The 258,329-nt window shown below is 40.0% G+C and overlaps 2 protein-coding genes and 1 long non-coding RNA gene across 6 annotated transcripts; all 3 read right to left on the reverse strand.

The window, feature by feature from the left end:
* Positions 1-6,390: 6,390 nt before the first annotated feature.
* On the reverse strand, positions 6,391-47,914 carry lmx1bb (LIM homeobox transcription factor 1, beta b). The gene is made up of 9 exons (XM_023958625.2): positions 47,302-47,914; positions 46,950-47,072; positions 46,509-46,695; positions 12,813-13,045; positions 10,261-10,436; positions 9,715-9,792; positions 9,283-9,349; positions 8,630-8,791; positions 6,391-7,597 (listed from the first exon to the last, which is right to left on the reverse strand). The coding sequence occupies exons 1-9, from the start codon at positions 47,507-47,509 to the stop codon at positions 7,443-7,445; spliced, it is 1,389 nt and encodes a 462-aa protein (XP_023814393.1). The 5' UTR covers positions 47,510-47,914; the 3' UTR covers positions 6,391-7,442.
* A 9,998-nt stretch (positions 47,915-57,912) lies between these two features.
* Positions 57,913-147,405, reverse strand: mvb12bb (multivesicular body subunit 12Bb). Of its 4 annotated transcripts, none has more exons than XM_078952731.1 (10): positions 100,830-100,920; positions 96,453-96,554; positions 89,834-89,929; positions 88,058-88,148; positions 86,747-86,876; positions 86,477-86,584; positions 75,336-75,394; positions 63,553-63,608; positions 63,189-63,248; positions 57,913-58,817 (listed from the first exon to the last, which is right to left on the reverse strand). In XM_078952731.1, the coding sequence occupies exons 1-10, from the start codon at positions 100,848-100,850 to the stop codon at positions 58,776-58,778; spliced, it is 765 nt and encodes a 254-aa protein (XP_078808857.1). In that variant the 5' UTR covers positions 100,851-100,920; the 3' UTR covers positions 57,913-58,775. The 4 variants fall into 4 exon arrangements, 2 of the variants coding, with proteins under 2 accessions (XP_078808857.1, XP_023814392.1); XM_023958624.2 differs by lacking the exon at positions 100,830-100,920 and adding an exon at positions 100,091-100,169; XR_013658126.1 differs by lacking the exons at positions 57,913-58,817; positions 63,189-63,248; positions 63,553-63,608; ... (3 more) ...; positions 96,453-96,554; positions 100,830-100,920 and adding exons at positions 141,963-147,053; positions 147,270-147,405 and having other exon boundaries at positions 88,108-88,148.
* A 74,861-nt stretch (positions 147,406-222,266) lies between these two features.
* LOC110015632 (uncharacterized) lies at positions 222,267-222,671 on the reverse strand. Its single transcript, XR_002290875.2, has 2 exons — positions 222,543-222,671; positions 222,267-222,458 (listed from the first exon to the last, which is right to left on the reverse strand). It is a non-coding gene; the product is annotated as an uncharacterized LOC110015632 (long non-coding RNA).
* Between the last annotated feature and the right edge of the window lie 35,658 nt (positions 222,672-258,329).

A 258,329-nucleotide genomic window follows, 5' to 3' on the forward strand; every position in this document is an offset into this window, starting at 1 on the left:
ACTCCAATGAGCTGCCTGGAATTCTTCCAAGGTCGTTCATTCTATTCATCTTTTTCAAGGGTACTTGCTTACACCCTGTTCTCTGTAAATACCATTTATAGAAGAGGCATAGAAATACTTGCAATCCTTTCTAATAGTTAAGGACTATCCAACAATTTATTGTTTTTTTTGTTTTTCTAAAATGATCTATTCAGACTTTCATTGTCAGTTGTGACTGACTAAAACTAAGATATTTAAGAAGAAAACATCAGGGATCGTAAATCATATCACAAATTGACATTGGTACTGGACATCTTCCACACCAGGTTATAAAAATATATTTTTCTCCTTTAAACTCTGGATTTTGAGAGAAAATTACTGTGTTTTTACTACACTTTTAAAAATAAAATAATATTACACTTAGCTTTAGTCTACTCCTCTACTCAGTGATCAGTTTTAAAGGTGTAAATGGGAAATACTTATATAGTGCTTTTCTGGCTTCTTATAAAAGGCCCAAAGCACTTTACAGTCACAGTCCCATTTACCCATACATTCACACACTGGTGGTGGCTCTGCTGCCAAACACTTGCACCACCAGAGGCATGGTGGGATTCAGTGTCTTGCAAAGCAGGAATCAAACCTGCAATCTCACGATCATGGGTTGACTGCCCTACCGCTGCACTACGGACGCCCGGTGCAATACACATATGTGCACCTTACTATAAAACAGAGGTAGAATCATTATATGTCTTGAAGTTTCTAGGAATGTCTGTGGATAAAAACTCCAAACAAGATCCTAAGACTTAAGTTTTTTATTTTTTTGTGGTCTATTTAGTCTTGCTTTTCCGGAAGCCAGGGGGGTCGCCCCCTATTGACACTACAAATGTGGCAGCAGACATTTACAAGATTTTTACGTCTCAGAGTTTGAACCTTTCCTTGTGTTAGGGATAAGCAAGCAGGACATTAATGGGATGTGGCTGCAGTTTATTCTAAAAAAAAAATCATTGGGATAAGTACTATGAGTGTGTCTTGTGATGGCAGAGATTTACATGTAGATTATGTATCACTATTAAGGGCTGTTTTCAATGACTTCACAAAAAGCCAACTCTGCAATGTCCCTGGTGCCTAGGGTCAGAAACAGCGCAGGATTTTGAATTCCAACATCAAGGGAGAGGCTCCTGGAGGTTAGGAGTACTGGCTTTTGTTAGACCTTAAGGTCACCATTCCTTCAGCTTATGCCCCTGGCATTACTTTCCTCCTTGACTTCAAACACCCTGGCTACATTCCTAGCCCATGTACCAATAAGCACTAATAATGCAGAAAAATGAAAACCAAAACAGATGGACTCCAATAGTGAAGGGGATTATTCAGCTCTATTCGGGTCTTTGTTTGTTCCCCTGAGCACTGAGAGGTGAATCCCACACAACCCTTTTCTCTGCGCAGGAATCGAGGCTGGAGATGGATAAACTGGCAGGAAAATTCGTTATATGTCTTAGCGATGAAAAAGCTCAAATGTTGTTTTATTCAAGATCAATCCTTATACTGGCACATTAAATTTAATTACATTTTTGAATATACAGTGGTGGACAAAACTGTTGGTACCCCTCAGTTAAGGAAAGAAAGTCCACATTGCTCACTGAAATGACTTGAAATGTTTAAAAGTAACGATAAATTAAAATTAATTGAAAATTAAACAATCAAAATCAGCCATTACTTTTGAGTTGTTGATTAACAGAATTATTAAAAAAAAATGTAATGAAATAGGGCTGGACAAAAATGATGGTACCCAGAACTCAATATTTTGTTGCACAACCTTTTGAGGCAATCACTGCAATTAAAGGGTTTCTGTATTTGTCAATGAGCCTTCTGCACCTGTCGACAGGTATTTTGGCCCACTCCTCATGAGCAAACTGCTCCAGTTGTCTCAGGTTGGATGGGTGTCTTCTCCAGATGGCATGTTTCAGCTCCTTCCACAGATGTTCAATGGGATTCAGATCTGGGCTCATAGAAGGCCACTTCAGAATAGTCCAAAGCTTTTCTCTAAGACATTCTTAGGTGTTTTTGGCTGTGTGATCTGGATCTTTGTCCTGTTGGAAGACCCATGACCTGCGACTGAGACCAAGCTTTCTGACACTAGGCAGCACATTTCTATCCACAATGCCTTGATAATCTTGAGATTTCATTTGACCTTGCACAACTTCAAAACACCCTGTGCCAGATGCAGCAAAGCAACCCCAAAACAGAACTGAGCCTCCTCCATGTTTCACAGTAGGGACAGTGTTTGTTTTCGTTGTATGCTTCATTTTTGAGTCTACGAACGTAGAGCTGATGTGCCTTACCAAAAAGCTCCAGTTTTGTCTCATCTGTCCAAAGGATTTTTTCCCAGAAGCTTTGTGGCTTGTCAACATGCATTTTTGAATATTCCGGTCTCGTTTTTTTATGATTTCCTTTCAACAGTGGTGTCCTCCTTGGTCGTCTCCCATGAAGTCCACTCTGGCTCAAACAACGATGAATGGTGTGATCTGACACTGATGTACCTTGATCTAGGAGTTCACCTTTGATGTCTTTGGAGGTTGTTCTGGGCTCTCTGGATACAGTTCCAACCATCTGTCTCCTCAATTTGTCATCAATTTTCCTCTTCCGGCCACGTCCAGGGAGGTTGGCTATTGCCCCTGGGTCTTAAACTTCTGAATAATATGTGCCACTGTCGTCACAGGAACTTCAAGCTGCTTAGAGATGGTTTCATATTCAAGATTCAAGATTCAAGAAGTGTATATTGCCATATTCAGTGAAGTTTCACAGAATTGGAATTTGCTTCGGTGCCAGTGTGCAACATAAAACAAAAGAACTACAGTAAGCAAAAATGTAAAATGACACAATGGTCAGAACAATAAATAAATAGAGTAAGTTGTGCAAAACAGTGCCAAAAACGGTGCAAACTGAGAATGATCAAGGTGCAGGTAGTGGGCTGGTGACTGACTGGACATAGAAGTGAAGTTTAAGGGGGGTAGGAGTTAAAAGGTGTTCATGAGTCTGACTGCAGAGGGAAAGAAACTGTTGTTGTGTCTTGAGGTTCTGGTCCTGATGGACCTTAGCCTCCTGCGTGAAGGGAGTAGTTCCAGTAGATCATGTCCAGGGTGGGAAGGGTCTGCAGCTATCCGCCCTGCACGTCCCCGGGTTCTGGAGACATATAGTTCCTGGGCAGATGGAAGGCTGCAGCCGATCACCTTCTAAGCTGAGCGCATTATATGCTGCAGTCTGTTAATGTCCTTGGTTGTGGCTCCAGCATACCACACTGTGATGGAAGAGGTGAGGATGTACTCAATGATGGCCATGTAGAACTGAATCATCATCTGGGCCGGCAGCTTGGCTCTCTTCAACTGCCGCAGGAAGTACCTCCTCTGCTGGGTCTTTTTGAGCAGGGAGCTGATGGACGGCTCCCACTTGAGGTCCTGCGTGATGGTGGTGCAGAGGAAACGGACGGAGTCCACTATGGTGATGGGAGAGTTGACACTGTCTTCTGGGTGTTCAGCTTGAGGTTGTTGATGCTGCACCACGAAACTATAATATGTCTATAATTTTGTTTCTGATGTCCTGGGACAATTCTCTCCTTCGCTTTCTGTTGTCCATGTTCAGTGTGGTACACACCTTTTCACCAAACAGCAACGTGACTGTTTGTCTCCCTTTAAATAGTCAGACTGACTGATTATGGGTTTGAAAACAGCTGTAATGTCAATTAAAGGACATACCTGAGTTCATCATGACACCCAGGGCAAATATTTCTCAGTCTTTTATGGAAGTACCATCATTTTTGTCCAGCCCTATTTCATTAGGGTTTTTTAGTTTTTTTAAATACTTTTGTTAATCAACAACTCAACAGTAATGGCTGATTTTGATTACTTAATTTTCAAACAATTTTAATTTATTGTTACTTTTGAACGTTTCAAGTCATTTCAGTGAGCGTTGTGGACTTTCTTTCTTTAACTGAGGGGTACCAACAATTTTGTGTCCACCACTGTAATTTTCCACAATTTGCATTTGCTCCGACTTAAGTAATTCACCGTAACAAGATTAAAAATCAGAGACAGGATTAAAACAATGACAATAGTCATTTTAATGAAAAAAATGAATCAGTAATTTACTTTCTTTCTTTCTTTAACTGAGGGGTACCAACAATTTTGTGTCCACCTATGTATGCCAAATACTTCTTTATGGGCATAACTCAATCCTTTACACTTGGGGTATAGCAATTGATTTTAACAACAATTCAATTGATATAATTATTTATGGTTGACAGTGTGATTCATTGTGGATATTGGTTCATGTTGAATAATTTGATCCGATTCATTGACTTCAAATTAATCTGGGACATATTTGGCCAAGACTTCAACCAGTATAACTCAGAATTAAATACATGGGTACTGAACAGTGCAGCTAAAGTTTGTTAACTCACATTTACTCTGAAGTCATGAGAAGAAATTTCCAGTCTGGGCCTCCCTGTGCCGGTCTCCATCCCGGATTAAATACAGGGTTGTATCAGGAAAGGTTACTGGTGTAGAAATCTCTGCCAAACCACGTCTGCAAATCTGTAAAAGCTGATTCACTGTGACGACTTCTGAAGGGATGTGCTGAAAGGTGAACAACTCAATTGCTGCATGAGCAATAATGGTTTACCTAGAAAATAAACCCCTGAAGGCTTTCTTTGACAGTTAACCTTAACTCTTCAATAAGACAAGTAAGACCAGTCTACTCTGCTATTACTATGATACAGTGGTGAAGAGGTGTAACGTATTACAAATGTAACAATCAATCAATCAAGGCTTAATGGTAAATCCCTTAAAACCTGATAAAAAAATTTAAGTGTGATACTGGGATTTGTCATGTCAGAAAAAAAGTCAATGCTGTTGTGATTCCATTGATCATGATGACATTATTTATGAATGTTTCTGCAAGCTTTTTATGCCAGCTGGGATCTGTCACAAACTACTGAAATTCATTAAAGACATTACACCTCTCACTACTTACCATTGAACACTAAGGATCATCAGTGCCCAATCCTAAACATTCACACACATTTATGTGCATGTCTGCTTTTTGTCTGGTACCATAAAATCTTTCATGGTAATGTATGTAATGTCCATTTGAACGCCTCTTCAGCATAATTCAAAACTTTTTCATCCTGATCGCCATAGAAAAATTCAAAGGATCTATGTCCTCCACAATAGGGAAGCTGGCATGTTTATTTAAAAACGCCATTCGTGTCTTATCTTGAGTTTATCTAAACGGCTCAGTCATAGCAGCTAATTCCTCTACAACCAACTCATGGAAATGAATGCGAAAGTCAACAAACAATGCAGCTCTTCTTTTTGTTTACTGTATCTCTTCGAAGTGCTGTTATAGATACTGCAATGCTAGAATGAATGAATAAATGAGTTCATCATTTATTGTTTTACAAAAGTACTCAAAACATTGAGAGGGTAGTTTAATGGCAAATAATTGTGGTGGAGAATTAAAAAAAATGAATGGGTTTACTTTCACAAAATGACCACAACATCAGCAGCAGGACCTTCTAGCCTGTAGTCCACCTGAACACCTCTCTGCTGGCTCACCTGGCTTGCCGTGAAAAGCGTGAGCTCCTGACAATTGTACCGTCTCTTCCCTGCAAACACTGTATGTGCACAGAAACCTCATCCCTGTTTACTGTAAATGGGAGTCTTTGTTGCATTTGTTTGCTCAGGCTTTGGCACTTCGATCCACATGTATGCCAGAAACCCGACGCAAACCCCATGCATTGTTCCCACAAAGCTGTGTCACACACATAGGCACACACAGTCACTGCATCATCAATATGGTATTTTTTAAACAACTGTCAGTCTGCCTTATATTTAATTTTTTTGACTCAAAAGGAGCTCAGCCTAACATTTGTTACCCAATCACAAAATAACACAATTTACAGCACAATTTACAAGACCATAACATTTTTTGAGAGACAGAACGTGAAAGGCGTTTATAGAAAAAACTTTTGTCAGTTTTGAGGATGAAGGTGTGGCTTGTTTTCACCTCTTGCAATCATAAAGGTGTGAAGGTGCAATCATGAAGGTGTGTTTACGAGCTGGGTACCCACAAAAAGCTTACGTGCCTTCACTTTATTACTAATCTGACATAAACTGGACCAACAAGATGCTTCTTTGTTCTTCTTCTAAACAGGTAGCAGGACTGGTTAGAAAAAATTCCTGAACCGTCTAAATCACTCTGATGTGGTAATAAATGTCAGTTGCATCCAACATTTGGAGATGGCATCTTTCTAACTCAGTCAACAAGTATTGAGCTCGCTTTTCTTTGAACTGGAAAACACTAAAAAAGCCTTTTGGTGAAGCTTCAGAAGGTTAAAGCTGAATCACTCAATGATAGTTATGGTCACTGATGGTATTTATTTAATGTTATCAGGAGAAAAAGACATTATTTATTCATCAAATCAGTCAACTTTGGTCAATTAGCAACTTTAAACATTTTGAGAATGCACATCGGACAATGACAACAAAAGACTTGTGATCTGTTCCAAATAAATAGCAACTTTGCTCATTTACAGCTTGGCTGAAAAACAAAACAAAACAAAAAGGAACAAAAAACAACAAAAAAGGTTAATCTTCATATTGGAAATGCATACAGGTGAGCTGTGATACTCATGGATTCACCAACTGCTCAACAAAACAAAACAAAACAAAATGCTCTCCTTTTTAAATAAAGCTTTTCACTTTTTTAATATGTACCTTCAAGAGCCTGTTATAGTTAAATAAATAGAATGCTTTCCATTTTTAACATGCACATCCAATTTGACCGGGGAAAGTATTTACACTTCACTGATCCTATCGCCCACCGACTCGCCCACGTTTTCTGTAATCTTTTAAAAGCAACTCATTCCTGACACAAACTCTCATACATACACAAATGTACAGTCACTCTCGCAGACATGCTGCACCTATTTACTATCAACACGACATCTAAAACCTATGGGAAGTGATCAAAAATCGAACGGTGAACATGACAGGCCGAGTAGTCCGAACAGAGGGAACAGTCCAAACACCAGGTCTTAACTGAAGCTCATAAGGGCTTACAAAAGGTTTACAGTCGATCATGCACTGTATAAACTCACTGTGTTATTTGGTTTGTGTAATCAGTGGTTTCTATATGTTTTCTCTAAGTGAACAACAGAAAAAGTCATATCTCCTGTGAGACATAAGCAAACCTAACAAGTCATCTCTACCAATCCTCCCACTGATTCATCACTTTCCTACAACAAGTGGTTTTACTATTTCTGTATGAGTTTCCCCTCAGAACCAGGAGCTGCTGCAAGGTTCGGTCCGGTCCACAGTGTTGCAGAAACTCTTAGCCATGGCGCTTCAGCTTGAGATGGACAGTTTTTATCATTGTTTTCTGTGCTGATGCCTATCGCTCAGCTCCTTTCATGACGCAAAGTAAGAGTTCTGCATGGAGTAGAGGCGGTCGATGGGGTTTCCCACGCGGGCCTGCATGGAGTTGACTTCTGTGGACATGAAGCAGTCACTGAGGCTGGTTAAAGATGTGTCGCTGTCTATGTCGTGGAACGCAGAATCGTTGCCTATGGAGAGAGGAGGAGAGCTGTTACAATTTGAAGGGAGCAGATCAAAAATGTTTCTCTGACTCAGTCTTGCAATTTTATTCAAGGGCTGGGAAATTATAATTACTAATAGTCACTTTGAGAAATGGCTGTTGTGTGTCATCACAATTGTGAGAACAGTTTTGGTAGATATCATCAAAGCTCACTTTTTGCTGCCCTCTCTGGGACAATTGTGGTCTGCGAGGGAGCATGTAAACAGGGGGCATCCTCCTAAAGGATCTGGTTAATAGCAACTGTTTACGCCTTTCATAAAACCACATCGTGTTATTTCTCTGGGGGGAATAGTTAACTTTATTACACTCTGGATCTTAATGATAGTGTTGCACAAAATGGGGACAGTGTTTTGAGACATATCTTTTAATGTCTTGCCAATATTGCTCTGCTCCCCAAACCAAAGGAGAGTGATGAGACGGGGGATTTTGTTTCTTACTACTGAGAAGAGCTAAATGGAAGCAAATTATAGGGAAGTTATGAACTTCTGGAAATGGTCCCTTTGGGACATGTTAAGGACATTAGTCAGAAACGTGTTCTTTCAGTTACATCCTGTGGACAAACATTTGATTGATTGCCCCCCATCTCCCTTCCTTGCATTTTAATTTCTTCTTGTGTCAGACAGAAATCAAAAGACTTTGTTTTTCTCATTTTGATTCTTTACGAGGCCACATCCCTCAATCCTCACTGTTTATTCTCACCAACCACATGCTCTAACCAAGGTTAGCAAACATCCTCGCCACTCAGGCGTTTCCTAAGCAGTGGAGGAAAGGATTTGAAACCATATTACGCAGATTTGGAAACACACTTCAAAACCCCAGAGCCCACAAGAACACTTGTGTTATCTGGTGTGGGAGGGGCAGCTGCTCGTTCCCCCCTGGCAGCAGCTTAGATCAGGCAGCTGCGGCCCTTGCACGTGTCCCACACCAAGGAGCTACGATCAAGGGGTAGGCATGTGAATGTGTTTGTGGAGGTGGGACAGAATAGGTGGTGGGTGCTCACCATATGGGTTCATATGGTCCCCTGGCATCTGTGGCGGAGTGAGTCCCTGTTGGAACGGGTCTGTGCTGTAGCCGTTCTGATCCATGGTGACCAGCTGCTGCTGGGGCGGGGCCAGCGGCGTAAAAGAGTTCATCATTCCCTCCATTCGGTTAGACATCACCTCTGCAAGGCAGAGGGATGAAAAAAGCTCTTATTATAAAAGAAAAACATCACTTTTTGTACTTTCTACAACTGAAATCTGAAAAATATAACTGTTCTTCAAAGACAATTGTGGAATAATCACACAACTACTTTTGGAATAGAGTGTTCAGAATGTGACAGAAGCAAATTTCTAACGAACTACTGTTGCCCTGCAGAATTTAATTCCTATAGAAAACCATACAGGTTTTTTTTATTTTGCCTAAAACAGCATAATTATAATAATAAAAAACTGTGAACACTTTAAAAATAGATAAAAAGATGATCGAAGAGGGACTATAACTTCCAAATGAAATTCTCAGTCTTCCTTAAATACTATATCGCTTGCCAACTTCAAATGGTAGAAGTTTGCTACTCAGAATAGTGTGTGTATTCAAGATATGCTATTGGTCATCACCGCTGGGAGTCAAGATATCATCTGACTTACAAACAGAACGAAAAGTACTGTGTCGTACCTTGGCCAAGCCTTTGAGAGTTCTGTTGTTCCTGCTGTTGTTGCTGTCTTCTCGCCAGCTTCTTCATCTGAAACCAAAGAGTCAAAGTCATGAGCAACTCCCAAAGCTAACATGCTGCCTTTAATTTAAAAAGGATGGCCCTCGCCATTCACCCTTGAGTGAACCGCAGGAAATCTGTATTGGAGAGCACTTCGTTGTCAAGTATCAAAGGTTTTTGCAAGATAATCATCAGAGGAGAGGAGGGTGAGACATTTAATGTGAGAGCGAGCTCGTTCTGCAACTCCTTGCTTTGCTCTTTGCATTTGTGAAAGGAATGCAGTGATAAGTTTAACACACAGAGTGGTGCTGATTTATTGACTGAACTTTTGAACAATCTAGATATTTTTTTTAAAACCAAAAAAAATAATCTTTTTCTGTGTTGGTAGCTTTTACCTTAGCTCTCTGGTTCTGAAACCACACCTGGACCACTCGAACACTCAGTCCTGTCTCAGCAGCCAGAGTCTCTCTCACCTGCAAACATCCAGGAAAATAAAGCTTCATCATCCCAAACAAAAACCTGGACAGCCTGATACACCCTGGACCATTTTGCCTTCTTAAAATCCTTGCCAGACTTTTTTTTAAGACATGCTTGGATTTGCTTTGAATTCGGTGTATGCTGAGTCAGTGCAGGACCTCTTAGTTATTGACTCTTCAAAGCCTTGGACTGAGTGCAGTTCATGTCTCAAAGGCCCTGGCTTTGGAGGTAGTTCTTCTATCTCACAGTGACATTTGGTTCAGACTATGTTATAGCAGCCTGCGCCGCTTAACACAAAACAGAGTGAAGCTCAACACTTCAAAGCCCTGCTTAGAAATTAGTGGAGACTTTGCCATTCTGACGATTTGATGTGTAACTACTGTAACGCTGGTCTGTACCAAAACCTTTGCATCATAAATTATTTAATACAAAACAAAAAAGTAGAGTTCTCCTTGTTTCCTCACCTTTCTGCAGGGTTTCGAAGACACTTCAAAGGAAGCTTTGAAGGCCCGTCTCTGTTGAGTGGTGAGAATAGTCCGTGGTCTTTTGGGCCGCCTTGGATCCTTTCCATCATCCCCCTTCCCCTGGCTTCCAATGCCTTTCTCTGGCTTGATGTCCAACTCCTCATCATCACTTTTCTCTGCAGAAAGAGTCATTTTTTTATTTGTTTTCTTTCTTGTGGTGTCACCAGAGCAACACTGAATTGACAACATCCTTTTAGGAAGTGACAGTCAGCTGATGAATACATTTTTATGCTTCCCTGTTTTGGGCGCTTCATGCCGCACACATGCCCTAATCAAAGAAGACACATGTGTTTCTGATACTCTCTTATCAATTTATTACAAAAGGAAAAGGCCACATGTACGACTAGGCTTGCAAAAGTCTGTGGAGAGCACTGTGAAATATGTCCATTTGTCACTGAACTGGACAGTGTGCCATGAGTTATTTATCGCCCTCAGCTTTGTTTGATTTTCACAAAATCAATCTTTTATAAGAATACCATTTCGAGTGCAAGATGAAAAAAGCAATATAGACTCACGAGGCAAAAGTTTCCCCATGGAACAAAAGAAAGTAAAGAGAAGTTTTGCTCTGATTTTTACCTTGGATATATAGACAGATTGTGTCTGAGTCTGGATTGTTGCCGTTTGGGTCGGTGTCACATTTGTGCTTTTATCTTCCAACAAGCCGTCAAAAAAAAACCAAAAAACTTTGAAATATATTCATAAATTTGTCTTAAAGACATTTGCAAGAAATAACCAGAGGTGTAGAAGGTTACTGTATTTTCCTACAAGGCACATCTAAGGGCCTTATTTTTTTTCCCATAAACAACATTGCGCCTTATTATCTGGAGCAACTTATATATAGATCAAATCTGGAGGCGCTTACTGATGTGGAAATTATTGTGAGAGGTACACAGCGCTCTGCCAAAATGTTTGGTTGGGTGCTTATTGTGAATACGCTAAAGCATCGAATGTGCAGCTGTGCTGGACTGTGTGTTTTCTACGTGATATCAACAAGGTTGGGAGTTAGCATAGTCACAGTGACATTTCTTTTAGTGGTACAAGTCTGTTTTGGTCGTGTTGCAAACAAGGTTGGGAGTTACAGTGGAGTGTTGTGAATACACTAACGCTTAACATGGCTAACATGTAGCAGTGTTGGACTGTGTTTTCATGCGTGTTACTAGCAAGGTTTGGTTAGTGACAGTAACGTTTGCTTTTGCGGTTATAGTTTGTTTCTTGTATGTGTAGCAAACAAGGTGCAGGTATTGTGAACACGGTAATGTTTCTGATGCCTCTCTTACTATTTTGTCTCACTTAAGACTCCTTAGTTTGGTGCATATATAAAATATCATATACTTTCAAAAATAGACCGTTCATTGACAATGCGCTTTATAATCTGATTCACCCTATAGTTCAGAAATTACGGTATTTAAGTGTTTAGTATGGTTACAGAATATGGATTTTGGACAATGCTATAAAATAGACCCCATCAGACAGAAAAGCTTTTTAAGTTCCACCATTATTAGTACAAAAGCAATACTCTGTAGTACTTTAACTCATTTTTATTTATTTATAGAGGAGCCATGATTGGAATTTGAAGGAATTGTAATCCTCTGCTGAAATCACCAGCCAAGTAAAACCATGTCAACACATAAAGTATTTTCCACGATGAGTTTAAACGCAAACAAGTACAAATGTTGAACAGCAATGCTAATGATGTGGGGGTGTAGTGGTTGGAAGCAGAGGTTCACACATGGTGGCTCCCTGTCTGCTGTCATCTGGTTCTGATATGCACCTACATTTCTTCAGCACAAACCCACGTTTCGTCTTCCTCTGGCCGAGGTTAACCTCAGCTCACACCGACATTCCCCCCTCGTCAAAGAGTGGACGGCTGAGAGAAGGGTTGCACTGGGACACAAGCAAACAAAGGGGACGTGGAGCCAATATTCCCACAAGTTGACGATAGTTGACACAGGCACAGATGTATTTGACAAATTCCCTGCTTTTGTGCATGTTAAAATGTGAGCCAGATGGTGGTGAACAGTGGGGCTTGGCGACCTGCCTCGGTGTGTGCAGGCTTCAGACGGGGAACGCTGGAGCTGATAAGAGTGGAGGAGCGTGCTCTCCGCAGAAAGGCCCCAAATCCCCCTGTCACTCATTGAGATACAGTGATTTAATTCTTTCCAGCTCTGTATCCTGCCCACGCATAGAGGACCATTAATAAGAGGTGGCTTGGCTTCATCCTGTTTTCACTTCCTACTGTACTATAATGCTCCTGCCTTTACCAGAATCACCACAAAAAAGCTATGAACAGCCATGTCAGAGACTTTACTGCTTAAATAAAAAAACTCAAGTTTTTCTTCCTTTTATTTTAGGAATATTATCTTTCTGTAGGTAAGACGGAGATCTGAGTTGGCGAACACTGCCATGGAACAGAGCTGACAAAATACAACACCTCGGTGTCATGTGATGATGGCACCTCTGTGCTGTTCTCAGTCCTGTGTGAGCCGGCTCACCTGAGTCTGAGTCATCAGGGCTGACCGAGCTGAGTAAGTCCTTCTCCCTCTCGTAGTCCACCTTGCAGAGAAGCTGACCCTCCTTCAGGACAAACTCGTCGCCCTTGCGCAGCTGACGGTCACACACGCAGCAGCAGAAGCAGTTAAGGTGGTAGACGCACTCAAGAGCGCGCATCACAAACTCTGTGGGGGCGATCTTCTCCATGCAGCCGCTGCACTTGGTCGCAAACAGCCTAAAGAGGGAACAAGAAGAAGCTGGTTGTAAGCAACACAATGTGACTGTCACAAAGGAGCTTTGTCATTTATTTATTTTGATCCTCACTGGACACAGTTCAGTAAAGCCTTAGCTGGCCATCAAGGGGGGTTTTGAAGTTGGTTGGTTGACCCTGCAGGCAGACAAAGACTCCGCTCCTTTGGCAACAACTCATCTGTTAAAATTTCGGGGACTGGCCCAGCCCTGCATCACTCCAAAGGGAGCCCAGTCAGGGCCAATCGGCAGACTTGGTGATCCCCATCAAACCTGTGCTGAGAATTTCCACATTTCTTTCATATCCTCAGTACTCTGTATGCATCAGATATCATATCGGAGGCCATGATTCATTGCTGGCCACTGTTCATATCTCATCTTAGTGTCTAATATCATGCCTCTATGGTGCAGCATTGCCTCTATCACCATTTCCTTGACAACACCTCCATCTTCTTTTATATGCTTTCAGGGAAGATGTTTGCATTGTTTTATTGGTGACCAAGAAGCATTTAATTCATCCTCTGTTGTTCAGAAGAAGCCACATTAAATGGAGCAAGAAGGCAGGGAGTGTGGTTGATCTTGTCCAGCCGTAAAGCTGGATTTATTAGTGGCCTCTTTGTTTGCCCTGGTCTGGAAGACAGCTGGCAACCGCCTATCTATTTGTGGTGAACATCTATTTCATTGTGCGAGGCAGGGAGGCAGCGAGAGGAGCAGTTGACATCATCTGCTGGTTTGGGACAGGGATGAACGATAGCGATGAATATAATGTGTAAATATGAAAGGAGGGACACCAAAGGATGGGTTTTTGTTATGTTAATGATGTTATAGGTACTGATTGAGTACTGATGTGTGTGTTCACGTGTGTGAGCAGCTGCGCGCGTGCTGAAAACAAGTGTGCTTTTCACTGTTGTCTCTGAAGCCTCCAAAAATAATAGCTCGTCAGATTGGAATCAGGAGAGCTACAGTTTATTCTGTCTTAATTACATCTGAGCAATTAATAGCCTTAATTATTATAATTATTAGTTTCTCCATTCAGTATAATGAAAATCAGAAGTTGCGTTGGTCAACAGAAGTCACTTCTAGCATTAAATTTTCATTGTTTTTCAATTATGAAACTTGAAAAAAGCAGAGATGTTAAGATTGGCACTTCGAGGGTTCATAAGATCTTTTAATTTCTCGTTTATTTCTGTGAGTTAAGTGAACTATGGAAAAGCACAAATGATAATCCACTAAAAAAGATGTTTCACAAATGTATCTTAAAGCAAAAAGTAAAGACAGAGGTGGTTCATTTCTGTAGATCTTAAATATTGAGGACGTTTTCAGTTTGAGTTTTTAGAAGGATTTGAGTTACGTGTGCTGATCAGGAAGAAGAGGTGATGAATCTGTCAAGACAAGTTCCCAGCTCTGCTTCTAATGTTCAGCAAATGGTAGGAGGCTTAGAAGGAGAACAAAAAGAAGATGAGGAAATGACTTGTTAGCGCGATTTTGATACGTCCGAGCCTCTGCATTCACCTACAACTGCCCTTTCAAATCTTCTCATCTAGATGAAAACATTCTCATTCAACCCCCTTTCCTTTCTTCTTTTTCTCTTGTTGGGTTTAATCTTGTAAGCCATTATTTTTCTATTTCCTCTTTCTGTCACTTTGCATTATTTTTGCTGCTGTAATTCCCATTCGTCGCTTCTGGAATCTTCCTGTCTTGCTTTGTCCTCCGATCTAATCCGGACTTTCTGCCTGTTTTCAGTCCCCAGTCCCCATTCTCAGTGGGGTTCAGATGGAATAACCATGCATGACGCCCCTTCTATGGCAACCACACCTCCACAGGAAGGCAATGCCGACTTTTCGGATGGGCAGAGAAGGCCTTTGAGAGGCTGGCAGCAGAAGTAAATCCTTCTCTAAGGAACAAGGAGAATTAGCAGGGAGCAGTGGACTAGGGATTTAACCCTACCCCTCTCCTTTGAAAGGCACAGTCAGTCCCACTCCTGCGGCTAGCCACAATCAAACAGAGGAGGAGTGGGGAGGTGGCGGCAGGGACAAGGGAGCACAAACTCCCTGAATGACACAAGCAGTGGATTGTGGAGGAGCCTAATCCCACTTTAATACCTTTCCAAGTTCAGCTGCTAAAGAATGCTCTTTAAAACAACACCACTGTGTGAGCAGTGGAGGTTGACCAGGGGGAGGCACGCCATTCAACCTCTCCTACATTACCTGATTAGTGCTTTGAGGAGCAGGCTGCCGGGGTCAACATAACAACAGGAGATGGACGATGATGTAAATGATGATTTCATAAAGATCCACCAAAAAGGAGAAACGATCACAATTCATCAAATCTGCTGATACACAGGAGATGCTGTAAGCGTGTGAGGGGGGGTTTGCCTGTTTACCCCATCCGCTTGATCCCAGCGGACGCGAAGGTCTACAGTAAATCCACTTTCTGGACACTGAGCTGCTTCGGTAACATGACACCCAGTGTTGAACACAAAAGGGACCACCAGCGTGACAAGCTACATCCCAGCTTTTGCTTTTCCTCCTCCCACACCTGAGCGCGCAGATCAAGTGATGAGACCCTCCTGTGTGGATCAATGGCTGCATCTCAAGCAGAGAAGCCAGTCAATATTTACCCAGGCCTCCCAGAACGGGACTCATAAATGAAGAAAAAAAAAAGCCAATCTCAGCACATACCTCTGTCCCAGAGGAATCGTTACATCTCCCCGTTTTAATCCTGTGTCCACACCTGTAATCCCTTGTCTGCTCTTTCTTACATCATCTCAGCTCATCTCTCCCTCTCTGTGACAGATTATCACACTGTTGAGGCTTGTAATGCTTTGGCAAATGCAAAAAATAACAGACGGGGATTGAAAAAAAAAGCACAACAAAGAAAGCAAATGCCAACAGAGAGTTGTTGTGTCTGATAAACACTCAGCTCTTCTCCTGCCTTGATTTACCAGGCACTCTGCAGACCTATGTGCTTTCCTTTTAACAGATTAGAAGCAATTTAAAGTGTGACAGCATTTTAAGCTCTGACCACATGTTGCCAGTGATTTCTCCTGTGCAGACTTTACGTTCACTGCTCCTTCCACAGAGATAAGCATTAGACCTGAAAGAAGCCCCAAGAAAAGAGAGCGAATGGAAAGGTGGGGGTTACAGCACTTTATAATCGCGCTACATTCAGCTACACGTGCAAGTGCCTCACCTACTCCCCTTTTGCTTTTGAACAACACTTTGAGAAACGCCACAACAATTTCAGGGAAGAAAAGCAGGGGCTATTAAGTCACCGCATCCCTTCAAAGACAGAAAGGATGAGGATTACCCAGGCAGCAGCTGTAAGCTATTACTGCAAAGACTGGAACCTGTGGCCATGTCAATCATGCCGAGGTGAGAGATGAGGCCTGTGAGGCATCTCGTGGAAGGGTACAAATTGGTCTTTTTTATAATGGTTAAGGGTAGCTGTCCTGCATCTTTTATCTTACCCAACAGTTGATTTTAAAATAACACAAATTTCATGACATTTTTTGAGGTAAGACTAAAAACAAGATCCAAGTGATAGAAGTTCACTTTAAAAAGTATTGTTTATAGGAAAGTTTTATGTACTTTTGGCTTTAGTTTCCTTCTTCTTTGCTCACATTTAAAATCTTAATGTGTGTAAACTCTATGAAATTATTTATTTTGCCTGTTAAAATGTGTTTAAGAAGAAAAACAAAACATTTTAGAAAAGAAGTTTTGCCAGGATTTTTTTATCAACAGAATTATTATTATTGTGACTATTATTATTATTATTATTGTTATCATTTAGCTTTTAGTAGAAAATTGTTTTTGTAAATCCTTTAACCCTTGTGCTTTCTTAGATGACCCCACCCTTCCATTGACGTGTTCTCCCTACCATGACAAAGGTGGATAAAGGTGGAAAGATTTCATGTAATCCATGGACACCAGTGAAGATCACAAATCATAAAAGAAAAAAGGTTCAGCGCACTGTCTAGTGGGTCTAGATGACCCAACTCCCACTGTTAAAGTGCCTAGGATTAAGCAATCTGATAGAATGTCAGGAGAAATAAAGAATTTTCTAACAGTAAAATAATTCCCGCCAGATGTTAACCAGCACAAAGAAACCTAAAAATCTGTAAAACTCAAATTTTAATGAAGTAAAGATGCATCTTAAAATACTTAATTATTTTATTTTCTAAATATAAATTTCTATTTAAAAAAATGTTCTTAAGGTATTTTTGGTAATTCAGCTTTGGTAACAAAGACATTGAAGCTTCTGCATAAGATTAGTAGTTTGAAACCTCAGTAAATAAAGAGTGTTTGACTTTTTTTGATGCAAAGCTAATTCCAAATTGCTCCATTTGATGTCTGGAGTAGTAATCATTATTTTCTCTGTCCGTTTTCAGCTCCTCATATGACACACCTGGCTGTATTCAAATCACGTCTTAGCAACAGTATCAAAAGCTTCAGCCTTATAAAAAAAAAAGAAGCATTTGATCCCCAGATGTTTCTCCTCACAAAGATGAACGAACCTTTTCAACGTCTCAACATCGGGAAAATTGCTTTGTTATGTACGGCACTGTTGTCCTCATCAGGCAGCAGGCGCTGGATGTTGACCACACTACCCTGGAAGTGGCAACCTGAATTCTGCCTGTACAAGTGTGTGATTGCTTGCAGAGGCTCTGGTAATAAAAGCACATTCCGAAGGTAACCTGTGCTTAAAACTCCTGTGAACATAACTTAAAAAAAAAATCTGTAAGCGATATTCATTCTGCTCCTATAAAAGCCCCTACCAAGACTATAAAAAAGAAAATGGTAGCGATGATGCCGTGCATATGAACAATCTCATAGGTCGTCCTTGTTTCATTGTATCAGCAGTTCTCTCTTGAACATAGGATGATGGAGAGTAATGAAGCAAAATAAAAAGTGCCATCCTTCTGCTCCCGAGGGCCAGCTCCAGTCAGCTCTAAAAGCTGCTTAATCACCATCCCTTGCTTACCACATTAGCATAATAATGGCCTTTAAATTGAGGCTCTTTGTTTTTTAATTAAACTCCCAGCAGGTAAAAGTAAAACACATTAAAGGGAGAAGTGTACACCACTAATGGCCCAAAGGTGCCTTCTTCATCACACAGCTCTGGCCACAGGCTTCTGCCTATTCCCCGGGCTGACGTGTTGCCCCTACTGGCTGCGAGCTCACATGGGAAGAATGAAGAAAGCTGATTGCACTTGGCATGAAAAGATAATAGCAGAGATGAGTTTGATGCGTCAGAGTGTGCGAATGCACCTGCCCGGCCCCCACAGAGGGAGCACGCTTCGTTATAGCTGCTGCACAAAACCATCACAGATTTGAAAGAGGACGCTGATGTGGTGCAAAGTGCTTCCTGGATCATTTTTTGGAAAAAAAAAAAAAAAGATTTATTTCTATGGCACCAAAAGCTCCTGTGTGCAGGAATGTGAATGACTCCCTAGTCAGAGAGACAGCCCACGCAGACCTGCACATGCGTCTACACTGCACAGCTGCAAAAAGAAATCCTAAACCTGGAGTGGTTATTCAAATCATCTCATTTTGGTTCACATATAACTCAACACCTGAATCTCAGCTCAAGAAAACGTTTGATCATGTGCTCCAATGGACTTAAGAGGTAGAAAAAACAGAAAATTGCATATTTTGCATACTTGGATTATTTTGTGTCAAAGCTTTGAATGAACATAAAACTTGTGTTGGAGATACATTTTTTGCAGCAACTAGCATCCCGCTGCTCCTCCTCCATGTGTGTCGTAATTACCCGCTACAGGAAAACAGCATGGAAATAATCCTACCAGCCACACAGGTAGAACAAAGCTCACGGAGTGAAAAGGACAGTGTACTGGGCAACGGAGGAGGCTAAGTACACATCTAAATACAAGAGTAAGCAGGCGAGCACACATGATGCTGTTTGGACAGCTGCTGTTCCTAAGTATGTAAAATGAGCACAACATCACATTTAGGCTCAGTTTCTAGAGCCGACAGCAAACAGCATGGGTACACACTCCACATAACTGCATCTGTGAAGAAATTATATTGTTTTTTCCTTATTGGTGTCAGATTATTTCACTTACTTTCAAATCAGGCCAAGAAGTAGAAAGAAAAGGCCTGCTAAGTGAATAAAGTGTTAACCCCAATGAAAACAATAAAAAAGAAATACTTGTTTTTCATCTAAACTATTTTTTTATGTTTGAAAGATTTGTCCTACACTTTTAAACCAATGTGCAGATAAAGACTGACACAGGAAACAACATCTATGAGATCCAAGAAAATTGTTACAACAATAAATCCAGTGAAGGGTTAGAAAATGTCATAAAATAGTATTTGCTTCATTTACCTCTGCGATGCTTTACTGAAGAAAAATAAATTGACTCGTTTCACGGATTCAGTGCCGGAATAGTTAAAAAACAACATTTGGATTGGAAAACTCTATAATTACTATTGACCTAGAGGTTCTGGGTCTGAGAAATAAAACAAACAGTAATATGAGGTGTTCTAAGGCAAAGTCTGCAAATATGCAAAGGCAGGGTCTGGTGGAGAGCATCATGCACGGGCTTCTTTTCTCCGCTTCTAATCTGTGGGCCTACACAATATTAAGACGGCTTTGGAGCCACTTGTGACCCAGCTGTGCACTAATGAAAAATTCCACAGCTCTGTGTAGAGGCCAATGGAGCTTGACCCTTTTTCACCCTTAACCAAGCAATGTCCATCTTGAGGAGTTTACCAGCACTGAAAGACACTAGATTAAAGAGTAGAAAAAGAGAAAAAGAAACAATATGGGAAAGTCTGAAAAAATGTGAATCCCAATCTGCTTTTTTTTTTTTTTTTTGCATGTTGATGTGAAGTAAAGTGTTTGCCCAGGTTTAAATGGAAAGAGATGATCCTTGTGAGTGAGGATGGCTGGACGAAGGGGGCTCTGTTTATCTTACAGAGATGCATTGTAAGCACAAAATTAGTTTGGAGGGGGGGAATGTGAGAAAACAAGGAATTAGACTTTTTTTCGCAAGATCCAGATTTGTGTTTGGGATTCCTCTGCCCTCTTTTTTTTTCGTTTTGTGGAAGATATTAAGAGGACTGCATTCACAAAGGTCCACTGACTGACCATAAGAATATTTATTGGCTATGTGATTCATGTTAAAACAAAAAAAAATGGCTTTAACAGATTTATAGCCACATAGGTCGATGTTTATTATTTCTTCATTTTTATATGATCTGTTTTTCTAAATCTAGGCATAATTGTAAGGACAACCCCATGAGCCACCCACTCATCTCCTGCAGACACTAACATTCAGCCCATGCAGATACACGACTGTCCAGATAACATCTAAGAAAATAACCCAAGAAATGCAGAGGACGGAACACAAACAGCACCGCTTAGGGTGCAAGAAGAGGATAGATGAGTAGAATAAATGTGCAGATCGGGTATTCATTTGGGACAGCGCTTATTTTTTCAGTAAAAAGTTAAAATACAAAGAAGATGTGTTTTTTTAGTTGTTGCTGTTGCTTTCAACTTTTTTAGGACATGAAGGACTTCTCAGTTGATTACCTGCATTAAAACCTAAAAAATATTCCTTAAATTATAATTAATATATGACTGCACTTATTTAGATGTTTTACTATTCTAAAAGGAAGTGCTGAAAATGACCCCATATTTGGATATGTTAAAATAGACCCTAATACATAATTAGCAGACAGTGAATCTTTTTGTCTATGAAAGGATAGAAATAAAGCTTAGCAGTTACCTTTAATTCTTCTTAAAAGGACAGATAACGTGTAGCCTGCCTGTCTCAGCGACTCTACATCAGAGAAGCTAGTTGCATTTTATCAGAGATGAGTCCTTCATTCCCTGAGTGAATAAACTCTACATCTAAGTGTGCAATGGAGGATGAGAAAATGAAGAAGAGAGAGCAAATGAAAAATAAACACTGTTATGAAAAGACAGGATGCTCTAAGACCCGAGGGCCATGGATTAACACTGGGCTTAGCATTCAAATAATTTATTTGAATATCTGATCAGGAGTCCCTTTAAAAGACCCAAATCCAGAGATTAGCAGGTGTTATGCTAAAAAGCTGTGCTTTTTTGTCAGGAACGTAGCTACACTAGCCAAACAAATATGTCTTTGAGTGTGAAGAGCTGGCGTGGATGCATGGCTGTAACCATGGTGACTGACTGGTAGTTAGGATCCTTGGAGAGGGGTGCGGTGTTGGAATGTGTCAAACAGAGAGAGAGGGGAGCACACGCAGCGCAGACCAAACCAAAATCCTGCTGTTTCACTAAAGAGCATCAGCTACATTATCGAGACCACCTACAAATGCCATATAGCTTAAAGGTCATTTTAGAACATGCCCTTTATTCTTTTTTTTGTTTTTATAAATTATCCTTAGAAAATTATTTATTTTGCCCTCAAAGATACTTATTATCCCAGTATGATGATAAGGACAAAACAGATTCTGATTTTATGTGAGGTCCTTTTTCTACATGGACTTATTTTAAACAAATTAAGAGAAAATAACAGATTTTATGCACGTGTTTTCCTAAATTCTGCTTATCATTTATGTTATATCAACTAAAATAGGCCTAACTGGCTAAAACCAGAATGCAAAGAAGTAGTTATGGTTGCACAAGAAGAACATTCTGTCAACTAGCAATTTTTTTAGCAACCTTGCTGTCACTATGAACCTTCATTGTTAACAGAGGCAAAGCTTTATGGCATGTAACTAAACTCTTACTGAACAACTGTTACTGTCGATAAACTTGTCACCACAGTCGCTCTGAGGCATGTGAAAACAAGTGATCTGTCAATCTTTTATCAAATCACAGATCATGCATAATGAATTGAAAATATTTTGAATAAGAGTTTTATCTGCAAAACGTTCAATTTAATTTACTGTGTGTTAAACAAAATCACTTGTTTGGAGGCAATGAGGTGTGGACTGCTATCTGACAAGAACAAGTTCCGTTTTTTTTCTTTTTCCACTGAATGTATAAGTTTAATGCTAATTTGTAAAAAGCAAAAAGAGTGTTTGTTTACTATAGCACAAAAAAACTATAAAATAAACAGTTGTGAATATGCTACATGCTTCTTAGCATGCTAGAAAATTTGACTGCCCTTTTTTTTTTACATTTTACGTTTTGTAAAAAAAAATAAAAAAAATAACTGTCACTTTGCTTTAGTCTTCGCTTTTTTCTCTCACAGATAAATAGAATAATTGTGCAAACTTGCTGCAACCTGCATTGTGTGTACATTTTTGCATTGCATCTGAGGGAAATTTTCCCTTTGCTGCAGCAGCTAAAGTTACTGTGAAACTATTTTTCTTCATGTCTTGAAGTCTTCGAGCATGCTTTTTGCCGCAGGAGGTCTGGCATAGGAGTTGTGCGATGCCCTCCCTGCTCTTTATCTCTGTTTTTGTCTGCCTTTCCCACACGCCCACACAGATCGACAAACACACACTCACACAAGACGACACTGGCCGTTTCTCTGTCATGTGGGTGGTGAAGTGTAAAATCCCATCTCTCCAGCTGGAAGAGAACAGGTTCGACAAAATTCCCTTTTCTTCACGTGGAGCCTCCGAGGCACGGGGTGGAATGGTGGAGCATGGCACAGCACGTCTGCACTCCCCACACACCCACTGACGGTGTATCTGCATGGCCCCGCGGCACTTACCTCAAGTCAGCTCAGTGGCTTTAACCACAGCCCCTCCGTGACTGCATTATGACCCGTAACAGAGCACTGACACGGTTTATTTTCTTCTCTTTGGCCCTGGACTCAATAAACCGACAGTGCATTGTGCTCAAATGCACACAGATACATACAGATGCTTCCACTCAGATCACTCATGCATATAATGCCTGACTAAGTAGTCTAATACAAATTCTTAAGAGGGTATGATGCATGGGCAGCTGTAGTTATGCATATTTGGCCGTGAACGGGGCCAATCTTACTGGTGCCCCCACAACTCTTTGTACGCACAACTCGGTCGATATGGATCTTTATTTGTCTTGTGATGCAATGACAATGTCTGCTGCCACAGTGACAGCCGCGGTCAGCCCTCTCAGCAAGGAAAAAGGTTTGCATTCACCCACCAATTTTACACACTCTTTGGGTCCAGGAGTGTCTTTGTGTGGCGGCGGGCAGCCCATTCTCTGCGGCTGTCTGGAAAAAGCAGCTGTTTCTATAACACTGTGGCAGCATTTTATGTTGTCTCATGATAAATGAAGGGGAAGAGGCAGAGCTGAGGTGCAGCTGAAGCGCACACAGGCAGGAACAATAGCATAGGAGGGTCCACGCAGTGCACAGACACGCTCTCTGTGTCTCCTCCGGCGCATGCACTCTGCCCCTTCTGCAGGTTAGACTCCCGGAGCTCACCCATAGCCAGAGGTTACGACAGCGTGTTGAAGCAAGGGAGGGGTGAACAGGGTGAAACGTCCCACCAGTCCCCACGCACACCCATGGGAATGGGAGGTTGCGGTCTCTGCACCATCGGGACCTGTCGCATCTTTCTCCTCGGGGCAGTCATCTTCCTTTTCCATAATGACAGAGCCCCAGGCCTAATCGCTCCACCCCCAACCACCACCACCCCTCTCTCGCAGCTCCTCTGTCCCCGTTGTCCTGCCCAGGTGCCTGTCAGAGGGGTGTCTGCTCCACGACTGGTGTAGCAATGAACATAAAAGACCCCCCCTCCCAATGGCCTGAGGCTCAGCCCTTTCATTTTGAAGCGGTGCGCACCGGCTCTGCAAAAGCCCAGGCCCTCAGCTCGCGGCCTGCTTCATTGTTTGGCCTCAGAGAAAGACTATTATTTCAACTCAATTTACTGTGAGTAAACACTGAGTGATAAGGCCCCCTGTCTTATCCGTCACACACGCCTCCTTCTCCATGAGCTGTAATATACGCTGCCAACAAATCACTTCTCCCAGCCCGTTTCTATCAGCAGCCTTAGAGTGGGGCTTACTAATTCACTTTATAACACTGATCAGAGGACAGGCCTCATGTGTTTCAGAATATGGCTCCATCACTGACTGGCATTTAAAGGTCTCGCCTCCTGACGGTCGACTGCTGTAAATTGTAAGCAACTGCATTTTTACCTCCTTAAAACACTATTCACATGCTAAACCTGCGCTAATGAGATGAGAAAAGCCTGGATATGGACTGCAAAACAGAGCTGCAACATTTTTATTAAAAGAGAACCACATTCATTTTTTAAATCAGTAATATAAGCATCGAGCCACTTGATGAATCGCTCGTCTACACAGATGGATCATTCGAAGTGAATGATCATCACGGCAGGGTTTTATGCGTCCAAGACAAAGGATGCAGCTGCGGGGTTGACACACAACAGCAAAGCGTTTCTTCACTCGTATTTGCTCTTATGGCGAACAAAGCAAACCGAAGCTGGAATTCTTTATGGATAAACCTCAAATCCAAAGCAATTTCTCCGTCTTGCATTATTTTTCCTAAAAGCAGCCTTCTAAACTGCACTGTTTCCAACATTTTTTCTTGTCTCGGTGTAAAAAAGCCCTCAGTGCCTCTTCCATTCGAAGAACTGTGCTATATCTTAATTATACAGAATTATCAGCCAGATTTAAATAGCAGTCATTTGCACTGTCTCCGCCTTCTGTGGCTAATATAATTATTTGGGGCCTACTTTGTCTTAGGCAGAAAGAGGCTGACACAGTAGCACAAACTAATGTGATAAAAGCTTAGCATATCAGGGCTTGATTCAACGATTTTAAAGGTAAGTGTTTATGACAAGGTAATAATGCTTCATGCAAAAGGCTGGCCTGTAAATTGGTTAGTTAGGCCGTGATGGATGAGGGGGAGCCTAACCTTATTTCCAATACAGCTTCTTGATTTCTAGAGCTGGGGATAATGAATTTGATTTAATTAGACCACCCCTCATTAGATTAAGAGTGGGAGAAATCTGACCTCGTGTCTTGTCTAAAAAACTGCATTTCTTTGACTTGTACGGACATTTCTGCAAACAAATGTGGAATTATCGTTTTTGATTGACAGGAATGACTCTGGAAAGAGCCATCACGTCAGACTCACATCATTTCACATCCTTCAAACTCCCCTCCCCATGAAAAAGATAAACTTAATCAATTAAAGAAATCATTGTTGTGAGATATAAAAACAAACTACCTGCCCGTTAAGAACGGAGTAGAGAAAATGGAAGGAGAGATCAGGAAAGGGCTATAAAGGTCCAATTTAAGGAGTGATTCATCATCAGTTTATTAATGAAGCTGGTGAGGATCCCCGGCAGTGTTGGTAATGGGCTGGTTGGCCTATCTCTCCCTAAGTCCTCTGGGTACATGTGCTCCTTACACTGCCAAGGTAATCTCTTTAAAGGGCAGGTGGATCCAGCCTACCAGGGCCCCAAAGGCACCTTAGCATTGCTCTTACTGCCTACAACGCACCACAAGCTTGACAACTCTCATTAAGGCTGCAACTTTTTCAGGCTTTGTGTAAAAGAAAAGTTATCTCATGATCGTTCTGACAGCCACAGGTGATGCATTTGTCATTCTCAGACTAAATGGAGGTGCTTGGAAGAGGCAAAGAAGAAAAGTCGGAATCATCCAGCTGAGCGCTCAGAGCGTTATCGGAGTTTGTGGACAACCAGACTATCTCAAAAGTGCTACTCACACTGGAAAACCTTCCAAAACTTCTCAATGGGTATGTTTCACTGTCCCTTGTAAGCTATAAGACCAAAACACAGCACAGCATGGATACTTAGGTGGCCAACACACTGCAGATCCAATTACCTATAATACACACTTAAACTTTATCTCACTCTTAGTCATTATCTAAATTGCCAACATGTTATTAGGGTACCTGCTTTGAGAAGTGTGTGTTTCTCTTTGTCTCCTAATAGGGCCCAAAGGGAGTGTTGTTTTGTATGTAAGCCTCTGTAGCCTGTAAAGGAATGCGCTTTATAACCACTTTCCAAAACAGAGGCGTGTGGGAAGGCCACAACTCTTCACCATTATGCACCAAACACAAACGTATCTGTCATGATGTGATGAGTGGTAGAACCAGGAGATTAATTATGTGATTGCAGAGCAGGGAGCCCGGGCTTCAGTCACAGCGGTCCCTCATTACATTACCTCCTACTGAGGAGCCCAATTGACTTCAGAGTCACACAGCTTCTCCATAGAAGCTGTACGTTGATTGAGAACAGTGACAATTAGAAATAGTCTGCAATGTCTGCCCTTACATTTAAAGGTCCTTTAATCAGTTCTGCAGGTCACTATCAAACTAGTGATATTAGAAATTACTGTAAACTCCAGTTGTCTGCTAGTATTACATATGGACTTCCTCAAAGGTCTTTAATAGCAGCAGAAGAAAAAATGGCCATGCTTGTTGTAATTATTTATTATTGTCACCATGAAAACTAAAGATTTCAGAATAGGAACATGTCACTACCTCCTAACACTAGGCTACAACAACGAACACTATTACTCCACCTTTTGCGTCAAATCTCAACCACCAAACTTTAGGAAACAGATTTTTTTTAATACTTAAAACAACAGCTAAAAGCTTCTGCTGATGATTTGTGGTCATTTATTATTTGGACATTAACCATTTTTCAGCAGGTTAAACCTTTACCATGGGAGATGTTATCAGAAACTGTAACTCTTGGACCATTTATGCAATCAACATGAATCAGCTGATTCTGTCGCAGAAAATAAAAAAAGGTTTCTATAAAAGCCTCACTTCAGAATCTTCTTGAATTGTGCTACACTCACACCGGGTTCAAAAATGCTCATTCAAGTGTAGGTAAAGACAAAATAAATAAAATAAAAGGTAAGTAAGGCAAAGCAGGGGTGGTATTATATAAGTTCAGTTCTCCCACTCCCTTTCAAGCAATCTATTGTACGCTTTTTGATTTTCTTTACATTTAATAATTTAATTTTGTCATGAAATATAAGCAAAATAGCTAGTATTTTTATTCATGATTGAGAGAAATAATTGAATTATCTACTAGTGTGGACATATGTGTATTTTCCAATCAATTTCAGGACTAATTATTCTATGTTTGATATGTTCTTGCATAAATATACATTTCTGTTGTTTGTCTTGTTTTTGTATTATTTATGCTATGATTGCTTTAAATGAACCTTTTTCAAATGCAAATCCAAATCCAAGTGACCATTTTTAATGAAAAGTCTATGTAAATGCATGTACATATGCGTTTAAGGCCTCCGTGTTCAAAACTCTCACGTTCACACTTTACTGCACAAGTTTTAGGTTCATTTTTGGGCTCTATGTTCAAGACCATTGTAGGGGGGATAATAATTTTTAAAAAAATAGGCAAACATTTGCTCTAATGCATCAGGAGCTGGTATTCAAACTCACCTGCTTCTGTCTTTTCCAACAAGTCTTTTGTTCAACTGAGCTCATCTAATGACAAACCATTTTAAGACAGTCACCAGCTCGCCGGTGGGAAAACTGAAGGCCGTTCACACCTTACATCATTCAAATTGTGTCCATGCAAGCGAGACATGTTCTTGACACTGGACGCTCCTCTGAGGCCCATATATGCAATTGCAAAATAGATGCAGCCGAAAATGTCTCATCCACAGGGAGACTCACAAGCAATAACACACTATAGGAGAGAAAGACAGCTAGATTGAATAGAGAGACAGCTAGACAGGCAGAGATCAAGTCCAATTCCGCTCCCGTCATCTGGCTGTGCATTCACAGGTCAGGCTTACTTAATCTAATTCCTGGGATTTCCCACAAAAAGCCAAGTGCCACTCAGGAGAAGTGGCAGAGAGAGTGAAAAGAGAGGGGCCGGGAAGTGGATGTGGAGTGGGCTGTTGGTGGCTGCAGTGGTGGGCTTGAATAATTATGAATCAGGAAAGGCTTAACCTTCTGGGGAGTTAATTTGAAGAGCACTGGGGATAGGGGAGTGGGACTCTTTATTTCCCTGGGGTGCCCCTAATGCTATTGTGAGGGAATGGAGAGATCAGGACACGCAGCAATATCGTGTCTGTTAGCCACCATATGACGAGCTGACCCCACAGCCGCACAATCACACCTGCCGTCATCAGGGCTAATTTGTTAAACATATCAATAGCCCTCTGCTGGCCTTTTCTCTGCCGCATTGGAACATTGATTCAGCGACAGAGATGAGTGACAACACCTGACCCTTTGACTTCCCTCTCTTTTCAAGTGACGCAGAAAATCCCCTACTCTCTCAGAATTATTCAAGCAACCACAATTTTAATTAAAGAGCACATAATGAAATTTTTTAGTAAGCAATGTGAATTTATATCACATAAAAAAACATTTGGTGCTTTTATCTTTTCTACGAGGTCCTGCATGCACAGCAGACAAAAAACAAATACACTAAAGACTTAAAACTGCATAAAAAAAACACAGTTCATTTTCGGATAGCTCTATGAGGACATTGAGATAAGAGCAGAGAGGCTCTGGCCCCTGTCCATCATTAAGAGACATTCCTATTATGTTGGCATGCTCAACGGCTGAAACACAAATTAAAGACCCACTCCAAAGAAAATGATGCCTTTCGTGCTTTTACATGCCCTTGCGTTTTTTTCTCATTATATTTATAAAAAAAAAAAACGCCCCTCTCACCCTCCGCGGGTGGTTTCTCCTCCAAGCTCGGGTCCACTACCAGAGGCCTGGGAGCTTGAGGGTCCTGCACAGTATCTTAGCTGTTCCTAGCACTGCGCTTTTCTGGACTGAGAGGTCTGAGGTCTTTCCAGGTATCTGTTGTTTGTGATGATGTGATGATGTGAGAACAAGGTTCTGTTATATATATATATATATATATATATATATATATATATATATATATATATATAGCTTAAATTGTCTTTCTGATTATGCCTTTATTCAATTCAAATAGTCATGAATCAGGAGCAGACTGTTTAAAAAAAAAGCCTGTGGTGTGACGTAAGTGCGACAATCGCGCCATTCTAATCCATCTGCTTGTAGACAAATAGATCTGTGTATGTCTTGGTTGTCCTAGTTCGATGTGACATCTTGCTCCAAACTGTACGGCAGGATAACTTCAAAATTGCTTGCTTTTTTTTGATGCACTATTTTTGTTAATGTCAGGTTGGGGGTGTGAGGGGCTTTAAGTTAGTGGGAGAGACTGTAAACAGATGGATGATGGGAAATGGGATGGTGGGCTTACTCTGCGCCAACAGTTCCGCCAACAACTCAGAGGCAAATCTCTAAAAAACTATTGCCGCTCTGCAGGAACTATGTCCAAGAAAATAACATGTTTTTTTTTATAGTCCCAAAAAACAACATAATCATAACTAAAAGACCACTGTGAACACTTTCAAAATAGATCAAAAGATGATCGGGGTAGAACTTTAAACTGCTTGCTCAAAGGGTAGCTGGCAGAAAGACCCTGTTTTGCGGCTGTGACAGAAGCAGCAGCATCTGGATCTAATTTGCTGGGAGCGTTCTCAGACATGCTGGACTCATGCAGGGGGAATCTCAGCTCTTTGATTTCCACTCCCACGGCTCGCTCTAATTGTCATCGCTCATTATTTAGTCAAAAGGTGGAGGGATAAGTCGTAAACTATTGCAGAAAAATGGCATTTTCTGCTTTGAGAGAGTTCCTCCTCAGCTTCACCCCCGTCTCATCCCAGCTGATAAGAACAATGAATTTCAAAGATGGCCAAAGCACAATCATCTCTCATGTGCACTCATGATTAAGATTTTGCAGAAAGAGCCCATGTTGGTTCTATTTTTTTTTTTTTTTTGATATTGTTTTGAATTAAATTTTTCACATTCATGTTTATGAAGGCTAATTAAGAAACTACAAGTACAAACAATGTTTTTGTGTACAAATACATAGAGCTTGACAAATGTGTGTAGGTGGGGAAGCATTAAAAAGTCTTGTTTATCTTTGGGTTGTAAAATTTGACACCAAATTTCAAAAGCTAGCATAATATCATGACAAATGCAATGATTGCTGAATCTGTTGTTGCTGTCATCAAAGCTTACCAGATAATTACAGCAGTAACGACAGCCAAGTGTCTGTGCGTGCTGACAGGCTGAAGGAGAACAGGTTGAGCCAATCTTCAATGAGATACTTTTCTTTTCATGTGTCTTTTGTTTGTTTTGGTAACTTAGTGCATTAATTTTTCAGGTCAAGCGCACACGAGTGGTAATGATGCGTGTCTTGCTCATCACCTTTAAAGTTGAATGTCGATTTAGTTTTTTGGATGAATGAAAACTCACATGGAAATAAGTGCTATGATGATAGGTCCTAAAGTTGCAGTGACGTGCTGAGCATTTCCAGGAATTCCGAATGACAAAGATGTGTATCAGCACCTTCTCTGTTACAGAGTTTTGAGTCTTCCTTTTATAGCGGCCATCATTCACTCAACAGAGGCTAGATGAGCCATTTTTCCTACTGAACGTTAAGCCTGCTATCAGATTAAGCAAGCTCTGATTTCAGCGCTAATTGTGCACGTCCACTTAAGAAGCTGACAGCCTGGCGAATGAGAAGGCTCGCAGGCTTCTGGAGCACGGCGCTCATCCATCACAGCCTAACCGATTGCATCCCTCTGAAGGCTCAACACGCTAACACCATTAGCTCTACTGCTGGGCATCTAACTAGCACATCACTCACACAGCTACATGCTAACAGCATTACGGCTAATGCTGGCCCTCTAACTAACACATCAGTCATAGAGCTGGAAATCCTACGGCTCTGCAGAAACGCGTGGAGCCACACTGTCTCTCTGAGACAATCACACACATTACTTTGCCTGCGTTACTTCTGCTGCTCTGCAGCTAATGCCCTCATTTGTCTCGGAAGACGCCGAGAGAAAGTTGTTTTGATTCTGTTGCGTTCTGCCCACAACATCTCAAGGTTGAGTGCACAGGCCCCTATAAAGGGGAGCCATTCAAATACGATTATGATTTCATATTTCACAAAGACCACTAGGATGATTTTTAATTAGAACCAGAATCAGTAAAAAAGAGTGGGGTATGAAGACGATAAAATGAGGAATGCATTCATGCATGGGATGATTCTCGAGCTTTATTTAAGATCTGTGCCAATGTTCTAACAGCATTAATGAAGTTATAAAGAATTATGAGAGGAAATCAAATTTGCCTCGCCACTTGAGCGCCACTAAAATGCCAAACAATAAACTACCAGATTGCAAATTAGATCAGTAAAAATATCAAACACATTGCGGTGCAGGAAAATCCATAATTGCATTTAGTGCCTGGCCTCTCCTGGGGGGAAGAGACACTAAAGATCATCAGCAGGCTACACGGGTGCCGCTATTGACAGAGCGGTAAAAATCGACAGGCTAACTAAATAAACACTCCAGGCTCCATTAAATATTCAACGGCTGAGATTTGACAGCCTAGCATGCCTGCCTCTCCCCATTGCCTCCATTGGCTTTTCTCTGCAGCACATCTTCTCCCTGTCTCCCCTCCTCCTATACCTCCCCACCCCACCCGCTCCTCCTCCTCCTCCTCCTCCTCCTCTCCACTGTGACTCCTGACAGCAATAAATGATGCGGTGCCTGAGGGCGCTGCTCCAGTGGGAAACCTGGGAGGATAGAGCAGGAGAGCAAAAGAAATAAAGGGGAGACAGCCTATGACCAATCGCTATTAACCAAAGACTGAGACAGAGCCCTGTGACATCCACTGACATCCCACCCCCTCAACACTGTCACTCTCAAAAGGCACACTCACATGTGCACTCTTGCAAACACCATCCTTTCTATTTTCTCACAAAAGATAACTGAGCAAGCGTATGAGTAGAAATTGGGTTTCCAGTTTTACATTGCTAACCTAATCATAATTAAACAGTTCATCCTGTTAATAAGGAACAAAAAAACATTTAGATCTGTAACCGTGGATAGTCTTGCAGCCTCCCGAAGACACCATATGCATTCATCCGCTGCTGCGAGCCAAGAGAGGTTATGCAAATGAGAGATGACAGTGTTATTGTGTGAGGAATATCAATGGAGTAATTACTGTTCCATGTCGGGCTATTGGCCCTCCACTGCCGTGCCCAGCCAGCACGCTTCATTTCTCAGCAGCGCTCTCAGGGGAGAGATGAGCAGCATGCTCCTGAGAGCAGAGCTAATAATGGCAGCTCGGATACAGGCAAGGCTTAGACGAGCCCCGGGGTCCTGAGCCGCAGACTGCTAAACGTTGCAGGGGTCTCAGGAGAGCCCCACAGCAAAGATGAAATGATTAAAAAATGGAGCAACCTGACTGACAAGCTGACCGGCACCGAAAACTCTTTGTGTGCTGGGTCAAACCATCACTGCTTGCTGCAGCTCACCTTAACGGATATTAGCAAAATGTGCAGTATGTGCAGGCAAACCCAAAGAGAAACAACGGCAGAAAAAAGAATAAATATGATTTCTCTTGGCAGACCTCCAGTGGTAACGCTTCTCTGACATGTAAAGGTGTCATTAATTTTAAAACTCAAATTTGCTGGGGCGTTAAACAAAGCATTCTGCACACTGCTCCAGAGTGTCTGCTGCGTGTAACTTGTCAACTTTAGCAACTTTTACCTGTGACGACCCGTCAAGAAAAAAAAAAGACATAATTTGCTGAGTGGCCACAAGTTCAACTGATGGAAAGTCGGTTACACCGAGACAAACTTCAAAGTGTGAAGGCCGGCACATAAATGCCCTGAAGCTGAGAATTAACATACCAGGCAGATGGAAAGTATCTCCCACACACCTTAAAGAAGTAGCCTTATCAGTTTAGGTGTTGTCATTGACGAAAAATCTGCTGCACATTTTCTTTTCAGATGTAATATATTTTTAACTTTTTAAATGATTTAACTTTTTTCATTTGAGCTCATTTTTATTTCACCTGCACTTTTTAAATAGTGGTTAATTATTACAATTATGTGTCCTTTGCCTCCTGAGTGAATTGAGAAGTACAAAAGAGTTTGTTGATGAAAGGAGGTGTTGGAGTTTTTTTTACAAGTTAAGAAGGGGATTGCAATAAAATATTAATGGTTCCTGTGTTTTTTAAGGTAAAATATACAATATACAACAGTAGTTTTCCACAATCTCTAGTATTTTAGCCGTAGTCTGATTAAAGCCAGAGGAAATCATATGATCATCTAAAAATGCAAGTATCCTGTCGATATAAAACTCCATCATATCAGGATCTGAGGCGTTTTGTGCCTGTGTGACAGGGGCTGGATGAAAAAGGGAGATGATGTGCTGCACTTGCACCTTCACACCATTCATTTCCAGGTCAGGTGCACCTCTTGCCGTGTTCAGACACCTCATACATCTTGCAGGCAAAGACCAGCTTATCTCCATACTTATCTCCCCTGCAATAATTCCCACTCAAAGCTGTAGCCGCAAGCAAATGACTGGGCAGGGTGGGAGCTGCAGGCCCGGGTGGTACACCACTCCTTTTCCTTCAGGACTCCCACAGACAAAGAGAGAGAGGCAGGAGCTCACGTAGCAGACGGACGCCAAAATGCGAGCTGCTATACAAGTGCCCGTCCAAATTATGAAGGATTGCTTGCTGAAAATATTTCAAGGGTAAGAAAAAAAAAAGAAAAAGTACATGACACAAAATTCATCAACTTCGTGGACAAAAAGAGTAACTACCAGTGGTGCATTTGTGAATCTGTTTTTCTTCTTTTCTTGTTGATGTTGACATCATAACTTGGCCTTCTACAATGCACTGCATCCACACACCCCTTTCTTTTTGGACACAGAGGCTGTTTTTCGTTGCAATAAAGAACAGCTTGACAGAAATCTGCCGTTGCCCAACATTTTTTCTGCTTGTCATAAATCCTATTGTATGACTAACTGACTGTTTTGTTTATAATGCCTGTGTCTTTGCCTAATGCCCTTTCAACAAAGCTTTGATCCTGCTAACCTCATGGATCCTCACCATAAACACTTGCCTCCTGAAGACATTTTTATCGCCCCGCGGCTCGATGCCAGGCATCTGCGCGGAAGTACAGCAACAGATAAAGTTGCCATTCACCAGGCAGGGCAGAGAGGACACCAGACTGTGAGGGAAATGCTATAAAACTACTTCTAGACTTTTAGATCCCATAGTTTAAGATTTAATTTAGTAGACCTTACGAGATATTTACGTTTTTCCAAACCGTCGAAATAGCTCACTTTAAAAAACTTCGGGACAACAATACAAACCAATGAAAATACAAGTTGCACTTTAGACTTCAAAGTGTGCATTTACAGTCACAGGCCTGCATACATGTAAACATAAAAGCCAAGCAGTGAACATCCAGTGGATGCCAGTGATGTCTCCACGAACAGGAGACCACAGGAATTGTTTATCGCGGCAGATCACACTGACTAATCAAAACCACGCGGTTTCTTCTTGAACCTGTGCGGGGCTGAGATGTTTCCTCACCCCACCCCAAGACTTGCATGTGCCACGACATGAACTTCCCCCTCCTCCTCCTCCTCTTCAGTATCTTCAGCTTCAAACCCTTCACAGACGCTGCGTGAGACACCACAAAGGCCTGTGCAGTACTGTCACAAAATGGGAGGAACCATAACTCACCTGAGGCAAATGTTCCTCTACACTCCCAGTTTTCATCTTAATAATTAACAGCTTATTTCAGTGAGCTATGAATTCACTATTAAATCTTTATCAAAAATTCTAAGAAAAAATTTGGATAAATTAAAATAAGGAAAGAAACCAAGGAGAATGGAATGACATGCGATTATGGGCAATGTAAGAGTTTCCAGTCGTGTTTGCCAAGGTCCCATTAAATGTTATGGGCACATCAAGACCCAAAGTGCACGTTGGTCAGCACAGTGGGAGTATGACATCTTACACTGTGCAGGGCCTCATTCTGGACCATGCAGACAGCTTCAAAAGAACTTAACCTTCAAGAAAAACAGTCTGTTGGTCTAAACCGTGCGGCAAAAATCACCCCTCACAACAAGATAAATGTTGAACTGACTTACCCTTGGGGAGGGCATACTGCTTGATGGATTACACTTGGATACAGGACCATTTTTTTGGAAATATTAACACCAACAAGCTGATTGCAACTTCTAGGTGAGGTAATATGCGCTCAACAGAAAACAGGCTGACATGTACAGAAACCAAACAAACAAGAAGGCTGCTGTGATATGATGGAGCTTGGTTGCCCATGAGGGATATTTCAAAGTTACTTAGACGTTTGTCAGTGCAGTTTATTGCTTCTTTGAAATATCTGTAAAAGAGGAGCCATTCAGGAAAAAGAAAACTGTTTAAGAGCAGGGAGAGTAAATCTTTTTTAATGCCGCTGATTCCTGTGTAAGTGTCGCTTCCAGAAACTGCTTGCCGATTCCCGCTTCCCTACAGTTCCCTCATTACGCATCGTCTCAGAGAGACGGCTACTTTTTCACTCCGCCTTCTCAAACACTGCAAACTATAAGTGTTTTTCTAAGTTATAACTGTGAGGCGACTACTGCCAAGAGTCTGTCGCTGCTGCTGCTGCTGCTGCTGCTTAGTTTTCCCTCTCTCTTTCACTCTGTGGTAAGAAGAAGTCATGTTAGAAAGTTGTGTCACACAAAGGCATTTTGTTGTAAAAAGAAGAAAAAGCGGGATGGAGACTCTTTAAAACCACAAGAACATCTGAGATGATAAACAATCAAGGCTGATCATGGCATCCTAATTTTGATTTGTATTTTTTTCATGTATTTTCTCCCTCTATAAGGATAACGTTTGACACAAGTCTTAAAGGCCCCTGTTTCTTCCAGTGGTTAGGGCAGTTTCCTGGTGGGATGTTTTTGTGCGGAGGGGCCACCTTTCTTTCTTATCTTCCTGTCATCTCAGTGGGACGGCAGGGCACAACACCCTCTCTGGCTCCAGAACCACAGGCTTCCCCCCGGACACCAAACCGCTGCCCTACATTGGATGTACTCTCTTAGAGCGGGGTTGTTTAGGGTGTGTCAGAGCTGATTAGTGCTTGAATGCGTGAAAAAAGCAGAACTGGGTGAAACTGTATCTGCAAAACGTGTTTTTATGGTTCCTTTTAGTCGCCTTTAGCACCAGCAGAGGGAAGGTGATCACTTAAGGCAAAGTAAAAAAACGTGGACAATAACAAAATCAAAGTTTCATGACTTTTTGTGATTCCATAAACCTCAACATATTGATATTTGAAGCTGGATTATATAAATTACATAGAAAAATGTATACAACCATTCTGATCGGCCATTACATTTTGATGGAAGTAAGTGCTGGTGTGCATAAATATCAAATTTCTGCTTGCTGAAGACTAGTTTCATAACCTTCAGGTTTAATGACCTGAAAAATGTGTTAGATAGACCTTATTTTTCATTGCAACTCTATTTTTTGCCTTATTAATTTCTTTACTTTGTATAATAAAAGATGAAAATCTATAACAGGCAGATTTTTGCAACTGTCTTTAGGCAATTTTATCCCATATACATAACGTTTTATTCAATTTAAAAGGTCCATGATATATTTTTATGCTTTTAAAAAAAGGTTTGAAAAAAAAATCTGCTTGTCACCTGTTTCCTTCAGAAACTGTCCAAAGTTGATTTTTTCAAAAGGTATAAATGAGATTTTTTGTCAGTAATTTAACTAATCAGATACCTGTTCTTTTAATTTGACTTCAAATAGAAATTGCAACAAAAGATGAGATGGACAGAAGTTCTTTGTTAAAACTGCCAATCAAAGCAGGCCTTGTTTTGGTGTGAGCAGGAGGTAGGGGGATGAGTCCACACTTGCATAAAAATGCATTAGCTGACAGCGTTTCACTCCGTGCTTCGCGGGCAACTTGAAGCTATTTTGACCATTTATCACGTATGAACTATTAGCACTTTCAATCACAGACGAACCCTTTGAGCTGTCTGTTTTCACGCTGAATATGTGCATATTTTTAATTATATTAGAATTTCCATGTTTTCAAATGACTTTGCCAATCTTCCAATCTGCGTCTGCTCACCGACTGAGTGCCACTGCCCCACAGCACTGCATGTTTGTGTTCTCTGCCAATAATGATGACCCACAGCTTCCCACGAGACATAATAAAAGCTTAAAAGCACTCCGAGTAGAGTGTCTGTAGTTTGGAGCCAACCAAAAAAGCAAGAGACAGTGGGCACTACTTTTTTTATTCATGTATAAATTGTGGTGAGGCTAAAAGCTATAATAAAATCATACACATTAGTGTGTGTGTAGATAGTCCCTCACATAGACATACTTGTGGGCAACAATAAAAACACAGCATTTTGGGGCAGTGACCTTGCATGCAGCTTGGGGAAAGTTATTAGGATTATGGTTAATGTGCTTCTAATATTCCTTGCAAAGGCCAAAGTGTGTTTAGCCACCATCTTTGAAGAGGTCGAGGTTTTTGCCAAGCAACACTGACGCTCGTGTTTGCTTTGGGACAAAGATGATTTTTTTTTTTTGGGGGTGGAATTTTAAGGAAAAAGAAGAAAAAAAAAAGGTTTCAAAAAATGCAGAGTATTTTAGAACACTTTGAAAAACAGAAAGAAAAAGGGTTATAGGTGCTGTAATGAGTGCAAGCCATGAAGAATCGCTGACGCCAGGGAGTGTGCTGTGACCCCTCCGACCTCACGCCTGCTGCCTGTCTTCTGGTTAGTGTAAGCCTCATCCAGCTGAAAGCTACCAGAGGCCTTCATGTGTATATGTGATGTTTCCAAGGAGAGATGGACCAATTAATCTGATTATAGACTCAAATCCTTTGACATGTGTTGGCTGTCCGAAACCATGTGCCGCGCAGATGCACATCCATGTGTGTGTGAACAATTATGTACCTGTGTGTAGATGTGATCAGCCGAAGGTATGACTCCACCTCGGTGCACAAAAAACAGAGTTTCTGGGCAGAAAATGGAAGGCATTCGTAAAGTTATCAATGAAAAGAGCATTTTCTAAAAGCAGTGATTTATAAAGGAGTTTCCTCAGAAGTTGGAAAGCAACGGTTAGAAGAACGTGAAATGAAATACGGGGTGAAACAGAAAACCGTCTGTCAAAGCTTTTGCGGTCTGTTTAAAAACACAACACTGCAGCACTTAAACAGCCCCTTTTTCACTGCTAAAGCAATGAATATGCCTATTCTAAGGGGTGGTTCTTTCATTTTAAAGTCAGAGATTTGACTCAGTCTAGGGGGCTCCGCGTATGTTCATGTCACTGACTGCAACGCGCGCTGAGGAGGAAATAGAATGAGGAGCTGACAGACAGGGCCTGATACTGCACTTCCACCATAGGGCAATCCCCAGCTAAACCCTGTGCTGACAGCCAGGATGTAGCACTCATCCATAGGCCACAGCCCACACTCTGGGGTGCAGCAATAGAAGAGCAGGGAGAGCATTAGGAGAGCTGAACAACTGATGACAGAGCAAAGGGGGCGAGTGGCTGGTGGTTTGAGTGGCATGCACGTCACTGTTTGTGCGTCCTACTCCTGCAATGTTTGGGCAGGTGACTGTCTGCATGTGTACAAAACCATTTCACAAAGAAATGAATGAAAAAATACAAAGAGTGTCATCATGCAACATGAACCAAAAAAATTATATTTAACAGACCTCACATGTTGGGTTTAACATGTGGAGACTTAGCTAAGATGTCATAATTAAGAGTCGGGTTCCTTGGTTTCTGTTGGGAGGCAGTGCTTTAGAAAGCCACAAACTAACAACATATAAATAATCTAATCTTAGTCTGAGCTGCCAAAGAAGCTCAGAAGAGTGATGAATGCTGAAGCCTGAGAGGCCAGCGCTGACCCTGACTGCCCGCTGCGAAAGGGCTCTTCTAAGAGCCAGAGCTGCCTTTCCAGCTGGGATCACAACGCAACCATGGAGCTCTGGTTTCAGAGCACAACTCCAGCCTGGGGCTGGGACAGCACTCCCCTCTGAGGCTGAGTTCGGAGGGCCGACGCTGAGGCAGACAGACACTCAGGGGGTCAGCCGACCCACCCACTCTCAGAGGGAGGAAGCGACAAGCATTGAAACCAAAGACTGATTGGGTTTGCCTCATTCCACAGATTTTCTGCCTTTAACCTCAGAGTTTGGGGTTAAGGGAACAATTCAAATAGTACAGTAAACTTCACGTGCAGAGGGAATTTGGTTTCTTATCAATGCCGGTAGATGCTTCCCTTCAAACAATACAAAAACGAAAAAAAGATTTTCTGCTTCATCCCCTTATCCATCCTCTTCATAGACACCAGATCATTTTCCAGTGTTCATGAGACATGGAATTTCCAGAGAAGACATATTGGGGCAGCTTTCTGGGAAATATTAATATCCAGGCTGCAGAGGAAAGGTAAAGGGAGAGGAGAGGGGATTGGTGGTGTGCAGCGGGGGGGGGGGGGGTTGGTTCAGACGATCACTATCAAGGCATGGCACCTGATGATAAAATGTCTCCCCGATTGCCATTCTTTCCAACTAGCAGTGCACGACAACCTCAGCTCCTTTCACATGATGCAGGCGTTTTTTTGTTTCATTTTTGAGGGGACACACCACGGGTGGTGGTGCCCAGGTGGGAGGCAGCGGACAGTCATCCCCACAAACACTCTGCTGTCATCAGAGCTGCAGACTCTCCACATCTGCCTTGTTTTACACCCCACAGCTTAGTTTCTGACCGAGCCCCCCGTCATCTCTTCTTTCCTCCCACGTCTCCACTCCCCCATCAGGATCATCCAAATATTTCCCCTCGCTGCTTTTTGAAGCTTCCATGGGTCAGGAGACCTCATGCACAAATCATGCTGGCCTGCAGTGGGGGGGCTGGACAAAGAGGACGGGAGTGAGTCAGACGCACAGAAACCGAATCTGCGCTGTTTTCGTTCAGAGTTACTTTTCTTGCCAAGACAGCCTTCACCAGTCAGCGGTTAGCTCTGAGCAGTGAGCTGAGGCAGCTCCTGCTGTACATGCCGGTCCTGGCCGCAGATCTCAGCCCTATTCCCCAGCCTCACCAAGGAACAGGGATGGAGAGTAAATTCAGAAAGCCTGACAGCCTGCAGTGGTTTAACATAGGGGCTAGTCCCAAATACATAGTTCTGGGTTTATATTGATGGATGGATAACCAAATCCTTCTCACTGTTTGCAATAAAACATATTGGTTTTTACATGGAGAGGACCGATCCTCGATGGTGGTGAATTACGACGTAGCGAAAGATCAAGAAGTCGCAGGTTTAATGGGAGATTTCTCTGTTATAGCAAACCAAAAAATATATAGGCGTTTAAAAAGAAAGAATCACATTGCAGGTCAGGTTGAGAAGATGAGTCTGAGTGGACCTTCCATCCCACCTGCCGAGCCTAGCGGCTCAGGATGAGAGGAGGTGCTGGGCAGGAATCTGCAAGTGCTGGTTGAAGTAATCACATTGGTCTCACTGCATCTGATCTGCAGTCTAACAGACTTCCAAACCGTTGAATGAGTAAATAAAGTGCCCCAGGGGACTCCCGCTGGAGCTGGATTACCACGAGGGGGCACACACAAAAGGAGCTGGAACCCTGCAACCCGGTGTGAGCCGCAGACAAAAGGCTCATGTTGGACCACGACCAGGGAACCGGCAAACTTTATTAATCCCATCCTAGACTGAGCCTCCTGCCACCGCACTCGCTCTGCCACGACTGTGTGCAGGTACACACTCAGAAACGACCGTGCACGTGCTGAAATGAATATGAATGTCTTTGTTACTGTCTATAAACATATCTTTGTGATGCAAGACTTTGCATGTGTGCTGGACTGGATGGACCACATAAGACGGGGGACTCATGCTTACTTGGCTGTGGAGGCCGGGCCTCAGGGGAACCGCGGGCCACGACATTCTGCAGACCCAACCCACCCCGGCACCATTCTTCCCTCTTTCTGGGCCCGACACAAATAAAAGGATTAGGAGCCCCTGTTTCCGTCAGACCCTCCATTGAAGACAAAGCTCCGGCCAGCTTAGTGTCACACTTAATGATAAAAGTGCAAATCTCTGTCAGTCACTTTGGGCAGAAAAAACGGTACTTGGTAGCTAATCTCATTTGACGGAGATTAAAGGGTTGGGGAGAAAAGGGGGCAAAAAAATGTGTTTTGACTCATTCTGCAAGAAATAAAAAAGAAAAAAATGCACCTCTGCAATTTAAATCAGAAAACATCAGATCACAACTATACTAAAGAGCATGCATTTAGAATAGAGACAACAAGGAGAGGCAAGTGTGCATCAGCCCACACCCTCCCAGGAACTCGGGGTGTATGAAGATAAACACGCTGCCCGTCACATTCGCATGCAGAGCTAGAATGTGTGACTTGGGTGTGAGAGTAAGCCTTGGGCACACAGCAGTTTGAGTGCAGCACTTGCCACTATGATGCCAGTCCTCTCTAGTGTATCTGTGAAAAGCCTACGTGTTGGAAAAACATTCCAGAGTGGGATCACATATACACAGTTGGGGCCAGCAGCCACACTGCGAGCCAGCAGCAGAGGCCATGTCTCAATTTCTCATGCACATTCGACCGAGCTGCCGAAGAAACAAGTGTGGCAGATTTCCAAATGACATAGGAATGTGACATATCAGGGATGGTTTTTTTCCCAAAAAATACTCATATAAAGAAATAAATTAGGAACTACACACCATGAATCAAAACTAAGATATGATCTCGAAAGGATTTTTGCATGCAAATTTACTGTTATTTCCAACATATAACCAGGGAAATTCTTTATTAAAAGTCTTTGCTGAGCTTGATTCCTGTAAGCCTGCAAAATATTTGACCATTTTACCCATTGACCAACATGTAAATTGAGTTTAATAGTCAGTGGTTGCTTTGCTTCTTGTTATGAAGAGCTGTCATGCTGCAAAAATAAACCTGTGAGCCCAAGGATGTGGAGCCAGCACACAAAATCGGTGCATTGCTGAGCTTTCTCTTCACTGATTAGCATTCCCGATTGACTGACATGTCCCACTGGCTGCCTAACAGCCGGCTTTAAGAGATGAGGTTAAATTGTGGCTACCAACAAATTGCATGCTTGAGTTCCTCTGCTATCATCCAGCGTAATGTGAGCACACCAGGCAGATCCCTTTGCAGAGCCTTCCCCTGCACAACAGCTCCCCCACACAAAGACCACAGAGACCTCTCTCCACATCCCTCGCCAACAGTCTGGCAATGGGCATCGCTGCGCCTGGGCCTCTGCGGCCTCCTGTGTAGTCCCGTGTGCACTGTGCCCCAACTGATGCCACACTCCCACCACACAGTAAACACCAACACCGGAACCAGCAAAGGACACTAGCCATTTGCTAAAACCACAAATAAGCATTCCAAACTAGTGGACAAAGCTTCCCGCAGACTTTATGTCAAAGTCAACATTTGTTGCAAAAGCAAGAAATGAGAAATGGTTTAAAAAATCAAGTTTAAAGTTCTTTTTCTTTTTTATGTATTGGGATGAGGGGGATCTGCACAGTTAACAAACCGTGAGATGACAGATGATCCATCCTAGTATGCTGCAGGGACAGGCCAAGCCATGTTGACATAAAACCCAATACTTCCTTACAGAGGAGCACGGCCAGATTCAGCTAGCTCCTCCAGAGCACTAAAGAACCCAGTGAGCAGGCGCAACATTATCTGGCTTGTGTTTCTAAAGTTACATTTATCTCTCAGCAGAGTTCCTGTTTTTATGCTTAAGAACAGTGGCTGAAGACATCTGCTTATTATTTTTAGAAAGATTAAAAAGGAAAAAAAAAATTTTTTTTTAAAAAGAACGTATGGCTGATGGTGAGAAACTAGGACAACAAAGAGCTTCATCGTCAGAGCTGCCTTTGAAATTCTTGAGCAGAATTCAGGACAGTCTTTAATTAACTTTAAAAGTCCCTGCTCAATCTTTGCTTTTTTTTTTTTTTTTTTTTTACTGTCAGCGGGCATGTAAATGTTCAAACAGCACCAGGCCTTACGAGTGTCCTGTAGTGAACACACACACACACACTTATGACCGCCTGAACCAAAGCAGAAACCCAGCCGTCAGCATCTATCCTGCACACAGAGCTGCAGCGTCCCGAGCCCAGCTAATTAAAAAACAACAATTTCACAGGAGGGTACTCCAAACAGTTCTAAAAAGCACCTCTCAGCACACTGGGGGATCCTGCAGGATGCATGGAAGGTGAGGCGCACTCTCAGAGCTCTCCTTTTACGGCTTCATCACTGCTGGGATTTTTTGCTCTGTTTTTTTTTGTGCACCCAGGCTTGTAGAATTACAATAAAATATTTTTTTTTAAAAAGTAAAAACTACATTTATTTCAATTTAAAATCTTGTATTTCCTGTATACATTTCAAAATAAAATCTTCCAAAATGACATTTGCAGTGATATAATGAAAAAGAAAAAAAAGAAACATTTTGGAATGCAATAAAAGCCAAAAACAGACAGCGAGCTGTGAAATATTGTTAGTAATTGTTATGTTTTGTGCTTGGAGCCTGTGGCAGTTTCTAACAAGGCAGTCCATTACAGGGGTGTTGTCTAACACTTCGGTCGAATGATAGGCCTTATTACATGGCTGCCTTCAAAGCATCTGCTTGGTTAAAGGAAAGGTCCCTGTGGGGAATAGATCTCCCTCTTTCTAATGATGTATAATTGACCTCCAAACACCAGGGCACAACAAACTCTCTCGGAATGGTGTAATTCCACTCTGGCTCTTACATGCCGCCCGTCTCGTTCGAGCTTGTCCCCCCTCTACGGCTATACGGCTGTTATCCAGCTGACACCTCCACCTATTCACCTTTAGAGAATTTTTTTTTAAGTGCGTGAAAGATTCTTACAAAAATCGGCAATGTTTTTCTAAAATCTTTTTTTTTTTGCATTTGATCTCTTTAAAACAAACATCTGGGAATTTAGATTTGTTTCAGAATAGATAGAGCAAACAAAAAAAGCTAAGAAACAATGCAAAAATCCCTCCTGCTAAGTGTTTTTTTGCAACTTGCTGTTGGGAGTTTTAACAACACAACACTAATACCCCCCCCCCCTTCTCACACACACACACACCTGCCTTTTACCCTTTTTCAAACTTGTGGGAAAAAAATGTAGCTTTCCAATTCTTTGATTTATTATAGGTAGAGAGAGCTGATTACGGGGTATGAATCAAGTACTGTAGGAATGTAATTAGGCAAGAAGATCTCTGTAAGGGTTGGCGCTCTCCTCCCAGCCCAAAGCAGTTTGTGGGCTGACAAATGCATCTTAAATGGATGTCATAAAAGTCAAAAAGGTGCCAATTACATCTTTAAGTATCCCATCAATGAAAATGGAATAAACAATTTAAGGAGGAGAAAAAAAAGAGGAGAGGGGCAGTTATGTAGGTGTGATGCAGGGAGCCACCAGCTAATTCAGCCTGGGAGGTGCTGAGGAAAAGAATTAAAAGATGTGAGGAATAATGGTGTGCGAGGGCAGGATAGTGCCCAGCAGTTTGTTATGCTTAGCTGATCTGGAACTTTTGGCATTCAAAGGAGCAAGCGGAGACTTTAAAAAGCAGGCAACTGGTCACTTGTGCTCCAAATATGGATGTCCAAGAGCAAAGAATGAAAATACACATTTGGCTGCCACATCTATAGCCTTCCTTTGCATGCAGATCTTTGTCGTCACTTTTTGACTCAAAAGACGTAACAATGAAAATGGAAAAAAGACAGTGGAGCAAGAGGGGCAGCAAAGACACCCTTCTATTTTTGCCTGATGGTCTGGGTTCTTCTGAACCGTGACGCCGTGACTCTGGTATCCCCTAGTTACTGCTATGAATTTGCCATTGTTACAGACCTACTACACTGCTGTCACAAAGCTGGATGAATGGCACGCACGGCAGTGGATGTAACTCTTTGTTACTTGCAAGATATCTAGCAGAGAGCCATAATGTCCCGGTAATCGAAGTAGAATTGGTAAAAAGAGCGGACACAAGAAGCTGAAAATTCGGTGACAAGCATGAAAAGCGCTCATGTGAGGAGAAACACAAGGCACCCCGGGGTGCTCACAGGCCAAACAGGAGCCCTGTGATGCTTACTTAGCCTCAGCGCTTGCTTTATCTGCCATCTCCGCTTGGTTTATGTGATAATTTACTAATTCAATTCACTAAATCATCTCTCCCTGTGGTGAATATTAGAAGAGCTAAAATTATTTTAACAGGGAAATTAAACCTCCTAAATTGAATTAACACTTTAAACACTTAAACATAAAGGAAAGGGGGAGGGAATTTATAATAATGTGATAAATAAACACTTTTTTTTAAAAAACAAAAGTTAATTTTAAATTCACTAAAGTACTTTTCTGAAATTCTGAAAAATGACGTTTTTTATTTTATTTTTAAATGCTTATCCAGAGAATAAAAATCATTTTAGTAAATCTTATTTAATGTTTGTCTGATGCAGCAATCTGACTAAATAAATAACAGTTTGAAACTGCAAGAATATTTTGCCAAAAGTCAAACACAATAAATATTTTACATTTTAAAAGTGCAGGAATAATTTTGACAGCAGTCAAAAAATAAATATTGTTGGGGTTTTGAAACATGTTGTGTTGTGTGCGTCTGCATTTTTCAGTGAAGCCTCAGCGGTTAATATTATTGTCTTGGAGCAAAATGTCACTAGTAATTGAGCGGTTGATTAGTCACCGTGATTTTATGTCACCGTTATTTCATGTCACTGCAAATAATTATTCAAAAAGAAATGGATAAAATAAAATACTGAATGTGTAATATTTCAATTTAAATAATATTTTTTAAAGTTTTTAAAAATCCGAAGCTTGCGGGATTAAAAAAATCACGTGATCACATAAAAGGTTTATTAAGCGGAGTGATTACTGAACAAACGAAGAAAAGAAAGAAAAAAAAACGTTCATTGGCAAATAAATCCATCACGCGCTAAAAGTGATTTGGTTGTTTTTTCAACCTACACAGATTGTTCCATCCTTTCTGAGTTTCTGCACTACCATGGGGGGGAATGCCACTTGATTCAACCAGAAAACATGAAGCTGACACAGCTCGCCCACACTTTCTCAGGCCTGTGCGGGATAACGTCCTCTCTGCGGCAGCACGGCGCGGAGGCAAGCCTCGGAAACACCGTGGGCCTCTGCGCCCAAGGAGGATAGAGCCTATGAGGCGCTCGGGTCCCCAAGCCAGCCCTAAATCGTCTTTTATCATTAGACTATCCTTTGCCCTAATATTTAAATGTATGTCGCCCTTTTCTATATCTATTTTGAATGAAAAAAATCAAAAGATGTTACGTTTTTTATGTTACATATTTACTCAGAAATATAATATATTTTATCTTATTTATGTTTGTTTTCTAAATCCATCCAAATGACATTTTTTCGATGTTTTTTTCGCACTCGAAGAACTCCAAACCAACACAAAAATTAGGAACAACAAAGACCCTACTTGTCCCCCTTTCCTCTAAAAGTTACGCACGACCTGAAACACTATAAAGTGCAGAAAAGGGTGTGAAAGGAAGGGCGCAGACTCCCCCGTGCGCGCATGTGAGCGCCCTGCTTACTGTTGGTAGTCGTGTTTGCAGTAAAGTTTCCTTTCTCTTAAGTAACAGCTGGTGGTGAGAGGCTGTTGACACACGGCGCACTGCAAACACTCTTCGTGCCACGAGGAATCGTTGACTCTCATCAGGAAGCGGTCGGAGATGGGCCGCTGGCATCCTTCACACACGGATCTGTGGTGACAGTCAGAGCCTGTGGAGTGGCAGAGGAGATGGGTCAGCGGCAGCGGGGGGAGGCCCACAACCACATCATGTTGCCTGGGATACTAATGAATTTAAAAAATATATATATTTACTATTGTGTTTTATCAACATTTCTTCGGAAAATTCCACATATCAATCTTCCTGTGCTCCTATATAAGCCCGATTTTAAATGTTCACTGATATTATATAATATAATGTAAGAATATGTATCCACATGTGCGCCAAACCTGCGCGTAAACTCACCGAGCATGACTCCAAGAGTGGCCTGCCCAGAGCGCAGCGGATGGTCCTCAATTTTAATGCCGTCCAGCATGATGCGCGTGTCGGTCTGTTCTCCCGCAGAGAGACGCTGCAGTGACACCAGACCTGTTGCGATATCCATAAGAACATATACAGTCAGAGCCGGCAGGAAGATCCCCGGCACACGGAGCTGAAGCTGAGGCGCTAGGAGGGGAGAAGGGAGGGAGGGAGGGGAGACCTGTTGGAAACGTGCTTAAAGACGCGGAGGTGGAAAGACTGACTGAGAGGAGGGGAAGAGAAGCGGTGCGTAAACAAGGCGCAGACATTAAAGGTGGAAAAGTCTCGGAACAGTCACCTGCTATGATTAGACGAGCGAGGACGCACGGGATCTTCTTCTCCTCCCCGGGAAAAAGTGAAAGAAAGAGAGAAAGACGGGAGGAGGAGGAGGGAAAGAATCCGAGTTCTTCTTGCTCGGCGATGAAACCGAACGAGGAAAAAAGTTGACAAGAAATCCACAGATTGGAGAGAAGGGATGCAGATGTCCCGCCAGTAACTCTGTGCATGTAAAAGAGATGGTTGGCTGCCTGTGCCCCTGTCGCTGCAAAAAAAACGAAAAAAAAAAAAATAGATCAAGATTGAAGCGAGTAGATCCTCCTACTGCTGCACGGATGACTGCACCCCCGCCCCATTCACCGCCACTGGGATGCTATTGGAGAAGAGTGTGTGAGCTGCTCACTCAAACCACGACACCACAGCAGACTGTGTGGGAACGTGATACTTTACATCAGCCTAAACATTGACAACCATCACAACAAAAACAACAATAGTGTTAATATTAATAATGAGCTTGCGCAGTGTCATGATTTGTGGGAAATGCGCACTGAGGTGTGTTGTCGCGCTGCGATAATTTGCATGAGAGGGGAGAAGCACTGAAGTGTTGTGTATCTCCTGGAGCATCACCGCTCCTTTTGTGCTCCGTCTCCGCTGGAAGCTAAAGGACTCAGGCCCAGGCCGGCTCTGAGGAGGCCTCCTCCGGACACGGATGTCCAGCTTTCCACCAGGAAAGTAAATAGTCTATAATAATAATAATAATAATAATAATAATAATAATAATAATAATAATAATAATAATAATAATAATAATAATAATAATAATAATAATAATAATAAATGAGTTTTTTTATTTAAGCATCGGTTATTTTATTTTTCATTTTTTAGAAATAACTCAAAACTGCAAAGAATAAAATCCTGACGTTTTCCCAAATACACTTCACTCAAATACAGATTTTTTTATGAACTTGACGCATGAAAAAAAAAAAGTTTTTTTCCCTATAAATATGATTTAGTCAGGTTGCACATCGCACCAAGGCCTGTCTTCAAATGCTCTTGTGTTGTGCGTATCTGTTCGTGGCACGCTGCACAAGCGGCGGATGTTCGCCCCGTGTCTGGAAAATAATGGAGGCCAAAGATTGGGGACGCATGGATAGAACGCGTCTGCGTAAAGATTGCCTGTTTTCAATACTTTTTTTTTCATGTGATATTTAAAAAAAAGTAACTGATAATAATAATAATAATAATAATAATAATAATAATAATAATAATAATAATAATAATAATAATAATAATAATAATAATAATAATAATAATAATTGTAATGTAGTTTTTACATGAAAGGCGCACAATTTCAAAGTGATTCAATAATAAAAGAAAAAATAAATAGATGCAATAGTCAAACTTGAGAAGTGGTGCAGAATCCGTGAGTAACGTTTACTTTCGTGTTCAGGTCTCTGAGCGGCATGGAGGCTTTGACCTGTAGTCCACTCAGAAAACAGAGAGCAGATTGTTGCCGTCGCCCTCTGCTGGTCAAATAAAGAATGGCATGCGTGAGCATGAAGTTGGTTAGAAAAAAAAGGAAATCTCGAAATGGATCTTGCTATTGTAGAAATATATGTCCTAAAACCCAAACCCTGCATTTTTACTCCTCTGTTACAACAAAATCAGCGCCACCCTTGTGGCGACTCCCCCGTAGTTTGCGTCGTTTCTTCCTCCGTCCATCAGCGCGGGGTCAATCACCTCCTCATTGGATTATTTTACCACTAAGCAGCATTATGAGCTGAACGCCATCGATGGAATATAATCGATTGATTGTTTTAAAGAACGCACAAACATCTGCACCCCCCACCATCCCTCTATCCATCCATCCATCCCTCTCCTCTCATTGAGGAGCCATCGGTCAGGTCGCTCTGCGGAGGGAGAACATCAAACATTCATCCAATAAATCAATCCGCCAACTTTCAGCCTGTGGTGTTTTAATGAGCCGCTGCATAACCGCACCTCCCTCACCTTCAGCATGGCGGAGTAAAAAAAAAAACACACTAAAAAGAACAAAACCCCAAAGCAGGTGTGCAGCACAGAAAGCAAAGTGACTTTAAAGTAAGCAGAGCTGTTGCATCCATCGGAAAGGTAAGAGATCATTGCAAAGATGCGAGTTTTAGGAGGAAAAGACGCCACAGGCCTCTGCAGAAACTTCAAGGATGAAATTAGAGCGATGAGAAAAAGAATAAATAAAGAAGACTGGGGTAGTGCAAAATTTTGGCACAAAATATATATATAAAAAAACGAAAGTGTAATCTGTATCTAATTATATTATCTTCTGGGGGAGGGGTAAAAACAACGAGTCTGTTTTTACATACAGAGAAGTCAGCATCTATGCAGTTTCCTCAGCTTGTGATAATTCTTTGAAAGTGTGTATTTTCATGCAGTTATTTGTGAGTTGTGACAACATTTACATCGTATGCAACCCACGCGTGGTCTATGAGCAGACATGGAACAAGGTCAGGCCTGCACAACTTTATACATTTATACAACTTTATAGTTGTGTATATATATATATATATATATATATATATATATATATATATATATATATATATATATATATATATATATATATATATATATATATATATATATATATATATATGTATTTATATATAAAACCCGCATCCTCGAGCAAGCCAAAAATAAGTTTCGTTTTTAGTTTGTCAAAGATATTTTAAGAACAATTTTTGTTTGAAGCATAAAAAAAACAGTAGTTTGAATTGCCCAGCTTGTCATGAAAATGACATTATCTCCCGTAAAAACATTTAATATATTTCTTTCTTTTTTCTTTTTGATAATTAAAAAAAAACTTTTTGAAGTTTCCTTGTCCATAATTAATGCAGTATTGAAAGACTTATCGACATTTCCAACCAATCAGATGCCATTTAATCTGATATCGCTGAGTCTTGGCATTTCCTGTATCTTTGGATTTTCTTTTTCCTTACAAAAATGCTGTGATTTTTTACGCACGCAGCGCGCGCAGACGCAATGGAAAACTCCGAGATTTGCCCGGGGCCCTTTTAGGCCTGCGGGCCCCGCAGTGCATGGCAGCTTTGATTCTAAATTATCATCGGTGTCGCCAACTGGCTCCATTTGCTTTTCAGGGATCACCGGTATTTTTAAGGCTTTTCAGCAGCATAATATTGGAGGCTCAGTGAAGTTTTGATGCAAAAAGAGGAAGACAAACAGAGCAGTTATTTGCATCTCCCTCTGCTCTCACTCATGCAGCCTCAGCCCTGCACACGACTCTTCTTTTTTTCCCCAGGCAGCCAGAAAAAAAAAATGATACTGCAGGATAATCCCAGCTCCCAGAGGATTAGAGCAAAGTATAATACAGCACTGTCAACTCATGGCTAGATTTGTTTACGTTATGATTTATTGAATTCGGATTTTTCCCCTCCTCATCTCCCCTGTCAAATTTATTGAGTTCTTGACAAATGGCCTGACAGGACACGGTGTGACGGGCACGCTGACACACACGCTTCAAATAGTCTTTAAAGTGTTCGTGTGCAGCTCTTATGTACCAAAAAAAAGTGCAACAGATGAATATGGCATAAAATGGGATCGCAACATCATTTATTGACTCATTTGTTTTTGTTTCAGTACAACTGATATGTAATTATTTATCACGTTTTAAAATGAACAGAAAATGTTTATAATGCAAATAAAATGAATAAATAGCAGAAGCAAAGAGTGTGAAATAATACCACTTAATGGTAAAATTGTTGAGTAAAGATTGAAAACTCAATATATATATATTTCGTTGAATAATATTGCTTAAAACGCTCTGACAGGCAAAGACATAAAAAAATAAATAAAGATGCCTGGCAGAATAACCACACCAGCTGCACAAATAACGAGATTATATATATATATATATATATATATATATATATATATATATATATATACGCTAGCTATACGCTCCACTTGCTTGTTGTATTGTTGTCTTAGTCATTATGCAGCACTTTTTTTTTCCTTTTAAAGGTTCATCTGATGGTCTGTTTTCCTGTGATATCTGCCCCATGAGTACGGATGCATTCGGAGGCAAGAAAAAAGCAGCTTTGAGAAAAACAACATCCTCCTCTGCTGGACAGAGTCTGCAAATACAACTTCTACTGCTGTCCTAATACCAAAGAATTAATTAAAGAAAAAGAAAAAAAAAAATAATGGAGTGAACCACGAACCATAAGAATTGTTTTTTTTTCTGCTCATTTATTTTCATAAGAAATCGAAAAAAATAAATACATCTATAAATCTGCTGTAGATCCCCGTTACTGCATTTGTTGGAACTTTAACAAAGAGTTTTCTATTGAAGCCATGACCAAATCTGTTACAATAAAGTTTTTTAATAATTTACTACTATTATTTCAGCAAACTACTATTCACCTGTCTATTGTATATTATATATATATATATATATATATATATATATATATATATATATATATATATATACATATATATATATATATATATATATATATATATATATATATATATATATATATATATATATATATATATATATATATATATATATATATATATATATATATACATATATATATATATATATACACACAATAGATATGGGAATATAATAGTGGTATAAAATGTGTTTTTCTGAACAAAAGTTTTTAATTTTTCATAGCCTCAAAAGTTTGAAACTATCAACCAAACCTAATAAACATACAGACTTATTGGTTGACCAAATGAAGATAGTTTATTTTTTTTACTCTAGTTCACAATAGATAGATTTTATGTTTATATAAAAATTAGGCTAAAATGTTAAGGTAAAAAAATAGTTTAGGAATCAATAACAGTTTATTATAACAAGAAGGTAATTATTGCATTCAAGTTTCAATTTAAAAATTAAAATGTACAAATGGCAGAAATGCTAGACTAAACAACCACAAAAAAATGTTTTTTTATTTATATAAATTTCAGATCTCTTTCTTTGAGGCAAATAATGTTGCTGTGTTTGAGATCCTTCAGAAATTAATTCCTGTTGTCTTCCAGATGATTTTTGTTTCCTTTTTAACTTTTGTAAATTTACAGTCAATAAAAAAATTAAAAGAAAACCAGTAAAAAATAAATAGTTTGGGATATTTTGATGGGGAAAAAATCAAATAAAGCAAATAAAATCTGGATCTGATTTGTTTGTCATGAAATCTAGAGATTTAAAATGCAAAAGGTAAAGAACATGAAAAACAGCGATTAGAACATCTCAAAAACTTGAATGAGAGTTCCTCAAACATTTTTTTTCAGAGAATACCAGGAAGTACAGGTAACTGACATTTTACATGGTTCCCCTCAACACTTCTCTCAATGGGGTTAAAGCTTCTTCTCTAAACGATCATGCAATTTACCCGACTTGTCGCTGCAAAAAATAAAACAAAGAAAAGTTTTATGTGAGGAAGAAAATGGAACTCTGTAAGACTAGGGCCATGATTTTAGGATCCATGCCAAAATGAACAAGCATTGGCTCTCAGTTAGTGTAAAGTCTCTGTGTCTGCTGAACAAACTCCATGTGAGGGTGGACTTTGTGGCAGAAGAAGTGAGCAATAACCCCAGCTCATCCAGCTCCAAAAAGGGCCTTTTTTCAGCAAAACGTTTTCATGCCAAACACATCTAAATCAGCAGAACTCCTGTTTATTTATACACTCATGTATTGCAATAAATACAAAAGTTGTCAGCATGAACTTAACTGAGCCGAATATATGTAGACTAACAACAGAAATAATGTCTAACTAGTAACAAACTCCATCGTTTACACATGTGATGTTTTTATTCATCTAAATCAGACACACTTGATGCCTTTGTATGCACAAAAATGTGTGTGATTGGAAGTTTGTCATTAATAGGGCTGCACTTCAGAGGGAAGGGTACGTATCCACCAGATGTTTTGCAGCTGGGCGGATCTGGTAGTGAAGATCCAGACAGCATCTGTCACAGGCGAGCATTTCTAATCTGTCCTGAACATTAGACAGAGTGCACTCAAAAAAAAAAAAAATCTCACTTGCAGCATGTGCAGCTCTGTTCAGACCGTGCTCAGCTTTGGTTCTGGGAAAAATCAGCAAAACAAGAAAGAAAAAAAAGGATATTTGTCAGGTTCACTGGGAAAAAAGAGCAATTCTATTTTTTTTTTTTAATCGAATGTTGCTGAGGCAGAAAACGGCTGCTTTTAAGACAGACAGCCTGAGGCCACAGACCAGGGATTTGAACCAGAGATCCAGCAGAGCTTTGTGAGGTCAAGATCTGTCAGACAGCAAACCGCACAGAGTTTAAGGGAGAGGATTTCTTCAAAGCTCCGAACTGAACAGGAAATAAAGAATAAATATTTATACTAAAGTACACATTTGGGTTTTATCGTCTTTAGTGTAATGACTGATCAGAGGAATACGTTTTTCTGGGATTTTTCTGAACTGTAATTCAAAACGTACACAGGAGCTTTTAGATGACATACATGCTCTTTGGAGCTGTGGGAATCACAGCAAACTAAACTTGATGGTATCTAGATGTTTTTCCTTCCTGGGTTCATGTGCCTAGTTACCACTTGGTCAACCTCGTGCCCTGTGAACTGACCCTGTCCTCCCTCAGAGGTTTGAAAGCAAAAGAAACCCAATCCTCCGGGGAGCGCTCCCACTAACAAGAAAACTGCTGGCCCGAATCTCTCAGAAGTGCTGTGTTTTCCCACTGGACCACTTTCAGCTTAATAAACATCTTAACTAGCCAGAGGTCCCACAGGAGCCGCTGGGAAATCCTATGGGCAGCCAGAGCTCAGGAGCTGGCCTTTTATTACATCCAGGTGGCAGTTAAAAAAATGCTGGCTGACCATAAATGTCCAATAAAATGCAAGTGGCACCTTGGGGGGGGGAGACAGTCGGTGCACCTGTCTGTGGACAAAAAAATTCTATCTACTTCCCCTCGTGTCCGATCAGTTTGATGTCACACTCTGCAGGAGGGACGGAGTGGGACTAAAAGGGGCATCTGGTCCCAGAGGTTTCAGATGTCCTGATGGAGGGTTAAGGAGATAAATAAAAGTGGATGCACAAAAGTTGATTCAAAGAACCGTGAAAACAATTTCGTTTGACGTCTCATTTATTTAAAAAAAAATCTCTTTTATTTTTGCAAATACATTAAGGTAGGTTTGGAGTAGAAGTGGTTTGTTGCATATTAGCATCAACAGGCTTCAAGGGGTTAACATAAAAAAAGTCCAAAAACTGATGATAGAATGAAGGAAAAAATGTTAAAAACATTACAGCAAACAACAAAAAAGCCATGAAAGGAACTAAACCAACTATAAAAACTTAAAAGGAAAGAATAAGTAAATTCACACAGATGTAAGGGAACAAACTGTGTCCAAAAAGGTGTAAAAGACCCATTTCAAAAACTTAGTTACAAAATAAATGCATTCTACAACTGCAAAGCCACAAAAAGCAACAAAACAACACAAACATGATACCAAAACTAGTAAAACAAAAGACACTAAAGAAGTCTTTAAAACCACAAAGAAATGGAAAGTCTTTTAATGACAGACACTTTGTTTCTGCAAGTGTCTGAAAACAACCTTAAAAGTTACAGACATGAAGTCACAACATCTGGATGCCCCAATATTTAGCAACACGACACATTGTATGTGTGGATATTCTTGTTTACTTGACTCGTGGGCATAATCTTCAGCTGTCCTTGCCCTCATTAGCATCCGCAGGGAGGGTCAATTGTCCCACAGGTCTCAGTTGGACCTGGTCTCTATGTTGTCGCTTTGATCTGACTTGAAAGGATTTAATTGATTTCTGTGTTCCAGTGTCAGAGCGAAGAGGGGGAAAGATGCTTGCTGGTCATTTCACTACATGTGTAGACTATCTGAAGGAAAGGGGGGCAGGTGGTGGTGGGGGGTGGGTGAAGAGAGAGATCACTTCACACCTGACGACATCCCTGCACAATTACAGTAATGTGGCTCATGTGGGTTGGCTGCCGAGGCAGAGAGGGTAAAAGGGGAGGAGAGGCTGCTATATGTGGGGGAGGAAAAAGGTGGGTCTCTGCTCTGGGAGATCACTCATCTTACCTCAGCTGAGGTATGGATGGACATATATAATGTCCAACTCCCCCTCTGAGTGCAGTCTGGGGGCTTGTTAAGGTGGCTGTATGGCTGTAGTCACGCCACACGCCTAACCCACATTCTGAGTGGAGGTGAAGCTCTCCGGCACTTGATGACGTCAAGGAGGAGTTGGAGGTAAGGAGAGCACGAACAGATAAGTGTGTCACCTTTGAGGGAATCTATTTTTTTGCTTTCTTTTCCTCCCCAGTCATAAGAAGAATTATTCTCTTAGAATCAAAATCAAATCCTAATCTCTGTATTTGATTTGTGTCTGCTCCAAACATGCACTGCTAACTCCGTTAAACTTCACTTTTCCTACAATGTTCCACCTGAAAGTCCAGTTCTGGTCTGGACCTGCTTTGACAACCCCCCACCCCCACCCCCGCCCCCGCCTTTACTCCTTCACCTCACTCCATCTCTGGTCACCTCAGCTCAGGGGGAAACAGGGCTGTCAGAGGGAGAGTGGCAGGCTAAGCCCGTCTTAACACGGCACCTCAAACCACCTCATAAATACAGACTTCCTTTTCTAATTTCCAAGCAGCCTATCCACCTCGGCCTACATGCTTACACACTGCTGCATGTCATGGGCGAGGGTGTGAGTTTAAAAATGACCGTAGGACATCTGGCGGGCTCGCAGAGGGTGGAGCTTTGATCTGCTGCTCTGTGGTTTAGTTCAGCTGAGCCCCCCCCCCCCCCCCCCCCCCCCCCGGTCCACCTCTGCAGGTAACACAGCAGGAGAAAGAAAAGCCAGCAAGTTCAGGTGGGATAGATATGAAGGGATTCCAATGTTTTCAACCAGATTTGCAGAAATGCATAAATCGACACATTTCGGATGTAAAATCCTTAAAAACATCAAAACCAAAACAAAATAGAGTTTTTTTTTAAATACTAAGTGCAACATTTTTGCATGTTGACACTAAACTAACCAATTTTTTTCAAAGCAAAGTTTTGAAAGTAAAACAATTTGCAATCCCAATTTTAAATTTATCTTTTTTAAATAACACCAGTTTTTTTTAGGACTTGTTGTCAGGTAGATTTCACATTCACCACAGTCTTTTCTTGTTAACAAAACAGCTTTTATTAAGAAATATTACTCAGAAACCCTGTTGGATCGCTGAGGTTTTTAAGCTACATCAGATGTGTGGAGTTTGCTATCATCAGTAATGCAGCCCGTCATGTGTGCTGGAATGATCAGAAGCAAAAAGCCAGATGCTTTTCTTTTCTCTCTCTGACTGAAAGGAGAAGAGTTCCATGAGCGAAAACAAGCAAAAAATAGAGAGGAATTTAGAGCTTTAACTCAATTTTAAAACAGCAAAAGGTCACAGAAAACACAGAATATATGCTCTTGTTTCTGTTTTTCCCCCCATTACATTTCAGATATATTATTTGCATAATTTTTAAGTCCCTCTGAGAATTGCAGCTGCTTTTTATGAAGATGTGGGGATGTAGAACACACTGAATCTTCATTTTCTGTCCTCTCATTTAGAAAAAAAGTCTAGCTTTTTCCAATTTTTTAAAGAAACATGCAACTAAACCCAAAAATTCCTTTTTTTTAATTTATTTCATTTCCATGTTATTTAATTATTACACTTTTCTAAATGCCACTTTGGAGGCTGTAAAGTTTTGCTGTTGCTTTAACAAGACAAACAAACAAAAATAAACAAACAAACGAAACCATAATGATTTGCACAATAACTCTCTGACCATATATATATATTATTATTATTATTTTTTGTTTTTTGGTTGAACTGACAGTTCCATGCAACAAAAAAACATTTTTTTTTCTGAATGAAACTGAAATTTTAAGACGTGAAACTAAAATAAAACAGCTTTTAAATGATTTTTTTTTTATTAAAGCAATTGATTTTATGTCTGAACCAGATTTGAACAAAAATAGTGATTGGAACAGGAAACTTCCAACACTCCTTCCGAGTTAAGTTGTTTCAAAAAGTACATTACAAAGAAACATGTTTCTGGTGGCTTTTTTTATTTAATTGTAGGTTGAGCGTTCCCATTAATAAAAAAATAAAAAAAATATAAGGTTAAAAAAGAGTTCTAAAAAATCCTCTTACTATTGTGTTTATGTACATAGTTGTATAAAATTGATAGTAAAAAACAGTTTAAGAACAGTCTGAGTGATGTGTTTTGGGAAATCTAAAAGCCAAATGAGGGAAGAGTTAGCAGCGCTCAGCAGTTTAGTAGTGGGAGTTTGGATACATATGGCACGCTCTGTATTTGCAGCATTAAAACAGCAGGAAGGAAATCTGCTGGTGTTTGACGCTGTGCTGCTGCGCTCCAGGGCATCACTGACATGAGTGTCACCTTCGTGAAGGAGCGTGAAAGCTGCTCCCTCAGCAGAGGATTCCTCAGACCGACTCACTCTGATTTTAGCTACAGAACAGAGTAACACACACTCGCTGCGGGTTGTCATGTGCTATACGCCTCACTAAATACCTGTGAGTATTAAAAGCCATTAGGAACTTTGTTAGAAAAAGAATTCCCTTTACTGTTCACACACACACATAAGAAAGGAAAGCCCAGTTTACAGAAGGGGAACAAATGTATTTGTGTATTTTAACATGCAAAGCAGATTCTCAGAATAACCAACTCACAATCATTCATTATGACATAGATTTTTTAATGTAAAAAATATAATAAACTCTCTCTTGTTAAAGTGTTAAGTTTGAGAGAAAAAGTGTAAATGTCAGACCAAATTTACTCTTTATTCAAATGAAAACCTTTTCCCAACAGTCTTTTCCAGTTACAATATAGATTATAAATAAGTAAATGTCATTTTTGAAATAAAAACACATGCGACTGGGTGGAGGGGTTCCTGCTGACCTGGGCGGATGCCTTGGGAAAAAAGAAACAAAACAAACAAAGTCGTCTCTCAGAGCTCTGTCCATTCTTGCTGCACGCTGCTCATGAGGAACTTCCTGATGGAAAGACGTTTGTTCTTGAGATACCAGGGGAATCAGTTGGAGTGACGAAGTTCTGATCTTTCCTTTTATCTTACCTGACTGCATCTCTGTCAGCACTGCTGATGCACTTCAGCAAACAAATGATTCTACTTAACTTTGAGTAACTTTGTATGAACTCATAGCTTCTAGTCATCCATTTGTAGAAAATGTACATAAGATGTATATCACTGCAGATATAAGCAAATGTATTTATTATTTTATTGAAAACGAAAAATGTACTTTTTGTGATACAAGTAAAACCGAAAATTTGAACTAAAACAATAAATTATGACAGTCATTTCCAGAGTTTTGATTCTTTCAAAGAATTCTGTCTTTTACACATCATTACTGTTACTTTTTTGTACTGCTGCAGACTGCAGGAGTTTACAGAACGATGCTTCTCTCTGTGCCAAAGTTGTAGTAAAACTGTAAAAAGAAGAAGTAGCAAACTGTCAGTAACAGAAATGTCTTGGATTAAATCATCACACAAAGGGATACAAAAGGCATTAGTTTGAGCGGCAGAATAAGAAAAAATAAATAAAAGGCACAAATGTTAATGCCATCCAAAATAATTTAAATAAATTTAAATATTTGGGATTAGGCTTATTGTTAAATAAATTAAATTTCTTTAAAGCTCTCTTGCTATTACCAGAAGAATCCTGCTTCAGAAACCACAAAGAGCCACTGCCCCCTTGTGGCAATTAATGAGTATGGGATCATGACAAACATTCTTTGAAATGGAAGGCATTTCCGTTCATCTAAAATGCAGAATTTAGAAAAAATAAATAAATAAATAAATAAATAAATATATATGTATATATTTATTTGTAAAAAAAAAATGTACAAACATATTTATATAAACCTACTCTTTCATTAATGCAAAACCTTTTTGTGTTCCATAGTTAAAGTAAAACCTGTTGTATTATTATTTTTTTTCACACAAGTACAATCTGAGTAAAATTATTAAACATCGGTGGTAACACTGCATATGGCTTAAGCCCCTGATGAAGACCTAAAGGCATGCAACATGACACTTTCTTTTCTTTTTTTTAAGATTCAAATATGTGCTTCCAACCATCACTGTAATTACAGTTTTAAATGCCACATTCATTTCTGTGTTCATGTAAGCTGTCACAAAAACTGCTGCCATGCTGTGAGATAAAAGTTCCATTTGAGAAGAAAAATACTGTTTTAACTGCTACTGACCATGAGTTATAACCCTGAATGGGTATTAGAAGAGAAAAGGCTGGTTCAAAGCGCCTCTAAATCTTGACTTGCTTTCATCACTAACCTCAGAATTTAATCTAATACGTTTTCCCAAAATGTGCTCCACAGGGTCATATTTTTCCCAAAAAATGATTAAATGAAGGTCTAACTTTTTAAAGAAGTCAAATAATCACAAGAATTTGAATTTATGGTCCCAAAAGTTTCAAAAAATAAATGAAGCAAATGAGGTTTGCTTCGAAAATTTTAACTTTTCCTAACAGAAAAAAAAAAAAAAAAAGCATTGCTTTCTTCGTTGTGCACATGATGGCTGTATTTCTTCAACGCAGCACTAGGTGATGCTGCATGATCACTGAAATAAGTTTCCAACTCTTCAACAGGAGCAACTCGGACACAAAAACTGAAAGTAGGTGCTCTCATTAAAAAAAAAAAAAAAAAAGCTGCACATTTTCATCTACTCGAACAGAAGCTGTAAATTAGTCCAAACCTGTCACCTATCACAGGCCTATTATTTGTGTAAGAATTCAGACCCCCCACCAAAAAAAATAAAATAAAAAAATCCGTCCCAACATCTGGCACATTAAATAAACATTTCGATGTGTACGTGAGTTTGTGGATGTGTGTCTGTGGATGATGGATGGGGGAATGGGGTGTTATCAGGGAGAGCATGTATCAATGTCTGCCAGTTTTACACACAGCCTGACAGGACAGTGACACTCCAGAACATGGGCGGCAGTCACCCAGATGAGCCCGGCTTCATTTCCTGTCCCTGCTCCACTGCCAAAAATATGTGACATGTTGTCTTCATTAATTCCACCTCTATCTGGAGCTCTCACATACCCCTGTACACTACTGTCCTTCCATACAGTAACGTGGAAACACACAAACATGGCTTGTTGCTCCGACAGCCACACGCAATGGCTCCACAGAAGCACTGAAAACCAATCACACATAGGTGCTAATGAAAATCTTGTCATGTGTGCACACACACACCACTTTCCGCTCGGAAAAATCATTAGCCAGCCGCCAACAACATTTTTCAGCAGAGCAAACTACATAAAGATGTCACTTTAAATCGCTGACTAATTAACACTTAAAAAGACACAAATTAGATATGCGTGGCTAAAAGCAATTATAATATCCGCAAGTTTTGTGAGTCATTTGGGAAATGGAAAAAATGCCTAATTGCTGGAACCAACATCATCTGAGACATGGCTCAAGTGATGCCTGTTAGCAAATGGTCTCCTCTACAACTGTGGCTGCGACTGCAACAGTTTTCTTCAGTGACCTGGAGCACAAAGACAGGCACACTGGAAAAAATGTCTGTCTCAAAAGAAGTTCAAAAATATAAGAAAAAACAAATCTATCAAAAGAAACTAGCAGAAATTGTCTTGATGAGATTTCTTAAAATAAGTTGTGAGGTCCAGACCTTTCAAAACAAAGTGTAACCATGAAATTAGCTGTAAATATTCATATTTAATATGTTGCTGTGATAATTGTAAATATTATGTCTTAAAACTGTTAAATAGAAGTTCCATATCTTTAAAGTACTTTTACATACATATGTATATGCTTATACTTTTCCCCAAAATATCACTTTTAAGTGCCACGGCATTCCAACTATCCACATTTCTGGATGAATGAAGATAAGAAAGGGAAAAAAAAACATAAAAAAAAAGGTTGCACATAAATAATATGTGAAATATGAGTCCAAAAAATTGTTTCATTAGAAATATTACTTAAAATAAGATGTCAGCTGCAATTTATGAGTCGATTTGCTGGATATAAAAATAAGTAAGTAAGTAAGTAAATAAATAAATAAATAAATAAATAAATAAATAAATAAATAAATAAATAAATAAATAAATAAATAAGATGTTTTAAAAATTAAATGACCCAACTAGATTTTTAAAACTTATTTTCTTAAAATAACTTGTTAAACCTAACTAAAAAGTCAGTTTTGTCTTACATCAAGCGTAAAAATATATTCAAGCTAGAAACTAGTGATATTTTTTACTTTTCCAATGTAACTAAAAAAAAAAAAAAAAAAGATTTCTTTTCGAAATAATTTTTTGGGAAAAGACTATTTTAAGCCTGCACAAAGAGCGCCTAATGGGACAGTGACCTCTTCTGGGCTAAAGAATAAAAGTACAAACACGGCAGAAAAGGGAATAGTTTTATACAAACGAAAAAAGCTTTTCCTGAATATAAATAATATAATAATTAGTTACGCTACATTCTTTAGATCTACCTTTCAACTTTTCCCAAGTTTAAAGCTCAAAAAAAGAAAAACCTAATTAATGTTTTAATACAAAACCATAACAAAAAGGTGAAGTTGGTCAGTTTCCAGCTTGTTCACAAGAGATTTACTGACTGTTTTCCGCCTCTTTGTTCTGCACATTTCTTCACAGCGTAATAACAATAAGAGGGGAGAAGTAAAAATAACACAATGGTGAGGGATGTTTCCACTTGGAAACTAATTATCAAGCTAAGCTGTGACTTATCCTCATCAGCCTGGTCCCACCATTAATCTTGTGCTGTCGTCCACTCCACTAAATCCTGTGTTACACTATCTCACATTTACTTCATCAGCTCCAGCACAGCTGTAATTAATGATTTCTCATGCCCTTCCCTTCTCTTCCCGAGCTCAACTCACCATGTGTCCTCCTGCTAATCACACTCGGAGAAGAACGAGAGAAGGAGGAGGAGAGGCAGGAGCAGAGAGAAGAAGAGAAGAAGAAGAAGAAGGAAACAGGATGAGCAGTCAGCCTGTCTCCAACCCAGACACACACACACACACACACACACGCACACATGCATGTCATTAATACCTGCGCCGACAATGAGCTTCATTCAGATGACCATGTGACAAGATGGCGACTCTGTGTGATTTGGATAGTATCTGACAGAAGACAGAGGCAGAGTGCAGAACAGACACTCGGTTTGATGAGGGAGTGTTTGCTCTGTAACACATCTCAAACCCAACAGCACCTGTTCTTTTACAGTGGTCTGTCACTTCCTGGCAGTTCTGATACCAAGATACCGTGCTAATGAGAGAGAAGGGGGGTTGTCACTCTCTTTAAAGCGCACACACTCACACACACTGGCTCTCTTTCTGCCTCTTGCTCTTACAAACACTAAAGAATGATTTTTTTTTTCCTCTTACAGATTGCCTGTAGGCTATTTCATCAGAAACGGAGAAGACTTTGAAATGCTTTTTATTTGTTCTACACAATATCTAACTTTTTATGCCAAAACTGATTGGAAACTTGAAAGTTGCATGCAGGACGAGTGTGCTGAGCTATGTAGAGTCTTTTTAAGCGATGCAAGAAACAGGATTGAGCTGTTACAGGAAAGAGCTGGGGAATATAAAAGTCGAGCATTTCTGAACAGGAGACGAAGCTTTTAAGAGAGAATGGCTGCCTAGCGTGGCCTTGCTTTTATTCAATTGGGGCTTAGTGGAGCCAACAGGGCCTCGCTGTCTCAGACACTTAATTACAACCCCAAGACCATTTGCTTTGCATTCTGGGCCAGCGGCGTCGGCTGCAGTGGAGCGTTACAGCCTCTACTCACTTCCTCCTCGATCTCTGCCAGGGATTTGATCGTAATGCCCATTAAATTGACTTGCTGCATCTGAAATCAAAAGCACAGAAAGGAGGAGGGAGAAGGAGAAGAAGACGAGAAGGGAAGAAAAAAAGTACACACACAAGAAACATGGCGGTTAGGCTCATGGCTAAGTAAGCATGTTTAAAATCTTTAATCCTCTCCTTCTCTGTGTCAATACAAACGGCTTTAGTAACAGCTTCTTCCAGCCAGCCAAATGGACTGCATTGAGTCAGCCCTGCCTGACTGCACACTTTCATCCACTTTTTTAATTCTACATTAGTAATAGGGAAATGAAGATGCACCAGCAACCTCAGTGTACAGGGATTTGTACCTTTTTGTTTTTTCCACCAAACTTCTCAGAGACCGTAAACGGCACGTCGTCCAGAGCTGCAAACAGACCGGGGAAAAAACAAGGTTTGGATAAAGAATTTTACAAAATAAACATGCTTTACAAAAATAACATATTTTTAAACCTAACTATTTCCTGTTGAGATAATAAAACAAGCGATCCCCAGACACCCCAGCACCTACCCTCCCACTGTCTACAGAGAGAAGATGAAAGGCTTTCTTATTCTTTGCTGTATTTGAGTACCTCTCTCCTCCAAACCAGCCCTTTCCCAGCTGTCTTCCAGTTTAATTACTCTTGATTATTCCAGATTCTGTCTTGTCTGAGAGATGTTCACCTCTGAAACAAAGACGCACTCACACTAGGCACTGAAAAGCGGAAATAAGGGAGACAAAACATTCGCCAGATAGGAAATTTGCATGAAAATACACCACACTGTTCAGCAGGCAAAAAGTGGATTGAAATGAGGACTTGCCAGAAGCGTGGTGGTATAATTAGCATTTGACCAAACAAACGAGCTTCAACAGAGCTATAATTAAGCAGGCCTGTAATTAAGTGTATGCCCTTTATCATAATGATCGTGGTTAAAATGGTGTGATGGCTGCCAGTTGATTATTAATGGTGTAACCCTGTCCTGCATGCATCCTGCACTGGAATCAAGGTGTCACGACTGTCAGGCTAGAGAGCAGCCCTTTGTTTATAAAATACATTAGGGCCCAAATTAACACAGGGTGACAAGAGACACAAAGGCTCCTGCTTTCAGGATGAGGGGAAAACTTCTGCTGCTCTGCTTCTTTATAAAATTCCCAATTTGGAGGCACAAAACTGGCTGAGGTTGTCTTCCAAAGAAACTCTACGCACTAGGAGGCCAAGCTTCAAAACTTGCAGCTCTGATGGACCCAAAGTCCATCAGACCTTTGGCGCAGGAAAAGGAGCTAATAAATGTAAGCTGGTGGCCCTTGTGAGTCATCATTTAGGAGGTGACGCTCCTTTTGGCCTTTCCTGCTCATTGACAAGTATGAATTTATAAGATTTCCTCCACTTTGACACTTATGTGATTTGCTTTCCTTTCCTCTGTAATTACAGATCCATTACAGATCCATTGCTAGGCACTGTTCCACAAACGTAGTACAAAGTGATCTTTATAATCAAAATATGACCCCTTGCCTCAAGGACCAAAGGTACACTTATCCCGTTTTTCTTCTGCAACATGTGGCACAGTGCTTTCTAAGACTTTGCACAGAGGTGCTTTGAGCTAAGCACTAACCAGGGCATGCTTTCATGCACAGAAGAAGACAGTTTAAACATTTACCATACTCAGCAGTGTCAAATTACATTATTAACACTTGAAAAGGGGACACTTCCAATACTAGGAAGCCAAAAAGAGTTATTCAAAGAAAATGATGACATTTAATTATGTGTTTCATCGAAAACTCTTAAATGCCACCTTTAGAGAGGTGCTAGAAGATCACCAAAATCATAAGGAAATGTCCTCTGAGAGCACCCAATCTCATGGTTTAATAACTGTTAAGGAATTCCAGCCCAGATCAAAATGATCCAACCAACTGGCAGCCCCAATAATTTCAAAACCCATGACCCCATCCTGATTTAAAAAAAAACAAACACATACCAGGCGAAGGGACCAAAAAGATGTCATAGCCACAACATTCTTCTCTACTACGGCATGCTTTAAATGTGGGGTTATTCGGAGCATGAAACCATGTGGGCTGACAGCATGTTTATAACTAAAACATAATATAAACATGTGCTACTGTGTCGCTGGCAGCACCTAGACCAAACCAAGGTAGGCAAGGAGAATACATTTGAATCTCCAGCCAGCAGTGGGAAGCAGAGATTGTGGCGGCTGATGGATCTACACGGCATGGACAGATGACTGCACACAGCTGAAGGCCAGAGGCTTTCTTTATTGCTCATGGATTACATTTAAAACCAGATCTCACTTTGTATTCCCCCTCCATCTATACTAAGAGGCTATCTCACATCCAGAAAAATGAAGACACAGGAGCTGACTGGCTGGTAAAAGATGAATGCTGTACTGTGAAGTAATCTGAAGGTGAAAGGGCAAAAATAATGTAAATCGAATCTCCTGACCGGCAAATCCAGCCTGAAACATGTTGTAGCCTCTCAAATGGCCAGGCTACACTCCATTAACTCATGAGTGTTCTGCAGTGTGGGGAATTGGGTGGTTATTTGGCACTTGAAGTCTGAGAGGGCAGTCAATACAAAAACATCTGGCAGGACTTTTGCTACTGTGACTATGATGATGATGGTGATGATGATGGCTGTGAGCGCAGAGGTGGCGTTAAGTAAGGAGGACCCTGTGGCTTGAGCGATTGCAGTGTAAAGAACGAAGTCAGCACAGGCCCCGTGTGGATCATTGCCTTATTAATGACTCCGTCAGGTGCGATGAGCAATGGCTGCATTGTCATCTCCAGCCCTCGGGCACAGATGAATGGCTGGTTCAGGGCGGGAAGGGCTCGCTCGTACGCCAGGCTGAGCTCTAATCCCTCACTCTTCCATTGTTGGATGCACTGTCACCCCGGACTTCAGCGGCACAGTACAATGCATTTCTTGGGGTGCAACAGACATGGCAACACATAACGCATGCAGCACACACTAACAGATAAACCACATCGAGTTGTGCTCCAACACTGACTGATGGAAAAATATGCGTGGGTGATCGAGCATACCCCATATTACCTGAACCACAACTCAACAGTAGCACTAGGAGAATGTTGATGAACTTTTATTTTACACTTCACTAAACCAGCAGAATTGCATTGATCTCTGTCTAGTATGATTACTGGGGTGAGTCTGTCTCGTTGCTGAATTAAGTGCAGAAGTCAAAGGCAGGGCAATAATGCTCAGCTGCAAATGAATGTCTATTAGGTTTGATTTGATTTTTTAGAACCATAGAGTCATAGAGAAATACAACTGTATGTGAAGCAGCTAAAAAAAAAATCTTTATTTTGAAGCTTCTGTATTTCAAGTTTTATAAAACTTTCTTTTAGTGGAGCCATTCTTTCCATGCTGATGTGACTCTCAATTTGAGCCAGATTCCTGCTTCTGACCACAGAATTGCTATTCTAGTTACAGACCCCACTCTCTGTCACCAATGCAGATAATGGTGTGTAGATGAGAGCTGGAGGAGAACCCCCTATGCCCACTCACAGCCCTTAGCCCCACTCTGACATGAGGAATAGTGCCCGAGCCTGACAGCATCTCAGAGACATATTACAGTTTATTTTGTCGCCCGGGCATGCCATCTGTGCCATTCCAATGGAGGGTGTGTGTTCAGGCTGCTGCAAGAGAGAGGACACGAGGCTCTGGGTCCCTTAGTAGCTCTGCAGCCACGGCAGGTCATTAGTCAAATTGCCTAATGAGAGAGAATACAAATGGCCCCCTACCCTGACAGGAGGAATTTTGGAGGTGTCAGAGCTCCTGACCCGTGCTATGAGAACAGATGATAGCACGTTGCTATTTTCAGACTCCTTTAATGACTATGGCTCTATGAAACCCATTCTTTTATCTACTTTTTTTTAATTTAAGACACATAAAATTTGAAAAAATTAAAAAAATAAATGAATAAAGAAATACATGCATCAATACATTAAAGGTCCAGAATGCAAACATTGGAAGTTTAACTCTTGAATTATTTAATGTTTACTCGGAAGTCAATTAAAATTCCTGAAAGAATTTAACACTGATACTAAAGCAGTTTTTGCCCAGAAATGATGTTGAGAGCTTTCTGGTAATGTATTTTTAGTTTTCTCCACTGGCTTGTGTGCAGCTAGTTTCCTCAGCTGCACTGAAGTGTATGCAACCTTCTGCAGCAATTCTCCTGACAGCAAGTTGGTTAGTGTGTGCTGAAATATTAATTTCTTTTCATCTGAATGTTCAAAAATGTAAACAAGTTTAAAAGGTTTCTGAATACTAAGAGTACCAGGCAAACGATGCAGTGAATGAGTATGTTTACAGTTTGAGCTGAGGCTCCTAAACACATTAGATTTATGAGTAAACAGTCAACGAATTTGGAATAAATATTTGTGACATTTAGTGGTTATTTTCTTTAATCCTATTTGCATTTTTAGTAATAGCTATCCACTCATCAAACTACATTTAGGTTTAATTTAATCTCAAGTACAGTACAACAAAATACAACTTTTAAAAGAAAAACAAAGATTATAATGAATGGTCTATTTTCAAAATGATGTCATATGTGTGCACCGAACTATAAAGCTAGGTTCACACCGGTTTCGCGTTCAAGCGGCCATTTTTAAGGAAGAGTTTATGTAAATGTGCGTTTCTGGCTTCTTTAAAACATCTCTCAAGTTTTCTATGACGGTTTTGGGGCTCTACGTACATTCGCACAGCCATTGAATGCGTGTTGCAAGTTAAAGCTGGCCGATGACCAATCAAACTTGGGTTTGGTGGTGACGTGTGGCTGTCTTCTCTTTTAATTCACACAAGTGTCAGCCATTTAAAAATTGATCACGGAGGACAGATTTTATTACCTGTTGACCATAACTCTAGAACCTATTTGTAACACGCTACACCTTAGTCATGTTAGAAGTGTTAGCCACATTAACATATTTGCAAAACCTGATATTCCTAATCTTGATTGCAACACATTATAAAAAAAACAGAAGCCAGCATGTTAAACCTTAACCACGTTGGCATATTCACAATAACACCCAACCAAACATTTTGACAGACTGCCTGTAGGCTACCTATAAAAGTCATGTTAACATCAATCAACACAACCAGGAATAATGCACATATGAGGTGTTCAAGATTCTGCCATCTTTTGAAAAAAACAAGGCTTTTTTAGTGTACCTTTTGGTGCAGAAAATATGGTAATTTGATGTAAGAATTTATTAGGATTTTTTTTTTAATCATGTTTTTTTCTTCAATAAAAGATTGCAAAAGTAGAATCAGCCATTAACTTTACCCATTTGCAAAAGGGAGTCCTTAAAATCTGATTGTGGGTTTGAGCGGATGGTCCAAGCAGACGCTGGTCCATCAGTTTTTCCAGAAGGAGCGCAAACTCAGCAGCATTTGCAGTGAAATGGTCACAAACACAGCTGCATAACTCAAGATCTGTGGCTTACACGTTTCAAAAACCCTGTATGACCACTAAGGAACAAGTTGTACTTTTAACTGCTGAGCATGAAGTATTCAGAAGGTGTGAGGTCTTTTTGTGCAACTAAGTGGCTCCAAGTTATTTATTAAAGCTGTAAACGTGAGAAAAAATACAGGGACAATCCTTTGTGGTGGCTAAGAGATTGAGATCTCTGTAGAAATTAAACAGACAATCAGACTTTAATCAGTAACACAGACTATTTTAAGACACTACCATGGAATTGATCCCCAGCTGTGGCTGCTGGTAAACGTGCAGCAGAATGTGTGTATAAATGGGGTTCGCCTCTCTGGACAAGTGTAAAAGCTGGCAGAGGGCTGACAGTAAATTGCATGTGCCGGATGGGACACAGCAGAAGGCACAATTACACAAATCCCCTCTTAATTAGCGGTTCTGTGGGCAAACTAACCCGTAATGATGCGAGGGATGTGGCGAGCCCCAGAAATCCTAACAAGAAACACTCAGCAGCACTGAAGACTGGGTCAGATGGTCCCAGCTCCCCTGAAGTACTGACTGACGCTTGATCTGTTTTGATCAGCACAGCTGCAGGAGACCACTCCCATGTAGCCGTTCCCCCCTCACAACCCCGAAGCCTCGCTGAACTACCTGCCCTCTGGACTGTGGGTAAAGCAGCCAGCCCTGTGCGGTTGTGGATGGCGTTATTAAGTTTTTCGTGCTCACAGTACCAGGCAATGTAAAGTGGCATCTCGCGGTGAGTGATGAACTGTGCCAGAGCGGAAGCAGGAGGGATGACAGCCAAAGAGGCATCCTTGGCAGCCACTAACCTGGGCATCCACCAATTTATCATCCCCTACTACCAATGCACCACTGCAGCCCCACCATTTGTCATTAATTATGCTGAAAAGGATGCCATTAGTCTCCTGATAAAACAGACTGGTGTTGGTATATTGCATTAACAAATGAAAAAAGATACATTTTTGCATTAGTTTTGTAAAATCTTTTTGCATTAACTTAAAAAACCCACATTCCATTATTTTAATAAAAACACAGTGCTGTCCACTTTGAAATCTAAATAAAAATGTGTCTTGCTTATTAGCAAAAAAGATGACTACAATGCTCAGCTTTAACTTCTTCCCTTTTCCCCTGTCTTTCCTTTTACCATTGCTTAAAAAAGTCTTCATCTATAAAAAAACACTGATGTGTTTGAACTTTTGCACAGCAACTTCATGGTTCTAAGCAAACCAGTCAGAGCAGAAAAATTTAATATAGCTTCTGGGAGCCCCAGATGCCCTTTTCCAAAACGACTTCATTCCCAGAATCTCATTGTGCTTTCTAAATCAGCACAGTATGTATTAGAACATCATTAATTACAAACTTAACAAGTCAGCAGAGCCATTAAAAGATCTTTAAGGCATATTTGACCATAAATCTCCTTAAACTATATTTAATGACTGAATTTTGTGAAATATTTTTTATCAAGTTCTAATTAGATGTGTGATAACAAACCCTGCTGTACATGGGGCAAATGAGGGAACCAAATGACAGGCCCATCCATTGAGGCCGTCCACCTCTGGACACTGAAACTAATGGAGCACTGCTTCTATCTCAAGGATGGATAGAAAGCAATGAGGGATGAGACTCTACAGTCCAGCCTGGCCTGCAAATGCAAAGCCATTTAAAGCTCCTTATTTGAATGTAATAAAGGTCCAAAAATGCCTGGGGGCCCTTGGGGCTTTAGTCAAAAATTCCATTAGATCCAAACAGGATTGATCCTTGAAGCCTAATAGCAACGGTACACTGTGATTGTGTTTATCTAAAAAGCACATAAATGCAAAAAGAAACAAGTTTGCAAGATCTTCATGTTCTCCCTTGATTTAGACTACATCTGAACGAACAACATAAATATATAAATGTATATATAAATCAATCTAAGGAAAAGCACTATAAAAATAAAATGGAATAGCTCCTAATAGTTGTGACAAGACTGAATAACAGAAAGAAATATAGAAACTACATTTGCTGTTTTCAACTGACCACTTGTGAGTGGAATGCTGAGAAGCCTCATTATGTCATGGCCTAAAAATATGGTGAAGAGATTTTTGGTTATAGCAAATGCTGAATCATGGTATACACTGCAAACTACTTGAAAACCTTGTTTTTAGGCATTCAAACTCTTTTACCAGGTTTTAAGTTTAACTTATCTCTGCTCTACACCTTTCAAAGCTCATCTCAAAATCAACAAAAAAAATCTTTTACAGAGTTTGAAATAAAAAAATATTGTAAAATAAGTCAAAATATTTTTGCTCTATACTAGTGACGTTTGAAAAACTTGATTCAAGACAAAAAAATGCAAATTGCTGGGTATTTTTAGTTCAATTTTTAGGATGTTAAAGTTGGACTAGTATTCATTGTCATTATTTTGGAAACAATAAGTTAGATTTAGGTTTTAAGAATAGGTGCTGGTTCAAGATTTTATGAAGATTTATTAAGATGTTATTCTCATTTTGTTCTAAAATGAGTCATTTCTACTTATGACCCTAGTTTTCTGTCTGTGTAATCAAATTGAACAACAGTTAGGACCAGAAAAACCCAAAATTACAAACCATTTGCTTAGAACTATCAAAAGAATGCCTATTATTGCGCTGCATAACATTCCATTCTTATTAAATCTATGTAACAGCTTTTTTAGTTTATTTTTCCATTTTTGATTGCTTGTATGGAACTCCTTGTTTCTAGATTTTTGCTATAAGATTTCTTGTTTAGTAAAAATGACTTGCTCCTTGGACCGATCATTTTACTATTTTCTAGTGATTTTTTTCTTAGGATTAGAGTTCTTCGCCTATTTTTTGGCTGCCTTTATTTAAAGTTTAGTGTCTGATTGTTTCAAACGTTACGGCTCTTTGTTTAAGATAGCCTGCTGCTTTTATTTAGTCCTCAGTATATTTAAGACCAAACCTAATCATCATATGTTCAGGTTTTTACTTTCTTTGTACTGCTTCTGGAAGTTTCTGCCACCGGGACAGTAAGTTGCATTTGCATTCCTAACCCAAATTATCTATAAGGAAAACAATTGTGTGTGTAGTTCCACATTTACTGACTAAAGATTTATTTATGCTAACAAGCAATGGCCATGTCATTTTCTGATCAGTAGATTTCTGAAAAAAATAAAATATTATATTCAATTTCTCACAAACAATATCCGAGTGTTCAATAATGCAAAGAAAAGCAAAACCAAATCAAACACAAAATTACAGTAAATAAAAATATTTAACAACAAGTCATGAACAATGTATTACTTTAAAACTGAGCTCACTTGTGTCTTTTGTCAGTGAGTGTTGTTTCGGGGGATCTGTCGCACCGTGTGCCCCTTTTGTTCTGTTTTGCCTGTTGCTGACCGTGAAAATTAAGAGGCCAAACACGGCTTTTAAAAGCATTCCTTTCGTGCCTTGATGTAAGCTCTGGCACTACTTCAAACGTCAAGACCGGTTTCATAGAAATCCCATTCCATCTAAAGCAAAAGTGCAGCAGTAAATCTGCCCGTGCCTCCCCCATAACACTTGCATAAATGATTCCCTCAGCCCAGTTTAGTTGATGCAAAACAGAATGTTAGTGAACTGTGGACGAGGCTGCAAAAGGCTGCCCAAAAAAAACAATGCTCGGCAATGCCATTGATCTCTAAGAGAGGAAAGTGGGACGGGGGAGGATGGAGAAAAGGATAGCATGCACTTGGAATAACTTTTGTGTTGGTATCAAATAGTCACATTTTAATCCCAACCTAAAGAATTGTGTTATTCTAAAATGTAACCCCATCGGTGCAGAAGCAGTTGACATCCATCATGGGTTGAGATAAGAGTGGGCTGATCTCTTCGCTCTGCACAGCCATGCCCACAACTACACGGGGAGATAAGATGGAACTTTTGTTTGAAACCTGATGAGAAGCCTCTTAGAAAGAAAGCGCTGTGCTAGAAATAATCTTTTTTCTCCATGTTAGTCAATCGAGAAATGGTGTATTTTACGAGGGGGGAAAAGAAAGGGGAGAAAGAAAGTAATTTTGCATAATCAGTGAGCACCATCTGGAACAATTAACCAAATTCCACAGAACTCGGAGGATCAGTCATATTGGCTTATTAAAGATCCAGAATTATACAAGTAATAAATCCTTGGAAAAACGAAGCGTCCCCCTGCCTGTCACGACTATTTTAACTTCAAATACAGTGGAATTCTTGATAAGGCTGAAAAAGGAGATTAATATATGCAAATTTTGTGGGGCATTTAAAAGCCCCCCAACAACTGTCTCATTTTTTCCCTTTTTTTTCTGTCTCTTATTATGAAGCTTTATGTTTTATTCATACACCAACTCACCTGTCATTTCATAAGCTATAATATTATGAGGGTATTATTAAACAGTATAAAGTGGAGCTTTAATTGGAAAGCTCTATTGCATTTTCCAATTATTTGTAGCAAATTAAAAGCAGATGCATATAGTTTAATAAGAATTCAAATATTGTCTCCTGAAAATCAAAAGTCGCTGTCACCCTGCCAAGATCTTTTGCAAATCCAAGTTAATTTTGAGCCACATATTCTTTTCGTCTTCCTTTTCATCTGAGAGATGAATTGTCTAGTGCTTGTTAATTGAAGGCCTCCTAATGGATGGGGAAATAATTGCTCTCCATATTATGTTAGATCAGGGCCAGTGTCAGGATTTATTTTTGATTATTGCTATAGATATGCAAATGTATTCTTTTTTATTAGATTTATCTTTTTATCAGGTGAATGCCTGCTGTTTAGTGTCTGTTGTTTAGTTGGTTAATAAAAAAAGCAGACATTGCATACTTTTATTTTGGAATTTCAGACTTATTTACTTCATTTCATCAAACCTTTTTCTAAAACATTTGAAGGTTTATAGAATCTGCTTTAGAATCTCTGGATTAACTGTCAATTATAGACCTAATAGGAAAAAAAAGACCTGGCATGGATCATAACAATGTTGTCGAATGAAAGTAAAAGGTTGAAGCAGCTGAGAAAACTTTTAAAATGAGCCTCAACTGTCAGCTGATGGAGGGCTGCAAAATAAATGTGAATTAGTTTTTAATATTCTGGTAATAAATGTCAAAGCTTCTGCACATCACATCTGTACATGATGTGACTGTAGATGACAGATTTTTCCGACATGTTACCTCTCCTCCCCTCATCTCTCAAGCTTTTTTTTTTTTTTTTTTGGAGGGGGGGGTGTTGGGGGGTAGGGGGTAATAGTGGTGGTGGTGGAGGTTGTTTTGTTGGCAAATGACGGAGGGTTTAATCAAGAAAGCAGGCAATTCATCAATCCTAAAGAAGGCGCCTGTAGAACCCTGACAGAGCGCACATGGTTTTAGACCAACTCGAACCCGGCCAGCTGTCAGCCCACACACACATGCGCGTGCAGGCGCCAGAGCACACACACACACACACACACACCAGAACTACCACCACACATTTGCTGTCAGCTGCAACCTCACACTTGGTCTACAGGCAATCGCATTATTAATGAAGCGGAGCTATGTTCTCTGAGATTTGGAAAGTGATGCTTTAAGGTTGAGGAGTGCGGCATATCAAGCAATCAAATGAGAGCCATCTTTGACTAAATCTATTATCCTCTTTTCTAAAAAAAAAAATCACATCAGTTCATGAGGGGAGAAAGGTGGAAGTCTGTACACCTGCAGAGGACAGTTTTCTGCAGACAAATGATGACTGCTGGCAGAGTACTGTACAGTGTGTGCATGTTATTCACTGTCACTCACATCCCGTCCCAGTGGACGAAGCGAACACCAAATGCAGCAAAGCATCGAGCTGTATGCTAATGTCTGCTACTTCAGAGCATGTCATGGCCACGCTTTCGAATGATGAAAAATTCCCACAAAATTGATGCATTTATTGTTAAATTATTTAAAAAGGTACTTTTGCAATGTTTTTTTTTATTTAAAAACATTCCTGATACGATTTACATCCAAAAGATTTGACTTGGAGCGATGTTTACTGCATAAAATTGGCTGCATTTAAAGCCTGATCCTGGGTGTGCCACTGCTTTTGTAGCATAAGAAATCCTCACCACATGGTGTCTCTCTCCAGCTGGATAAGAGACTGTCTGCCTCATTCACCTCGTTTGGCTCACACACTCCTGAAGTTCATAGGATTCCAGCCAACTCTGACTCTTATGGTACTAAGGCTGTCAGAGCTAAAGCTCTGTTCTTCGACAAATTCACCTTTCCCTGTTTTAGTCACGGGGCACCATTCGGTTGCTCAGTCGAATCTCTCCTCGACAAAGACTGTGGGAATTCCAATGTACATATGTTAGCACGGGATGTGATGGATCATCTTTGACAGCTGTTAATGCCGACCTCCTCTGGGAAGTCACGTTCTCGGAGATAAAACCCTGCCCTGTACAATATCCATCAGTAAGAACATCCAGACATGCAGCATTTTTTAGATCAAGTACCAGAAGAGCCCTGACTAAACTTATAGAAGTGTTTTTTATTGCATTAGAAAAACAAATACTTTTTCCAAATTCTAGTTTAGACTTTAAGTTAATGTTACACCTTCCAGGCACTAAGTGTAGATAGCTATATCTTAAATAGCACTCATCTCAATTTATCAGTGTGAGTTTTTGCACCTGTCATAGTGTAGATCCCTCCACCCATTTGTGTGTAGAGTGGACTGCTCACGATCCGCCTGTTGAAAGAAAAGACAAAAACTGTTGGCTACATTGATCAGTTTGAAGATGAGAAAGAAAGATATGTGTGCAGTTTGTGTGCAAAACAGACATTTGGACTAGTCTGGGCTTTGAAAAAAATAAAATTCAAAGAATGTCAAAACATTCGTGAGTCTAAAAACATTTATGAGCTTATTTTAAAGTTCACAATGCAAACATATATGGTAAATACCAGCAAGTGTAAAGATAACTATATGGACATGAACTATATCAACTAAAGATCCTAATGGTGAACATGTGTAGTCACATATGTCAAATGTCATTGTTTTTATTATTATTGTATACTGATGATGATGAACCCAATTATGATTGGTAAATAATTATTGTAGTATTCAGGTGTCATAGAAATCTTGATAATAAAATTGCAGCTTTTCATATATATATATATATATATATATATATATAGATATATATAAATATATATATATATAGATAAATATTTTATATGATGATCAGGTAGAACAAAAAACGTTGAGAACAAAAGAAAGTGGATGCAAATGAAGCAGGAATTCTTTGGAATCAAAATCAAAGACATGAAGATTTAGTGAGAATGTGTGAAGGTGCAAATGATGGAAGTGTATTTTGTGTATCATCCAATAAATGGGTTGCCTTTATGAATAAATACCATCCGTCTTTGCTTGAAAGACACGCAAAATAAAATATTTCATATTTATGTTTTAATCCGGGGACTCATATTCTGAAGGTGGCACATGTGAGCGGTGAGTTTCGAACCCTTATCTCTTTGAATGAGATAAATAAATGCAATAATTTCCATCAACAGCAATAGAACAGGACTTGTGACAGGCAGTGGTATTTATGAGAGAAAGTCTGCAACTCAGATTTATTTGCAATGAAAGGGTCGACTTTCTTCCCTCTCATTTACATCCACACTTGGCCATGTTAAACCCAGGCCAATGGTGAATTTTTAAAAGGTTGGCATCAATCTTGCGAGAAGGACTGCCACATTCAACGTGGACTTCCTTTACCTTGCAAAGGTTGCTTCCACTGCTAAGAAAGAAAGGTACACATCTTTCAAAGCGCAAAGACAGATACAAGTTAGGGGGAAAGAAATGAAAAGTGTCACCAAAAAATCTACTGAGTATCTGGATTGTTATGTTAAAATGAAGTCAGAGGTGAAAAAAAAACACAAGTCCTTCATTTTTTATGTATCACTATGAATTAAAAAAAAAAGCTGAACACAGCAAAGTTTGGTAAAAGAAAGATAAGTGTTTTAGGTTTTATTAAAAGTGTATCCAACAGGACTTTTAGATAGTAATGCATACATTAAATACACATTTAAACTTCAATTTGCAGGAAAAAGAAAAGTTATTTTCTAAACTTGTCCATACTTTGACCAGACGGGGATTGAAGATGATAGAGTAACAATTTGTGATTGTCAGACGAAACAGTGTTTACAATTACTTTCTGAAAGAAATATTTGCTGTGTATCCAGTAACGGTGTAGGGTGCTATCAGAGCCGTCAGCCAAAGTACAGAACTCCTCTGTGACTGCAGCATAAACACAGCAAAGAACTAAAGAAAAATCTGTTTTTAAAAGATCCTTCTCTTTTTCCTCAATCTCAGGTTTTTCAGCAAAACAACAAATATTCCGCTATAATGACATGGCCGTGGAAGAGGAGGATCATGGGAGTGTAACCCATGTGCTATCCTAGGCATTATTACATTAGGAGTTGGGTCATCTAGACCCATTAGACAGTGCTCTGAACCTTTTTTCTTCAATGATTTGTGATCTTCACTGGTGTCCATGGATTACATGAAATCGTTCCACCTTTATCCACCTTTGTCATGGTAGAGAGAACACGTCAATGTAAGGGTGGGGTCATCTAAGATAGCACAAGGGTTAAAGGGCTGTCTGCTGTTCTACTGAATGTAATAGTGACACGATTACTAATTCATAGGAGTTTAATGTAAAATTTGTTGCTTGTTCTGTAAGCATTAAATGTGAATTAAAAATAGAGTATTTTAAATGTTATTTTAACCAACAGAATTAGGTTGACAGTAAATTATGTCAAGAGGACCTGGCTGCAGACGTCAACATCTGGAACCGTAAGTCTTCGACCAGAACAGGAAGTCCCTCCATATTGCTCGAAATTTTTTTTTATCTTAACTACTAACCCTAACAGTTACAATTTTTATTGTTTTAAGCTTTAATAAAAGTTTTTCAACAATTTTGAACACTTTTGGGTCAAGGTTTGGGTTTGAGTTAGGTTTTGATTTGGGTTTGGGTCAGAGCAAGTTGTATAATTTCTGCTTCCAGCCAATGATTTCAGGTGCCATCTTGTCTGCAGTCAGGTCCCTCTGAAGAGCTTCACATTTTTAAATGAATACATTTTATCCAAATGATCATAAAAGCATTATTTACTTTATTCAAACTTTTGGAGACTTGAAAATGAGTTCAAAAAGATTAAAGAGACGTTTAAAGTCACTAAACCCAAGCAATTTGCTATTTCTTAAAGTAAATCTCAAAGGCAGGCAGATTTGTTTTCTTCATATGTTTCTTTTCTGCATTTTAAAAACACAAACGTGTCTAAATCCAAATAGCTGATTTCTAAATCCAATTTTAGGTTCATTGGAGTGGGTAACATATGGCAAATCAATTAGACAACTAATTTCTAAAACAAAAACATGGCAAGTGCACTTGCTAATCAACAGCAGTGTTGGTGCTCATATTATGGCGGTCACTGGAGTTTTGAAAACAATTAATCCTCATTTCGAGCTGGGAGAGCCATATTGACATATATTCCTAATTTGAATATTCAATTACAGGGAAGTTCCTCATCAAATTAAAGTAAAACTGGGAACACAGCCTGAAAGATTTACGCAATTACAGCAGAGATCAAGAGTATTACATTCCCATGAAATCTGCCCGTGTTAAAATCATATTAGAGTAGAAAAGCACAACACATCACAAAGGATTACTTGATGACTTGAATACCAATCCACCAGATTTGGTTTGTGTGAAGTTTATCTTTTTTTTCTTCTTCTATAGAATAAACTTCAAAAATAAAAGTTGACACAGTAAAAAAAAAAAAAATCACATGGAAGTGTGAGAGACGGTGGAGGCAGACAAGCAGTAGTCCATGGAGAGCTAAGATGAGAATGAAAGCAATATCACTGACTGAGGAGCCAGAGCTGCAATACAGAAAACTGGAAGCTCCTATTTTGACACACATCTAGCCTTTCCAGTGACAACATCTCCACACCTTTCTGCATGTGCCACCGCCGCTGCTTTATGGGAGCTGCTTTCTCACCCATCATTATCCTCCTTTAAGCTCAGTGTCAGGTGCTGAAAAGGGGGTCTCTGTGAATTTGGCGGCAAATCCCCGAATCGTCAGCGACCATCTGATCTTGGGTGATCATTCAATCATTTCCGATATCACTCTGTATCTGTCCGCTTGATCTCTGCTACTTTTTGGCAACTTTTTGAACATAAAATAATAAGCGAGATTGAGGTGGCAAGGATTGTTCTTCAGCACTTCAGACAGGAGATCTGTCATGTAAATGACAGTCACGGTGTCTTTTTCTCTCAAGAGTTGTGTGCAGTGAGAAGCCTTGGTTAACCAGTGAGCAATGAAAGCTGATACAATACTCCAGCAGAGCTCAAGCAATGTGTGGAGTGTCAGACCTGGAAGACTGTGCAATTTTAAATGTATTGATATAAATGCCAATTCTGACACTGATGATGACTGGCTAGACTTTTTGTGCTAAAAAAAAGAAAAAAATGGGCTTGCAATGAAAAAAAGACAACTGGCCTTGACATATTTATCGCTGTGTAGTTGATCTAAAATGGCTCTGTGTGTACAATAGCCTATTATTCAAAGAACAATGTCAAAAAAAACCTTGGTTTTGAGTGAGGCGAAAGAAATTGCAATATTAGGACAAAGCTAATTTATGCCGGCAGTCATTGTAGAGGTCAGATATCAGCGTCAATGATGACAGTTTTATCAGGAGAACAAATGGCAGCGCTGGTCAGGGGAAGAAAGGAGGAAGATGCTTTAGGATACATTTAAAAGCTGATGAAGAGGCATGGCTTTTTCTTTACATTTTTGGGTGGAGAAAGGGGTGATATGGACTGTTTTGACAGTAAACAAGCTAAAGTGGCTGGTAGGAAGCCACTCCTATAAATCAGAACAGAACACTGTTACTGTCAGAAATGCTGGAGATAAACTAGACAAAGAGGCATTTAACACACTTGGTTAATATTACCGTTAATCTTACCATTTTTACTGCAAATGTTCAGTAACCCCACAGAGACAGGCTCAGAAAGGAAATCAAGACGGTCGCAGAGTTTTGCTGTGATTGGGTCCTGCTGCATGAGCGGATTTTGATCTGGGCTTGTACAAGTACTAGTGTACAAGTACAATTTGCCACACAGAAATGGCCACCAAACGTCATTTTTTGGCCCACTAGAAACTGTTGTTGGTGTTTTTAACATGTTTTGGGGTATTTTTTCTGATGATCGTGGACATTTTCATTAATTCATTTTCTTCCGATTGTCCCATTCGGGGCCACGGGGCTGCCGGAGCCTATCCCGGCCACTTATGGGCAAAGGCAGGGGACACCCTGGACAGGTCGCCAGTCCGTCGCAGGGTCACAGGTATCACACACCCATGCATACTCTCATTCTATGGACAATTTGGAGTGACCAATTAACCTATGAAGCATGTTTTTCGACGGTGGGAGGAAGCCCCCGGAGAAAACCAACGCATGTACGGGGAGAACATGCAAACTCCGAAGACAAATAATGAAAATATTAAGGAAATTAAGATGAAAATGCATTTCTGAGTATTTTTTTATTCAAATTGTTGAAAATCAGTAGCAGAAAGAAAATGTAGTTTGGAAAACAACTATGACATATGGGCTAACATTCTGTGCCTGTGGTGTTGCCCACAACTCAGAGGTGAATTTTTACTGTCTCTTTGCAGAAACCATGTGTAACCCTGCTTAAGTTACTTAGTTTTTTTACTCTTTTATTTAGTGTAATTTTCAGTTTATCCACTGGTGGCAGTCAACATTTTGCTTGGTTTTTAGGAATTGCTAGGAGTGATCATCCTGTCATTTTTTTTTAATCTTTGACGTCTTTCCAACTTTTGCTCAGAGCACAGCGTTAGAGAAAAAAAGACTTGAGCAAGGTAAACAGGGAAAAAAAACAGAAATTAATTGTAGTTGTTAAAACTTTATTTGTTCTAAGTTTTGGAGAAAAAACAACTCCCTACCAATATTTAGTGTGTACCCAGGAAGAGTAATCTGGTTAAGAGCTACGTTGGACTTTGATAACATTGTGGGGAAATACGTTATCTTGGTGAGTGGTAATCGCAGTTAAGTTAATGTTGCATTTACCGGCTATATTCACTGGTAAAGTGTATTGATTGATTTAAAAAAGTGATTTGCAAACCAAATGTTATTAAAAAAACAGTTGAGGTAACCATGGAAATATGTGAGCAGTATAAAGTGTAAAGTTTTGTTAACTTTGATGTGTGGAGTCTCCTCGATTGGCCATGTGTTGTAGGCTAGCTGCACAGTAAGGTAGTTATGACTTGTTTTTTTGCATGCATGTTAAGTTATTTCATTTTGGTGAGTTTGTTAAGTTAGAGCTCTAAAAAAAGGGAAAATGACTGTGAAGTAATGTTAAAAGGACAATATATATGGACAATATTTAATGATTTTCTGCACATTTGTGTAGACTGGTTTTTTCTTGGCGTTCATCTGGATCCCCGACCGTCCTTCGTTCAACTCATCTACTCCAGGGGTGTCAAACTCGTTTTTGTTCAGGGACCACATTCAAGGCGTCTGATCCCAAATGGGCCAGACCAGTAACATAAAAGCAAAAAACAGCTTTGTTCTTTTTTTTTTACTCAGTTGGAAAAAAATGCCACAACCAACTAGGGCTCGGAATCACTGGGTACCTCACGATACGATACGACTTGCGATACATTGCTCACGATAGCGATACTATCACGATATGCCGATAATGTGATAATCAATATATATCGTCTCTAACAACTCACGATATATCAAACTTTTAAGAAAGAAGAACTTGAAAAACTGTTTTTTTTTTTTTAAATATGTCACCATTTATTTTTTTGTTTTTAAACACAATGATAAACAACTTGTGTCCTATTTGGTGTAATGAATAACAGACTTCTGAGTAACATTGCTGAAATCAGTAAGACTTTGTCTTTGACAAACATTTTTATTTGGAAATATTTGTAAAATTCGGTTTAAAAAATAGTGAATATGAAAAGCAGTGCCATTATTTACTAAAAAATAGCTGTAAACAGGATAAAAAATGAATAAGTCAAGTAGCTGCAAGGCACATTGGAAGTAACTGCTGAAAAACAAACCCATAAATTGCATTATTAAAAAAAAATAGCTGTAAATCAAATATTAATTCTGTGAACATATTACTTTGTTAAAAATAAATGACACCATTTAGTGCTACTGTGATGTAAACAAAAATAGAATTCTCCTAGAAGTAGCTAGAAACTTTCCTTTAAGTTGTATGTCTATGAAGACTCTTCTTTAAGTTATTTAAGACATGAACTGCTCTCAAAATAAATTACCAGGGATAAAATACATGAACTGAAAGTGCATCTAAAAGTAAACATCTTTGTGAAAAAAACGTTTGGGGAAAAGCTGCATGTGATGTATGTTTATATGTTCATGCTTTTCTTGAGAACCACAGGCTTTTTCGCGTCAAGACGCCACTCGTCTACCGCTGCCGAAAATGCAAATGTGCAACTCAATGAAAAATGTTACTAAATTAAACTTGCAAACATTTGTGAACATAAGAATTTGGAGTTAAGCTCTCTTTCTCTCCTGACACTTGACCAAGCCATAAATATAAGGATTCAGATCCTGTGCAGAAACACATTTACTGTCATTCAAATGTGCAAAACACAGTTAAATATCTTCGAATATTTTCCTGGTTTCTGCCTGAATTTTGTGGCAACACCTGCCTTCTTCCTGACCTTTAATGGGGCGCCATCACTGGCCAGACTGACATCACGTGACTAGTTCACTCCAACATTGTCCAGCACAGTAACTAGAGAGCTGACTCTTTCATCAGCTGTTGCTGTGTCCATCAACTCAAGATCCTCCGCTGTGACGTCTCTTTAACACCTTTAATAAATATGCACAAGTTGTGCAATATCTGTATCTGTTCTTTTATCAATAGTTACCAAGAATGCAAGAAATGACTGGATTCCTTCATTTAGTGCGCAAGTCTCCTCAGAGATGTTGGATCCGCAATAGTAATCCTTGACAGACTCATGTTGGCAAAGGTTGACTGCATTTTGGGGCAAAAGACTTCTTCTTTTCATGTCAGTGACCACTTGTTTGTTGTTTGTTGTTAAGTGGTAAATAAAAGAAACTCATTCAGTTCTGCAGACTTTATTTTGTATTATTTTTTTTCGTCTAAACCTAATTATTCTTTTCTGGTTCAACTGTTGGTCATAGTGCGGCTTCTTTGGGATGGAATATTCCTAGCCAAATATTGGGATATATGACAGTAATCAATCTCCTCATTGAACCTTAAAGTACTTAAAAGTAACTCCATTTGAACGTATTTAGTGTTGTCAGAAAGAGGAGCACCACCTATGGGTTACACATGTCTTAGAAAATAACAGTTTTTTAATTTATTTTGGGTTTATAGTGGGTGCAGCTTTTTTGCTTGTGCAGCACCTCACACTGTTTCACAGAAATGATTCTCTGCTTGATTTAATCTGCTAGATATACCACAAACTATAGCTAACCTTCCCCACCATAATCTTATTTGGTTTGAGAAAAATGTAAAACATTTCTGTTACTGTTGGATAAAAAAACAAAGAACTTAGCCTTGAAGTTGTGACCTTGTGAAGGGTACAACACCCTGTGGATACTGCAGAAAGAAAAAGAAAAAAACAAAGCAAAACGTGGTTTGTGGTTTGTTTCGACTCAACACTATCAGCGTTTACCTGCCTGAGGCACTTCAGAGCTGAGCATGGTTGACTCCACTAATACAATTATGGGAGCCAACACAAATTATTTTCTGAAATTTCGACTGCACTCTCTAGTCTCTGAAAACCATAAAGTTTTAAAGACCACTTTATTCATAATTGTGTTTTTGGTGTTTTTAACATGTTTGTGTTATTTTTTTGATGACGAAGGACATATATATAGAAAATTAAGATAAAAATTGCATTTCTGAGTACGAGTGGATAGCCCCGATATTGCTCACCATTTTTGTCACACCGGTATTGTTAGGTTAGGAGTGTGAGGGGCTGTAAGCTAGCGGGAGAGCACTGAAACCAATTAGTTATATCGCTAGAGAAGACACGCCCACTTGGGAAGCCTGGCCAAAGGTGGCGGAGCGCGACGCCATCTTGGTGAGGTCGTCGACGCCCACATGACACATGACCTCACCAAGATGGCGGTGATCTCTTCCCATGAGGAATCACGTGGTGTCTCCTTAAGCGATATAACTCATTGACTGAAACATAGAGGTGACGATAAAGGAGGCCAGATTGCTCCTTCCCAGCAGTCCTGCCCAAAACTTAGATGCAAATTTCTAATGAAATGTTGGCGATCTGCAGAAACTATGTCCTGGAATATGACAGGTTTTTTTTTTATTATTATTTTGGCTAAAAATGGCATAATCATAGTTAAAAGACCACTGGGAATCCTTTTACAATAGATCAAAAGAAAATCGGAGTGGGTCTTTAACCGATGACGGGGACACAGGCGAGAGTATTTCTTTCCAAGTGCTCTGTCGTAACAGGACACACAGGGAAGTTACTTCAAAAAATCTGGGCTGAGCAGCTGTTTATGAATCCCCGTGTCAATCTATCTAATCTGTGACTTTAAAGGGAGTGCAGAACTATTTACAGTCATATGTATGGCTGTCTGAAGTGCATGTAAGTACACAGAAATAAACAGTCAAAGAACTGCCACAGTGTAAATTGCCCACAGTGCCGTCCTTACGTGTCAGCGCTCCGCCGATGAAAATATTCTCAAAAGAAAATTCTCTGACTGTGGAATGAATTTTAATGTTAATACAAAAACAGCAGCCTGTGATCTCAGCAGGCATCAGGGGTGGGGGGTGCCAGTCGCTTCGAGGTGCAATTTATTCAAACCTCTAAGTCTCACAAACTTAAAAGTGGGCTTCAAAAGAGCTCCGTATTAATGGCAAAGAAACAGAAAAGCCCACACTGGCCTGAGCTCTCACCATAACTTCAGCACATCAAAGATTATTGACCAGTGACTTTGAAAATCTGTCCAATTCATTGCCCAACAGTGTTTTCCATATGAATCAGAAGACGTACAGTGATTAACTGGTTTAGTCTGTGTTGCCTTGAAGCACAAAGGTTACCAACTCAAAAATTTCACTAGAGATTTCTGTGGAGGCTGAGTGTTTTTTAATTTTTTTGCATGAATGTGTGGGTTTCTTCACACAAGCTGACATCCTCCCATACTCCCAAAACATGCATGGTAGCTTGACTGGTTACACTATAATGACCATGAATGTGAAGGGGCATGGCTGTCTGTCTCTCTTTTTTTTTTTCCTCCATGGCAGCCTTTCCAGGATGTACCCCGCCTGTTTTCTGTGACAGCTGGGATAGGATCCAGTCTGCCGTGACCCTGAGCAGGCTAAAATGGGTCTGGAAAAAGGAATGAATGAATCAACAGCTGTGCATTTATTGTTCTCATCCCACAGCAGGGCCATGCAAACAGAAGCTCTGTTTTGAATATGCCTGCTGGCATCCAAGCGCTCTGGTCTGATGTGGCTTTTAAGTGGCTTTTACTCAGCCCGGCACTGGATTGCAGCACTTCATGTTGGCAAACAGATCAGAACTCTGTGCCAAGATTCCCTCTCCTCAGCGCTGCCACACCAAAACAGTCTCAATTGTTTATTTACAATTTGCTGTGGAAATCCCCCAGTTCTTTATTGTGATGAATAATTGAGTTGTTTGATCTGGACAGAGTACAAAGGGCTGCTTCTCTCGCTTTGAGGCCTGAGGTAGAGGAAGCTGGAGAAGCGTGAGCCGAAGAGGGAGAGCTTCCATTCCAGGATAGCGGAGATCTCAAAGCTCTCCTCCTTTCCTCTGCAGCTGTCGCTAACTCTCGGGGCCACATCTCCTCCTTTCAGTCTGCACAGCAGAATGCTGCTGTCACAGAGGAAAAGAAACGACCTGCCTCTGCCTCACGGGATAAAGCACAAATAGTGGAAGTTTAGCCCTGATTGAACTCATGTTCTTGTTCTAGGGATTTTTTCTAGTTAGCCTGTCATGTTGCTCTCCTCTCTGCTACTTCAATGTCCAGACACAAACCTCACAGCAGTTTTCCCAAGAGTGATCAATTGCTTATGTTGATTGTGTATATGTGAAGCTACATTCACACCGCATGTTCAAACAGCCACTTCCAATGCAAAACGTATTTATGAGCAATTCGGGTTCAAAATTCTCAGGTTTACATGTTGCTATGCAAGTTTCTATGACTGTTTTTGGGTTCTTTGTACAAAACACAAACGTTCCAAGTTAAATCAAGTCAAACTTTGGCCAGTAGAAAACTCAGATTTGGTAGTGACGTATGGTTGGCCTCCCATTGAATTCACGGAGCTGCCATCTGTTAAAAAATTGATCATGGAGGAGAATTTAATAATTGCAGTTTGTGTCTGGACGTAAATATTTTACAGCAGGTCTATCATATATCAGCTGTGAAAGAAAAAGCCTGGAGCAAGATTCACAAGATTTGCACCACCTTAATACTTCGCACCAAGCCTCATCCAACTGTAGGTAATGGACATCACTTGTAAAAAGTAGAAAAAGAAGGAGAAGACCCTGCGTGCTCATCCAGTGTGAACACTGTGGGTTAAATGCGCGTTCAAGAACACAATACTGTTCTTGAATGCTCATCACGTGTCTCTTGTGAATGTAGCATGAGAGACACACAAACAGAAGAATTCAGAAGTAACAAAGAACAGTAGTGAAGTCAAGTACAGTAAAGTACAAGATACAGTTCTACAGGTAATACAAGGATGCTTACTTTGGTGAGCTGATCTGCGCATCAAATTGAAGATGGATGGTTGCCTGCTGAGGTAATTTACGAGCGACATCTCCCACCTTGCACCATATTCCCATATTGTTTACTTCACTAAAAAAACAAAAAATACAGATCACGGTGACAGTCCCATTTTTTGTGTGTCTCTAAATAGCACAACATTACAAACGAAATAATGAAAGAGCTGCTTATGATGTCTGACAAAAAACTACCAAAGATTCTGACTTTCTGCAGTTCCCCGTGTTTTGCACTTACCCTATACAGGTGTAGTTCACCACCTGGTACTTAGATTTGGCGGTGATTTGTATGTCATATATAGCCCTTTCCGCAGCCTCACGAGGCATCATTTTCACACACAACCTCCTCTTCCTCATGGCAGCTTCCTCTGATGGGAGAAACACATGCGAAGGAGCCAGGAAGCAGGAGGTGGGTGCCTATTCTGTTCTTTTTCCTTTGGGCTTTCACAAAAAAAAAAAAAAAAAAAACACCTAGAGACATCTTTAATCTGTTAAAGTCAGATCATCTTTTTATCTATTGTAAAAGTGTTCCCAGTGATCTTTAAATTATGATTATGTCGTTTTTAGCCAAAAAAAAAAAAAAACAGAGTTTCTACACTACATTAGAAATTTGCCTCTGAGTTCTGGGTTAAGACCGTCGGCACAGAGTAAGCCCACCCTCCCTTTCCATCATCCATCTGTTATATATTAACCATCTTAAATTTCAAGCAAAAGCGACGAACAATAGGATTTTCTAAATAACTGTGCTCACAGAAAATAAATTAGTGGACACTGGATAACTGCAAAATTCATGGCTGTTATTATCACTTTTATCATTTTAGTGAATAAAACCACAAAAGCAAGTGAGTCCTTAATCAGATGTTGTGTACAACTGGGATTTAAACTTGATATTCACAAAGAAAACCCATACATACTGTCACATATATATATTAAAGAAGGATACACATGAAGTAATAAAACATGAAATTACAACACGACCAAACAAAGCATAATCTCTTTTCTTCATTCTGGCAAAAAAGCATTCCTTTGCCTGCTTATATTGCATCGTGCCTTGCTCATTTATTTCCCCAGCAACACCAGAAAGTGCAGTGTAAATGCAATGATAATAAAAATAATAAACAAGCTGTCCTCACTTCCCACACCAAAATATTATTACATTTCCAAGGCATGGATAGCAAGAGGGAAATACATAGCACTCAAAAAGCGCCAAAGCATCAGGGGAATGCATTTCATTAATATTAGATAACCCCCATCTACTGGTCCTCTCCCCAAATAAATACATAAATAAATAAGACCCTCATAAAGAAAAGCCAAGCACCAGCTCAGATAAACAATGAGTCATGATTCTCTTCTCTTTTACCTCCAGGGCAAAATGTTTATTTTATTCCCACTGTCTGCCATAAATTAAGCTAACCTGCACCCATAAAACATTCACTATCTCAAGAAAAGCTGCCCCTAAGGACCTCTGTATAGAAGCTGGTCAGAGTGGGCGAAAAAAAAAAAAAAAGGAGAGAAGTGGGCCTGCACCCGCAGCTGATTGTTTATTTACTTGTGTCAATTGTTTCTGGCATAGCCGTGAAGAACTCCGGTAATGGATCCTTGCTGTCAATTAGCTTTATATCCACAACAACTTCTGGCCTCTGAAAGACAAGAAATTCAAAAGTGTGAGAATATGTTCTTAAGACGAGAAGAGGAAAAAATAAGGGTAAAGCGAAAGGAAATCTCTGAGGACTAAGTAGTTCCAGTGGCCACTCTCTAACAGCTTCCATTAAAAATGAGAGGAATCTGTGACTGCCTAATCATTTTGGTGAGAAGCTGTGGCCTCATGGGAGACAGTGGAGGCGTTCTGATCAACAGAATGGGACTAGTTAAAAGTAATCAGGGACTGTGTAGTTGACATTTTCAAGCACGACTCCCCTCAACCTCCCATTACAGTTTCATTTTTTGCCATAATAAATTGCAATAAAACACAGCGGCAGTAAAGAATGGAGGGAGCCAGGCATGACCTGAAGCACCCTTGGTTACACTAATACTGTTGCCCGAGTGTCATTGCCATTAGAGGCATTTTTATTCATAGTTTTTATAGTAACATAAGGAAGAATATGGATGAATGTTATTACTATGCATGAACCCCTCTTTGTGAGTGTGTGTGCTTGTTGTTTGCCTTTTTCTAGATTTTTTTTCCATCTCAACCTGACAAAAAAAGACCATCTACCTTCAACCTAGAGTATGATAAATCACAAACTATTTACGCCCCCCCCACACACATAATTCAGGGGCTAATTTTACAGAATCTGTTTTTGTCATGGACAATTACAGTGGGAGTTCCAATGACTGGCAGACAAAATAGCCTTTGTTGATGGCTCTGTCATGTTTTATTTGTGTCAAAGCTTCTAAAACAATAAGGACACATATTTTAAGATAATACACAGCAAGTAGGAAGAGGCTATTTGTATGCTATCTTCCAAATTGTGCTCATGTAAGAGGCTGCTGATGCTCACTGGCTTCTAGAGGACATATTGGGGGGAAAAATGTGACTTGATTAAGTTCTGAAAGTGAAGCTGATGCAAAGCAGTAATAAAGAAAAAAACAGGTTTTGTTGACAATTCAGCCTGTATTGTGCACCTGGAAGCCAGGAAAACTTAATTATTAGTGAGGCAATAGTATGAGCAGAGGCTGGACAGGTGGATGACTCTGGCAATGCAAGCAGGTGTATTTATGGCCACAGAGCAGCTGACAGCCAAGATACACATCAACTGTGTGCTCCAGACAGGCAAAGAGTCTAAAAATGACTCAACAGCATCATGAGGAATAGAATGCAAAGAGCATTTTGGCCCCAGTGGAATCATGGCTGCTCAAATTGGGAATTCTATATTTAGCCCAAACAATCTGAAAGTGATGTTTTTTTTTTGTGCAATGTTAAATATCCATATTCAAACATATTATGCACATGAGCTTTCAAGAATCACTGGCTGGCAACAATTTTTATCCACAGGGACAGTGCGAATTGAATAAAAAGGAGTAGTTAAAATACAGCTCATTGTTATGTCATGAATAAACATAAATGGTGTCCTCCAGAGAGCATACAACAAGAAGAATATGTCTCCATAGTATTTTTCAACTGGGATATGCGTGCAAAAACACTGTGAAATATTTTAAACTCCAGCGCCAGTGCAGTGTTGTTTCTCATACGTGAGACTTCTGCTGATCAAAGTGCATCGAATCCTGGAAGTTGAGAAGTGAACTAAGAGATGCTGGAGAACTAAACAGTGTGGAATTAGTGGAACAGACATAAGCAACAAGAAAAGTTTGCAGTCATGCTTACTATTTCTTTGGAGAAACACAGGTAACGGGTGACCTTGGATTTGAATAAGCCGTCCTTCCACAGGTCGGCGTCACCACCATCTGTTGTTTGTGCAACCTACGTTAAAAAAAAAAAAAAGGAAAAGAAACAAGGAGACAAAAAAACATCCATGAGGTGGAATAAAGTTAATGTATGTATGCCATGGGCGTGCTGCTTGTGCTTCTTCCTTTGCATACTGGCTTTAATTAACGCGTGCATACACTTGTGCTTCATCTCATTAGAGCTCTACGTGGGTAAAGTCTTAGCCCCCTAAAAAGGAGGCTAAAAATATCATCCCTCGGGACCTGGCTGATTAAAGATGCCCTGACAAGTATCTGCTCTAATAAGGAAAGCGAAGTGCTTGAATAGTAAAGCCAAGATTACATCTGGGGTAAAAGTGGAGTGTATCTTTATTTAGGTAAACCTTTTGTGGTAAAAGCAACCAGGTCACAGGTAAACATATGCTGCACATCTGTACTGAGGGACAAGATGTACTGGCTTTTATTTAAAAAAAAAAATAAGATCACATTTTACTACATGTAGGCACCCAAATTCAGGCTTAACGTCCACTCTTATGTAAATACTGGAAGGAATATAGACCAAAATAAGGCGAAATAACCTGGAGGCTGCGATAGAAAAGCTCCACCATCACATCAGCAAATATGCTTGGCTGAAATGTCACGTTCCATTGGCCGTCCTGTGAGAATCACCCAAATAACTGCCAGAGTTATTTTCTAAAGGGATCCTTTACAAAGAAGAGTCAATCTAATGAGGTTCATTTAAATGAAGAAGTCATAGATCTCTGCACCCACCCACACATATTACCCTCTTGACAATAATGATGAATGACCCCAGTCACTAGGTGCGGGAAACACGGCGTGGAGAGATTCATGCAAAACCAGCACTGACTAAAGGGATGAGAGCAGGGGCTAGCATCGGGAGCAGAGACAGATAGCAGGATGCGGGAGAGAAAAAGATGAGAAGACGAGAGGGGAGAGGGATTGTGGGGTGTCTCCAACAGCCGTTTCCATGAAAGGTCCCAAAAGGAGCCTATACATCACCAGCCTCCCTCTTCCTTACAAGACAACCCGTCTTGGCCACTTTTTCCAGGTCAGTAGCCAGCGCATCCTGTCAGCGTAAACAAAGGGCTCGCTTTGTGAAACCCAAAGTCAAGCTGAGGAGTAACGAGGGCACAGTCCTCCAAGGAGGCACCTCAGGCATCATCCTGCCACAGCCGCAGGCAACAGGGATGGAACGCTACTTGAATGTGAAACAACCAACTGCTGAGCCGCAGCATGAAAAGCATGTGTAAAGTTGCACCGCCTCTTTTCTAACACTTTCAAGCCTGCTGCCATACGGCTGCTGCGTTAAATAGACTTCAATGAAAAGGAAGTCACAAGCCCGGTGAGGGACATCACACCCTTGACACAGAAAAATGTCATATCATTTGATTTTAAAAATGCAGCGACAGGTTCAACTGCCACTTGCAGTGATCTGAAGGCCCACCTCTGAATGATGTCGTTAGGGGACTTGTGAATAAGCCAACTTGTAAGGAGCTTTTCTGGATACAAATGGCAGGAGTGAGCTACATGAATAGGCGTGGAATAAAAAGCTATAACGCTGTGAAATGATTAAAATACAAAAACAAACAAACAGCAGATTAAAAAGTGCATGACTCATACAGGGAAGCCAAAAATACATTTCAGTCAGACAACTCATAATATTTATTTTTTACATCTTTTAGTTTGCTTTCACATACTTTGTTGCTTTCACATTCACTTTCCTTTAAGTTAGCATTCACTTTCCTCCGAGTAGGCATTTTGCATTCCTCCAAGTTAGCATTTCACATTCCTTCAAGTTAGCAGTTCACTTTCCTTCAAGTTAGCAATTCACTTTCCTTCAAGTTAGCAGTTCACTTTCCTTAAAGTTAGCATTTCACTTTCCTTCAAGTTAGCATTTCACTTTCCTTCAACTTTGCTTTTCACTTTCCTTCAACTTTGCATTTCACTTTCCTTTAACTTTGCATTTCACTTTCCTTTAACTTTGCATTTCACTTTCCTTTAACTCTGCATTTCACTTTCCTTTAGTTTGGCATAAAACTCCGTGCAATTCCAAGAGACAAATTTCCATAAACTTTTGGGTAATAACTACCCCTAACAAAGCTCACAGGTGGAAGCCGGGGAGGAGGGTGGGGCAAAGAAAGCAGTGCTGCAGTAAAGAAGGATGAACAACTTACACACCTGGACTTAAATAGGATGCTGCACAGGTGAATTGATTAACTGACCCACCCTAGGGGAGTGGCCTGAGGGAAAAGCCTGCCTGAGTTGCCTGCCCGAAATGCTCCCAAGGTCGCTCACTTCAGTCAGACAACTCATGCAGTAGTAATAATATTTATTTTTTACATCTTTTAGTTTGCTTTCACATACTTTGTTGCTTTCACATTCTTTGACATTCACTTTCCTTTAAGTTAGCATTCACTTTCCTCAGAGTAAGCATTTTGCATTCCTCCAAGTTAGCATTTCACTTTCCTTCAAGTTAGCATTTCACTTTCCTCCAAGTTAGCAATTCACTTTCCTTCAAGTTAGCATTTCACTTTCCTTCAAGTTAGCATTTCACTTTCCTTCAAGTTAGCATTTCACTTTCCTTCAACTTTGCATTTCACTTTCCTTCAACTTTGCATTTCACTTTCCTTTAACTTTGCATTTCACTTTCCTTTAGTTTGGCATAAAACTCAGTGCAATTCCAAGAGACAAATTTCCATAAACTTTTGGGTAATAACTACCCCCAACACCAATTAAATCAAGGTTGGAAAGAAATTAAATGTATATCAGTATGTAATCATTATGTAATGTTGCAGCTGTGACGCAGAAGCTAGATTCGACAGACAAGCTCCCCCTCCATTCTGATCTGACTAGATTTATATACATCCCATCTGAGCTGGCATGTGGCTCAAAACTGTACGCCTGGATAGTTCCATTATTTCTCGCCATTTTTTTTGCACCGTTAATGTTAGGTTGGGGTTGTAAGCTAGCAGGAGAGAGTGTAAACACTTGACGGGAAATGGGATGGACTTACTCCACACCAACATTCCTGCCCACAACTCACAACTCAATTTCTAGTGTACTACTGCTGCTCTGCAGGAATTATCTCGTAGAAAACGGCACAGGTTTCCTGAACTTGGATTAAAATGGCATAACTAAGACACCAACAACGCTTTGAAAACAGCAAAACTGAAACTTTGAAGAAGAAATAAAAGGTAAAAAAATTACAAATTGTGAGAAGTACCGTTAATGTTGTCCTTTCCATATTTAAATAAAACAAAAAGCCTACATATTATAAAAGAACTCAGATACATGTGCAACAGTTGATGATAACATGACATATTAAGGGTGTATTCAGACTGGAAAAGTTTGCTGGTCCAGACCATGTCTGTTTACTCTGGGTCCACTTAAAATGTGTTCTTGATTATTTGTGGAAACGGACACTGTTTCTCTTTAAGCGTACCAAATGTATCTAGTCTGAACACAACCTTAGATCCAAGGTCCTAATTGTGGACTAAGCCACCATTCACATTGACTGTAATCAATGTATGAGACTGTAGTTTTTGTTCCGCTCTAAACCTGTGCTTTCTTGTGCACACACAACTTGTTTAGGTGCAGAAATCTGAGTGCACCATATCAAACAGTTAAAAGCTAATCAGGCCTTTATTTTGTAATTAAAAAAAAAAGTTTTGGAAGGTTTCAAAGGGAAAATTTTGGAAGGACAAGAATAACTAAAAAACAGTACAGCCCATGCTAAACTAGACTTTTTAGTGGCATAGATTGAAGGAATGGGGATGGTCTGCCATTGGGCAGGTGCAGGTCTCCCACATGAACCAAACAGTACTCAAAAGACCAAACCAATTTTGATTAAAAGTTAGAGAAGGTAACCAATGGAAACCGAGGTAAACACAATTCATCCTCCAATGATTGTTGTGATTTTATCATGTGGCATTTTGGCATGAACAAAAATGCTGTAAACGTGGTAGCGACAAGAGGACAGTTGCTGTCCCAAACATATTCATTTAGACAGACATCAGGTTAACTGGTCTTGCAAAAACTTGGCCAAAATACTCAGAACTCATCAATGTCAAAACTCTGAATATGTTTTTTGATCCGTCCCTTGATGTTCCATATATTTTTTTCTACTGTTTCACTGCCTCTTCTCAATTCTTTATTGCCTCTTCTCCTTTCATGCAAGTGACCCAGATATTGACATTCCAGCAACACATAGAGGAATTTTTCTTGTCTTGAAATGCACCTGCAAAAAGATAAAGTCTGATAGAGGAGCAGTAAGTGAGGATGCACAGGTGTAGCTTCACTGTCTTTTTGTCTGCTGCGACATCAGTTTACAGTGAACAGAGCTTTCATAAGAACTGGTAGTATTCATCTGGCAGAGATCATGAGATACACTAGCATCTTAGAAAAAAAATCAATGGACATCCAGTTCCTCTGAGCCCCATGTCATTTTTAATTGGTGCCATTTTGTTTTCTACTGAGTAAAATTTAGATTCACATCTGCACCCTCATGTTTCTGCTTTTCCTGGTTGACTCATTCACTTTAACTCAGGTAAGTGAACATTAAGCCTTAAATTTCTTTTAGTAGTTACTTTTATTAGTGTTCATTGTACGTGGGTTCAGGGGTCGTATGTTGTCTGTTTTTGTTCTAAATGTTAGAGCGCTTTGAGTTGCGTAATGTGTAAGAAGCGCTTTTTTTATAAATAAAGTTTGATTTGACCTGATTTGATCTTGATGGAAATACTGTATAATTAAAAAGGCGTTGAAGCATATTGTTTTTAAAAAAAAATACATATAATAAAAAAAAAAGCCACAGCTACATCATGTCATGACAGACTTCACTGCTACGTGTCCAATGCTGTTGTGGGGATTGACTCACAAACAAAAATAAACTGTTCATAATGTTAAATACAACCAATACTTTCACAACATTTTGCTCTGTAATGTGTTTGGATAAAGTTAAAACCGGCTGGCAATATCTTGACGAGCACAGGAGCAAAACGGACACGGATCATGTCTATGACACAGACACATTGTGACTTTTCTCCATATAATTGCAGGTAATTTGATTGTTTGTTTGAATAGTTTGTTTTTGTAGTTCTTAATAAATTAGTACAAAAAAGACAAAAAAAAATTAAGAAAAATAGGAAAATTTGAAAGATCTCTCTTTTTTATTGAATATTGTACATTTTTATAAAAAAAAAGTATTAACAGAAAAACCATTACTGACAGTTTCATTATTATTTCATCTTTTTAATGTCAAATACATTTTTTTTGGTAACTCTTAACCAAGATTTGTATACAATTGTTTGACTATTAAACATTCAGTGGTTTCTGGCTGCACAAAGTTTGTGATTTTCTTCACATTCACTAACTTACTTTGAAATGTAAAAAAAATGTTGGTGCATGATTCACCTGCACATGCACATAATCTTCTCATAAACTTTAATGCATTACTGCAATGAGAGGAAGTCTTTTGGGCTTCCTTTTTTTTTGTCACTATCCTGTGGTGTGTTTATACTCCTGCCCGTGGGTGTGATTCCACCCACTATCATCTGTAGGAAGATTTGAACAAGCTGCCTCTGTAGGGTGGAGCAGGAAGAGATCAGATCTGGGAGCAAAGGGAGGGACTGGGGGCATAGGGTGAAAATAAAATAAAAAAAAAAGATAAAGAAGATAGGAAGCAAGAAAAAGAGGAAGAGAGATCTGCCCCTGAGCTTGATCCGAGCTGTTTGATTTAAGCAATCTTCTTTTATTGTATCCTTTTTTTATAGCCACAAAGCCGTTTCAATAAACACCTAACCCACAAAACTTTAAATCATGAGCCATTCTTTTTAACAGTAAAAAATGTTGTGGTACTTGAATATGAGAAACGCATAGGGACAAAGGGAAATGATTGGGGCCAGGACAAACATCATTAAACCCTTGCCCCTGGTGTCTCTACAGTACTGGGGGCAACTAGAATAGAGAAACCTCTCAACCATCAAAACAAGCTGTATAAATAAATTATCTGACTGGATCAAAAAAAGAAGAAGATAAAAAATAAAATAAAATAAAGAAAGGCTGCCAACATCCTTACAGAGCATTATAATACACCAAGTTTGCCCACACTTGTTACTACTGAATGAAGTGGAATGCCACCAGTGCACTTATGAAGTAAAATGTGCAATTTAATCAGAAAATTAGGGTGGGTCATTTCAAGCAAAAAGATCCATGGGATAATGGGCAACATATTAACAAGTATGGAGGGTGCGGCTTGTAATGTAAAATGATTGTGACCTAAAACACTGACGATAATATCCTGCAGATGGAAATGAAGTTTCATCATTTTAACATGTATTATATTGTATGATATGCTGAACTCTGTGAGAAACTATTTTGAAAAATCGTACATGTCATTAAATGTTTTTTTCAGCTTTTATTACCAACTAGTTTTAGTCCAAATTAAATTGTATTCTTTAAAGATTAAAAAGGAAAAGTCTGGATATTTAGATTCAACATAGTTGGTGAAACATGAATTGCGATGCAGCTGCACATATACTCACAACATAGTAGCCATCTGGGGCTTTGCTGGGTGAAGTTATGACTCCCATTGCAGTGATGGGCTCCGAGGGAAGCTGGCTGCTTTCTTCTGACATCATTGAGGTCTGCAAGAAAAATAAAAGTTCTATCCCCTTTAAATAACTTTTATTCACACTGAAAAGTGTGATGTAGAGTTAGTTTAATATTTTCTTTTGACAAATAACAATTAGTAAGCAAGGAGAGTACTGAAAACAATTGGGTAACACTTTCTTTTACAGTACAGTACTTACAGTGTACTAAAGTGTTATTTACATGGTACTTATTGTGTAACTACTGGGTACTTCTAGGGTATTTACATGGTACTTTTTATGGAATTTACTGGGTGCTTACAGTTTGTTTACATTGTACTTTTTATGGGACTTACTGGGTACTTACATGGTACTTTTTTGTGTCTACTCAGTACTTATATGGTACTTATTATGTATTTATGTGGTATTATTTAGTTCATACCTATGTGGTACATACTGGGTATTTATAATATACTTACTGGGTATTTACATGTTGTGCAAAGGAGTCTTTTGTGGTACTTACCACATGTAAGAACAAGGTAAGTACAAATAAAGTACCTTGACCTTTAGGTCTGTACTCGTATGTTTCATGGTATTTACCATGAATTTACCACAGAAACTACCCCTTAAGTACAATTAAACTGGACTATAAAAGAAAGTCAGCCCTATTTCCACTCAACTACATGGTACTTTCATTACTAAATACTAGGTATGTTCACTTGAATATTACTTGGTACTTACCCCTTAAGTACAATGAAACTGGACTGTAAAAGAAAGTCAGTCCTATTTCCACTCAACTACATGGTACATGGTAAATGCTGTGTATGTTCACGTATTACCTTCCCGTACAGTCTAAATACACACTTGGTCTTCTGACCTTACCAAATGAGACAATGCTAACTTGTTGGTAAGGGTAAAGTAACTGCATTGTAAAAACATATTCTGGCCTGATTACTTCTTGTAACATGTGGCAAATTTAAAACAACAATCTTTAATATGATGCACTTCTGCAGCATACTAAGTGTAATCACAATTACATTTCTTTAAAGTTCTCAACAGTACAGTAAAAAGGAGAATTCTGAAGAACACATTATTTTTCATATTATTTATCTTTTTTTCCAGAGTTTGGTGTTGTTCCAGGAATGATTCGCAATCCTTAGCATAGCTCATGAGTTTGTCACTCACCGTGAAAACAGGAAATTTCAAGCATTGCAGTCAAAGCAATAAAGAACTCGTAGAGATTTATCAAACTCAATACAGAATCATCAAAGTCGTTATGCTTTTTACGTTCATTTGAGCTTGTATTGTGATTTTTCTTGCAGTTACAAACCCTGAAGAAGTCCTCCACCCTTACCAAACTCTACTGAAGGAATTTCAACAGACAAAAAGCACAACCCTGACATGTCGCCAGTGTAATATAGACAAAACTACAATAGATTTGACTGCTACAATTGCAGAAATGACTTTGGCTGGAGAAGGTGATGATCTGGGGCCACTGTTTTCACAGTGGGTGACAACTAGTGAGTTAATCAAAGGAGTATGAATCATTCCTGAAACAACACCAAACTCTGGAAGAAAAGATAAATAATATGAAAAAAATCGGTTCTTTGAAATGCTCCTTTTTAACTGTTTTGTTGAAAACTTTAAACAAATGTCATTGTGATGACACTTTGTATGCTGCATAAGTGTATCATATTAAAGATTGTTGTTTTCACTGCTGTCTTGTTTCTCTTTAAATTTACCACATGTTACAAGAAGTAATCGGGCCAAAATATATTTTTACAATGCAGTTACTTCACCCTTACCAACAAGTTAGCATTGTCTCATTTGGTAAGGTCAGAAGACCAAGTGTGTATGTACACTGTACGGGAAGGTAATACGTGAACATACACAGCATTTACTACTGAAAGTACCATGTATTGGTATTCTTTTAAAGTCCAGTTTCATTGTACTTAAGGGGGTAAGTACCAAATAATATTCAAGTGAACATACCCAGCATTTAGTAGTGAAAGTACTGTGTAATAAAGTGGAAATAGGGCTGACTTTCTTTTAAAGTCCAGTTTCATTGTACTTAAGGGGTAAGTACCAAGTAATATTCAAGTGAACATATCCAGCATTTACTACTGAAAGTACCATGTAGTTGAGTGGAAATAGGGCTGACTTTCTTTAACTGTCCATAAATACACAATAAGTACCATATAAGTACCGAGTAGACACAAAACAGTGCCATGTAAGTACCCAGTAAGTCCCATAAAAAGTATCATGTAAAAACACTGTAAGTACCCAATAAATTCCATAAAAGTACCATGTAAATACCCTAGAAGTACTCAGTAGTTAAACAATAAGTACCATGTAAATACCACTTAAGTACACTGTAAGTACTGTACTGTAAAATAAAGTGTTACCTCATTGGAACAAACAAAACAAAACACAACCAATAACAAAAGATGGAAAACCTTAGCCAAAAGTAGAACTGCACCTTCTGCAGTCATTACATGCTGAATGGAGTGGGCTCTTGTTGGCTGAAATGGGTACATTATTGACTTCTTGATGAGGCTTATTAGCCTCTAGAAGAAAAAGTGACCATCTAATCCACAATCAAATGACCAGTGACAAAACACCATTTGGAGACCTCCAAATGACTTCACCAAATCACAAATTAGGGTGAGTGATCACATATTTTCAAGGAAGTCCAAATCAATTGCTATCTATTTCTGTCTGGGGGAATTTTTGCTTAATGGGGATGCAAGCCTTTTACTGGGTAAGTGGCTTTCTAAAGGTTCCCTTATGCAATTTTATTAGATTAGCTTTAAAGCATTCCTGCGCTAACTGACGAAGCTGCTACGTTCAATCTTGATATTTACAAAATCTACTTTAATTAAGGTGATCAAATTAGGGGATTTACTACAGAAAACAACTGTCTGTTTAACAAATGTAAGATAGTTATTTGTTTTCAAATGGAACAGGATGCCAAATTAGCTAAAAGAATGAATAATGTCCTGCAGCAAAATAATTTGTTCAAAAAGGAGGAACTTTAGACTGTCCAGATCATCTAATTTTCTGTGTTTCTTTAAATCAACCTTTATTGTGTGAACCAAATCAAAATTAAAACCTTTTTTTTTAAACTATTTTCCACCGCAAAAGCAAATCTATCTGAATTAAATTTTTAAATATTGCAAGTTGTGGCTATCAAAAATATAACAGATCTTTGGAATATAGTAAAGTTCCAAGCCCTGGGTGCTCCGGTTTTTCTTAGCTTTATTCAGACGGTGATTATAGTTTTGTTGTCAATGTACTACACTGTGAAACCCCTGAATATATGTTTTTATACCTGTTAATAGTGATTTTGATTGGGTTACCATGTCAGATGTACCATTGAGACCATAGGGGAACACAACAATTGACTTGATACCCTCAGTATCTACTGCTATTTAAAACACGCTCCTTTTGCTTTGACGTATGTTTTTATGCTCTCTATGGTAAATGTGGTTCTGGGAAAATGCCCCTTTAGTGCTCTTTTATATCCCGGTGTTGTCCCAAACTGGTCTGACTAAAAACTCTGCATTTCACAGACTGCAACAATCGCCTCTTACCTTGATGTCTCGCCCAACTGAGTAAACCGACGTCTCCAAATTCAAACACTTGGACTTTGCACATTAGAAAAGGGAAAAATTTCCGGGCTTCACTAGTTGTAAATGATTGACCCAAACCCAATATGGCACAACAGTCTCATTACTTTTGTAAGGTCACTCCACATATAAAAACTAAAAATAATGAATATAAATGAATAAAAAATGTAATGAAATATTTTTAAACAATTTAAACCTTTTTTTTTGTCTAAAAACAAAATTATTACCAAGTTCCCCTATGTTAAATTCTGTGTGTCAACAGGTCTCCCCTCTCACTGCTTTGACCTGTTATGTTTGTCTAGTGTTTGTGTGACTAAACCTGTCCCTTCAGCTGTATTACAGTCAAAGAAGACCTGCTGAGGCATATTTTCATCTAGTTGGATTCCCTTACACAACAATGCAATATGAGTTTAAAACAAGATCAAAAAAAGATTGTCCCTTTTAAATTACTTCATGAAGCTTTTGAAAGTACAGGCCGGACCATTACTGACTTCTGTGCATACTTAAGCAATAATTTACACAATTCAATTAAGCTATACTAACAAAATTACGCTCAAGCTTTACTGAAACACTGGCATTACATGAATATATACGCAGGTCACGCCTCCTGACAGTTGCTTGATTCTCTAACAGTTATCACATATCACTGTTGTAATTAGATAAAAGTAAGACAAAGAGTATAAAGACAAATGTATTAACCTACCAGCTGCATTAGGATGTGCATCTCCTTGAGAAGAGAACTTGAAAGCCTCTTTGTACATTGTCCAAAACACCAGCAGGCGACAGACGCTTCCCTGTGATGAGGTTTATTATTATTACCGCAATCCATGTCGATCAAATAAATTATTTCATTCTGAACCTATTATCCTAATTAGTTCAAATCAAAGGCTTGCTGCTCTGTTCTGTGAAACAGTGCCACGTGTCAGTAGGGTATCTTCACATGGATTGCACACAAAAAAGGTGGCCTCCTTAAGTATCTTACATTGTTTTACTATTACACTCGTAAAAAAGCATAAAACATTTGATATGATAATCCAAGTGTGTTTTAAAGGGACACTTGGATGTGTTTGGCTGCTAGTAGTATGCTTTCCTGTTAATGAACACAAAAAATTGAACCAAATCAAGCTATCACTGGGTGAGATGGTGTACTCTGTGCTGGACAAGTACCGTTAGTTGGTTTATTAAATATGTATATATTATATATTTTTGCAATTAAAATCAACAAAACTTCATTTTCTGTCATTGTGATGTTTGTATATTTTATCTTGTGGTACAAATATGTATGTTTCTTTAAATTATGTTGTAAGTTAAGATTCAGGAGTGCATTTAGAGTAACTTGTAGTCACTGGTATCTTAATGGAACTGTTTCTGTACTTTCATGCCAGCTACAAAAGCCATGGATAAAAGAAGGTATGAAACACTTTATTGGAATCCTTAACAGTCTCAGACCAAATAATCTTGACTTGTGGAGTTCCCTAGAACTCCATTCCAGAACCTCATATTCAATCTATACACAATTCTTCTGGCTGCACGGTGGAGCAGTGGTTAGCACTCTTGCCTCACAGCAAGAAGGCCCCTGATTCAAGTCCCGGCTGGAGGACATGAAAAACACAACATCAATGGGGGACCTTTCTGTGTGGAGTTTGCATGTTCTCCCCGTGCATGCGTGGGTTTTCTCCGGGATCTCCGCCTTCCTCCCACCGTCCAAAAACATGCTACATAAGTTGATTGGCAACTGTAAATTGTCCAAAGGTGTGAGTGTGAGAGTGAATGGATGTGTGATTGAGGATATTCCACCCTGCGACAGACTGGCGACCAGTCCAGGGTATCCCTTGCCTACGCCCAAGTGGCCGGGATAGGCTTCAGCAACCCCGTGACCCCGAAAGAGAATAAACGGTTAAGAAGATGAATGAATGAATGAACACAATTCTTCTAGGGCTGCTGATATACAGCAAATACATGCTGACACAATTATGCAGATGACATGCTAGTTTACATATCTCTCAGTCCAGACAAATAGGCAACATGAGACTCCCTATGTCACTGCTTCTTACAGATTTGTGAGTGACTGGGAAATGTTTTGCGGGAAACCACAGACCAGACTGAGATATTTATCTTTCATCCAGATTAACAAATAAAATATACTGACAGTCGCCTTGAGTCTTTTTCTTGAAAATCTACAAGTCAGGTTAGAAATTTGGCTGTAAACATGGAATCAGACAGTACATTAAATCTATAATATCATCATCGGTTTACCATCTTGAATTCACAGCGAAAATCTGAGTATAGTTGTCTAAATCACACATAGAAAGACTTAATCATGAATTTAACTATTGCCAATTAGACCAGTGTTCTTCAACCGGTGTGCCGCGGCAAACTTTTGTGCCGTGGGATTGGTCAGGGGTGCCGTGGAAAATTACCCATTTTCACTGATCTAAAAACATTTGCCATCTCCAGGATATCAGCTCTGTGTTCATCCAAACAGGCCCTGATAAAACACTGAGTATTAAGGAATATGAACGATCGTAAAATAAAATTTTCTTTGTGTTTATTTGATTCTATCAATGACACTATGATAAGAATGACGGTACCGCAATTTAGCCACAGCTTCAGCCCTGTTTTCAGAAAGGTTACGCCCCTTTAAATGTCTCCACCAATTATTCTTGGAGGCTTAATCATTCGTCATCAGTCAGACCAATCAGAAGTGGTTAAATTCTTCACTTCCTTGTTCGGATTCTGCTCATAAAGTCTCTCATTTCCAACAAAAACATTAGCTAAAGCTCGTCTTTAGTGGTATAGCTTTCCGTGGAATCCGGTGTCAGCCTGTGAAACAAGTGAACAAAACCACAAAGCTCAGAGAAGCGAGTCTGTCTTTCATCGGCGGCGGCAGTTCTTGCACTACATCTCCCATGATGCGTTGGGTTAAAGTGACAGCGTCTCAGCATACAACGAGTCTTCCCTGTCAAATGTCTTGAAACCACAACAAACACACATCAAACAGTTTTTGAATCTTCTTGATGAAATCAGAGGTCAACTGTTTAGTTCTCCTTCAAGGTTTGTGTTTTTTATTGACAGCCAAACATCCCAGTGTTTGGTCCAAGTCATCTTTCTAACTGAAACATTTTTCTAATAAGGTCTGGATCATTTTATATGTTAAATTTAAGAAGAAGTAATAACAACATTAAGGAAACAGGATAAAGGTGAAGTGGCCAACAGACACAATTAAACTTAATTGAATTAATTTAATAATCTAAAAGGAAATACAATGTTTTTGTTAAAGTTTTCAAGACTTCTTCTTTGATTAAGACAAGAGAAAAACTAATAAAACTTCGACATGTTCACTTTTTGTGTAGCTACAGAAAGCATAAATATAATGTTAGTCTTTCTGTGTAAATGTTATTAAACATATTGTGATCACATAATTGCTCAAAAATTATAGTTGCCTTTGCACAAACATTGAAAAAAATATTCAAAATAAAGAAATCCCTATTTACATAGAATATATTTGTTTTTTTGTGACGTTACATAAAATTGAATGTTAATAAACTGGAGGGAAAAAACAACTACCAGGGTATAATTACAAATAATTTAGTTGAAAATTAATACAGAAAACTAACTTAACTTTTATTACATCTTTTAGAAAAAAACAGCTGCAACTTCCAGCTTTTTCTGCCACATTCATCACAAAAATGCATGTGAGATTGCGAAGGGACATCAATACAGACTTTTTTCAATTCTTGGATGCAGGTGTGACGCAGGATTTTTGTCAAAGATAAAGTGTGCCTTGGCTAAAATTTTTTGAAAAACACTGGATTAGACCACTGTAACAGTCTGATCTAACTACTCGCTAAATATGTTATAAAACTGCTACAATTCATCCAGAGAGCTGCACAAGTCCTGAATAAAACCAGGACCGCATCAGTGCTGTCCTCAGGTCTTTGCACTGTCATTCAATTTTAAATCAGCTTTATGTGTGGCTTTCCACCAAATTACTTAACTAAGATGTTGGTCCTAATGGAACCACTTTGGAATCTGGGAATTCCAGGGAAACATCTTCAGCTGATCGTGGTGACCAGAGTCAGGTCTCAACAAAGTGAAGCAGCATCTTAGCCTTTATAACTTAGAGTATGAGAGCTAATAGCCCTTTATCTGTCCTCTCCTCCTCTAATCCTGCCTTAAAAAATGTGTTTTTTTGTTTATTTTTAACATGTTCTTGTGGCATTTTCCTGATGATGGAAAACAGATATTTAGATGAATAAGCTTAACCCCCCCCCCCCCCCCCCCCCCCCCCCCCCCCCCGTGGACCGCCAACTTAACGTGGTGGGGGAGTTTGAGAGATCGAGTGATCCCCAGAGGCTAAGCTGTCGGGGGCTTAAGCCCCTGGTAGGGTCTCTCATGGCAGACAGGTCCTGGGTGACTCTTTGACAAAAAAAGAGTGGTTCAGAAGCCCCTGATGAAAAGAAAAATCAAGGACCCAATTAAGTCCCCCAGTTTGGCATCACCGGGGCCCCACTCTGGAGCTAGGCCTGGGGTTGCGCCTGGTGACCGTGGCTCTCCCCACGGTCCCCGGTTGGGCTCAGCCCGAAGGACTGACGTGGGACCACTCTCCCATGGGCCCACCACCCGTAGGTGACCTCAAAAGGGGCCGGGGGAATGTGGTTTGGATGGTAGTCAAAGGAGAGTGCCTCAGTGGCCCAAACCCAAACAAGTGTGCATTGAGGCAGTTTACAGCCAGTGTGAAGTGGCTGGGATGAGGCTCAGCACCGCTCGGCCTTTGTTCTCGACCAGAGAAAGGTAGTTTGCCATCTCTCGTGGGTGGAGTGTCCCTGCCCCAGGTGGAGGATGGATGGATGGATGGAAACTTAAAACTGTATTTCTGGGTTTTTCTTCATTCAAATCATTAAAAATCAGGAGCAGATAAAAATGCTGTTTGAAAAACATTTTATCTGTGTCATAGAATGGGTGGGCCACAAGCTCCCTACTCTGCTCCTTTCTGATTCATTCAGTTCTAGACAATCCATGTACGTCTTCATTTTCCTCAATCGAGCTGGGATTTGGCTCAAAACTGTAAGGCTAGATAGCTCCAATATTCCTCGCCATTTTTGTTGCACCAGTAATGGTAGGTTGGGAGTTTGAAAGGGTGAAAACCAGCGGGAGAAGGTGTACAGAGAGCTCTCAGCAAAGGGAAGGGAAAAGGCAGAACAGGGGGCTTTGCGATATCTTTAATATGACTTGTGTTAAACAAGTGAACTTTCTTCACCCTGCCAACATGTTTCTTTTGTCTTATATTAACCTTTAAGTTACAAGATCCATAATGTTTTGATATCCATGCAATTCTTTCAGATGAGGTAAGAAAAATAAACAAATTATTGTACTGTTATCTGGATTTGTATTAATTTAAGTTTTGTTAGTATTTCAGTGGACCGATCTCTACTTACAGACATTAAAGGTTTATGTTACTTTTGATCAAAATGCAACTCCAAAGAAATGGCATTGTACAATGAATATGATACATGTGTTTGTGAAATATAATTTTAGGAAAGAAAACTACCTCCTTAGGATTTTGTTTTATTTTTATTTTTTGCAGGAATCTCACTTCTCTCCTCTACTGAAACATCTCACATCATCACCACCACCCACCTAACACATGCAAAATTCCACCAACGCTGACATGTCAGTGTGATGATGATGCACTCAAACAGGCTTGGTTATTTAAAAAAAAAAAAGTTTGAATTTTGTAGAGAAATTAAGCTCAGATTGTCATTCCAAAAGATGAAATAGAAACTAAATAGAGACTCAGTCTAGACAATATAAAAAAAGAGCTACACCTGCTGAAATGCACCATCCATCTAATTATGAAAAAGGTGATGATGAGAATCTGAAGTTTGCAGAGCAGAACCACATGCAAAGTGTGGAAACAGTGTTTTAATGTGTGACATCTCACACTGAAGATTCTGGGGGTAACAGGAGGGATGGCGGTGGCAGGTGTCTGCAGGGGTGCAGCCCCTGAGAAGTACAGCTGGTATTTGGAGAAGGTTCATTAAGACTGAGATTTCTTTTTTCACCTTTTGTTTTATGTACACTTTATGATGCATGTCTGTTCATGTCGACCCCATAAATTGTGAATCATTGTGCAAAATATCCCACATGAATTATCTTAACAATAGTGTAGTCATCAGTGGAAGACAGATGAGCCCCTGGATCAAAAATTATGCCTCTGTGAAAAACTTCAATGAGAAAAAAAAACACAAAAAAAAGGTTGTTTTTTATGTGTAAAGGTCATTTCTGTGGGCTGTAATTTGCTGACACTAGTCCAGGGACCAAAGATGGAGATTTTGTGTAGCCATCCCTGGAGTAATAATATTCCTATCTCAACCTGGGAAATCTACTCCACCCCAATGTAACCAGCGTGAACCTATTATGTGCTGTGCAGAAATCTGGAGGTTTCATTTCATTCATAACCCCTGTGTCCTCCTCCACCTTTTTTTTGTCTACAAAGTAAAAAAAAAGAAAAAAAGAAGAAAAAAAGGGGGACTTAGTGTGAATAGTTTATAATAACAAGCTTTAAAAAGGCTACCCTTAGTGCCCCCAAAAGACACTGCCTTTCAGGGCTCTGTGGTATCTTGCTTCTTTCTAATTAAAGGTCAGTTTGGCCGAGTCTCATTGTCGCCCCGGCTGAAAAAGTCCCGTGAATCACGTTGGCTTTTCCAAGTGCAATTTAATTTTCCTTTTTTGTCATCTGTTTTCTTGATTAAAGTCCTGCACTGTACAAATTGGGAAAAAAAGTATGAACTGTCAGGTTCATTGATTAAATGACCAAATTTCATAGGAGAAATAATGACACAAATACACAAATATGATTAAACAAAAGAAAGAACTTTGGGTGCAAGCCTTCTGAGATCCATTTCTGTGCTTTCAGGGATGCATGCTTAAATACATGCATGAATCTAAAGGATCCACAGACAAGTTCAGCTCATAAAAGTATATTCTTTGTTCGTCTCAATCAACCAACTCTTCTCCTGCTCAACTTGTGATTTAACATCCACACATACACTCCCATGCATTGGTGCATGCAGACCACACACACTGCACACACATGTACTTTTCTCCGTCTGGTAGGGAGTCTGGACTGCTCCGACTGACTGCGCCTCACTGCCCTTGTGCAGCGGTGTGCCAGTTGTGCCTTCCCCCATTGCTGTGAATGCCACCATCTGGTGTGCCACGTGGACATCATAATCTCCCCTTAATTACATTAGCAGTGCAATCAGTTACTGCATTACAAGGCCGGGCGAAGAGCTTTTAAATCTTGGAGGAAATCATAAATAATTGCACTAAGTACCCAGCGCCAGATGTGCGTGCCAACTTGGCTGGTATGAGATAAATAGTAACCTCAGAAACGATGTTCAGTATCCAGTCTGCAAGCAGTTTTTGGCCGGTGTGATCTTCCCGTCCTTTGCTCTCATCCACATCGTTGTCCTTTCCATTTGGATTCTTTCACTTTGTGTTAAGCCCCGCAGAGAGGCCGGGTTCCAATGTGTTCTGTCATCAACAGCACCTGTTGCTGCTGTATTTCCCTGCTCTGTGACTGATGGCACCCAGGAAATAGTTTGTAACGAGGCGCCATGTCTTGTCGCTATTCAAATTCATTACCACCTATTCTGTAACACTTGAGCACATAACTAGATCTTTTTCAGGCTGTGATTTCTGGGCAAAAATGAGCACAGCATTCCGAAAATGAGGCATTCTGCCTTTTTTCTCTGAGAAAATGTGCTGTGTTATACTTTTTCCCAGAGTTGCGCACCAAACCTGCAGAGAGTGCTGTAGCGGCCACCAAGACACAGAATTGTAATGAGCAGGAGATATTAAATGATCTTTTTTTCAAAAAGCATAATACTATTTATGTTGGTAATGATCCACATAATTCAGTAACACATACTGCAAAAGAAATAGGTAATGCTTTTATCTGGACCTTTGGGTCCCTTGCTGTGCATGTTATAAAAGCTGTGGTGATAAAGTATACTGCAGTCTGCTCTAAAGAGCTTTAATTGCAGGTAAAAGACTTGTAAAAGGACAATATCTCAGTGCTAAGTGCTGTTAAATGTTGCATTTTAAGGATCATGAAGTAAAACAAGTAAGAATGCTTTCCCAGATGATATTTATGACGGACATAAAAATCCAATTTAGGAATAAAGCTTGACATCCCCTCTTAAAGGACGGGACAGGACTTTACAGCTGCACTGCTCTTGTTTTTAGGGTCCATGCCAAAAGACCAGAAACTCAAGTGCATGGATGTTATTATCCTAATGGCAGTGTTAAAGCATCACCAAATTACCCTCACTGTTTAAAAAATTAAATTACATTAAAAAAAAAACTCCTTGGATGTCTCTCTCCCGCTTTTTTCCATGTGTTAACAATCCACACGTATGTTTTAAGATCCTGCAGACTGAGCTAAAGGTAGGTTTGACAACTGGATAAAACTATCAAAACTGAAAACAAGATCTTTTTGGGTTTGCTTTAAGTGTTGGAATAACATTGTAACAATTAAGAAAAAAAATCATGGTTTTAGTAAAGGGCTCTATATTTTCTTTTTGATTTGTATTTGTTGCTGTGATGGATGGGCTGCATGGTGATGTAGTGGTTACCACAGCGAGAAGGTCCTGGTTTCTGTGTGGAGTTTGCATGTTTGCAGTGAGACGTGCATGTGTGGGCTTACACCACCAGGGTTCGTGGGTTAACTGATTCAACTGAACTGTCCCTGGGTGTGATTATATAAGTGAGTGTGGCCCTGTGATAATAGTAGCTAGGATAGGCTCCAGCAACACCAAATGAGATGCAGTGGGTTCAGAAAATGGATGGATAGAATGGCAGATTGTTATACTTTTTAAAAATTAGTTTGTTAATAAAATCTTTCTTTGAAACTTTTTAAACAAGTATATATAAGCCTCAGTCACCAAATGTTATCTTCTGTCTGTTTTTCATTTTTGTATTATAGTTGTTTCAAAGGTCATGTCTTAACTTTCTGCTTAACCCTTTAGCTCCAGTGTTTACATTCTTTTGACTACCATAACTTCTCAACGTTTTTGCAATGAACATATTTAACATATACAGTGGATAAAAGTAGCCGTGCTCTGTTATTTGTAAAGCCCCTTTTCTCTCACGTCAGAATTATGTCAAAGAACGGGGGAAATTTAGGTGTTGGGAGCTGCATTTCCAGTGTTAAACAGCTGCGTTTTGGCCACAAAACAGAGGATATTTGTCTGTTTCATTATTTCTTAGAATATATTTTAATCTTAGATCTTATCTTAGATCTGTGTGCCTTAAAATGGCGTGTAAAAAAAAAGCATTTGAGTGCAATGTTTTTTTTTCTGCTTTATTTAAATAAATGAATTGATATATATATATATTAGATGAAAAAGTAAGTTCTGCAAATTAAGTAATCGTTGAACTTCCTAATCAATGATTTCAACCAAGTAAAAAGGGGATCAGAGTCTCTTTCTGTTTTGCTTTTTGCTTTATTTTTTCCATCATTGAAATAAGGAAAACCTTTTTAAATTATCTTAAACCTCCTACTATGTTAAATTTTGTTCTAGTGCACTTTCATGGTTTGTAGTGTCATTTAGAAATTCTGTTATTCAAGAACTTGAAACTGAAGATTTTCTCACAGAAAGAGTAGCGGATGAGTTTGTTGCATCCAGATCTGCCTCCATGTAAATAAGACATAAATCCACTACAGGCCCCCCGACAATCTATCACCCACAAGGAGATATTAATATTAAGGTGTACAATGTCAGTTTAAATTTTCTCACAATCTGGCCTTCAAAGTGCAATTTGAATGAATGGGTGTCTTTTCATCTAAACAATTTGAGGATAAAAACACAGCCAAGTGAAGAAAGAGAATTACAGATATTGACTAAATATGTCTTATCATTTATCATAATTTCTCTATCCACTTTGTCACGGCTTCAGCTTTTAAGCAAGATAGATGATTCAAGATGTCGTCCCCTCTTTTATACTCTGTGCTCCAGGAAGTGTGTCCAATATGGACTTACTTTGCCACTTTGTAATTCAGTTGGATTGCATTTGTCACTATTGAGGCTTTCTGCTTTCTCTGTGCGCTGCAGCAGGACATCTGGCATTCGGAACTTTAACCTGTATGGCAAAGGATGTATTTTATTAGCAGCAATAAATCTTATAAAAGACAAATATTTAGAGGGCAGTGAGTCATATTGCATTATACCTGTTTTAGTCGACTAAGCAGTTGATATATATTATTCAGGTTGTTTTTGAAGGCTTTCCAATGTCATTAAGGTGTCATTAAGGGGTGTTGCTTGGAAAAGTGTGGTATTTGCTACTCTGCGTCACAGTGGGCTTTTCTTTTTGCTGAGGTGGTCGCCTCAGCAAGGGCAACCGTTAATGTCAAGGGGGAAGTATTCCCAAATGATGAGGTGGCAGGTGGAAGAAGGTCCTGCTCCTGCACAGACACCCACAGCAAGAAAGTTCAGGAAAGTGCTGACTTCCCTATGAACCTAACTAGTATCAGCCATCTGCTCCCCTGCTAATTACTATTATGAAAAATAAACAATTTATTACTAATTAATCTCTAAAAAGGATGAGATCTATTGCTTGGTTTTTCTTTCAAATTTGAAATTAGGAAATCTCCAGGTTTTGTAAAAGCATGGAAAAAGAAGACATGAGAAAATTAGTCACTCAGTAGGAATGCAATGATACATTTTAGCAACCAGTCATTTCATATCATAATTTGTGGTAGACGATACGATTCATTGGTTTATTTTGAAGGATTCGTAAGATCTGATACACTAACCTCAAGTCGATCTAGGACAAAAAAATGAACCAGTGTGATTCTTGCAAGATAATCAAGTGTAAATGAAATATGTGTCCAAACAAACAAGTAAACAAGAATTAAAGGCAAATCATTCACATTTTAGTTTCATGAAGTTCAGCCCACAAAAAAAATCATTATACCACACAATTACATTTTAAAGTTGAAGACCCATTTGTTTTCATGCACCTAGATGTGTGGAATTTGTCCTCCACATTTGACCTACTGCATGGACACTGACACACTCAGGAACCATTTGGTGGTTTAACCCCCTTAATGCTGAGTGTAATGCAGGGAGGCACTGGGTCCCATTTTTGGAGTCATTGTTAGATATTACTCTGCCATGGATTTGAACTTGTGACCTTCTTGTCTCAGGGCAGACACTTTACCACAAAGCCACTGAGCACATATTGACTTGTAAAATTCACAGTGTTTCCACACTTTGGACTGTAATGCTGGATCGATCATTTTTGCTGCCATCACATGTGTGTTGTCTGCTGTGATGAGACTGGATCGTTTTTACATCATAGCCAAATAAACTTACTGTGTCACAATCCAAATATTTTCCAATATCGATAAAATCATTTTATTTTATTATAAAACAACTTTATTATGGTATTGGTCGAGTTGATTACCAACTTGCCCCAGACAGATTGATCTGGTTGGATAAATCGATTTATTGGTTGAGTCATATCATTGTTACACCCCTATTCATCAAGGTTTGTCCCATAGACTATTGTGATTTTTTAAATTATTTAACTTATGATCATTTACTCTGTTATGTTTTTGGATGTGTTGTTTGCTTTGGTGAGTTGATTTACTGGGAACATTTTATCTGAGCTAGCCAAGAAATCCTGGTTCACCAGGGAGCCGGGCATTTATAGGGCTATAAATAATCAATGACACTGAATCTGTAATATGCTGTAATGCTGTTTGTTAACTCCCTCATGCCACCCCTCCCCCAACTGGGATGGCGCTCAAACAATAGAGGGACCTGCCAAGGCTAATTGACGAAGCAGGAAAAACCTCCCTGTCGCTGCCTCAGTTAATTTCTACGTTTCTTTTATTGTCCATAACGTGTCACGTGGGGGAGGCACCATTCTAGGTTAACTTATGTTACTTTACATTGTGCGGACAGATCTGTGACTGATCAGACCATGTACAAACACAGATTAAGGTACTTAACGTGTACCTTTAGAGAAGCCATAAAGAGCTGAAAGATTGTTTGAAAAATTAAAAGTTGCTGCACATAAGAAGATTTCTCACAAATATACGATGCTTATAAAACACATTCAAGAAAAAAAATTCAAATCAGAAGGAAAACAAAAAAAATAAAAGAAGTGTAGCCGCATGCCGAGACGCACACTCCCACTCCAGATCTTCAAAGCATGATCCATGTTTTGGGTTACAACCCCCCAAACACCCACACAGAAGTCACCCATGAGCCTCTGATTTCCATTATTATTAATATCTGCCTGTTTAATTTTCAGCTCTGTCATAATGTGTCGGCCTAAACTACAAGAGACAATCCCTTATTGATTACTTTCCCAGCAGCCCCGGCGCATGCCCCAGCTGATCACGCCTCTCATGCACAGACATCTCATGCATTTCAGATAATAAGCTGCTGCTCTGGAGTTGAAGCAAATTGGATGTGCAGTCAGTCACTGTCCAAGTAAATCATGTTGCAGTCTGTCAACGCACAAGGCTTGGATTGTCATCCTGCACAAAAAAATCTATAAAAAAAGGACCTCAACATTATAGCACCTGCTGATGCTGAAGATCACATACCTTAAATTAAAGACATCACTGTCTAGTTTTGAAAATATTTAATAAAAATGTGTGCCGTTTGTTTTTTTCATTTAACAATTTGTGCATAACTGAGTGTACAGCTCCCACCAAAAACAGAAAAGCAATTTTGTTGAGTTTTTTGGCCAGTCAGTCCAGCCAAAGGACATGTTCTGCATACCAGAGGTGGTAAGCATCCAATACTCGCAAAAAGGATTAAGCTCCATGCACTTGTTACAGCGAGACTGCATTGCTCCAAAATCTATCTTTCCAAAACAATGCTGCCAATTTCACAACAAGAATGAAATAAAGCATCCTGTCATCTTCAACCTGGCTCCATTTGAAATTCAGCACATTCTTTACTAAAAAAAAAGAGAAAAAATCAAGAACAGAAGTTTTTATTTTATTTTTTTCGGAGTTGCACAGGAAAGCATGATTAATAATACATCAGGATTATAGAGCACAGCTTGTGCTGCACTGACTTTAATAAGTCCATGGAGGGAAAACAAACCCAGACAATGAAAACAACCACACTTGCTGCCTGAAAAACATCTGCATTTAAACTCCAGTAAATCCACACAGCCCCCTCAGAGCAGAGCCCCACTTTTCTGTTTGTTAATGAAAACATCCTTTAATGGCTCTCATATTTAATTATTAATTTCCTGTGTTTCAGAACCAGCACAGAATAATGTTTAGGTTCAGGAAGCACACCTTCAGCTACCATGGTTCGCCACAGAACCCTGAGAAGTAGAATAATTGGCACCCCAGCGTAGGAATCCCTGTGTTTCGTTCCAGCTGGTTAAAATATGGATGATATTGTTTTCATCCCAGAGCTTTTATTGAGTTCTGCTCAAGCCGTGCAGTGTAATCTTCTCACTTTGACCTTTTCTGGAATGTGGAAAAAGTAAATAAAAAAGGAGTTGATGTTTTGCCCCTGTTAGCAGAGAAGCTGAGCAGCACAGTGGCTGTTGGGCGTCTTTAGGAGTCCAGACTCGGAGAAGTGTGTGGTTACCTGAGCAGGAATGGAGAGATACTCCTTTGTTTTCTGCAGAAGATGAAGGAAAAGGATGGATGATGGGGAACAAGTGTACATTTATTGACAGCTGTGATCCTGTGTACTGTTCAGCATCTTTCTCTCTGTTGGCACATTTCTTTTGCAGACAAGACTAAAGGCTGTCGGCCATGAAACATTTTATTCTGTTATGTTCAGAAATACCTTTTTTTCAAAGTAAAAGCATGCCTCTGTTATTTAAAAACAAGTGGTTGAGCAAAAGGTGCAAAAGAGTAAAAACTTAGTGTACTTAGTGTAAAAGAGTAGTGTAAAAGAGTAAAAACTTAACAATGCAACAGTAAAATCATACTTTTAAGCATGTACAGCAGGAAGATGTAATGATTGTGGTGTAAACTCTACAAAATTAAGTGCATTTCGATTGTATTTTTACATCTAAGTCTATCAAATGTCAATTTCTATATTAATAAAATAATAAGAAAAAGACTCATTTTGGACGTTTTTTTTTTTTACCTCAATCATTTACACATGTGATCAATACCCAGATTACCCTGAAAGAACCACTGAAACAACTTTAAATCACTTCTAACCAATACAATTGTTGCCTATCAAAGCTTTTAGATATTTTTTGTGTCCTTTGCTGTATACATCCTCATCTAAATTCATATCTCCTAATGTTTGGAAGTTAAAATTATCATCATAAGAAGAATAAAATAATAATTTTAGGAAAACCTGAGGTTTTCTGAAAAAGGGCACACACCATAAACTATGTTATACCGTTAAATTACCCCGGATGTTCTAAATAAACTAATGGAAATAACCTTTCAAATCCCTTCATCCATTTTCTAAACCACTTACCTTATTCAGAGTATAAGTCACATTTTGTTTTGCATAGTTTTGCCAGGGGTGCGACTTGTACTCAAGTGAGACTTATATGTAATTTAAATAAATAAATAAATAGCAACAACCGCTAGAAGACATTGTAGGTGTGTGTATCAGTATTTGTTACTGACATCATTGCAGAAGATGTTACGGGAACCAAGGGAGGAACCCAGGTGCAGGACAACAACAAGTCGGCGTAACGTGGAAACAGGCTTTTAATGCCAAGAGCACACTCGAACATGGAGCATGAACGAAAACGCTACGACAACCACAGAAACAAACAGAGCAGCTTAAGAAGGGAACCTAATCAGAGAGAACATGAGCACCAGCTGTGAAAACACCGGGGACAGGTGAGGGAGGAGGAGCCAGCAGGAGGGTTGCGGCTGAGCAGCAGGGCCATCCATGACAGAACCCCCGTCCCTAAGTCCGGCTACTAGACGGACCCCGACGAGGCTGATCCGGATGGAGGCGATGGAAACGGGCGATCATCGAGGGGTCACAGATGTGACGTTCGGGCACCCACTGCCGATCTGCCGGACTGTAACCCTCCCAGTCGATTAGGTACTGAATACCCCGTCCGACCCTCCTGGAGGCGAGAATCTCCTGGATAGTGTAAACCGGACCACCGTCTACCATCCGTGGAGCAGGAGGAGGAGTGGGAGCGGCCTGCAGGGGGGAGTCCTGGGCAGGCTTCAACTTGCTGACGTGGAACACGGGATGCACCTTCATGGAGCGAGGCAGGTCCAGTCTTACAGCCACAGGATTGATGACACGGGTGATGGGAAACGGACCAATGTATCTGGGGTGCAGTTTCCTGGGACCACCCCGCAAACGGATGTCAGATGTGGACAGCCACACCCTGTCTCCCACCTTGTAGTCAGGAGCGGCAGATCGCCTACGGTTGGCCACCGTAGTGAAACGCTCCTGGTTCCTTAGGAGCTCCAGCCGGAACCTGCTCCAGGTGCGACGACACTGTCTCACGAACGCCGCCGGTCCCGAGGAGGATGCCAATTGCTCCTGGTGTGGAAACAAGGGTGGCTGAAAACCATAGGCGGCCTGAAAAGGAGAGTACCCCGTAGAGTTAACCAGGGAGTTATGGGCGTACTCAACCCATGGGAGTTGCGAAGACCAGGTTCTGGGGTTCCTCCCGCACATGGCACGCAGCGACGTCTCCAGGTCCTGATTGTACCTCTCTACCTGGCCGTTGGTCTGAGGATGGAATCCAGAACTCAGACTGACCTTGATCCCTTGGAGGTTGCAGAACTCCTTCCAAAAGGCGGCGATGAATTGTGGGCCCCGGTCCGACGTGATGTTCTGAGGAAGTCCATGAAGGCGAAACAGGTGGCGCGAAACCAGGATAGCCAGTTCTTTGGCTGAAGGGAGTCTCTGCAGGGGTATGGCGTGGGCCAACTTAGAAAACCGGTCAATGATTGTGAGAATAACGGTACTACCTTGTGAGTTAGGTAATCCGGTAATGAAGTCCATGGAAACGTGGGACCAAGGTCTAGACGGCACAGGTAGAGGGTGAAGTAGCCCAGCTGGGGGGGTCCTGGGGGTCTTGACACTGGCACACACATGACAGGCTGACACAAAAGCCCGTATGTCAGAGGACATAGAGGGCCACCAGAAACGCTGGGCAATAAGGAACCCAGTCCTCGTAATACCAGGATGGCAGGCCAGTCTGGAAGAGTGCCCCCACTTTAACACCATGGTGCGAAGAGTTGAAGGCACATAGAGTCGGCCCTCCGGACAGCCCGCGGGGATGGAGGAAGGATCTGGGACGGATGTCTGTACCTTTTGCTCCAGCGACCAGCGGGTGGTCCCTAGCACCATGCGCGAGGGAAGTACAGGTGCGCCTTCAGCAGGTCTCTCCTCCTCCTCCAGTTGGTACTGACGGGAGAGTGCGTCCGGTTTGACGTTCTTACTCCCCGGTCGATAGAAGAGGGTGAAATCGAACCTGTCGAAGAACAGAGTCCACCTCGCCTGGCGGGGAGAGAGGCGTTTAGCAGACCGGATGTATTCAAGGTTCTTGTGGTCCGTCCAAACCAGAAACGGCTGCTCAGCCCCCTCCAACCAGTGGCGCCACTCCTCCAGGTCCACTTTCACAGCCAGCAGTTCTCTGTTCCCTATATCGTAATTTCTCTCCGCAGGAGTGAGCTTGCGGGAGAAATACGCGCAGGGATGAACTTTATTATCGGACGCCTTCTGTGACAACACAGCCCCCACACCTGACTCAGACGCATCCACCTCCACAATGAATTGTTTGGAGGGGTCAGGCTGAGTCAGTATAGGGGCTGCAGAGAAACGTCTCTTCAGCTCACAAAAAGCTCTCTCAGCTTCTTCGTCCCAAACAAAATGCATTTTATCAGACGTAATCCTATGAAGGGGTGCAGCAACGCCACTGAAACCTCTGATAAAACGCCTATAAAAATTGGCGAACCCCAAGAAGCGCTGAAGTTGCTTCCTACCAGAGGGAAGCGGCCACTCCAGAACGGCCTGAACCTTGGAGTTGTCCATCTGGACCTGGCCCGGAGAAACCACATACCCCAAGAACCGAATCCGCGTAGTGTGGAATTTGCATTTCTCGGCCTTGCAGTAGAGGTGGTTCTCCAGAAGGTGCTGGAGGACGGCTCTGACGTGCTGCACATGTGAATCTAGGTCAGGGGAAAAAATCAAAATATCGTCCAAGTACACAAACACAAATTTGTTCAGCATATCCTTCAGAACATCATTAATCAAGCATTGAAACACTGCGGAGCATTTGTTAGCCCAAAGGGCATGACAAAATATTCAAAATGTCCGCTAGGCGTGTTAACCGCAGTCTTCCACTCATCGGCCTCTCTCACACGAACCAGATGATATGCGTTCCTGAAATCCAACCTAGAAAAAATATGTGCCCCGCTTAGCAGGTCAAACGCAGTGTGCAGCAGAGGTAAGGGGTAGGTGTTACGCACAGTGATCTTGTTCAAACCCCTGTAGTCAATGCAGGGCCGCAGGCCCCCTTCCCTCTTGCCCACTAAAAAGAAGCCCGCCCCAGCAGGCGAGGAGGAAGGTCTAATGAGCCCCGCCTGTAAACTCTCCCGCAGATACGTGTCCATGGCCTCTCTTTCAGGCGGTGATAAGGGGTGTATATGACCCTTAGGGGGTTGGGTCCCTGGCAGAAGGTTGATGGCACAGTCATAGGGGCGATGGGGAGGTAGAGATTTGGCACGTACCTTACAGAACACAGAACTTAAATTATGATAGGCGGAAGGAACTTTACTAAGGTCTGGGGGATCCGGGGGCCGCTGTACCTCAACAGAAACTCGGGCTGCAGCCGTAGAAAGGCAGTTTAGTAGACAAAAGGGGCTCCAAGATAGAAACCGCCCTGTAGCCCAATCAATGTGCGGTTGATGCCTGCATAACCAAGGGAACCTTAGAATTACAGGGGGTGATAGAGCCTCAACAACATGAAAAGTCAAAGTCTCCGTGTGGTTTCCCGAGACAGTCACAGAAACCATAACGGTGCGGTTACTAACCTCGTGTATTACAGACCCGTTTATGGCATGGATCTCCAATGAATGTCTAATTCCTTTGTTTTGATCTTATTTTTTTTGGATTCCAAATTGTGTTATTTAAGTGAAACTGCTTTTCTTTGTGTTTTGATTTTTCTTTTTCAAAGGTTCGAGGGGTATCATAAGTCTCTCCACCAGATCCCCATCCGAACCCGAGTCTATAAGAGTTTCAAACTCCTCCTGGGCCCCGGCAAATGCTACTAAGACTCTGGTTGATGGACGAGAGGACGAGGAAAAAACAGTATTGCGGCTCACCAGTCTCCTCATTGCTGGGGAGCCCCTGGCGTTTCCCAGGCAATGACGCACCATGTGTCCAGACTGTCCAGAGTAGAAACATAGACCCTCTCGCTGGCGACGCCGATGTTCAGCCGTGGAGAGCCGGCCTGCTCCTAGCTGCATGGGCTCCGGGGGAGGGATGGAAACCGACGCGGAGGGCTGGATAGAGGCGGAGACGGATCCTCCGGAAGCGATGGGCGGAGCCCGGGGTGACCGCGTCGCTTCCGACCACGTTCCCTCATCCTCCGGTCGATGCGACCCGCCAAGTCGATCAGCTCCTCCAGGTCCTCCGGAAGCTCCCTAGCCGCCAGCTCATCCTTCAGAGCGTCGGACAGCCCCCGAAGGAAAACGTCAGTAAGAGCCTCCTCTGGCCAGCGGGTACTGGCAGCCAAGGTCCGGAACTCCACCGCGTAGTCCGAGACGCTGCGGGAACCCTGCTGGAGGCTGAGAAGTTCCGAAGCGGCGGCTCGGTGAGGTGTGGTGGGGTCGAACACCGTTAGTAGCCGGGCGGAAAAGTCACGAAAGGAGCGTCTCAGCTCCGATCTGCGTTCCCACTCCGCCAGTCCCCATCGTTTGGCTCTTCCGGTGAGGTAGCTCAGAGCAAACGCCACCTTGGTCTGTTCGGAGGGGAATTCACATGGATTAAATTCAAAGTGAAGACGACAGGAGGTGAGAAAAGCCCGACAGTCCTCAGCCGAGCCGTCAAAAGACTCAGGATGACCCAGTCTGATCTGCCGAGTCGGGGATGAAGGTGTATGCTCCAGCTGAGAAAGGCGTGCGTGGAGCTGCTGCATACCAGACATGACCTCCCGCATCTCCTTTCCGAAGACAGAGCCAGCCTCAGCGGAGGACCCAGGTAAGTCCCTCGAATCAGAAGTTCCTGCTGGGTTGGACATGGTCGTAGCGTAATGTTACGGGAACCAAGGGAGGAACCCAGGTGCAGGACAACAACAAGTCGGCGTAACGTGGAAACAGGCTTTTAATGCCAAGAGCACACTCGAACATGGAGCATGAACGAAAACGCTACGACAACCACAGAACAAACAGAGCAGCTTAAGAAGGGAACCTAATCAGAGAGAACATGAGCACCAGCTGTGAAAACACCGGGGACAGGTGAGGGAGGAGGAGCCAGCAGGAGGGTTGCGGCTGAGCAGCAGGGCCATCCATGACAGAAGAAGCGCCGCTCAGTCTTACGCCAGACTTGGTGGAATTAAAGTGATGTAAAAGATGAAGAATTCAACAGACTTACTGATTTTACGTGATATAGAGAGTTTAGTTGCCCTGTTGGCATGTTATTTATGCTATGTTCTGAATAATTGTTCATATGTTGCGCTAATATTCTAGATTCCTCCTATGATTCGTGAAGCCAAATAAGCATCAATGGCTGTGTTTCCATTACATATGACAATGAAGAAACACTTGAGCCATGGACAACTACAAAACAACGATTGCCGTCTTATCAAACAAAAAAAAAATCAAAATGTTTATTTGTTGGAAAGTTTATTTTAACACAACTGAAATGCTTCTAGCATGCTTTTCTGTGTCTGGTTAGGCGGTACGCGCTTAGCGTTGCTGTGATGTCATCCTAAAGCTATTTCTTTAACAGAAATCTCTTTAAAAATTGCCATAACACCTCGATGATGAGACACAGCAACTTACTGAAATGTAGTTGGATGAATGCAGGCTCATCAAAACAACTTTTAAAATGACACACATTGCTTCTCTATGTTTTGCCGACAATCTATGTCATAAATACTTATCAGCGTACCTTAATACCTGACGTCTCCTCATCACTGGAGTTGCTAGCACCCTCTGAGATAAAGTATGTCTCCTAGCCAGTTACCACCTTGCAGCATGCCTCCACCTTACCAAAGTAACAAGTAAAAAAGATGTTCCCGATGTTCAAAACTGGTAATCAAAATACAAAGTTTTAATAAGTTCACTGTACCGATAAGGATTCTAAAGCGCAACATGTCCATCTTTCTTTTATCGTTGTGACTCGCCTTCATAGTTTCTGGCCAATGACTGAGGAGATCTTTAGTCACATGGTTTTGTTTACAAGCTTTGGTCCGTAACAGATTGGTCTTTTTTTAGTCTGAATACACCCTTATACTTCAATGTGACTTAAATAGGATCTTTCTTCTTTATTATGCTTTTTTGGTTGCTGCAACTTATGCTGAAGAGCAACTTTGCAGGAAATACTGCAATTCCTTTTGGGGGTCACAGGGATGCAGGAGCCTACCCCAGCCAATGATAGGAGAAGGTGGGGCACACCCTAGGGGCTTTGCCAAAACATTTAAATTAATCTAGTTATTCTTTTTCCTGTGTTTACATAAATTTAACTGAGAAGGAATAATTGAACACCATGTTTGTCTTTTACTGTTTTTCCATTAGTAAAACTAACAATTTCAAGCTTTAACATGCATTTTCAGGGGTCATGTTTCTGAACCAACACACTTTAAAACACAACTGATGTCTTCAGTTCCCCTAAAAAATTACTTTTGAGTTTTGAGTTTAACATATCATAACATAATTATGATATAGGAGGAAAAAATTCTGATATTAAGTCAAAACTTTTTACTTACTTTCATTGAGTCTAAAAGTGCTGCTTGAACATCAAGCAGTTCACATTAAATAAATTGCACATAACCTTTAACCGTATCTTAAATGAGTTCAAATATGTACATAAAATAAAACAATTTGAAACCTTTGACAGGCTTTATTTTCATAATTATCATGACCCTTTGCCTGCATTTCCAGCTCATTTCTTTCCATCCAGAGCTCTAACCAAACAGTTTTCTTGAGCAACAAGTCATTGGGAAAATGTAGACTTTATTGAAATCTTATGGAAAGACTCTTTGTCCCTCTCACCACCATGCAATTACGTGAAAGCCATCCAGCGACTGTGTAATCCATTTTATAGTTATTCATTCATGGCTCTGGTCACAGAAGGGATGCCTCTCCTGCCACAAACACCCCATAACATGTGTGGATGGCACGAGGATGAAATCCACAATCCACTGAAGGGCACAGCTTTCATCAAGGCACCCCCCCCCACCCCCCCTCATAAGCACATCATAAAATTTTTCACTCCGCTTTTAAATTTGACTTGTTTCATTACAGCGTTATCCATTTAACTGCAGTGAGTTGAAATGACAGAACTGAGGGTCATTTGGGTATTTCAAAACACTTATCCCTGATAGAAAACATGCTGTTCAGATGGTTCATTCCAGCAAAGGGGAGCATTAGGTGACGGACAACAAAGTCAAATGTAAAAAAAGCTCTGAAATGATGCTGCAAATGCTGAAATGAAGGGAAAATGAGACAAAGAGACTGCATAAGTGGTGGAGAGGCTGCTGTAGTCTCTCCTGAGATGAGTATGATGATTGCGCCCACATTCCACCGCCGAGTTAAAAACCCTCGGAGGCTTTCGGAATGTGAAAACCTACTTCTTCTCTCTTTATAGTACAACACTTAGGCAGCAGTCCGCTTTTCTTCCCCCACCCTGAACATTGCTCACATTGCTGTTCCCTGAAGCTTGAAAGCGCAACATTTCTCAGCCAGTAACTCCCACTGGGACCGAAGCCCAGGGATGGAAACGCAAAGGATATGTTTTATTGGACAGTTGCAGACAAATAAATCTAAATATGTATTTTGGTCATGTTTGTGTGCCGACTGCATCCTGCGGGAGCTGGAATGATTATGTGACATAAAAAACATGCCATTGTGTGATATTAGGTCACTTGTTTACATACTTGGACTTAAGGTCAGGGGAGAAAGTGAGTCAAACATTTTTTTTTTCTCTTGGAAACAAACATTGCTTGGAAGTTTAAATCCGCTAGGCTTAGAGCAATGTGCACCGACTGTAAATGAGATATAGAAAACTTAGATTACACAATGAAGAATGCCAGCTAGTCACATCTCAACCTGTCCAGTGTGGGAGGTGACGCTGGGTCACCCTGAATGAAACGGTTTAGGCTCAGTGGTCTGTGTGAAGGAAAGTCAATGGGAGGTGTAAATAAGAGAATAGGCGGGGACTCGTGCCATCACATGCCTAGTGATTGACACAGCCTAACCTCCAGAGCTTTGTGAAATGTCAGCATATAGTGAAGCCCCTACAATGTGGCCTCAGCCTTCACAGTAAATTATGAATGAGGACTGTGGGCTGCAGAAACCGATGCACATCTCTAACTGTGCAGCTTTGCAGGCCAATCACAGGCTGTCATTTCAATTGCATGAATTCTTAACAAAAAATAGACAGCTAATTTGAAAATATGAATTATTTTTTAAAACTGAATAAAAATGTACACGTACTTGCATGTCTTCTTCCACTTTCGGCTTCTCCCATCAGGGGTCGCCACAGCGAACAAGTCGCATGGTAAATTTGGCAATGTTTTACGCCGGATGCCCTTCCTGACGCAACCTTCTCAAACCGGGCTTGGAACCGGCAGAGGTAGAGAAGGGAACAGGGAGCAGCCCGGAGTCGAACCCAGGTTTCACGGATGGAAGGCGCCGCAAACCTGGCTCACGTACTTGCATGTAAATCTTTTTTTTTTTTTTATCTGATTCATGTGTTTATTTATAACTAGATTTTTTGGTTTATTTCAAGCATTAAAAATGATGGAATATTACAATAAAAAAATCCCAAAACACATATAAATCAAATCTATTTCAGATATTAAGTCACACATTGATTAGTAAATGAAGAAAAGAAAATATCGTCAATTACTTTATGGAAAATGCATTTAGAAAATAAGGTATGTCCTACTTAGACATTATAAATCATGCTTAGCTTTCATTTTAAATTGGTCATAGGTGATTAAATGGGTTGAGGTGATAAGGTTGGCCTTGAAAAAAACAATCCTGTCAAAAAGTGTACAATTGTGTTTTATATGTGTGGAAAAATCCGACTTTGAGTTTTCCATGTTAGTGCCAGACAAAAAAGGTTATTATTTGTCAGATATATCCTTTTTACTGCTTTCTAAGTCTTAACTACAAAAACAAAGAAAAGAAAGCCTGGCACTAACTTGCAGATCTCATGCAGTGTCTTTGAAGGTTTGAGCAAAGTTGGGAAATAAAAGCTGTGGCCTGCCACAAACTGTGCTTCAGAGAATTCAGTTGGTTTGTCTCCCCGCCAGATGACAAGGGAGCCATGCAAGTTTGCAAAAATTATATATCTGAGTGTCTAATTATTTCTTTTCACGTCCACTCAGTAAAGGGGTGCATGTTTTTGTCTTCTCAGGGCTGGGACAGCAGGAAAAGTGCCCTCCAAAATATTCTCTCTCAAGCTTCTGACATGCACATCGATCCATGTGTCGGCGGAGCGACTTTCAAGACGTCTTTTGTTTTAATGAAAGAGATCTGGGAACTACAAATGCAGTGACTGCTGTGATGACAGATTTCAATTCTGACTGTGCAAACACAATCTCTCAGACTTTCTTTTAATCTTCTGTATTCAGCCCTGCACAGTTCAAACTACAATAAAAATGTCAGGTGATGGCCTTTTTTGAAAGAAAGCTTGCACACACTCCACTGTAATAAAGACAATTTGATAACACACAGAAAACAGAAAAGAAAAATCACAGAAAGAATAGCAGCCACAAGTAATGAGTGTAAAGTTGAAACTTTTGTTATCAAATCATTCAGTATTAGTGCAGTTTTAGTGGAAATGTTGAATGCTGGCTGCCTTTTATGCTAATGTAGTGAAGTATTTTGGTTCACTGAACGATAACTGTGAGAAAAGGCTTCTGCTGCAGTACGGTCACAAGGGGGTAGCATTGACACAGTAGTTCAAGCTTTTTAAAAGACAGCCCAGCAGCAGGACAAACTGCCTTTGATGTAATTGAGGTCTCAGACCTCTCAGAAAAGCATATATTGGTTTGTATGTGGAAATACTCAAGGAACAATGGATTTCCATAAGTGGATGTAAAATCGTATTGGGATCATCCTGGGCAGCCTAACCATTCTCCAAACAATAAGGAAAAAGATTCCTTCATGATGGGATGGGCAATTTTAAGGCACTTACTGCCTAGAAATGTAATGGAATGTAGCATTAGGATTAAGGGAGTCACTAAAAGATGCACATTTACTGCTTTTATGTATGTTCCTGCGTGAAGCACTTAAATACATTTGCAGATATTCTCATGATTGCATGGCAGTACCATACATCCTACTAGAAATCAACAAAGAGCTTAAAAGCACATTTTTATTTATCTCCAAAAGCAACAATTAAAAGTTGTTCAATATTTAAGATTGAAAATTTAATAAACTTGTAAAAAACAAATTGTACAAACAGCTGAGTTACGACCTCCATCCTGATTATTCTCTTAATTATCAATCATTCCACCGGCATACAAGTAGCCCCCTAACTAACAACTTTGTCTATCCATCTTTTCGTCCAAAGTAATACTTAAGAGTACGACTCTGGCAGGCCCCCATAAATAAAGCTTGCTTATTTACATATCCAGTTTATCATGGATATTGCATACTCTGTACATAAAAATTCAAATGCAGTGTTTATGAAATATGATCATGCAGCGAATGTGAGAAAACACAGGGCACAGCCCATTCATATACAGGAGGGATTCGGTGCAAGTGATTAATAAAGAATGAAATAGACATCATAGGTGCAGAACTGGAGTCAAGGACTGCTTGTTTGTGCAGCTTCTCTGCTTTAAAAAAAAAAACTGTCTAATTTGTCATTTGACTGTGCTTAAATCACAGACGCTGATGAATTTAGGCTCCGTTAGATCACTGGAGCGGTCAGACCGAAATGCAATCCAGACTACAACCTATTTTGAACAAGTGACTTGTGGTCATCCTCTGTACTGATTTTAATTCAAAAATGGTTGATAAAAATACGTATGGATGCAATCAAAGCTGATGTGTTTTGGTGTGATCTTTTGACACTACATATTGTGTTTGTCTGAAATAGTTGAAGTGAGTGATCAACATGCGTGCATTCAGAAATAATACACAACATAAAATCAAAATGTCTAAAAAAAATTCTCATTATTCTTCCACCGCCTGACTACGCACAAGCGTTCATTCAAAAATGACAAAACAAAGTGTTTGGTTTGTGCTTAAAACAGCTGAGATGAATAATGGCTGAAGGAAGCAAATACTATGCGATAAGTGTCTCGTCCCTTGGACTAGTTAACTTGAAAGAATAGGATCTACAAATGTGTTTCAGCAAAAGCAAATTACCTGGGTTTTGTGGAGGGGAACTAATCTCTCCAAGCATGACAGTGGACAGGAAAGGCCTCTTACTGTTATTATGATGTGTCGACTTGTGTTAGATGGAGGGCCTTGATGGCCGCATCAGAAAGGAGCAACGAAGCCCCCTCTACCATGACAGCGCTCTGATGGATGTACGGGTGGTGGAGGGGCAGGGAAGATAGAGGTTAGAAAGCAGGAGATGAGAATAAGGAGGAGGGTGATATGGGGGCAGGGGTAGGTGGGGGTGCTATACAATAGTAAATACCTACAAATGCAACGCATTAGAAGTAGCGGCAGAAGCCAAGATAACATTAGCATGCACCAGAAGCCTTTCGTGTCGGACAGGCTATCTCTGAGACAAAATGAACATCCTGTGTTTGGAATTTTCAAAGATTGTGTGGGTTTTTGACCTGTAACCACTTATTACATAATAACAGTTTATTAACATTTATTTTGAAAATCTGAGTTTGTCTAAGTCAGACTTAGTATGTAATACTATGTTATTAATTACATTATATGTTACTTTTATGATCACAGTCATGTTTTTGTGCCAGTATATGTTGTGTGTGGAGACTTTAGGAAAACGGGTCAATGGAGGGAAGGGGGAGGGCAAATAGGTGGGTTGTTTTTTGTTTTACATTTTTTCTATTTATTGAAATGTTTGTTTGTCTGTTTGTTTTGTTTTTAGCTGTAAAGCCTTTTGAGCATCTCAAAGCATGAAAAAGGCTTTTATTTTATAAATAAATCCAGATTTGATTTGATTTGATTGATTCTATTCGATTGGACTTGATTTGATTTAAGTTGATTGGAAAAATAAAATAAAATGTTTGTCTAAAAAGAAATTCATTTGTGAAAAATTGATTTACACAAGGCTTATTGGTCCAATTACTGTTGGCAGGTTATGGGTAGTCTAATTCCAGTTTCTACTTTTTTGATTCAACATAGTTTAAAGGGTTAGAATTTCCTCTCCTACTAAAAAGGTTTGGTCTCACAAGTTAGATTTTTCTCTTTTATTTTTGTTTTTGTTTTCCTTCTCTTTGCTATTTTTTCTTATGTTTGTTTCGAGTCAGTTGTTTTTTTTTTGTTTGTTTTTTTTTCTTGAGGATGAGCGTTCACTGATGGGGGTTTCTCACACACACCATTTACACTTAAATATTAATAGCCATTTTTCTTCCATGTCAGCAGCTTGCTGTTTGATTCCTGCTTAAGAATTGTTGTTTTAGGGAGGGGGGGGGGCATCTCTCTGTGAGCACAGGTCCTCGCCACATCTTGCCCCATTAAAGTCTCAAGAGATTGTGATTTGGGCAAAATGCTGCAGAGAGGATGCTCCTCCTTGGCCTGGTAAATTTTGGTAGGGGCGGGGGGGTGGGCAATGCACGGTGGCACAGGTGTTCTGAGCTACACACTAGGGAGTCTCAATAGCCTGCCCTACATTCATCTCTGTACTTGGGTAGATAAATAGGAAAATGTGACCCGACTAGTCCAACATCACATCCGTGGCAGAATTTGTTCTAACAATGGGGAGTGGGGAGGGCTTCCCATATCAATACTAAAAACGAAGCGCCGCAATTAATTTTGGGTCTAAATGAATGTCTGCGGCTCTCAGTGTACCTCTTTGTGGCAATGGAAATAGGTTATTAAAGCAGAATGAAAAGATTTTCCTTCATAGGAAAAGTCTCCTTTGGTAGCCTGGTACACTGACATATGAAAAAAAAAAGCTTCAACACTTCTTGATCAACATTTTTTTGTCACCTTGCAGAACCGACTTTTTCCAGCCTCTATTGTATAAAATGGTGTGATCTTTCAACTGCCCTTTGTCTTGGAAGAAATATTAATTCTCATTTGCATTACCACATCTAAATGTCAGCCACCGATATTTTGTTAGACATTAGTAAAGCTGGCAGTGAGAGGCGCTGGATAATTGCACTCAGCCTAGCAGAGGGATTTACATAATTTCAGATAGCAATTAAAGAATCCTTGGGAATTTTCTTCCTGGCGTCTTTCTCCAGCTCACTTCTACAAAAGTACAAAGGAAGCATTCGTTTACATTAAACTCCATGCTTCTTGCTGTTCATTTGCATGAAATTAAAGGTTTTCATGATCTTGAACAGCAGGGTAACATTTAAAATTCTGTTTTAAAGCCTTCACCTTGGAATAATGAAACACTTTGACTTTTTTAGAAGGCAGTGGGAGTTCATTGACTGCCTGTCCACAGTGAAACTTTCTCACTTTCCATTTAGTCGTACAATCTGACTCCATCAGGCGTTTTAATTAGCCAAAAAGCAGAACTTTTTTTTACCTTTTTCTTCTGTATTTGACTTTCTCTTTAGTTTGACCGTGACACATGACCATCATCCTGCTTATTAAACACCAACTCTGATGGAAAACATGTTTTTGTGTTTTTTAAACATGTTCTCGTGGCATTTTTCTCATGATGGAGGACTTATATATTAAGAAAATTAGGCTTAAAATTGCATTACTAGGATTTCTTTATTCAAATATTGGTGAATCGAAAGCAGACGAAAAAATGCAGTTTGAAAAACCCTGTAGCTGTGGCTGGGTGGGCCACAAGCTCCCTGCTCCCTTCCATTGTGATGCATCCACTTGCTAACAATTAGATCCATGTACGTCTTTGTTTTCTTCGTCTGAGCTGGCATCTGGTTCAAAATTGTATGGCTGAATAGCTCCAATATTCCTAGCCATTTCTGTTGCACCAGCAATTCTAGGTTGGGGATGTGAGGGGCTGTAAGCTAGTGGGAGAAATAATATGAAGTCAGGACAGATTTACTACCCCCACAACTGAGAAGCTGATTTCTGATGAACTACTGCTGCTCTGCAGAGACTTTGTCCTATTAAACGACACAGGTTATTAAATGTTGCCTAAAAATGTCACAATAACAACTGAAAGCTCACTGGGATCACTTTCAAACTAGATCAGAAGATGATTGGAGTTGGACTTTAAGCTTTTAAGGCAAATGCGATTAAAAACGAAATACTCTAAGAGAATATCATTCAACACTTTTATTTTTTAAAAGCACAACAATAAAAGGAGAGAAGCAGAAATTCAAGTTTACTCCAGAAGCGACCTCACGCCACACAGATATGCACCTCTCATACAGTATTAGTAATTAAACACCGAGGGTTGTCTATGTTTTGTTGTACTGTTTCTGCTATGCTGATGAGACTTTGATAGGAGAAGTAAAAAAAAAACTTCAATTTAATAAATTCAGTTTGGGTGTGAATGCGGCAACCCAGTTGAACTGAGTAGGGATCACGAGGATTAGCGAGAGCTCACTTTTGTGTTTAATCAAAATGCGATCCCGACATAAAACAAATGCAGCTGTGACAATTCAAAAGACAAAATCACCAAAAATAGAAACAGGAGAGCTTTGCAATAAAGTCTTTGTATGGTTCATAGAAATAACTAAAAAGCATTATTCGACGAATAGCCTTTACACTTCTCCCTTGATTTTCCTTCCAGCCCTAAAAGCATCACAGAACATTTTCACACTGGTCGTCCCACCGCTGTGAAATAAATTGTGACAGTAACTCAATATGAAGTGAAATAGCTGAGAAAGCCTTGAGTTCACTTGCGCTGACAGTGCTGTTTAATTCCATCTCGTGCCAGCCTGACATTTCTGCTGCCACTAAATATTAAACATGTGTACCCGTTTCATTTGCATCGGGTAATGAGGTGGGAGACAGCGCCCAACTGGTCAACCTTCTCTCTTAGGGTACTGCGCCTGTGCCGCCTCCAACACATTGACAAGGATAAACCAAACAAAAATGCTCACGGAGGACTGCTGCTGAGGAAGGATGGAATAGAAAAATAAAGGGTGGGTGTGCATGTAGCCCCTCCACCTAGGTTTTCCATAAACTGTGGTGAGCTCCATCTTTAGGATGTTTTTTTAATTGGGGGGAAAAAAACAATACCCTGCACAGTGCATGGTTTGTGCTACAAAAAAATAATAATAACAATAATAAAATACACACAAAAGGCTACAGGTTTATCTTTATGTTTCTCTGAAAAGACTTTCCTCACATAAACAGGCATTTCTTTGTATGTGTGCCCTTTCCGGAAAACAGAAATCTGTCTGAAATGACCCCAGCTCTCAAGCAGCGTCTGCTCCGGCTGACATTTCTCCCTGAATCTTTTAAGATGCATTCCTTGCTGCAAAATGCATTAGTGGAAAGAAGAGACACGGAGGCATGAGGAGAGAGGGTTAAATGTGATTCCTTTAAATGTCATCACATCTTCATAATGTAATATATATTCATGATCTGGCAGTCCAGGAGGGCAGGCATCAGAGACGTGTTTGGTAATTCAAATGTTTTATCCCAATGTTGATTCACTGTACAGTCTCGGTGAGACATTTTAAACAAAGAGATGCATTTTCTTTAAGGTTTCACACATTTGCATGGACTGCCGGCATCTTTTTTGTGAGGCAAGTGTCACTGACAAGATTACGGGATGCTGATGCAACTGGTTTGTGTCTTATTTATCTTAGACTAACAGGGATTCCGGGTGGCGGTTCAAAAACTGAAAACAGCCCACCTCAGTATTTGATTCTCCATCCATCCATCTATTTTCTATATCCCTTAGTCCTGCACAGGCTCATGGGAGTTTCTGAGGGCTAACCCAGCTACTTAAGGGTGAAGGCGGGGCACACACTGGACAGTTTGCCACTCCATCGTATAGGGCCACACACACTCATGTTTACCCCTTATATTTAACTATAGTAACCAATTTACCAATGAAGTAGTGAAGGAGGTATCAATACCAAGGTATCAAAAAACAAATCAGCATACATCACCAATTTAAGGATTTACTGCTCTGATAAAGTATCATTTACTAATTAACAAATAAGAAACTCAAAGTCCATTTTTCATTTCCAGAAATGTTTGGTTATTTGCTGAGTTACTCCAGGTTTTTTGTTTTGTTTTATTGGCTGAAACAACCCCCAGCTCACGCATATTGAACTGCTCCATCAGTCATGTGACCAGAGGAGCCAGGAGTTGTGCGTGTTACCCTTAGCAACAACACAGCATGACATGAGCAGATGATTTTAGAAAGAACAGGTTTGTATTTTTGACCTTGCACATTAAAGTTTTACATGATGGCATTTGTTTTCTAGAATAACAAATAAAGTACTTGAAAAAATAAGTCACTATTAAGAAATTACTAGTAATCAGTATTGGTAATTACTATTGAATAAATAGTATTGTATCGAATCTTAAAAGTGTGGTATAGCCCATCGCTGCTTTAAAGCATGTTTTTGGACTGTGGGAAGAAACCGGAATGCTCAACGTAAACCCTCACATTGATGGAGAACATGCAAACTCCACATGGAAAGAACCCACGCAGGATTCAACCAGGACCTTCGTGCTGCGAGAAGATGGTGCAAACCACCACACCACCCTGTGGGAAGTTGTCTCTCTTGCCACATAAGCGTTTAGAAAATTTCAGCTTTTCTTTTTTTTTTTTTTTGGCCAACACAAAGAACTATTTTTGAGCTGTAAATTTTTAGAAGTGACTGAAGGCTAACGAAGCAATTGAAAATTTAAGAAAGAAACTAAAACCAACTGAAGGGGTAAATACTAACAAAAAAGCAAACAAAAAAACTTTTAACTTACACAAAAATATACACATCAATTTAAAATAAGGTACTGCATGTTACACTTTTAGTACTGAAAATGATTTAGCTTTTTTTAGCTGTCTTATTTGGCAAAGGGGCATACCCTCGCCCAACAGTAACCACGACAGGCTCCGACATCCCCGTGACCCGAAAAGGGATGCAGTGGGTTTAGAAAATTAATAGATGGATGGATGCAAATGCTATACTCAAAAAAATGTTTTCTCTTCCAAAATGTTACAACTTTAAATGCCTTTTTTTGTAATCTCAGAAAAGGGAGAGGAAGTTCCTGCCATCAAAGCAAAGAAAAGTACTGGTCTTAGCTCTAAGAACAAACATTGATTCTGTTTAGATTTATAAAGGTTTCATATTTTGTATGTTGTTGCTTGCATTTAGCCCCTTGACACCTATTGAGGCAAATGTGTACAAAACCATTTTGGCTCCAAAACCGTTTGAATTTACATTAACTAAATTAGAAAAATAAGTGATTTTTTTCAAAGCTAGAGGCATCAAGGGATTAAAAGAAAACAAATGCAAATTATAAAAACAAAATCAAATTTTCTGATGTTTTGTAGACAAGAAAAGATTTGGCTGTGTAATTTTCTGCAACTCTAAGGACCACAATTAATAGGGAAGAATTAAAATGAATTAAAAACAGGATAGTGTTTGTCTTACTTCTACATTCTTTGTTCCTTCTACCGAGGAACCAGTATATCTTCCTGCCATTGCCCTGTTCAGGATATTGCTCCGCAACAGTTAAAGTTTAGACACGTTGTGTCTCTGTGTGAGGGCTTGTTTTGCTTTCATGATATGTATCAGATTTGTCACAAGAACCTTGATCAAAACCAAAGCTGACTGTCACAGAGAAACAGGAAAAACATCAAAGAGCTTACAGTAGAAAGGCAGAAGTGGTTGAAGTCTGATTCCAGTAGGTATGCATGCATGTGGAATGGAGGGAGGATGAGTGGGGGGGTGGGGGGTGGGACTTCACACTTCTTGTTAATTTTCTCATAAGAGCTGTTAAGCCTACTCAGCAGTCACAGAGAATTGTGTCCACTCGCCGGCCTCCGGTGGGACTGCCTGTCCTGAGGTTTACTGTTGCTAGCTTGTCATGTCGACGTCAACAGCACTTATCGCCTTCTGTCTGAGCGCTGAGACATTTCCCAGGCATTTAGCTGCCTGTTTGTCTTCTCTTGATTTCCCCTCCAAATCTGTCACATATAGTCTTCACCTGACACCTCACAGAGTGTTCTTTCCTCAAACACTGTCAAAACAGGGAGATCCAATAGGAAGAGAGAGCAGCAGGGAACCACAGATTGCCAAACGCTGTGCACTGATCAGGCGCCGAAAATAATGACCTGTGTAGGCAAAGCAGTCTGGGATCGTTTGCTTCATCTACATGCTGACTGCTATCCAAATAAGAAAAAGTGAACAGTTTGTGTTCACACTTTTAGTTTTGCAGCTTTTCTGCACCCTGAAATATCAAGTGCTTCTTTGTGCTGCACTCTGTCTGTCTCGAAATCAATAATACTGAGTGCAGAGTTTTCACATCACTAAGACTTTCTCTACCCTTTTATTTTCATTTTTTCGGGACTAAAATCACTGGCATGAAAACAATGGACTTCACAAAGAAGGCCTGGTGCACAATCAAACATTTGTCTTTTGTTTTTTTTTGTTCCCTGACTTTCTTCTCTGGTGAAAACCCTTCTTTTATTTCAATAAGCCCCTAGTTTTTTAATACATTATTGATCTAGGGTTGAACCATGGGCTATTGCATTACCAAGATTCCGCAGCGTATTGTCGTGCGACATTCGTGTATTTGTGAAAAATTATACCAATTATAAAAATCAGCCGACAACTACCTCAAAAAGCAATCTTTTGTCACAAAGGTTTTTTATTTATTTATCTATTTTTTTCTTCACAAAGAAGAAAAATAAGTTGCCCTAAAAATAGGGAAGAACACTGATCTTAAGAAAAAAAAATCACTAGAAAGTCAATGTATCTGTCCATGCAGCAAGAAATTTTTGCATAAAAAGAAATCTTATAATAAAATGTGTAATAAGTGGAAACGACTCATTCTAAATCAAAATGTGAACAAGACTAGAATACCATTGCACAAGTTGGCCCAGATTAATAAATACTCATAACATTTAAAACTGGCACTTATTCTTAGAACTACATTTTTGCTTCCAAAACAACGACAACTTTTCAACATTTATTGAACTTTTGAAAGACATTTAAAATTGAACCAACAATCCCAGTGCTTCTTATGACCTTCAGAAAATAAATAAAATGTAAGCTCTTGAAAATGTAAATAAAATGGCATGCAGTTATCCTGCACTTATTTTGTCCCCATCAAATAAAAATAAGTCCAATGAGTATTGTTTTTGCCACATCACTTAAGATGACCATGTTAAAAACTTTCTGAGGGGTTTAATGTGGCTTTTCCGTGTTATGTAGTAATCCTCTTTACTAAAAGGCATTCAGATGTTTTATGACCATTTCTTCATTCAAGCAATTTGAGTCTTAAATCAAGTTTTTTTTTTTTTTGTCAAGTGTGGAGCAAATGGATTTTGACTCATTTTAATAATAATTTCCTAATTTCTAGATCTCATTCATTCATCTTCTTAACTGTTTATTCCCTTTATGTATCACGGGGTTGCCGGAGCCTATCCCAGCCACTTGGGCGTAGGCAAGGGATACCCTGGACTGGTCACCAGTCTGTCGCAGGGTGGAATATCCTCAGTCACACATCCATTCACTCTCACACTCACACCTATGGACAATTTAGAGTTGCTAATCAACCTATGTAGCATGTTTTTGGACGGTGGGAGGAAGCTGGAGATCCCGGAGAAAACCCACACATGCACGGGGAGAACATGAAAACTCCACACAGAAAGGTCCCCCATTGATGTTGTGTTTTTCATGTCCCCCAGCTGGGACTTGAACCGGGGGCCTTCTTGCTGTGAGGCAAGAGCGCTAACCACTGCGCCACCGTGCAGCCCATTTCTAGATCTCAATGAGACAAAATCAGCTGAGCTGTTTTAAGAAAAGCTTGGAACAGAGAAGGTAAAACCACTTCAAAGCTGGTAAAATGTCTTGCATGCCTAAAAACGAGGCTTCTCAAACTTTGCAGGTATCAAATAGTGTGGAGTTTAATAGAGTGGATGTTTCTCTACATCCTAAAAAAGATGCTACTCAGTCTCCATCTCCTCTAAACCAAATGTTCAGTGATACAGTGCGTTCAATATTGAGAGATTACGTGCCAGTGAGACAATAGCATTCTCTATTGATTAGCCTTTATGAGCAGCAGTGCCTCAACACCACCATGTGCACTTAAAAGCCTACATTAAGCTTATGAGTTATTATTAGCATACTGCACAACAGTACATTAGCAGGAGATGTATTCATTTTCATTCAACAAATGCTAAGAAGCGAGCTAAAGTCATTTCTAGATGCCCCCCAAAGTGCTGGGTTGGAGAGGGTCAAGTGTAAGCAGTGCCTCAGAAAGTCTTTTCATCTCCCAACATTCAATCATGTCGTGTCGTCATGCAGAAACGTTTACCCCCACGATCATGAATGCAGGGAAGAAAGGGCCAAGGAACTCACTTGCAGTGGTCATCAAAACTCTGGGTTCACCTCGGATAAAATGTGCAAAATATCTCAGGATGAGGCATTCAACCTGTGCAGCTTTCAGATGAAAAACTACAATTAAAGTCACCTTTACTGTTTTTAGTTTAGATCATTGGTGTGACAGATAAATGACACTTTAATGAAAAATTTCGACAGGTTATTTTGTGAGGAGTTTTCTAAAAAGATGGAGAGAGAGAGCAGAGGTGAATTGCAGGTTTCTTTCAGTGGCTGAGTAGACATTAGGTGACAGCTGCACAAAATCAGAGCCAAATAAATGAAGCGGAGATAGTATAATACAGTGGGTTATAGCTAGGAGTGAGAGTGACAAGCCCGTTCCTCCCATGAAGCAGCTGAGCTGGCATTAAACAGACAAGACATCCCGTTCAGTCAGTTATCAGCCCAGGAATAATGAAGGAACAGGCCTGCAGACCAGGACAAGTCACCCTAGTCAGCCAAGTGGAGAATTTAATTTTGTGCAGGTTTCTCTGCAGCCAAGCATTTCTCCATCTGAGGTCCAGCGTTGCTTGGGTGAGCATGGACAAATCAGTGTTCCCGACACCCAGTCTCTCCGGCACTGACAGAGATGTGTGTTGATGGATTTAGGAGTGGCTGGGGAAAGAGGGTGGACTCAAGTTTATGTAGGGATGTTAAAGAGGAGGGAGAGTGGTGGCAAGCTAACCTCAAAGACAGAAAGCGATCATTCGTCCTGCTCATTTTCCAGGGCACTGGTGTGAATTAAATTATTAAATCAAAGACAGGAAAATGAGAAATGAGTTCTGTCTGACCAGAAAGGATGTGATACCACTTGTGCTCTGTGTTACCTTTGCTCCTCCATCAACCACTTGGGTACCACACTTAAACATAAAGGTCATTGTCTGTACAAGTTACATCTTCTTTTTTTTCCCCATTTCTTATTTATGAAATTAGAAACACTTTTTTTTTTCTGAAAAGTAAAATTGGTTGAAAATCTAAATGTTAAAGATGCATTTCCTGTTTTCTTTTTACACATTTGTTTTTAGGCCACATTGCTACTTCAAAACTTTGCATCTTTTTAGCAAACATGTAGGTTGCGCATCCTATTTTGCTTTTTAAATAGTTTGAAGAAGAAACCAATTATGCATAGTGTAAATCAAAACTGAATTCAATTTTTAATCAATCCCTTGTTTGTGTGAGTATAACAGGTATTGTTTTAATGTATTGCAACATATATACAGTATATGAAAACATTTACATTGTGAAATAAGTTGTTAGCAAGTAATGATAAAAAAGCAAAATGAAAAATGTTGAATATTTGTCAAGACAATATAGTTTTTCAGTCTTTTGTGTCACAAAAACTGATCAAAATAATAACAGGCAGGGAGGCAGGCAGCAGGCAGGCAGGCAGCAGGCAGGCAGGCAGGCAAGCAGGCAGGCAGGCAGGGAGGCAGGCAGGCAATCACATGGCAGCAACGTGATGCCGAGCATCATAACTTGGAAGAAAGGTGACTTTGAACGTGGTATGGTTGTTGGTGCTTAACAGGCTGATCTGAATATTTCAGAAACTGCTGATCAACTGGGATTTTCACCCACAACCATCTTTAGGGTTTACAGAGAATGGTACAACAAAGAGGAAATATCCAGTGTGCGGCAGTTCAGTGAGGGGAAATTCCTTGTTGATGCCAGAGGTCAGAGGAGAATGACCAGACTGGTTCCTGTTGATAGAAAGCTAAGAGGAACTCAAGTAACCACTGCTTACAACCGAGGTGTGCGAGACCAGCATCTCTGAATGCACAAAACATCCAACCTTGAGGCAGATGGGCTACAGCAGCAAAAGATCACACCAGGTGCCACTCCTGTCAACGAAGAACAGGAAACTGAGGCAATAATTCACACAGGCTCACCAAAACTGGTCAATATAAGAATGGAAAACATTGTCTGGTATAATGACTCTCCATTGTTACATAATTTGGCATCCACAACATTATACCATGGATTCATCCTGCCTTGTATCAAGGGTTTATGCTGGTGGTGGTGGTGTAATGGTGTGGGGGATGTGTTCTTGGCATACTTTGGGCTCCTTAGTTCCAATTGAGCATGGTTACAACACCACAGCCTACCAGAATAATGTTGCTGACCATGCCCATTCCTTTGTGACCACAGTGTACTATCTTCTGATGGCTACTTCTAACAGGATAACACACCATGTCATAAAGCTGGAATAATCTCAGACTAGTTCCTTGAACATGAAAATGAGTTCACTGAACTCAAATGGCCTCCACCGTCACCAGAGCACAACCCATTAGAGCACCTTTGGGATATGGTAGAACAGGAGATTGGCATCATGAATGTACAGCCGGCAAATCTGCAGCAACTGTGTGATGCTATCATGTCAATATGGACCAAATTCTCTGAGGAATATTTCCACTACATTTTGTAATCAATGCAACTAAGGATTACAGTAGTTCGGAAGGCAAAAGGCGGTCCAACCAGGTACTAGCACCGTGAACCTAATAAAGTGGCTCGTGAGTGTAAAAATATATAGGTTAACACAAAATCTGTCTGTATTGGTCAAAAAATTCCAAACAAGTAAAAACATAATTGTGAAAAAAAAACACAGATACATGAAACACTTAGTTTTGGTTTCTTTGAGCATAACTAAAAATCAAGTTTACATTCCAACATAAACACATACACATGCACACACACACCCACACATACACGCACACACATTTTGCAAGGAAGGTGGGACCTAGGACCATCTGTCCCCTACCCCTTCCCTGGTGGGGGGTACGGGGCCCTTGGCAACGGCGGCCGTGTCCCCTGGGTGCCGGGTTCCTGGGCCCGGCGGTACTCTCTCCGCGCGGGGGGGGGGGGGGGGGGGGGGTGTTCACATTACATCTGCCCCGCCACATTTCCAACTGTGGCCGAGCCTGGTCGGGCCATGTTTACAACACCCCTTGTGGGCCCCCTTTTTTCCCCGGGCTACTCCCCTCCTGGGCCGGGGCGGCTGGCCCCTGCCTTGCTCCTCCCTTGACCAACCGTGGGCCGGGTGGGTGGCTGCCCGGAGTGCGGAGCGGGTCTCCCTTGGGGGGTCCTGGCTCGTACCTGGGGTTGGGGCGGGGGGATGCCCAGAACTCCTGGGTGGTGATGGGGTGCTCGTCTGGGGCTGTGGGTGCCTTTCTCGGGTGGGGCCCTGCGTTTGGCTCTTCTGGCGCTTCGGGGGGGCTGCTCTTCTGGTTGGGCTGGGGCGGCGCTCTCTCTCCCCCCATGCCTCCCTGCTCTCTGGCTCTGGGGGCCTCGCGGCGGTCCTGCTGGCCCTGGCCTGGGTGGCGGATTTGGTCGCCCAGGGGGCGGCTGTTACCTACCTGCTGACGTGTGGCGTTGGGGGGTTCCGGTTGCCGCTGCTGCTGCAGCGGGGGTCTTGGTGTGGGGGTGGTTGGGCACTCCCCCTCCTTCTTTTCACATTTCACCATCCATTTTAGAAGAACATGAACACTCACCTGAGCACAGGTGTTAGCTCACCTTTGCACTATTAGTTTGCATGATTGAATGAATGAAATATTTCACACTAGCTGGTTTAAAAGCATAAGTATGCGTGTGTGAACACTATCTGTTTTGTGTACATGTTGACATGTGGACATTTTTTGCAGCTAGCAGGTGTGTTGATAACATTGGAGTGTGTATGTGGACAGGCCCCGCCCTTTTTGTACTACATTTGAACCTTACCGTAATGAAAAACAACCAGTAAACTTGCTGCTCTACGCTGCTTCATGGTCTTATCACCCCCCTCCTACCCCCCCCCCTCTCTCTCTGACATCCCTCTCTCTTCTTCCCTCCTTTCCTTTTCCGTCGGGTCCAACACCAAAGATTTTCAAACATGATCGAAATTAATAAAGTTTGGCCTCAACTACAAAATGGGGTTTATTTAGACAAACCAAAGGTTTGTCTGAATATTAACAACCCCTGTTGTTAAAGTAAAATATGTCCAACACATGAGGCCCTCAGTTCTCATCTGCCTGCCCAGCTGTTGGACAGGACAAGTTAAAAAAGACAACAACAAAAAAACAAAACAAAAAAAGTCAAGTTTACAGCATGTGAACTATAATCTAGGAAATCACAACATCTAATGAACTCTGAGCTAAAGCCTCTTTTAGATTTTTTTGATGCACTTTCACTTAAAAAAATGTCTGCATTTAGTTTAGTTGTGGTTTTTTATCCTGTTCAACATTGCCTCTGGTCTTCTTGGTTTCAGATGCTTCTTGTCAGATCCTGCCTGTTACTCTTTGGATTTGTTAGATTTCATTTTTGTCAAATTTATTTCTTGTCTTAGTTTTTGTCATGCTTAAGTTTAGCTCTTTGTGGAATATATTTGTCTTTTTTTAAATAAAATTAAAAAAACAGATCTGTTTTCTTCTTCTTGAAGGGTTTGGCCTTTTGGTCACATAAGAAGCTGTTAGAATGTAAAAACTCTTTTTTTATGTAGTAATAAACAATAATTTCTAAATTAAGAAAAAAAAAGTAAAAAGCATATCAGAGTCCTTTTAGGATTTTTTTCTAACGCAGGTCTATACAATTTACAGTAAAAAAGAAGAAAATCCTCCTCTCCAAAATGCCTAGTTAGATTCAACAAGGAAAGTAATTGGTGACACATCGAAGGTGACATTTGGTGGCCCAAAGCCATGCTGTGGAGTTGGCCACATGTGGCAGAAAAGTGTTATAATTTCGCCTTCATCTCACCTTATATTTTGTCACTTCCTCACTCACTGCCTTTGATCTTGTATCACTGATTTTTTAAAATCCTTTTTTTTTTTAAAAAAAAAAAATCTCACACGACAGAATTGAAAGGTTGCCTCTATAACACCCCAGGTGTTTGTCTGCATATACAACCCACATGGTTGAAAATGAGGAGGAGTTCTGCACAAAAGCTATATGTGTGTAAGGCTTTGTTTTCACTGTTTGAGCATGGGGGCTTGCTATATTTTTTAACCTCAGGGAAAATAATCTCGAACAACCAGAATTATCTAAGAATTCTGGGATCTGGAATCAGATTGAATATAAAAGATAACAATATGTTCTTATGCCTAAAAAAATCATCATTCTGAAAAATAATGATCTGATCACATTTTATTCTGAAGTAATTGTTTTTGTTTTAGCAGTCATCAGATTTTTCTTTTTTTCTTTGTGAAAGCCTAATCTTTGACTGGTCCTTCTGTGCTGTGATTACACTGCTGCCAGCTTCGAGTGGCAGCCAGAAATTTGTAGACAAACTGTGTTTAGACAATGTTTCAAGCAGCCAGGCTATTTAAAAATCTCAACATTAAAATGTGCCATGCCTTTTTTGTCCCTGTATGTTTATGTTGCAGGTGACTCCCCATCAACAGCAAGCGCTCATTTGGAAGCAAACCAGCTTGTAAAGACCTGCCCTGGGTTCTTAAACTGGAAATAATTGCCGAGGTGCACGCTTCATTAAAGCAACTATTTAATACAATAATCATTCAATTAAAAATCCCTTGTAGCAGCTGCCATACTTGATTTGGATCAAAGGAACATGTTATTTTTGGTATAAGGCAAACTGTTAAATGAGGCTTTTACTGATTTGGAAAGTGAAACCCCTTTTAAGTATTCTAACTAAAAAAAAATTCTGTTCAAACTTTACTTATAAAGTATGTTTTATACAGCAGAAACGCAAAGTGCTTTACAGACTTAGATTAGACAATTGTAAATAAAATTATAAAACACAAAGAATGCCATCAACCCTTCCAACCCCTCACACCCAACAAAATGAGACATAAAATGACACATGAGTTAAACTCAAAGTCATAATAGAATTAGAAACCAACGTAGAAACCTGGCTTGATGCCGATATGACGAAGTGATATTTTGGGGAACTGTCCACGCTAGAGACCCACATAGCAATGACAACACAGGATTTGGGATGACCTCCATGGCATTACCCTTATCAAACCCAGATTATCCCACTGCAGTGACCATGTTCCACGAGAATGGTTGGCCAATAGTCAAATACAGAAAAAGTAAAGGCTGATATAAAGAATCCAACTAATAAATCAATAAGGAGATTTTATTAGAAAAATAAAATGGTCACAAAATCAATTCACTATGAAGAAAAAAAAGATAATTTTTGCTGCGTGGCCTATAAAGGTCCAAGAGCTTTATTTTGAAAGGTGTTTGGCATGATCAAATAAAGACAATATGATTTTAAAAAAAGCATATATATAGATGATAAAAGATTATACTTTTAAAATATAGTCTAGTATACTTTTCGGTCGAAATGTGCATTACGAAAGCAAGCTGTGCATGTAAAATATTTAGTCCATTTACGTTTTACCATACTTTTATTTTTATATATATTAAAAAAAAACACCCCTCTCTGTTACGAACGGGGTTGAGGACGTACCCAGGCGCAGAGAGGACGCAGGACTTCCAGGTGAACAAGGGTTTTAATAACTTAACCAAACTGCAAACACAAAACCACTGCAGAACTGGCAGGCAAATTTGAAAGACTCGAAAACTCGAAATGGGGAAAACACCAAAGTTACAAACTATGGACCAGCACAGGAGGAAGGGAAAGACAAGACTTAAATACACACAGACAAGACGAAACACACGTGAACAGACAGACACAGGACAGATGGGGGGAAAGTTAAAACTTGAAACCAACTTTACTGTCCTCGCTGAAACGTAACGTAGCTTTCAACTAGACAGCTAGCCAAACTTTGTTCCAAAAAACAAGACGTGTCCTCTTTGAAGTTGGTTTAATTAACATTCTTGTAATCTGGAGTACAAAGTAAAACTGTAAAAAATACAGAAATAAAAACAGTCAAATAGCAGTCCTTTTAAATAACATTAAACAAATGAATCAAGGATTTTAGCCGTCTTGAAACACACACAATATGTCAACTGCACACATTCTACATCATGTTTAAATTTAAACTTATACGTCAAATTTAAAACAATGAAACTCCCTAAACCTTTTTTAAACTATTTTTAAATCCACAAAAATACTTACAGGTGTTGCTTCTGTAGGGAATCAACCAAAAGTTTGTGGGTTTTGAATGCAAAGCAGGCTAGACATCAGCTTTGAGCATCAACCAGCGTTTTCTCCTCCGCTAGCTTGCATTCCAGCACGTCCGGCTGATGTGCCTTCGCCAAAATAAAAGCGGCGGTTTCAAAATAAAAGTCTCTACAAAAACATATCTGGAAAACGTGCCTGAAAGGCAGAGCACTCCCCGTCTGACCTAATTAGGTCACTACTTAACTTAAATAAAACATAGCATTTCTAATCTACTGGCAAAAGAAGAACTATTTCTGAAATAGGTCTCTTAAATGTCTTTGAGGTTCCCTGTTCTGATGTTTTGAGTTGCACTTCTCTGTCTCTGCCATCTCTTCCAGGGAAGACAGCAGTAACCTTTTAGTCTACCACCAACACAAATCAAGTCCTCTTCCAGAATGGGATTCAGGTTTACAAGTGCGCTGTTTCTTGGCACAGATTGCATCGTTTTAAGAGCTGTCATCTCAGAACTGTTCCTGAGCTGCTTTGGTTATCACATGCTTAGCTTGACTTAACTCATCAGGAGTGTGTGGGAGCTTGCAGCGGTGCCATCCTTTGCAATTGCCAAAGTTGTTTTGTTTGTATGTCTTGACAATGTGGATGAGAGTTGCTATTGCCCTGGTAAGTGAATGCATCGATGAAAACCGTTGGAAGCGTGTGGCCAGAACCTTTTCTTGACTTTGTGTCAAAAAGCTGCTCACTTCACTGTGTATTTCTGTGTCTGTTTCTGGATTCACAAGTTCATAAATCTCTTTTGTGTTTTCAGGACAGAGTTTTGACTTGTACAGGAAAGCTGGTCCAGTGAACCATGTTGTGTGTGTTAGGTGTGATGCTTGAACTGACCTGGATGCATGGTCCGCAGGGTTGTCTTGTGTGCAAACATAGAACCACTGGTCTGGTTTTGTAGAATGATGAATGCACTGGACACGGTTGTGAACGTAGATATGGAAACGTTTGGTCTGATTGTGAATATATCCAAGCACAACTTTGCTGTCACAAAAGAATTTTACTGAGTCCAATTTTAGATCCAATTCCTCTTGGATGAGGTCAGCAACTTCCACGGCCAGTACTGCAGCACAAAGTTCCAGCCGGGGAATAGTAGGCCGAGAGAGCGGAGCTAGTTTAGCCTTTCAGAGAATGAAGCCTACCTTTACATCTCCTTCAACTTGAACAGTCCTGAGATACGCCACAGCTCCAATGGCTTTGACAGAAGCGTCGGAGAACACACACAACTCCTTATGTTTGGCTTTGGAGAGTGATTTTGGAACATATGGTCTTGGAATATGTAACCTTTTAAAATCGTGCAAAGAGTCTTTCCATAACTCCCACCGTTTGCGCTTTTCTTCTGGGAGGGGAGCATCCCATTCAAACTTGTCAGCACAGAACTCTCTCAACAAATGTTTGCCTTCGATGGTTACAGGAGCGAGCATGCCTAGAGGATCGAAAACACTGTTCACTGTTGACAAAACCCCTCTGCGAGTGAAAGGTTTTCGGTCTTCCGATGCTTTGAAAGTGAAAGTGTCTGTAGTAGTTACCCACAGCAGACCCAAGCTGCGTTGCACAGGTGCAGCTTCTCCGCTGAGGTCCAGATCTTTGAGGACTGCTCGATCTTCTGGTGCAAATGCTTGCAAAACAGTGTCACTGTTTGATGCAAACTTGTGCAGCCTCAAATTTGAGTCGCTGAGGGAAGCTTGGGTTCTCTTGAGGAGGCTGATGGCTTCCTTGTCTGTAGGCACACTGATGAGCCCATCATCAACATAAAAATGTCCGTATTTGTGTCCACCTTCTTGGATGGCTTTCCTGAGTCCGTAGATGGCCACAGAGGGAGATGGGCTGTTCCCGAACACATGAACTCGCATTCTATAGTCAATGATCTCTTTGGACATATCATTGTCTCTGTGCCACAAAAATCTCAGGTAGTTTCGGTGATCACTGCGAACTAGGAAGCAGTGGAACATCTGCTGAATATCTGCAACTGCAGCCACTTGCTCTTTGCGAAAACGGATTAAGACCCCTACAAGAGAGTTGTTGAGATCTGGGCCTTTAAGGAGAGCATTGTTAAGAGACATACCTGAATGCTTTGCGCTAGAGTCAAACACCACACGTATGTTCTCTGGTTTCTGTGGGTGAAAAACTCCGAAAGTCGGCAGATACCAGCATTCCTCATTTTCTCCCAGTGGTGGAGCAACTTCTGCGTGATTGTTCTCAAAGATCTTTTCCATAAACTCAAGAAACTGATCTTTGACCTTTGGTTTTCTTTGTAAAGTTTTTTACAATGAATAAAGTCGAGACAGGGCATACTCACGGTTGTTGGAGAGAAGCTGGCGCTGTGGTCGGAAAGGAAGGGGTGCCACCCAGTGGTTTGAGCCATCCTCGAACATTTCTGCATTCATTAACTGCAAGAAGACCGTATCTTCTATGGATGGGCCGGGTTTGTTGTCCGAAGCTGTTTCATTGAAAACGCTCTTTCCTAAAGTCGCAACTGATGCACTGTTGAGTTTCCTCCATTCCTCCCCGCTTTGGCAGGTATTTTCAATCAGCCTGATGGAACTGTTGCAGGGGGTACATATAGACGGGCGTCCGTTTTCCAACACATTGGTTCTGTATGTGCTTATGGTTGGTTTATGCGAGTTTCCGAGACAAACATCTCCAATCAGGACCCATCCTAGATCCAGTCTCTGGGCGAAAGGAGCATTGTGGGGCCCATTTACTTGCTGGCGGACTTTGTGAACTCTCAAAATGTCCCTTCCCAATAAGATCAGGATTTCTGCTTTGGGGTCAAGCTCTGGTATGAACTGTGATAACTTTTTCAGGTGTGGGTGACAGCGGGCTGCATCTGGCGTGGGGATTTCTGAGCGGTCATTCAGTATCTTATTGCACTCGATGAGTGACGGTAGTGGGAGGACTACTTTTCCATCAAGAGATTCAATCTGGAAACCTTCTGCTTTGCGTCCGGAAGTTTCCAATGGCCCAGCACACGTTTTCAATCTGTATGGGAACAACTGGCTTTCGAATTTAAACAGTTCAAAAAAGTCTGAGCGGACCAGTGAACGATTACTTTGGTCGTCCAGAATCACATACATATTGGCTGCCTTTTCCCGCTGACCTCGTTGATAAACTCGGACCAGACAAATCTTAGAGCAGGATCTGCTTGTTTGTCCTGGTCCACAAACTTGAGTGCACTGTGAACTTACAGTTGCATTGGTGACAGTTTGCTCCTCCTCCCCGCCGTTGTTTATTGGGGGAGCAGGCCTCGTGAAGACCTGGAGCAGCGTGCTGGCATGCATTGCGGTGTCATGGCGGTCACTGTCACACTCTGAGCACTTTACCGGGATTTTGCAGTCCTTCGCAAGATGACTGGTTGAGGTACAGCATTTAAAACAGATCCCATTTTCTTTGAGAATTGTTTTCCTTTCTATGATACTTTTAGCTCTGAATGCTCTACATTTTTTTATTGGGTGTGAGTTGTTATGGATGGGGCAGTTTTTCTCCAGTGCTTCGTGATTTTTTGCAGGCAGATTTGTTGATGGTTTCACTCCTGCTGAAACGTAAGTTTTGTGAACTGATATTCTGTTCCCAAAACTCCTAGTGGGCGCTTCATGCACTTTTTCATAGCTGCGTGAAAATATGAAACTCGGGTCATTCCTTCTGCGTGCTTCATCACAGATGAAACTTGTGAAATAGTCAAATGGGGGGAACTGTCCATAGTTTTCTTCCTTCAATTTTGAGCCGAAAGTGAGCCATCTTTCCTGAATCCCATAAGGAAGTTTTTTCTAGTATGGGGCCAATATGTATGCGAGTCCTGTTAAGTAACCCTCTTCCTTAGCACCTTGAACCTCCATAAGAAGATCACCCAAGTCCCTTAACTTGGAGTATTCTTTAGCAGTTATTTTTGGGAAATCCTCAAGTCTTTTAAACAAAGCTTTTTCTGCAACTTTAGGTGCGGCGTAGCACTCCTGGAGGCGTGCCCAGGTCTTTTCCAGAGCTACACAGGGATTTCCAGCATGCACAGACCTGATTCTTTTAACATGTTTCACAGATTCAGTCCCAAGCCACTTAATAAGCAGATCCAACATTTCAGTGGCTGTGAGTCCTATATCTGCAGTAGCATTGTTGAATGAGGACCGCCATGCTCTGTAACTTTCAGGTCTGTCGTCAAACTGGTAAAGACTTGTACTCACCAAGTCGCGGCGGGCCAAATAACGAGCCAGGTTTCCAGTTTCTGATGTTATGCTGGGAGGAGTGGTGATACCTTGTGGGTCATATGATGGTGCTGCAGGGTTTAGTGGCAGACCATCGAAGTAGTGAGTTGTCTTTGGCTTTGTCTGACATCTTATTTTCTCGTAGCTGCTGTTTTTGTGATCTTTTTAGTTGGTGAAAGGAACAATTTCTTGTGCCTTCACATCCTGAGCATGCCATGTAATGAAACTTTCTTCCACACTAGGTCTTCTGGATTGTGGGGCTGCGGGGGTGCGGCTTTCTTGTGACTGTAGTTGAACTTGTTTTTTAACATATTCTTTTGTTCTTAACTGAATGTCCTTTTGCAATTTTTCTTGAGTAACTGAATCTGATTTTTCTGATTCAAGTTCCTCAGCTGCTTCTAATGCTTCTGCTTGTGCAATGGCTGCAGCAGCCTCTCTTTGGAATTCCAGCGCCTTTAACTCTGCTTCTAACTTTGCTTTGCTTAGCTGTAGCTCTGCTTCTTTTGCTGCACTTTCTACTTTAAGCTTCGCTTCCTTTTCAGAAAATAAAGCCCTTGCCTTTGCTGCTTCTGCTTGAGCACGTGCTCGAATAGCTGCACTGGATGCGGAGGAGCGAGAGCTTTTTGTGGTTTTTGATGCTTTTCCTGACTTAGCCGCATCCCTTTGGTCTTCCATTTTCTTTTAGTTGAGCTCCCGATTTTCTTCACCTTTTTACTTTACTGTCCTCGCTGAAACGTGACGTAGCTTTCAGCTAGACAGCTAGCCAAACTTTGTTCCAAAAAACAAGACGTGTCCTCTTTGAAGTTGGTTTAATTAACATTCTTGCAATCTGGAGTACAAAGTTAAACTGTAAAAAATACAGAAATAAAAACAGTCAAATAGCAGTCCTTTTAAATAACATTAAACAAATGAATCAAGGATTTTAGCCGTCTTGAAACACACACAATATGTCAACTGCACACATTCTACATCATGTTTAAAATTAAACTTATACGTCAAATTTAAAACAATGAAACTCCCTAAACCTTTTTTAAACTATTTTTAAATCCACAAAAATACATACAGGTGTTGCTTCTGTAGGGAATCAACCAAAAGTTCGGTGGGTTTTGAATGCAAAGCAAGCTAGACATCAGCTTTCAGCATCAACCGGCGTTTCTCCTCCGCTAGCTTGCATTCCAGCACGTCCGGCTGATGTGCCTTCGCCAAAATAAAAGCGGCGGTTTCAAAATAAAAGTCTCTACAAAAACATATCTGGAAAACTTGCCTGAAAGGCAGAACACCAACACAAAACAGGAAATCCTACAAAATAAAACAGGAAGTTAACTCAAAGCATCACAGAACAAAAAACAAGTAGAACACAAAAGCAAAGAAACCAAAATTGTAACACTCTCACCCTTCCGCAGGTGGTTTCTTACCCAAGCTTGGGTCTTCTACCAGAGACCTGGGAGCTTGAGGGTCCTGTGCAGTATCTTAGCTGTTCCGAGCTCTGCGTTTTTCTGGACTGAGGTCTTTCCAGGGATCGGTTGTTGCCACTCGTCCAGCTTGGGAGTTACTGCCCCGAGTGCTCCAACATTCACTGAACACACTGTCAGTTGAGGCCTTGAGCTTGATGTATTCATGCATCTTGGATGTTTCATCCAGGATAGTGGCTTCCACGCTCTCTAGTCCTTGGCCTACTTCCTTGCGGCTAGCATACGGTCTCGGGGTGCTGGATTTGGGATGGAACCCTCCATGCATGGTGAGGAGCTTTCGTGTCTTAACATCCGTGGTCTGTATCTCTTCCTTTGGCCATCTTATTATTCCTGTCTGATAACTGGAAGTGCTGTTGCAGTTTTCCTTGTTGCCTGCTCCAGGTTGCCATTTGCCTGCAGAATTCCAAGGTACTTGTAACTGTCCTCAATGTCTGCTATTGTTCCTTCTGGGAGTGAGACCCCTCCTGTGTGGTCTATCCATCCATCTATGTTACGGGGGGAATAGGAGGGACGTACCCAGGCGCAGAGAGGAGAGGAGGCAGGACGATGCAGGGGATGGGGGTTTTAATAAGAAAACTTACAAGAAAAAACCAAAACCATTGCTTAAGCAGGCTCGAAGACTCGAAAGACAAAACGCTCGAAAACAGGCAACAGCACAAATACAAACTATCGACCAGCACAGGAGGAGGATCTCCAGAGGATCCAGGAAGGCCCGTGGCTGGAGAACGTCCAGCTCAATCCAGGAGTCAAGGGAGGGCTTACGGTGAGGGCGGCGGTGACGACGACGGCCTCCTCTTGAAGCTAGGCGACTCCCCTCGAAAATGGAACTGGAGACCTGGGACCAGGGGCATCTGGTCCTCTCAGCTTCCTGGCAATATGCCTCCAGGAGGCACATGTCCCTCATGCCCGGGTAGAGGAACTCGTCCGGCCGGTCTTCGTCTGCCTCCTGGCAGAATGCTCCAAAACACCCAACGTCACTCTCTGCTGGGTACATATCTGGCTGGTCGATAATGTTACGAGGGGAATAGGAGGGACGTACCCAGGCGCAGAGAGGAGAGGAGGCAGGACGATGCAGGGAATGGGGGTTTTAATAACAAAACTTACAAGAAAAAACCAAAACCACTGCTTAAGCAGGCTCGAAGACTCGAAAGACAAAACGCTCGAAAACAGGCAACAGCACAAATACAAACTATCGACCAGCACAGGAGGAGGGGAAAGACAAGACTTAAATACATACAGACAAACGAGACACACGTGAACACAATCAGGCAGGATGGGGAACCAAAGTAAAACTCACAACAAAAACAAAACAGGAAACCCTACAAAATAAAACAGGAAGTGAACTGAAAACATCACAGAACAAAAAGGAATCAAAACACAAGGGCAAAGAAACAGAAACCGTAAAAATCTATCTATCTATCTATCTATCTATCTATCTATCTATCTATCTATCTATCTATCTATCTATCTATCTATCTATCTATCTGTCTGTCTGTCTGTCTGTCTGTCTGTCTGTCTGTCTGTCTGTCTGTCTGTCTGTCTGTCTGTCTGTCTGTCTGTCTGTCTGTCTGTCTGTCTGTCAATATACATATATATATATGAAATTATATATGTTATATATATATGAAATTAAAATTACCAACTTAGGATGCATTAACATCACAACATGTTCATAGTTTGCTCACATTTCATCCCCTGCTCATTTTTTTTTTCATATTTTATTTTATTTAAGTTAAACTAAGTACTGGCATGAATATAAACCATGTTTAACCAGATGATAAATACAAGAAAGACGTTGGAGAAACAAAAGAGCTTACTACCCAAATGGCCTTTCAAACTGGAAACATCAGACATTATCCTGCTGGTTTGCTTGTAGCTCCATTCTTCATTTCGGAGAGACGGCTTTGTGTTTTTTATCTTGTTGGTCCCTTTTGAGCAAAGGAGCACATTACATAGACTCTTTGTTTTATTGTGTTCAGCAAATTAATAAATGGGAAGCACAGCGGGAAAAATAGATATGAAAATGTGTACTTTGCATTATTGAAAACCCTTCCACTAAAGGTTACCAGCAGCAATTGTGGTACAATCTGTGAAATGTAATTAGAGCGAGTGTAAGAGAGCAGCACAGATAAAGCTGCCTCTACCATTATGGACTCCTTCATAACATTTTGCTTCCCTCTGAAACTTATTCTCTCTGAACTAATTTTGCATGACATATTACATTTCTGCTTCAGCTATCATGAGGCAACCTGTAAAATAAACTGGGTTTGCAATAAAGCAAAATTTCCGATCAGGTTTTGGACATGCAGATATCTCATATTTGCTATGGTTGATTCATGCAAAACACACACACAGCATTACTAACATCTGACATTGCTGTGGTCCCCCACCAATGGGAGACTTACAGTTTTTGTACAAACAGCAAAAAACTATGGATTTCTTGCAAAAGCCTGTAACTTGCTCAAAATCTTTAGTTCATCTCTCAAAACTAAGTCTTTATGTCATTGAACATGTCAGTGCCATCAGAATGTCAAGTCCTTGTGTCATTGTCTACGAACAAGACAGTCAAATTACTTATTCATGTTGTCAATATAACTGTGTACTTTAGAGGGAGGTTCTGATGTAAACTATGGCTAAAGTTTTGATGAAAATTATTGTAAAATGTAAGTTACACCTTTTTTGTTTGATTGCAAGAGACTGGAAAAGATTCCCATTTACACTTTTATTGTTCATATTGTAATTTGTTGACAGACCATGTCATACCTACATAGAAAAAACCCACTGCAAACAGTAACACAAAGGGAAAAAAAGATAGTACAACATTCTGTACAACAGTACAGGCAGTGCAGTAGGAATTGCTGTGGTCTTCCTACACCTCTTGTCATTCCTGTATGTTAGGCCACAAATTCTCATCCACATCACAGCAAATATCCTCTCTTGCAATGCAGTGAAATATGTTTGTCACATTATGACAACTTTGTCAACCATTTTGCAGTTAATGACTTATACGATGAACTAATGACTAGTTGTTTTGAGGAATAAGACTATTGCACAGTGAACTATATAATACATTTTGATCAACATGACATAAACAATTGATAATGTCGCAAAGAGCAGAGACTTGTACATAATCATTTGCATTGATGTACCAAAGCAATTGCAACTTGTTCAAAGAAGTGAGAAACTGCTTATATGATGTGCACAAGTGACATCATGATGTGAAGATTGAACAAATAGTTTGGGGAATTTCATTCTGATCTGAGAATTCTACTAAAGCGACTGAGAAAAACTGTAAAGTCCCCCTCCAATGAAAATCATGTTTTTTTGAGTTTTTGACATTGTACTTTGGCATGAAAGAGAGCAAATGCAATGACAAAATAATTTCGTTTTTAAATTTCTGAGTATTTCAGTTTTAATTAATTAATAGCCCAGTACCGCATGTGAATAGCACAAGCTCCCTTGTCTGCCCTGTCCAGTGTGCAGAAGCTCAGGTGTGGGAAAAGAGAAGATGGCACATTGTTGCATTCCCCGCACGTTTTTTTAAGTGCGTCCTGGGCTGGATTTTTTTGTTGGCTGCATGTATTTAAAATTAAACTTATGTTCCCCGCATTTGTGTTCTCACTCTGACCAAGTTTATAAGCGAGAGGGTAAAAATAAAACAAGAATGTAATCAGGTGACCTTGTTACTGCCTTGATGAAAATAAGAAAAATATCATAAAGTTTTGGAGGCCCAAGCAGGCTGGCTCCCCATCCCGCAGTGGTTCTCTGTATGGGCGCCAGCTCGCCTACCAGGAGCCGGCATGGTGATTGGGATAACTCTAGCTCCATCGGCCCTGCGACAGATTGTCCAGGATATATGCGCCTTTGCCCAACAGTAGCTGGGACAGGTATTGTTGGGTGATTTGATCCAGACAAGTACCAAATCATACCACGCTGCGTCCAGCTGTGTTTGTGCTGCACCTGCCGCTCAAGTCGTGCCACTAGACCTCAGGTCGCGCCTGTACCATTAACATAATCGCCTTCGGTGTGAATGCACCTTAACCACAATAATCCTAAACTTAGCCCTTCCTCTGGGTCCGTGCAGTCAAGAAAAAAAAAAATTGCACTAGCCACATGCACTTAAAAACAAACGTGCGAATAGTCATTTTCTTTATGGCATTTCATATCATTTGCTGTGCAAGTTAATCCAACAATTTTCACAGTATCTGAGACTGTCAGTCGGTGTCGTTGTGTCAAGCTCTTCATTCCTGCAAGACACACAGCTTGATAGGAGGGACAGATTGCGGAGCTACTCAGCTGAGCACCAATGGCCACGCCCATGTAGAGGAGATTTTGGCAATAGAGGCTTCAGATAAACATGACTTATGGCTTTTTAAGACATTTAAATTGTGGGATTTTGGTCACAAAACTTTTTATAAATTTGTTTATTTAAACAGTTTCATAGGGGGACTTTAAGAAAGAGTGAAAACACAGAGGAAATAAATATTGTGGTCATGGTGAATTTAGGAGCAATTAATGAGCATACATCTACTAAAGAGGAAATTAGTTTCACCTAATTAGAAATTCAATTTGTTTTATACTTGAGACACTCACTCACAAATCTCCTTTTAATAGAAAAAGCAACTTTGAACAAGGATTGTTTAGGATTTATTAAGGTAAAAATAAGAGTGTTTAAGCAATAATTGGATTAAAGTCTGATTGATGTTCAACGGGGAAATACTTGGCAAGGAATTGCTTCTGTTGTTTAGATTGTTAAAATTTGGGATTATTGCAGATAAAAGAGCCACACATGAATAAATAAACAGTTTGCTAGAAAAACCTCTAATCCACCCCTCTGCCCAATCACCTGTTGCCTCTTGGCCCCTTTTGGTATTATGGGTAGTGTTTTGTTCTGTTTAATGCACCCTATAATCAAGGTAACAAGGTATGAAAATAAACCATTCTATATCATTCTATATTTATTTTTTTTTGGCCCCAATGTGCAGAAAAATACAAAAAAACAATTTATTAGAAACCCAAATATTTACGCACAACATGTAAACATGCTTCTAAAGGTGCAAACTTGTCAACAAGAATTTCAAAATGTCACCAAAATTTAAAAAATGACACTCAAGTTTTTATAATTATTGCCTAAAAGAACAACTTAGACCCCCCCCTCCAAAAAAAGAAGAAAAAAACAATTCCACTGGAACTTTGGGCTTTCTATATCAAATCAAATTAGCTCAATCTTTCAAGGATTCAAGGATTCAAGAGGTTTTTATTGCCATATTCTGTGTAGCTACACAGAGTAGGAATTTGTTTCGGTGCAAATGTGCAACATAAAACAGAAGAACAGTAAGCAACAAAATTTTTACACAATGGACAGAACAAAAAATATAAATAGAGTCAGTAGTGCAAGGAGTGTCAAAACAGTGCAAACTGAGAATGTTCAAGGTGCAGGTAGTGGGCTGGTGACTGGTTGGACATTGACGTGAAATTTAGGGGGGGGTTACAGGGCATTTAAGAGTCTGACTGCAGAGGGAAAGAAACTGTTCTTGTGTCTGGAGGTTCTGGTCCTGATGGACCTTAGCCTCCTGCCTGAAGGGAGTAGTTTCAGTAGGGAATGTCCAGGGTGGGAAGGGTCGTCAGCTATCCGGCCTGCACGTCCCCGGGTTCTGGAGACATATAGTTCCTGGACAGATGGGAGGCTGCAGCCGATCACCTTCTCTGCTGAGCGCACAATACGCTGTAGTCTGTTAATGTCCCTGGTTGTGGCACTAGTGTACCACACGGTGATGGAGGAGGTGAGGATGGACTCAATGATGGCCGTGTAGAACTGCACCATCATCTGGGCCGGCAGCCGGGCTTTCTTCAACTGCCGCAGGAAGTACATCCTCTGCTGGGCCTTTTTGAGGAGAGAGCAGATGGACGGCTCCCACTTGAGGTCCTGCCTGATGGTGGTGCAGAGGAAACGGACGGAGTCCACAATGGTGATGGTAGAGTCTGTCAGGATGAGAGGGGATGAGGGGGCTGTGACTTTCCTGAAGTCCACTATCATCTCCACTGTCTTCTGAGTGTTCAGCTCCAGGTTGTTGATGCTGCACCACGAACCCAGCCGGTCCACCTCCCTCCTATAGGCAGACTCATCATCATTAGAGATGAGTCCGATGAGGGTGGTGTCATCTGCAAACTTGATCAGTTTGACAGAGTCATGGCTGGAGGTGCAGCAGTTAGTGTACAAAGAGAAGAGCAGAGGGGAAAGTACACAGCCCTGTGGAGTTCCTGTGCTGATGCATTGGGTGGTGGAGACATTCTTCCCCAGCCGCACACACTGCCTCCGGTCCATAAGGAAGTCACTAATCCACCTACAGGTGGAGTCAGGCACATTGAGCTGGAGGAGCTTTTCCTGGAGCAGAGAGGGGAGGATGGTATTGAACGCAGAGCTGAAGTCCACGAACAGGATCCTAGCATAGGTTCCCGGGGAGTCCAGGTGCTGCAGGATGAAGTGGAGGGCCAGGTTGATAGCGTCGTCTACAGACCTATTGGCTCTGTAGGCGAACTGCAGAGGGTCCAGGAGGGGGGAGGTGAAGGATTTGAGGTGGGGGAGGACCAGACGCTCGAATGACTTCATGACTACAGACGTAAGTGCCACAGGCCTGTAGTCATTGAGGCCAGTTATGCGGGGCTTCTTGGGGACAGGGACGATGGTGGACAGTTTGAAGCAGGCCGGGACGTGGCAGGACTCCAGGGAGGTGTTGAAAATGTCTGTGAAGACCGCTGCCAGTTCGCCTGCGCAGTGTTTCAGGGTGGCAGGCGAGATGCCGTCCGGACCCGGAGCCTTCCGTGGGTTTTGCTTCCGGAAAAGCTTAAGCACCTCCTCTTCTGTCACTGAGAGGACAGTGGTGGGGGAGAGGTGGTCTGGGGGGGTCATACTGTCCTCAGTGATAGTGGTGGGGGAGGAAAGTGGCACCAGAGTTGTTGAGGAAACCTGTTCAGTGAGGGGGGAGGAGGAGGGGTGTGGGACCTCAAACCTGGCATAAAAGGTGTTAAGCCTCTCAGCCAGTTGTAGGTCGTCAGCAGCATGTTGGGCTCTGGGCTTGTAGTTCGTGATTTGCCTAAGCCCTCTCCAAACAGAGGTGACGTCGTTGACAGAGAATTGGTCTTCCAGGCGTTTATTGTACCGAGCTCTCGCCTGTTCCACCTCTTTAGAGAACTGGTACTTAGCAGCCTTATAGCTCTCTTTGTCTTCCGCTCTGTAGGCTGCTTCTTTCTCCTTCCTCAGCTGTCTCAGTCTGGGTGTGAACCAGGGTTTATCATTGTTATAAGTGACCCTGGTTTTTGTTGGGATGATGCTGTCTTCACAAAACTGGATGTATGACGTCACAGTGTCTGTGTAATTATCCAAACTGTCTGTGGCAGCTCTAAACACATCCCAGTCCGTTGTGTCCAGACACGTGCGAAGCTCCTCCACAGCCTCGCTGGTCCATATCTTGGAAGTCCTCACTGTTGGTTTGGAGAGCTTCAGCTTTTGTCTGTATGCGGGGATGAGGTGAATCAGGGCGTGGTCCGAGAAGCCGAGACCCGCGCGGGCCACGGCTCTGTAAGCCCCGCTTACTGTTGTGTAGCAGTGATCCAGCGTGTTCTGCTCTCTTGTTGGGCATTTGACAAACTGTTTGTATCTAGGGAGCTCCTTGCTCAGATTCCCTTTATTAAAATCCCCGAGGATAATGATTAAAGAGTCCGGAAAAGTTCGTTCCACACAGAGAATCTGCTTCGCGAGCGCGCGCTGGGCCTCGTGCACGTCCGCGCTCGGCGGGATGTTAACAGCGGCCAGAATGAATGAAGCAAACTCGCGTGGAGAGTAGAAGGGTTTGCAGTTAGTGAAGATGTATTCCACCGAAGGAGAACAGTGCGTGGAGATTACAGTCACATCCGAACACCAGGCGTTGTTGATGTAAAAGCAGACACCTCCACCTCTGGACTTAAATTCCTCCGGAGAAGTCCCGATGTCTGTCCGCGCGGAGAAGCTGGAATCCTTCCAAATGAAGCGCGCAGTCCGGGATCTGCTCATTGAGCCACGTCTCCGTGAAGCACAGGGCACAAGAGGAAGAAAAGTCCCTGTTCCGACGCATCAGCAGTGCCAGTTCATCCATTTTGTTGCTGAGTGAGCGAACGTTGGAGAGGAAGATTCCAGGGGCCTCATTTAAAAACGTTGCGTACGCACAAAAGAAGGCATACGCCACTCTCTACGCAATAGTTGAGATTTATAAAAAGCAAACTTGACGGGAAAATGTGCGGTCCTTCACGCAAGCTCTGACCCAGGCGTACGCACAAAAACGGGTGAAATGAGAAACGGCGACGCCGTCGGCAGATGGAAGAAACACGTGAAAGTGAAAATGACAATACTGCCTCTCAGAAATAACATGAAGACTTCACAAAGCAAGTCTTACAATTGACAGCCTACACGAACACCCGTTGGACCGATCAGCAGTGAAACAAACAAAAAAAAAATCAAACGAAAATTACAACAGAAATTCAAATGAACACATAATTGCAAAAAGAAAAGTGAAATATTTTCTGCAATATTGGCATGTTGTGCAATTCATCCTCATAAATAATATATTTAACAGAACGAAATAATGTACAAAACTGACATTCCCGTCAATGTGTCCGTCTGGCGGAGCAGATATAGGTGCAATTAGACAGACAGATGGATAGATAGAGAGAGATGCATTAATTGTCCACTAGGGAAAGTTGTTTTCATAGTAAAAGATTTCTTCATAAGCTACAGAATTATGGTATTCATGCATATGCCTTTAGTTTGTTTTATTTTTGATAAAACAATGTATGGCGTATGTCTCGACCATTCAGAAAGCAACAAGAAATTACATTTGCGCTGATCAATTTCCCATTTCCACGTCGATTATTACCCACATCTGCAGCTTGTCAGATGTAATTAAATGGAGGGAAATAAAATGCCCCATCACAATGCGTAATGACGCACAATGGCTGATCTTGCGCTCTTAGAAGATGTGGCAAATGGAAGAATTCGGAGTGAACGCATCTTTAGACAGCAAGGAGACTTGTTGGCAAACGAGGACGAGTGGCTTATGAGCCGGTTCCGACTTCCTCTGCGGGCTTTTGGGGGTGTGTCACCCGGTGCATCTGGCGCGTCGGTGTCCCCCTGCGCCTCAGTCACCACTCCACTTAAAAGGGATTCCCCAATTATTGCCGCCAGTCTCTCATCAGGAGGGGTCAGCTCCGGTGCCCCCCCCCCCCACACCCGTGGCAGACACGGGTGTGTGTGTGTGTGTGGGGGGGGGGGGGGGCAGCGCTAGACGTTTTTTTGCCTTGACTTTGATGTCCGACCTTTTCTTTTTTATTTCGGCCACGGTCCGAGGTTGTGAGGCTGCAGCATTTACAGCGTCTGCCGCCGTCTGCCACTCACGTGCCCTTTTTGGCATTAGTAAGGCCACACTGTGCCCTCCAAACAACATTATTCTCCTCCTTTCCACCTCGCCAACGATAACTTCTACTTCACATTGAGTGAAATTACGTTTTTTTGATTTTCTCTCCGTGTTTGGCATGGTTTCGCAATCAATGAATATTCATTTGTGGGCGTTTCACGGACTATTTATGGGCAACTATGGGCGTGTCATGAAGCCGCAAAAGCTGCGCAGCATTTAGAATTGGTTGTGATTTATTAAGAGAAAGATGCGTAGGATGTGCGGGCGCACGGTTTTATAACTCCGAATATTTCTGTGCGTACGCACATCCTATGTTTCATCCGTACGCCACTTCTGACGCAAATCCTATGCAAAGTTTTATAAATGAGGCCCCAGGTAAGGGCGAACGTGCGCCCCGTCTCCGGAGACGCACGAGCACTCCCGCGCGCTTCCCTCTCCTCCGGCGTCTCACTTTTGCTCTTAAAAAGTGGACTAAATCTGCCGCAGCTGCCAAAAAAACAGGTAGTAAATCTGACGGAGTTGAAGTTCTGATGGTAAGAAGCTCTTCACGGGTGTAAGAGCACGCTGACACACGATTTACGAACAATAACAAACATAACACAGAGCACACTAGCACCAGGGCGACCATCCTCGGCGCCATCTAGAGACATCTCTCTTTATTTTCTATCTTTATTATTTTCTCTCTTTATTTTCTATATAAATCTTTATTTATATAGCACTTTTCTGAAACATAACACAATGTGCTTTACACCAAAATAAAACAAAAAAGACTGTTTCAAGGCTACATATGGGCCAAGGATAAGCCAACGGTTGACAAAAAGAAACTCCATCCTTATAAATACTATCTTGGATTTTTCTTGTGGCAAACATGCTTTTCTGAAAGAGCAGATCTCAGTGTACTTTCACCAAATTTAGACAGCTCAACCCCTCCCTTCTCGTGTTCCCAAACTAATCGCTGGTTTCAAGAAGCCAAAATCCCATTGACTTCTATCGAGAAATACACAATTATTACTGAGTCATTTCATTTTTCAGTATGAGCATTCTTGCCCTGATACCTTCTTCTTAACATGTTCATCCTAATCCTTATTTTTTAAAGATATTTTTTTATTAATCGCAAATTGTTCAAATTATTAGCTGACCAATCAAATGCCTCTGTAAAAGCATGTGGGTCTGACATCGAATGTCTAAGGCGTTTGACTGACAGATTTTGCATAGCCAATGGCAGCAGACTTTATCGTCTGTGAAGGCCTCTTCCGTCTTATTGTGCAATTTTTTTAAAAGCGTGTAAAAAAAACAACAAAGAGCTCTCCGTGTCTCTCAGGCTCAACGCAAATGAACCAGGAGGGAAAAACTGGCAAAATAAGAATAAAGGTTAACAAATGCAAAATTACCATTTGCAAATTAAAATGTTTGAATGGTTTTCTCTCTACAGCTTGTACCTGTTCTCCTGAGCCCGCGTTATTGACTGTATAAAGGTAAAGCTGAAAAGAGTCTGTGTTTCCATTACAAAAATGTACAAAACTTCATTAAAATTTTAGAAATGTCGAAAAACACAATTTTGCTGTTTCCATTAAATCACAATTATGCAAATAAACACAAACCAACTCGCATGATAAGTAATTTAAAAACAAGGATGTGAACAACACTTTGATTTACAGCAGATACATTCGAATTTTCTACCTGTGTATATCTTATTACAATGCATGGACGACACATTTATTTCTTTTAAAAAGCACTACAAAACCATTGGTAATCACGTCCAGGAAATCATTCAGTCTCCACCTGCTTCAATTGCAACTGCCTGTCTGTTTTGTGACAGCCAGCCGCCCGGGTAGCCCGCATAGCAAGCAGACGTGCTCCGCTGGATCCCGGCTGCAGGCTGGGGACTTGTCCAGGCTGTATCCCTCCTTCTCCCAACAGTAGCTGGGACGGGCTCCAAGCAACTCTGCAGCCCCAGCAGGTTAAGAAAATCGATGCAAACTGTTTACCTTTGCAGAGTTGTTAGTCATGTGACTCATTAAATTCGAAAAAAGTGTTTCCATTGCAGTTTTGCAAAACATCTCCATGTCGATACGTGTTAAAACGTCCTTCAAACGCAAACATTCTTTCCATAAATACGAGTTTTCTTCTAAAATGACGTGTTTCCATTAGGTGAATTTACTATCACAAATCCAACTTGCGCAATTTCATAGTCAATGGAAATGCAGCAATCAAGAAGTAGAGGCGTGGAAAGAGGTGGAGACAAACATTAAGCTCAGTCCTGTTTGGCCACAGTTGCCATAGATACAATGACTCAAAGCAACTTGGACCAGTCACTGTTGACTGGTTTCAACATGGCGGCGCCCATATCAGGAAACAATGGTGAGGTATTTGGCCTGATTTTGCAAAAGCCGGAGGTAGGGCATTTTCAATGTGTGACATCACACCTCGATTCGTCCATTGTTCTTATAGCCTATGGGTAAAGCCAAAGTGGTTTGATGCATATATCCACCAATGGGTTAAGGCTTAAGTAAAGCTTTGATTTGCAGCATTACTAAAATAAGCTACTAATAACAAGCTGGACATATGACCTGGACTATCATTAAAGGTTCCTGCACTGTGTCAAATTCACGTTTAACACTCTACTTTTGTACTTTTTTGAATGTATTTACATTAATCCACCTTAACCTATAGAGGACCGGCTTCAGCAACAGCGAAAGGGGTTGAATCGGTTTTAGAAAGGGAAAAGATGTATGTATATTTTGTGTGTGTGTCCCTATGACTTTCTTACATTTTTGTAGATGATTCTGATTATTACCCAGAATCCCCAGTTTGTGTTAATTTTCTTGTTTGCAGATCCAAACATGAATAGATTTTTATGGTTAAAGCCACACTATATTTCTTTTATTCATTTATTTTTTTGAGTCATTGCAATTAAAAAACAGGATCACAGACCAGGCATGTTTTAGCTTCTTAAGCTAAATGTGGTTTTAACAATGTCATTGCTTTTGTCACAAAGGTAACAATTCACATTGACGTTTTTTGGCTGATCTAATATGTTTCTGCAATACTAACGGGTGCCTGCATGAAAGAATACTGAGATTATGTGAAAAATGTGTCACAAAAAGACTCAAGGAATACTTTTCAGTGGCTCTTGTTCGTAGATAAGTAAGCTCTTCTTTTAATGGCGCCTCTCCATGAAAAGAGTAATAATAGAAGCCACCCAGGCCAAAAGTTGAGCAAAAAAGACAAATGATTAAGGAACCTTATTAAAAGCAACCTTGTAGATTCAGACGCATGATGGAGAGCACATTATGAGGCCTGATCCTTTTCAAATGACACCACGGTTTCCCGAACACGCCGAAAAACCTGATTAGGGTGACAAGCACTGAGTGATACTGCAAACCTGTTAATAACATGAAAATTAGAAGGGGCTCATGCAAAGAAAGGAGATTAATTTAGCTGGAGTCCATCTTGTGCAAATTGCGAAGTTGTGAATATGTTTTCAGATAATGAGCCTTCCTACTTGTCAGCTCACTTGTCATTTTCTGTAATTAATGTTAAGGAAGACTCCTTCCTGATGGTTCATATTACTCATGTAGCAGGAAAATTTCTCCCCAGAAATAATTTACATTTATTATCATCAGTCTGTTTGTGTGGTTTATTTCACAGTGGAGTAATTTATTGCAGCACCATTTCGCTCGCCTTGATTAGTCACTCGTCAGACTGAGATGTAATTTTTTTTCTTCACATGTCTGGTCCGTGGAAATTGAAAATGTTTTTTTTTTGCTCAGCATGGCACCTTTGCATCTCTTACTCTTTTTTTATTTATTTTTAAATAGTCTATTTACTCCCTGAAAAGTATCTTCCTTCTGTTCACACCCATATATATAACGATTTTCTGCTTCCTAATATATTTAAATAGTAGAGAAATAACCTTCATGTGGAACTTTCATAAACTGGCCAAATTAACTTTTACTCTTTTTGTCAAAACAATCTAAGAAAAAAAGTGATCTCAAAGCAAATTAATACAATTTTTAAATATCTTTTGCCTTTGCATATAATTTTCTTTATCAGATAACCTCTTTCACCATATTACAATAAATTCAAACTGGGCCTACAGATTTCCTGTCTTTACACAGAAGCTGTTATTCCCTGGAGTCCCTGCAGACAGCGACTCAACAAATTCACCCCTCTGTGAGCCCATAACTCAAAGAAATCTTCATTCAAGACAGATGTTCAAATCAGCCTTTCCTGGCCACTAAGCTTTGGTTTTACTTTGTATTGGTACATTCATAAGCCCACTTCGTGAATGCATTATTCATCCAAGCATGTAAATAATGCATGCCTTCTTCCACAGTAAATTAACCCTGTACCTTACCCGGGATACAGGAGTCATTGTTTTGAAAGGCAGTTATGTCATTTCATTAATGTTGTAATTAATACTGTAATTAGCTTAAACACCCTGCAACAGGGTGCCACTCCTGAGCTGTCTTAATTAAATAGATGAAATGGATTCATACCTTTTTTTGCACTGTCACATTGCGGGGCTGCATGAAAATATTTTTATATTTTTTTGCACATCCCGTTTTAAGAAAACCAAGGCGTGAAAGCTCAATCGCAGATAATGCTCATACTAAAATGAGAGGGAGCGTTAGCTGTCTGTCCCTAAAGATTTCTCACACAGAAAAATGCTGCTTTAAGACAGTTGTTTTTAAACTACCGCTGTAAATCTCCTACGCGTTTTAGTAATCTGTCTGGTCACAATTTAATATTCCATCACAGTGGGAGTCGCTGTCTGCTGAAATGATGAAACCCAAAATGTGAAATAAAATATGATTCCAATTTCTGCTTTTACACCAAAGGTAAGGGAGCTGTGCAAAGCCAGTGTTTTATAGCCGCAGAACGGAGGCGAGCTAATCCGCTGCAAGAGTTTTTATCCTTGCCCAAGCTGACAGTGATAGAAAGTGTTTTCCTGAAAGTAGAAAAATAGTTGAAAGAGGATGGAATAGCAAAGAGGTCAGTGAATACGCAAGTATTTCCAGTTCTCTCAACTCCACTGGCTGCAGGTCCAGCTTTGTATTCATGGGTTGTGAGCATCCATGCAGCTCATCCATTGTGCATGTGTATGTCAGGATCATTTTTTGAAGCCAAACTTCTTTGCACTAGCAGGGTGCATTAAAGAGAAACTCCCCGCTTGTAAAATTAATTCCCCTTAGTATGTCAGAGTGTGGCTGAGGACCCGAGGAGTTAGCGCAGAGATATAAGCTCCTTAAATGTATGAGATTTTTTTTTTCTTTCTTTAAAGCAAGCCGTCCTTCCAGTATTTTCGTTGAAATCAGAAAGCTTGATAAAATGCAAAAAAGAAGAATCTGTGAAATTGCCTTCTGCACCAAGTGCATCTGCAACACACAGTGGCTTTCTATTTGGTTGCAAGTGCTTCTATCAAGGTCAGAAGACCATTCATTGAACTAAGTGGGGAATCCATCAAAAGCTGACAGGGAGCTGCAGACTAATGGCTGTTAGGCTTTAATATTTTTTAATACAATTTTTATTTGCCCTAATTTCATCTTCCTGTACACAGGCCCCAAATCAGTGGAGAGCTGCCGAACACCTGAGCTCTCACTTTGCAGCTCATGAAGCCTCAGTCTTTGTGTGGATTTTATTCATGGCAAAGAGCTGCAGCTCTTACTGTGCTGAAGTGAGAGGCAGAAACTGTCTTTTACTGCAGGAACACATGAGGCAAATGAGTGTGTGCATGCCGGGACGGCACACGAAGAGCCGGCGCACCATGCTTCAATCTCTCATGTGTTCCAGGCCACCTTCATCATATACTCCAACACCCTGAATTAAAAATAGCTCAGCGGGTTTCAATTTTGTGCTGACACAAACCTAATTTTACACCTCCTTTCAGTAGTTTCCACTTTGTCGTACACTTCATATCCTCTCGAAACAATCAACAGCAGCCCTGAAATTGCCTGAAACATAACAAAACAAATGAAATGGAAATTAATTTTTTTACAACAGGATTATATACCCGTGTGACTATTATCTTCCCCTGCTGTTTATCAGGAGCAAAAGGAGGAGATAATTTTAGAATTAATGGCAGAAGATTCAGAACCCTACTGTAATCATTAGATGACACATCTTGAAGAAATGGCCCTTCATATTGCCTTACCCTGGGCTTCAATAATCTTGACCCTGGGTATTAATGGATGAGTTAATGGCCTGCAGAAATCCTTTAATTTATGCCAGGGTGAATTAAGAATAAGTAATGGATTCTGCTTCTCAGAAAGCCCAGACAAGGCATTTCTATTCAAGCCTATCTCAAAAATCAAATTATCATATTATATCTTTGAATGCGTCTTCTGAAGTCATATTTCCCAGTATCTAATGGAAATAGTTTTGACATTCATTACATGACTGTTGCTTTATTGTGCCGTGGTAGCACATGCAATGACAAAGGCGCTCATAGAGCTGGCAAAAGAGAATGGGCAGAAAAGGAAATAAAAAGGATTAGAGATGACAAATCAAATATTCAGTGTCCTAATGTAAACACAAATGTAATTATGGAGGTGTAAATTGGTTTGACTCTCTGGGGTGATACCACTGCCCTTTACCCTGTTCCTAACAGGAGATTAAACACTTTTTAGAAATAATACCTCGCAAAAGACGAAAAGGCTTGGATGAATTATTTATCCTTCGGTCTTAGGAGGTAATATTAAGTACATTCAGATAGAAAGCCTTGTCAACCCATAAGACACATTTTAATCTATTCGTTGGTATTTTAACAATAGCTTACTAAAAGGAATGTATATGGATGGATACAGTTGTCATTGTTGCCATGCAAAACATGAGCATAACCTGCCCAACTTTAAGTCATAAGTTTCAAAAGAACTCCAAGATGTTCAAAATCTGCTGTCTCTTATTTTGAAAATAAGTGTAATCTTTCTGCTTTGTAATATCATACTTCCTGTTGCCGTAACCCTAATTCTAGAAATGTCCATGTTTCTAGATTTGCATCACTTTTTACCTGCAACAGCTGATTCCTAATGTGTGCGCTTTGCTGTTGCTTTCACAGTGTGCCACTCTTACGTGTAGGTCTTCAGAGCTTTTAAGTCCCACTCTGATAATTTTTTGATCTATTGTAAAAGTGTTTCCATTGGTCTTTTAATAATCATTATGGCGTTTTTAGACATGAATAAAAAACCTGTGTTGTTTTCTAAGACATAGTTTCTCTAGAGCTTCAGGAGTACATTAAAAATTGCCTCTGAGTTGTGGGAGGCGCTGTTGGCGTGGAAGTAAGTCTCCGCTCTTTCTTATTTATGGCTCCTAACAACCCAGAGACAACATTAACGGTGCAACAAAACTGAGGAGCAATATCAGAATTATCCAACCGTAGAGTCCGGAACCAAGTGCTTGTTCAAACAAGGGAAAACACTAATGGATCTATTTGTCTGCAAGTGGATGTATTAAAATGGAGAGGAGCAGGGAGCTTATGACCTGCCCTTTGTATTTTCTATGTCACACCTACAAGGTTTTTCCAATGGCATGTTTTGTCTGATCCTGATGCACAGCGGTTTGAATAAGGTTATACTAAAAATTCAGTTTTAATATTAATTATCTTCATATATGTCCTCCGTCATTAGAAAAATGCTATAAAACCATGTTAAAATCACCAAAAACACCATTTTCATTGGAGTGGGTCTTTAAAGTCATCTGTTTTGGCAGCACTGTCCATGATGTGTGAATTCTGCTAACTGTCTTTTGTTTTGAAAATAAGTGGAATCTCTCAGCTTTCTTATGGAATACTTCCTGTTTGCTTGACCCTCATTCTAGAAGTGAACATTTTTTCTAGATTTGTATCATCTGAAGCAGCTGATTCCGAATGTGTCCTTTTAACTGCTGCTTACACAGTACCCTGCTCTTATGTGTATGTCTTAAAAGCTTTAAAGCTGTATAGGAAATGACCTAAATCAATAAGTAATCTAAGTGCAACTGAATAAGTGCTATAAGAAGCACATAGCTATGTTTCAGAACTGCGGAGCAACAAGTGTTAGATTAGCTAGTTGTTTAAGTGGTATTAGGGATTGAGGCAAAGATGGAAACGATTTTAAAGCTTCCTGCTCCCGTGGCAGATCAGCATGGAACAAGCTGTTAAAGCCCAGACTAAGAATGACTCTTGTGTAGCGATGACACAGAAGATCCTGTGGCTACACACCCAGATATTTCTCTGTAGGTCAACATAAGTGATTGGAATTTGATTCACGCAGCCATGGATAGCCAGTGAAGGTTAATGAGCAATGGAGCAACATGAGTGCTTTCAGGTTCATTAAAAACCAGACGTGCTGCCACGTTCTGGATCATCTGTATAGGTTTCAAAGTAAATGCTGAGGGACTTGGGAGGAGCATGTTGCTGTTGTGCAGAAACTAGATAACCCTTGCCTGAGCCAAAAGCTGGGTGGCAGACTGATGTTGGATGGGACACATTCTGGGGACCATACCTGGAGATAGTGGCTTAAATTTTTAAAGAAAACTTAAAATAACTCTTGCTTCTCTGATGTTATGAAATTATGAAATCTTTAGCTAAAGTCAACAAAATTATTTTCTTAATTCCCCTTTTTTTGCTGCAGCACCAGCGACTGAGGATGATGTAAAAGTTACTTTTAACCCATTAAACTGATCCAGGAAGGGACCTTGTTTTTTTTATTATTTATCTTCATATGTTTGTAAATTGACTCATATTGCTAATCATTTCTGACTAGTCGAGCTGTATAAACATTTTATCTTTGCGTTTCATTCAACTCTTTTTTACAAGAAATTCCACCATGGTATTAGGGCAAATGATGACATAAAGCAACAAAAATCTGAGAAGTAAAATATCAAAGTGATCTTGCTTAACTTATTCTACCTTATTGAATCCAGATGTAGGTCAAGATTGGGTCAAGGAAGCCCTTATTTAAAATTAAAAAAGACCATTAAGGGTTGTTGTTCACACAATCAGTTAGCTAGTCAGATGACTATTGTGGTTTATTGGAAAATTCCGTGATTTATAGCTTTCTTCTTATAAAAGGAGAGCAAATGAATGCAGTTTTTGTCCATTTCAGATCTGCTTTATCCAAAATTTGCCTCTGAAATATGGCCAAGACTGATGGCACAGAGTAAGGCCGCCCCTAATTCCAATCATCTATCTGTTTACACTCTCTCCTGCCAGCTTACAGCCCCTCACACCCCAAAGCTAACATTAGCGGTGCAAAACAAAATGGTAAATACTGAAGCTATCCAGCTGTACAGTTTTGTGCTACATACCACCTCAGACGAGGAAAAAAAAGACGTACATAGGTCTAGTCGTCTACAAGTGGATGCATAAGAATGGAGCGGAGCTGGGAGCTTGAGGCCTGCCGGTTGCAGTTTATATGTCACATCTACAAGCTTTTTAAAACGTAATTTTTTCATCTGCTCCTGATTCCCAACTATTTGAATTAAGAAATACTCCGTAATGGAATTCTGAGCTTAATTTTCTTTATTTATGTCCACCGTCATCAGAAAAATGCCACCAGAACATGTTAAAAACACAAAAGAAACTATTTCGTTGGAGTGGGGCTTAAACGTTTTTCTACTAATAAACAACTGGAAGGCAAGGTGTAAGAGTGGCAGATGGAAAACCAGGGATTGCCCAGGGGGCGGGATGAGCTTCATCCAGTGTGAGTCCCTGGGCAAGGCCCTTCTGCACCATACTGCCTAACTATGTTGCCACAAGGGGACAGAAGTCTGGGTATGCCAAATGGTGAACAATAACTAGTAAAGAACAGGATATAATTTAATTACTGCCTTTGTAGAATTGATCAATAACTTTTTTAATTTGCTTTTCCCTCTTCTATAATTTTTGCAGGTGACCACATCATTTTGGCGCAATTCGAGATGATAAGATATAATCGACAGAAAGGTGAACACACACATGATAGTTAAAAATGTATTTTGAAGAAGAAAAAACTAAAAGCAAATGAGTGTAAAACTAAGTTGACTCAACATGTCTCTGACAAGATATCACAACAAATTATTAACAAGCCCCACGAAGATGTGCTTTTTTTCTGCAGAGCTGCTATAATGAATTGCATTAGCACACTGATGGTTCTGTGTGCATTAACATGTTTTAACTTTTACAGGCACAGAGGTACATCACATCTCCCTCGTGCATCTCTGCCTTCTGTGCGTTGTGGACTCATGAGGCCCAGACTTGCATTTCTACTGGATGATGTCACGCATGTGTCAAAAGTTTGATGCAAAGCATAACACTGTCTCTTTGAGTTGTCCAGCACTGATGAAGTCATCGAGACACTGAGTGGGAACACACATCACTTAACTTCTCAGGTTAAACAACATTCTGTAAGGGAGGCTGAGCCTCCCCAACCCCTAAAACCAGTGTGCCAAACTCACACATACTCTTCTGTCAAACAGCAACACAAGTCTGGCAGTTATTTGGGGTTTGTTTGTAATCTTTTCGGGCGCTTTGTCAGACAGGCGTAGTGATATTAGTGTGAGTGCACAAAAGCCCCCAAGTGATGTCACACACAATTAATGTCCCCAGGTAGCAACTCCATTAGTCTTATGAACTCAAGTCACAGTGGGGAATGCTAATGGTGGAGGCGCCGTAGGGCATTAGGAAGGAGAACAGCCAAAGCCACCACTTTACCCTTCGATTTGACCAGTACCTCACTTTAGAGCCCTAAAAGCAACACCCAGCCCTCATCACACAGAGACATACTGTCAGGTAGGAAAGAGCCTACGAAAAGTCTACTGGCAACATGTGTCAGTCATTCACACGATGGTTTAGCACTCCCGGGCATCTCATGCCCGGGAGTGGAATTACATAACATCTTATGTCAGGTTGTTCGCCCCTAAAAAAAATGTTTATTTTTTCTGTGCAAAAACATTCTCGTGTGTTTAATTGTTGTCAACTTTCATTAAATTTTACTTCCACCTCAATGTCCTTAAATCCCTATTCCAAGTCACATGACCTCCTCCACAACGGTTCCTGAGCCTGTCCCAACTGGTGTTGAGGCATGCAGTAGTTCGTTTGATCTAACAGGCCTAAAGCAGCACTAACGCTACTGTTGGGGGTCTACTTGCCTTGTCTGCCTGCTCCCTTGCTTCGTGCCCACTGTAGCATGGATGTATTCAGGAAGCCTGGTAGCTACCTTTACATCACAGCTCAATAGCATCATGTTGCCTGCAAACCTACATGTCAATTGCATGTCACACAGTCCACAGAGCGAAAAAAGAGGTAGAGGTGGTCTGTGATAAAGAGGGCGCTGACAGACAGTGGAGAGATACAGAAAGCAAAAAAATGATAATTTTGGTAGAATGAACTCACATTTCCCACCAACCTTTATTCAAGCATGAAAAACAAGCCTGCCATGACAGTGACTGCAAACAGTGAAACGTCACTCTGAGTCTATTCACAGTCTTTATTACATTATCAATTACAGATTATAAATGTACTCCACACGGTCTGGTTCTCAGTGGCTTACTCCATCATGTTGTGCCGTCATCACTCAAAGTGAGGCCCACACGGGAAGGCCGACAGAGCCTTTCAGGTTCCTAGGCGCCTTTTCACTGTTGCTATGGAATGCAGTGACTGTTTTATTGCTCGTGGCAGTAATTGCACTTTCATTTGACTGCCTTTTGTTGAGATAAACCCCACTGCAGGCTCTCGGTTAGCCACTGCTACATGTCAAGAGCCCATAGTATAACCAGGAAATGACAACTTACTTGAAACAGGGTCAAAATTTGTGTTCAAAATACTTCTCTTATACTGTTTTTAAATACTTTAAAAGACTTTGATCCTTGGTTCGAAAAAGTGCGCTTAACAACTGCATTAAAGCCTTTTGATGGCATCATTTATTGGACAGATTGCAAAAAGTCCAAAGCTGTTTGATGTCCACATCCTTGATTTTATAGCCTTCCTATGAATGAACCATGCAAGTGTTCATATTGATTTACACATTAAATATATTAGTAATAAAACAACATCCTGCTGCAAAACAATTGCAAAATCAATAGTAATTGGAACCAAAATATTATGAGATCTTGGTCCACACTATTATTGTCTCTGTAACTGACCAGTGAATTCCAGTACGTTTGCACGATAAATGTGATAAATATTGATAGCAATGTCAGATGAATGTATGGCTGTAATTCTGAGAGCCTAAATATAAATGGAATAAACTTTAGAAAGATGGTGTCTGATGGAGAAAAAGAGAGTAACACGCCAAGGCCTAGAGAAACTTGATGAACTTGCACTGAAATTGTTATTGATCTTCAAAAACTAAGAACATTTGAAAGAGGTTACACAGTTGGAAAGTCAAACTATATCAAATGTAGTAGAAGTCTGCCCTGTTGATGTTTTTCTATACATTTATGAGACAGGTTGTCAGGCTGAACAGTAAGGTCATGGTGGTTAGGGAAGTGTCATCTAAGGTACATCTCTGAGTGTCATGATTTGAAACTGTTGTCTTGTTTTGGTCCTTGTTCTGTCTTGTTTCTGTTTCCTGTTTTATTTTGAAAGTCTCCTGTCTTGTCTGTTTTCTTGAGTTTTACTTCCTTTGGTCCCCATCTGCCCTGATCGTGTTCACCTGTGTCTTGTCTGCCCTGTCTGTATTTAAGTCTTGTCTCTGCCTTCCTCCTGTGTTGGTCCATTAGTTACCCCTGTTATGGTGTTCATGCCATGTTCCTCGTTCCTTGTCTCATGCCACGTCACAGTGAGTTTTGTTTTTTGGTTTTGTCATCCTGCTCTGCAGCGCTTTTCGTTTGTGTTTTGTAATTAAACCCCTTGCCCCGGAACTTTGTGCCTCCTTCCTCTGCATTCTGGGTCCTACCGGCTGTCGAGCCACCCCACCACCGTGACACTGAGAAGGTTTCCCAGACAGAACACTGGTTGACTGCTTAGCTCAGGGGTCGGGAACCCATGGCTTACTGATTGTAAGAACTTAGAACACGCTGCCCATCACATGCCACATTGCAGGGTGTGAGTGTGTGTACTGACAATGTTTGGCCCTACGTATGAATGTAAGCAGTCTTTCTCACATCTAAAGACCATTAAGACCAACCTACGATCACATTTAATGGATGGAAGTCTCAACGTCTGCATGAAGCTTAAACTCACCAGACTACAAGTCCATCAGCAAAACCATGCAGCACCAGAAGTCACATTAATGGTAAGAAATACTCATTTATTAGGAACAGCATAATGTAGCGTCCCTTTCCCACACTGAGGCACGGTGACATAATCTCTTAAGGTTCTTTATTCTGGTTACTGCAGGCCGTAACCAACGCTGTACAACATTATTAGCAACCCCTAAATCTCTCCCGCCGAGAGCGCTCCCTCCAACTTTTTATTCCCTCGCTCCCGCACCAGCCCTCCTATTTTCCTTTTTTGGCCCATAGCTGAACCCCATTGGTCCAAACTACCCAACCAGAACTGAGGGCCAACCAGCATCTCTGCTTGACGCGTTTAGAACTCGACCCAACAAGCTTTACCCTACATAATGTTTACAACGCTTTGACTCCAAACAGAATAAAGTTTACATTCAAGCAAAATTCCAGAAAAGTTGGAATATTGTTAAAAGCGGTTTAGATGACAATAAAAAAATGTATACATTTTTTAAATTTGACGCGTTTTGGATGAATAAAATCAGCTAACGTCTGAATTTTTTTAAACATAGATTTAAATTTAGTATGAAGTCTAGTTTAGTCAAAAACATGTTGGCTATCGCTAGCATTAATTAATGGTGACATTTTATTTTTTTAAAGTGTTGTTTCCATTAGTCATAGCAAACATTTTTTTGTGCAGAATTTTTACAACTCTGTTCCAAGTGTGACTGCAGTGTTTTTAATTGTTATGTCTTGTAGTTAAAGACATTTTGAATGTTTGCTTCGCAGATTTTTTCTTTCCTCTTTTTTTAACTTGTTCTGTCCAACAACTGAGCAAACAGATTAGAGCTGAAGGCCTTTTGTGTTGGACAGGTTTTACTATCCCAAAAAGAGGTTATATAACTTCGGAAAACCAGAAAGTAAATTTGCATAAACCCTTTTTTTTTTTGTTTTGTTTTTTGTTACATTTAGTGTGTGTGGGGAGGGAGAAGGGAAGAATGTGATGGGGGTGGAAGAGAATAAAAGGAAGAGAGGTGGAGAATGTTATTATTTTAAGCTGTGTAACAATTATACCAGATCTGCTGGAAAGACAAATATTACATCCAAAAGTGATATTCTGACATGAAGATGAGCGGAAGATATATGTCCATCAAACACTGTGGATTAGGAAGAGGGATGAAGCAGACAGGGAGCAGTGTGGTAGTGTGCACGTGCACATGGGGATGGAGATATATGCATGCTGCCGAAGTGAACCACGTGTTCATAAGGGGAACCAGATCCTACCCAGCCCGACCAGCCAGACCAGGAGAATGGGGGGAAAGACCCCCAGTCCGGGAGCGCCCCAGGCGACGGGACCCAAGTAGCCCGGGAAGGGGGGAGGAGGGGACCGCCCGCCCACCCACCCAGCCAGGTCCTGAGGGGACTGCTTAGCAGATTTTTGATTCAAGGTTAACAAATTTAGAGAACTAATTTAAAGGCTGTCTGTTAACATGCTAACATAAATTAGCTAACAGAAATTATTTTTTAGAATAAACAACTACTAAGGGGATATTTTATATTAACAGTCTTTACTGTATACTTTTGTGTTGTTATTTTAAGTTTTATCATACTTTAAAAAAAGCAACCCTGCTTCTTTCAAACATTTATACTTTGGTGTGGGATCACGTGGAACAGGAAAAACAAAGCATGAAGTGTGTCTTATTCTACACAGAGTGTCCTGGGGCCAAGGAGTGAGCTTGCTGCCATCCTGAAGCCTTTGAGTACTTTATAACAGTGTACACAGAGGACCTGCATCCCACAGCCCAGTCATTAACAAGTGGGCAGCGGTGAAGACAATGCCGGAGAGGGGATTTCCACTGTCCTAACACAACACCTGCTTCTGCATTCAATGAGCCTGGCTGGCCCAGTATGAAAGATTACTTGTAGTGTTCTGAGCTCCAGGGAAAGCGATGCTCCTCTCCTGTCTTGTTTGTTTGGTAATTCAAGTGGTTTTGACAGTAGTCTAGACCTTAGAACCAAAAGAAACTAGAGATTTATGTTACTTTGTCATCATTAATCCTGTCAGCAGCGTAAACAGGAAACCTTTCAAGAATAAAATGCAATTACAAAATATAATGTAACTTATCACAGTGGAGGACAACACATGTACATGCATGTACATGCATTATTAAATATGTATATGTATACACCGATGTAAATGTAATATATGCATTGCATTCATAATGTTTAATATTTAAAACATTTGACTACTTGTAGGGGTCAGCCAATTACAAACAGACATAAACCTAGATGAGGCAAATCCTCCCACAGTGGGTTGATGTAGGGAGCATTATTATGCATTCTGACTGTATTCTACAACCTGTTTAAAGCTTTTATTGATATGTGACCAAATTACTTTTATTGGTCAGGAATAGAAACTGCAGTGAAAACTCTACTGAGGCAGACAGGACTTTGGCCAAAAGTGCCCTTAAAAGGGCACTCTTGAATTATAGGTGTTTATTGCTGTAGTTGTTTACCCGGGCTGCTGGGCAGTAATATGTTTACTAAAATTAGCTTTTCTATTTACAGGTGGAATGGGGCAAATCCAGGACATTCTTCTTGGACTTACATGCATAACTACAGAAGGGCTAACCCCTGATGTTAGCAATTATAACTAGTCAATATCATCCTACTGAAAAACCGCAGAACTGGAGTCAGCTGGTAATGTTGGAAAATGTAGAGAGGCCAACGAAGCACACAGGGGCAAGGACCAGAACCAACCCCACAGCGATATGGACACCCGTCAGCTCTGATGTGATGTGATTCCTGGTCCATGGCATGACCAGAGATCTTAGGGATATCCTCCAACATGGCGAAAGGCCTGACAGGCCCAGGAAGCCAATACCAAAGGGACACAACCACCACTTCTGAATGGTGGCTCCCCACAAGGGAGGACATTCTTATGATGATCATTTGTCCCTAATGTCTGATATTACATTTTGTGATAACTATATCAAATAGCAAATAAATGTAATTGCTTTGCTTGCAAGCTAATGTATTAGTTAGTAACATCAGCTTACAGAAAGAAAAGACCAGTTATAAACTCACTGTTGGGTCCTTTCTGGAGTAAAGTTTGTATGTACTCCTAATACATATGACTTTTGTCATCCAAGAACCAAGCAAACTATTTGTGTCACTTAAAACTTTAAATGGCTCTGTTCCTTCTATAGCTGAAATTAATTGATATATTTATGTCAATCCATCCATCCATCTTATCTGGGACAAAGACTTCCCTCTCCCCAGATACTTTCTCCAACTCCTCTGGTCTTGCCAGTAATACCTCCCCAGGGAGGCATCCAGGAGGCATCCGGTCCAGATGCAGGTGCCACACTAACCAGCTTCTCTCAACATGGAGGAGCAACAACTACTCCAAGCTCTCTTCAGGAGTGCCCACCCACACACCATTGGAAGCTCATTTCGGCCGCTTGTATTCAGAATCTTGTTTTTTCAATCATAACCCAGGGCTCATGACCATATGTATGTTTTGGAACGAAGATCTACCAGTAAACTAAGAGCTTTGCATACATATTTTATTATACACATACATATGTTTACTGATACATCTATTTGTGTCCAAAATTAAAAATACAAAAGTATTTATTTTTAGCTATGTGTATTTATGATTGGTTTAACTTGATAATGCTGTAATCTGGAGGGGTAAAAGGTTTTATCGTAAAAGTAAAGGCTTAGGTTAATTAAAAGTTAGAGGCAAGGACCAATTCCCTTTAGGGAGAAGAGAGTCAGTGAAAGGTAGAGGTCTTTGTCATGAAAAAAGAATGGTGAAGCAGGAAGGACCAGGCCCCAGTCATCAAACATTGGTGAAAATGTAGAGTGACTCAGAACATGGATAGCAAGAGCCAAGACAAAACCCCATGCAGGACACAAATATTTGTAAAATTTGTATGCATATTTAAACTTTAGCTTTAACTGTAATCCCTTAAAGCAGGATACTGGTCATTGATGCCTTTCTGCTTGTTCATGGCTTCTAACAAACTCATTTTAATTGTAGTGCTTAAATTTAGTACAGATTGGCCTCAATTGCTTGACTTCTTTCCCCCAAGGTGACAAACCTCATGGAAGATTATCTGCTTTGCTGTATCATACTCCAACTGCTTGAGCTGCTACTGGTTAAATGTTTTCACCGTGGCCTCCAGGTCCTGTCCTGTCTTCTTCAGAAAGACCAGGCAATCCCTCACACTTGGTGGTCGAGGAGAGTCATTTTTCTGTCCGGTTTTCCTCAGACAGACTTGGCGTGTTGTTAGTGAGAGATTTTACGACCTTTCTGAGGGCCCAGTTTGGGGCTAAGTACTCCGAAGTGGATATGAAAGAAATCTCATTTATGTATTCTTTTTGTGTAGTGCAAAGCAAATTATTCCTAAAATCATTGTATTTTTATCAGATAGTATCTTCATTCTTTCAGTAAATAAGCAGGGCTTGCAGTACTACTTGTGCTAAACATACAATGACCTAGAGCCTCTTGTTAAAAACTCAGTTAAACTCCTCTCTGCATGGCTGTAATAATATCTTCTACTGTTCACTGTGATGTTAACATGGACAAATGCTGTCAATGTCTGTCATAGTAAGATTCTTGTATTGAAATAAAATCACTCAAATTATTATATTCACCTTCTCTTTGAGGAAAAAAGGGAAGGGATCAAAAAACAACTGCTGCACCATCAGTTTTACACTAGTAATATCAAATAATGATAAAGCCCTGTGTTAGAAGATAAAACCAGAACAGAATCCCTCTTTTTTTCAGCCAGTAGAGCTGCATTGGCTTTACTGCGTAAACAATGAGCTGTCTTTTCTGTAATAGCTCTTATGTGCCTCACTTATGTTCCTCTAATTACTTTGGTTTCAACTGGTTCTACAGAAATGTGGAGAAGACAAAAATCCATATTCAATAACAATGAAAAATTCATATTGTTGTTTTTTTTTTCTCATCCTTCTCCGTCTCTCTTTGCCCTCACTCTCATGCAGCTCTCTTATTCTTTGATATATTTAAATGTTAATAACCATTCATTCCTGACACCCCATCTACCAAACCCCAAGTTTAACAGGAAATCTATTTAATCTAAAGAATCTCATTACATGATCATGGCAGCAGCTAAAGCCCCGACTATTGTCGATGGATGGGAGGTGGGGAGAGTGAGGGAAGGAGCAGAAAGCAGGGAAGATGATGCACGGCAGAAATTAATTCAAGGAAAGATATTTAATCTAATCACTGTGAATGAAGCAACATAAAGGAGGTGTAAAAAGTCTTGCTCCTCTCTTCATTTGACAATGGGGTGACTGAGTGATTGCCTTTTGTGCCGTTCAGCTGGAAGGTTGAACTATTTCCACAGCAAATGAGAAAAAGCGGAAAAAGTACTCCCCAATAGCTCACCCAGACAGCCTCCCTGTTTAGCGAATTTGACAGTGTTCCAAAAATGAACTCTTAAGGCCCCTAAAAGATTATCACTGATTTACCAAAATGCCTGTTCAGACCATCAGCCACAGACGCATCCTCAAATCCCTCAGAAAGCTCATCCTCCCAGCTTCTATTATCTCATCCACCCAGTCCTATTTAATTTCATTTCCATGAATATGCAATGAATTTAATTTTAAACACTATTTTCATCTGCTCCTGTAATCACAAAAATGCATGTGTAATTAGTTTCTAATTACTTGCTGTAATTGTTGTAGTAATCATTTTAATTACCCAAATGCACAGACATTAGATGCTAAAAGGAAACTAATCTGCTTGTACCCCCTACTGTGTCTTGTCCCTGAGAGTTTGATATCTAGATTTTGACATTGGCTGCATCACAGTAAGGACCAGAGAAAGGAGGGAGCTGCTGTGTGGTTTGTTTTATGGCCTTTGATAGGTTGATCATGTACTGTATGGCCAGGAATGAGGAGGAGGAAAGGTGGAAGAGACAGAGCCAGACAGACAGGACCAGACTTCCATCGTAGCATCTCTGCAATCTGCTCCGTGGAAATTTGCATGCCCTGAAAAGCCATTAAGTCAAAATATACAGTTATTGTACCTTTCTGGGACCGGCGCCATACAAATGCTTATTGCATGTGCTTATAGCTCACTCTACCAGATGGTAAATCATGAAATTTTCTGAAATTATTGCGCCAGTGAGGTGTTTTGAAAAGGAGCAGCTGTGAGGGAGATGGGACATTATAAACACTCACAGGTGTTCTGTCTTTCCCCACCGCCAGCCACAACATAAAAAATTAAATTATAAACAAACCAGCAAATGTTGTAATCTCCTTCACAGATACACTACTTACAAGAGAAATTGCTTAAACTAAGAACAGAATTTAATTTTCATTTGCATAAAATATTTATTGTGTCTTGGAAATTTTACAGATGGACTAGTACAACTGCCAAGTTTGGAAATTACAGAAATGTATATTCCACTGGCATCTCAGCGCAATGGAAAAAGATCCATTAGGGAAGCCTCTAATGGGCACTTCACCCAAGCACATATGGGCAAGTACACCTAATAAGAGGGAGCTGGTCAGTGCCAAGCACAGCAACACAAGCTTGTGTTTCTCATTACAATTTGATTCCTTCCTTAGTTTTTAATTAGCCACTCTTGCACAGGGACCAATGAAGATAGCTGCATCTCTACAACATTGCCATCTTCCAACTTTCCAATATGTAAACTGGTGGTCTCTTGCTCCCTATCTCACAAGTAGTGGGGTGTTTCTATCTTGTTCCTTCAAACGCAGTTAGATTTGCATTAGTGACCTCGTATTCCACTCAAATGAATTAAATCATCTGATTGGCTAATTGTGGAGATGTGTCCTTGCTTTTGTAGGGAGGATATCGATTGCAGAACACACATGCTTATAAATGAAAAAAACTCTGGGTCTGGACATTTGCTTTAGCTTTTTGAATTTAAAAAAGAAACGTCTGAAAAGTAGAGCAAACTAGACTGAATCACTCAATTGAGTCATTATCTCTTGACACCAGCACAAATATGACATCAAATTCTGAAACCAGAGTTAACGTTCAGGATTATAGAATAAATACATTTATTAGTACAATTTCTTCATATCAAGGAAACATTTGTGGCAATAAAAAATCAATACACAGATATTCAGAATATTATTAGCTTGATTAGGTATTTAGTTCTCAAACATTTACCTATTATTCTCTAAAGGTTGTCAGTCAGGCAGGTCCCATTATCACTGGATTCTGATCCTCAGGTCAATGGGACTTAAAGTGGCTTTTACAGTTCAGTTGGCCTGAAGAACAGGATCCAGCGATAATTGATTCAACAGAACTGTTTTTTTTTCTCCTTTTTTCCCCCAGCTAGATTATGGATGACATCTTAAAATTTGTGTTTGAGCATGAAACATTTTTAAAGTACTTTTGGCTCATCTATAATTGCACTTTTAAAATAAATTGTTTGTGCTCTTACATTAAAAATTATAATGTAGCATTGTCAACAGCTTTATTTTGAAGGTTTACATCTTTTTAATTAACTTATGTCTTCCAAATGAATTCCAGGTTCATGCTGAGCAACTTTAGGCATTGTGTTTATGATGTAATGCCTATATATATATGTACTATATATATGTATATAGTCAAAAGTGCAGAAAAAATAAATATTTCAATGCATTACCTATCAGTACTTTGGTAACATGACTGAAAAACAGGAAGCAGTAAATATTTATGGTTATTTTATGATCATTTCTAAATTAAAATGTTCTTCATGGACTTCATGTATTGTGTATGACTGTGGATGAAATGTTTAAATGAGATGCATGTGTATTCTTGTAAAAACAACAGGCGTTGTGGAATTGTGCTGCAAGGATGGCTGGGATAGTCATGCATATTCAAATCCACTGCTGGACATGGCTGCCCTAAATAGGCAAAGAGCATGCAACACTCAAGGGTGGTTTGTCTTCTTGGCTATTTTTTCTTCCTCTTGTTTTCTTTTCCTTTAAAAAACCTCTAGCACAAACTGATTAAGGCCCTTCTGGGTATTCATCTCAAATTAAGAGATGATGGCCATGGTACCTAAACTTCAGAGTTGACAGAAGCATTGTATAATATATGAATGTCCATAGCAGTTTAATGTATCACGCATTAGTGTGGATCAGGAGCAGACACAAAAATGGCTTCTGAAAAAGATCCCATTTGTCAAATAGAAAAACGCAAGGCGGGCCACAATCCACTCTATTCTGATGAATCCGCAAATAGATCCATGTACGTCTTCGTTTTTCTCGTCTGAGCTGGCATCTGGCTCAAAACTGTACGGCTGGATAGCTCCAATATTGATCACCACTTTTGTTGTACCGGTAATGTTAGATTGGGGGTGTGAGCTAGCGGAAGAGCGTGTAAACAGAGAGCTTGCAGCACCAGGAAGGGGGGGAGGGGTTTTTAACAAAGTGAATTTCTAGTGAACTGGTTCTCCTGCTCTGCAAAAATTATGTCCTAGAAAAAAACACAGGTTTGTGAGTTTGGCTAAAAACTGCACAATCATAATTTAAATACCCTACAAACCCTTTTACAATTGGTCAAAAGATGACCTGAGTAGACCTCTACAGGTTGGTGATTATGCCAGATATATTTCTCATAAGGTAACTCACATAAATGACATGACATGAAGAATTTCCATAGCATAAATAAAAAACAGAATTATGTGTCAAAATTTCTAAACTTAGCCCTTGTTGTGTGTGGATACTTTTCAAACTGTGGTTTGCACTGCACTGTGCTGGACTCACTATTTTGATAGTGTTGCACAAGTAAACTGAGCAGATTGGGTAATAGGGAGGGGGGGCAAGGAAGTAAAGTTAGAGAAAACCAGTTTCTTAGCTTCAATGCAATAGTTATTAAATATATTAATAAATGTAATAAAAACAAAACAAAAAAACAAACAAAAAAACGGTGCACTTCACATAGTTAATAGCAATATAGATGACAAGAACCAAGAAAAGAAAATAGCCATTCTCTCCACTAAACCAATCAAAATAAAAATCACATAATAATAGCTCTGGAATAGGGTTACAGCATTCCAAAGTATGGTAATTGAATGTGCTTGCAAATTGCCTAAAACTCATCAACAAGAGCTTTTAATGAAATAACATCCTTAAATGAACACTGGGACAGACTGAAAAGTGAGCAATGGCTTTTCAGGCTAGTTTGAATTTTTAATTGCCTGTCGGGAGAATTTTAGATGAAGCTTGATTAGAAATAAATTGAAAATGTCTGCTGAATGCATCTACTGATAGACACAGTAAAAGAGATGAGCAAGAAAAGTACATTACCCAAAAAAAGCCCAGGAAGGCTTTGGAAGTTGATTGATTTACAAGCTTTTATTGTTTTTGTCCTGGTTTATATCATTTCTTAAGAACTCGTCTCTTTTTTCTCACATGCACACATTCACACTCAAAAAGTGTGAGCAGAAAATTTTACTCACCACATTGCACAGCCTTACTTGCAAATCAAAACTATCCATGCATCCATTTTCTGAACCTGTTTTATCCCTTAAAGCTTAAGGGGTCATGGGATTGCTGGAACCTAACCCGAACACTGTTGGGCGAAGGCAGGGTACACCCTAGACAGGTCGCCAGTCTGTTGCAGGGCCACAGTCACACCCCCATGCTCATACACATTCACACCTCGGAATAACTTAGAGTCATCAATTCACCTTTGAAGCGTGTTTTTGGACCGTGGGAGGAAGCCGGAGTCCCCGAAGAAAACCAACACATGCGCCGGGAGAACATGAAAAACATAGAACCTTGGATAGGGCAATGATAATGAAAAGAAAGTAGGGAGACTTAGACCTGGATATGCACACCTTTGTTAACCACTGACCATAGACGAGAACTGAACTGAGGACCGGACTGAACTGAGTGATTTCTCCACCTCGCGTTCCAAATAGGTAGTACCCGCTGCATCCGATGAGACAAAATTCCAAAGACTTCTATTGAGAAATAAACAGCAATCACTCAATCATTATATTTGTCAGAATGACTGTTGTTGCTCTGATACCCTTTTTATAACATTATCACACTAACCTTAACTTTTTCATTCTATTTTTCTAAAGTGCAAGTTATTCAAGATATAAACTGACCAATTAGATGCCTTATAAAAGATAATGGTCTCCTGTTTAAACATTTGATCGATAGATTCACCTGAACCCACTCTGGTAGGGGTGTGGCCTTCCAACAAGTTCACTCCTGATTGGCGAGAGTGGTTCCCATTGAAACGTTGTCTCAGACTGACTTGGATCAACCACTGGTTGCTGACATTGAATGATTCCCATATGGCAGTGTCCGTATCTAAAAAAAAAAAGGTAACGTGACACTCACTCAGTCAAGTTCTCATATATGGTCAATGGATTCACCCTCGATTAAACCCTATCTTTTAATTTAAGCGGGTGGAAATAATTAATTTTATCTTTTCAAAGTCTGGTTATTGTTCCTAAAAATCCTGAAGCTCCCCAAAACATAGTCTCATCTTTCAGTCCTAAAAGGTATCAAATAAAGATATACACACCCAACCACACACACAGACACAAATGAGTATGACATTTCTTGTTCGATTTTTAAAGCGTTTCATAGATTCTGAAGAGCAATGTTACTTTTCTAAAGCTTTTAGCCTCAGAAGCAGATTTAAAGCCAGTGTGTGGGTGCTTAAATGTGCAAAGTAGCCCCCTGTGCCTATATGTCTGGTGCTGTTGTTATCTGATGATTTTACGGGACAGTAATGGCAGTTTCTCTTGCCCTCTTCTGTACATATGTCTCGCTCATGCAGGTTTCTGACCTTTGACTCATCATTCTGATTTATCATGCACGTCTTCAGTCCTTGTTACTCCCTGGTCGCCCCTAATACCCAATTAAACTTAAAGGTCTGCAAGATGAGTCAGACTGGGGAAAATGATCTCCAGTCATGTTATATGCTCCTCCATTTCACATTTATTCAGGACTTTTATTTAATCAGGACATATTGTAGGGTATCTGCATGCACTTCATTTGTAATTTGAGTTATTTAAATGCAGTTTTGATTATATGTACAGTTAGTTATACTTGTGGTAAAATATTGTTAAGGAAATCAATAGTTCTTTTAAAGAGATGTTCCTATAACAAAACGAGTAAATAGAATGTCTAACTGACACATAATGTCACTCAAACTTGAGTCAGTAAGAGAGTTTGCAAAATAATGACCCAGTCATGGAAGAACGTTGGCTGTTGAACAGGCAGGTCTAATTTGGAGGACTTCATTGCTGACACAGTGACTGCAAGTTCCAAAGCTTTAATTCCAAAACAAGCTCAAATAATCACCATAACAGCATCAAGTTTGGCAGCCGCTATAAAATGTTTTTGTTGACATGCAGTTTTTTTTTTCTACTAACATAGCACTGTTCATTATGACCAAGTGTGTACACAGCAGCCTCCTTTTGTCTAAGAACATTGTTCTGGATATTTTGTCAACTGTTCAAATGTTCATCTGTAACCCTGTAGGACTCATCAGAGCAGCTTAGATTCCTAGAAAATTTTGAAGAAAATGTATGAAAGTGCAGACTTTTTCTTGGAGACTATCCCAGTATGCCAAGACTAAATGAATTATTGTTTGTATTATCATGAAATCCTACATGCTAGCTAAGATTTATAGCTTTCAAAATAAAGTTTTTGCTTTTAGCACTGAATACAGTTAAGCTTTTACTATTTTTCATTAAAGTCAACTCTTAGTCAATCCCCCTATGGAAATGACAATTTTTTTTCCAAGTTTTGAGTGACAGACTCCATTAACCATGAAGTTTTCAACATGCAACAATTCTTTATTAAAGATTACTGTGAACATTGTACTGTTCAACATTGTTTCTATTGGGGTCTACAAAATGTCAATATATCAGTTAAGTTCTGTGTTTTTGACATTTTTAAATTTAGCTTTCTTGGTTTTCTTGTCTTTATCCACGGCTTGTGCTCCATTGTGTTTATGTCTACAGATTTTGTTTACCTCCCCTTTCACTGTCACAATCGGTTTTAGTTTTCAATTATCACATCTGTCTCCATTTTAGGTAACTAACCCTCAGTAGACTATGTTAAAGTTTTCTGTTGTGCACTGCTCGGTCCTCTTGACCTCCATCCTTTTTACTCAGCATTTTGTTTTTGCTGTTTTGTTTGTTATGTTTTTGGTACAAGATTTGTTTTATTTTCATGTTCTTTGTACACATAATAAGGTTGTACTAATTCAATCATACGTTTCCACCCAGCCTTTCTTGTCCTTGACCTTGATTGATTTTAAAGTTCTTTTTTTGGTTTACAAATGTTTTTATGGTCTCGGGCCTTCATATTTATCTGACATGATTTTAAAGTATGAGCCCTCGCTGACCCTGAGGTCCTCTGATACAAGCCTTTTGGTTATTCCAAAAGTTAGAACAAAAACATATGGCGAGGCCTCATTCAGTTTTTACGGACCCCACCTGTGGAACAGCCTCCCAGAGAGCCTCAGGGCCGCAGAGACTGTTCATGTTTTTAAAGGAAGGCTTAAGACCTACCTTTTTAATTTAGCTTTTAGCAGAATTTTAAGATTTTTTTTTGATATTTTAATTATTATTTATTTATTTATTTATTTATTTATTTATTTATTTATTTATTTACTAATTTTATATGTGTATGTAAATACATTTATTTATTTATTTATTTATTATATTAATTTCTAAGTCGCTCTTACCATATTATATGCCTATTAAGGTTTATGTAATTATTTGTTTTTTGTTTATGTTTTATATATTTTATTTTATTTTATTCCTTTTACATTTTATTACACTCCAGTGTTTTCCTCTGAGGGATCCTCCATATCTGTGACTGACCCTTCTCAGTAAGCGGGGTCGCTGCAGTGGGATCTCCTGGGTCTGACTCTTTTGATCGGATCTGGGGGGTTCTGTTGTAGTGTTCTCCGTGAACTTGGGTTGGGGGGTCGCTGATGTGAACATGTCCCCAAAATATCGTTTCCCTACTTCAGGACAAAGCCAGGTCTCTACATTCTATCATTTTATCACTTTTTTATTTATTTATTTTTGATATGTGTGTGTGTGTATGTGTTTGTGTGTTTGCAGGGGGGGGGGGGGGGGGGGTTGTCGCATGGTTTGCCTTGTCATCTTGTTTTTAAATTTTATTGTATTTTATGTACAGCACTTTGAGTGACATATGTTGTTGAAAAAGTGCCATATAAATAAAGGTTGATTTGATTTGATTTGATTTGACTAGCAATCAGTGTTTTTTAAATTTTTTTATCAATAATAGGTTTAAAACTTAAAGGTATTCAGCTAGAGGAACTGTCAGATACTTTAAAATTACATAGGTTTTACACATTATTATTAAGTACGTTTTATACATTAACTAGTTTTGGAATACACAGATGGCACATGAACAATGATTTCTGACTACCGGTATACACATATATATATATATATATATATATATATATATATATATATATATATATATATATATATATATATATATATATATATATATACATGTAAAATGCACAAAGTTGTCAGTTTGATTTATTTCTAATATTCATAACTGTTTTTAGGCAGTAAAACACTGACTACACACTTTATAGGCTACTGTTTTCTCAAACAGACATTAACATTTTATTGGAGTTTGGCAAGCTAGCCGCAATGCATAGGAGACACGGGAGATTGATAGAAGAGGTCTTCAGCCAATCAGGGCGCAGAACTAAAAGCATGCAAAAACTGCACCAAAACAACTGTTCAACAGCAAGACCACAACAGGTGAACCCTGATGCAATTTGAGAGAAATCCAAAATGTTTAGTGAGTATCAATGAATCACAGCAATACTAACGAAAGGAGAAACTAACAACTAGCTTAGGCTTGGTAAATTCTTAAAATCAAACACATGGCGTTGCTCAACTACAAAAAGATCAATTGACTTCAAAACAGATTTTCATTTAAACTTCACTTCACTAGATGCACTCGCATAAAGTAATCATGAAAATACTACTTTTTAATCTATGATTCAGAATTCACAATTTTTTGCAATGACTGTTTTCTATAACGAATTAACAGTGAGGGACTGGATCTAGATAAAATAACTATCTCCATATAACCAAGGCCGTCAGGAGGTCGGCACACTGAAGAGAAAGCGCAAAGGGCTGTGTGAAATAAAGGACATGGGGGACGAGAGCGCCACTTGTCTGACCAGACGCAAAAATACAGTTACACAGTTAAAATACAAATACACATGAAAGGAAGATACAGAAAAAACTCTCAACAACAGATGTATCAAAAATTATTTGTAACAACCATCTTTTATAAGAGATGCATAGACGGTAAAATAAAAATCTATTTCTTACTCAAACCTTAAAATGACCATTGCATGTACAGAGATTGCGCCAGCTATTCAGGGGGTAAAAAAAAGAAAGAACCAAAGGTCCATTGTTGAATTGTTTCATATATCATTGACTAGACAAAATAAAAAAGCCATAACACTGGGTCAGGAGAACACAGGGTACGGGTACTGACATTCTATCACAGCAGACACATATTGACTGGCGCTCTGAAAGTAGTCACTCACTCATCAGTGTGAGGCAGGCTGATTGAGTTGCCAGCAGCCACTAAATAAGGCCTCCATCCGCTGTGGGTTGAAACGAACCGCAATCTTTTCAGACCTTGTTGCAGCCAAGACACCAAGTGAATGTGTGTGTCTGTGTGGGAGAAAGCAAAACAAGAAAGCAAAAAAAAAATAAAAAGGGAGAGTTTAAAAACCCAGGAGGACTTCAAATAATACTGTTAAAATAAAAAGACAGAACACTGAAAAGAGCCATGAAACCAAAAGAAAAAAGACTCAGGATTTCACACAGTCTTTGTCATCCCCATTGTGTTCTGTGCTCTTTGTTATCTTAAAGATTGGTTTTGAACTGCTCCGCTCCCGCATCAAACCATATAAAGAATCAAGACTACAATCAGTCTTTCTGAAAGCGACGTCTAAGCAGGCTGTCATGTGTCTTCTTTTTGCCCTCATTTTTAACCAGAGCTCTCTTTTAGCATTTCAGAAACAGAAAGCGTGCACTTAATTATCGCTAATGAAAGCCCGTTTGAGCCGAGGAAGAGCAGTGTACATTAGGAGAGGGAGAGAGAGTCAAGCGGCTTGAACCGGAGGGTTCCACGCACAATTTGTCTGAACCTGGGTCCTCCTCACTCTCTGCATGCTAATTTACCTTGGGGCTGCACCGCCTGTTTTTAAATATCGTTAATTGACTTAAGAGCTCATCAGCGTGCTTCGTCTTCATTAGGTTAATGAAAAGGCCCAGTGTTTATTTTTTGTAACAGATTGTGGCAATGACATAATCTAATTGGTTACTTCCACTTCCTGAAGGATTGAGTCCTTCTGATGTGAGCTGCTGGAGTCGTTCAGATGTTCTATGTTTTTGAAAGTCTGTCTCTGACAAAGCAGAGATGGGGGAGGAATTACAATAAACACATTGTGCCCTTGGCATGAGGCTGTGCTGCCCCTCCCTAAACCAGCAGTTGGAACTAATAAGGAGAGGATGGTTTCTTTGGTTTGATGTGTGAAGTAAAAGAAAAAAAAGGAAACTTTTTTAAACCATTTCACATTCCAAGTGATGTAAGAAAATGCACCTGCTATCTGGAAGTGTCCATGTATTTCAACTAGATTCCATGTTAGAATCACTGACTGTACATGAGAACTGGACAGAGTGAGGGACCTCACCCATAGAAAATGGCTTATTTCCAGTGCTGACCAAATAAAATTAATCAAGTCGCCATTTTTTTTCCACATGCAAACGTTACCGTGTTGGGATCACAACTTGTCAGTAAGCATTAATTGGTCTGAGTTGGTCTGAGTCATCATTTCTATGGCAACCACTTTCTCCAATCAAGAGTGAGCGTGTTGGAAGTCCACACCCCTACATTTAAATTTAGAGAATCTGTTGCTTAAATGTTTCAACCGTTCGACATAAGACCACCTACTTTACTTACTTCCGCAGAGCATGTGATCTTAGTTATTCATCTACCTTCTTGGTAAAAAACAAAAAACATAAATAGAGATAAGTAAAAAAATTATTGCAATTTTAATGATTATAATTCTAAATACACCTACAAGATAGATATACACCAACACAGACACAAATCGAGATGATTTCGGTGTTCATGATGGCAAAGCTGCATTGCTCAGCGGCATAAAGGATCTACTTAATTATCAAAGTAGAAGACTGCAAGCAGTTTCTAACTTATATAATGCAATACATCATAATTAGTGGAGGAAGGCTACAGGTGAACCTGTAAGTGGGTTATAGATGAGACTTGGACAGCGAGAGATTAAATCTGGAAATTGAAAACCAGTTCATGGTTAAGTAAAGGAGCACTTTTTTTGTGTTACTGTGCCTGAACGTGCAGATTACAGGATGATACTATGACTTCTAAACTGATCTTATCATTTTTTAGAAAAACTCTTTCACTTCTGTGCCACAGAGAAGGGCTGCGCCCCCCTGCACAATTTCAACAGAAAAACACAGCTGCTCTTGTCAATCAAAGCAGTCCCACTAGAAGTACCACACTGTTTCAAAAAGGCTTGCCGGCAGTGACAGTCTGATAGATGAAGTTCACACACACAAACTGGGCTTAGTAATGTCTCGGGATAATCTGGATTCTGAAAAAAAAAAAGACATTAAATTTAGTAACCCAGCATAATGCATGGACATAGATTTATTTAAATTCTAACCATATGGTGAAGACGTTTTACAGAAAAGAATGAAAGAAAATCCGACCCAGATTACAAATGCCGCTGCACCGTCACCTACCGATTTTGCTAATAAACTTGTATTTAGGTCGCTGTGCTGTGGCATTTTGGGATATGTAACCAAGATTTAAACGCAAGTTCTTGAACGCCCATGGGACGAGCAGGGAGGGGCATCTTCTTCTATTGCTACTCTTTACTAGCGCATGTCCGCAAACCTACACTTCAAAGAGGTTTGGTGCGAAAAGTTGACGCGGTGTAAATCTTGTGAATCTACAAGGGCTGTCACAAAATTTCAAACTTAAGCAATGTTCACGCCACTCTCGGCAAACGCACATTAAGGCGACCACTTCCAATGAAAATGTGTGTACACGCGCCTTTCAGGATTCCACGTTGAATACTCCAGCGTTAACGAGTAGCTATGGAAGTTTTTGTGACATTTTTTGGGCTCTATGTACAAAACGCGTGTCTACTGAACACATGTTGCCACGTAAACCATATAAAACTTTGACCAGTCAGGGTTAGGATTTGGTTTATCTGGTGAACCCAGATACGTGTATGTTTTTCAAATATAGATGTACAAATGTCATTCTGCTGGCATGACTGTAATCCACGTCTGCCATTGTAAGGACGCAAGCAATGAACCAAATTTATTAGCGGCCAAATGTTTAGATGAATTTTGCTCTCTTTTACCCTCTTCTGGTCAAGAAGAGTATAGCATTTTCTAATCTAAACAAATTTTATTTTCTGTTATGTTTTTGTTTTTTTTATCATATGAACTAAAGGGATTTAACCTGTTTATTAAGGCTTCCCAAAAAGATATCCTATACTAAAAGTTTGATCAATTAAAAGGATTGCATTTTTCTGAACTGGACCATTCTAAAAATGTTTTCTGGAAAACATAAAAATAAAATAAGAATATTTCAACTAAACTTTGCTCCATAAAACAAATGTAAAACTCACATACATCTAATTAATTCTAAAAGATGAAATAAAAAAAAAAAGTAAACATGATATTTATGTGAAAGCATAAAAAATTATTTTTCACTTAAAAAATAGTTTTTTTTCTTTTCTTTATGAGACTAGAAGTATGCTTTAACCCACAAAACACTGTGGAATGGCCCTTTTTTTGTTTTACCTAGCAAAGCTAAAATCTAACTCAATCACACAAAAAGTCTTTTTTCTTTTTAACCGTATGCTGTTGTTATAGTTCGCAATAAGAAAAAAATAATAAGAACTGATTTACAACAGCACATAAACGCCACCGAGGCTAATCCAGGAGCTGGAGTGAGGCTGCAAGTACGCACCATGACCACAGTGGCCGCTGTTGTGCAAGAATTTGAATTGTGCCCCTTGTACGTCAAATCAAATCAAATGCAACTTATTTAAAAACAATTTTCATACAAACTGCTTTACAAAATAAAAATAAAATAAAAAATCTTTCTAACATAAAAACCAAAAGCAAAAGAAGTACCTCTATGAAAAAAAATGAAATTCACATTTCTTATAGAAGGGATTATGAATAGAAAAATATTTTAAAAAGTATTTCATGAAATGTTTTTTAATAAAAACATGGCTAGGTTTAACTCCATTTCACGATAGGTAACCTTCATACTCAAAAAAATAACCCTTATTGGTGTCAGACATGCCTTTTATGTTGTCTGTCTATGTGATGGTTATTTAATTCTGCCTATAAAAAATCATATATCTATTTTTATTGGATATGATTTATAAATAATAACTATAACGGCATTTCTTTTTATACTGTGAGGCATTTAAAGCAAGTTAGATAAACTGGTTTCCATGAATATGTTTGTGAAATAAAGCACAAAACTTCCATGTTTTCTGTACAAAATGACAAATAGGCAGTGACGTGAGGTCAGATGAGGCAATTGAGGCTGTGCCTCAACTGTCATTGTGATAAAATAGAAAAAAACGTACATTAAGTAAATATTAGTTTCCACTGATCCGTGTTAAAGATACATTTTCAGTTGACTCGACACGTATTCCACAATTTTTTAGGTTAAAATCGCCAAATATGAGTGTTGCGCGAACACATACGGAGCGGAAATTCTCGGTGAGGCTCTGGAATGCTTCGCCTCATGTCTAACAGCAGGGCTCAATTTTTAACACTGACGTGCCATTACAGCGTTGACTGTAAGTGCCAAGAAAAGGCTGCTGGTGAGGCGAGCCTCGCCAGCAGGGGCAGACATGAGCTGACAGCTGCTTTGCTATGGAAACAGAACAGACCTGACGTCTTCCTAAACTTTTGTTTATCAACATAGAATAATCTTCAAAACTTCAGAATAATCTTTAAAACTTTAGAATAATCTTTTTGGAAGACTATTTACTTTGATGTTTCATGTCAAAGTCAAAGAATTTTCAAAGACACTGCAGGGAGTTGAACCCCGTCTAGCTGAAGCCAGAGTACCATCTACCAGTGCCTTTTGTTTTTTTGACTGAACATGGAAGGCAAAGCAAAACCTGCAGTCCAACCAGTAAGCAACTTTATATGATCGAAAACATTTGCAATAATTGTTAGTCTATTAACTTTAAAAACTATCACACATTACCTGTTTTCGTATCACATGCTTGTTAAAATACTTATAAAACAAATCTACAGTGTTTTTACATCTTACAAAAAAAATCTATTCAAATAGTTCATGGAGTGGATTATGGGACACATACAAATGCATTGTTTTTAAAGTTGGGTTTATTGAAATTATGGGAACTAGTGAAACTGTAAACGGCACTTATCGTGTATAAAGCCAGTAGCAACTTACTTCCAATAAACATACAGCAAATGTTCAGAGACGGAAGTTTTGATCCAAGAAACCAACTGAATTTCAAAAAGCAATGCATTTGTACTAAAAAACAAAATGTGTTTATCAAATTGTGGTGTGGATTTATGGAACGGATTGGATGAAGGTTTAAAACAAAGCAAAAATGTACATATATTAAAAAAACCTAAAAGAATTCACTAATAGAACTTTATAAAGCCAGATATGATTAATAAAACAAAAAAATTTCCCTTTTGCACAGTTGGCATGCAGAAGGTAATGTGAATGTTCTGTACATATCTGTAAATAGAAATACGCGCATCATCAGGTGTGTAAAATAGTGGTAGGATCAAACAAGATTTCTCTTCAACCCACTCCTTTTTAAGCACACTGTATTGCTTTCTATGTCTATTTTAAACTACTGTGTTTACTTTTTCATTTTGAAAAAGTAACCGTTTGAAATAAAGAAACTGAAACTGAAAATACAGTAAAAGAAACCAAAGATTTTGCAAAAAAATGAACATTTAAAAACACAAAAGACAGCTCATAAATTGAGTGTGGGGGGGAACCAGAGTCCCTGGTGAAAACCTCCTTAAGTTTTTTTTTCTTTTTCTTTTTCTCCAAAGTAAAAGTTTTACAGAAAAGAATAAAAGAAAACCTAAAATTTACAAAGCATGGGGGGTAACCAGAGTACCTGGAGAAAACCCCAAAGTCCTTTTTTTTTCTCTCAAAGTAAAGGTTTTACAGAAAAGAATAAAAGAAAGCCCAAGAATTTACCATGCATGGGGGGTAACCAGAGTACCTGGAGAAAATCCCCAAAGTTCTTTTTTTTTCTCAAAGTAAAGGTTTTACTGAAAAGAATAAAAGAAAATCTAAGAATTTACAAAGCATGGGGGTAACCAGAGTCCCTGGAGAAAACCCCCCTATGTTTGTTTTTTTTTCCAAAGTAAAAGTTTTCCAGAAAAGAATAAAAGAAAACCTAACATTTACAAAGCATGGGGGTAACCCTTCTATGTTTTTTTTTTTCAAAGTAAAGGTTTTACAGAAAAGAATAAAAGAAAACCTAAGAATTTACAAAGCATGGGGGGTAACCAGAGTCCCTGGAGAAAACCCCGCTATGTTTTTTTTTTTTCCAAAGTAAAAGTTTTCCAGAAAAGAATAAAAGAAAACCTAAAATTTACAAAGCATAAGGGGGTAACCCCTCTATGTTTTTTCTTCAAAGTAAAGGTTTTAAAGAAAAGAATAAAAGAAAACCTAAGAATTTACAAAGCATGGGGGGTAACCAGAGTACCTGGAGAAAACCCCAAAAGTTGTTTTTTTTTTCTCTCAAAGTAGAGGTTTTACAGAAAAGAATAAAAGAAAGCCTAAGAATTTACCATGCATGGGGGGTAACCAGAGTACCTGGAGAAAACCCCCAAAGTTCTTTTTTTTTTTTAAAGTAAAGGTTTTACAGAAAAGAATAAAAGAAAACCTAAGAATTTACAAAGCATGGGGGTAACCAAAGTCCCTGGAAAAAAAAAAAAAAACAGTTATTTTTCTTTTCAAAGTAAAGGTTTTACTGAAAAGAATAAAAGAAAATCTAAGAATGTACAAAGCATGGGGGTAACCAGAGTCCCTGTAGAAAACCCCCTAAAGTTCTTTTTTTTTTTCCAAAGTAAAAGTTTTTCCAGAAAAGAATAAAAGAAAACCTAAAATTTACAAAGCATGGGGGGTAACCCCTCTATGTTTTTTTTTTTTTTTTTCAAAGCAAAGGTTTTACAGAAAAGAATAAAAGAAAACCTAAGAATTTACAAAGCATGGGGGGTAACCAGAGTACCTGGAGAAAACCCCCAAAGTTCTTTTTTTTTTTCAAAGTAAAGGTTTTACAGAAAAGAATAAAAGAAAACCTAAGAATTTACAAAGCATGGGGGGTAACCAGAATACCTGGAGAAAACCCCCAAAGTTCTTTTTTTTTTATCAAAGTAAAGGTTTTACTGAAAAGAATAAAAGAAAACCTAAGAATTTACAAAGCATGTGGGGCAACCAGAGTACCTGGATAAAACCCTCAAAGTTTTTTTTTTTTTTTTTTGAAAGTAAAAGTTTTACAGAAAATCAGGATTTACAAATGTACAAAGTGTGTGTCTAGGGGGAGGGCAGAGTTCATGAAGACCCCCCCCCCCCCAAAAAAAAAAAAAACGTTTTTTTTTTTTCATTAATAAAATATTTACACAAAACAATATGATAAATTTAAAATTAAAAATTTACAAAGTATGTGTGTAGGGGAAAACTCCCATTTTTTATTTTCACACAAGATAAAAATTTCATAGAAAAGAATAAAAAAAATGTTATGAACCTATAAACTTAAACTAACTATTTCTTTATATATATATATATATATATATATATATATATATATATATATACAAAAAGACACTTAAGTCACTTCCAGAATCTCCATTAAACTAAAGTGCTACAAGAAAACCCAAACATTGTGAACCTAAAGTATAGGTCTTTTATAATCCAAACACACATGTCCTCACGATAAAGAAATAATAACCCACAGGAAAAAAAATCAGATTACATTAGCTCATCATCTAATCTCCTGTGATCATTTGGTTCACCCAATTTAGAAAATTGCTCTCACTAAAATCATCAAGAAAAGAAGTGATCCAGTCTGGTTGTTCTTCTGGGAGTAATGTCTTGATGGCAGTCCAAATGTTATTTAAAAATACCTGACTCCCTCTTTTGGTTAAATTCACTCCATCAGGTAGATAGATGTTCTGTTCAGCTGGAACCAAATTTTCATGTTCAACCACCACATCAAACAGGTCAGTATACCCCTTGATAATTTTGTTGACAGATGTCCGGAGTTTATTCATTCGAGCAGGATTTCCAAATCTCCAATGTCTTCTTGGGATGATGAGGGATAAAGCTACATTCATTTGAGGATACTTTTCTTTTAGAACCCTCAGGTCTTCTGCCATCTGACTTGCAAACACCGTTGGAGGAATTGTTCCTAATTCCTCACCTTCAGTATGAATGACCAAAACTTCAGGGGGAACACTTTCCTTTGAGATTGTTTGATGGACTGCTTTAACAATGTCCTTCCAGCCCGAGTGTTTACTTCCAATCCACTTAACATTGGAGTTGGAATGAAGGCTCTTTCCAAAGGACTCATCAACCGCTGCCTGCTTTGCATTAGAAATGTATTGTGAGCCAACGATCCAGACATCCGGTGCTCCTATTAAATGATGTGTTTTGGTTGTTGGTGAGCTGTCCGGTGTAATGCTACATGTGTCCTCTTCCATCTCCTCAGGTTGGATCACAGTTTCTGGTGAACTGGCAAAAGGTTTTTTAAAACCCAGTTCATCCTCAGAGACATTTTCATAAATTAGCTTTATCTTTTTTACTGGGGAAGGGGGTTCCTCTGAACTTATTTTTCTCTTCAGTAAAGGCTTTATGTTGTTAGGCCAGTGTTCATCCTCGGGTGGTGACTGTGCATTTTCTGTAATGTATTTCAGACAAATCTTTCTTATTATCTTTGGTGCTGGTACGTAGCTTTCTGAGTCTGTTTCTGAAATGTGTTTCCTTTTCAGATTACACTTTTTGTGCTTTGGCAAGGATGTCTCCATTTCCAGCTGTCTCACTGTTGCAGACATTCCATTGACAAACTCTTTTGAAGGGGTTTCTTTCTCAGGTGTTGGTACCTGCACCTTTGGAAGGACGTGTGGGACTGATGTTGACTGAGGTTGGCCTCTTGAAAAGGTCGAGTTGAGAATTTGCTCAAGCGTGTCATAGATAGAGCTAACAAACATTTCAAATCCTTCTATGGTGAAATGTATTCCGTTCGATTCAAACAGATGGCTGAATGGTATCAGTCTTGGATGCTCTATCACAAAGCCGTTGAATAATTTGACGCTGGATTTAATTTTTTTGTTGATCATGATCCTGTCCTTATTTATTTTCTCTGTTCCCCGTGTTGATGTTGGAGTTATGAAGGAATACCCAATTTTCATTGTGGGAAAATTGTCATGCAGCCATTTCAAGTCCTTCACCATTTTACAGAGAAGATCAGACACATTTGTGTTCCCCAAGTCGTTGCTGCCAACATGGAGAATTAAAATGTCTGGTAAACTCCTTTGTTCGGAAACCTCACTTTTGAAATGATTGAAGACATCCCTCCAGTGCATGTTGACTTTTCCAATCCAACTTATTTTTGAATCGAGTCCAAAGTTTTCTCCGTAGCATTCTTTTGCTGTATTTTGTGCTCCCTTGATGTAATATTCTGATCCCATGATCCAGACTATAGGCACTATTCTTTCTTTACCAGAATGGCACGGTGTGTCTTTCTCTTTTATCTTTTCTGATGAAGACAGATTTTGCTGGCCAGTAAAACTGGTAACATTTCCTACAGAGCTTCTTGGGAGATCCATGTTACCTGCTACAAATGGATGTTGAAGCACCTGATCAAGAGGAATACGGTTTGCAGGATCCAATAACTGCATTCTCTTGAACAGATCAATAAATTGTTCCAGCTCCATCTGTTTGGTCTCTGAACAGATTCCCGACTTCTGTTGGTGTTTTCTGAAGTCATCTGCTGAAACAAACCTGGCATCTTTAAGGCTCCTGTTTGTAACTTCTTTTGGTGTCCTCAGAAGCCACTGCTTTTTCAAGGTTTTGAAGTAAAAATCTTTGGTTTTGGATCCAGCATTTAAGAGATGGTCTGGAAAGCGGCCATGAGTTTTTGTTATGTTCCTGATCATCTCAAAATCACTATTGGCAGTGTAGAAAGGAGACCCAAGGAACATCTCAGCAACAATGCAAGCAAGGGACCAGACATGGGATTTTTCAGTGGTCTGTGAACCAAGAAGTGTCTCTGGGGCCATGTACCACCTGGAATGTTGGCATGAATCCAGAGGAAGATTCTCAACTTCACTAAATTTAGTGGAAATGACCTGTTGTCTCTGGTTTCTTTTAACAACCAACTGAATTCGTTCAGGCGTCAGAATTCCATCAGCGTATTGAGGGTTCTGAAAAGCAGTTGCCACTCGACGCAGAATGGATCTGATCCGATTCAGTTTAAAACAAGAAACTTCTTTGGTGTGAAGAAGTTTCCAAAGGGAACATTTTTCTGGTTGGTCTTTTTCAATCCAATCCATTTTAGTTGAAATTTGATGAAAGGTAAAAACTGTCTGCTTGGTAAAAATCCTCTGGATCTTGAATTGAGTTTTTGAAAACGTAAAACTTTCAAAAGTGATCACTCTTTACTAAGAAAGACCAGAATAAACACTAACCTGACTCCTATTTATAGATTTTGGTCTGATGATGTAATCTGTGGTTAGCTCTTGTATGATGACATCAAATGACATCAAATGATGTCATGCTGATATCATATTGATGTAATCAGCATGATATCATATGATATCATCCTGGTATATCAGCATGATATATCAGGATGACATATCATATGATGTCATCATAAAAGAGCTAATCATGTAACCACAGATTACATCATCAAACCAAAATCGTAATTGTGGAAGCCGGAATTCCCCCAACGCCATACGGGAACAGGCAGGGAACAACCGCCCCCCGGGCGACCAAGACCGCCACCCAGGCCAGGGCCAGCAGGACCGCCGCGAGGCCCCCAGAGCCAGAGAGCAGGGAGGCGCGGAGGGAAAGAGAGCGCCGCCCCAGCCCAGCCAGGAAAGCAGCCCCCCCGCCGCGCCGGAAGAGCCCAACGCAGGGCCCCACCGGAGAGGGACGCCCACAGCCCCAGACGAGCACCCCACCACCACCCAGGAGTTCCGGGCATCCCCCCGCCCCGACCCCAGGTACGAGCCAGGACCCCCCAAGGGAGACCCGCTCCGCACTCCAGGCAGCCACCCACCCGGCCCACGGTTGGTCCAGGTAGGAGCAAGGCAGGGGCCCGCCGCCCCCGCCCAGGAGGGGGGAACCCCGGGGAAAAAAGGGCGGCCCACAAGGGGTGTTATAAATATAGCCCGACCAGGCTCGGCCATGTTGGAAATTTGGCGGGGCCCAGCGCCCAGGGGCAAGGACCAGGACCCACCCCCCAGGGACACGAACACCCCCGGCTCAGGTGTAATATGAACCCCCCCACCGTGCGGAGAGAGCACCGCCGAACCCAGGGAGCCGGCACCCAAGGGACACGGCCGCCATCGCCAAGGGGCCCGCACCCCCCACCAGGGAAGGGGTAGGGGACAGATGGACCCAGGTCCCACCTTCCTTGTAAAATGTGTGTGCGTGTATGGGTGTTTGAGAGGGTGTTTGTGTGCATGTGTGTGTTTTTATGTTTGAATGTATATATTGAAGGGGGAGGGGTGTGTGTACTAAGGGGGGTGCAGTTAAAATTGGCGAGTAGGGCACTAAGGGGACATCTCCTGATTACTCACAGTGATGTCCCCTCACCCTCCACACCAAGGGGCCCTAAATGTCTAAGGTGCGGTTGAAATTGGCGGGTAGGGTGCCAGGAGGACATCTGCTGCTTGCTTGCAGTGATGTCCAAGCACCCCCCCTACCAAGGACCCTACATGTCTAAGGTGCAAATAAAACCGAAAGAGGGGGGGCCCACTCCATACGGCAACCATAGGAGGGGGGCCACTGCCAAGTAGCCCCCCCCCAAGGCGCATCGCAGGCTAGACCCCCCACCCCCTCACCCTAATATGAGGTTATATGAGGAAGGGGGTAAGTTGGGGACAGCTGGTAGACTGTCCCCCGGTGGTCAAACAGCCGTCCCCCAGCCCCCCCCCAGCAAAGGGGCCAGGGCCACCCAGCCCAGGGGCCCCACCCCCGGAGGCGCCGACACCCCCAGGTCCGGCTGCCGCTGCTGCTGCGGCGGGGGTCTGGGTGTGGGGGTGGCTGGGCGCTTCTCCTCCTTCTTTTCACATTCCACCATCCATTTTAGAAGAACATAAACACTCACCTGAGCACAGGTGTTAGCTCACCTTTGCACTAATAGTTTGCATGATTGAATGAATGAAAGATTTCACACTAGTTGGTTTAAAGGCATAGGTATGCGTTCGTAAACACTATCTGTTTGGTGTACATGTTGACATGTGGACATTCTTGCAGCTAGCAGGTGTGTTGATAATATTTGAGTGTGTGTGAACAGGCCCCGCCCTTTTTGTACTACATTTGAACCGTACCATAATGATTAACAACCAGGAAACTTGTTGCTTTATGCTGCTTCATGGTCTTACCCCCCTTCCCCTCCTATTATCACCCTCTTACCCCCCCATCTCTCTAACGTCCCTCTCTCTTCTTCCCCTCTTTCCTTTTCCGTCCGGTCCAACACCAAAGATTTTCAAACATGATTGAAATTAATAAAGTTTGGCCTCAATTACAAAAGGGGTTTATTCAGACATACCTTTGGTTTGTCTGAAGATTAATAACCCCTCTTGTTAAAATAAAATATGTCCAACACAAGAGGCCCTCAGCTCTCATCTGTTTGCCTAGCTGTTGGACAGGACAAGTTTAAAAAAAAAAAAATAGAAAAATCGTAATTGTGGTTGGGATGGCCATGTCTTTCAATGCAACTTTTTTTTACTTTGTATTGGTCATGTCTTTTTGGGCTTATACCTTTCATTTGAGGGGTTTTTGAACCTTTTTGTGTATTTTTCATCATTTTTGCTATAACAATGTGGACGCTTTTGTGGTGATGTTGTGTGTGTGTGAGTGTATTTTTTGCTGTGCTACACATTTGTCATGTCGTTTTGGGCTTTTGACAACTTCTAAGATGTTTTTTTGGGTTTTTGAAGCGTTTTGATTGTTTGACTCTCGTGGCGAAAACAATATGGTCCTTGCAGTCAGTGACTGTCGCTGCGGGCCATAAAAATTAGGACATGTTAAAGAAGATTGTTTCTCTGTTTTTCATATGAGATGTGCAGATCAAATGTGTTGTTTTGTTTTGAGCACTTTTGGCTCATTTTGATGCCACCTCAAAAACATTTGCCTTCTTCTAACTTCTCGCCTTAGTTTATAACAGTGACACAAAGAAGATTCCCGTCTGTGCAGTTACAATTAAATCATTTTAAAAAGTGCTCTGCTATATTACATTACAAATTAATTATTAATGTTGTTCAAAAGAAATCCCTTGCCTTTCAATACTAGTCTTGTAAATTGCATTGTGTTACATCAGTAGAGTATTACTTTTGCATTATTGTGTATTATAGCAAAAATAGAAGAACAAAACTTCTGTAACATATGTACTGAAAGGTATTTCTCTTTTATGCAAACGGTGAAATACTTTAAAGAACCCCTATTTACATATTTGTTTTTAACATGTTCTTGTGGTATTTAGCTCTTAGCATTTGCCAATCAACAACAAGCAACAATTTTGTTAACAGCTTTTTTGATCCTTAAACGCCTCACAGTCTTTCCTTAAGACTTAATTTTGGGCAGTAAATCTGCTGCAAAACACAAGTTACTGGACAAGTAATGGGAAAACTCTAACTCAAAATTCATTAGTAATGCCTATTTAGTTACAGCAAAAAGGATCTGCTTTTTACAGTCTGTTCAGTTCATTTTTTTTAAATATATATGTATTCCTGTTTTTTTTTTAATGCATTCCTTTTTTATGTCATTTTTAGGAAAAGAGAAAGTGGCTTACTGGTAAAATGCAATGTTGTAAATATAGTTTGGGATTTTATCGAACAAAGTCAACTCAGGGAATCTTTACCCATAATGCAAAGCCAAAAGCAGCAGAAATAAGTGAATAGGTGTTGCTGCCGAAGCTGCAAAAATGCTTACAAAAATTGTCCTGATCTTCCTCTAGAGGACGGTAACATTTGAGGCCATCTTGTGAGGTTTGGTCCATAAAGTGTGACATGGTGGTAAAATAAATCTCTCCCTTGGCCCTGGAACTCCCCCTAGCTCTTTCCCCCCTCCCAGAGTCTGCGCCCCATGGTCATCAGAGGGCTGCAAAAGCTCATCAGTAAGAACTTGAGAATCCTCCTAGGAGCTGTTCTCAGGTCAGTTCAGCCTCTCCACTTCATAAACAGCTCCCATTGCAGTCAGGTTCATCAGTAACCCCTCTAACACCCCCCCACCTCCCCAACACCCCCAATCCCACTTGCTGTCTATCTGTGCTCTTCTTTTCTCTAACACCTAATAGCAGACGTTTCCAATAAATCATTTGACCCCTCCTCTTGCCTCTTGTCTGGAAACCCCTGTCTGTCCCCGACTTGGCCCAAGATGATGTGTTCTGCTGAAGTCACTTAAATAAAAAGATCGCAGAGGGAGACATAATGTGTTAAAGTAATAAGATGGTCTTGGGCAGGTCATGGCCCCTTTCCCTGCTCCAGTGCTCCTGTGGAGGCTCTTTGAGTTAATGGGCTGTGGTCAGTGCACTGGTGAGTCATAAAGGCTGCCCTCTGAAGCTACAGCCCTATTCAGAACAGAAGATCCTCCTAAAGCCACTAACTGGCCCATCTCGATAACAGCACACCCAGCACTATTTCCGCAGAGATTCTGACAGTCTCAGAACCCGTAAATCTCTTGTATTTATCATCTCGCATCGAAAGGAGGTGTAAGCCCCCGTCGACTGCCATCGTTACACAACTGTCCTTCAGCGTCAGCCCCAAGCAGGATCTCACTAATTGCTTTGAACATTAATTTGCAGCTCTTCTTAAATTTATACATTATGCTAACATGAGCTTCATCCAAGCCATGCATTTCACTTTCACAGATTTCTGCCTAACGATAATTATATTATAAATTCAATATTGCGATCTTGAAGCTGCAACAGATTATTTCATTCCTTTTCAGCAGCAGGTTATTTTTTGTGAAGGGTTATGTGGATTTTCTTGGACGCGTAGGCTTGCTGAATGAACAGAATGACCGTTAATGAATGTAGCTTAGGGGATTAATGAGAAGGAGCAGGGGACATGTCACGGAGAAGTGTGCGGGCATCATGACGACGACACCGCAGCCCCCGTCTTCCTTTCCACTTACAGTGATTACATGTGAGCCCTTGTCATGTGGTATAAGGGGTTTTACAAAATTGTATTAAATGCTTTGTTTGTGCATCACTGTTCCTCCTTCCCTATTAGTCCACCACTGTCTTTTTGGTGCCTGCCTTTAGGACGCTTCATTTGAGTCTCACTTTAAGTTTCATCATCAAGGCGCTAGCTTGCTACAACAAATTAAGCATTTTTTTGCTCATGCCAGATTAGTAAAACCTCTCATTTTTTCAGACTGCTAAATCATTTTGCTTGTGGTTGATTAATTTGGGAGGTTCCCCATCACAGAAAACAGCAATGAGCAAACAGCAGAATCTGACTTGATGCAGCTGCATTGAAACAACATAAAACTTTCAAGCTTGCACAGTGTAGTTTCTAAACTACTGCATCAGTTTGATTTAAAAAACAAGAAAGGTCAATTTATAATGGGATTAAAAGCCTAAATAGCTATGATTTAATGCTTCAATGTCCCTAAATATAATGTCTTGTAGTGTGTATCTAACTTCAATGCTTAAACTTTAAAGCTAAAAGTAAGATTTTTAAATATTTCTAACTTTTTCAGAAACACTCTGATCATTTTTAGACTTTTTTTTTAAAGTGTTCCCTGTCGTCTTTTACAAAATCAAAAAACCTGTGTTGTTTCTCTAGGACATAGTTACTGCAGCGCAGCAGGAGTTAATTAGAAATTTGCCCCAGAGCTGTAAACAGTTGCAACAAAAATGGCGAGCAATTTCAGAGCTATCCAGCCGTACAGTTTTAAGCTCAGACAAGGAAATCAAAGACATACATGGATCTAGTCTCCAGGTGGATTCTGAGCAGGGAGCCTGTAGCCTGAAATCTGATCTTTTTACAATTATATCTTTTCGTCTTCTCCTGATTTAAAATGATTTTAATAAAGACAAAACTCAGATATCCAATTATGAGCTTTATATTTATTATATAATTCCACCCTGCGACAGACTGGGGACCTGCCCAGGGTGTCCCCTTGCCCGCCCATAAGTGGCCGGGATAGGCTCCAGCAGCCCCGTGACCCCGAAAGGGAGAAAACAGAATAGAAAATGAATGAATGAATGTATATATATATATATATATATATATAGAGAGAGAGAGAGAGAGAGAGAGAGAGAGAGAGAGAGAGAGAGAGAGAGAGAGAGAGAGAGTGCACTATGTGGTCAGTAGTGAAGGAATTCGGACATAGCTGTGTCTTAAGAGGTTAAAGGTCAAACTCCATTTAAATCCGTCTGGCCTACAGAAAAAGTAGTCAAACCATATTTACACTAGTTGCTTTCTTTCTTTCTATACCTACAAATTAACTAAGGTACATATATATATATATATTTTTTTTTTCTGTTATAGAAGTGAAAAGGTTTAAGATGTAAATGTCAAAAGTTGGATCTAAAATCAGTGTTTTAAGTATAACTGAAACATAGATGAGTACAAGCTTATCTTTATATTTAAGCTAAATTGGGTATCAGGCTGGGATCCTGCCTGATTCAGAGGGACAAAAATAAAATTACAGCATCCGATTTTTAAGCTATAAAGCAAAATAGCAAATACTCTCTCTCGAAAGACAAAATTCAACTAAATCTACCTTAAATTCTGGACTGTACATGTTTTAATCCCTTCGACACATTACATAAAGTTAGCTTTGTAAAATTATTCATTTCTGACAAAAAAATTGATCGCTGAACCTATTGTCATCTTATTGGGACTAAATCCCATGAAAATCATGTTTAAGTTAAATTACAATCTATTTTTTCTGGTCAACAGCATAATTTCCCATATTTAAAAGCCCTTGTGTTTCCCATTTCTAAGCAAAGAAGAAAGAAGCTCAGAAAATGGAATCCCCCCCCCCCCCCCCCATGTGTGGCTTTAATAACCTCCTGGAGTTGAAACAGACTTTCTGAGAGATATCCTTGAGCCTCACCTCCATCTCTCTAACAGGTCGCTCCGAGATCCCAGAGATAGTGAGCTATAGTTAAGGTTCAGATCCACTATCTGGACTTGAATGATAGAGGAAACCATGTGGAGACATGTTTATTGTCACCTAGATGGTCCACAATGCAGTGCCTCAGCCAGCCACATCAGATTCTAATATAATTCATTGGGTGGCACCTTTGTGGGGTGACTGATAAGGCCTTCACTTTGCTGTGCACTGGTCACTTGTCTCAAGGAGACGCCAAAGAAACTTCACTCTGTACAAATGGTGACCAAAAGATCTAATCCCACTAAGGGCTGCACTTAAGTGCTAAAACTTGTAGAAGGGTAACAGAGCTGGGAAAGGCCATTTATAATATGAGAATTTTCTCTTTAGTGTTTGGCTCCTTTGAAAAAAGCCTTATTTATTGCAAAAGAGTGGCATGGCTTTTGAGAAACAGTGAGGGTATTGTACAGTAGAGAGGCTGGAACAGACAGCACAAGCCCGCTTAGTGGGAGACATGAGGGGCTGTGGTCGTCTACATTCCAAATTAGGCCTCCAGAGGCTTTAGCCTTGGCGTGTCAAAACATTACGTCACCTTCAACCTTTAAGTTTGCCTGTCAACGAAAAAACTGGTAAAATATTGTTCTTTCGAAACGATTAAACGTGTGTGTTTAGTAACATTTTGATAACTAAGGACACCATCAAACCCACCTCCCAGCAAAATGGAACCAAATGTGCAGCTGTTGGACAGTGTGAAGTGCAATCACAGGACATCATGACTTCTCAAGTCTGGTTCCCATTAACCCAAGGATTTTTCACTTTCTCAAAAAATTCTTTGACAACCTAAATTTAAGTAACATCAAAATGGTATTTAGAAATCTGCAAGTTATTAGTGTCAAATTTCTTGAAACAAAGTTCTTTCTCCACATACCCATGGGAATGTTAAAAGCTGGTATGATGGGTCATCAGACTGCAAGTCATCAGCTCTAAGACTTTGTTTTTTTAAGTCCTCCAACAAAAAACTACAATGAGTCTGTGGTGCTCCCCTCCCATCAACCTTAGCATTTCAGCTGCGCTCCGCCCCTAAAGGGGGCAAGGTCTCCACTTAAACTACGTTTACACCGGCCTCGGCAACACATGATAAACCAATCCCTTAAAAACACTATGTAAACGCGTGTTTCAGACTTTCACGTTCAAAACTCTCATGTCTACGCATCGCTACCTAATTTCTAATGCTGTTTTCAGGCTCTACCTACAAAACATCTATGAACATTCATTGAACATCAAACTAGTTGAGCTTTGACCGATCAGAGACTCGGATTTGGTAGTGACATATGGAATAGAGCTGTGAAAGAAAGGGCCTGGAGCAAAATCACAAGATTTGTACTGCTTGGACATTTTGCACCAAGCCTCTCCCAACTGTGAGTGCATGCGCTAGTATTGGGTAGCAACAGTCCCGCACTTACCCGGTGTGTACATAACTGTATTGGTTGGCTTAAAAAAAACCTTTTGCCTTGTGTTGGTGACTTGTCTTACTCTTCAAAAATAGAAACAACTGTCTCTTCAAACAGACAGAAAGGCTGGAGAAAGTGACTACATTTAGAAAAATATGTGAATAAAACACACTCTTACCTATGCTCTCACTTTGTTACAAACACAGATTTCACAAAGACTAACAACATTTCTTCGTTTTATTGCTTTGCAAGCTCCTGACAAGGTAAAACACACCTGGTTATTTTGTGTAAAATAGGTTGAACTTACAAAACCTTTACAGCTAAACCGTATTAAAAGTTTTTTTTTACCGTACATATCTTTTAAGACAAAAAAAATGTAGCTGTCCTTCAGTGGCATGCGGTGAGGTTTTTGCATGGTGAGGCACTAACTCTCAGAGTCAGTTTTACTGACAAAAACGTAAAGTATTTGAGAATTACTGATTTTGTTTTATGACATATTAGTATTTTTTCAATTAACAAACCGGGTCCATATTGTAAAAAATATACAATGTTTAGTGAGTGGATTCATTTGGCTCCCAAAAAGCACCAACACGAATGCTACAGACTCGAACAGAGACACAAATCCACTAAAGATTTACACACACATACTTAAGGTTTTGATGGAAAGTTAAACTTTAAGACATTTTTGATGACATCCATTATATTTGTGCAAAGAGCAAAACACAAAAAGTAGACTGCTACTGAACTTTATTAGCAACCACCGAAGAACAAACGTGAGCTCATGAGTGCCCTCTTCACTGAGGCAGAGCTACTAGCTGCCTCACCTAAATGTCTTTTCAGTCTTGCCTTATGTTAGATTCAGCAATAAATAAACAATAGACAAATGTAAAATAAATGACAAATGAAATAGAAAATAGTAACATCTAATAAAAATGTCAATAATTTAAAAATCTATATTTTTAAGAAGCATTAAGTTATCAGCGCATGATAAATAAGCGATAAGGCACACATCCACCCAAGTTTGAATAGAATTGTGCAATCTGCTGTGAGGCAGAGCTCAGTGCTGCTTCACCTCACACCCTTTGCAATAGCTGAAGATGAATTACACATTATACAGGCATTTTGTGAGTAAAAATGCAGTTATTTTATTATTGCTATACGTGAAAGGTGAGTATGATGAAAGGTCACTCAACTGACCAGAGATCCATGCTATCCTATTTTGGACAAAATACATTTCTGCTGCATCTTAATGAATCTCTAACATACTCAAAGCAGCTATTCTGTGTTCTAAACTAGACCCTAAAGCCTGGTTGGCTCTTTCACTGCAAGAATTTTCATGAAACCATTGTTAAGTTAAGAGGAACGAAAACAAATGGGGTCAAAATTTATCTTCAGAACACATTAAACCTACACCTTGACCTTTAGAGGAAGCACATAGACAAAAAAGTCCATAATATGTTACATAATAACATTTCTGCAGTTTTGCAAGATCAAAGCTATCCGGTGTCCTCTTTGAAGGTGGAATATTTTGTAATAAGCGTAATATCTATGAGTCCTTAAGTCTGTCAATCATTTTAAACAGAATTATTGATTTTGACTAATATTCTGAGAATCTTTAAAAGCACAGCTTTTTAACATTTTTTGTTATGTTGTTTCTGCATTAACAAAATGCACTAAGTTGGAAATGAGAAATATGTATGATACAACGCAACAATCAATTTTTGTCATATCTTCTGTTGTGTTAAAGATGATAAAGATGAATTCATATTAGTACAACCTCATTTTTATTTCATGTTACAGCAAAGTTAATTTTGTTTTCTAAGATGATTCTTAAAATATATTTAATGTTAAACTGCTGCTTTTTAACATGCATCAAATTTGCAATGCAGCTTATTTTCAAAAATAAATAAAGATCTGTGTATGAATTTGTATGTAACTCTTAACTTTTCTGAAAGCAGGCAGTTTGTAATGATTATGCAATCCTGACTTTATTAGTTTGCTTCAGAAAAATATGTACACAAGTCTAGTATCATAAAGCAGGGTCCCTGTTGCTTCCATGTTCATGTGCCTTGTTGTGTATTGGCAGTAAGTGAGCCAAAAGAGCCAGAGCGGTAATAAGATGCCTTTAAACCAACAAAAAGTGTGCTCATGCAATACAAATTCAAAGGCCATTCATAAGTGGACTTCCACTTGGCTCAAGCAGCCGAGGCTTACATTTCAGAAAAGACCAATAGTTGGATTTCTGCCTATCGAAGCAGCATTTTTATTCGGATGGAAAATGAATCCTCAATGAACATGGCCAGATGCTTTATTGTGTATGCAGTGTGTGGCCAGGATCAAATTGGCAATCAATTATCCAATTAAGACTGACAGAAATGCACATCAGGAATTCCAGCCCATCAGTCCACGCTTCTGATTGAAACACGATTAGAGGGACTTAATTAAACCCTAGGTGCTGGGTGTTTAAACATCATTTGTGCAGCATCGGAGGGCTTCGAAAATAAAAATCCGGCCTCTGCTCTCTATGTTCCAGTTTTCGACCATGCTGCAAACCTCTAGAAAAAAACCTTTTATGCTTTATTTTTTTTCTGTGACCATGCTGGGTATTCAAAGAGGTGTACAGACCATGGATTGTTACATAAAAATAAATGCCCTTGGGAAAAAAGAGTGAGAGATAAATATATGTGAAAATTGCACAGTACAATGCAATAACAATAGCAGTCCTGATATTGTGGCACATTAGTATGAAACGCATTCTCACAGTTTAACAGGTTCTGAATAAGTCAGGGACATAGCATGGAGAGCCGTGTAAGTGTGACACGCAGAATGAAATGCAGCCTGCTTTGGAGAGTCTTAGGGGTATTTTCTTACTTGGTCAACCTTTCCTCCTCCTGTGGAGTCGTTCAGCAGCCGTATTGATTTCTGAGCTGTTTCTTCCTGCTATGTCAGGCAGTGTGAGATGGAAGGCCCTGCATTTTAATATTGGGTTGTGAATTAATCATTGTTCCTGATAGCAAAACTCTGCTTTATCCCTGTAGAAGAACACCTTATCACAGCAAATAGGATTCAAAGGGAGAGGAGCTGTATAATCCACAGCTAATTGGATGAAATGGCTGCGCTCTCCCGCTCCGTTCAGGGGCTTGTGTCCATGTAGCCCCCTCCACAGGGATCTCAGAGCCACCGAAGAGGTTATTACAGTTTGTCCTAAGGGAGTATTAATACCTTAGCCCTTGTTCAGACATGCAAATAATCAAAACCAAGGTCTAGCTAATTAACAACTTAGCAACAGTAAAGATAAAGAGGCTCAATAATAAGCGAGGGGAAATGTACCACCTAGCAATTTAAACGACACAAAACTTAACAAAAAGGGGGTTAAACTACTTATATGTTTATGCATAAAGTTTGAAGGGTTCGGTTTGGCTCGGACAACTACAAAGTCATATTCAAAATAAAAACCTTTTAAAGAAACATTTAATGACAAATGCTATTAAAGTCAGCTAAAAAAAAAAGGCAAAGCAAGAATCGGTGAAAACTAGGGTTGTAAAGGTTCATTTTAACAACAATTCAATCTAGGATTGATAATCAAAGTGTTTCCACACATTGGACTGGAATGATGGATTGTTCGTTTTTTGCTGCCATCTTATATGTTGTCCACCTGGTTGTTTTTACCTTATAGTAAAATAAAACTAAAGTGTATTTTCCAAAATCAATTTGACTATTTAAACTATTTAATTTATTTTTTATTTTTAGCCTAATAACTCCATAAAGTAGTGCTGTATATAACATATATATGGTTGTAAAATGCTGTAGCAATTTTCTTCTAAACTAATCAGTGTATTGACTGAAAGTTGGGATAAAAATGTAATTTATTTGTAAAATAAGTTACATAAAATGTGGCATTTCTATGTGTTAGTGCTCATCTATTTGAAAAATAATGTCAGGGCACTTGAGGTGAGGTCCAAACTACATCATCATACTTGTTAAAAGAGACATTTACAGCATTTTTTTTCAAGATATTGTAAAGCATTAAGCTTCAGGTTGGGGTTGGTCTTGAGTTCCAAAGCCATAAAAAAACAAATAAAAAATCTTAAAATATCAAACACACAAATAGAAAATAATTTTAAAGTGTATTAAATAACAACCAGAACACAATGCCTCAAAAGTGGTTGCAAAAAAATTGAGAAATTGGGCTCAACGTGTTTTGAACTCGATAAAATTCATTTTAAGCACTTTTAAAAAATGAAAAAGGCAACAAAGAAAAAAAAAAAAAATATATATATATATATATATATATATGTATGTGTGTGTGTGTGTGTGTGTGTGTGTGTGTGTGTGTGTGTGTGTGTGTGTGTGTGAAAAGGATCTAACTAACCATCACAAGTCTAACAAAAAAGCTTCAGGTGTTTGAAAAATAAATAATAATTCATGACGGGCTCTGAAAAAAAACTTGTTTAAAAAAAGAACCTAAAAGAGGTCACTGACTCTGCTAACCTGATTTCATCAGGCAGCTCCTTCCAGAGTTCAGGGGCTTTGACAGCAAACTCTCTGTTGTTTCTGGTCTTCAGTCGCACCTCTGAAACAAAAATAAAAAATAAAAAAAAAGGTTCTCTGCCTCAGTCACCTATACAGACTCCCACTGAACTAAAATGTTATATAAGGAGAGGTAAGAGACAATGGAAACTTGGAAAAAAAATATTTAAAATTGTGCAAAAAGTATCACAGAAGCTAAGTGATTGATGCTCCTCTCTTGGAATTTTTGTATAACTTATACACTCATTTTTAAATGAGATGTGAAGCTGCTGCAAGGTCTTATGAAAAACAGGTGAAAGTTGGGGGAAAAGTGTCTTACTTTAAAGGAAAATATTTTCAAATATAAATACAGTAAGGAAAATGTATAAAGCAGTAAGGCCACAAAAATAATTTGCAAAATTAAAGTTCATAATCCATTGAATTTGCAAGATAGTATTTAAAATTACATGCGCTTTAATGCTCAGATTCAAGAAGAATCTTTCCTTCAGTGTCTGTGAACGCAGCATCTGTAGGCTGTGGCTTCATAATAAACAACAAAAAAATAGAACATGTTTCGGGGCATCTCAATTCGTAAAATGTTAATCCAGTTTTAGCAAGGTTGCATGGTCAAGGTTGCCAAATTACCAGCAAGCACTAATCACCCTGCCCGGGAGCAACTTTGGCTCAGAAGCAAAGACTGTGGAACATTGCTCCCAGTGTTTGCAGACATGCCTCAACACTCCCATCAGTCGCTTTTGCTCTGTATGAAATGGTGATTTACAACATTCACTTTACATCTGCCAATACTAAACAACTTTTCTTTAAATATACAATCTTACTACTCCAAAGGCTGCGAGTCTCCCTTGTGAGGACGTCTGAAATACCTCAAGCTTATATATCAGACTTAGGCAAACATGGAGGCTGCTGACCTTTAGAAATTACAATGTTCTCATCAAGAGAGCATCAGCATCCATTAATACAGAAACATTTCAGACCGGGAAAATATGCACACATGGGTTACTTTGTTTGGACTCTTTAAATTGACCATAAAAACAAACTTGTAAAAATGAGATCAGCCAGAATAAAACAGAAGAAACAATTGACATTTGAAAACAAAGACAATGACTGAACATTTTTTGGTAAACACATAACCTAATTCGTTGCCATGCAATATAATCTGGCTTTTGTTATCAATAACACCATGCATAAAAAATATTGAAAGTATAGATTGAGATAAATTAAATAGAATGTGTTTGATGCATGTGCTAAGAATAGAAGCAAAGTCCATTCATAATAAATGTAAGATAGCAAAAAAATTTGAAAAAGTCATTAAAGATTATTCAAAACTTTTATGTTAAGTTTTATAATAGGAGTTTCTATTTAAGATGGTCCCACACTTCCCCTCAAGCCCTGCCATAGTTGGTGTAGAATAAGCATAAATGACATTACAAAACAAAAGACCTGTGAATATTGTTGGTTTAAGACCAACGTTTGACCAATTTGCCCAAGCTGCTAGGTCCATATTGTGCTCTTTTGATTTTTTTACTTGGACATATTTTACTGCAACAACAGGGGGTTCTGGATCTTCTGATACACAAGGTGTATATTTGTACAAACCCCTTTTGTAATTTAAGCTAAACTTTATTTATATTGATTACTTTTGTATCTGTTTTTTTTTTCTTCAAGAAGAAGAAAGAAGGGAGGGATATTGGAGACAGGGGGTAAGGGCACAGAAGAATTGGGTAAAAGGGGAGTAAAGGAAGTCTGGAGGATGATTATAGAAGTGGGGTGGTAGAATCATTAAGCAACAAGATGCTGGAGGATCATCATCACTACTGTTTGATGTAAATGTTAGTAAAAAGGGGCGGGGCCTGTCCACACACATACTCAAGTGTTACAAACATAACTGTTGGCCCCAAAAATCTTCACATACAATCCTGTCAACATGTACTCAACACAACTACAGTTCACTCGCACATATGCAAACAAAACAACACTTGTAAAGCATTTCATTCTGTCAAACTTGTGCAAAGGTGAGCTGACACCTGTGCTCAGGTGGCTGTTTATGTTCTGCTGAGGTGGATGATGGAAAAGAATTATGTTCTAACGTGTGTGCTGTAACTGACTAAAAAGCTATTGGATAATTGCAAACAGCTTTAAAGGCAAACACGTGAAAAAAAAAATTATTAATTTTTTAAATGCAAACAACTTAAAAAAATACATATTTACTACCCTTAAAAAGTTCATTCTCAACTCCACTTTTGATGAAACTTACATATTTCCACAAGATTGAGGTTAGTCCAAAGCTGATTTGAGGAGGACACAGGATGGAGAAGTTAACTTTATCTAAAGATTACTTCAATTTAAAGAATGGACTTGTTTCTTTCAACATAGACTTGATATTAAATCCAATGGTCATCTTTTCATCATATTGCTTTTATTGGCTAACATTTGAAGCAGACATAAACAATTAAAATGAAAGCTTAAACTCTATACCCAGTAAAACAAAACTTTCAAGGTTTTTAGTTGTCACTTTATGAGACGTCTCATTTACAGACAAATATTATTCAGATCCTAATGTTGTGCTTAGTGGTGTACCTTTTGATGCTTTATTTCTAGTATAATTATGGAGGGTTAATGAAAGTATAACATAAAATATGGTATATCAAGTATTGGAGTCTAATCATTCTTTTTAATAGCTTTGTAGCGGCCAGAAAATCAAGTATTCATGAAGATTGAGGAAGATGATCCAGTGAACTTCAATTTAATTGGTGCAAATTAAAACAATCCATCTTTTGCAGCTGTCTATCTATCTGCTATCACCACTTCATTGCTCGTCTTGCACCTTGATTACAATTATCTTTTAATAGCAAAACTTGTCAGCAGTTTCTCTACCTTCTGATTTACGTCCCAGCCCAAGACAGCGTTGTTCCACTCGTATAATTCATGTTTGAGTCTAATGCAGAGGATGCCTCTGTTGGGCAGATGCAAGATGTATTGACACCATCACCTCATGTGTGCTGCATGCTATGACATATGGTAAACTGTCTCACTGTTATAAAAGCTGCAATCCTTCCTGCATTCATACAGCAAGGCATGCCCGCATGCCTCCAGTTTGGTCTCGGTAGACTGTCCTTGGAGTGAAGCGCATCAATTGACTGCAAAATAAATGCATATGCTAACACTATTTTTTTGCAGTGTCCGGTAATGGTTCCAGGCAATTAGATGAAAAGATGACAGTCTGACTTTAATTTGGGACAAAGTGATTCCTCCCTTCCCTCGTCTGTCCTCCCCTGCCTCTCGCCTGATCTGCTGACGTAAGGCGTTTCCGGGTGTGCATTCCTCTAGTCTTGTTTTATCATAAAATAGGATCTTGCCATTTCCCTGCAATAACTTAAGGTTGAAATGTTCGTCATAAATGACTTTAGGTTTCTTGGGGAAACGCCAGTAATGATCTTGAATGGATAAAGTCAGTGACTGATGAGGCAAGCAGAATCTTCAGCCAAGTCAACAATGAAGAATATAACCATTTGATGTTTCAGGAACCTCAACATCAAATCCCTCACCAGATGAGGATTAAGGTTAAAGACATGCATGCCAAATGCACCCTTTTTTTTTAAACAAAATCTTCCCTCTTTTTTTTTCTACCTCAGCCGAATACTGCCTTCACACTGGACGCAGTTTTTTGCCTCATTGCTACATTATGGAAGACATGAACAATGGTGAGAGATCAGGTTTGTTTATTTATGTGACCTCGACAAAGTCGCTGGCAAGCACATCTCCATGCCTGGGTTCATGAGATCCTTCAAAGATGCTTCCAGTACGGTTAGCTTCACCATCTACTGCAGGAGAAGCACCTGAATGGCTTTCAGTGCTAGTTCTGTCTCACTGTGGCCCAGTCAACTTGTTTTCCCCTATTGGTCCGTAAAAGGAAAAAAATAAAAACAAGAAATTGACCTTTTTGTTATAGCCTCCATTCAAAAAGGAAAAACGTTACAAAGTTTGGGAGGAGAATGCTCAGATCCTTCTCTATGTTGGTTCACATCAAAAACACATCACTACCAAAACTGACTTCCTGATTGGTTGATGTGATGGAAATTCTTGTCCAAAGTTCTGATGCCAAAAATTTGCTTCTGCTAGAGAGTGGCTCCATGCCCAATGCTCGAAACACACTTTAAGACCTTTCATCACATCTGTACATAAACTCAACATTAAAACTAGGCGCTCCATACCGCGTGAGTTGTGTTCAGTGTCAACGCAGCTTTGGTGCTCAGTTGCAAAATCTCACCGTACATAATAACTTGGGTAACACTAAATGACACTAAATCAGACTTTTAAAAACTCTGTTATAGCTTTTTCGGTTTGATTATGTTAAAAAAAGGTTTTGAAACTGCACACTATATGTCTATGCACCACTCAGTTCCTACCTGTTCTTCTCTGCTGTTTTCAAAGTACTAACAACACTGAAGCGACACAATGCACTATTCTAAGCATTATTTTGCAGGGCTAAACTTTATTTTTTTATTAAACATCAAGAACGAATAATTTAATGTTAAAGTTAATTTTGTTCTTGTAAAACAAATTGCATGAACATATGAGGATGCTGGTCACATATATTTATGGTTCCTGAAATGGCTGGAGATGAAGCCACTTGTGGGATCAAAGCAAATAAAATAATAAAAAAAGCCCAGAAAATGCTGCAGGATGCTCTGAGCATGAGTGTAATTTAAAGTACTCAGATGTTGCTACAATCAAATTGTTTCAACTTCCCAAAAGTTACCCTTAGTCTGTTTTACATAATCTATATCCCATTTCTAAGTGTCAGCAGCAGACTCATTGTTATAACAATAAAATAAATCCAAGCAAAGTTTTCCGCATTTAAATTGGCTGGACATGGCAATAAATGAGGCATTCATGAACAATTACCAAGCAGAGATGGAGAAAAAAACAGAGCAAACACAAAATTTCATATCACAATATGTCATCAATGAGAGAAAACCCTTTCCACTCCAACGTTTTATAGCCAATAATTATTCACTTACGAGGGGTAATAGATGCATTATGCGGGCAGAATTTCCCATAAACAAGACAATTAAAATTGTGCTTTTGGGAACTTAAACTGAATGCTTAAAGGGGTTGTGGGTGGAATACTAAACATCTTCTTTTTTTTTCTAGTTACTCCAAGTTTGCTTGAAAAAAGAAAGAAAATATATCTGTGCTTTAGGGAATTGTTCAGCCATTTCCTCTATGCCCCAAATAAACTTGGATGTTCTTCATCCATCAGGTGACTACATGGAGAGCTGACCTGTCATAAATTCACTCTGTGAGGATGATGACAGGGCCAGAGCCAATCCTCATGAAAGAAAAGTAGGGGGAAAAAAATGGCACCAGGTTCCCATCCCCCACAATGCCTGAGCCCCCTTCCAACCCCAGCTCACCTCTTAACCTCACCGACGAAGCACCTTCGCTCCTTATCTCCCCTCCTATCTCTTCGTCCATGCACCCACCATGCTTTCTCCCTCTCTCTACCCCTTTTCTCTCCATGGGTAAGCAGGTAATCATGAGCTGTCACAGAAAGGTGACCCATTAATGTGATGGATACGGTGTGAAAAACAAATGGTGTGAAACGTGTGCATTGCTGTCCTTACTGCACCTTGGCCTTTTGTTCTGTCATATCAATATCCACACAGGGCCTCATTACACCGCTGCACTACACAATGAGTGGAGCGCCAGGGTCAAGACTGCGCCACGCTCCCTTTGACTGGCTCCGACTGGGCTTTTCAGCTCAACCTCACCCCAGAGGACTCCCAGGTAAACAGGAAGAGGGGCAGAGACAGCACACATCACCCAAGACCAAATAAGCAACCCCCAACAGTTCTGTGTCCATTAGTGGTAAAACCTTTTTTTTTTTTTTTTAGGGGGAAATTTGGGCTAAATTTTTAACCTAAACTTCTTACTTAACAATAGCTCTGAACATTGTTTTGATGGGTCCTAAAAGCTACTAGCTATTCCTAAGTCTGCAAGGTCAAAAACGTATCTTTATTGAACACATGTTGGGGCTGTCAGTGTCTCACTGAGGCTTTTTTTTCTGTCCTGCAAATGTTCAGATTCCCTGGCTATAGATCACATTTTCCCCCAGACATAGCAGCTCACATAGAGATAATTGATACTCTACATTGCCAGACTGTGTGTGAACAGCAGTAAAAGAATCAATAAGAAGGACTTATATGAATGTGTATGGACTTCAAAATGGCTTCGGGCATACTGTAAGATGGGCACTTAGACTTTCAAAGAGCCATACAGTCAGTCAAGGTCAGGAGGGGAAGCAGCCAGATGCTATCAGGGTCCAGTGCTAACCATGCACTGTCCATTACACTTCACTACTGTATGCTGAAGCAATTATCGAAGACAGGGGCTAATTCTTCTGCCAGGACCTGTGATCGACCATGTCACAGCTAATCAACAATTAAGAAATATCATAGATTACTATCAGTTGTGTGCAGATTTCAGGCTTACCGACCCTGAAGAATTGTATTTGAAGCTGAAAGAAAATCAGAACTTTATGATCCTTGCAAATCTTGTCATTAAAGACCAGATTCACTTCATTTATTTAAATGGAAAAAAAAAAAACTTGAATACCTAATTCAGCTGCTCAATATGCGTCTTTCACTGGAGCTTCAGGGTTCACATCCACACTGGATTTCCCATGCAGTCATCATCTTCTGGACACCTCAAATGAAACACTGGAGGCTCTATTAAGGACAGTGGTTATGGGCCACTGACTAATCTACTATGACAAACTGGAGGTGTCCTCTTATTTCCAGACTCAGTGATGAATTGAGGGGCTGTGGTCCCCCATGCTGTCACATCAGAGGAGCCGAAACAGATTGAGAGAGTGAAAAGAACAGATTGATGTTCAGGGCTTTTCCCCTCTGCACTTAAACCTACAAATTCAGCCATCTCGCTCTTCTCATGTTTGTTCAGCATTTTACATAAAAGCTTAGGAAACCATTGTGTATTTACTTTGCTTCAGGAGAAAAAAATTGTTTCAGATCATCTGTTTACAATTTTTTTGAAGCTTTTGAAACATAAAATCCAAACGTATGTTGCACCCCTCACCTCCACCAGGCTAAAGAAACTTTATAGTAACCATTTCTAAGGCAGAAAAAATGAAAATGTATTTTAATCTTAACAAAATTAGTTGTTTTCTCCAACAGCTCCATTAGATTGTGTAATGTCTTTTTATTCATTTTTCAGATTAAAATATTCAGCACAAAAAAATGTTAAGGTGTTCCCCTTAAAAACAAGAAGAATTTATGAACATGGGTGATCTTTGTTAATTGCTATACAAACATGTTTTTTAAAAATGACAGCACTCTATATGTTGCTGCAGTTGTTTATGCACTCCTGTCACCCCAACACTAGCCCACAACACACAGAAGGCTTCAGCCACCCCCCACTCTCATTGCGATGACCGCATCCCCACTCTAATGCACCTGTACGTGTGTGAAGGACATCCCGACCGGCAGGGCTATCACAGACACAATCTCACAGCACTTTAATAACTTTGAGAGCGGTCAGCACCCTGTGCTTTAATAACACTCCCTGTCAGCTCACCCCACACTGCGCAAAATTGTCTCGTTGGAATTCTTTATGTTGGAGGCCAAAGATGCTGGTGATGGGGATGGAATATAGCCACACTCAAGCCACTTCTGGCTCTAAATGGCTTTCCAAGCGTACGTTTTTATCTTGGGTTCAAAGCAAAAACCAGAGAGGACGAGCTTTTCTATTGTGGCGAAGCAACACGCTTCAGAAACTGTTGGTTTTGAATGACAGGCATCTGTTTTTTTTTCTGTGGCATTTAGTTTGGAAAAGTTCATTGACTTACAAGAAACAGTTGACATCTATTCTTGACTCAAGCCTAGCAGTGGCATCTTTGTTAAATTCCCAGAGGTCGCCATGTTGGGCCAGCAAGAATCTGCTGTTGTGTCCTTGGGCAAGACACTTCACCCTCCCCGGCTCTAGTATGGCTCAGCTGGTGTGTGAATACGTATGAATGTCTCAGTGTTGGTCAGAGGGGTCGTAGAAAATGTGAGGGCAATCCAATCCATTATTATTATTATTAATATTAATAATAATAATCTAAGGGCAGCACAAAACAGTCCTTTTGGTCATATTTCCAATCCTCTGGATGCTTGTTCTAATGATGCTGTGTGACTACATTGCTCTGATGGCACTTGGAGCCAGACATAAAGTTCTCACATATGGGAACAATGTAGGTCATGTGATGAAACTTACAAAACTCATCAATTTAAATCACCTTCTGCCGTATTTTCGGAGTATAAGTTACACTTTTTGCATAGTTTGGCCAGGGGTGTAACTTATACTAAGTATCAACTTATGTGTGATTTTTACAAAATAAATATAGGTTCATATATTTATCATTTTTGCACCAACAATCGGTTGCCCTTTAGCTGTTGTTTCCCACTAACAACCGCTAAAGGGCACTGTAGGTGTCAGTCTGATCATTAGGTAGGTTCAAAAACAAACATGGAGGAGAATTTGATCATTCTCCTGAACTTTATAATTTTTTTTCCTATTTTCATCAAGACATTAATATTCTTGTTTTGATTTTTTCCCTTTCTCTGACTGAAGGAGGACAGCAAGTCATTAAACTGGGTCACAGAGAGACGTAAGTACTGCTGAAAGCGCCGTCATTCAAGCACAGCTCCTGCAGTAGATGGTAAACCTCAACAAAGACAAAAAAAACTGAATGAGCTCACAATCCAGGCATGGATTCATGCTTATAAATGTTTTTGTAGAGCTTTTCAAAATAAATACATCACATTTCTCAATGTCATCCGTTATAAATTACATATACAGACAAAGCTTCTATGTAGCGAAGAGGAAAAAAAAAAAATTTAACGGTAGTTTCTCCCACTCACAGCGGAAGCGAATTGAAATCACATTCGATTTGAACACAGCATTATGAGTTGATGGAGTCGTTCAGAAGTGTTGCACTTCTCTCCCAAAAGTGAGTTTTATACTTAAGTGTGACTTATATGTGATTTTATCTTCTTTATTATGCATCTTTCTCTGCTTTTACTTATATTCCACAGCGGCTTACTGTCCAAAAACTAGTGTACACTTCTACACACTTATCTAATGTGTTTTGTCTTGAAATGATAGGTCAATATTGAGGTCAAAACAGCTCTTAGTAGTTTTTTTTTTTTCATGTTAATGTTTTTTATTTGTGCTTTAATATTTGTGAGGAGGTTTCTGTGTCCACACCTGTATTCAACATTTGCCTCATAAAGACATTTATAGCTTCATAAAAATAGGAAAACTGCTTTTACCTTAAGTAGTTACCTTTATGCATTATTTTTGTCCAAAAAAGATGTAGCAACAAAAAAATTGAAGATGCTCCTTGTTTGGAACCAAAATAAGCTTTTTAAAGTGACCAGAGCTGTACTGTTCTGTTTCATCCAAACCTTTTTCTCCACAGCCAACTTGTCTGAGGAGGATCTAACCATTGGCATGGTGTAATTCCCTGATGTAAACATCTAAGTCACAAAAATACAGGCCTCACTTTTAGCTAGTTTTAATCTCTTGAGTGAAACTAGAGATGATCTATCAAATATTTTACTTTATTTTTACTTCAGTCACAGTTTAAGACTTCAAAAAGATTTGGAGCTGCACCAAATGTTCATTCTTTACTTTAACTGTCATGGCGCTCAAGGCGTGAGAACCCAGATGCTGGAACCCAGAGGAAAGACAGGTGAGTATTTGGTGAGAAAGGATTTATTGATTCTCCAAAGCTGGTAGTAGTTGTGGATGAATGAAGTCCGGTCTTGACGGCGGCTGATGGCGTGGCTGGAGGGCTTAAAGCGGTGAGTGTGATCCGGGAGGTCTTCAGATGATCCCAAGAGCCACAGAGTGGAAGGCAGTGCTGACGTCACTCGTGAGATGTGGGTATCCTGAGACAAAGGAGCAAGAGTTAGTGCAAGGCTGGGAGCAAGGCATGAGCATGAGCGCTTAGACTGTGAACCAGGCTTAGTCACCATAATGGGCAACGAACTGGCGTCGAACTGATGAGTGAGGTCTCCTTTTAAGCAGCATGGCAGATGAGGTGAGTGAAGTCAGCTGGTGGCAATCAGGGAGCAGAGCAGGCAGGGCTGGAGGGGGAGGAGTCTGCCAGGCACCATGACAGTACCCCCCCCTCAACGACCGCCTCCAGGCGGTCCGGGGCGCCGATCCGGGTGCGAACGGAAAAAGTCAGAGATGAGGGTAGGGTCCAGAATCAAAGAACGGGAGACCCATGAGCGTTCTTCCGGACCATAACCCTCCCAGTCCACGAGGTATTGATGGCCACGACCCCGGCGACGGATGTCCAAAATCCGGCTGACGGTATAAGCCGGGGCGCCGTCGATGAGCCGGGCGGGCGGAGGGGAAGCGGACGGCGGGCACAGAGCGCTGTCCATCACAGGCTTTATTTGCGAGACATGGAACGAAGGATGAATTTTGAGGGCAGCTGGGAGTCGGAGGCGAACACAGGCGGGATTGATGATTTTGTCGATGGTGTATGGACCTATGAAACGGGGGGCAAGCTTGCGAGAAGTGGCATGAATGGGAATATTGCGAGAGGAGAGCCAGACCTTTTGCCCAGGATGATAGGTGGGTCCCTCCACCCGGTGACGGTTAGCTGAACGACAGTTGTTCTCCCTGGTACGTTGCAGTGCTGCCCTGGTACGATGCCATGTGTCCTGTCAGCGGCTGAGGTGTTCTTGCACCGAGGGAACAGCGAGATCCAGCTCGTGTGAAGGGAACAGAGGTGGTGCGTAGCCTAGAGCAGCCTCGAACGGGGACAATCCTGTAGCAGAGGATGGGTGAGTGTTGTGGGCGTATTCTGCCCAAACGAGGTACCTGGACCAGTCGGATGAGTTCTGGTCGGCGACACAACGGAGCATGGTTTCAAGTTCTTGATTTGCCCTCTCTGCTTGGCCATTCGATTGAGGATGGTACCCAGATGTGAGGCTTATGGTGGCTCCCAGAGCACCACAGAAGGTCTTCCACACCTGGGAGATAAACTGAGGGCCCCGGTCAGAGATGATATCAGCCGGGATCCCGTGGTGACGGAACACGTGCTGGGTGAGGATCTCTGTGGTTTCTGTGGCTTAGGGTAACTGTGGGAGCGGAATGAAGTGGACAAATTTAGAGAATCGATCGATGACTGTGAGAATGACAGTGTTACCCAGTGAAGGTGGGAGACCAGTGACAAAGTCCAGAGCAATGTGGGACCAAGGGCGGCAGGGAATGGACGGAGGATGCAGAAGGCCAGAAGGAGGTGAGTTCGAGGACTTTGAGCGTGCGCAGGTGGTGCAGGCGGCAACGTACTCCTTCACGTCCTTCCTCATAGTAGGCCAAAAGAACCGCCGACGGAGGAGGTTGATGGTCCTGGTGACTCCTCCGTGGCAGGCAATGCGTGAGGCATGGGCCCATGTGATAGCGTCGGACCTGAGAGACCGGGGAACATAAAGAGTGCCGTCAGGGGGAACCGGGTGACCAGGATCCTCACCTTGTGCCTGGAGGACTTTATTTTCGATATCCCAGGTGAGGCTTCCAATGATGCAGGTGGGAGGTATGATGGTGGCCATAGTGTTATCCTGGTCGTCAGAAGAGCTGTATTTCCGGGAAAGGGCGTCCGGCTTGATATTGCGGCTTCCAGGTCTGTATGTTATAGTGAAGTTGAACCGGTCAAAAAATAGACACCAGCGGGCCTGACGAGAATTTAAACGCTTGGCGGAACGGAGGTATGAGAGGTTCTTGTGATCAGTCCAGACAATGAATGGGTGGACCGCACCCTCCAGCCAATGACGCCACTCTTCGAGTGCTAACTTAATAGCCAGGAGTTCACGGTTGCCCACGTCGTAGTTGCGCTCCGTGGGAGTAAGTTTCTTGGAGTAGTAGGCGCAGGGCTTGAGCTTGCCAGATGTCTCCTCACGTTGGGACAGGACGGCCCCTACGCCAGAGTCGGAGGCGTCAACTTCGACTACAAATTGTCTGGTGGGATCGGGCTGAATCAGGATGGGAGCGGAGACAAAGAGACTTTTGAGGGTGTCGAAGGCTTTTTGAGCAGAGGAATCCCAATGATAAGCCCGAGCAATGGAGGTGAGTTTAGTCAGGGGGGCGGCAATGGCACTGTAATTACGGATGAACCGCCTGTAAAAATTGGCGAACCCCAAAAACTGTTGGAGTTTCTTTCGGGAGTTAGGGGGTTCCCATTTGGAGACAGCTTCGATCTTTACCGGGTCAGGACGGATGCTGCCTGCCTCAAATATATAACCCAAGAAGGGGATTACTGTGGCATGGAATTGACATTTCTCTGCTTTGACGAAGAGATGATTCTCAGATAAACGTTGTAGAACCTGCCGAACATGTTCAGGATGTTGCTCAGGGTTTTTGGAGTAGATAAGGATATCGTCGAGGTATACAAAAACAAACCGGTTGATGAAGTCCCGAAGAACGTCATTAACGAGACGTTGAAAGACGGCAGGAGCGTTGGTCAACCCAAATGGCATAACCAGATATTCATAGTGGCCAAGAGGGGTATTGAAGGCAGTTTTCCACTCGTCACCTTCCTTAACTCGAACGAGGTGGTAAGCGTTGCGCAGATCAAGTTTAGAGAAGATGCGAGCTTCCTGAATGGAATCAAAAACAGAACTAATCAGAGGGAGAGAGTATTTATCCTTAACAGTGATCTGATTAAGTTCTCTATAGTCAATGCAGGGTCTGAGGGTTTTATCCTTCTTCTCGACGAAGAAAAACCCCGCCCCGACTGGTGAGGACGAGGGACGGATGTGTCCAGAAGAAAGCGCCTCCTGGATGTAACTCTCCATAGCTACTTTCTCAGGACCGGAAAGATTAAACAGTCTGCCTTTAGGGAGAGGTGCACCATCGAGTAGCGTGATGGAACAATCGTAAGGCCGGTGCGGGGGTAAGGTGCCGGCCTTAGTTTTGCTAAAGACAGCGCGGAGGTCGTGATAACAACTAGGTACTTTAGAGAGATCAATTTCTTCCGGGGAGCTAGACGGGGAAGAGCTGACAGGCGGAATAGCAGATTGCAGGCAGTTAGCGAGACAAAACTCGCTCCAACCAGTGATACGACGACGCACCCAATCAAACTGTGGGTTGTGACGTTGGAGCCAGGAAAACCCCAGCACCACAGGATTTTGGGGGGTACGAGTAACGAAGAACCGGGTGAATTCCCTATGATTTCCGGAAGAAACCAGTAGAATAGGTTTGGTGCTATGCGTAATGATAGAAAGCTGCTGACCTCCCAACCCAGCCGCTTTAACCGGCGAAGGAAGAAGTTCAGTGGGCAAAAACAGACGAGAAACAATACTATGGTCAATAAGGTTTTGTTCTGCACCAGAGTCAATTAAGGCGTGGAGGTCCAAAGTTTCAGAGGCATGACATAGCTTGACAGGGATTTGAAGAAAGTCTTTAGGGCATGACCTGAAGGTACCTGCCCGTGGCCTGTCTTCTAGCGGGGGGGTTTGTGAGTTTAAACGTAAACTGCACTGCTGTACCTGGTGTCCTGACTGTCCACAGTAAAAACACGCCCCCTCGGCCCGTCGGCGCCGTCTTTCCTCTGCAGAGAGCTTAGAATGGCCGATTTGCATTGGTTCGTCCAATTGGCTGTGGGGGGGTTCAGCTGGAATCACTGGTGGAACGTGTGATGTAGTACCTTGAACAGGAGTAGATGAGTTCTTGCGAGTAGGCGGAGGTCTCTCGTGTTGTCGCTCACGTAAACGTGTGTCTGAGCGAAGGGCAGCAGTGACGAGTTCCTCAAATGAATGGGTTTCCGGTTGTGAGCACAGGTGGTCTTTTATGGCTTCATTCAAAGATTGGTAGAAGACCCCTCGTAATGCTGGGTCTGTCCAGCCTGCCTCCACCGCCAGTATCCTAAAATCAATGACATGATCGCTGACTGATCGGTTATGCTGTTTGAGGGCGAGGAGCTTACGTGCGGCTTCCTCCTGTTTGCGAGGTTGGTCAAACACCAGCTTGAATTCCTCCAGGAAACGATCATAGGTTAGATGTGCGACAGGATGTATGGCCAGAAACGCCTGGGCCCACTGCAGAGCTTTGTTACGGAGAGCATTAATGATCAAGGTGATTTTGCCAAGATCGGAGTTATAATACCTTGGGGCTTGCTGAAACAGCAGGCGACACTGGAGAAGGAAACCCCCACAGGCTTCGACGTCACCGTAATATGGTTCGGGCTGTGGGCGGAAGTTTTCAGGCGAGGGAGCGGAGGCGGAATCAGCGACGACACCGGAAGCAGAGGGAGCTGCTGCGGGGGGAGCCATCTGACCTGAGAGATCCATTAGTGATTGCGTTAAGCCATCCAAACGCCGAAAAAGTTCCTGCTGGGCAGAAGCAACTTGCGACAAGGCATCGGTTTGGCAGCCCAGGGCGATACCCTGCTGATTGATGGCGTAGCGAAGTTCTTCTGGGTCAGCTGGGTCCGGAGTTTGGCCAGTTCGTTCTGTCATGGCGCTCAAGGCGTGAGAACCCAGATGCTGGAACCCAGAGGAAAGACAGGTGAGTATTTGGTGAGAAAGGATTTATTGATTCTCCAAAGCTGGTAGTAGTTGTGGATGAATGAGGTCCGGTCTTGACGGCGGCTGATGGCGTGGCTGGAGGGCTTAAAGCGGTGAGTGTGATCCGGGAGGTCTTCAGATGATCCCAAGAGCCACAGAGTGGAAGGCAGTGCTGACGTCACTCGTGAGATGTGGGTATCCTGAGACAAAGGAGCAAGAGTTAGTGCAAGGCTGGGAGCAAGGCATGAGCATGAGCGCTTAGACTGTGAACCAGGCTTAGTCACCATAATGGGCAACGAACTGGCGTCGAACTGATGAGTGAGGTCTCCTTTTAAGCAGCATGGCAGATGAGGTGAGTGAAGTCAGCTGGTGGCAATCAGGGAGCAGAGCAGGCAGGGCTGGAGGGGGAGGAGTTTGCCAGGCACCATGACATTAACTTTTTAATGTTTGGATTTTTGCTTGTTCAAGGGAAATTCTGTGCAATAAACACTGCAACACTGAAGATGGTGTATTACGGTCTCTTGTTTCGTACATTATCAAGCACATGAAGGGTAACTAAAGGAGCATTTATTAAACCTCTTTGTGTCTGCATCAAGAAAGTCAAACATTTCTCTTTCTTTTTGTGGATTCTAGATAAGCAATTGTCAGTACAGAGATTTAATCACATTATGTGCTCTATCTTCAGTTGATCTCTCACCCACTCGGTATGAAATCTTTTTTTTTTCTTCAGTAAGTTCTGGTAGCTGTGGTTCTTAGGCACTATTTTTAAACCCTTGTGCTATCCTAAGCACTTTAACATTGGTAGTGGGGTCATCTGGACCCCACAAGACAGTGTGGTATACCTTTTTTTTTCAATAATTTGTGACCTTCACTTGTGTCCATGGATTATATGAAATCCTCTTCACCTTTATCCACCTGTGTCATGGTAAGAATAACACGTCAATGTAAGGATCGGGTCATCTGGACCCCAGAGGACAGTCCAAGGGTTCAGAAAACAGTTCAGTCATGCTTTCGAATGAAAATATCATAGGAATTTTAAGTCAAAAGGTAAAGCCTTAAGCTATATCACACTGCCCTTGGTAACGCGCATTCAAGCATTTCCAACTAAAGGTATATGTAAATGCATGTAAACGTGTGTGAACGCGAGTTTTGAATGTGAAATCTCAAAATGTGGGTTAACACATAGCTACAAAGGTTTTAATTTGGCAATTGAACGTTTGCTGCCAGCAAAACTAGGTTGAACTTTTACCAAACAGGAACACGATGCTGCTGATGTTACTGACTTGATATGGCTCTTAAAGTTCAGATCAGAGTCCATGATTACCCTTAGCTTTCTGACTTGATTTGGAGACAGAGAGTGAAGAGGGTGCGGACCAAAGATGGACCAAAGGACAAGAAGGGAGGGGCTTCTTTTTCTTTGGTCCATCTTTAGTCCACACTCTCTTCACTCTCTAGCGTGTGACACCATGTTTTTACGTGTACGTCGCTTTAATCTTTATCCAGTGATAATAAATGTGGCTTCTTTTCATCTTACCAAAACTATCAAAACATGTAAAATGTGCTATTTATTTTATGTTTTCCATTCTCTTGGTTTATTTGCTTTGGCTGCTATTTGGCAGACTGCACTCAATTTTAGCTAATTACTACCTCCACAGGCGGCAGCTAAAATTGTAGTTTCTTTTGATTAAGTGCCATAATTTGATTAAATTGGGGGATATTTTTTTGTCTGTTTACTCTTGTCTTTGTTGAAGATGGCTACATGGTTTGCTGAAATGGAAATCAGCCAACAGTTGTTAAACTTTTTTACTCTAAAGCTGGAATGAGTCAGTGTAGCTTTCACACATTTTGATAACCTGAAGATAAAAATGGAATAAACATGGTTAATTTACTTTCTTAGTGATTGGTATCACTTCCCCTACGAGTGGATAAAGGCTGCATGCCCGCACAAAAAAGCAAGAGTGTAGATCCCTCTGTGAGCCACTGCAGCGGGGAAAAGTTCATTAGTCTTTTATGTACGGGCATGCTGCAGGAAACAGATCACAGCAAACACTACATAACACGTAAGGTAAAGTAAGGGGGAAGTAGATGAGATGCAGGCGTGTCATATGTATGGATGTACTGTATGTATTTTTTCTTTTTTTCAATCTTCCTAAATCCCACAGATTAAGTTCTGTTCACATAAGTGTGAGCCACCTGCATTCCCTGTACAAGTTTATTTATTTTTCGCCTGCAGGCTGCCTGTTTTACACTGTAATGACAGTTGAGGCTAAGGTTTTACGATCAGATAGTGTGCTGTAAGGGCATTGTCACTCGTACGTCATAAATGTTTGAAACTTACATTAGCCTCACAAATTCTTCACGATACCCTTACCACAATTATCCGTTTTCAATGAGCCTCGAGAGAACTGCAAGACACACCTGTGCTCCCTTCAAGATGCCACTGCTCTCTACGATCGTCCGCAGGCCCGGACAACCCAAAACGTGCAGCACATGCTTGTGACTATACCTTAAGTCGTGGCATCCAAAGCAGTCCAGGCTGTTAATATTTTTTTTCCTTAATTTGGCACTTTGCTGATATAACCAGAGTCAACCAATCACTGAATTTCAAGGTTTAATTCAGCTTCTCCTCACTGTCACTTGAGCTGTGTGAACTTGCACGGTGTAGCATCAGCATCATCTTATCATTAAGAAAATATTTGATTATCACTAGTGCAGGATCTCAGCTGGTTGCTTTGTAAATGCAAAATGTTTGTCTCCAGACTAATAAAGACCAAAATTCAAGCAGAGCATGTGCAGTGTGACGGTCCAGAGCTGCACACAGTGTACAGTGTTTCGGAGCTAAATGATGTGCTTGGGCTGTGCTTTTTTTGCGATGCGCCTCAGATTAGAGGTCTCTCCTGCAGCTGTGGTGCTGCGTTCCCGGTCATCACAGCCTAGCATCACTGATTAACATAATCAGCCGGCATTAGTTATTCATGTGATGTGCAAAAGTGCTTGGGGGTCAAATCTTTGCCCCGTCTAATAACCTATGTTAAATATTAAAGAAGTACATGGACTGCCTGATTTACATGCCTCTCATCCTTTCCTTTAGATGCACAAGTACTGAGAAAAAAAAGTCATTCTAGGCCTGTGGTCTATTATTTGTCAGTTGAATAAATGAACGTATGCTGAGACTGTAGTGCTTTGAACTTCAGAGTTCTACCATTACAATGTGGATCTAAAAGGAGTTCATATTTTAAGCATTCCTGTTTATGTAATCTGCATGTGATCAGCTCTTGTACAAACCAGCCAGTGGTAGCCACTGAATCACCCTTCCTGTGCCCAAAAGTGTGTGTGCGTAAACAGTATTAGAGACCACTTTTTTCCACTCGACTTCATCCGACTGCCAGACGAGAAAGACCCCACTGGGCATGCATGAACTGCTTTGCTGCATCTTTATGCCTCACATTTCTTGATTAGGAACAATGAGAGGAGCTAGCCAAGCGTTGAGCTGCAGGAGCCAAGCTTCGGTTGGAGAGGGAGACCCTATGGGCTGCAGAGATGGGGGCCAACTGTGAACCCCGAGGAAGTCATTAGGAGACTAGTGACCTCACTGGTGCAGAGCACCAAAAAAACCTGCCCCTTGGCATAAAGTCATACTTTGTATGTCAGCCCTCATCATAGTGACACAATGTAGACTCCAATAGTGTGAAAACTGTGTCGTACCTGGCAGCTGTACAGTAGTGCTCCCACATTTTTCTAAAACTTGCTGTGGCACTGTTGGCACAATTCTTTTTTTTTAGCAGACATAAAAAAAACTCTCCAAACTACTATAGCACCTTTATAACAACAATTTTCCATTTGAAATATATGTGTTTTTTATCACATTATTGACTGTTTATATAAATGAACGCCCATGCCTCTTTTACAAACATATAGCTTACTAAGTAAACTGCCAAATTATTTTGAACTATTTTTAACCTGGTAGACAGTTCTAGGCCTTCTAGCATGCACATTCTATTAACCCTTTAACACACACTCACACATATTACTCAAGTGTTACAGAGCAGTGGTTCTTGAATAGGGATATATGTACCTCGGGGTGTATTTTTTTGGAAAAAGAAAATGAGAAAAACCGTTGAAAAAGATTCATACACATTGGTATTAAACTAAATTTCAGAAGATTTTGCATTTAATTATGCATTACAGTAGGTATAAATCAGAATAGTCTGTTTTTTAATAGATAAAAACATGTTTGTCTTTTTCAAATTTATTTTCCGCATTAGAAGGTAGACGTTCTTTTTTTTTTTTAGCAATGTTGTTTTGAGTGTGTTTGGTATTTAACATAATATTTAACATATAACATATAACATATGTATATATATATATATATTGAAAGGGATAACCCAAATAAAGCTGTCCTTGTGCTAGTTAACATGGTTTTAGCTAATAAAATTGTCATGAAGGTACAATGTTTAAAAAAAAAGGTTAAGCACTTTCCTAGAGCACTATGGGAAGTACAGTTTGGCTAATCTTAGTAGTTAATGTTGCACTGGACCACACCTGATCGTAGAATAAGGCAATTAGAGTGGTCAAAAAAGTCACATGTTGATCACATTTAAACAGTTTTGTGAGTATTTCAATACAAAAGTAATGCATTACAGTAGTATACTGCTTTTTTTGTGGTAACACAGTGGTGTGAGGCATTGCTAAGGAATTTTGAGTAATATATTTTTGGTAACATTTGAATTACAACATATCAGGGATGTGCAGATGCCAGTTTGTGTGTGATTGTGTGGCCTTGCCACAGACTGGCGATCCATCCAGGGTGTACCTCGCCTTCGTTTAACCATAGCTAGGATAGGCTCCAGCAACCCTGTGACCACGAGATGGATTAAACAGGCTTGGAAGTCTTAAAACTTTTAGTTTAAATGAATAGCATATCGTCAAAATGTGTTGTTGAACTACTTTAAAAGTCTCCCAGTGACATGTTTTTCTAAAATAAATAACTTTCCGATGGTGTTTAAATAAAATCCCACAATCTAAATGTCTTGAAAAGCCATATTTCCTGTCCATCTGAAGTCTCTGTTTCCAGAATCTCCTCTACATGGGCATACATTACTTAAATCAAGTGTCCGCTCACACCGAAAGGAAATTTGCGCGTCAGATTTTGCTTACACCATCTTTATTATGAGTAAAAGTTTCTCCTTGACGCTTGTCCACAAGTGTGTTAACCCCACCACATGTGGGAGGAGCGTCTGTTGAAAATGTCAAATGTTTGAACATATAAACAGAAATAAATACATTTTTCATGTTTATACATTTTTTCTTGCGTTGTGTAAATCATTGATTTGAATTTTGGAAAATAATCAACAATAAATAAACAATCGTGTCATTACATGAAATTGTTTTCTACCAAAATTTATGGTTGTTTAAGAATTACGCAGTTCATACATAGTTTACGTAGTTCATACAGTTATTACATGCAATACACACACAATTGCACGAGCACTTGAACTGTTCGCGTCAGATCGATAAACACATGATTTGTACGTAGATCTAGGATTTGGGGTGCTGCAACCTGGCTACCAGTTATGTCACTTTGCAAACTAATAGAGGACACATTATTGTAGAATATTTTACTGTTTAATAGTTGCAATACATTAAAACCAATGTTCATAAAAATATTATTTGCTTACTATTTTTACTGGATGTTTAGACAATGATTAAATGCAGGGATCAGGAACCCCATAGCTTGCAAGCCTATTATAGTTTTTTTTGTGCTAGCATATAGCTTACCTAAAACCCTAAACTTTTTTATCTGTTATATGTTTCCAGGTATGGCGCCACTCCAGTTCAGAGAAATCTCTGAACTGGAGTGGCGCCATCACTATTGCATGTGATCCATGCAATAACTGTGTATAAACTATTTAAACTATGCATGTACTGCATAGTTCTCAACCGACCAAACATTTTGGTCAAATCCAATTTCACGTAAGTCGTGCATGTATCACCAAAGACGTGACACAGCCTTGACTGGTGCGGATTGGGGGAATCCGACTGTTTAATTCAAACAAAGCATTGCGAGGTTCCGCGGCGGGCGCTGATCATGGTGCTAAAGCAATGTGATTTCTGCTCATTGGTGATACATCTGTCAAAAAGAACCAAAATTGTTCTCACTTTTTCCACGGAAATACACGTTTGACTAGTTTTCATCTGTGGATAATACAGAAATTGTATATGCAGATTGTATGCACAGTGTGACACTGCCTTTAGTTTGGTAGGAATTGTCAAATTTACACTAATTTGTTTTAAGTCAAGTGCTAAGTTTTTGAGTATCTGTGACAAGCCACACATTTGGGTCTTCCATCATCTCCATCACCATTTAACACCGGAGCTTTAACTCCAGTGTTAACATTTTTTAAACTACCGAAACTCTTCAACGGTTGACGCAATTAATGTAATTCCTGTGGATTCCGAAGCGGAGAAAAGCAAGCTAGCGTTGATATGCAACACTTACAGTAGCGAAGTGATTATGCAATCAACGAAAATCAGCGGATTCTTTCAGATAGAAAAGCTGCTTTTCTTCGCTTAGGGATGTCGCCAGCGACATCCTAGTAGTGTAGTTAGTATCAGGTTGATACTAACTACAAGTACTTTACTTACACTGTTAAAGAAACAAATTCAAGCAATTGAGGAAAAATTATCATTTGAGGCAGTCTGTGAGCGATTTGAGTAACTAATGCTGCACTGAGCTGGCATTGCTATTCACCACAGTCTGTTAAATCTGGTGTAACACAGGAACAAGTGGAAATTTTGCATTTAAGAAAATGTTTTAACCAGAATAGTTCAATAAACTCAATGCAGAAACTTTTACATACCTTGGTGTTAAAGAAAGTCTTTGTCCCCAAGAGTTACATATTTTTCCAGCTACAGAAAGAAAATTCTAAACAAACAGCCATAAGACTGTGTGGTTCCTAACAGTGGCACACTGTTCCAAATTCAGGTTGGGCTTGGAATAACAATTTGCGCAGTAGAACCCAATGGAAGTACAATTTATCACCCATATTCCCTCACCCTGTAGAAAAAGAGAATGAAGCATGTAGACGAATGAACTGTTAGCTCTCCTTCAGGCTTCATTTTGTAATGATGGAAACACTCTAGATAGTTTTTTTTTTACTTTTTCTCTTTTTAATTTGATCCTTAAGAAAATAACAAACCTTCTCAGCCCTGCTCATTACTTGCATGGCTTTGGTGACCATTAAGAAATTAATATAACTTTGCTCATTTTGTGCAACTCAACGGCCTAGAGGCTGAAGGTCTGAGAAAAGGATTGCATTTCTAAATATAACAGTTCTCTCTCACCTGCATGCCTTCACATAAAAGAAATCATGGGATGGGTTAGTTTACAAGGCCATTCGATTGTAAATAGACTTTTCTGAAGAGCAATTGTTAAAACGTAAAGCCTAAATAAACCTAAATGAAATACCTTTTTCCATTTTCATATTACTTTTTCTTGCACAGATAATGTTGCTGTGGAAGACATTAAATGTATGTTAAACAGACTGAGCAGGGTTAATTAAGCTCTTATGTCAACACTCATCTAAACACAAGTAATCAAGATATGGCCATTAATGAACCTTCCACGTGTCAAGTTGCAAGTATACATGTGCGTAAAGGTGTATTTAGACTGGACACATTTGGTCTACTTAAAGTGAACCAGAGTTTGTTTCCCTTCCTTTACTATTACAAAAAGGGGTTATGAATCTTCAGATAGCCAGGGTGTAAATTTGTGTAACCCCATTTTTGTTTTTAACATTATTTTTTATTTATTTAGTACATTTTGTGTTTTAAGTATGAGCCCCGACCCCGGGGCCGGACCCAAGCAGCCCAAAGATCACGGTGCAACCACAGCTCCACCCCTACCTCCCTCTACACTGCACTACCCTCTACAGACCCCCCCCCCCCCCCCCTCCCCCAACACGTCCATCAACCCCCCCCGCTGCCCTTTCCAAACTGAAGAAGGGAGGGTGAGCCCCAGTGGGTACTGGCGAGGTGGCCCCCAGGTCTATCCCCGCCCCATGCACACTCACACACATTCTTCTGGTTGCCCCCCGCCCCCCATCGCTACACAGTACCCACTCCAGCCCACCGACCCCCTAGCATCGCAGGCCCCGGCCACCACCTCGGCTTGCAGGGTCCCCACACGCCAGGCCGCCCTGAGAGGACCAGGTGGGTGAAGACCGGCCGCCCGTCCCCAATCCCATCTGTGTATTGTGGTGTGAGTGTGCGGTGGGTGTGCTGCAGGTAAAATGGGAGGTCTCCAGTGGGGTGGCGGGCCCCACTGCAGTAAAACAGCAGAGCCCCCCCCCTACCCCAGGGTCTCTCTGTGTAAGGGGTGTGTTTGCTGCGACGTGTGGTGCCAACATGCAGTATGTGGTGTCTAAAGTGAGAGTTAAAATTGAGAGGTGGACCGGTGAGAGATAAGCCTGTATGTTTCACCGTGCCCCCCTCCACTAGACTATCCCCACAAGACCCTAGATGAATCAAGGTGTCTAATATGCAAGTAAAAGTGGAATGGAGGGCGGGTGCCGACGAGGCCCTATAGAGAGTCACCCCCGGTCAGCCCCCCAGCAAATCTCACCCTGCCAAGCCCTATGTGCATGTGTGCAGATTTTGTTTGGGTGGGATCGGGAAGGAGCATGCGGATGGGCACAACCAGGGGAAGAAGGCTCCCCCTGAGCGACCGGCCCCCCCAGCCAGCCGCATTAGGCGCCTCACCTCCCAGGGCGACCGGGAAACCAGAGGCCGGCCAGCAAGCTGCAGACAGAGACCAGGACAGCATAAATAAATAATAATAATGGTAAAATAAAATAAAAAAATAAATAAAAAGATTTAGAAAAATAAAGGTAAAGTAATTCAATAAAATGAAAATAATTTAAGCCTTTTGCCCAGAGAATCCCAAAAATAAGTGCAGGGGCGCCCGGCCCCCAGGCCCCAGAAGCCAAGCCGGCAAGCACCGCACGCCCTGCACCCAGAAGGCACCGACCTTGGAACCCCCGCCTCAATGCTAGCCCCCTGCAGAGTAGTAATCCTGGAAGTTAGGTAGGCCTAGACCTCCTCTGTCTTTAGAATTTTGAATAGTTTTCAGACTGATACTTGGTGGTTTACCTCTGCATAGGAGATGGGATATGAATGAGTCTAATGATTTAAATCACGTAATTGGAGGTTTGGAAAAGAAAACAGATAGTTAACTTTGGGAAGAATCATAATTTTTATGGTTGCAACTCGCCCTTTTAGGGAAACGAGTTTTCCAACTAGTGAGATCAGCCTCAATTGTTTTAAGGAGTTGGGTGTGGTTTAACTTGTATAGATCAGAAAGCCTAGAGGAAACATTTATACCTAAGTATTTTATGTTGCCTGTTTGTAATTTAATGGATGATGGGTTTAGAGAGTTATGATCAATTGGCAGAATTGTATTTTTAGACCAATTTATGGAGACCAATATTATATATGTTTTCCCAACATATATAATATTTTCTTAGTCTGAAGTACAACTAATGACTTGCTAAAAAAAACAAGCTGATTTGTTCTCTGATATTATAATTCTTATAGTTCATTGAGCTTATTGAGAAATATTTTTTCCAATGGTGCTTTAATTTTGACAAACTAAAACCATATGTTGTTTTTGCTGGATAAATGCACTTGAGGGCAAAGCAGTAAAGCTGAAAGGGGTTTGTCATAGTCTTCATCATTCACAGAAAAAGAAAAAAAAAAGGGAAAATATTTGAGTAAAGCCTCCTGAAATATCAATAGTCAGCATTTCTTGCAATCTGAATCCACAGATTGAAGCTAAAAGCCTGTCAATTCAAAAAACCCGGCAGTAAATGCACATTTGTTTGCCTGCTTCTTAATGTAACTATATATGGATGACGTAGAAGACTCAGATTTCATTCTCTCATACCAGCATATTTCTCAGAAGCTCTCTAAAGTGATTTTGCTGCATTAAATATGGTGAGATAAGAATCGTGCATTCAATAAACTTTCCCTCTACCTGGGTTTACAAGTGTGATTCTGCACACTCCATGCTTTTGTCAGCACCGGTGAAGAAATCTGTTTTGTGCAGTAATAGAAGACACAAGCGGCGAGTCTCACGGAGCATGTACAGCATCAATTCCCTCACTCCAAACACAAATGTGGTGGCAAGCTCCATGTATTTGGCAGAGACCAATGTCCAGTGGTTACTGGATGAATGGCCCTCAATATTACACTGAGTGAGTGCGCTCCCACATGGAGGCTGCACTGCTGTTTAAATCAAACGGGCGGTCACACTCGATGTGTACATCACCACTGAGGCATGGTGAGCAATGAGACGCCTGTACAAGGCCCCTGCCGGCCCATTGCAGGGCTGGACCGCTGAGGCCCCTGGGCTGCCTAATCAAATCTGAAACCATCACATTCACTAGACTCTCAAGCAGGGAAGCATGCATGCATGCATGCATGCAAAAAAGAAAAAAAAAGACATGAAAAAAGTCAATTTTATAATCCATCCCCTCCCCCACTGCTCTTAAGTACAAACATATAGCAAAGTAATGTAGTGTGTAAGTAATAGGAGTATATAATTGATTTTAATGATGAAAAGTAAGCAATCAAAAGTGACTTTTCATGAGTTTTTAAGAGATACAGAAGTTAACACAGTCTTTGCAAAGAAAAATAAAGGTTCTCTGTATCTATATCATCTGCCGTACACACCGCAATCTCCCCTCCAAGTCCCTAACTTTCCAGACCTATGAAATTGATGTGTTTATTTAGCGTGTCCAAGCTAAGGCAGAGCAGTAATGGCCTTGTCTAGGGGCTGAAGATGGAATCCCGTCGCTGCGCCATCGATGTAGGATAATGGTTTCCTTTGATGGAGATTTGGGCCATCTAAACATAATTAGGCAAGCGTGAACAATGATCTCCATGAAGTGCAGAGTACTAATTAAAACAGTTTGGCATAACAGCATTTCAAACATGACAATAAAAATAAAAAAAGAGGGCCCAAATAGATTGCACACTGCGGCAGCGGATCAAAGAAAAAAAGAAAAACAGCGTCAAAGTTTAAAGGAACTTGAAGAGAAGATAAAATGCTGCAACAAAATATACATAATGCCATTTTCTGGCACTTTGTCTCTGAGTTCTTTTTTTTAAATAAAGAATGAAAATAATTTAAATCAATGATACTAATGTTTAGAATTACTCAGAAAGATCATCTACAGGCACTTAGCAATTATGTTGGTGAGATGAAACCATTAGGTAGACAAGAATATATTTTTTTTTAAATCTCAGTTTTGCTGAGAAAATATCTTACATTTTTTTAAAAGTGAGCCAAAGTGAAAGTAGTCTACTAGTATGGCTTCCCCCACTGCATCCAGCCTCCTAATCCCCATGCGTTAGTGTTTACTTACCTGCAGTACATTAATATTTGCTGTCTAAAAGCGTGCAACACTCCGATGATGGGAGCAATAATAAAAAGATGTCTAACTGCTTCGGCCTGTGTGTGATTCACAGTGCCTGTTTGAGCGGCGGCTTGATTCCTAAATAAACTCAAGGCTGAAGAAGAATTGATTTGACTTAAGATGTGGCTCTATATCTCTTCTTTAAGTCCCTACAGCACTGTTTGCATTTTATTATACTCTGGCAGGGAAGAAATCTTTGCATCATTATAAAATATTCATACAGAGTCAAGGCTGTGTAAACGTTGGAAAACAGATTTTTTCTTTTTGTTTTTTATTACATTTTAAAAGTTTGCAATCTTATTACAAATATAGCTTACATTATTTAATGAAGTGTTCTTTTTTTTAAAGTCTTGAATAAATGGTGTGTATCTCGCTAATGGGCTGAAAGTGATTTAGTGTTCTGAGACGGCTTTTGTTACAACATCTTTCATTTGTTTTGCACATACAAAAGATTGATTTAAGATATGATCATGTTTCAATTACAGCCAGATCTTTTATTACTTGGCTGACAGTCTGGTCTGTGGTTCTGGTGCTAACTGGAACCTGACATGGATTGTTTATGTTTCCAAATTTCACACTATGCTTCCACCATGACTACTTTATGTTCCAAAATGTAGCTTTTTGCTTTTTATGCATTTTCTTTTACCTTGACATCCATTTTAAAAATGTAGAAGTAAAGTTAGCTAACTTCAAATATATACTTATTTGAATTAAAGTAAGTATTTAAAGATTTTTTTTGCATTGGTATGTAACTTCAAAACAGCTCATATGAAGTCATGTGCCAAAGTAGGAATCAATTTATACATTTTTAGTTCAATTGTGAACCATTGATACTATATTGTTTTAGTTTTTTGTTTTTTTTAAATTATTACTATACATATTTTACTTAGAATTTTAGTTTCAATAAACTATCATTTTACAGCAAAAAAAAAAAAGGAGCAATCAATCAACATTTTCCAATTGCATTTACATTCAACAGTGCCCCAAAACTGAAAAGAACCAAAACCATAAACATCAGTCTTTGATTAACCATTTGCAATTAGAATAACTTGTAAATCCTAATACATTGGTGGAAAAAACAAGGTATTTTCAAAGCTCCAGATTTTCAGTGAGTGACATTTTGCACTGAGCCAATCTTGGCCTTTTTAGAATGCCAGAAGGTGTCACTGTTCATGCAATGCTTTCACATGAAACGCTGGGGAAAAAAGAGCACATTCTTACTTTGAGAGAGCTGCATGCATCACTGCACAATAAGGCACCATTTGCATTTAAACTTATGAAACAAAATGTAAAAAAATATTACAGCTGAAAAATTGGTAATTTACTAAGCATCAAAAAGCAAACTTACAAAATCAAAATGTTCTTTTTCTCATTTTTAAATATGAATGTTAAGTGGAAAACCTCTGGCCATACACACAAAACAAAGACCCAAAGCAGAAAAAGCAAACACAGTGCAGTGACTGGAGGAGCTTGTCATAAGAGTAATACCCCTTGTTTGGTATCTTCCAAACTGACTCGATGACGAACATGTCTGTCAGCGCTGTGCCAATATGGTTTAGGGCCTCTCGTGATGGGGCACACACCCAATGACAGAAGCAGGTCATTTCCGCTCCCTGGCATCATAAATCCACCGTCTGGCCCCTGTCCGGCTGCTGATTCTGCAGAACGCCACCCACAGTGGACCTGTCGGAGCACCATGAGCTACAGTGCTGTCCCCATGGAGCACAAACACACACATAGACAGCAAACCTCACCTTCTGGGGAGGCGGCTGAGTTGCCACATCTCCTGATGGCTGACACACAAAAAAGAAATCTTGAAAATTGATCTTTATTATAAAAATATATAAATGTAATTTTATTACAAAAGCTTTTATTAAGATCACTTTTCCGTGGTGCTGAACTGGACAGCTCCTGTTCAGGTGTGCAGCAGAGACAGCCTCTAAAAATACAGTGTTTGTAAGGATGCAGCACTCGCATGTCAGCTTGGGGATGAGGGATACCGTGTGTAATATATTCATGTTTACTTAAATCAGGCTCAAGGTTAAAACAACACCTATTTCTCTTGGCATCACATCTTTTTGGCAGAACACAGAGTTTAGATGAGCCAAATATGACACCTCGACTCACTTTTGCACGAGAAATAAAGGATGAATGATAAATAAGTCTGCTATTTTGTAACCGTTCCTTACACCCCACCCTTGTGTTCTCCTCTTCTCCTAGACAGAAATGCAAATAGGTCATTGAGCTTCACCCCCTCTTCATCCTAACACGCAATGACAGTTTTCAAATTTGAAGCAGAAAGAAGGAAAAAAAAATAATAATAACAAACTTTCCCATTTAGCATGAAGCGGTGGTAATGTTTTCTTAGGTTAAGCTAGGAAATCAAAATTTATGCTTTAGGGAAGCCATGACCGCTTTCAGGAAGCCATGACCGGGGTTGAGCAGAATGCTTAATGCCATACATCTTCAAGGTTATCTTGGAAAACAGAGGCCTTTTGGAATCTGCTTCTGCTTTATTTTCTTGTATTCATGCATCAAGTCAGCTAAACGGATGAAGGTGACTCCCAACGTTTTCCCGTTCCTGCACCCTGACTGGTAGGTTGAACACCTTGCTACGTCTGCTTTGAATCCTTATTTCTCTTCTTTTTTTTCCCGTATGTGTGTGGTGGTGGTGGTGGGGGGGGGACTCCACGCTAAATCTCTTGCACTTTTTGTGTGTGGATTGGAACCAGACAGAGTTGCAGTGAGCCAGAGGCTAAAACAAAGCACTTAAATGTGGAAAGTGTCATTTTTATCCCCAAAGTCTCTGAATATTGAAATTAGGTCATCAGTGCAACAGAGGCCAATTTTCGCCCTCATATATCATGGCTGCCCTGCACCCGGGGTCTCATTACACCCTACGTGGTCAATAAGCCATTAACATGCAGACAATGCGTAATGTTTCCTCACACAGACGATGTATCTACTGTACAATAGAGGTCCGTCTTTGTGATTATTCATAAAGCTAAAAGTGGACAGACAGCAGCATCAGCGGAGGTGATGGGGGGAGGGGGTGCTGCTGGTGGTCAGATGGCATAAAAAAAAATAAAAAAATAAGGCTTTTGTTTGTGGACTCCTTTTCTTTTTCCGAAATATCACACTTTGCTAGTGTGATATTCATTTGTTGGAAGCTGTACTGCATAAACAAACAACGCCCAAGGCTACAACTGGCTGGTTAAACAACCACAGGCTGTTTTCTCTTTTCTCCACAACAGCACATTGTAAATCCCCTTATTTTTATTTTTATTTATTTTTTATTTTTTATTTTGGACCGCAACATCCTCGACTGTGTTTATTTAACAAACACCTTGACAATTTCCCACTAAAAAATTTACACCGTACTTGCATCTTACATGAGTTTCATGCTTATTTTATGACCAGCCTTTTATTAATTAAAACTCGCTAAAATAAAAAAAAAAGAGTAAAAAATAAAGCAGCTGAAGTAATAAGAATTGAACGCTTCACACCACACATGTTCGACAAGCCGCAGTGCTATAAACTCTCCTTTGTTTGCCATTTCTACATACCCAGCAATAAACAGAAGGCATCAACATTTCTCTAAACAGACCGTAGGCAGACTGAGGCTGCTGGCTGCCACCGCTCTAACAAATGTGGCAAATCATTGTCACGAGGCATGTTTCTTTCTTCTTTAACATGGTTACACGACTGTGCTGGGGCATTTATGGACCGCCTGATCTAGGGCTGGCAGATTAAAGCAAAATCAAACCAAACCTGTTTAAGTCTCCCCCCCATGATAAGTCTCTCAGTTTATTATACCTCAAAGGAAACCTCAAATATTTCATTAACAATAAAAAATCGCTCTATTTGATTTGCTCAGTCTATTTCCCTTTTTTTTTTTTTTTTTTACCATTTTTGTTTGTTTGTTTTCCTTCGAAGGAACCTTCTTCCTGCCTGTGAAAATGGGGTTTGTATTGATGAGCTGGACCCAATATTGATTTCCCATCATTCCTGGTGTGGACATTTTCTGGTCTATTATACTACAGTCGCAGCATATTCCCCCAGCAGCCGTAAAGTGGATATATGGACAACCTGACCTTGGCAATATGGAGATAATGAAATATCCTTAATGACCCTTCCTGAAAGATTTTACAGGCCGGACTATAGACTGCCAACCCATGTACAATAATAGTTTGCAGAGGAGTATTTTAGAGGCCCGACTAAATCTAGAGCTCTCTACACATATTGGGAGGACTGTTAACTTGTCTGTTTTACTAGGTTAATGTAACCATTAAGGCCACAGTTATATGAGAATAGCTAATACATGTGAGTGGTTTATACTTTAGGGCTTTGTCCACCATTGCTCTCTGACTCCTAGCCTTTATGAAGAGAAACTTGAGGGTTTTTTTCTGCAAATCACATCAAGCCATATTTACATGACAGAATTTAAACTGATATAGATATACCATGTTTTAGAGTATATGTCAAGATTTTTTGTATAGTTTGGCCACGGTGGGACTTATATGTGTTTTATTTTATTTTATTATTTTTTAATAAATAGCAACAACCACTAAATGGCACTTTACGTTTATGTATCAGTATTTGCTACTGACAGCAATGCAGATGAAGAAGCACCACTCAGTCTTATGCTACGTACAGACCGGGCATGTGATATGTGTTCAAGGATGGAGTATACGGGCATTCTTGAACTGGCTTGTCGCATACAGACTGTACCGGATACCAGCCCATGTACTTGCAGTTGGAAGAAGCTTGATGCAAAAAGGTCAAAGCTGTGCAAATCTCACAAATCTATTTTTCTTTCATAGCCTCATTTCGATATATCAAAGACTCCGTGTCATACAATTCCAGCCGGGCACAAACCGCAAATATTAATTTCTCCTTCATTATCAATTTTGAAATGGCTGGTACTACCATGTTTTGAAACGTTACACATTGTTCATTGAAAGTGGTCACTTAAATGCACGAGAATCCACGCCCAGTGTAAAGCTACGTTTTCACTGGGCTAGGCGGAATTGTTCCAAAGTGACACAGAGGATGAAGAATTCAACAGAGTTAGTGACTTGACTGATATAAAGAGTTTAGTTGACTTGTTAGTGTGTTATTTATGGCTAACAGAATAACTGTTCATGTGTTGTGCTAATACACTAGATTTCTCCTGTTTTATTGAGCTTAGATGGCATCAATGTGATACGGTAGTGAAGCGTGCATATATTCACTCCATTAATGTTATCTATTCTATTATGATTTGCCTTTCAAGATGAAATACTTTCCTTTTTTGTTAAATACATTTCTCCCAAAAGTGTAAATTACAAAGGATTTTTTTCTTTTTGATTGAGAATTTTTTGGCTGCAATCACTTGTACTTCTAAGTGACTTATAGTCTAAAAATTAAGGTTTAAAACTTGGACAAAGTTTGTTTTAGCTTTTTTAGAAATAAAAAAAAGAATTTTAAAACTCACATATTTAATTATTTGTTATCGTAGCTTTCGTGAAACGTTTCTATTTAACTAGATTTGAAAAATGTGATTTTACTTCTGATTGATAACTCAATTAAAAGTGCTTTATGAGTTGATAAACACAAAGAAATTGGCTTACGTCATGTGGTAATGAGATTAGTAATATGTCAACTCTTTATGAAGGATAACACAGTAAAGGTAGAGAAGGACGACAAACATTTCCCAAATTTCCATGAACGGTCCCAAACAACCAAGGCAGGCAGGAGGAAATGAAAGTCTGAACTCTTGCGCTACTGCAGATTATTCAGGTGTCAGAGTTGGTTTGGCAGCGGCAGGTGAAAAAGGGAGATCATTATTCACACGTCTCACTGACAGTTGTTTCAGAGATTCACGCCGATAGCAGCTGATAATCATCCCCAGAGCGAAGCAACAATGAACTTGCCCTACCACTCCACTGTCTTCAGAACACTTCAAACACACTGCACTTCAAACACAAAAGCAGCCATCTCCTTTGATGTCATTGTCAAAAAATGAGTTTTGTTCCATCGCATTTAAACTCCACCCACACCCCCCTTCCGTGGAAACCTAGACGGAGACGTGCGAGAAACAGATTTTGAACATGAAAAGAGCAGCTGTGTTGTCAGATACAGCCCTCCATCCTCAGGCTGCCACGCTTTTTGCCTCCCTCTTGCAGAATGGGAAGCTGAGCATTACCCCCCCTTTGTGGGTTCAGCCCCATGTTTCATAGCTGAAGCTAATGGAACCGGTAAAGAATTATCTTTTTTTTTTTTTTTGCCCTCTTCATATACAGTCATTTCAAAATACGATGGCGGGTCAAAAGTGTCACAAGTCTTTCCATGTCCAAACTCTTTGCACACTTCCTTTTACCAAGCAGGGCCTGCAGGTTGCAGTTATCCTGGCAGAGCATGTCTGCTCGTGATGAAATCACACTGCAGACACCACTGCTTCATAATGACTATAATTAAAGCAGATAAGCAACTAGTGCATGCAAAGGCTCAAAGGAGGGAAGGAATGGAGGGAGAGGAGAAGTAATTGAATCTTTTGGAGGCACATTCAGCTGAAAGGCATTGGCTGTGTGGGAGATGCTTTTCAGTGAATGGCATTTAGATTACAGAGGTGCCCTATTCACCATCACGGTCAATACCTCCTTCTTCACAATAGCACTCCGAGTCTCAGGAACACTGCTCTTAGAGGGAAATAGGTATCACGGCAGTCGTGTGGGGATTTTGAGAGCATCAAAGCTTCACTATGGATATTTTTTATGATTTAAAACAAGAAAAGGGATTATAGTGCACAGTCATCATTATTAAAGCTATGTTGATGCAAAACTAACAGAAAAAGTCTGCATACTGTTTGACTTGCTCACCTTAAAAATTAATTTAAGCAGCGCTCTTATCTGTTTTCCATCCAGCATCGACACATAGCAACACATTCCTGATATTATAGGGATCTCATATTGCCCCAGTGACACACCTCAAATGTATCTCAGATTAATGATATATCACGGCAAGGGATCTACAAAAACCATTAGTAAACCTGACACTTTGACGTCAGATTTTTAAAAATTTCCAAGTAATCTTTTTGATTTATGAAAGTGTGTCCAGGTTCATCGGGAGTGATTCCAGATTTATCACATCCTGGTTAGAATTATTAATGATTTTCAATTTGTAAATCTGATGCTGCCATGTTCGGAGCTGCTCCACAGAATCACCAAAGGCTGATATTGGAGTCCAGGGTTTGCTCCTGAAGCATGATTACTTTATCAAAATATTGCTACCTGTGACTTGCATTTCACTTATTTTCCACTCTTGCTGCACCTCTCCCATGGCTTTCATTTCTCTCCCCTCACGTATGAGTACCACACACATTTTTCAGAGCACGGCTCCGAAACGCCACGGCAGCCACGGCTTATGTCATTGCTTGGCTAATCTTCTGGAGTTAGACATTGCACTATTAGTTCCGAATTCCTGACACAGGAACTTTTAAAGGCCCACTGTGTCACCTTGTCAGATGGGATGTTCGGCACAGACGGCTGTACATTGCAATCTTTCTCTCTGTTGATGAGAAGCACAGTTCGTGATCATCATCACTTTCCAAAGATAGCAGGCTGTGTGTTGATGTCAAGGTTTGCTTTGCTGTCGCGTCGGCGAGCCCGTGTAACTCTTTTACTCCTACTTAGCGCTGGTAAACTCACAATGACTGGAATCCCCTCCTGGATGAGGGGCCCTTTGTGTGGCATATGCCCACTTAGACATGACTTAGACTGTCAGTTTGCAAGTAAGCACTAAGAGCCTGTAACAAGATGTCACCTTTTGCTGAAAGGTGCTCTTCAGCTGAAGTTGCTCGTCAGTTGAAGAAGTCTAGAGGACCTCACAGATTGCATTTCTTTGTAATGACCCTATTTAGGTCTCAACTCACACATTTTTACCAGCATTACTTGACTTTTGCTGCATTTACATGGGCGTGCTGATTATCAAGGGAATTAAGGTCCTCCTTTTGGAGAAATCCAGTCTTTTGTGACATCCACTGCTCTTTGCTGATCAAGCCAGCAGGAATGTGACAGTTTGTCTCCTTCACACTGGACAGAACAAAAAAACCGCTAACACCTACTGTCATTAGACTTTAGTCTTTTCTAGCAGGAGTGAGTCAAAGGTAATATTTTTTTGTTTACTTCAAAGCTGTTTTTTTTCAACAACACTACTTATAAGCATTTAGTCTTTTAACTTTCAGTTCAAAGAAATCTGTGAAGAACATAGATAAAGGAGCAGCCAAAAAAGCCCTTAGAAATGCTCATCATGGACAAAGTACATGCTATGTTCTTTTTAGTCCAAGCGTTATGTTTTACAATTTAATCCAGGATCCCAATTAATTCAGCATTACCTCGAAAGGAAAAAACATTGAAGAATATTCTTTTAGAGAATTGGAAATAAATGAAACTCGTGCTTGATAAATGTATTTTGCAGTTAAATGACTGCAATGACTTAATTGTTTGAAGTTTGATTAGTTTGAATAGAAAATTAGGCCTTTTGGGTTTATTTTTATCGTTCGAACCTGTAACCCTTGTGCTATCCTAGGCACTTTAACGTTGGGTGTTGGGTCATTTAGACCCACTAGACAGTGCACTGAACCTTTTTTCTTCAATGATTTGTGATCTTCACTGGTGTCCATGGATTACATGAAATCTTTCCACCTTTGTCCACCTTTGTCATGGTAAGGAGAACACGTGATTGTAAGGGTGGGGTCATCTAAGATAGCACAAGGGTTAAGTATACATGACTTGTGTTGGGGTAACATAAATTAAGGTAAAAGCTAACATGCCAACTCTTTATTGAAATTTCTTTAAAAATTTTTAAACAGATCTAACCTGACTCTGAACTAATAAAGTCCCACTCTGAGAATCCTTTGATTTAGTCAAATAGCAGTCCCAGTGGTCTTGAGCAAAAAAAATAAATAAATAAAACTGTGTTGTTTTTCTAGGACATAGTTTCTCCAAAGCGGCAGGAGTTAATTAGAAATTCATCTCTGAGTTGTGGACGGAACTGTTAGTGCGGTGTAAGCCCATCCCCACATCCCGTCACCTATCTGTTTAGACTCTCCTACTAGCTTACAGCCCCTCACATGCCCAACCTAACTCTGCAATATTGAAGCTATCTATACATGTGTACAGTTTGAGCCAGATGGAACTGTATTTTTTTTTTTGTTTCTTCCTGGTTTACTAGGGTTTTAATAAAGAAATATTCAGAAATGCAATTTTAAGCTTAATTTTCTTCATATATATCCTCCATTGTGAGAAGAATGCTACAAGAACATGTTAAAAACTCCAAAAACAACGTTTTTTTTTTTTCATTGGAGTGGGTGTTTTTATAGACAAGATGATGCCGGATGTGATGGACTTGTTTCCTCATTTTGCACAGCATCACCAAGCTTTTATTTTTAGACCAGCTGTGCAGTCCTGATTCTTAGAGGGGAGTCAAGAAATAGTAAACAAGTTCCACAGGCAGTCATGCCCATCAAAAAATTGAGTTAGTTCCTGGATGGAATCACAGTAATAAATACAGCCAGAAGTACTCCAAGGACGTTAACCCAATAGCAAAAAGCTCAAATATTTATTGATATTTAAAGGACTAGTTATGATTTCGGCTGGGAGTTGTATACTACCTGGTATACTGAATGAAAAAGAACAGTTCTTATCAAATGTTCTGGTTTTGTCTAAAACAGCACTTCCCTACTTACAGTAGTGACATGGGAAAACATCTCTGTAACTCGTTTCCGTGGCAATGCTAAATATAAACTCATGCCCAGCTGTTTAAGATCACCTTAAAGACTGGAAGCAGGAAGGAACAGCTGGCTAGGCTCTGAGGTAACAGAGAACAAGCCGATATAAGCACTTTCTTTGAAGCTCAACCTTTTTGTTACTTTTTTTTCATATTTAGAGCAGTGACTTTCTGAATCATAATGAGATGGTCCAGCAACCAGTGGCTGCTTCACGAATAGTCTGACATAATTTAAATTTTAATTCCTGAAAAGATAATAAAATCACAACTTTTTCAATTTAATTTTGTTTAATCAAAGTGGTATTGAGTTAACGTTCATGTCTCGCATAAAAGTGGGCATGATTACATTGTATAATGTAAAAGACTTCTGCTAACACTTTTCAAAAACTCTTTAATATTGCAATCTTCACATTATTCTCAACCTTTTACTAAACCTTAAATCACAATAGATGTTAGAAAGAGTGGAGACAAATCTAAGCTGTGCGAGGAAATAAAGTGTAGCTTTTGGAAAGAAAAAGTTGTAAAAATAAAATTTGTAATAGTCTGAAATTGTTGTTAGATTTGTATGTTTGTAGACATTTTTTATTCTTTAATTTATTCTGCTGACTGCCAAACCAACAATGAAAAGACAAATTTGAGATGATACCAGTTAGAAAAAGACACACACAAAACAATCAATGTAAACATTTGCTTTTAATTGACAAGAAAACAGATTTAAAGGATTATTATCTTAGAATGTTGTTATTAAAAGAAAGAAGCAAAACACAGACATTTGTATACTACAATATTAGTCATCTTATTACCTTGACTGTTCTGCTGCAGCCACAACATCTGCATGGAGACAGCTACATAAACACCTTTATGTACGGAATGTAAAAAGGTTTTTGCTCATTTTAGAGAACCATAGAGAAACTAAAATGAATGAATTGAGTTTCCCAAAGACTAAATCAATCATAAAGCTTTCATTGCTTTAGCTTGAATAATGTTTTTTGTGGACTGCACATACTAGGTGTAGTGGCTAGCACCCTCACCTCACAGCAAGAAGGCTCTGGTTCAAATCCTGATACTGGCATTCTTTAGAAGGTGGGTAAGGACAGATGGATGGATGGATGGATGGATGGATGGATGGATGGATGGATGGATGGATGGATGGATGGATGGATGGATGGATGGATGGATGGATGGATGGATGGATGGATGGATGGATGGATGGATGGATGGATGGATGGATGGATGGATGGATGGATGGATGGATGGATGGATACTAGACACTAGACAGTGCTCTGAACCTTTTTTCTTCAGTGATTTGTGATCTTCACTGGTGTCCATAGATTACAAGAAATCTTTCCACCTTTATCCACCTTTGTCATGGTAGGAATAACACGTCAATGTAAGGGTGGGGTCATCTAAGATAGCACAAGGGTTAATCCGTATGCAAGGCCAAGCTGAGCATCTCCAAAACACAAGAAACCAAAAACACAACAGTGACAAAATGCTTACATATTTACATCAGAATATGAAACATCTGTTTATTCATCATTGGCTATCTCCTATGAAACCAAAACTGATGTGATATAGGCTTCAGAAAGCACAAAATACCAGGCCTTTGCAAAACCTACCAGATGTCAGTTTATTTACTGGATAAAAAGGATATTTTACCCTCAGAAATAAATGACAGTGGGCTGTATTTGAGAGTGGCTCACTCATGCTGAGAAGATTTCAAAAAGTGAAAATAAATAAAGCATTACTTATTGAGGTAAGTGGGTTTTATGTTTGATTTCTTACTTTGCCTTTTAGTTTCTTTTGCAGCTGTTTGCCAGGTGGTGAGCCAGTTTGATACAGTGTTTATTGATTTTTGGTAAAGAGCCCAGGGGACTTTGTACATTGCTGTGGAAGTAATTAACAGAGATGGAGGGGTGGCAGCAAGAAGAATTTCAAGGAAAGTAACCATTGACTTTTCCTATCATCAATTCAAATGTTCATCGTGGCTGTTTACTTTTCTGACTTCTAAATGTCATTCAGAGTCCAGGCCAGAGTTTTTTGCACATTATGTGGGACGGTTGTTTGTGGTGAAATGCAGCAGGTTGTTTGTCTTTAAGAAAGATGAAATATCTGATTTTTTTTAAATACATTTTAACTAATTGTGCAACAATCAAACCCAAAAGGTTTGATTGGTGGAAAAACAGGGTTTGTTGATTCCATTTCCTATCATTAGATAATAGTCTTAATCAATGATATAAGGGTTTGATGTCCCCTCCTTTCTACTATAACTGCATTTTAGGGAGCAATTCTGTGATGCAAAAAAGTCAAGACATCCACAGGAGAGGAGTGAGAATGAGGGAAAAGGTGCAATATGAGTCTACTCTCTTAGAAAACAAAGCAACGCAATTATTTAGTTTTAAGATTTTCCCAGGAGAATCAACTTTTTATTCTGACAGCATTTTTAAAGTTATGTCACCCAATCGTTTATCCAAAACTTGGATTATGTTCGATGACAAAAGGTTAGGTAGGGCTTGCTTAGTCCTTAAATTGGAGACTCCCAGGTGCTGTAAGTTACTGTATCCACACGGGGGCACTTTCCAGTGTTTCATAGTGTGTGTAAATACAGAGGGTTGGGTCAGAAAGGGCATTTGCCCTAACACTGAAGTTAAGTCACATGTGTGGATGTCAGGGTGACTCCTGAAGGGAGCGCCAAAAAGGAAAAACAAGCAAGTAATCTATTTCAGAATAAAATCCTTACAACTCAAACCCATTATTTTTTTTGCATCTATTTGTATCTTTTGAAAATGTCAATGAATACAGGTTCAAGTAAAATGAAATGAGGCCCCAACATAAAAACAAAAAAAACTGTCATTTTGTAACACGTTTTTATTCCAAAACGATGTTGCTCTGTTAGACTGTGTGGAACAGAAACCATTTTTTGATAAATGTGTGTGGAAGGAGACAGCAAAACAAGAAATGTCAAGGACTTTATTTTATATTTTGGCTCAAAGGCAAGTGGGGAGTTTTGCAGACGTTGTAGGTGGGATCAGACTGTGAAAGTCGCTCTCCCTGTCTGTCAGCTTGTACAGTCCTGGAAAGCTTTGACAAAGGGAGCAGCAAGCTAACAGACTTGACAACAAGTGCCTGTGACAGCCATACAAATTAAGGATGACTTATGATGAAGCTTTGTGGTCTGAGAGGCACACCAGTAAGTAGCGGGACTTTGTTTGTGTCAGACTAGCAATGATGGTAATGAATTCCTGCGGTCGGCTTGGACTCTGTGCCAAGGTTTTGAAATTCGTGCACTGAGTTTCTTGCATGTAGATTCCAAACACACGGTGCATTCAATTATTGTTAAATCCCCCTTAAATGTATTTCTCTTGCTCCTTCATGTGCATCATTTCTTCGATTTTGTGTCCCTGTTGATTTTGCAAATAACTCACTATTTTTGGTTTTGCAGCCCTGACCACAATTTTCAAATCCATTTTCTGCTATAAGGTTCTCAGGCAACGGAGTCTGATCATTTTATCCATACAGTAAATGACCTTTTATTGAGAATGTCAATAGAAAGATCTGGTTACCTATGTTGAGGGAGAGGAAAGAACTTAATTGCTCCCAGTGAGTGCAGTCTGAGGACTTGATTAGACCTTGAACCACTTCTCATGTTTTTCATTTGTGTGGTGACGACCTTCCTGCTGCCTGAAATCAGCCCGGCTCATTCCATGTCCAGTGCTCTCTGGAGATTCATGCCCCGGTGGCTCCAACTGACTGCTGACTTCATTCTAGCAACTGAGGAAAATATATTAACTCTTTAAAAAGCATGGAGCTCATTATGCTCATTCTGAAAAATGTCTTATATTATCTCTTTCCTGACCTGCAGTTAGTACTCTACAATGCTGATGCAGAACATTGTCTCTTTATGGCTTAAACTATGAAAAAACCCTTTTTCTCAAATGTGGTTGTAATTTAAAACATCCATTTCGTGCGCTAATAAAAATCATATGTATTTCAGTTTTTTTTATTAAAATAAGTAGCATTTTTTTAGGCTCATAAGTGAATTTGAGTTGATGACAAGCAGAGGTTCTCTTATTCCTTTGAACCTCTTTCCCAACTAAAAGAAGGAAATTATGAATTGAGTATTCAACTGACCCACCTGCCATTAGCAAGATGAATTATTGTGGTTCAGGCTAGTGACAACAGTTACAGAGGGAAAATGATCCTGGTGCCTCGCAGACCTGGACTTCCAGACACCACCAGGAAGCAGACAGGGGCCGTTCGGACCCCAGGGACACAGACCGAGAGAGGGAGGCAGAAATAAACAAGATAAACACATTTTTCCAAAGCTGTGATTGTGTGGAAGAGTGATTGGGGTTTACTTTGTGTGCTATAAAATAAATTATGCAGCATGCTGCTGCACAGTGGCCACAGTTGTTCCATCGTTTCCTCTGCTCTCTGAGGTGGCCCTTAAAGCTTAATGTGAAGAAATGTGAAGAAGAAGAAAAAAAACTGAAGGGGTTTGTAACTGCCTGGGCACCTTTGCACTCAAGTTGTGCTTGAAAATAAGATCACAGCGATTCCTCCTGTTGCTTGATCTCAATCAGCCGTAATGGACAAAACATAAATAATATGCACATAAAGTCTTCTCTCCCTTCTACAAGGAAACCTGTTGGCGTTACAAACATGCTATTTCTCAAGGAAAACATTATGAAACACAGAGTCACATCATCGAAGTGATTCAGAAGTAGCCAAAATCACAAAACATGTGTCGCTTTTTTTGGCAGTTTCTGCAGAGCAGCAATAGATTGTTAAAAATTTGCCTTTGAGTCCAATGGCATGGAGCAACCCCGCCCCCCTTCCCCCCGCAGTTGCTGAGGGGGGAAGGGGGGACCCTGACACTGCCATTGTATTTTTTACATAACAAATGCAAACCGCAGTTTTTCCATCTGCTCCTGATTCAAAACAATTTAAAGACAAATATTCAGAAATGTAATTTTAAGCCTCATTTTCTTTATATATGTCCTCCATCATCGTCAGAAAAATGCTACAAGAACATGTTAAAAACACCAAAAACACAATTTTCATCAGAGTGGGTCTTAGAGACGTTGCAATTAAGAAAAGCAGACAGTAGGTGGAAGGGGGAAACAAAAAAAATATGATAAAAAGAAAAGATATCAGAACCCCTGGCCAAGCCTGTTTTGATGGAAAAGTTCAGTTGTAGTTTTGGTAAAATAGATGCTTCAGTGTATGAAAAAACTAACTGCTTTAATCAAATCTCAGAGAAAATGTGTGGGTTTATCCGGAAATTTCATTGTAGGTTCTGATTTGATGTGTATCTAGAGTAAAAAGCTGGGAAATTTATTTAGACAGAAAATAAGCTTTTATTAATTGTTAGTTATTTTACTGCAAGAACTGTTTTTGACAAATAAATAGGCTTTCTAATCCTAGAGTTCAATGTTTTTATAAAAAAACTGTTTTCAGTGTGGCTTTTTATAAATAAAGATAAACAAATCTTTTCCTTTCTTTTTAAATTAAAACCTAAAAATACAAACAAACAAAATGACTCAAGCATAAAAACTTGCTCTGAATACCTTAGAGGGAGGCAATTGATTCACACCTTCTTTTGTCACCTGCTTGATTAAAATAGTTCTGTTTTGTTTTATTTATCATCGCTGCTGATTTATGTTTGCCATGCAAGCAGTCACGAAAAAAATAGTGAGTTTTAACATTTAAATAAAAAGACAGCGAAATTAAAAAAAGAATGAAATGGAGTTTGTCTTTTCACTTACTGGAATTTTAATTTAGGTGTGTTTTATTTTATATGTTTCATAGTTAGAGAGATCCAAATGATATGACTCCCAGAAAAAAGAATCTACATTTCCTTCTGACAACAACACATAAATAGTTACTGGTTTCTCATATTTAAGGGCCAGAGATCTAGAATGACTAATAGGATATAAAACAATGACTTCATCCCAGTGGGCAGATTCTCTGAGACATGCACCAGTGAGGTCACTGGTTCAACATCCTCCGGGTTCAAAGCCAGCCTTCTTCTCTGCAGCTCCGGGTCTGTTACTGTATAAAACACTCAGTCAAAGCTTTCACTTTCATGTTGCTGAGTCAGCAGTTCTATGAAGTTGGAAAAACACAGCGGCATTTGTGCATTTGTGTGTGTTGCTCTGTATATTGAGCTCTAAATTGTGAGAGCAGACGATACAGAGCTGCCAAAGCACTCAGAGCTCCCCAAAACCATTTTTGCAGGATTGTGCATGTATGTTTACATCTGCATTGATTTTGCACCACATAGCAACTGCAATATTTCTATTATAATCTGTGATGCTGTCTATAGAACACATCAAAGCCGGTGATCCAAAAGATTTTTTATGGACATTTTAACACAAATGTTCTGGCAATTTACAAATATTTAGAAGTAACATATAATTATATATATTATATAATTATATATATTATATAATTGATCTATATTTGGGTATTAAAGGAAGTACTTATGAAAGAAGGTGTGAACTTTTACTGCTCTAAAGAAATGTTTGGATCGTTCAACCCATTTTGTAACATGTGGTGCATTTTAAAGGCCAAAAGAAATGTTGCCTTAAAATCCCGCTCTGATCATCTTTTTGTCTATTTTAAAAGGGTCCCAGTGTTTCTTTTTTGTTTTTCCATCTTTGTTAATTGAACATTTTCAATTAATAGACATTCCTTTACAAAGCATTTACAAATATGGATGAAGAAAACAATCAAAGAATGCCACCACCACCCCAAACCCCTTCAACCCTTTACCCCTCCCATTCTCCCAGTCTTTTTATTTTTATTTTTTATTTTGATCAGCCTAAACTGTTTTTAGCCAAAATCAAAAAACCTGTGTGCTTTTCTAGGTCATAGTTTTGGCAGAACACCAGGGCAGTTAGTGCAGAGTAAGCCCGTCCCCACTTCCCATTATCCATCTGTTTACGTGCTCTCCCAATAGCTTACAGCACCTCACAACCCCAACCTAACATTACTGGTGCAACTAAAATTGCGAGCAGCGTTGGAGCTATCCAGCTGAACAGTTTGGAGCCAGATGCCAGCTCAGAGGAGGAAAATGCAGACATACATGGATCTATTTGTCTGCAGGTGGATGAATCAGAATGGAGTGGAGCAGGCAGCTTGTGGCTTGCCAATTGTAGCATCTATGTCTCAACTATAAGTCTTTTAAATGATGTGAAGAAAGAAAAACTCAGAAAGGCAATGTTAAGTTGATTTTTTTTTATATATGTCCTCCACTATCAGAACATTCCTCCTCTGTGTTAAAAACATGACTTTCATCAGACTGGGTTTTTACCAAACCATTTGAATTGTGTTTGCTCTTTATCAGAGCATCAACAGATATCTCCATCAACACTTGACAGCTTGTCCAAGGTGAAGCCATCTTGAAATTTTCCTACATTTTGAAATAATTTTATAGCAAGCAAGTACAGATTTTGTAAACTTTATCATCAAAGTGACAATAGGATTTTGTATTTTTGGTCAAGCCAATAATGAGACTCACCATTGACTCTTCTTGGGATTAGTAATCATATCTCTGCCTGATGGTGTTTGCCAACTAAAGCTGCTGCTGTTGGACAAATATGTCCTCAGTAGAACCGCCTCACATCTGTATTGTTCTGCTCTGAATCATCGGTGGCCCAACGCTGTCTTGATAAATAGCTACTCCAGGCAAGTATGTTGTATGCTCTCTGACACTATAGGTCACATAACCTTGTTGTCGGGGCTAAGACTAATGCAATGTGAAGTGTCAAGTTATTATACTGAAACTAGACTGTGGAGCAAACCTGAGCCACTGAGGTGATAGCAAGTAGGTGAAACAAGGCAAGGTGAGTGTAAAAAGGTCATAAAAAGGAGGCAATACGGAGCAAATGAGAGGGTATGGATGTGAAAATATTCAACACTAAGTGGGTCTTGTTGGAAGTGAAGTGGGGCACTGAGGTTATTGCTAGTCAACGCAAATCATAATTGGCTGCACCTAGCTGAAGCGATGCAAAACACAATGCTGACTTGCCAGACGCACAACATGCGAGGGAGAGGATGTGTTTGTTTATTTCAGAAGAACTAAATAATGCAGTAATAATCCTCCTCACTATGTCTCCGGAGCAAATGCCTCAGCACCTGTCAAGAATTTGCAGCGCATTGTCTGTTGAGAGAGTTGCACGTAGAAAACATGGTATTATTACAAAGCCAAGTAAACTAAAGTAAGCATCTGCAGATGGCAAAAACAAGCCACAGCTGGTAATACAGTGTGAAACATAAGATATGAAATATAAATGTTGCAGCTAGGGACTGGGAACAAACTGCATCAGACCAAAAGCTAATGACTTCCCATTACAGTGTAGCCTATAGCCATGCTGCAACAGAGGATGGAATATATGCTGTTAAATTAGTTGTTATTTCTAGTAACCACCAGCATCAAAGTGGCTGGGTGTGCATTAAAGCTCTGAATTAATTTATGAAGTATGTAGTTCTAAGAATATGTCATTTTGTGTCCGTTAAGTAATTGCAATCTGCACAACCGCATTTTCGAAAGCTTTAAAAAAAAAACTAATAATTTTCAAAGGTGAATACAAGAATTATTAATTTCTAATGAAGTCTTGCAGCCTGTAGATGGTAGGTTGAAAGAGTAAAGGTGTTCCAATCCTTTTGTTAAAGGGCAGTCATTTTGGTTTTCTATGCTAAACCTCCTGCTGTTGCATATTTATTGTAGTTTTGTTTGTGTTGTTTGGATCCATATTTGTTGTGTTTCTGAGTAAGACTTTGGAACAGCTGATTTCACCCCCCTCTGGCATGACCCTCTATGACTTCACATCAAAAAAATCATATACATTGAAAATAATAAAATCAAGCAGACCACAAGGGGGCAGTACAGTGGGGGCAGTACAACATTGTTTATAGAAAGTTGCTCCTAGAATTTCTGGATTTATTGTGTAAGTGGTTATGAATTTTTAGCAGACAGCAATGGATGCAGTTTGTTTTTGACTGATGAAATGTGCTATGTATGTTTGTGTTTTGATTTTTTTGTGATGGTAAAATAGAAAACCAAATTGTATTAAGCCTGGACAAAATTCCGTCTGTGGTTTGCATGTGTTTTACAAACAATGTGTTTTTCAGACGTGAAACCTAATACTTAACCCTTGTGCTATCTGAGATGACCCCACCCTTACATTGACATTTTCTCCCTACCATGACAAAGGTGGATAAAGGTGGAAAGATTTCATGTAATCCATGGACACAAGTGAAGATCACAAATCATTGAAGAAAAAAGGTTCAGCGCACTGTCTAGTGGGTCTAGATCAGTGTTTTTCAACCAGTGTGCCGTGGGAGATGGTCAAGTGTGCCGTGAGAAATTGTCCTCATTAACTGATCTAAAAGCAATTACCATCTCCAGGAAATCAGTCTTTGTTCATCCAAACAGGCCCTGATAAAACACTGAGAAGTTAAGAATATGAAATATCATAAAATTATTTTTTCTTTGTGTTTATATGATTCTATTAAAGACATTTTGATAAGAATAACGGGATACCGCGATTTAGCTGCAGCTGTGTAAGGAAAAGTCCCGCCCCTTTAACTGTCTCCACCAATCATTCTTGAAGGCTTAATCACATGTCATCAGTCTGACCAATCAGAAGTGGTTAAAGTATTCACTTCCTTGTTTCGATTTAGCGCAAAAAAGTCTCTCTGTTCTAACAAAAATACCAGCTAAAGCTCGTCTATAGCGGTGTAGCTTTCCACAGAATCTGGTATCAGACTGGAACAAGTGAACAAAACCATGAAGCTCAAAGACGCTGGTCTTTCTGCGGTCGGCGGATTACGGGCACTACATCTCCCATGATGCAGTAAAGTGACTGTCTTAGCGCACAATGAGTCTCTCCTCTTAACGTCTTAAAACAACGAACACACATCAAACAGTTTTTGAATCTTTTGACTGAATTTTTAATACATCTTTTAGAAAAAACAGCTGCAGCTTCCAGCGTTTTCTGCAACTATTATCACAAAAATGCATGTGAGATTGCAGAGCGGCTGTAGATCAATACAGACTGAGCTTTTTCTTTTTTTTTTTAATTATCTATTTCTTTGGATGCTGGTGTGCCGCGGGATTTTTGTCAAGGTTAAAGTGTGCCGTGGCTCAAAAAAGGTTGAAAAACACTGGTCTAGATGACCCAACTCCCAATGTTAAAGTGCCTAGGACAGCACAAAGGTTAAGTACTTTTTTTTGTCTTTATGTCATTTAAACATTTAGTTGCATTAGTTTCATAGTGGAGGGCACTTTGGTTAAAGTGGAAAGACAAAAAACCCTAAAGTTTTTCATTCTAGTTGTAATCATGCTTTTAGTAAAAACGCCACCAAACACTTTTATGTGCCAGTTCCAGGTAATTGCATAGAGTTGTGTCAGAAATAGCATATGATGTAAAACCAAAGCTAAATGAATCATGCCATTCACAAAGAGAACTTTCAGACTGGATCAGTCGTAGCCCAGGTTAACCACCATCACCACCGGTACTGTTGACCTACAGTACCGGTGGTGATGGTGGTTTACAGCACCGGTACTGTTGACCTACAGGTTGGTGGAAGTTGGACCACCATTGGTGGAAGAAAGCGAGGAGAAGGGTATTTTTGTGGGCAGAGAGAGACAAGGAAAGGCAGGACCACAGGACTTAAAATAAAAAGTAGGCATAGACCATATATGGAGAATTGGACACAGCTGGGTGTGTCCTCACCCATGGAAAATGCCTTACCTGCTGCTCCAGCACGATGTAGCCAATTCAATTGTCAGTTTTTGAGCAAACCGGGTGCTGCCATCACATATTGGTCTGAGTCACGTTTTTAGGGCAGCAACTGTAACCAATCATAAGTAAGCTTGTTGGAAGTCCACACCCCTTCCTCTGAAAGCAGCTTAAGAGAGTCTGTCAATCAAACATTCCAGGTAGGAGTTAGCATTTTTGGTTAAATCTATTATGGCCTTGTATTTTTGTTGCGAAAAAGTATCAGTATGGATTATTGGTGTTGTCTTTATCACATGCAGTGCTTTGCAGATTTTTTGCTAAAACACACGTGCTATTTCAATAAAGAGAATTACACTAAATGTGGTATCTTTAAGTAATTGTGTTGATTATTGCTCCAACTTCAGGTTTTTTATTCAGCATTGTGTTTTTTACACAAATAGAGGTTTATTCGGATCCAACATTAAACATAGAACTATTGGTTTTTAAATGACTGTATTTTCCCTGCTCCACACTGTCTGCATATGAGAAAAAAGGCCTTTGATAATCTTTCTCAGCATGTTGCCATCATCTGTTTGAATCAAGTCATCTTCAGAAAAATAAAAACCTTGCAAAGGATATGTAGTAGACCTTTAATGTTTTGTAAAAGAGGACAACACAACACATCAGAGGCAACTTGTGACAAACAAGCTGTCACTTTACTTATCATTTTATACTATTTCTTTGTAAAGCTCACAAAAAATCTAAGCTTTTTATTTATTCAGTGACCCATTTATTCATAAAAAAAACAAATAGTTTTTGGTAGTTTTTTTGTTTTTGGATGTTTGGGATATATGTTTTGTCCAAGAAATGGAACACGCAAAACCCAAACCTGGAGGATATTTGGAAAGAATAGATAAATATTAAAATGAAGATCATAAAACACTTGAATGACAGGATTTGAAAAGATGATAAATTCTCATAGCATTCTTTTTTTCTTTTTTTTTTTACCAAACTTTGGTTCCACCATCCATGACTAACCTTTATTACTTCGTAATTTGTTTTAAATGGAGCTTTAAAACCTTTTCTTTTAATAGATTTTTTGGACAGGAATAAACTTTGTGAAAAGATTTTGGGTCCATCTTCTCCCTTTTGCTGCAGCATCAGTGTTTTCTCAAATGACAAAATAAAAAAAAAACTTGAAATCACATGACCTTTTTGAATGTTTTTTCCTTAAAATAAACTTAGTTTAGATTATTTCCAATGTATACACAATTAAATCCTTATTCCATGTTAATTCATAGCAATTTATTGAACATCTTGCTTTGAGCTGCATGAGAAGCGCTTTTTATAAATAAAGTTTAATGTGATCTCATTGTCATCCTATTTGTTTTTTTCAATTATTGAACTAAAAAACAAAAAATCATTTATCATCACATTTTTAATTGATATGTGGACTTTCGCTTCCAGCACAGATATATTTTTTCATTCCATAAACTTCATTGCATGCACAGGATGCATTAATGATGCAAAGATAACTGTCTCAGAGTCTCAGGAGACAGTTTTCATGGTAAAATAAAAAATAAAATCCAATTTCAGCACTTTTGCATCAAAATGCAATTCTTACATCCATGAAAGTGTCCCTATGAAAACTAAAAGCACTTTTCCTCCCATATGATTTCTCCAGATAACTGCCAGTCAACTGCCCTTAGCCCCCATTACCTCAGAAATAAGGCTGTTTGATTTTTTGAAGTCATCTTCCAGTACAAACCTCAATGATTGGTTTCACTGAAATTGAAAATGAGCTGATGAAGATGTAAAGAGAGTTAGGATCAAAAGTTAATTAACTCCAGTGTTTTAAACTTAAAGGGCACTCAGGCCTAATCTCTTAGGCAGTGCGGCTGAAGAGATCAGCGCAAAGTCTATGGTCCTTTATACCTCCACTCAGTAAATCACACAGCTCTACACGACTCTTATGTCTATGAGTGCACTTACCAAAGCATACTCCAACGGAGAGAAGTCATTATCCTAACGCCATGCTCAACGAGTGAACACACCTGTATTTATATGTAAATCCAAGAAAATTTTGTTCTATTTATCCTCTATTTTTAAAGACAGAAAAAAAGGATTTTAAATGTAACGATGAGATTAACAAGTAATGTAATCTTCATCTGCATCACTTTTTAACCCCTGTGCTATCTTAGATGACCCCACCCTTACATTGACATGTTCTCCCTACCATGAGAAAGGTGGATAATGCTGGAAAGATTTCATGTAATCCATGGACACTAGTGAGGTTCACAAATCATTGAAGAAAAAAGGTTCAGGGCACTGTCTAGTGGGTCTAGATGACCCAACTCCCAATGTTAAAGTGCCTATAGCACAAGGGTTACGAGAGTCAGTGTTATACACAACAAAAAAACGTTGATGCTTTCAAAAAGATCTGTTTTTTTTCCTTAAAGTACAAAAGATAATGTGTTGGCTAACTTTATTGATCCTACATTTGAATAAAATTGCTATATTTATTGCCAAAATGCACTTTAGGTGAACTCTAATGTAGATTTATGGATCAACTGTTTGGAAAAAAGTAACAAAATGATAAAGAAAAACTTTAAAAAATGAAAATGTGTTTGTTAAAGTCTTTCTTTTAATCTTCCCTTTTGCTGTATAATTTAATTAAGCATCAAAGGTTCATACTGTAGTAAAACGTGGACTTTCTCTGCCCTTCCCCTCCAAAATCCTGTTTGTTTTGTCTTATCGATTCATTTGCTCCATCCAAAAAGGAAAAAAAAAAACAGAGAAACTCACTGAAAATAAGCACAAGTAGTGTTTGTGTCATTTACAGTCCCGTTTACGCTTGAGAAACATAATTATGAAATATAGTTTGAACTTTATACCAATTCAATTTAAAAGCAGTGGGATGCAATAACAGCATTTTACAGTTTAATGTAAACAATCACTCCACTGAGATGCAGTATAACATGGGTGCATGAACAATGCACTAAGAGCAATAAATCAAACTCTGACAAAATTACATTTATTTTTAATCTAATATGAACTCTACCTTAATAATATAAATGATATCTTTCTCTAATTTAATTGGCACCAGCTTTGTGCACACTGCTAATATAATTCTGAATTTCCATATTTAATGATGCATGCTTTTCATGGTGAATTTTACTTAGAAAGTGTCGTCCCTAATGAACCATAGAAAAAGCTTTAATAGGTGTAATCTGGGAAAATATAACTTCTTTATTTTAAAGGTTTTGAAACCAATATTGCTGAGTGCTGTATTTAAAGTCTGCTAGTTTAAGTCTTGGGGAAGCAAATGTATTTATTAGCCAAGGTGGAATGAGCAAATAGATTGAAAACGGTAGAAGCAATGTGGTTTCTGTACTTTATTTCATAAGATTTATAAAGACAGTATTGTTTTATAGCTGTTAGAAAATTACCTGTGTGTTTAAAAAAGCAGCTAATTTGATTGAATTTGTTAAAAAATATAATCTCCTGTTAAGGTAACTCAAATGCTTAAAATTGCACACATTTTACAGATAAATGCTAAAATTTGTTTAATCTAAAGCGTTTAATTGATGAAAAAAAAGAAACCTCTTGGATATGCATTATGGAAGACAAGAGTTACCTGTTTTTATTCATTAATAATAATGAAAAAAACAAAATAAGAAATAAAGCGATTCAGCAAATTTGGATGTGTGTGTGTGTGTGTGTGTGTCAGGGTTCTGAAATTGGGATAAAGATATGATGTGTTCAATGAAGTTCTGCACTGGTTGAGTGGACAAATGTGCTCTCTGGGGAAACCTTCTGTGGATTACGCTTGAATTGAACCCTTTACTTCTGTCTTCTGTCGAAGCCCAACCACACGTGCGCGCATTCGTGCACGCGCACACTAGGCCCCTTTAAACCTGCTGATGGATGGCTGATTCACAAACACTGCATTTCATTGGAGTTTTACATTATTGAAAGTACAGGTTTACGACTGTGGGAGACGAACACTAGGCGGAAACTGAAGAGGAACATCAGGAATAAGGGAACTCTGCTGAGACAATGAGAATAAATGGATGTCAATTTCCATGTGGAATTG

The sequence above is a fragment of the Oryzias latipes genome, chromosome 9, assembly GCF_053564925.1.
Source record: "Oryzias latipes strain Hd-rR chromosome 9, Olatipes_Hd-rR_3.1".
NCBI lineage: Eukaryota > Metazoa > Chordata > Actinopteri > Beloniformes > Adrianichthyidae > Oryzias > Oryzias latipes.

Excerpts from the sequence above, each read along its gene's own strand:
- lmx1bb (XM_023958625.2), bottom strand. The coding sequence starts at position 47,509 with ATGCACAGAGTTACTGGCGGGACATCTGCATCCCTTCTCTCCAATCTG. Across the intron at positions 13,046-46,508 it reads TGCAAACACGACTACCAACA|GCTGTTTGCGACCAAGTGCA; the intron begins GTAAGCAGGGCG and ends TTCCCTCTTTAG. Across the intron at positions 9,793-10,260 it reads CTTCGAAACCCTGCAGAAAG|GTGAGAGAGACTCTGGCTGC; the intron begins GTGAGGAAACAA and ends GGATGTTTGCAG.
- mvb12bb (XM_078952731.1), bottom strand. The coding sequence starts at position 100,850 with ATGCACATCCTAATGCAGCTG. Across the intron at positions 75,395-86,476 it reads GCGCAGATCAGCTCACCAAA|GCGGATCGTGAGCAGTCCAC; the intron begins GTAAGCATCCTT and ends TTCTTTCAACAG. Across the intron at positions 58,818-63,188 it reads TGGCAGAGATCGAGGAGGAA|TTTTACTACAACTTTGGCAC; the intron begins GTGAGTAGAGGC and ends TTCTTTTTACAG.